The sequence below is a fragment of the Megalops cyprinoides genome, chromosome 23 (assembly GCF_013368585.1).
Source record: "Megalops cyprinoides isolate fMegCyp1 chromosome 23, fMegCyp1.pri, whole genome shotgun sequence".
Taxonomy (NCBI): Eukaryota; Metazoa; Chordata; class Actinopteri; order Elopiformes; family Megalopidae; genus Megalops; species Megalops cyprinoides.
This window is the reverse complement of record NC_050605.1, coordinates 13,934,978-14,223,335: the sequence shown is the minus strand read 5'-3', so window position 1 is coordinate 14,223,335 and position 288,358 is coordinate 13,934,978. Positions and strand designations below refer to the sequence as shown.

Sequence of the window (288,358 nt, the reverse complement as noted above, 5' to 3'; positions counted from 1 at the left end):
AGCATCTTCCATGGCTCACACATGTCCTGTAGGATTCTTAGGTATTTACACCAACTGTTGGAAAACTCCCCAATATTTAAACAGTTACTTGAATCCACACCACAATGAAGAAGTGTGCAATCCCTTTGACATTATTTGCATTTATTGCCTCTTTAAACAGGAAATGAACAGAGAGTCATTCATTTTCTTGTTATAAAATCTTTAGAAGAGCATACCTATGTCTATCTTTCAAGAAAGATTTATCACGAGTATTATGTCCTTCCATCAGGAAATTTGGAGAATCAGAACAGGTTTTACTGAAACAACCCTTTTTTCCATATTATGTATAAACTTTGTTAATGCAGAAGGCCAGACATTAATATCAGTGCTGAGATGTCTTAGAGTATGTAAAAAGATAAACACCTGCACCTGCTCGAGAAAGCCTGGATTAAATCACTTGATCATTTTCAATGAAGACACTGTTTGGCAGAGGGGAGAAGGGACAGACCGCAGCAATACTGAACGTCTTTCTTCATTCAGTGACCCATTCATCATGTCCCTCTGCCCTTCTGCTGAGGCCTACTCCTCCATGAGGCGGCCTAGTGCTGCTGTTACGGGCCCATCGGAGTGCAGATGGAAAGGGTGATGAAGAGGGGCAGACATGAGACTCACCTGAGCCCAGCCTCCGCCCTTCCCTGACCCCCCCCCCCCCCCTTCCTGTCCTTGGAGAGACGCAAGTGAGACTGAGAGAAGCCTACCTCAATCCCCGCTGAACAACCTCTCCTCATGTATCATTCAGCGAGATGCATTTCATCTGTCGTGTCTTGTTTTCCTCCAGGTGTGTTACAGAGGACTTACAGGTTGTAGCATTTAAAGCAGGAAACGCCGGCTCCGTTTCCTCACACCTGTCAGGGGACCAACCTTGCAGGTGCAAGCGCACTGCAGACAGCCTTGGCAGCCTCGCTCTGGGAAGTTTGTAATCTGGACATTTCATAAATCGTTAATCTTGAGCATATGGTTGTTTTGGAGAAACGAGGCACAGGATGTTTCTGGACAACCTGCTGCACAGCTATGTCTCTAGGCCAAGGGACCCAGGGTGAAATACACTTAAATGCCTCATTAAACACATTCTTCTTTTTAATTTCTTTCTTTTTTTTAATGAAAATGCAGTTTTGCGTAGCTTTCCCTTCATCCAAATGCTGAACAGCATGAAAATACTTCCTCGAATATTCCATAAAACATTTTAAATACTAAATCATTTTAAAGACACTGCTAGTGACATTGTTGGTTTTGAGTCAGTGTGTTTTCATTGAAACAAACAACAAATAATATTCCCAAAACCAATAAAGTGTTAAACTTTACCTTCCTAAAAGTTCAGAATGAACTGCATTGTGGTGAAATTTAATGCCTCCTTTAGGATCACATTGTTTCTTATCTATTTTGACATTTGACTGTTTTACTCTGTACTCTGTACTGCCCATATACAGATCAATGTGAGACATAGAAAATGCAAAAGCAAAGAGAAATAGTCATGGATCAATTTGTGCAAGATCAAATGCAAATCTGGAAACAGAGGGAATCAGAATCACAAATACTTTGAACCCAGTGTGCTGTTTCAGTTGCCATGAGTCTGTCTTTGTGAAACAAAAATACTGTAGTGACGCTGATGTTTTGATCTGTATTGAGAGACTGCGGTTTGCACACTGCAGGAGCAATGATTTCAGATGGCAGGGTGGGGGTTTGTATTCATATACAATGAATGCATGGGGGATAGGGCTTCTTTGTGGCTTCATATGAGAATGGCATGGGGTTTGAGGAAAAGGTTATGAGGTTGTGGGTGGGGGTACTCAGGTGGTGTTGATGTCATTCTGTGAAAGTGTTTAATAAACTTAAACACATTGTCAAGTCCAAGTTATGGAATTCATAAATTCTGTGTTTACATGTGTTGCCTCACTGAACATGAGCATGGTCATTGTTTTTGTTAAATGTATCCAATCCAATGTCACCACAATTTACATTGTGTTACTAAAACAGCACCTGGCACTGAATTGTTTTTATACACCCTCATGTCTTTGCCACACATCACACACATCAATAGAATGGCAATACGAAACAAACATGCGTGTTTCAAATATTTTTGCAAAATGGCTTTATATATTGTTGTTTGACCGTATTCAATACATAGTATGTGTATCACCAAAACCCATATTGATTCAGAGCTTTCATTCCCTTGCACAAAAACATACATACACACACACACACACACACACACACACACACACACGTATGTATGCATGCAATCACACACATGCACAGAGGCATGAAAAAGCCCATTTACACAATATAGCACACATAATGCAACCATGGTGAGGGGCTGGTGACGTTTGATGGAGTGGCAGGTCACCCCCACACCTCTAGGACACTCAGTAATTGCTTTATGGGGAGGTTTTATTCTTTTATTACCCCCCTGAATAATTCAAGGGCTGGAGGAGAAGACCCCTGCTGGGGCTAATTCAGCTTTTTCTGAAGCGATCGATCCTTTTTTTTTTTTTTTGGTAACTATAAAGGACAACGGCATTGGGAGAAAGACAGCTCTCCATGGCTTGGGTTTGAAATTGATTTGATTATACAATGGACATTTGGCAGTGCTTGAATGAGGAGCATTGAGTGGGTATCACTGCTCAGTGAATCACTGAAATGGCGCTTTCAGGACTTCTAGGCATGGGTCCGTCCAGGGTCAACCACAGCAGTGGCAAGAGGAACCATTCAGTAATCCATCATAAAAAGAACTAATATTAAAAGTAGACTTTTTATGTCTCAAATCACACAGCAAAAAAAGAACTGAGGAAAAACACTTTTGTGTCAGCCAAAAACATGAAATATACATTCATCCAAACTCTTGGTCTTGGTTGTGATTGTTAGCATTCATGATTTTCAGTGATTTAAGCATACTCCTGCCCACAGTCATTTTGACACTTTCAGTGGTAAAAATTACACAGATTTGAAAGAAAATTAGCAGCATGACTGACATCCGCAGTGATGCTTTTTGGTATGTGGAAGACTAAGACCAGTCAGAATTTATTAAACTGGTCAGGACATGTGTCTGCCCTTTACAGTAGCTCGTTAGAATGTGCACTGGGGCCTTCCTGTGCTAGCTACAGTGTTGGGGAAAACACACAGATCATGATATGCAGTTTGAGCAGTAATCCATCTGGAGATTCTCAGAATGTACAGCCATTACTGTGTAGCAAAAATGACATGCTTTGGAAGTGAGTGACAGTAAGTCACAAAAATAGGATTTCAAATGTGCTAGACTTCAAAGCTGAGAGTGCTCACCCCATCCCTTTCGGCTCGAAGATGAGTTGGTGTGGGATGCAGGTAGAAAAAGAGCTAAGCGCCTCTCTCCAGAGACAGAATCCCGTATAGGACAACCTGTTCTTATAGACACCAAAGTTCTATACAGGACTTCACCTATACTCTCTCTGTCCTCTTTCCTTTCTATATGTATGTATCTGTAACTTGTATTGTTATTGTTTGGTGTCCGCAGACAAGAAAGTATGACCATTTTACAAGCAGGGATAGATCATTAATTTCTTCTGGTTTTCAAACAAGATGCTTGTGTATGAGCACAGAGAAAGCAATCCATTTTGTTTTTTCTCTCCAATTTATTATTAATGTGTGTTATGTTTTTCCTAGGCCAGAGATACTCCCTTACTTTACAGATACCTTTAACTCCATTAACATCTTAAAACCCTCCAAGCACACTCATATAACATAAGGAGAAAAAAGGCCAGACACCAGCTAACCAGGATTTCTTTTCCATATGATTTTCACCAGCAAGGAAAGCACAGGGAATTCACATTGCAGGAATAACAGCATGATCCGACACACTTGGCCGTCAGGAATCGATTCTCCATCAGGAAAATCTCCAGGTAATTTATTTACATTACTTATGGTTTTCAACATTTTGGGACATCTTCATCAGACCGACTCTTTCGCGGCTAGAACAAGGCCACACACCCAGAATAAGTGGGATGTAGATAGAGCAGCTATTACCAGAGTTCTGTGATAGGTGTGTGGAGAACAGCCCCAGGGTGGGAAGGATCCCCTGAAGCTCAGGGAACAATGAGGTGTATACAAACCAATAGGTAATTTGAACAGTAGTATTCCACTATAGTCAGTTGTGTCATATAGTCGTCATAGGCACGGTGCCATCGCGTGCCTTACCAACTTATGACTCCCCGAATCACGAGCACTCTTTATTACATATATATAAATAATAATAAGTAAAATTAAAAATGAGAAATAAAAAATGAATAAATATTTTTAAATTAATTTACTTTTAAAACACTTTCATTGTCATGTAATATCTGATGTAACTTGAACTGAACTGACGTTTTTAAGTGAGTAAACACTCACAATTGACTGAAGAAGCTAAAATGTTTCATTCTAAACTAAATACAAACATGTAGTCTTGAAAGTATTCTGCTCACCACTCTTGATTTTCAAGGATCATTATTACTCAGGGAGAGGTGGGGGGGGGCTTCTTTGAATTCAAGCATTAGTACAGAACATTTGTGAATTCATGTTAAAATTGCATTTACTTGGGTTTAATACAAAGCGGCACACATGCGTAAATGCATAAAATTTCCAGTGCATGTTAGGCGTCATTCATCACCGATGTCTGCAATCCAGTCAGTGTGAAATCAATTCGCGTCTGTGAGGGTTTGTGCAGATGGAGTATGATAGAGAAGCGCTGTGTTTCTGCACCCCCAAATAAGCGTGACGCAGTAAGAGCATCGCATATCTGCAGCGCTGGTTTCTCTCTCTGTGCTCGGCCTGACAGGGACACTGCGTTCATGCGAAGCGCGATTTACGTCAGCTTGTCCCGGATTCACTGCGCGGCGCTGCGCTGCTGTAATCTCAGGTGGCCTCAGGAGTGTCTGAAACACTTAGCACAAACCTGCAGCCCACCGAAGGGACCTCACAGTCATTTCCATCACTGATATGCTACTTTAATGATGACGAACATGAGCTGGGCGCACAACAGCCCCAACAAGAAATGCTACACCAGTGTGGCGTGCATGCAGTAACAACGGCTTAACTTCACTGCATAGATCCAAGAGATCTGATTTTGGAATAGACTGGCTATAGAGAGCGGACATAATTTTATTATTTAGTAAACCAATTTTTGTTGTAAATCCTTTGATTGGTATAATTCAGAGGGCAATGCTATCAACATCTGATAATATCGGTGCAAACTGAACTTATTTCTGATTGCCTGTATAGCCTTTCTTAACCGATTGTGGTCAAGCTGGGTATTGTACTTGTTAATGATCCAGTCACTGAGAAATTGTTCAGACAGTTAATACACGAGTAATGCTGAGAATAGTACAGATAATACATGAGCTGGATCTAATGGTTATCATTGTTCTGGAACCCACACTACCAGCATGACCTTGCAATGCAGAAGAATTACACAGGAAATGCCATCTGAAGCAGCACAGTCATTCAGAAGAAGTGAGTAGGAAGCAATGATACACAGAGAAAGCATACCTTATGAACAGAAAAGCACTATAGTCAATGGACCAATGGATCAAATGTGACTTTAAGCAGTCTTTAAGAATGTAATGGTAATAGAGCATTTCACAGTGCACACTGCAGAGAAATTATTATGCAAAATTCAAATGGATACAGCATGAAATGGAATCAGAAAAGAAAAGCACTGGCACACTGACAGGTGAACCAAATTACTAAGAGTGACAGTGTTTAAAATGCTGAGTATGAACAATGTGGTATGATCTATATTTTGTCTTGATGCAATATGCAACATTTTGCTATTATTTCACATTACCCTTGAGAGGATGGAGAAACAAAACCAAACTAGATTCTGTTTTTCTTACAATGTGTCAATCATTCAATAAAGCGATGACAAAGCCATAATGATCATATGCCATGCTATCATAACTTATCAAATGTAAAGCTGAAAGTCAGATTCTCCATTTTTCAGTACAAACTGTTCCAAAAAGGTCTTCTGATCAATATCTAGCAAGGATATTGAAATATTTTGGAATATGAAATTGACTGCAGAGCTTTCGTGCTTTCAACATCTGTGTTCAATTTTTCAGATTGATAAAGGTTGCAGGTATTTTAAAGAAGGTATTACATTGATTCATGTCCCAGGTGAGGTGATTACCTTAATCAGTGGAGTGGATAGAATGAGGTAACCTCTGTGCACTGTACATATACATGTGGACAATTTCCATTTTCAGGAGCCACGGATACAATGCATTTTAAAAGTCTAGCCAAAATAAAGCTATTTACTATTCTTTTCCCGTACTTTGTCAGGCTGCTGGGTGCTGTAATTTCTCTGTTTCTTTGCTGAGTTGTTGTGTGTAATGGGGGGCCATTCTCGTGTGATCTCAGTCTTTTCCTTTTGCAAGCATTTTTCTCTGACAGCTCTGAAGCATTATGAGGATTTCAAAAGAGAAATTACAGAGGGTAGCAAGATCAGCTGTGGAAAGTGAGCAAACAGACACCTCCCCTAGCCTGAGATAGAGGGGGGGGAGACTTCGCCCCCCTCCCTGCTCCACTCAGCATTCGGCTCTCCCCTGTCACAGGCCTGTGTTAGTCTGAATAAGAAATGAACCCCAATACACAGCAGTAAAGCCATCTCTTAAAGTTTATTCATTAATGTTTGTTTAATTGTTCAGGGGAACCTGAGGAGGTAAGGTTTCCGTGCAACCTTGCAAAAAGCTTGGCATGGGCAATCTACATGCTCTGATTAATATGTTAATTCTGTCTACTGCATCAGTTCTGTTGACTGTTCAACTCTGCAAAACCGTCTTGTATCACAGGCGTGTTTGTTATGGATTTAGCCTGATTTACAATAGAATTAAGCTAAATCTACCATGGTATTGTTAGCGGTGTTAGAGGACGTCACTGTAAGGCCAAATACTGCTGTTTCTTTTGACCACTACGAAGGATTATATAATTGCAGCTGTACCTAGCGATTCAAATAAAAGCAATATAGTCTCAATCATATGAATAGTTTTCCAGGAACAGTGTCATGCAGCAACCTTGGGGCAAATCCACACCTCCTCCGTCTCTGATACAAATGCGCCTTGCTCTCATTCAACAGTGGTGCAAAGTCTTTAGCAGGAGTCAGGCTAATAATTGCTTTCATACTTCATTTGTATTACCCATGATGATAACACATTGGATTGACCCTAGAACTAAACCAAACAACAGCATATCACCTCTTAATGCCAGCTCAATCTGTCAGCCACTTACTCATTTTAAAGAAAATGTTTTTTTTTTTTTTCCTGTCCTGCTAATGAATCTTTTCAGTGAAATGGCATGTGGCACTTTTATTCAATGTTTCAAAGGCTGAATCACAGTGGGAAGTTAGCAATGTGCCGCACTTGCCAATGGACAGCTATGGCTTCATTTTTTTTTCATTTTCTGTACATCTGCCATTTCATGACATGCAAACTGGCAGAAGAACATGCATGAACATTGCAAATTTTCGCAGCCGTATTTTTAATTAAATCTACTGTTCCCAATTTGTCAGAGGGTAGCAGTGCCTAGAGTACATTTACCATTGTTGAAATGAACATACAGAGAACAACGATCTGAATTACATGGCCGCTGTGTCACTCAGCACTGTAATACCACTAAATGAATGCAGCAACATAGTGCATAGTGTGGTTGTTTTTATGTGATAGTTTTTTTTTTTTTTAACTTTTTTAATCTTTATGGAATAAGTGCAAACCACAAACATGAACACAAAGGAAGAATTAAGGCTGTGATCTTTGTTTTGCAGGTCCCATTTTCAAAATAAGTGCTTTAGGTTACCTGCTTGCTCATGGGATACATGCAATACTGAGTGTTATGTTTTGAAACTAAATAATATGGAATCCGTATCATGCATCTCTAAAGCAGCAAATTAATAATGATTAACTAATGTGGAACCAAGCTAATTTTGCACACCTTGTTTTCCGCCTAATTGATACAATTCGAATACCACATGTGAGCAGACCTTAAGGCTGCATTCACACAAAGTAGGGGCGTGACTCTATGGTTTACACCTTAATCCACTGTTCCCCAGACCGAGTGTCTGGCAACTACGATGAACTACAGTATTCACCACGACAACACTTGATCCACTCTGCATTGTTACTACCCTTCCAAGCGTGTGTGCAGAGAAAATGAGATACCAGTCAAGAGTCTGGAGTAGACTGGAACACATGTCATACCTTTGTTCTACTATGTCTGTGACAAGGCTGCATGGTGTCTCTGCTGTCTTTGCAACACTGAGCAGCATAGAGCTGAGTTAAGAAACAGGACCACAGACATTGCATGCGGTGCATGTATCTTATGTTGACATCTATCATTGCAAGTTCTCCCTGAAGTGGAGTGAGCCCAGCTGTGCTTTTGAAAGTGGGATGTCTTTACGGCACCAATGAAATGCGTATATGAATTTGCAAGCAAGAGGAGCCAGTGCTGTTGGTTAATTCAGCGGTTGAGCCAGCCGAAGTGTTCGTGAATGGAGCCAGGCTGTTTTTCTCACAAAGCCACGTGAAATAATGGAGGCTTGTACGACTTCCTGTCAGCATGATGCTTTTCTTGGGCCTTCAGTTCTCGGTCAGTGTTGCCAGTGTAATTACACACACATTGAGAGACTGTGTTTTTTTCCTCAAAGCACAAAGAATCAAGCTAATTTTCAAGGTCAATTTGGAAAGTGGAGCACCTTAAATTGTTAGGATTTTTTCCCCTTCATCATGGCCATGCAGTTGCATTCCAGGGACCACAGTGTGTGTTATTTACATACTGATTGCAAAATGCTATTGCACAGCACCATGGGAAACACATGTAGGAAGAAAAAAACAAGAAACAGATGCATAGACGAATGAGATCAGGCCGCTTATTGCCAGCATGACATCACAATATCACATAAACATATATGCCATGATGTAAACCTGGCAGCTTCAAAGGTCAAGGTTGCTGTTTTCCTTCCATGTCTCAAGACTGAAGGAAGCAGGGTGCAAAAGCATCTGACAACATCCCAATTTACGCTTTTCCTTATATTGATTATTGTTTAAAAAGTATATGTAACTTGCTTGTGCGGGTATGGGATTGGATGGGGGGTGAGGGGATATTTCTTTTACAGTCAATTTCCCCCAGCACTCTCATTACATCTGTCCCATAATTCATATTTTTATACCCCCCCTCCCCCCCAACACACACCATGTCCCTGAAGACCCCTGTTAAAAAGCAGGGGTATTAAAGGGGGGTTACTTGGAGATGAGGCCGAGATGGTGTTTTCATCACCTCTTATTGCCCCTCTGTGGCCAGTAAATTCTGCCCTGGCCCGTCCTCTGCATGCTGTTCACAGAGTATTACCCAGGCACTGCACTGCACTATGCTTCAGCTTGCTGCTCTCACTGACAGGACTGGGCAGCGCAGGTCATGAACTGAAATTAGGAGTAATATCATAGAGCAAATATGGCTATTTTCCAGTTTTCAGAGATTAGAACAAATCCTCACTGAGCCAAGATTAACCATGTAATTACAAGAGGCCACCCTCTGTTATAACTCAAAGTGTGTGTGTGTAATAAAAGATTAATTAAATCATTCTTTTTGTATCTTCGCTGTGTTCACTTTACTATTAAGACACAACTTTTCCATTGAAAAAATGTGTTCTTCATCAGCAATGAATGTCAATAGAATGGATATTTTTAAGGAAATGCTCAATGTGTCCTTATTCAGTAAGTTCAACTTAAAAATTTAAATTTAACATATTAACACAGGACAGTGAAAGATCTGTGATATTCTGGGATGATGACACGCTTTGCCAGTCAGAAGGCTAACATTGCCATAGAGTGCTCCAGCAGCTATTTGTCATGCCAGGTTTACTTAGGGTAGTGGCATTTTCCTATCCATGAGTCTTTGTCTCCCGGAGGTTCTGGAGTTTTTGACACTGCAGTTTCAGCAGCTTTTGACACTTAGCTCCATTGATTCAGAGAGGTGTCATCAGCACTCAGTTGCCACAAATCTGCCTGCAATGCACTGTGGGAGATCTGGGAGTGCTCCCTCAGCCACACTGAAAGGGGTCTCATCTCAGCATTATCCCTCTGTGCAGTCAAAAGCCAGACAAACTGCTCTGGAGGAGTGGGAGGGGCCATGAGATCAAACTCTGTCACTTTCCTCAACATGTATGCTTAATCCTCCTGTAATTTTCTGATGTTGAAGTATTGCCTGTCTATTTGCGTATGAGACTAAGAGACAGGAGGTGAGGTCACAGTCGAGGTAAAGAAACAGGAGGTGAGATCACAGTAAAGGTAAAGAGGGTGGAGGTGAGGTTGCAGTAGAGATAAAGAGACAGGAGGTGAGGTCACAGTAGAAGTAGAGAGACAGAAGGTGAGCTCACAGCAGAAGTAGAGAGACGAGGTGAAGTCACAGTAGAGTTAAAGAGACAGGAGGTGAGCTCATTGCAGAGGTAAAGAGGTTGGAGGTGAGCTCACCTCAAGGGCAGAATAAAATATAACAGCTGTCTGTCTGGTCACTTCTCCATTTGCAATACGCATATCTGGCTATTGGATGGGCCACACAGTCTCATACTTAGCAATGAATCGTCAGAAGGCCGAGAACTTAATTGATTTCTTTGTGCTTCCAAACAATGCACCCAGGCTCACAGCTGCAGAAGTGGTGCCTGTCTGTGTGTTTTTCCTGCTCTTGCACAAGGGATGAATTTATTTGTGTTTGTTGAATGTGCTGAAAACTTTTTTTGAAAGGCACAAATACATTACAAGAGGTTGAATAAGTAAAAATGAAGTGTTTTAATTAATTCTGTAGAATAACAAGAGGATAGCTGAAATGCAAAAAAAGGCTTTATAGAAAATAAATAATTATCAATGCATGTTTTTATGTACATGCTAATAATGTATTTTAATTACCGTTCTGAAGCACTATCAGATGAGAACCCAATAATGGACATACAATAACAGAACAATAACAGAAATCCTTTTCACTACAAGTAGTTTTATGAGATACTGGACCTGCAATATATGTGAATTTTACATAATGAGCTAAATACATGCAGGCCTCTGAATTTAATTTTCTTTTTTGTGATGATAAGGGACCAAGCCATTCAACAGTTCATTGAAATGCACTAGAGTGTCAGAAAATTCATTTTGTATCCTAATGAATGTGTTCCCCGTCTGTCGTGTACCGGCCCTTTTCCTTGTTATGCGGGCTTCTAAGCATCTGTGTGTCCTTTTCTAATCCTTCTGCTTGAAGACTGGTGTTTGTCAGCAGCAGCGTTTGACCCGACATTTATCAGAGACCTTGCTACCATCAGACAGAAACATACAAACACGCACGCTAATAAACAGAAACAACAGAACATGATTGAAAATAATTTCATAACATTTTAACAAAGGGCCTGGTGTGTTCAGTGTTTCCTTGGCAACCACTGTTTCGTTGTTGTATAGCCTACTGTATCGTGTCAGTGAGGTTTCCAATAAGTGGCTGCCAAAGTATGGAGATTTGAAAGGCACCCACATGCTCACCGGTCTCTTATATTCTGTGCCTGCATGTAGTATGAGAGAAGGCAGCAAGGGAAAAAGGGAGAAGGAGTCCTGCCCAGTGTCAAGTGCTTTTCCAAAGACAACAGATTGCTTCTCCCGCCACATGACTAAATAACACTAATAAAGGCTTTGCAATGTGGAGGGAGGCCGAATAAGTTATATCCGCAGGAACATTACGGACTCTACACTGCAGTACTTTTCCAAGACTTCAAGCTTTTTTTAAGGAGTGTGAATTATTGCTTGAATAATACTTTAGTGTGTTGGCACAAAGGTTACGTAGCTGTTCGCAATGTATATTTAACATGTCCATAAGGATACAACAACGCATTCAGTTTGAAACAAGCATTCATGAAGATGTTTCAGGCCTGTTGACAATTATGCATTTTGACTAGCAATGCCTTCTCCGTTTTCATAATCACTGTCTGTGGATTATAAACTGTTATGTGTCATACTGCTTGGTGAATTGATCTAGTAGGCACTACTTCCAGGTGTAAATTCCCTGGAGTGGTGCTGCCATTGTATCCTTAAATATGGTACTTAAAATGAACTGCTTATACATACATAACAGCATGTAATGATATACAGTAATACCTTATAATGATGCACTTCATATAAAGGGTTGCCAACACTTTATATCTAGTACCAGTCAAAAGTTTAGACACAACTTTTATTCTTTATGTTTATTATTTTCCACATTTTAGAATAATAGTAAAGACATTAAAACTATAAAATACCATTATGGAGTGACCAAAAAATCATTTAAAAAATCAAAACTACCTTGAAGTAGCCAAAAAATGTTACTTTTTTTGGGAAAAAATTATGCAAAGAAACTAATTTCTTTAGAAATTAGTTTCTTTGCAAGTCTTTAGATCAAAATGTCTTTGAATGCATGCTTCTATTTATCTTAATCAGGTGTGTCTAAACCTTTGACATAATTTTTTTTAAAGCATTTCCATGTGTATTATTGTCAGTATTCACAACTTTGCAGCGGGTATAGTAAACACAGAAAGTCCCCCTTCCATGTGAAAACAAAGAGTTTGTGTGTTTTTATGGAGCCCCAGGATTATTGTCCTTCGGCTGCATGGAGAGATCCCTGGCAGCGAAGCAGTTCACGATACTGAGTGGGTTTTTGCTCTAAAACCTGTGCATCTCCGAGGGCTCATTTCATGTCAGCTGGAGAGGCATCATTTTCAAGGCTGTCAATCACACCGGATCCCTCGCCTTGATCCTACCCACAGAAAGAGATTTTTTTAAAGTCACTGGAGAGACAGCCCATCCACAGTCAGTCCTCCCACTAGTTACCTTATACTGTGCTACCATCTTGTTGGCTACCTTACGTTATGCTCCCACATGTGACCAATAGCATCAGAGATACTTGTTGCCATATACCAGCCTCAGGGGTAATGCTGTTCATTAATACGGCTTTTCAGATAGCCAGATAAAGATGTTGTAACACTGGTAACTACTAATAATGGTTAAACATTACAGTATTTGCTCAACAGTATGTGAGACATCATAATGGAATATCTCTTTGATTAAATGTACTTAAAGACAAATTTTTTTGTCTTTTTTTGTGTTCACTCTATATGAATAAAGCCCTCTTAGTTATTGTATGATTGCTCTTCTCATTTTGAATACGTCATTACATTGCGTTTGCGGCTAGGCAATCTGCAAAACACTCTGGGTCGATTGTTTTGTTATAGTTGCCGAGCTAAGTGTGCCATGAGCAATTGAGCGATTGATTAAAGATGAGTGCCAATGTATGAACAAAAATACCTTGACAGCACTTTGCTGATGTGCCCCTTCATAACTTTATGGATGTGATAAAAGGCAGCAGTTAATATCTGTTACCTCTCAACTCCTTATTGACAATGGCAATCACAGAAAGCACAGTGTAAAACTCTGCAGCATCTGCAGGCTGAGTAAGCACTCAAGCATCAAGAGATGCTGTGAAGATAAACTAAATCAAAAACTGAGATGGCAAAAGGGCAGAATTCACAAGTGAATGCTGATTTTTCTCCCCATTATCTGCACCGTATGAATGTCTCTGGACTGATGGATAGAGAATTTCTGGTGACCTCTGACCTCCATAGAATGGTTAGGCGTAAATAAATATTGAGATATCAGGTGTTGGTCTTGTGTGTCAGTCCCTAGTGGGATAAGTACAAGAGAGATTGATTGATGGCTGTGACCCCTGTAATTGTACATCTTTAATGACCTTTGCCCCTACACACAGTAAAGGCACGAAGGGTGAGATCCCAGAAGTGTTATAACTGTTATGCTGAAATATGGCATTCCTAAATAAATGAATATTGCATTTGACAAAAAAAGTAAAAACACAATGCCTATGGGGGAAAATCTTTCTCTTACAGAGAAATGATGTGCAACACCAGCCAATGAACATTTTCCCATAGATTTAAGATCACTGAATTAATATTTCTTTAATTTAATCAGAATGAACTGATTATATAATCTGATTATGTAAAATATATGTATATATGGATTTTTTTTTTTGCCGCTTAATGTTTTTTTCAAAACGTTCTACTTTTAGCCCAAGATGTAAAGTTAAGCTTAAGAGCAAAAGAGTATGACGTGTTCCATGACCAATGTCATGGTATTGAAAGTGTCAAAACCGTGAAAACCACTTCACTCTGTGCGCTGGGCCCTGAAGGCAGAGAGAAGCGATACTAAAGGGGTTACCAGGAGTCTTTAACACGTTCATACAATTTTGTGCATATAGTGTATATGATCAAAATGACTAACATTTTGGAATCCATCAATTTGATCTTAGCTGTTACCTACAAATGGATTTTACGACTGCCTGAGACCACTTGCACCATATATGCAAGCACACATGTTTGAGCCAGGCCACATTGTTTTGCCATTCTGATAAAATTGTACAACTATCAAATTATGAGAACAAAATGACCTTTCACAGTTCCAATACAAAAACATGCAATTCAAATTGCAATTAACAACTAAACATAGTAATAAATTTAACTAATCTGATCAGTAGGTTTATACTGTAATTAAGTTACTTGCCAAAATGTAAATGCTAGGTGACAGAGGTTGTCACGGGTGTTGAAAAAATACTTTTCAGCCTATAAGCAAACACTGAACTCAGCACTTACCTTGTGTGCATCAGTTTAGGGAAACAAAGTAAGGCATAAAAGTAAACCCACACACTGTTATTATGTGGGACTAAGAAAATCCCACCAAAACAAAGAAGGTAAATGCAGGTAAAGTGTTAAAGCGCAAATGAGCAAAGTAGCGGCTAAGTGACCCTCATTAATGCTATTACCTTTTATTCATACGTACATGCTGAAGCCCTGACTGATGGCGCTGCTGACGGACGCTATGGGGGGTTGCATAAAACCATACAGTATACACGCACTCACTTGGTGATGGAATGCGCTGCTGGTATGCCAAAAGGATGGTGGATGTGCTCGGACACAGCAGGCAGCACGCTTTTGCACACAGCAGAAAATGCGTGCAAGATGACACTGACCTAATGTGCCCTCCACAATACAGCCTTGAAACATGGAATTCCTTCACCACTGGATGCAAGGACCCTATGTCTGCATTGCTCTAGAGAGCAGGCCTATAAGAAAGACTTGCACAGAATTAACTGAAATATATGCATTGCATGTAGCCACAAATCTATGTATACATGAATTTGGACTGTAAACGATAATTTTGCTCATATGTAAATTTGACCGATTTATCAATGTCAAAAAAAAATAAAACATGTCATCTTCCTCAAATGTGTACTTACGTATGTGGTACAAGTGGTCTGGAGCAGTAGTAAGATTTGTACGTAGGTAAGAACAAATTTCAGCTTTTACATTACATAATTGGCATTTAGCAGACGCTCTTATCCAGAGCAACTTGCATCGGTTTCAATTTTATTCATTTATACAGGTGGATACTGAGGCAATTGTGGGTTAAGTACCTTACCAGCAGGGAATTGAACCAGCACCCTTTTGACTAAGGGTTCTGCTCCTTAACCACTATGTTACACTGCCACCCAAATAAATTGAAGAATTCCAAAATGTTTGCCCGATTGATCATATGGAGACTATACACACAAAATCACACCCACTCAGGGAGCATGAAAACAGGTATTCATTTATTTCTAATTAAGTGAGTTCTCTGCCCCTGAGACAATTCTGTGCATTTAATTTGGATATCCATTGAACTGTAAGATAAGGAACAACTTAAAAATTTGGTTTGTGGTTTAGTTTTTCTTTAAATTCAATAATGTTGCAAAGCAAACAACAAAATAAATAACACTATGTCCGTAAGAGTCTAAAAAATAACTTCATTTGAATGTGGTAATTATCTGTTAATCTTAGTGCTTACAGCCAAATACTTCAGGTGTTAAACATTTGGGAGATATCCACACATCTCGGCTAGTCTCCTTTTAAAAACAAATCACGATGTCAAACACCACAAATACAGAAAGAGCCGAGAGAAGTAAACAAGACATTTATTTAGGGAGCACTATGGCCTAAATCCATATTAATACTATAACATGCTAATGAGGGTTTTGAAGCAACTAATTAGTATCAGAACTTAGTGGTACAGATTCATCTTAATTCAGAAGTTATATTTCTATGTTTTATTTGGTTTTATTTGAGCAAACCAGATTTTTCACGAAAGTTTGTGTGGGTGGAGTACAGGTGGGAGCAGAAGGATGCTATGAGGGTTGTGTTGTAACAGCAGAAATGAGGAGGAAAAAAAAATCTGTGTGGAAAAACTGCATTGGCTTTTCAACTACTTCATTGGCCTTTTCAGAGAAACCTGGTTAATTCAGCGGGAGGCCACACAGTCAGCTAAGCAAGTGAGTGATTGAGCAAGTGACAGACACAGCTCTTTCCTGGTTGTGTTTACAAAGTACCATCAATATAGAATATACCAAGGAACAATAATCTATGCATTTTGGTTTCCAAGGATTTTTCTACTGACCTAGAACTCATTCTGTGTTCTCAGAGGACTGAGGGAAAAGTTTATGGAAAGGGGATAGCTGTTTCTCAGTTTTAATATTCCTGCTGTGAGTTACCGGCAGCTTTATACTGAGTGTACTCTCTACTACAGAGCTCATAACTCAGCTGAACCCAGCTTTGCTCCTCTAGAAACCACTAGAAACACACACACACACACACACACACACAAACACACACACACACACACACAGCTTGTTACAGTGAATCATCATTAATCTATTATCGTTAACTCTCAGATTCAAATGTACTACAAAGACAACTGTCACTGCAAGTGTCTGTGTGTGTGTGGGCATTCGTGCATATATGTGTCTGTGTGGGTGAGTATGTGTGTAACCTGTAACAAGTGTTTCCTGTTCATTTGTGCGTGATTATATGATTGCATTCTTTAAATGTATTTACTTTCCTATTCCTTGCATATTTGTAAGGGGTAGAAAAGCGAGTGTGAAATGTTTCACTGTCTTACCTGAAGCCACACCTGTGGTGTGCCCACAAAGATGGAACAAAGAAAGAGAGGCAGACTACTGGTTCATGCTGACCAGTTCAGAGCAAGTGCTGGGCAAATCCACTAATTTATGTACGATCTGAATGGGCTGATAGCAAACACCACTGAGTATACTGACACATCCATGTAATATAAGGATCAGTGGATCCTACAATGACTGTCTTTAGGCTGCCTCTGTTTTTATGTTGCCTTGTCATTAAAAAATCAAGGAGACAGAAATAATTGCGCTATACATAATTTAACATTATAAGGTGAGGATTCAAGGTTATGCTATTGTGGATGTCATATCCTCCCCCCACCAACGGCTGTCTCAGCCCAGGAACACTGTGTCTTTTATTGCACAGCACACCTCAATAAAGCATAAATATATGCCGTCCAAAATATGCCCACCCAACTAGTTACACTACACAGCACACAGCCAGTTGTGGCAGATAGGATTGCCTGCTGTCGCAAGCAATGAGGTAGGGGACAGGGGTCATAAGTGATCACACAAAAGGCAGTAGAAAACAGTGAAGAGACGGGTGTTCTTTCTTCCATCACACCCAATGGCAGGAGCAGTGTGTCCACGTCTCAAAGTTGAATTAATGATTCAAGCATCCCATATTTGGCATGCTTTTCTTCCACATCCAGCAAAAGTTAACCATCTTTTGATATCAGCAGCCATCAGCTGGGTTCCAGGAACCTGGCTGCCCTGGCTCCATTCATCTCCTTTGCTTTAAACAGCCAATTTGGGATACTTTTCATTCAGTCTTTCACTAAAGGGCTTGGTATCTGCATGGCCACTGTGAACACTAGTTTTGTTTTATCTTGGAATTAAATGATTGGGTTCCTCAAACAAGCAGGATATTAGAGAAGAAACAGGTAGGAACAGGTAAGCCCTCCCTATTCAGCCATACATGGTTACAGTGTAACAATAGTGTAGATTACTGTAGATGTGTGCTACATAAGGCATAGTGAAAATGGATGTTAAATGGTGTACCTCTGCTGCCAGTGTAAATCCAATTTGTTTTTAAATGGTGGTGCTGAATGCTGTGGGATCGTGGTAAATTGCTTATGTAAAGAGATCCCAATCCAAAGACCATCTTTCTGTCTGGTGCCATCAGAAGGTTACGAGCATAAAGAGGGAAACAGCATTCAAATTCAAGTTACAGTCACATTCATTTAAATGAGAACACCAGTATTCAGCAATAATTATAATCACTATTATCTTTGGTAGTCGCAGTAATGCAGTGGGCGGAATATGGAATTGGAAATGTTTCGATTATGATGATTGCGAAAATTAGCACCGGGTAAAATCTTCTCGAAATTGAAGCATGTTTAATATTCCGCCCTAGTTAAATCATGCTGATTTGTGCCTCATGCTTTGTGGGGACATTTCTTGGTTTATTTCGCTAATGTTTCACAGCAAAAAATCAGACCACCATAAGTCTTATTTTACTCCTCGTCCTGAAGGGGAATTTAAAAGCTCTATTTTGCCGAAGCCACAGGAGGAACTTTCCAACCCTAATATGTGGAATCATCAAAGATAGCTTAATTAATATTTTACAGCGGCTAAAAACTTTTAATGGGACCGAAACGTGCTGTTTCTCAGGTCTAGAACTGTGAATAATTCATGCAAGTAAATTCTTAAGAGGCATGACCCACAGACACAGATGCATGTTAAAACTGCAATTTGATGTATGGTTTGTATTTATACAGAGGCTTTAACGGTTGGTCTGCTTTGGGCTTTCTGTAAGCTAGTTGGGCCGGTCGATTGAAGCTTGTCTGCTTTGTTCCAGATTCACTTAAAGGAGTGTTTTCTTATTCTTGGGGTAAACACAGCGAAGTGAAAAAAAAAATCACTGACTCACTCCCACTACCCTTTGGGGCATACAGTCCTTTTGGCACTTGACCAAACTATCCTGATTTAATAATACTGTATATTTATTCCTTCCCTAAAAAAGTTGTGTGTTTTTGAAGTTGGGGAGAGGGTGTAAATATAAGGGTTCATAAGTTTAAATAGTCATGCAAACTCACTATCAAAAGCCATAATCTACAACAGTGCACAATCATGTATCGGTACACTAATGTTGAATGGAGGACACTTTCTCTTTTGGGAAACATGTTGAAATGGAAGGTGTGATGAGAAACCATTACCCTCTTTGATAGCAACTGTGTTTTAACATGCAGATTCAGAGACTAATATTAATTATCTCATGCATTATTTTAAGGGGTGTCTTCATTCTGAGTGTCCCCTTGATCTGTGAAGTTAGATTGGCATGTCTCTGAGCAGTCTCACACTGGTAAACAGTACTGCGTACCAAGTGGGTGGAGGTACGGGTGGCAGCCTTTATCATTCCAGACCTAGACTAGAATAAGCGAATGTCCGAGGTCCAAGAAATCAATATTCACAGTGAGGGAGTGGAGGTTGGCAAAAACAGTTGCTTTAATTCACCGGGGGAATCGTCACCTGATAAATAAACACATTCTGGTGTTACTGAGTCAATAAAGAGTCTGAGCTGAAAGGCTGAAAGACTGGGATCGAGCTTTTATTTCGATGGCCTCTCCGAGACTGAATGATAAAATGACTCAGCAGTTCGATTGAAAAAGTGCATCTGTTTACTTCTCCCTGGGTTGAGCGGATGCATAAATTTCAACACCATGCATGCACAAGCACACAAACAAAGACAAACACACACACACACACACACACACACACACATCCAGGAATACTGGTGCCATACTTATATCACTGGCACTGAATGGAAAAAAAAATTTACATTGTTGTTTTTGATAACATTATAAATATGCCCTCAATAGCTATAGTACCTTGGTTTAGAATCATTTGATGACCAGACTGGTGATGTCAGGAGGATATGGGAATATATTCCATAGTGTATATATAAGAATCATATTTAATATTATACAGCATGGCCTGCAACAGCCAGTGGGGCAGTCTGGCCTTTGGGCCATTGCCCTAGTGCAGTTACGGGGGTGCTATGCCATAGGAAGAGCTCTCTTTCAGATGTCACATGAGGCAGAAGTCCTACAATTACATTATACTACATCTCAGTCGCTCTTATGCACAGTAACTTAGATGGTCTATGATTTTTACATTTTATCAGTTTATACATATTATATATTAGACTTATAGACTTATAGACTTATTATGTATTGCTTAGTGTATACTGAGTCAATTCAGGTTAAGAACCTTGCCCAGAGTACAACAACATCACCCCTCCAGGAAATGGAACCAGCAACCTTCAGGTTACAAGCCCTGTCCCTTGTTACAAGCACTAAACCACACTGCTGTCCTGACACATTGTGGTCATTAAGGAGCTCATTGATGGCAATTATTAAAAGAGTAAGAGGGCAGTAAGCTAAATGCCCTGGTCAATTCCCAAGCAGAACCGTTCAACGCAGCAACTTAATCTTCCTCCTGCAGTCGAATGGCTACACAATCCCTTGCATTTTGTTACCTGGCTTGTTTTCCCAAGTTCACCCCAAAATACTTAAGATCTTTCTACAGAGGTTATTATTGCTTTTGAGAGGGAAACTTGTTTATCAAATTGTATTTCAGAATTCCATCTATGGGTAAAGTGTATTTTACCTCAATTTTGACCTGCCATGTGTGTCACCATGTCCAAAATGTTTTCCAAAATGTTTCCTCCTCCTTCAAACAGACAGAGACTGTTTGAAAGTTTCAGAGTAAACTGATCTCTAATTCTTATTTTACAATTTAAGCCTGGGAAAGCAAAACGGACAGGGAATGCATGGCATTGCACAGCCCATCAATTTTATGGGAGGCTGTGATTCAGTGGTCAGATTGGGACACCTGGTCTTCCCTCAGTAAGAGCCACTAAATTTTCATGTCATTCATGGACTTGACCTCAGAGACCTTGGATTACGATCTTTAGTTTAACACCTCCCACTGCACAGTGCACCAATCACCTCACTGGGATATTTGTTATATTTGGTCCAGAAAGAAGAGGGCCCGCTACTGCCCCAGGAAAACCTCTGTCTGTAGCAACTTTGTTTAACCAGGATTACTACCATACAAGTAATAGTCAGATCCTGCTTCACTTAGCTGGAGTCATTTGGCAGGCAAAGGTTATAGGGTGGAATGGCTGTTGGCAGGCTGTATAAGCGGCCACTATGAGCATACAGTTATATCTTTATAAAATGATAAAATGTAAGTTTGCCCATATTTTTCAAAAGCTCTTTTATGATTAATTTCGCTGGATCCTGGACATGCTCTTTATAGATTGAGGGGCGGGTCTGGAACGCTCACTCTCCGCATACGTCTGGAGATTGTCACCTTCAGTCCTCAAGGGCCAGAAATTCAGGCCACACCAGTTTTAAGGGCAACTTCAACTTCAAATACAAGAGGTAAAGTAAGAAAACATTTCACAGCTCCCAGTATCCAGTCGCAATGCAATGATGTGAAAGGGTTCTTACTGATATAAACAAGAGAAAAATGACCTGAAACAAAGAGGACAAAGTGGAAGATATTGAAATATACAGAGCAAAGTGGCACAAATAGAAGATATACAAGGAAAATCAGGTAGATATTTACAAATGTGAGACAGGTAGGTTTGGGTAAAATGTTGATAACCCAGGTGGAAGGAAACAAATCAATAACAGTGGGATGGACTTGCAAAGACTTGGCCTTTCTCAAAAACACTTTTTTGATTGATTTTCATTCCTCGACTATTCTTGATCGATTTCTTTGTTTTCCTTTTTTGTAAATGACATTTATAGCAAATATTTATTCTACCTGTGATGTTTAAAAAGTTGGAAAGAAATGCATTTCCATGTGACCTTGCTGAGTGGTTGCAATATTGATACAGGCAAGACAGACGCTTAACCTTGTGTGAGAAATGTCTGGAGCTTTATTGTCTGGCCATAGAAAGACTTTCAGCAACATTAAAACCATAAAATTAGTGACAAAAGTAAAGATATGGATGTTTGATAATTTCACTGTGTGTGTGAGGCAGAGAGTGTGTTTGTGTGTGTTAGAGAGGATGATGTACCTTAAGTATCTTCCTGTGTTATCTGGGTGTGAGGCAGTAAATGTGACAGACGTGTTCCTTTCTCTCTCTCTCTCTCTCTCTCTCTCTCTCTCTCTCTCTTTCTTTTTGTCTTCCTCTCTGCACCACCAAGGACTATTTACATTAAACAATCTACTACCATTCATCCACTGCTTTTCCCTCAGGGTTCTAGAGACCATTAAAGGCCCGTGCTCACTCTTGACCTCTATGGACCTGTCCTTCAAGGCGATTCTTCACACCTGTGCAGACGTCCACCAACAGTAGAAAAACCTAAGGATTCCAGCCTGTCCCCAGATACTCATAGGCAATCGACAGCCGGCTGTTGCATCAGCCAATAAGGGATTAAATATGGATTCAGAGCTTGTATTTGGCTAAGGAAATTGCGCTTGGAATGAGGGATGAAGAGGAGAGGGAGAAAGAGAGAGGAGAGAGAGCGAGAGCGAGAGCGAGAGCGAGAGCGAGAGAGAGAGAGAGAGAGAGAAAGAGAGAGGAGAGAGAGTGAGAGAGAGAGAGAGAGAGAGAGAGAGAGAGAGAAAAGAGACACTCGGCTGACACTTCACATTTCTCCACACGCAGGCTGAAGACTGCTGGCTGGGTCTAGGGAAGGTCCCGGAAGGCAACATTTCTGCTCACGCAAGTCCAGGGGAGAGATTGCTCCTCTCCACGTTTCCAAGGCAACGGCAGCCCGTTAGGAAGCCACTCTGCACTGGATTACCACTGGGACTGCAGATCCACCGCTGTCTTATTGTTTCTCACTTTATTCATTAACTTTACTCGCACGGCTCCACCTCAAGGTATCGAGGAGTTAAAACTTATTTAGTCATTCTTACATGAATATTTAATAACGGCAGAAGAGAACATGAAAAATACACTGTTTTAGTGCCATTTTCCCAGAATCTAAAAGGCAAGTTGATATTAATACCTGTGGGCTTGGTTGGCATTTGAATAATTAGCACACAGTGAGCAGGATGCAGAGGAGCAGGGTGGAACGTCTTGACAGTGCATGGAGGGCTGGTTATTAGACAGGGTGGTTATTAGAGCATTTAAACATGCTGGAATGCATGCATTTGTGTATTTTGGGTTTTTAATGTTGAAGTGCCACATTTTTTTCAAAGCTTTTTCGCAAAGTTATCAGCAAATGCAAAAGAATCAATAGTTAAGGATGTGGATATGGCCCTTGAAGTCAGGCAGATTCTGCATAATCTGATACCATCGCCTAAGCACACCTCCATAATGTAACAGAGGATCCAACATTCATGCATGTCAGGCCTATCTGCAGCTTGTCATCCTCCCTCGAGCACTGCTCATTTTAATAAACTGGAGCATGAAAATAAGCCTCCACGTCGCAGTGCCAATGCTAAAGACGGGTTTAATCAAACTCCTCTTATCAGAGCTCTGCATCCCTTCTTTCACAATTTGCTGGTGCAATCTGCGCGCAGACGTTGCCGTATCTGGTCCTTCTCCATCTCGGTAGATTTGTAAGCTCAAGTTGCAGTAGTTTTCTCAAAGTGTGCTGAAGATTCACAAGGTGTGAATATATATAGTCCCTGTTGTACTACTACAGCAGTGTTTTATATTATCCATATTTTAGATTTGGGTGTGTTAATATTCAGGACGGGCTTTGTCTTCCACAACTGGACTATATTCTAAAGTGATGAATGCCCCGGTGAACTGGAACATCAGTGAAAGCTGTGTGCCCACCTTAGCAACCTTAGCAAGAAGCTTTTGCCAAAACTGGGTGGTGAGGGACTGATAGGAGCGGATGGAACTGTGCCTGAAGAACAAAGAGGAAAAGAAGAAAATTAAAAAGACTCATAGGATAACTCTTTGTAAATGGCAGACGGTGCCATGCCAACATCTGCCAAATTCAAAACACATTGAATTTAAGGAACAAAACATGGCAAGAAATGTAATGGTGGAAATTGCATGTATTTTTGTGTGAATTATAGTGGCGCTACATGGCAATGCATAGGAATGCCTTGTTATGTATTTACCTGGATACGCACTCCTTTACCCCTTGTGTCAGCAGGTGAACTCAATGATATGGAGAAACAGTCTCAAGTGGCGTGTACTCTGCAGTGATCCCTCTGTCATGTAAACTAGAGGGAGTAAATTAGAGACATGGACTTCATTGTGCTGGTTGTATTGGCTTGGACACTGTCTGACTGGACAATACTCATTGAAAAAAAATCTCTGCCTTTCCCTTAAATCAAAAATAATTAACCCCATTGAACTACTGTTTGGGTTTGATGTTAAGGTGAACTCCACGTTATTCACAGGTCCACTTTGACTGATTTACCAAGGCGAGATTAGTTCTTTTTCAGAGGGTGATTGTGTGGGCTCGAGCTATGTCTCAAGGGCTTCAATTTAAGCCATTAGACTCAGCTCGTTACCTTGGTATGGATGGGGAAGAGTTTTCAAACTCTGATTTGACTATTATTAAAAGTTCAGCAGTGTTCTGGCCTCTGATTATCCAGTCATATCAAACCCTTTTTTTTTTATTTTGTTTTTGTACCAAATGTCATATTACAAATTTGTATTTCAAACAGCAGATCGATGGGGGATCTGCAAGAGATTAAAGGCAGGATTTTTTCTTTGGTTTGCTTCAGTGCTAGAGTACCAGAGGTTTCCTTGCTTCATGTGTATGGGTCTGAGAGCAGGGGAATAATCTCAGCAATCAAGCATCCCTCTCCCCCAACCTATCCATCCACCTCACCACATATCAGTATATGAGATGTGTTATGGGTGGCAGTGTCGCATACTGGTTAAGCAGGGCTCATAACCGAAAGATTGCAGGTTTGATTCCAGCACTGGGGCATTTTTACTGTACCCTTGGGCAAAGTACCCAAATCACAATTGCCTTAGTAAATATCCAGCTGTATAAATGGATAATATTGTAAAAAAAAAAAAAAAAAAACTGTAACTGATGTAAGTTGCTCTGGATAAGAGTGTCTGCTAAATGCCAATAATGTAATGTTATTTTAATGTTACCATGAGTGCAATGGTTCACCGATCAACTGCACCACTGTTATCTTGCCAATTTCAAATCAAGTGCCTCTCATTTGAAAACGGAGGCACGTGAGTTCTTGCTCTTGCAAGTGAAGCAAAATGAAGTGTAATTATGCTTAGATAACCTTACCCCTTGATAATTATTCAGCAATAACTGGCACTATTGTTTACCTAGACTTGTTACCAACCCCTGCCCCCTGGATCCCACCATTATTAGATTATTTTAGTGTGATTATATACTGTGTGCCACTGGTAGATGTGAGCCTGCCTTCCACATCTCAGTGATGTCACTCCTTCTCAGGCTCAACTGCCTGTGAGGTCAGCAGTGGGCGTGTCTACAGAGTGCCTCTGGGGGCAGGATCTCCCACGCGCTGTCATAATTGCCCGGTTCTTTATGTAAATAAGCAATACAAGGGACCAAAGGGAGTAATCAATGGAATCGCATTTCCATATTAACGAAGACACCCTTCCTGGAGATGGCAACGCTGTTTAATTGTTTGTTGATTTTTTTTTTTCCATAAAGAACACAGCAGAGTGCTAAGACGTGATGGTGTCTACCATCAGGTTGGCAGAACAGGTCTGGATATGATGTGATGTGAGTCAGAGGGCCCTAATGCCATCTGCCTAACATCACCTATGAGAAATCTGCTCAGTTAAATACGGCCAATCACTGATGATTTTCCAAGAAAGAAAATCAATGCTTTTGACAACATTCATTGAGGTCTACCATGAGACTACTAATCACAGCTGACCTGACAGCAGTTTTTGAGGCTGGCCCGCAAGTAGTTTTTGCATTAGCAGGCAACATTGGTGACCTCACTGCAATAGAGGCCAATCACGGTCCTTGCTGAACACTCCATGCTGCACTGGGAAGTGAGTATCCTATGCCATATGGCAATCTGATAAGTCTGATTAAAATCATCCTTGATTGAACACTCACGTCCCGCTATGATCTCTGTAGTGCAGGCATCAGCACTGGGACCACACTTTCTCACTTTTCTTTTTCAACACTTTAAAGAATGACCACAAATGTTCTCTTCTACAGTTTCATGCAAAAATAATGCCAACACTCTCCATTTCACCATCTGTTTCATTTTGAATGATGGGAGTCTGCTTTTTTAATGGCTGAGAAAATTCAGAGGGTTCTCAATATCCCATACTTGCTGCAAAAGTTTTTCAACTTTTACAAAGAGAGCTTGAATAGAACAACTGTGCACCAAAAAAGAAAAACATTTAAAATTACAGTAACACATTATCAGCAGCACAAATAATGTTGGCTGATATGTTCTGTAAAAATTAGCTTTTCTAAGATGAAACAACTGACAGAAGATGTGTGTGGTGCAGTAGTCAAACAGTATCATCTATCCACGATGAAATATAATGTGAGGCATCCAACAGAGATGAAATATCCCAAACACATAACAGAAAAGGATCACAAAGAATAGTAACTGAAACATTTCACTCTGCAATCAATACTACATAAACTACATAAAAATACCTTATAGATACATCAAGATACAGTGGCTGTATTGTAGTTTTCTTGTACTATACACCTTACACTTTAAGAACAGATTTATCTCATCACATTTGACCCCCTGGATAACATACAGCACCAAAATATCTGTTCATGGTGTACATTTCATAGTTTCATTTCAGAAAATTCTAGAATAGAAAACTGCCAGTGATTTCCCAAGAGTTCTTTAGTTCAGCTATTCCCAAACATCTCCTGGAGGACCCCTTATCCCGCATGTTTTAGATCTCGCCCTGCTCCAACACAGTTGATTCAACTGATCAACTCGTTATGAGCTCCTGAAGCTGCTTAATAACAAACTGATCATTTAAATCACCTATGTTGCAGCAGGGGGAGATCTAAAACATGCAGGACAAGGGGTCCTCCAGGAGAGGTTTGGGAAATTCTGCCCTAGTTATTACACAATGGGCAGGGCATGTGGAATGGTAACAGCGTAACTGAGATCATAAGCAGAGATACGATCACGAACTTGCACATTATTGGTGCCAGGGTGCATTGGGCTGTTCACAATGTTGTGACAATCATTAATTCCAATGGATTTGTCTTCAGAGTACTTCACACTGAGAGGGTGTATTTGCATTAACATAGAAAAAGGCCTTTAGACGATGAGGGTCCAACTGTGATGGAGGCTAATGATACATGAGACAGGTGCCCTGTGCCCCTGACATGTGGCTGCCACTGGCCGCGCTAGCAGCTTAACCATTGAAAGTACACCACACACGCCTGACCTGCGGAGTGTGTGTTCTGACATGAAGTGTGTGTTCTTAATTGGCTTTAAAACAGTTGCATTTTATTGCAGGTGAAACAGTTCCTTGATTAAAGCTTTGTTTTGTCTTCCTAAGGCAGTACAGTACTGTAATTACAGTTGCAGATTCAATGCTTTTAGTGTATCCAAGGTGAAATACCCCATGTTGCCATTTAACACAAAAGGTTTCTGAATGATGGAGAATGGCTGAATCTGACATGCAATTCAGCACATGGGTTCTTTTTTCACTTACAAACACAGTCAAGATAGATCAGTGACCACAGGCTTTAATTAAAATTGTGGTCATATAGAAAAAAAGAAAGAAAAAAAAAAACTTGTAATCATTTGCAAGTCAAAGGACAAATGTTCATTAAATCCAGGGGTCAGACCCAGTGACTTAATACAATTATGTTCACTGTTGTGATACATTTCCTTGATACAGAACAACCACAGCTGAAATTTAATAATAACAAGTAATGTGTGGTTATCTTCTTCATAGAAGGCGAGCAGAATTAAACTGATTTCCTTCTCTTAATGATAAACATGTTTTATGTATTGAGCAAAGTATATCAAATCCACTTAGCCTAATAAAGAATTTGGTTTATTAACAGTTTATCTTCCTTTTGTACGTGACCAGAAATTAAACTGCAACGTTGATAGCCGTTGCATTTTGTAGAAGGGTGGGGGACCAGATGAGCTGTTGATTGAATTCAAGAAGAGGGGTGTTGTGGAATCAGAGTTAAAGTGGCAGTCAAAAACTAGGATTGACTGATTTCAAGTTGTCTTGTTTTCTCCATCATCAAGCAGTTATCCATGCAATAGGGTGGCTGAAAGCAGCTGCTGAATTAACCTGTGTTTGACCCTCAAATCTCATTCATTTTGACAGCAAATCTCATTGGGGAGCCCAGCCTTGACAGATCTCTATACAATCACCAATTCATACCATTTTCAAAGGTTAACAAGCATGCCCAATTAGCTGCTGTTGAGACAATGAAGTGTGCATGTATAAGATAATGAACAGAATATTTTTAATACTCTATGGTAACACGCAGGAAACTGGTTTGCGATTATACAATTCACAGTTTGCAACATAAAGTTAAGGAACCCAGCCAACAAATCACTCCGGGGCTCCAAATGAAGATTCGGCCTTAATTTTCCACTTTCAACATTCAGTGAACGGTTATTTGCACTCAGGGGAAGACGCAATTTTTAAATATCACACTGGATTCTGTGAAGAACCGCAGGCGATGAGGAAATGAGAGACAGGCTCTTTATCTGTTCTGAACACACAAACCAAGCATGCAGGGTATCTGTCACAGAGCTCTGGAATTAGGCGTAAACAACCGCAAGCCAATGGGAGTGTCATCCCAAACTCTCGTCCAAAGCTGTAAAGGGGTAGCACATACACACCTCTGCACAGATACAGCTCACGGTGAGCTTCGCAGCGGAAAACTCAAACTCCAATTGCAACTCGGTGGACCAAGGTTTGAGACATGTGATGAGTTCTTTGTTCAGACAGCAAAAGTGAAAATGAAAAATGTAGATGTCATACCGTTCTGACTATAATGTTTTGAGTTCAAGGCAGAGAATCAGTTCTCCTTTGAGATTCTCAGAGAATAGGGTTAGCGCCCTTTGGAAGTCCGCACCCTCACGTACAATCAATAAAATTGCACTAGCATTTTAATGCTGGCCATCCTGCTTTGGGTTATCAGGTAGCCTTCATTTATGTGGGCACAGCCACAAAACAAAGGATTATAGAACAATAAATATGGATTTATACAACAAACCCTGAGAGAGAGAAAGAGAGAGAGAGACATTCATTGCCATCAAGTAAGTGTGTATCGAATGCATGACATCTATGAGCCATTCTAGAATGCCTTGTGGAAACCTCACAACTAGAATTGCTTGGGCCAGTTACTGGATTTGTTTGCAAGCCTCCGTGCTTGCTCAACTTGTTTCAAGGAAAAACAAGCTGAGTGAAAAACACGGGAAAGAAAAAAAATATATATATAATAATCAGAGACATCATAGACACATGCACAACAGAGCCAGGATTGTTTGTACTGTTTCAAGCTACACCATGCGCTGTAATTACCTCGCAGTGGCTGTTGACAGATGGAAAGAATCTGAGTTCAGGCGGAGATGAAGGACGTGAAAAGCACGGGGGTTCTTTGAGTCCCGGGAGAGATGCGCGGCGTTGGCAGCCAAGGAGGCATTACCACCGTCACCATCCTTCAGACTGGGAGTTTTACTTTTTTTTAAGGCAAGTCCAGAAAAACAACAGTCTCAAAATAGAGCTCTGCCATCTAAGTGGGCACTTTTCATTTTAATAAATAATTGATGAACAATTTCTGCCTAAAGTCAATACAGTCCTACAGTTTAATAAGTATGTTACTACATTGTAAGGCAGAATGACTTTTTAAATAGTAGCACCCATAGATAGAATCTAGATATAAATATATAATAACTACACTAACACTTTGGTAAAAAGGTGTCCATGCTGATTGCTGCCATGCTACGTTTTGTCAGAAAGTTCACTTTCCCGAAAGTGCCCAGATTGTTTTATAATTAAAGTAACAAATCTGAACTATAAGGAGAATAACTGTTACACATAATTTCACACTGTAAAATCTTTAAGATGCCAGCCCTTTACTGTCCAGTCACTATTAATTGTATTAATGGGTGATATCCATCAACTGCTTTCAAGGTATAAGTAGGTCCATAAATGTAAGTGTGAGTGTTTGAGATAGTCCTCAGTAATGTACCTTGGTGGGCATGCTGTATGTCTACCCCTGCTTGCTGGACCATTCAAAGCTGCTGTTGAACGTAAAGGTGAAAAATAACCATAGATTGCAAGTTAAGCTTATGTCCATGTGGTTATAACATATTAATAACATATTTATACATGCTTTAAACCATTCAAAAAAAGGACTGCCAGTCTAAATTGCTAGATGGCCCTGTGGTTGGACATTGGATTGAAAAAGCCTCTATTCCCCTCTATTATTTACAGGTATATGCCGAAGGAGGCTGTAGCAATAACCCAAACCCTCTCTCCGTGGCATATTCCAACCCAAGAGGAATGAAGTGGGTAGCAGAGGGGCTAGAGGGGGTTTGTGGGTAGAGATTAGGGAACTGGGTTTGTAACCGGCAGAAAGTGGGCTTGAATCAGAGGAGAACACCATTGTGGTAATATTGAGAAATGTGATTAACCTTAATTACATTAACTGAATGAAATGGAAGCATGTAAATGCAAGATATGCAAGTGGCCCTCTATAAGGGGATGTGCAAAGGCAATATGCATTAACAGAGTGAGCAACTGATAAATGAATAAATAAAAGACCAATGAAGAAACTGCAGTCAGTGCTGCCGATAGGCTGCATACAGAAACAAGGCTGGGAAATAGCATTTACTAATCTCTGTGAGGTGAAAGTGATATTGAACCCTAATATCACATAATCAGAACAAGGAGAGGTGTTCTCATTTTGTAATTTGAACTTCATCACAAAGCTCTTCATTGTGTTCCTTTTTGATAGTGTTTTGATGGAGGCAATTGAACCTCAACACTGGCGGCTGGGAAAATTATTTTTTATTATTTTGCTGCATTTTATTTTTTACTTTTGTTTCCAGACCGTTTCATTTCCATAGACTGAAAATAACTATCTGCAGGGCTACATCTCAGGTTTGCAAAGCGGTTAAACTGACTTGTCTACCCAACAGCTGGACTGTAATGAAATGACCAGACTAATTGTCTCAAAGGCTAATTGTTTCACCGATACACAAACAGAACAAGGCTGTGACAGGATAGCTTGGACAGACTGACAGATTCCCTGAAGTCAATGACTCCTGTTTGACTGACGTCTTTCCCGGCCATAAATGAACAGCGTGCGGCCACTGATAGCAATCGGTTTCTGTAGCTGCAGCCAGGGGGGTTCTTGCACAGACTGACTGATTGAAAGGCTCATTGATCTAAAGTTGTTATCCCAGACACCTCACACTCTTGGGGCCTGTTACACCAGCTGGGAGGGCACCAGGCCTCATTCTACAGCTTTAAGTCAGAGGAAACATTTACAACATTCACATGGAAAGGATGCACACTGTTCTTCCTATTATCTCTGGGTGTATGTCTTACTCCCGGTAAAGAGTGGGTATAGGATGTACAGGTAAATTGAGATTGTGCTCCAAATCAGAGCAAATTAAGGATCATTCTAGACCCTACAGTTTTTTAATAGAAAATACAGTAATGGCATGTTTTGTGTACACATCTTACAAGTGGGCATTTAGACAGAAAATAATTATTCAAGACCAAAACAATCCAGTGGACAACATTAAATTCCAGCTAATGCGTTTCTCTGAAATACAGGGAAGTAGGGGTTCAGCACATACAAACAGCACATCACCTGATGGAGGCAGAACTGATGGAGAAAGAGAGAGAGAGAGAATAGAGAAGAGAGAAAGAAAGTAAGCACACAGAGGAGGGAGAGAAACGAACACAAGTACACAAAGTAAACTGCAGTTCTATCTGGCCCTAAACAGACAGTACACTACAGCTCAGTATTTGACCACAATGCCTGGTAAAAAGCTGACAAAACACTGCTGACACGAGGTCTGCCGCGATATCAAGGCTGGTGGACAGCGGTAGACCTGGGGATGACTCAGCGTGCTAACAGGGATCAGCAGGAGGTTAAGCCAGAGCTGCATTTCGTTATGAAATAATGGACATTTATATCAATACAATTAATCAAATTCACCCAGAGCTCCTTACACGGTATGATGTTCAAAAATTCCCTGACCTGCTTAGGGAAGGAAAGAGGTGTACTGTGCCAGTGATGACTGTCACAACTTGAGAGACAGTGGATGATGCGCAAGCATAAACTTTTTGGGAGATTAATCATGGCAGAATTAATTATGTGGAGTTTTATTATTCATCATCCATCCATGCAGTTAATTAAGTTATTTACTTGTTTGTTTTCTGGCTGTATTTTCTGACTTATATGTATGCATTGCGCTTTTAAATGAGCTTTTTTTTTTTTAAATGTTTGCTGTAAAAGTGATCGCGCTTTGGCAACGGAAAACTTTTCTTTGTGAAGCCCATACAGCCACTTGAATTGAATTCAACTGCAATGACTGGTGGTGAGTGATGGCTCAAAGAGCAGAGATAGATAAGAGAGAGAGAGAGAGAGAGAGAGAGAGAGAGAGAGACAGAGAGACAGAGAGAGAGAGAGACAGAGAGGTGGAGAGAAAGAGAGAGAGAGAGACAGAGACAGAGCGAGAGAGAGAGGTTGCATGTAAAGGAGGAGCAGAAGAGAGAAACTGCATATAGAGGCAAAACAGAGAGAGAGAAGGAGTGAGTGAGAGAGAGAAAGGGAGGAATGTGTGGAGGACAGGTCGAGAGAGGCAGTTCATAGAGGCAGAGTTATACTGCAGCCCCCAGCTGGTCCCTGTGCTGGTCCAGGGGAATGTGTCAGGAGCCCAGAGAGTGATGAATTAAAATAATCACTGCGTCCTCCATCACACCACATCCATTACACCCCATCTACTTCCTGCTCCATGGTCCTGCTAGAAGCCAAATGCTTCTCTCACACAGACATCTGCTTAAATAGTGATGTCAAAACAGTTCATTTTTACTCAAATTGGAAGCATTTGATACATGCCCAACCTTTTACGTGAGAGAAACATCATCAAAAATGTGCTTGTGTGAAAATCTGGCATCATTTGCAAATAAGTGATAGTCATATGTGAACTGTGAACTGTCTGTTCATTGCTTTATATACAGTGCAAGGTATCCGTCCTGGGGTCATGCAGATGCAAAATCATTCCAATGTACAATTTGCATAAGAGTGGACAAGCGTGTATAATGAACATGAAGGCCTCCCATGAATAATTCTCTGGGTAAGTGATTGATCAAACGCGCTGTTCCGCCGAGGGAAAAAAGGATAAACCCATTAATTCCATCATACGAAAAATAATGGATATTACAATTATTGCATGATCCGACACTACTGGGATCTTAAATAAATGATGACAAACCCATCTTCCACCACTTAGAAGTGCTATTTGATGTCTCAAAATATGCCTGGAATCTCATTAATAATATGTAAATTGCATTCTCTCTCATTTACATGAGAAAAGAGGCAAAGCATGAAGCTGCCATGTAGATAAGAGCCGTGTGCCTATCTATGCATTGTCATCCAGCTCGTTGTGATAACACTCGCTACATAGAGGTAAAACCTTAGGGAGCACTAGAGAAACCGCCAGAGACTTGGCACTGAACTCTGCAAATTACATGGTTCCAGAGGTCAGAACAGACACTGAAGCTCTTCACTGATTCATTGAAATTACCGGCTTCCATTGATTGTACCCGGCAAACACTTTCCCACCCCTCAATCGGCAATCTGCCGGATGCGCAAGGAATTTACAACCAGGTCAGCGTCGTTCTTTCTGCCGTTTTAATTCTGATTGTGACTGAATTTTCGTGAGGCTGCCGTCATCATGTAAATCATGTTCTAGTCATCAATCCTCTCCATAAATTTTATTAAAAATGGATTATTAAATGAATGCAGAGCAACTGAAATAATTAGAGGCTGAGATCGCACCCGCCGCTGCTCCTGCTAAAGATAACAGTAATTACCCCGCAGGGTTGAAAGAGTGAAAACCACAGCAGTCACCGTCTAGAAGCATGTGCATATGTTAAAGTCTGATGCTATCGGGTTCGCGGCAACGGGATAATCAATTCACTCACAAATGAAAATAAAGTGCCGTGATGAGTGTGAAACTGAGGCAAATTGCCTCTTAACTGTTGAGAGTAAACAGTAATCGTGTCTATGGACAAAAGGCTGGCAGCTGAAGTGGGGAAGACTACAGTACAAATTGGTTTATAAATAACGTGACGGCAACGTTGTCTGCGCTGTTTCGAAATGATGAATACAGAACAATGCCTTTGGGTAGTTCCGCCCCTGTCATAAAAATGAGCTTGCCTGACCCTGGACTGAGAATTAAACTGCGCTGTCCATCAAATTGCCCTGTTCACTGTTATGCTTTGCACGTGAAACACATGACACATCTTATCACATGTTCATGTCACAGTTCATGCAACTCTGAAATTCCTGTCTGAAAAAGAAATAGATATTTAAAATCATTGTCTAAAGCTCATAATATTAGTCCATGTAGTCTCCTAACCTAGCATACCCTATATAGGGTTAAGCAAGGTTTGAGCTCAAGGCCTCTGCAACCACACAACACAACTTTCATACAAGACATACTGTACAGCGACCCAGGTCTGTTCTTGTCTTGAATGTAAGGGATGATGCCATTTACTATAATGGTTTCAAATACCTCAGCTGTACCCTTCTTCTCTAACTACCCTCAAGAACCTCAGCTTACCAACAGAAATAAGCCACACGCATCAGAGTCTTGTTACCGATGTAGTCTATGGGGACAGAACCCACAGTCCTCCCATTCAGAAGGCGCAACTCATTTAGCTTGTTAGGAAAAAGACAGAGATCCCCAGCACGGGGAATAAACCTTGTGCTGGTCTTGGCACTATTGGAATCACAGGCAGGACGAGCTCCATTACACATAGCCACAGAGAGAAGGGGCGCCATGCAGAATGTGTCATGCAACTGATCCCTGCTCAGTCCAAGACCAGAAGATTTATAGTCTGTGCATTTAACGCACTATTGCTCCTGAACCAGGGCTCATGCATCTCCAGGTGGATGAATGACAGGGCGATTTGTCTTCAACCCCGATCCCTCCGGAGATCATTTATGCATATTTGAAATAATTTACACAGAGAGACAAATATGCCACAAAGAGGCAATAAAGGACTATTTTTGTGGCTTAATAAATCATCTGCTGGATTTAAATTGTCGTCCACTCCAACTGAATGGCATCCAGTATAAATCTAAAAAATAAAATGTTAAATTGAGCAAATATGAGAGGAGAGATCAATCCTCCAGCAACATGGCCCATACATCCCATGAATCCCCCAATCTGTATTCATATGTCATTGATACAAATGGCCTATTCTATAGGTTAGTAAACCCCATGTGGGTGGTGGAGGGTGTATCTTTTAGGAGTACAGTAGAAAGTACAGGTCTATGGGCCCTATAATTAATATCCCAAATGCATCCTGTTTCATTCAGTGCATTTGCATACGAGCCTCTTGCTCAGACACTGCTGTAGAGACATGATGAAATGTCACTGGTAATAGGCTTTTTCAATTTTTAAAGAACTTCCTTGATGGTGGCATTTAGAGGCATGGAAATTCAAGTAAGATTGCCTGCAGGCCACATTAAAGGCAACAGAAGCCCTAGACACGGTTACACCAGTTTAATTGCAAATTTGATGATAAGAGCATAAATTGAAATTGAAAAGAGTAAAAAAAAAAAAAGAATTCAACCACAGATCGCATCAACCAATTTCAGAAAGCTAGACCATTTTTTTTCCATCATGAACCAAAAACGTGCACATAAATGTAATCCACTTACAGTAACTTATAGATAGATAGAAGATTCCAGGTGACTATATAAGCTCTGACTTGGATAAGGAGCAGGACAGAAGCTCTTTGCAAAAACACTTCGACAGAGAACAAATGATTCATGATTCGTGCATTGTTCCAGGAATATTGTTACAAACATCCACAAGGAATTTAAGTTCATTAAAGTGTAATCAAATGTACAAAAACTGTCTAAAGCTTCGACACAGACCTCATTTGTCTTGCTTAAGGCTTGATTTGTCGTTTTGTGGAAGTGCAAGGAGTCACTTAAACATGTAATTCTAATGCCAAATATGGAAAGCAGGACTGTGGAACGGTCTGTACTCCCGTGTTCAAGGGAGACGACCCTTGCTGACAGAACCGTCGGAACTGATGGTACCAGCAGAACCTTTTCAGAATACCTGTGTCATTTGTGCTAAGGGAATGAGACTGTTCCACGGCTATTAAAAATTTTATTCTTTTTGAAATGAAGCCCTATTTTTAATATGACACCATCTTACAGTTATCATTATACAATGAGGATAGTAGCTGTGTAGGTGTTAGTGAAAATAATTGTGAGAGAGTGTGTGTGTGTACGCATGTCCGTGCAGGCGTGTGTGTTATGTTCTATTGTGCTGGAAGTCACTCTGGATAAGAGCATCTGCTAAATGCATGTAGTGTAATGCAATGTGTGTGTGCACGTGTGTACGTGCGTGCACGTGTGTGCGTGCATGTGTGCGTGTGTGTGCGCGCGTTTGAGAAAGAGATGGAGTGTGTTTTTTATAGGTCATATTCAGAGCAGGGCCATTCTGATGAACAAACCCACTGAGAAGAAGGTGAGAGTTAGTTCCCAGCAGGGTAAAAGCTCTGATGAAAGTTAGCCAAAGTAGCCAACAGTCACCTTAACCGGCTTATGGCCGGTGACATCTCGCTGTTGAGTAATGGCTCACCGCTGAGTGCACAGCCTGCTGTCTGAGCACTTACCTCTGTGGGAGATTCCCCCACACCGCACAAGCGAGTCTGAATTGCTACTTCTGTGCCGCACGCAAGAATATGGGAGTCAGGTGGGATCACCGGTGGGGGCGAACGAACCGAGAGCCAGGGTTGAGGAGAGCCGCGCAAGGCACACGAAAGAGGGCTTTTAAAAAGCAGGTTTGGGAGATAGGAGAGAGGGAGACGGAGGAGGCAGGGATAATGGTGTCACTTAGACAGAGGGGACATGTACTGAATCTTCTGATAGCAGGAGTCTCTGCATGTGGGGAGTTGCAGTGTCCTGACGCATCAGAAAGTGCCCACATTCACCTCCTGCTCCTGCTCCTCTCCCTTCTTACTGTATCAGAGTCAAAGGCTTTATAAATCAGCGCGAGAGCACTTCTGGTCCCTGGCAAATGATAACCGCAGCCTCCACCGTCCTAGTAATGCTAAGCAAGGGGAAGGGGTAGTCACACCGCTGCAAAAGAATGTATTGAGATTGTGCTTACTTATTGCTCTTCCAAAAGAATAAGATTATGATGATGATGATGATGATGACGACAGAAGTGTTGATTATGACTATAGTGATGGCAATCACTATGACACTGATGACAGCCTATTTGATTTTAACCATTTAAATGAATTGTCTTCATCTAATTTCATGTAGTGAATAGCCACGATACAGCTGGTTCTGCTATACTGTTTCATCTCATTCCATTTAGTTCTGCCATAAGCAGAGATGCATTGTTTTACAGACAGAACTTCACCCTGTGAGACAGACACAGAAAAATGAGTGTTACTGAATTGCAGTAGAAGCCGTCACATCCTCAAATCATTCAATGTTTTTAAACATCACAGATTAGAGCTTTAAAACTTTCTAACTTCAAAAGTCAATGGCAAGGAGTTCCACAGACTTCTCACAGTGTCCATCTGGCCACATAAATTACAAGTAAAAAATGAGGACCTCATGTTATTCCTTCAAATGGTTTCAAAACTAATGGGCAAAACGTCAGGTATCGCCAACGGCAAAGAGGTCAGTGCTTTAGTACAGGGAGAAATAGAAGCCACAAGCCATGCCTGGACTCAAGCCATTTCAATTTGTCACTAAGAATTTTGAACAGATTGAATAGATTGCTGCCACCCAGGTGCTTGCTAGCAGCAATGAAAACACCAAAAAAGATTGAAAACACTTCATTTAGGCTTTTCTATCCAGCCAGTTACTTGTGAAACTGTTTCAGAAGAAAATAATTATGAGTCAAATTATGCGCATTCAGCTTTTTAAAATGTGCATTCTTGGATGACTTCCAAATTCACCAAAACACAAACAGTTGTACCGGAGTCATTTAATGTTGTCCATACTAACAGAGCAGCTGTTGAATAAATCTTCAGTTAAAATTAGATTTGCCTCGACAGATGATTACATTGAGGATAAACATAAGTTTGATGAGGAATGTTGAAATCAATAGGAGCAGATAAAATCAGCAAGTCTGCAGAATGGCATGACTTTACTGTGGGGGGAGGGAAGGGGTGATGTGGGGCTCACCCTCCACATCTGCAGTCGAGAGGGCCTCTCCATCCAGCAACTATTACTCCTACAAATATATAGTACATATAGTCCTATTGTTTCTTGGAAGCTTTACATTTCTATATGTTAAGGTAAAATCTTAAATGATAGCACTACTTTTACCCTACATGCTGGGCGTCTAACATAGCTCACACATGTGTAACATATAAAATGACATCCATTTCCATGAAATGAAATTTGAATTTGAAGCAATTCTGGTTCAATTCAAGATTGTTCATCTGCAATAGAGAGAAATACATTGTTGGGTTTGAGAATGTACTGTCAATCAGAAATATAAATCATTTTTGGCATCTTCCAAACTGATGGCAAACCCATAAAAACAGCTGTACCCTACTCAAACCCTAAAAGTATACTCAGGCCCAACCCTAAAGAGTGTTATACTGCGAATGTGTGTAACTCAATAACATGTCAACATTCAGACATCTATTATAATTAGTAAATAAACATATTTAAAGATACAATGGTGAAAGGATGACAGGAACACTTTGAGATGGACAAAATCCAGTGATAATATTCTTGTGTGCTTATTGCACAGTAAATATCATGCTTGAGATTATATATATTGGTATGCATTGTAGCTCCTTGGCGAGAACTAAAATTGATTTTAACATAAGATGGGCTTATAAAAGTTATGCAGCACAGTAAAACTGTGCAGTCCTTGACTGTAAATATATTTGCATTAAAAATAAAGCTGATTAAGAGAACAAAGACCTTGCTCATCTGAGAAAATCCATTTTTAAAACGACTGAATAAATTAGTCTGGAATTTAATTGCTAATGACACTCCAGAGTCAACAGTCTGTCATCAAAAGCTCGTAGATTCCGAGTCATCGTCGCTTCCTTCCAAGTTAAAAGCATATTCTGTTGCCATGGCAACACGAACTACCTCAACTCTTTAAGTTGGATCAAACACAGTTACAGGTTTAATGGGGCCAGGGACAGCTGCTTTGTAAAGGGGTTGTCAGACAAAAAAAAAAAAATCAATTAAAACACCTTGACAAGAACCATGCTTGGCTTAGACATCCTCACGGAGCTCCCCACCATCTTAAAACTACAGATATTGCACAGAACTGAAAATTTATTAACTCCCTTCAGCTCTTGAATTTCATATCTGGATCTATAATGGATATTAAATAATGACACTCCCTCTTCCCTCAGCATTATGAAATCTGGGAAGGGTGCTGTGTCCCATACAGAATTTTAACATAAAAGGCAGCGATTAAAATGCACAGCGTGATATTCAGATAACGAAAAAATGTATTTAGTATATACACTGAGTGGTTATGAAATGTTCACATTTTTTGCAGTGAAAAAGCAAAAATATTGCGGTTGTTTTGAGTCATTGGAAAAAATTAGAAAAAATACAGATCATCAATATTAAATACACATAGTACATTTAACTTTCTAACCAAGTTATGATTTTCACTTAATTATATTTTATATTCATACTAAAGGCTAAATCTCTTAATTATGTATGCAAATTGAACGAGTTAGAGTCGGTTATGGTTCTAATATTTCTCTGTGACTTAGATTGATGAAACTTTCTTTCCTCCAAAGGAGCTGCCAGTTCAAAGATTCCCACTCGCGCCTCATTATCTTCCGCTTTTGTTCTCCATCTTTCCTTTGTGCTCAGGCGCTCTTCGGAGATAATCTCACTCCTCTTTCTTCAACAAACTATCAATTTACTCAAATTCCCTGATAGTGTAGCTGTGCTCCACCTTATGGTCACATAGCCGTCTCTGACCTTTACAGGAAACCGCCTATCGAATTTTCAAATTCTGATTCAAAACAATCTCAGGAATTATTAAACTCTTTGTTTGTTTTCTGCATAGAAGCTTTCTGGTGGCACACATCCAAATACGTGCATGCGCGCGCGCGCGCACACACACACACACACACACAAACAATTGCATACCCTCACACTTAAAGGCGCACTGCTGCAATTTATTTCAGTTCAAATAAAATTCTGTCTTTGAGGCTGAATCTAAGGGATCGGGGCAGCTTTTTGATGTTCCTTCTGCCCTCAGAGTGGAGAGCTGTCGCCTTATGTTTGTCGTTAGCCCTATCTGTAATTAGAGGACCTGTTTCTCTTGATAATTGCATGCTTCTCTTGGACAAGATGCCATTAAGGCCAGCCCTTCATTTGCCGTGATTTTGACACTTCGTCTCTGAAGTCTGAAAGCATTCATCAGAGGATTGCAGATAAAGTGGATAAAGTCATTTCTACCGACCTTTGACCTGAATCTGCGGGCTTATCGGTAGCTTTGAGCCACTTAAGACCCTTCAAGGGTTCAGTTGTCTTGAGTCCTTTGGTCTTCTTCCCAAAGCTTAAGTACTGCCTTCATTCGCTGCAGTGCTCCTGGTCTACCCTTGCTCTAAAGGAGGACTAATTTTACGCGAGAGCCCAACCGCCAGAGAGCATTTTATGCGGAAACACAGTGAATCGATGATCCTTCTGGCACTGAAACACCCCAACGGGAAGACACTCCCTGACCCTGAGAATCCAATATTTCACTTCAGTCGCATCCAAGGATGTGCCTCATTGATCACGGTGAACTCTCCTTTTCGGAAAAGCAACGGAAAGCGGTCGCGTCCCCCTTTTCTGCTGACCTCGCCCTGCTGCTGCAGTCGTCAGGTATTCCACGCATGAGTTCCAAACAGAGAGGCTATTTCTGTAGCTGGTCAGGATGGGGTGGGGTGGGCTGGGGGGGGCGGGGTACTGGTGCAGGGACCTGTGCTTGACATTGCAGAGCTCATGCCTCGAATTTTATCAAATGTGACTGTGATTGTGGCTGCCGTGTTTGGCCTCAGTTCAATTTCCTCACTTTGATTCCCTGGGCCCACATTCAGGGGTTGCTCCCTCTCTCAACTCAGATATCCCACAGTCCATGGCTTTCAGTAATCTCACAGCATCTCTCTGGGCTTGATTGCTTTATTACCCCCCTCAAAAAATAAATATATAAATAAATATATAAGTAAGTAAATAAATATATAAAATGAACTGCAGCAGGCAGAGTGAGTGAAAGAGTGCCATTATACTGTGCCTGTGATGGGCAGATCAGCAGGGTCTGCTCTCCTCTAACCCTCAGGGCTGCTGTTGTACCCAAGGTCTTTTGCTCAGGTCACTTTGGTCCTGTCTTCTGCAGTGCCTTATCTTAGCTGGCTCTCCAAATATTGTGTTTTTATCCCTAGGGGACATGGGCCCAGAAATACAACCGACATGTTTGTTTTAAGATAAAACAAAATAAACCATTCTGGATCTTTTTAATGAAATACAAAGAACGACATTTGCTTTGAATGGTCATTTTATTTATGCTTGTTTTATATTGAATTTTTAAATCAATTTTGTTGAACATAAATGGTTTCTGCTCCACAGTTTCACCGTGTACATGGTTATCGTGCTGGCCAACCCTACAGACTGCACACATTATTGAAATTTTCCATTGCATCATCGCGCTGAAAAGGTCCACGCTTCATTAATTTAGCATCTCCAGAATATTTCATTCCTGCCCTTGGTTTGAAGCCGTAGCTTCCCTTTTCAGCTCCGTGGCTGTCACTGGAAGAAGCAGCGCTGTAAGCAGCTGTGTCTGTCACCCACTCAGTCCCTGACCTCCCCATTGACTGACTTAGCAAGCACTCCTGTATCGATGACATTTCACCTTTACTGGTCACAGCGGTTAAACAGCACCTGTTCAGCTCTTGTTTCTCTGATGCTTGCAATGTGCGTATGACAGCCACCATATATAAAGGAATTTTTGGTTACAAATGCATGTCCGCATAATGTGTGCTTTGTACTCTTCTTTCCTGGTTTGCTGTTGAACTTGTTCCTCCTGAAATCATACCCCTACACAATGTCAGACCTGGCAACATGGCAAAATCTGAATGAGTACCACTCCATTTTTGACCACCCGATCCCCCGCCCACCCATACCTTAGAGGTGTACGTTTTGAAAGCCAAACAAAATTGTATTTATAGCTTCCCTTGCACCCACTGAAATAGCAAGAGGATTGAGGAGAAAAGACACCTTTGCCTAATCTAAAAGGGAAAGTGAATGAAGAACCACCTTTTCATAATACCGCTAGCTTTCTGCCTTCTCACTGGGTAGTTCCATGTGCAAATATACCTGCATAGTAATGGCCGAAGCTGGGTGCCCACTTTGCAAAATGTGTACATGTTAACAGGTCTGGTGTTTCTGGGCCTAACTGGGATATTTTAACTGAGTGGGCCCTATGCCGCTGCTTGTGTCTGATGTGCAGTCAGTTATGAAAGGTTTAGCATATTTTAATGTTGTCTTGTCAGACCCTTATCCTCCTCCACCATTCCCTGATTAGAGGGATTTTTTTGCATACACCCTCCCCTGCATGTCTTCCTTTTTTCAGGCGGTGCGGCGGTAGCCCAGGGACCATTACAGACAGTCACTGCTACAATTATTTGCTCAGCAGACACACTTAGCCAGAGCGGCTCATTTAGGTCACCTATTATTTCAACTTTCCGTACATTTTTATGGCTGGATATTTTTGCTAAAACAATAAAGGTGAAGTACCTTTCAGATGCTACCCTGTGGTTCTGCATGGACGGAGCCCCAGTTCAGACACCCCTCCTTCTCCCAGCTGTATCCAGGAATCCATGTCTGTCATATCCTTGTCACACATGTCTAGTTTGATTATAATATTATTTTCTTATCTATATTCAAGGGGGGGAAAAAACAGGCAAATTACAAATGAGTGCTCTCTCAGAGGGAAAAGGTTTGATTTGAAGAGAGAGAAAGAGAAAGAGAGAGAGAGAGAGATTAACGGAGAGCAAGAAAATGACAATCTTCTTATATTAAAAAGTCAATGTATTTGTCAGTAGGCCAAATCCACAGAGCTACATGTGACATATTGCAAATCTATTCAATTTCCCCATTTAAGCAGGGATATCTGTCTGCATTCTCACAGCTTTGCTCCGTAACCCCAGGAAGCAGGACTCTCTTTTCTCTTGAGATGTCAGTTTTTATTTCCCAACTTCACCTTTCCGGGCTCTGCCACGGGCTCTGTGAGATTAAATGAAATGGCTTCCTCAAGGGCTGTCATCATGTCAAAAATCCAGTGCACCCTCCCAATCACAAAGATATGCTCACACAGTGTCTCATTTGGAAAAACAGATAAATAAATAAATAAATACATAAATAAAAACAGTAAGTCATTGATGTGGAAAAATTGCTGTATACGGTGCATGGATTTTCATAATCACATTTGGTTTGCTTTATATTATTTGCTTAGCTGGCAGCCTTATCCATGGCAACTTACATGGCTGACATTTTTAAATGTTGTTCATTTATACAGCTGGGTATATACTAAGTAATTTGAGGTTCAGGTTAAGCACCCAGCTCAAGGATACAATGTTAGACCACCTGCTTCCTAACTGTGTTTTCTGCTGCTCTGGCAGCCATTTCTGCTGCCATGTACAATGTGGCATCTTAAAAGGAAATGTTAGTGAGACATCAGTTTAACTCTAGGTACTAATTTTCAAAAACAATTAAATTCATGTTGCTGGTAAATGATAACACCCACAAATATCAGTACGTCTTTTATATACCTTATATCTCACTGAATCCTGATATTTCACCTGTACAAACTATGCTACTTGATGAGCTTATCCTGCCCAACCTGACCCTACAAAATCACTTTAAAAAGGGATGTTTTGCCTTTGTAAATTATTTCCATTTTATGCATTGTCCGTCAGTCAATGGAAGATAACTGTTTTATATTAGTGCCTGGATGTCTGGAGCTTCATTAAATTTTCTCTGGGATAACCTACTGCTCATACAATGTAACACATACAAGGGAAATTCAGGAATACACCTGCTCCGTACTTATTCTTTATGCATTTATTTACCTCTACGATAAACAACGGCATTTCATTAAGTGGTTATTTTTCTTTCAGTGCCACATTCAGAGTGATATTGTTCCTATCTGTGTGTTGTGCCGTCTTACTTCTTACATCGTACAGCTCTGAGAAGCTGTATTTTATGCACAGTCAGATCTCCTGTCACGCTTCATATTGTGCCATTGTAATAAGCTATGTTTTTCTAATTACCCTTGCAAAAGAGGTAAGGTGTTGGCCATTGTGTTCGGAAATAAAAATGGGGTGTTTCTTTGGAGTGACATCGTGGAGTGACAGCGTTTAGTTAATAACAAATTTAGTTAAGATTCGTTATGGAAAGCATGCTATTATGATGTCAGTCCAAAGACACACGCCGTTTTCACAGTCACAGCACATTACCTGTTTTCTAAGGGTAATTAGAAAAATATATCTTGTTTTTATAATTTGCCTTGGAAAACAGGTAATGAGCTTTCCATTCTGTTCTGGAATGTATGTTGCTGACTGTGAAAATGGGGTGTGTCTTTGGAGTGACATGAAAATACCATGCTGTCCACAACAAATCTTACTAAATTTGTTATCAACTTAGCGCTGACTGTGGCACATGCTACCAGGATATTTCTGTGTTGTGCTTATCAACAAAAGTAAATCTTGCCCTAAGAGAGGTTAATTTTGAGGGTAGGGTATTTCTTGCTGCCGTTAGCAGCATTCACTACTCTAGGTGTTGTTGAACTGAGTGGAGGAAATCCAGGCAGAATTAATTAAAATTTTTATTTAATTCTGCACCTGTTCATGGAAACTGACCACTTACTCTGAATGACTGAAAAAAAAAACAACATCTCAACCAATTTTTTTGATACCTTCATGCTGACAAAAATCTGGATCAACTTTTAAAAAGTTTTCTTCCTAAAATATTTTGAAAGTCAGTTGCTTTTCTTTCACTGACAGATTTTCTGATCACCATTTTTCTATCTCCATGGCATACTGGCTTACTTAGCAGATTAGTTTTGATCAGGTAGAGTGACGCTGTGACCTCCAGATCAGCAGAAGCCAGTGGGTCTGTGAATCAACACCACATTAAAAGTTGGAAAATAAAACCATTTGTCAATGTATGCAATAACCCTGTCATAATTTGCCTTGGAATTTAATTTTTTTACACTTTTTCACTGTTTACTTAAAAGAAAATGGAAAAAAATAAACTCCTTTCAGGTCAGCATTTTGATTTTGAACTTCTTAATTTCAGCATATACATTAGTGATGAGTTTTGATTTTTGAAGTTCTTTGAAGATGCATGATACCATTGTGGAAAAACATGAATACATCCTCACAACAATGCAGCCACACAGGTCATCTTTAGTGGAATAAAAAAACATGAATCTAAACAGACCACACTCCCTGAGTGACTGGAAGTAGGCAAAAATAACTGGCCAGTACAAGTACAAGGCAATCCACAGAGAGGTGCCATTAAAACCATATATTACTGCCAACACAATTTCCCTCCACTCAGTGTCAACAAAAGCTATGAGACTGTGGCATCCAACTTTCTGACTCAGAAGAGCAGCTGTAGATTTTCGGCACAATAGGTTCACTGTCATCCATCTTCTGATCACTTGCATGCGAGATATGCAAAGGGTAGTTTGCAGTTTTAAAATTTCATTCCATAGCAACTGAAATACCGAATGATGTTGCCAATAATTCACATTTGCAATAACCGCAGGGTATGCAGTGCTGAAACTGATGCTCAGCTATGGTTTTATTATGTAATCCATGGAGTGGTGATCTGAGGTCTTACCACTGTTGTTGTAAAAACGGAGAGGCTTATACTTAAATCCATCAGATGCAATGAGGCATCACCATGGAAACATCTGTTTGTTCCCTATAGTCGAAGCATCAGTAACAGGTTGGAAAGTAATGAAATACACATAATGGAATTACGCTTTTAGAACAATGAATATGTTAAGTGTATTCTATTATACTTATTCATGTCAAATGAGTGCTTAGATACCAATACTTTCAAAAAGTACTGTTGGGAATACTGTTAAATCTTTGGAGAAAACTTCCATATGGTTCAAAAAGGAGCCATAAAAATCATGTTTCTCCCCTTCTTTGTCATTGCAAGTTCTAGACCCCCACCACCTCAAACAGCTAGGCTTTACAAGTCTCAGCCTTTATTATTTTTCACAGTTCCACTTGCAGTATATTGTGGCATTTCAGAAGTGGGCATTTCATGGCTGCAAGGTCAACTTAGAGTTTGTGAAAGCACCAAAGATGTTTTAAAATTAAAATACTCAGATACTCAGATAAAATACTCAGATATACTACGATAACATAATAAGGGAATGTATAGATTTTAAAATCTGAGTTTAATGAAGGGATAGCATAATATTTATTGCTTATTAAGTATTTGCTAGTTAATGACAATGGCTTTAATTGGTGATCATATGCAGACCCAGTACACAAAGAAATTAAATGAAAAAAAAAATTTATAAAATATTTTGGCGGAGGATTGTGATGGCATATCTCCTCATTCTGTGCATCTGTTGCTGTCAGAGAATGCATTAGGGCCCGGGAATGGAATCCAGGACTACACTAAAATCCCTCTCTCATTCAAGCAGAGAATGGCACGTTCCAAAGCATGTCCATCAAGCCACGTTGCTTGCCAAATGTATTTTGACAACTGCGGGACAGCTCCTGGTGACATATTGTATTGAATTGTGGATGTTTAGACTAACACTGATAAATTATATGACATTGTTTGGTCCCTTTTTCAGTGAGGGCCTGCAGATGTTCTGTCAGTTTTTGTTGGCTTGCTGGTTTCAGCATCGAGCCAACCCAGCATTCACTCTGTAGCTTTGTACACAGTGTTGAACATTGTTTTTTCAGAATTCACTTACCAGCCAAAAGCAAGCCCCAGATTGATTTCTTGACAATCAATCACAAGATTTACATCAATGAATAGTGTAATAACTAAAGTTGTTTTGCTAATATGTTGCATTTGTATGTCTTACTATAATATATGGCTTCATAATTAATATCAGAGGGTAAAAAGCTTATTTAGCATATTTACTAAAATGCCCTTAGGTTTACAAGGCAACACGTGTGAGAGTGAGATAGCGTGCAATTGCATGTGTCGTGCCCAAAGCATCAGCCTTAACATGCTTGCATCATAGATGTTGAACTAGTAGCTCAGACACACTTTCATGGATTACACAGATTGGGGATAATATGATTCTTGTGGAACAGAGAAGCATAAGTGCCAGATTTAATGAATATAGCTTTGTTTTGCAGGAGGAACCTTAGAACTTCTGCAGTGGATTTGCATCCATTATGGAGCTTGTGTGGACTTTGTTAATGACTTACATGGCTGATGTTTCACATATTATCGACTTATCCAGTTCGAAAAGCAGACTTGTTCAGGTTTTTCTATATATGTCTTCATGGGTATATGAATGAAATTTCCTTTATCCTGAGGAGGGCCTCTCTCAGTCGCTGCCACCTGACACATTTACAGTCCTTTTTTTGTCCCCCAGTTAAGGACATTGTGAAATATATTTAAAACCACTGTGTGCATGGGAAAAGCACTGCTTGAGCATTTCAACTGCAATGTTTTCTTTGAAGAATTAGTTCAGTGAGGACCAGTTGTCACATTGAGTGAAACATCAATACCAGTCTTATGGTGAATAATTGGATCGCTAAAGCAAAAATACAGCAGCGTGGAGCTGGGGCTGAGGAATGGGGCTTGTAACTCAAACGGTCACAGATTTGATTCCCAGGTGGGACAGGTGAGACATTGTGCCCGTAAAAAAGGAACTGAATCAGAATTGCTTCAGGAAATATCCAGTTGCATAAATTGTGTGAACTGTAAGCTATGCAAGTTGCCCTGTCAAGCAAATTGATTTCTCTTTTAAGAAAATAAATACTTTGTTTTGCACTCACTGAAACATGAAATTAATTTAAATCCAAGTAAATGTTCTCTTCAAGAAAGATATATTTCAAATGATTTAATGAATTGGCATTCTTAGACAGGACTTGCTTAAAGCAACATTTCCCTTTAAGAGTGGAAAGAGATGGACACGTTAGCATATTGGGGTATGTAATTTATAACGGTCAACACATCTTCACATACCTTACAAAACCTTTGATATGTGGCCTGCGTGGATCAAAAACACAAGTTGCAAATGTACTCAGCGTGACAGTGAATGCTTCACATTAAAGTTTAGAATTTATGCTGATCAGCACGGTCTCAGACCGTCATTGAAAACTTTTCCAGACAGCTTTCAATCCCCGAGAGAATGGGGAAATGATAAACATTATATTTTAAAAGATTTATGCCTTTTTGCAAATGCGATCCAAAAAAAAAAAAAAAAAAAACCTGCAGTGAAAAAAACAAACAAAAAAAATTAGACATCATAGCTGGGGCTTCCTTACAAACTGCTCCCTCGCTAAGATAAACAACAGATGGGAGTGTTTGTTCTGAAATCATGCTTCACTTGTTTTATTAACCATCACACGCGGCTCCCGCTCTCGGGCTTGCCGTTACCAGTATTTACTTTGCCGAGCATGATGGGAAATGGCACATGTCACGTTCAGAAGCAGAGGCGTTCACTGCGTAGGAAACATCAGGTGTTATATCTACAGTGGGGCCTTCCCACAATGTGCAGACAACATGCAATGCTCTCTCAGCAAGGCTGTGACATCGCAGCAATGCAGCACTTTGCCTTTGACAGTGAGGTCAGTCATAACTCAACCATGCAACTGTACAGGATCTGCAAGGTATGGAGCTTACCAATGTGAAGTACTCTTTAAGAACAGGCCAGTTGGGTTTTACATTTCCCAGAGGTGGTACTTGAACCAATTGTAGATAACAGTCCTTGTCCTTGACAAGATGTGGATCTGTATGTGAAGCACACTGTTACTTTTATTTGATAATGATGAGAGTTTGTAAGAGTGGAATGAAGAGATAAGGTGGAAAAAGGTGAAACAGAGGCAAATTAACTGGTTAACAGTGATTAGTAGTGTATATGAGTGTGCTGTAATCTAGCTCAGTAAGGTGAGACACGTGAGGAGGCTGGTAAAGTGGAGAACACGGTGGTAACTTCTGATTGTCTGGGGAGCCCAAAGAGGCCTTGCAGGAAGAGGGATCCAAGAACTTTATGACTGTGAAATGTAGCCACTAGCCCCATGTAGCCCCACTGCAGTGGGGGTAGGAGAAAACATCAACAGTTGGCTTGTACACAAGATGAAAAGTCATTCTGTTCACACGCTAGCTTTCATCGGCAGCTGGGGGGAGCGGTGATGTGGTATGTATCCTTTCTCCCAGATTTAAGCATTGAACTCTAGTCATAAAATGGGCACGTTTTACATCAGAGAATAAATCCGCACATATAGTAAATATCCAGCAGTTATAATGATACTGGGTGATATTCCTACTGGTCTGATGCAAGCATTTGTACATAAATCTTGTGACTGAAATATATCATTTCTTCTCACAGCTACTGACTGACATCTTGACACTTATTCAATCATGAAAAAGATGAAGTTTTGAAGGAAATGCATTACAACAAATAAAATATTAAAATCAATACACGACGGGATATAAGCAAGAATTTTATTATAAGGACATCTGTATGCTTGCTTGGAAGGATGCCCTCATCCAGAGCAACTAAAAAAATCTCTCAGACTGTCACTCAGCTTGATAATGTCCAGATGCAGTTTAGGTAATCTACCTTGTTGACGGGGACAAAGACAAAGCCCTAGAGAATAAAACCTGAAAACCTGCAAAGTTTCCATGGCCAGTACATGGACAATGAATCATTGCAGATGTAAATAATACAACACTGTGCATTTTCCAGAGTGACTCTAAACCCAGAAATCCCCAATGGGAGAAATATAGGAAATCACTCCCTGATCCCTGCAAAAAAGGCAGAAGAGCGCAACTACTGGGAAACACTGGAATAGAAAGAAATGAAAGTTTGTAAGTGATTGTGTCTATCAGTTTGATACATAGTTCCCAGGAGTCATGACCAACCATGCCCGGGGCTCGGTGTTCAATGATGTAGCCCAGTCCTGCTGGGTGAATGCTGGGTGAATGCTTGTAATGGTAACCATTGGCTGGGCTGCAGGGGGCACTTGTTTGCTCAGATGACGGGAGAGGGAGAGACTAGGTTCGGGGTTTAGAAAGGGAGAAGGAAGGGTCACCATAGGGAAAGTCAGCTGAGGACAGAATATAATAGACAGGGTGACATTTTGTAGCCTCAGCCCAACCACTACTACACCACACTGCCACTCAGCCAACCAAATACGTGAAATCACATGAAGCCGAACAAATTCTTTCAGAAATGATTACTAAAGAAAGCATAACATCGCTCAGGCTTACTGCAATGGCAATTAAGGTTGACTGTGACTTCACTCAGCTTGACTCATTAATCCTCCCCAGTGCTTGGCAGGGCCCGGGGGCAAGGAGCCACCCTAAGCAGTGAGATCAGTTAGTTGGGGCCAATCTGTGCTTTTTATATGGGGGCAAGAGTGAGAAACGTCCCCTCAGTGCTGTAGATCAGAGATAATTGGACTGTTTGCGAGGTGGTTGGCAGTGGGCGATCAGATCTGCCTCTTCTTTGCTCTCTCTGAAGTGGGGCGACTGAGCCCGCATGTCCTCGCCAAGGGATTCTGGGAAATTCTGAAAGCATGTAACAGATCACAGCGTGTTCTGCACATGACTGGTATCGAATATGTGAGAAGCGCATCTCCAGAAACTAAAATACAGTGCCAAACCGACCCGTTCTCTCAGACACTGAAATGGCTCAATGAGCTGAGGTTCAGGATGGTTTACTGTTATGCTTGGTGTCATACCAGCCCATGTAAGACTGGCATTCTATCTGAACTGATACCGGTCTTGTCACAGGTGAGTCAGTGACAACACTAAAAGCTGATGATAAAAATAAGGCAGATAGGGGCATGATTCCATTGCTTATCACAGATTCAGACAGAATGGTTATGGAGTCTAGATGTTTGGGGAAATCTCAGTCTTTGAATACAGTCAAACTATGGAGCCAGTTATCTAAATTTATGAAGATACCAGCATTCAGTGTAATGTGATTAGCCTAATGTAATATACCTACGTGGGGATCTGGAGATGTGGGAGGGTTGAGGTGAAAACCTGCAATGTATGACTATCACATGACTGCTTCAGCCCTTACAGATTTATGTTTACCTTCACATATATGGACGACAAAAATGACAAAAATTCATCCCATTCCAATTGCTTCTCGTATTTAACCAAAACTTGAATTTCCTCCACATTTATAACAGATTACATCTATATACATCATCATCAAATCAATCGCAAAAATATTTATTCAAACATATTTTCTTTCAGTTGTTTCAAACACTTAGTAAATGTTTCAGACAGCGACATGCATTTTTTATGCGTTGAACAAACTGCATGCATTTTATGAATGGCTAGTTTCCTCCGTTTTTACTAACTTTCTTCTAACAACATTTGCTGTTTCTCATAGTAACATTTTTCTAAAGCTTAATATAAATGATGAATGTCTTCCATGTGTTTAGCTTAAATTTTCTGGCAATGTAATTTGAAAATAAATGCATTTTATGTCATATTTGGCACATAAATATGTGAGATCTGGATATATTTCAAAATTGCATGCTGTTCTGAAGGGTGAACAAACTAGCATGAATTTCACCACATCTTGATATGAGAGTAGTTTCCTGCTGAAAATTAGACTCCTTTTCAGACAGGCATGCTCTGAATCACAAGCGCTTTCGTTTGACTTTTCTCTTGCTGGTTGCCAAAAAAAAAAAAAAAAAAATTTCCAGACATAAAACTTATGAAAATGGTGTTGAGTCCTGCAATGCATGAGTGAACAATTAGAATAGCTTCAAAGTAATTTCCTCACCAATCATTATGATAGTTTTCAGGTGAGGTTTGATGGATCTGACAGTTATGCTTCACGATGCTGAAATGAAATCAAGGATGTCATTAACCATATGGCTCAGAGGTGCTCCAGATGCCTGTTGTGTTTGTTTCTTTGCACATTTGCTTTAGAATGGCTTTCACATGTGCAAATTTTGTCGTTCTGCACGTGCAGTTTCCATCCATAATTACAATAAAGAAGTCACACTCAAGGTAAAGCTAAAAACACATATCGCCCCTTGTGATAATCTTCTTTTAGCAAGGACTCTGAGGTCTGAAGCGTGTGTAGTCTAGAAAAATAATTCCCCTTAAAGATTAGAATCCCTTCAACAGTAATGGTAAACAGATCCCTGACAGTTTACCTGCATTGCCTCAGCGTGTCTTAGTGGCCTGTCAGAGAATGGCCACCAAACACGGTCTGCGGATTTATTTTTAATTGATATTTTGGTGCTGTGCTTATGGGGCTCTCAGAGACTCAGAGCATGCAGGTGTCAACAGTATTGCCAGCCCCTCGCGAGAACAAACTAATTCTAACCAGTACGCCTTCCAGCTGCAGTACTGCCAGTAGCCATCACAAGCCACAGATGGTTTGGTCCAGCTGGAAGCCCATTAGAGTGGAACTAATGGAGAATGTTTTTGCAGGACAGTGCGATTGTCTAGTAGGGAGGAGCCCATCTTGTCAAAATCTGAGTAAATGTTAGTAATTAATGCAAAATTATGGATGCTCTTTTTAGTTAGGTGTTGTTTTGCAGCAGATGAGTAAGATGGCTGAGGTGTTTATTCCTTCTGTCCCACTGCTTCGGGGATCTGGATCTGATTCATACTGCCAACCACCATTACCGCTTTTGAATGGAAAATACAACATGATTGGATATTTGTAGATAAATGAATAGGTGGTCATTAGGCATTGGACATATATAATTTTGACCATAGCCTCTGATACAGTATGTTTTGATCAAAGCTGAATACTGGACATTGAACAGGGAAAAAAAACCAGCCACTGTTGCATTGTAACACAAAGTCATGTTTGCTGAAAGAAGCTTTGCAAAGATTTATTTTTCCAACTTGAAATTGAATTAGTTATCATACATTAGTTAGCTTCTGAAGTTCTACTTTGTTGACCAATCTCTTGCTCTCTATCTCCCTCTCTCTCACACATACAAACTAACAAAGGATTTATTGTGTGCGTACTGTATCATTCAGTTTTCTTGTCAAGACAGCACCACTCAGATTTGTATAACTTTGTATGTTCATAAGTCTTATTCCACAGTCAAGGGCTCTTTGAGGGTCATGTTAGCATTGTGTTGCCTTTGGATGCAATTAATACATTCTCTTGCAATCCAATAGCATCGGCCTTGCGGGGATTTAGAGGCAATAAGCCTCTAGCTCTAGCTCTGAATAAGGTTCATGGAAATATGTCTCGGGCCTCCGTCATATGTGCTTGCATGCCTTCTCATAGCTTGTCTACTACACAGCAAATGAAGAAAAGGCATTTGCTAATTGTGTTGAATGTGCTTATCAATTTAGGTATCCGTGCTGCAAGCTGATACGAGCCACAGATAATAAATAATAAATTATAACTTAACTCTAAATTTAAAAAACCACTAAACGCATACCAAAACTGGCTAAACCTCAACCAGTCCCCCCTTATCCACGACAAGCTGTTGTTTAGAAATAAGTAACACCTGCCACAGTTTAACCAATTAGCCTCTACTTATTCTTTAAAAAATGCAAATCAACCACATTTTCACACTCATCAAAAAGTCAATTAACCCCTGAAAAACACCTTGACATTGTTACAACCCAAATGTACAATGTACAACCCATTTCAATGCATTTCTCCAATGGCCATATCCTCAAGAAGGCATGACATTCCACTCTATGGCATGCTAGATTGTTGGCACTGTACCATACTGGCCCACATTGTCACATTGTCTCTGATGTAAAGTGTTTAATTCAATTCAATTCAATTCATTTTTATTTGTATAGCGCTTTTTACAACACAAGTTGTCACAAAGCAGCTTTACATTGTTCCCAGGCCTGAGACCCCCTGAGAGCAAGCCTAAGGCAACAGTGGCAAGGAAAAACTCCCTATCAGGAAGAAATCTTGAGCAGAACCGGGCTCATGGGGGGGCCCATCTGCTTCTGGCCGGCACTGGGCAGATAGAGTTAGAGACAAAATTATGCAATGTACTTTAAGACATTTGTGATTGACAAACAATAGTAGTTAACAGTAGAGTAATTATATGATGTCCGGGTCTTGGAATGCAGTTGGCTTTGATGGGCAGGGCAGCGAGGTAGCAGGACTGGAAAACAAAGTGTTTAAAGAATTACCACAAAATTACACTCTGAAAGTGGAGCAGGGATGCCGCAGTCAGTTCCTGGAGGGCTGTGTGACAGCGTTTATGTTCCAACAAAATCCCCAGGCTTAATTGGTCCAATTAGGTAATGAGCTGTACAGAATACATTTACATCAATGCATGCTGATAGCGATGCTGAAGAGTCCCATGATTTCTGATGAAACAGGAAAAATTGAGAATTGTGACAGATGCAGTATGAAAAAATGAAAAATTCTTATCTAACAAATAAATTGGATTGCTTAAGTATCCTCCAAAATACATAGTTTCAATGTAGCACAAGTCATGAATTAGAAGAGTTTTGGATGCATCCATATTTGCCTGAATGTTTCAAACAAATAGTCAGTTGTAGTAAATTTCTATGTATCTGTCCATATACAACATTCAACATACATATACAAGAGGTGTTTGGAAACACATGTATCCATCTATAAGAGGTGGAGATATTATACATGCTGGAGATCTGCAAAATTCTAGACTTACTGGTATTTGCCATGTGATAAATCACAAAAAAACTTAATTCTGTGAAACTGGAGTAGGTCTGTGCAGTTAACACACAACTGCCAAGGCCAGCAATTTCATGGCATTCACTTATAAACTTCACATCACTCTACTGCCATTAAACATGCAGTTCTTCTCATGTTTTTGTCTATATTTAAATATCTAACACCCTCTAACAACTTAAAAACAGTACTGTAAATAAACAAGTTTATACAATGGTTTTAGGCTGAGACATTTTTCAGTAAACAAATGAAATGGAAAATTATTACTCCTACTTCTAAACCATGTCCTCTCTCACAAAACTCCTTCCCATCAATACAGAAATCAAGAAATTGGGGGAAGAGATCAATTCACAGAACATAGGTATAAAAAAGCCCAACATCTACATGTTTTTAAAGTGCTAAAACATCACTTTAATGCTAGACTCCTGCACCATTAATTTATTCTCCTCTTGATTTAGCATGGTTGCAATTCAGGTTACTCTGAATTATAAGTCCACTGGATTCAGTGAGAACATTGTAGCAGGGTACATTGTCAGGAAAGACAGAGGGTGGTTACTGTAAAATTGGCTTTAATGGGCAGCTACAAAAGGCCACAGGGATTGTTATAAATGTTTTATAAACAATGTCCTCCTAATTTGACAGATGCCTAGCCGGGGAGTACACTGTAAATACTAGTATGATCCTTATTCTAATTAGCAAGAACCTTCAAATCCAAGCCCAAAGTCATCTCTCACAATGTCTGTTCACTTCTAAATAAATAAACTACTGGAACCCCTTAGCTCAGTTTAACACCAGTTTTAGCGAGTTTGAAAAAAAGGTTGCTCATACAATAAAATTCAATATCTTGGTGGTAAATATGGCTTAAAATAATGAATGTTTTTTGTAGTGCAATTGCTCAGATGGAACTGTTTTAGAACAAGGACATTTATGAAGCAATTCACACAGGATTAGGCAAACATAGACGATTGGCAGCTACACTAAGTAAAAAACTTTGCCTTCTGTTGTCAGTTAATGCCATTGATTATTGGCATAAGGTCAGTGGGGAAATTCCTCCCAAGAGGCAGTGCCTTATTTGCAATTCACTCTGCAATGGAAACTTCCTGTTTGATATCTCTTTTTCTTGAACAATCATGGGATGAATGAGTTTAACACAGTCTGGACATGCCATGTTTTGAAATCAGTCAGCATGGAAATCTCTGTATTGTTGGGTACATTTATAACAGGAGTTTCTTGTAGTGGTATTTCTTTTCAAGTGTGGCTGAAAAGCATTTGGTATACCTATACCTAACACAGTATGATTTGCAAATGAGTTAAGTGTCAAACCAGTTATTCATTAGACTAATTAAGTAACTACAAGTAGTGCATGGCAGTCCAGGAATTAACGCTGCCCTCCCCACATTCATGTCCGTTTGGCATGATGAATGAGTGATTCTTACTTGTTTAGGGTTTATATTTCCCAAGGAAACTATTAACTACTACCACTGAGCAGAGGAGCACATTACAAAAATGCAGCATTTAGAAAAATCAACACCAAGGCAAAGGAATGAGAGGAAGCTTTCCTCAGTGAGCAGGTGTATGAGTTGCGAATTTAATTTAGAAAAGACTGTCATCAACACGGCCGTAGCAACTTTATGGCAATGCAGCACATTTGCTTGTAGTGTTGTACTGACATAGATGGTAAATTTTATTTATTATTATTTTTATTCGTTTCCTTTTCGAGAGTAGAACTATTAAATTCTACATTACATCTACATTTATTCATTTGGCAGACACTAAAACGCAGCTTATAAAAAGTACATTCAATACGGTTAGGCATGTAGCCATACAGATACTGAATCATTAGTGCCATACTGGAAATATAGTGCTAGTGTAGGAAATGCTGCCACAAAGGGAATTACTGCCATCACAAAGTACACAGACATATACTATTACATCAATTTTCTAGCCAGTAAGCTTATATTTTCCTTTTTTTCTTCGCTGAGATCTTGCCTTTTTCAACAAAAAAAAAAGATTGAGCGGTGGCAGGCACACTTTGGTTGACATCAGATTTCCAAACAGAGCCAAATTTTTAAATCCGTTAACCGAAGGTCACCAGCAAAGCATGGCAAACATTTATTACAATTTGTTTACAAGATTATATTGTGTCCCAGTAATTAATGCACGGTACTAATCAGTTCCACCACAGGTAATACGGAAACAGTGTGGGTGGCAGTGTGGTGCAGTGCTCTAGAAATTGTTTTGTTACCAATTGGTCACAGTTTGCAATCTCAGGTGGTGGGCAGGCATGCACATCTGACTGATGCTAGTTTTCAGAGTGCAGTATATGGTAATAATCTTTCAATGCTTTTTTTCCTTGCACCTTAGGGTCATCTCACCATGACGACCATTGCACTCCTACAATAACACTGAGGTGAAGCAAACGCAATCCTCCCACACACTTGCACACAGCCAATGGCTACTTTTCACACTACAAGTCACACAGCTCACTACAGGGAAGTGGCAGCTCATTGGACAGCAGGCGTTACTCCACTGACCTCATCTGTGTGACTCGCAGGCACATCACGAATCTCAGGGTGTCAGAGTGGTGAGACAAGGAAACCTCGGGCTGACCTACCCAACCCCATCCCATCCCTGGCAGAAGGAAGGCAATGAGTTCAGCCACTGTCCCAAACATTGTTGGCAAATGACATGACCGGTTTCACACCAAGACTGTAGGCTACTCAGGACAATCAGTAGTTATCTTAGACATACAAGTTTATAGTGATAGTACTGATGCGCAGGGTCTTGTTGAGGATAATTTAATATTGTGCTGTGTTATAATTACCCTAGGTATTATTTTAAAAGCATTAAAAATATTTAATGCCATATAGTGTACTCAGTCAGGGTTGTCTATTGTGTACGTTTTACGTGTAGGGAGCTGGCTGGCTCAAGGAGGATGTTTTGATCACTGGATTGGGAGGGAAGAAGAGTAATATGGGGACCCAGATACTCACATTTGATATCATTTTTATACTTTTGATGCTACTCATGTTGCTTTTGTCCCATATTCTGAACCTGAAGATGAGAGGAAAGTTCAGAGTCACTTTCTACTGACAGGAAATCCACCTGAGACCTTCATCCCAGTTTCCCCCAAAGCCTGAGAGAAGATTTACCCTGACAAGTGAAATGTCCACAAAAGATGAGTAATCATAAAACCAACGATGTTTGGCAAGAAAAAAAGACACACTCATTCTAGACGCTGTATTCAGAGCATGAATTACCTTGAATTGCATCAGCTTATCCCTGCTTAATAGCACAAATGGTCCAAGTCCTCTCACAAGTGCTTCATTGGTGCTTGTACGCTATCTCCCAGGTGTCCTCCAGATTATCTATTGTTGAAACGGCTCATTATTCATAGCGCTCCTTTATAACACTGCATTAACTTGAAAGCAGGAGACAAACCCATGACCACCATATGCGTGCACACTTCTAAAACCTCTTCTTCTCATGCCTAACGGTGCTGTCTGATTGTTAGGTGTGGGATATGATTATAGGACTGTAAGGACTGACATCTTCAAAATAGAGTCTGATTGGATGGCACAGGGAGTCATATCTGGTACAGAGGCCTACAGCCACAGGAATAATTTTTGTAAAAATGCACAACATCTACAACTGGGGTATAGGCTGATAAATCACAGTGCAGTGATCACAGCTGTTTGAGACAATCTGATTACTCTGTGAGAAAAAAAAGGTTATGGTTGTCTGTGTGACAAATATGCCCAATTTGAGTCACTGTTCCTTGGGCAAAGGGAGTTAGAAAATGCAAAAAGTGTTTTGGATATTGATTTATTTTACTTTTTCCGGATGTCAATGTGTTGTTTAGAGGAAAGTTTGACTGATCTTGACACTTGAAAGTTCATATTGCCTTCCTCACCCCCCAAATGCTAATCTTTCGAGGAGCTGCATATAGTTTCCAAAGATATATTACAGCATTAGAAGTGTCCTGCCCCTGGTGCCTGACAGCAAAAAAGGCAGGGTCCCAGGCTTTTGTTAAAAACAGCAAAATGGGAGCTGTAGTACTTTTCCTTCAGTTTTTTTAAGAATGGGAGCAGAATATCAGCGTTGAACACTAGTTCTAGGTTAGAAATTCATTCTTAGGACAGTGCTACATCATGAAGGGCCTGTCACCAGTTTGGATTCTGGGAGATGTGCCAGATGGTGGACAGAGTGCAAGGCATAGTGTTGTGCTCTGTAATTTTATGTGCTTTCCACCAAGCTTTGGTAGTGGCTGAAATACATGCACCCTGTAGTTGTAATGTTTTTTTTTCCCCCTTTGATGCTAGGAAGAGTGGGGAATATAATAGGCCTTCAGCAGCCCCCCAGGTGAGTGTCTTGCCATCTGATCAAAAGCTTGGGTTGAGCAGAAATACAATGGTAGGTGAGAAAAGGAGAAAAACCATCAAGAGTGTTTTTGTTTTGGGAGCATTTTGAAATTTCATTCTCATGGGGATGTTTTTCTGGAAGAGTTGGTTAATTGCTTTGTCTAATTATGTAAACCAGCCAGCATGGGGGAATTAGCGGGATGACTAAAAATTAATAATTGATTTTGGGGAAGACTGTTTTTCCGACTTCTGAAACACAGCTTATAAATGGCAGACTCTCCCAGATGTTGAAATCAGCAGCGAAAGACAGTGAACTTTATTCAGATTAGGTGAAATTTAGATGCTGATGTATTTCAGCTGTGGTTCTGCATTGGGAAGGGATCTCTTGAGGTACGACCTCCCATTTTATAGCAAGATATTCCTCAGAGCTGCTCTTAAGCTGCTTACTAATTGAAGTGTACATGGGAGCTGTGCAAAAAGTAAGATATGATTAGTATATAGACCAGTTTTGTGATCTGTCTAGTCAGTTTTAGTCAGTGTTTGTCTTTGGCTAAACATGCTGGGGGTTCAGTATATGTATTGTCCTGGTTTTAGCAATGCAAACGTATATAATATAGCACTTTCAAACCAGCAACGGAACATGAAGACAGTATGGCTACTGCCTGTGAGATAGAGGTGGGAACTTTCCGTCTTCCTTCATTTTTCCCACATTTTGCTTTTTAAATACTTATCTCTTGCCACTTTTTAAACCAACATAATATGACCTCTGTGATGTGGAACCTTAAGAGATTTTAGTAATAGTGTTAGGGTTAACCATTTTGGTAAAGAAAAAAAGGAGACAGTTCATAGGACTGTAAAGAGTGACAGTAACTGTACAGAAAGTATGTGATGTTCAGGGGACTAAGTGTTCCGTGGCCCTTGGTCACAAGAGAACACAGCGGGCTACAGCAGTGGGGCGTGAAAACACTCTTGATTTACTCTCTTCAAATCTTTTAGAAGTGTTTTCTCTGCACCAGGATGAAAAATGAATGAGCAGCTCGGTACCTTCTACCCGAGGGACAGTACACATTTCCCAAAGATCTAAGTGAATAATTACTGACAGACAGAATGAAAAAAAACCTCTTTATATAATCAGATGCATTCAGGTAGATATGCTTATAAATCAGGTGTAACCAGTGTTGCCTCAAGCTATTCTGAAGGGCAAGTCACTGAAACAGCGTTCGCAATCCAAATTACTTAATGCTAATTATGCACTGCCAAAACTGCAGGTGTACAAGAGACAGCAGGTGTGTATGCCAGTTGTGTGATATTATTGTGCATGATAATGAATGTGAATGAGGGTGTTTTTTGGGTATGAAAAAGGCTGGGGTAAAAATAAATCTGCACTCTGCACTTGCACTAAAAATTCAGCACTAAACGTGCTGAATTTTTATTCTTCTGACATTACATTACAGACGTGGTGTGCAATGCAGAAAGGATATCATAATGACACTTTATGAACATGAAAATACACACACACACACACACACACACACGCTTTAATGGTTGAGATCACGGTTTTACCTATGGTCGTAATAAGATGGCGTGCAGGCATAACTTGCTAATGAGGGCAGCGAAGAAACCAAGAAACACTGAGGACAAATTAGAATAATCTGTATTGAGCTCTGTGTAAATCAGAGCGAGATAAAAACCCCCTCATGACAGAGACAGAGCACAGTTTACAGATCAAAAATGCGACACACTGCAAAACTACCTGAGGGTACAGCAGAGATTAAAACAGACACATTAAATGCCCAGCAATCAGTGGAATTGGGGAGAGGAAAAAGAAAAAAAAAGATAAACACACAAAAGAAATCCTATCTTGCAAACAGCTTGTGGGGGTTGTAATTAAAAAAACATGAAATGACATTGAGCGTGCTGAGAGAGGCAGAGATATAGCAGGACGCGTGGGCCAGAAAATAGGCCGCTCCTGTGCAAAGTGAAGGGAAAGAATGCGGAGAAGGATGGCAAGCTACCCAAACCCTCTCGCCGTTTCTCCACAATGCAGACACGCTGCTGCACGAACAGCTAAGCCAGACCAACAACTGCACAAGACGGAAATAGCAGGGGTCCCCATTAACAAGGTAATAAGAGGGTACATTTCATCTGCAGGAACCTCGAAGAGTATTACACGAGGGGTGGGAAGTTTTCATTTTGAAAACGTCACCCAAAAGGGCAGCTTTTTCTATGACTTATGACTTGTAATCGAACTGCTGACTCACCACTGGATGGAGTTTGATTATTGTTGCTATTTTTCGATTCATTAGCTGGGGGAACTGCCATCTATGGCCCTACACAAAAATGCAGTTACTTCATAATCCCCTAACACACACACACACACACACACACAAATGATTAGGCAGTAATTACTGTGATGTTTGTTGTTGAAGGCTTTTTTCCATCAACAGAGCCTAGACACACTGGTTTTCCAGTGTTATTGATGCCTAATGTTCATCAAGAGCACACTATATCAGCAGATACCACATTCTGTAACGATTACTGAGTCTGTGCATCGTTCAGACTCATTCAGCCCCATCGCAGCCATTACCATATTGTTGAGACTGCCACATAACATAAGTGATGTCTCAGAGTCAGACAACGTGTGAAAAATGCTTTGCATGTGAAGCCATGCCGTACATATATCAGTGGTCTCCATGTGCGTCTGTTGTGATCAATAACTAATGAATGTCAATCACGTAAGTGTTTACACATCTGTTGTTGCTGTGCTCAATCAGGGTTGGAGGTTTCGACAGCTCATACTCTGCCGGGCTGCAGTGTAGTGTGATGTAGCAAGGCTTCATTAACACTGTAATGGAGAAAGCTGCCATGCAATGTCAATCACTGACACTTTTTGAAGTGATCAACAGACTTTACTCAGCTAAGTGCTGTGATGAGTAATTCAAATCAAATCAGTGAGTCTCCGGTAGCACATGATAGCTCCAACAATGATGGGGTTAATAAAGCCTCACTCTCCTGTCATTACCCTAATGTTTGAGGAACTGGACTTCAAAATAGGTTCAAAGTGGGTTTAGAGTGTAACACTGACGTTGTACTCTTGAGAATTTTTCTTACATTGTTCCAGTAATTGTAGACATACAAATGCATACTATGAAAAAATAAGCTATACAAGTTGCTCCTGAAATCAGTTTTACTGAAATTAATAAATAATGCAATTCAATTATTTCACTGTATTCTGAAGAGGGGGACCCTCAGGAATCTATCACCATCAGATTCTATTTAAGGATTTAATTTCTTTCTCTGTCGCGGCCAGCACCCTCTTTTCTGGAACTCCGAGGGGAGATAAACCACCTTAAAACAAATGCACAGGTCACAGGTTTAGAAAAGACACCACCCTGCACTTTTCAGTCAGACTCCTCTACATCACAGGGTGCACAGGTGTGCATCATTGTACAATGGAAATACACTGCATCTGCTCAATGCAGAGATGAGGAAAGCACTGGTCCTCTGCTGCTCCGGAAGAGGGGAAGGGCTGGGATACAGATCAAGAGCCACCAGAGAGGTGAGACAGGATGCAATTCTCTACAGAGTACTTCTCTTCTGTGGCGAGACTTTACACAGATAGCCAACATATAGTGACCAGTGTTCACCTATTACACAATAAGCAATATGCAATATGACACATATGTACTCTCATAACTGATTTCAATTGTGTGGATTCTAAGTGGTACAAAGAAACCATACACAGACATATAAAGCCACTGCACTGTGTATCAATCCCATTCAGAAGGGCATAAGAGTGAATTAATTTGATTAAATGATTGACTGACCATCATGATGAAATGATGGATCAGTTGATTAAATAACTGTTTGGCTGAAGGCCAACGCATGCAAACAACAACAACAGTATTCATTACAGAACACAAGGAGCCTCCTAGAGTAGCTGCTCGGTGGCAACTCCAGCGTTACCGCACAGCTTATAGCATGTTGCACTGCGTGCTCCTCACGGCAGGCTTAAGTTTGCATTAGTAATGAAATCGTAAACAGCTAGCGGGGTATAAATTCCGCCCGCTTGGTGCGATCCTCTCCCCCCAGATCTTTAGCATGATGAGCTAATCGTGTCTTCTGTCAGGAGATGTGCCGCATTGCTGCAAGGCCTTCGGGTTTATCCCCACTCGTGGCACGCTGGATACATCTGCTGGAGTGGGGAAATTCCATATCGCCTAGGCAACCGAAGCTGCCAGCCTAAATCAGCTAAAGTCCTCAGTAACCAGTCCCCTAAAGTCATGTAGTATTTTTTCCCTCTCCATAACAACGAATATGGAGGTATTCTAAAAGACCCAGGATGGTTCTTTATCCTGCCTTTTGAATTCTTGTCCACCACCCCTACTTCTGACTGCCTTTTTCTAGGCCCTGAGTTGCAGTTACTCTTCTCCCTTGCCTGGGTCTTGCCTTCAGGCTAGTTTAATAGGAATCAGTACATATCCCTTTGGGCAGGGTGCTCCACTGGGTCACACCATTTGGCCAAGATAACTCAAGACTTTTGAGTCATTTTCTTTTCAATTTACATTCTGATCACATGGTATCTCCTGGAATACTGTAAAATATCATTACTGTGGAGGAGAAGTGGCATTTAGCTAAATCTGTCTGTTGTCATAACACAGAGTTGACAAGGACAGCTTACGCAATGTTACGAGGTTGTTTGTCACTAGAATTAATCAAATATTATGATGTAAGATACAGAAAAACGAGAAAACAATGGGAACAAAAAAAAAAATCAATTTTCTGACATTAAGGAGAACACACACTGCAGATATATGATTTGGCTGTATTAGGGCTGCTCCTATGTGGATGTTGGTTAAATACAGCATAATTAGCGTAATTGTGGCATTTGATTTCATGCTGTTTGAAAACAACAGGGTGACAGCGGGTTTACTAGAACACACAGTGATGTCAAGTGTGTGCATTCTCTGCTAGATGTCGCATTTATATTGAGCAACACGTTTGAGCAATTGTTTAATTTTTAATTATTGTTGTTCTAAATGTCATCGTGATAAGTTTCGGCCTCAGTGAAAGGCGTGAATTTAAAACTTCCCCACGGTGCCATTCAGGAGGTGGGCTCTCGCTTTGTTTATAAATGTTATTCATTTTGAACCGCGCCCTTACTGACCCAATGGTACAGTACCCTTGGCACCTAGATTTCCACTGGAAAATACATGAAAAAAATGCTTGCCTGAGTCTATTATTGGGATGTCTATTGTTAAGATAATTAGTGTGCCCTGCCCTCTGTACTGCTGTCTTATCCATCTGATTCAGAAAATTCTATACAGCGGAAGGGTGGATAACATAACCTGATGTTCCAATATGCTGCAGTGAGAAAGACACAGACCTGGTTACTGTGTACAGCCAGGACAACATTAACAGGCTACCATTTAAAATGCTACATACTGAGGCTGCATGGTTCAACACTGGAGTGAAGGCAAGTGAATACAAAACTTAGCGCTCAGATGACACTGTACATTTAAATATTATCTGACATATTATCAGTCATTCACGCCATGTGTGATTGCTGCACAGCTCCCCGCCCCTTTTCCTGCTTCCTCTAGTTTATTGACCCTAAGACTTTGTCATTAGTCATGCTTGAAGCTGCTGCAGGGTCAATATGTAGCTCGGACTGGGATCAACTCCCAAAGGCCGTGGCCAACACTACGCTGCAGTGTACAGCCAGCACGGCCACGTCTCAGAAAGGGTTTTCGTATTTGCAATTTCCTGATTAAAATTGCATTCTTCTCTTAAGCTGAGTGGAAATGGAAAATATATGCATCTTCTCATTCATGTGACAGAAGCTTAACCCCATAGTCTTTAATTCGAGAATGAGGAAACAATAACACACAAGGAGAAAAAAAAATGATACAAAAGGATGGTTTCCATTATGGTGTACCCAGTAAGGTTCTGCAGGCCCTTTGCATGATGTGAAACAATGGTTTAATGTGTGTAGATGTAACACACATACTGTGTGTGTGAATGCGCTGTTCCACTGGGAGGAAGTGGACGTACAAAAAGTTTACCCACTGCCTCTAAACCCACCTCACCTAGATTTTTTTTCCTGGTCATTACAAACATTTTATTTGTGAATCCTTGACTAATTTGTTCACGCATAATGAGAGACACACTTTTCTTTACTACTGATTTAAAGTTACTTCTCATAATATGGCTTAGCTTTTCCCAAGATGAATAATGATCAGTCCTAAGGGACCTAATTATAAAACTGATCACTGTGCATTATGAGGAAGGAATAATTCCTCACATTTAAATATTATATTTCTGTGTGAAATAATTAAGTGGAAAGTCAAATAATTGTGTCACCATTTGTTTTTATGTATTGTAGTTACAGTAGCACTTACTGTGGCAAGGCTACATTCCTTCATTCCATGTGATTCCCAATCTACTGTATGTGAATAGCCGGTATGTAAAATGCAAATATATGCACAGCTTTATTGAGGTATGATTTACACATATAATTAAATGATTCACAGGGTGAAGCAGAGTTTGAGACACACCGCAAACAAATATGCGATAACATGAAAGGGAATCTCATGGCTGGGTGGCATAAGAAATTCAACAGCAGACAGACCAGGCAGGACGAAATACGCAGTAAGGTGTAGAAAATGTGTCCCGGGAGATTTCTGGGCTCCCCGGGCTTTCTAGTTATTGGGCATGTGAAAGCTTGCGAGCACAGCCTGCTGCAGTCTTTGGAAATTCAGTTTGATCAGTTGTATTTCAGTCACAACAGAGCGGAAGTTTAATGATTTCTCTCCGAGTATGACACTTTAAAAAACAGAATGAGTGAATGCGGTGAAATGCTTTCTTTCTAAAGTGCCTGCTTGAATACACCCCTCTATGTACTTAAAATTATTACTATTATTATTATTACTATTAATATAACAGATGTACATATCTTAAATTGTTATAAATAATAGTTAATTTAGCATCTAATGCCATATGCACTGCTGATAATTGGAGACAACACGGACTAGACATTTATCATAAACATTTATTAATTGGTTACAGGTGCCTTGTTTTACTTAGTTCTAAAAGTAACATGATCTCTTTTGTGAAACTTAACTTTGTAAATAATGTTCCTTTAAAAGAAGTTTCACTATTAATCTGACAAAAACTATATAGGACAAAATGTTGTGTGACATTACGTGAAAGATCCAATACAGACATTTTGGATATGGATGCTCGCAACTCTGGTATTATATAATAATTCAATATAATGCATAATAGCAATCCAAAAATAATGCAACAGGACGGCATGCTTCCAGAAATAATTCCACAGCCCAAGCTGGTCATATCATTCACATTTGTCATAGATACCCCTGCAGCAAATTGAATCAAGGAGACAGCGGTAAAGTCAGTAGGAGGTGGAGAGACATAATACTGGCACTAATCAGCTGGGAAACAAGAGTTCTTTGGATTGGTAATAATTAGGCTGAATTTATTTCTGTGCCCTGTCAATTTTAATATTCTCTACCTAGATAATAACGTAAAAAAAAAAAAAAAACTTAGTTTAATGCTTTGTCCAGTCCTTTGACATTAATGAAGTCAAAAAAAAAATTGAATGAAATGTTTGCTCATGCAGGAATATAGCAATCCTTGACGTAGGTGGTAATTTGTTAATTAGAATAGCTCATAGTTAATAAATGTGCACAGACTGAATACGCAGGATAAGATTTGTATGAATTCTCACACACACATACGTGTGCTACATATAAACTGTATGGAAATCAAGTAAGAGAATTCCTGTTTTTTTTTTTTTTTTTTTTAAAAAGCTCATGCTTCTTAATTCTGTATATGACATAAGCTGCATATCAAACTGCTCTGCTTTATTCATTTTAAGATGAATACTTGGGCTCTGTCTGAAGAAGCGAGTTTACAGAGGATGAGAGGAAAATGAAATGAACAGCAAAACAGCTACATAAAAAGATATATACAATACATGCATACAATGGCTTGTGTCCTCAGTTCGTTTTTCTTTCTTGATCTAAGTCCTGATTTGAATAATGACGTTATCAGTCTAGTACTGGCCTTGGCAGTATTGGTTTTGGTTTTGAGTCAGATTTAGATTTGTACTAGTTGCAGTGGATCTCATAAAAGTGAGAGCAATATAATAATAATAATAATAATAATAATAATAATAATAATAATAATAATCATTTAAAACAGGGGAAAGGTAGGCATTCAGCTACATGTTGTAGAAGGATGAAATTGTGTAAGCATGCTGTGTGGGGGCAAATGAGGAAATAGAAGAGGATTGCACATGCACGTGCCTTTAAGGTGATGCTTCCTTCATTTGCATGTAAATTATTCGCAGATCTGGGGGCTGGCATCTGAGGGGCAATCACTCATGAACCAGCTTGTTGTGGAAGATCAGACGAAACAGGTGCCAGGACCCCTGGCCATGCAAGCTCACGATCCATTTGAAACCTCAGGTGTCTGCAGCTGCGCTCAGTAAACACGCAGCTATCTGTCCCGAGAGAATTCAAGGACCTTCTTTGGCTCCAGGTACCCGACTGCTGTTCCCTGATGTCTCTGGAATAACACAGCCGCACCTGCAATAGACTGAGAGTTTACTCCAATCACTCCTCCCTGACAGAAATGAGTTAAGGCCAGCGTCCTTGGCAGCATGCAACATGGGCCGCTGTGCTCAGGATGATTCCAAAACATCATCTGATCCTGATGACACCACACTTTTTAAAACCCCGCCCACAGGCATCTTCTATCTGGGAGTCTTCTGCAGTGGAGGAGTATTGAAATATGAGGACCATTGCCCTCAGCAATGCCTCACCTGTGCCATCTTACTCTTAATGAACACTGGGAAAACCACACAAAATCACCTAACTCATTATGAAATGGCTGCATTATTAAAAACAAATATTTACAGAGTACATAGTTAAGCACCAACACTTACTGGTAATAACATTAGTCAGAGAGTAATTAGTGAGTTATGCATATGCTAAGTTAATGAAAACGTTAAAAATATCAAGTTGATATCAATTAAATTAATTGAGGAGAATGTATAGGGTACATCTTTGTAATTACAAATAATTTATGGCTCATAAGTGTTGCCCTAGGGCTCCCAGGTGGCTCAATCAGCATGCACTCTTGAGTACAGGCTCAGCCCTATGGCCCGGGTTTGAAACTGGCCATGTTCTCAGCCAGCAATAACTTGGAGCCCATAGCAGCGGAACAAATTGTTTTTGTTCCACTGGGGATAGGGGCGAGTAGGTTGGCCAAGGTTTCCTCGTCTCACTGCTCTCTGGCACCCTGCGATTCGCCGGGGCCCCGGGGGGGTCGCTCGGACGATGTCAGCGAAAGCAGCGCCTCTCCTCCAACTGGCACCAACTTCACCACAACGTGCTGCATGGTTTGTGCGAACAGCAGCAGCTGGCTGCATGTGAGTGTGTCTGAGGATTGCATTCATCTTTCAGCTTCAGTGCTCCTGCAAGACTGCAGAGGTTGTCAAGGTGAGGTGAGCCTCATGTACAGCTGGCGATTCCCTGCATGGTTATATAAAAGGGAAAAAAAGCATAAAAAAAAATGCTCTCCTGAGAACCATCATCTGAAGCATATGCGCACAGCCTTGACCATGCCTCCACACCACTGATACAGCATTGCCTTGACAACTTACAAATAGTTCCATCTGGCTGGGTTTGTAATTTTACAGATAGCATATGCAGTCATCCCTAAAACCTTCCTGCGATAAGCGATACATTCTTTAATAAAAAAGGAGGGTTGTTATTTGCTTTTCAAAACTGGGACAAAAAGATGCTCTTGTGATCATCTTAACTGAGAAAAACTGAAGACACGGTGCAAGAGATTAATGTGACATTTTATCACCAGTATTCATTAGTATTTTACACATATAAAATGCTATCAAATACATGAAGCATCTGTATTCAAAATACCAAAGATGCCAAGGAAATTCTTTGTAGGTATTTTATTATTTCATTTGTATTTGATGAGTATGGCCTGTGAAATTAACATATATGCTAGTGATGCATGTCTTTGATCGCTAATGCTGTTCAGTTACATGATGCAGATGAGGTGAACACCGAGCCTATGTATGCAAACTGCTGGTGGCTGTTTCTAATTCGTATTTACAACTTGCATCAGGAGTGGTAAAGGTCAACTTCAAGATAGGGTAAGCATGTAAACACCATCACAGCTTTTTCCATTTGTGTCATTTTAGCAATTGACTATGGTGAGGGAGGGGTAAGGGGAGAACATTCGGGGGGGGACCTGGGCTATCTGATGAACCGGATAGGGAGCAAAGCTGACTGCTGCTAAAGCCATCACCTTTCACAGAGAGAACAAATATGCCCAGCACGTACAGGAATCAAAAGGTCAGAGCATCACTGATGTTCACAGTCTGAATAAAGTTTGGTAAATTAAAACTGAATTCCGACTCAGTGAGAACAAGGGGCATATTCTCTATAAACATGCAGAAAAATAAATAAAATTGCCCAAAAGATGAAATAAACAATGAGAAACAAAAGGAATACTACATTTCTCCAAAAAATCTACAGGGGAAATTGTTGAAAAAAAGGATTAAAGTGAAATTACGCAGCTGTGGATAAGGGAACAACTGAACCGGACCTTTGAAAGTCAGTGAGCAGAGCTGGATCCGACAGCAGAGAGACTTTAATCCCTTAGAGCAGAGCCTGAGAAGGGCCGTTCTCACACTGCATCTCAGAAGAGGACTACGCTAGGCAAATTGCCATTTCTAATTGATTTTAGTTTGCACATTCATTTGTGGATTCGCGTAGTGAAAAAGAAAGCCAAATGCAACAGGAAATGTTGAAGAGTAAGGCTTCCTTCAGTGTGCTCTGTCGTTGGAGTAATACAGGAGCCAGCCATTTTGGTTTGAGATGGAGCGAGCAGAGAATCTTTCCCAGTCACTCAGCATGCGGCTCCAGCTCTACACACCTGTGTGAGAGCTTGGTGAACTTCTGACACAAAGCAAAGTAATTTCCCTTACTTTAATCCTTCAGCATCACGTAAGGTAATCTGAAGACATGCGGCTCCTTTGACCTTTGTGAAAGGTTGAAATATTTTATTCTGAATTGACCCTTTTCACTCTTCCTTACAAAAGGCTATCAAGGGGATGCAGCAGATCAAACTGAATTGAAAAGTGTAAAAAGAATGTGTGCTTGTGTGTGTCTGAGAGTGTCTGTACACTTTTAAGTCTAATGTGCAGTCCCGGTCTTACCAGGAGTAGTACTTGGTGATTTCCACCAAATGTCTAAACTTGACCTGTCATAAATTTAGATTTTTTTTTTTAACAATGGTCAAATGTGCTGGAATCCAATATTAATTAATACAGACTTGCAACATATGTGAAAAATTTATTCCTTTTGTCTGGTCAGTGATAAAGAAATATTTATCCTCCTTGCTTTTGGAGTGGACATATCAGACATTATCGCTCACACCAGAATGAGAGCAGAACATGTCTACCTGTTATTATTCCTGTCTTGCTTTCAGAGAGGGGACTTCACCAGATGAATGCAGTTCCTCGGAATCTGCTAGTCTCTTGCAACACAGTGGGATTCTTGGACCCACCCCTCTTCTTTCTAAGCCCCACCTGCTCCCCTCACACAGAAATGTTCGGAAGAAGGCTCAGGCTATGTTCTGGAGACTCATAGGGTCTTTTCAGTCCTTTGTCTCATTTTACCATTGTCTCATCGGCAGAGGCAGCGCAGTGAGGAACAAAGAGGACAAGTCAGACTCCCGGAGATGCTGCCAAGCAAAATCAGACTCCTACTTGCACACTGAACTGAGCCATTCTTCAGCAGCCTGCACTCACAGGGCCACACCAGGCAGTTGTCCTTGGTCTGTTGCGCATTGTGACAAACCAAACCTGATTTCTCTTGTATATCCAAGGTAATTGTACACCACACAGGCTCACACACCTATTTAGACACAGTGTAGTGTCATGGGCACGGCACTGAACTCTTTACCAAACAGCGGTGGATTCAAATCCCGTGCACAACCCCACAAGCAAAGTACCTCTTATACAGTACACCTTTCATTAAAGGAGATGAATTAATAAAATGAGGTATTATGAACATAAGACACACAAATCCAAATGGCAAACTATTCCAAGACATTTTATCGATAACTGAGAAGTGATCACAACACAAACGTGTTCAGATGATCTGTGACGATTCTATGAACCAGACCTTTAGAAATGCTAGAAGCATGACAGGTCTCAATCCTGTTATGATGACACACAGAGACACTATTCAGAGGAGAGGCCCTGACATCATCTGTGCAGAAAGTGAATTTCAGAGTGCTGAGAGCGGTGCGACAAGGAAGCCCTGGCCAACATACCCACCTCCACCCTAGCGGAACAAAGCCACTTTGTTCTGCTGCTGTGAGCTCCCAGTCACTATGGGTGCGTGACAAGGCTGGGCTTGAACCCATGCCGTGAAACTCAGCCCACACTTGGAGCAAGCACCTGAACTGTCTGGGCCTCTTTGGAACCCTCAGATATTTATATATATATATATTTATATATATATATATATATATATATATATATATATATATAAAAAACAAATTCATGTCCTGCTTCTGGGTGTTGAGAGTTTGTTTGGAATGATCCTTGTCTTTGAGGTCATGTTTTAATAACTTCTGTCTTGCAGACATATTCTTGACACTAATGAGGAAGGGGATTTTAAGTATGGATTTCAGATTCATTTTGAGCAACAGGAATTTTTATAGCTATTTCTAATTCTCTGCAAAGCTTTAAAGCCCAAAATATGCTTTGAGCAAAAACAAGCCACCTTATCATATTATCCTATTATTCAGCATACAGTATTTCCATGTTGATCAAACAACATTTCCTAAGGCCCAAAGCTCAACTTATTTAGACTGAAACGAGATGACATTTATATGAATAATTTGTATGAACACACAGATTTACTTTCAAGGAGAATCATTGTCACAGTTAGCTTAGAAAAACTAATTAACTTCTACACTGCTCTGCCACTTGCTTTCTTTGGCCCTCTATCTTTTCACATCTCGAGGTGGAAACTCCCACCTACTTCCAACTAAATCGATCGAGATGTGGCTGGTTTTGTAAAACAAATGCATTCCTTAGTATGTTATGCCCAAGGTCATCTTAATCAATAAACATCTAACTATCTTCTGGAGCCAAGATCGCAAGATATAAATGCTTCATCAAGGTCATCAAAATCAATAAGATACTGGTTGGTCTGGAGAACTAAATGTCACAGTCCTATCCATGTTAAAAGGTTACCTAAATTAGTGTAGATAAATCAGAGCAGAATGGTCACTTTCTAAGAAACTAGGTGGCTTATTCCCCAGCAGAATTAAAATTGTTAGTTATCGCAGCATACAGTATTTACACCAACAAACAATATAACAATATATACCAGTAATTTAATTATTATTCTATTCATTCCATTCATTTCATGATACACTAGATTAGTGGTACATATAGTTTATATTATTTCAAACATCATTTGTTCTGATCGCTGGCATTTTCACATCATCAATAAATTGGCCACAAATTCTCAAGCTGGATTTTCCCATTGGCAACATTAAAAACTAGAAACAGACACTCCATTTGTGTTGGTTTGGGCAAATCAATACCAATAATACTCCACCTTAAAGGGACATTTTTTGTCAGACAGTAGACAGGCCACCCAAGGAAGGGGACAAGTGCTATTGGGAAAATTGGTAGCCCCTGACAGTGTTGACATGTCACACAGTGATCGAGGTGTTATTTTTACCTAAGGAAACACACACAGAACTGGATGTTCCCCACTTAGTTTAGCAAGATTGGTGCAGCTAGGAATATTCTAATCACAAGAAGTACTACCACAAAAAGCTTTGCAGTGCTTGGCTAGCTAAGTTGACTACACCAGCATATGCTTGGCATACAGTAAGGAGAAACTGCTGCTAGTTCAGTCAAAATAAATCTGCATCAAGGTTCATTAGCTACTGAGGTTCTTAGCAGGATGGAAATTTGAAAACTGTGTTCCAGTTTTAGCTTCAAATTAGATGGTGAAGTAAATGTCACGCACAGGAACAAGCGTTACTTTTTACACTGCAAAAGGACATTTTCATGCCAGGGTAGTGGGACTATTTTTCGGTATCATTTACATGTCAAGACACAGGCTAGTAGTAAAGTGGAGGGAAATTTACCCCACATAGCTCATTGAATTGATGTTAAATGAACACCAGGAATACAATGTATGAGGACATATAATCACAAATGACAATTCCATTCTGTACAGTAGAAAGCTGGGTTAAAGAGCCAAGCTCAAATAAATTATAAAGTTTAAGCTGCAGTCCTGAAAAAGAAAAGTAATTCTCTCTTATTCAGTTGCCACAATAAGAAATACAAAATACTGTAACTGAAAATATTTTCCTGCAGTTGTACTTCACAGTAACCCCTTTGAGGTATTTTGGCATGCCTATGTAATTTAGTGACACACTTAATAAGGTGTTCAGAATTTTTTGGCAATTTCTACAGTTGCTAGAAACCCTGGTTTTAGATAATCCAACTAACTCAAATTGAAGATGCACTCAGAAACAAATTCAGACATTTCTACATATTTCCCATGAGTTGCTATTCAAATGATAATTCACAGAAAAAAACCTTCCTGCTGAAATCCCATGCCATGTTAAACAAAAGCAACTTTTAGGTCTATATTTGACAAGTCAGAAGAAACAGAGAAGAAATTCAGTTTTATGTCAGTAGATGTTTCACATTCAGTACACAATAGGTACCATGGGACACTTCTGAAGTGAAAGAGTGATCATTCTTCCAGAGTGATACATGCTATTTACTGTTTGCAGTGCTGCTGTTCGACAGTGTGTGGAGCCGTACAAACTGGATAACAAAAACCACTAACACAAAACTCTTGTGTCAATTTAAAGGCCATTATACGCTGATACTCTTGAGGCATGTAACCGTGTTCAATTAGTTTACCATTAGATGATATGTTATCATGAAGTAAGGTAGAGGAAGGAAGAAAGGTGTTTAAACACTTTCACATTCCCTGCTAATGCTCATTAAGGTTAATGTATGTTACTCTGGTAACAAGGAAATCCATTAACTCACCAAGAACTTCATGAGGGGCTCACATAGAAAAGGATTACTCTTTGTAATGGTTTCATAAAAGGTTGTACACAGGCATATGACATTTTGATTGACAGCTGGTTCGGGAGTCAGCAGCCTTCTCTGAAGCTGGAATCTATACCCACACAGTTGGGGTAGCTGGCAGTACTGCTGCTAAACCAATCCCTTTCCTGTGCCAAGCCTCATTCCTTGTGCCAGGATTTCTTAAAGACCAGTGCACCTGCTCTTGACGAGGAAAAAAAAATTATTGATATATGGAGTAGCCCTCATTAGCACGACAGCGTGTCATTTCATGCCAATCGCATCACTATTTTACATGCCATCCAGTCCCTTAAATCATGAGAAATTCCTTCCCAGAGGGTATACAGGATAATGATTAAAAAGATTGGCATTCATAGCTAGTAGAAAATATGATGAAAGCACCTTGGTTTGATCATATGCATGTGAATGTATATTAACCCCTCCATCTAAGATCCAAGTGTTATATGGAGTGTCCTGTGAAGAGTGTATTTAGAGAGTATTCCCCTGTCTGAGGAGGCTTTCATTATATTTTAAAGCTCAATGCATCATGGTCAAAGTTCCCATTAAAAACTAATTTGGCCTCTACCTTGCAGCTGCAGCAAGCCAAGGGCATAACTTACTTAATGAGGGCACACACAGCTGTTAGTATTCCAGCATTGTGCTGGAACCATTTATAAAACTCTTTACTGTACGTACACGAGTGTACCATTACTATGTTCATGAGGCCAACTTGTAGAATAAATTTCTCAACTTCTCTGCTAAACCTGGCCCCAAAGAAATATAACAGGGATAATTGGGAAGTGCTGTCCACAGCAGCCAATTCCCCACATGCAACTATTTGAGTAGCTGCTGGTAGATTGCAGGAACCTCAAATAAGAGCAGTGTGGCCCTGCATAGTGTCTCGGTGGAATTCCAGATGGTCTTCTCAAAAGAACAATCCGTGACGGTGTATTCCTGCTAGAAGACACCCTTATCCAGAGCAGATTTCATGGTCTAAATTTTATCCACATAAACAGCTGTATACTTACTGCGGCAATTCAGGTTAAGTACTTTACTCAAGGGTACAGCATCTGAACACCACCTGGGCTTCACACCTGAAACCTTCTGGTTACAAGTTCTGTTCTTAACCCACTGCTCTATATGGTTTCAGGTGCTCTCATACAAAAAAAAAAAAAAAAAAAAAAACACACACACAACAACAAAAAAACATATGCCGGTAATGCTTTCATAATTTTAATCACACATGCTAACACATACACTGAAGTGAAATTAACCAAACCTCCTCCCTTCTAAACTAGCAGTATGAGGCAGACAGGCCCTGAATGTTTTTATTCATTGTTAACACAGTTATTAATTCCATTATTATTCTTCTCACAATAGCTATATACACTCACTTGCTGTTTAACTCTGGTCTCTCTCAGTTCTGAAACAATGAATCTGTAGTTGATTCCAATCCTGTTAAATGTAAATTTGTGATGACGGGGTCCAAACCTCTATATGTAAATGTCACTTTTGCAAACAACTCAATTAACAAACCCATTTCATTCACAGGAAAAATTGAGGCCTGACGTAATTGCACAAGGCTTCAGTGCAGTTCTTCAAAACAAAACAGATGTTTTATTAATCTGATGCTTAACACAATTTGCTAGTGTTCATATTAGCCTCCCATTTACAGCATGAGTCAGCAAAGTGGTGTGTTAAATGTTGGACAATTAACCAAAATGCACGAATCTCCACCAATTTCAAAAGTTCATTTCAGTCCAGGCCTGTCCAGATCTTATCATTTCGGTATAATCACTCATTGCAATGCAATTTACTTCATTGAATTGTATAATTTAATGCTTTCTAACAGTTTGTGAATGCGTATTTGCATCATGGCCCTAACTGACCTCTGTAGAACAACAAATGAAAGTATGATAAGTGAAGTAATTTAACAATCAGGTGAATCCATAAACAGACATGTTGTTTTTCTTTGCAAACAATCCACACTTTCCCCAGAAATCTCTAGCAAGGTCAATCTGCATTGAGTGCTAAAGGGCCAGAAAATGCCTATAAAGGCCACTTATCTTCCCCTGAATGAAGAACAATACAACATTCTTGCTTCCTACACAGTTTAACAATAGAATTTCTAAGCTACAGTAATTGTGTCTGTTTATACTGTAAGACCGTCTACACTTTCTCAACTGTCAGATATTATGCTTGAGAAAATGGCAAAAATGAAGTTGACATACATGTATGTTGATGTAAATCAATAGCTGACTTTTTGACTGCTGTATATTTGTCTGATTCTCATTAATGTTCGATTAATTCACATATTGGTCTTTTAAGGTTATGAAAATTCCTTTCCTTCTTTTTCAGTACACCGTGTCAACAAAGTCTACTGTTATGAGATCTCTGCCACTGTGTAAAATGCCCTTTTATGCACAGAGTACATATTTGTGAATGGGTAATGAGGTCTTATGTTCAAAGTCATGAAAGCTTTTGATGTCTATTTTGCCGTCATTGCTTTATTAAGTTGGTTTTGATATTCGATGGCTCATTCAGCTGCATAAGTTTGTGTTGGCTCTCCTCACAGACTGTTTCTTATCATGCCCTTCTACGGCAGCTTTGAACATTGTAATTGCATCGGAAAGAGCAGATATATTAATTAACTCAATCAGTTAATAAGGAGAATTTCTCTCTGGGATCCAAAAACATGTAAAAATACAAGATTGTTTTAATGTTGCTTGTATGAGAGAGTTAGACACCACTACCAATTTATCACATTTATCAGTTTCCTGTTCTGGAACAGGCGTCATAAAAATTGATAACCCCCCCCCCCCCCCCAAAGATTCAAAAACACTGACTGTACATCTCAGTGATATGGTAATGATATTAACATCAAACTGACAGTGACAGTTGTAAAATGAGTACAAGTGTGCAGGCGGTGGTGTTCAGGCAAAGTCCTACTTCCAGTGAAGGATAAAACAAGCCCTGGGACCGACCCAGACGAACTGAAGAAACTCAGAAAGGTCTGAGTGTTGCAGGTATTGACCAACACCATGTATTTTGAGCACAACAACGAAGAAAGGTGACTAAGGTCACATTTCCCTTGGAGCTTGTTTTCCTCTAATATTTATTGTAACAGCTTCTGTATGGAGCAGCTTGTGTATTTTCCAATACAGCAGCCAAAACTGAGGAGACACATTTCCCAAAAAATCACTCTTCTAATCTGTATGAGACCACATCACCCTGGCACGCAAGTGCAATTTCCACATAGTATATAAAATCTGCCTAGCCATATTTCATTAAGCCGAGCACAGGACCCTGAGGTACTCCTCTGCTCACAAGCATCCCCTCGATGCTTCACCATTAATCAGCTGCTAATCCCTCTGTACATAAAATCATCTCGTAAAAATGCATCTGACAGATAACCTTTGATGCTGAACAGGTGTTTCGCTTTACGTTTCCTCGTCTTTAACAATTACACTGCATGACAATCATTCTCACACGATCGGTTTAGTGCATCTCCGCACTGCGTCGCCCCCCGGAGGGCTGTGAAGCAGTAGAGCGAGAGAGAAGAATTCATGGCACAAGGAAATGCCTTGAAGGCCTTAAGACTTTTTGATGTACCAATCTATGCTTTGCACTGAATCGCTTTATCAAAAAAAAGACATACTACCAACATCTCCATGTTGTACACTCACTGTATTTCTCACAGGCTGAGATTAACTACTGCAAAACAATGGTCTTCCCCCCAAAGAGGGTATCCACTTCTCAATACCTTCAGATTGTGTCCGTTGACCTGTGAGTCCTGACTGCTGTCAGCCTTTCATGCCACGACTCCACAAATTCAAACTAAATATATCCAATTCTGCAATAGCAGAGAAACCATGCATATATCATTTCCCCACAGACCTACTCTTCTCTCATCACACTTTCCCCCAATCTACATCTAATTTTACCACACCAACCGATTATAATTACAGGTCTATCCCATTCTACCCCACACTATCCTATATAACCTCGTGTATCCCATCCTGTGGCATTACGTCACCAAGATAGAAGAAACAATTCACTTCAAAGCCACCCCTCCCCGACACCATGCAAGCTGTTGCATCATCTAAAAGACACCATCCTAAAACACACACTGCTCAGAAACCTCAAAAACATTCCTAAATAATAAAAGCTAATAATAACCACTTCCACTGTCATGTATTGGTTGAGTAACTGTCAACATCAAGCACATAAGCATGAAAAATAGCAAACTCATTTAGCACAAACAAACGAAACAGCGATGACTACATCCTGAGAATTATAACATTAACTGAACGTTTTCCGCTGCATAAATCACAGCTTCGGCAGAGCACAATGCTCAATACGTCATCCCCAAACACGGCGCGGATGTGTCCAATTGTCTGCAGCCTGGAAATAAAGCTACTTGATTAACAACTAGGTAGGGTGCGCAAAGATCCCCAGATACCGGAGAATGTGTCAGACAGTGGGAGTGCAGATGATGAGAGAAACACTTTTCATGTGATATTTTCACGGAAGCTCTGCAAGCCGTGCGCCTCTGAAGCCCAAGGTTGTGTTTTTCGTAGGGGCATTATGCTGTGCAGAATTCTGGGTAAATTATTTCAGGCAAACGGACTGGCTCATCTGTGCCCGGGTCAGCCCTTCTACACTATACGGATACATGAATCTGAGCACGGTGCAAGATGCAGCATGTTCTGGAACATAATGAAGTGAGCACGCTCTAAAACATAATGAGGTTCTTCTAATATTGTTGACTCCTTCTTTGGCTTTTTTCTTGCGATGTACTCTGCCAGTCGCTGTGGGTGAAAGCGTCTGCCAAATGAATAAATGCAACTGTAAAAGTGTTGTGGGTCAAGTCCTGACTAAGGAGGTGGGTGTGTCTGCACTAATTATTCCTCAGTAGTGACTTGACAAGTACCACCCATTTGGGCACAGGAGTCCCCAGGTAAAAAGATGTCCTGTGTCCACATTATTATTTGCTGAGTAGACAGCTTCGTTTATGTCAACTCATATAGCTTACATTTTTAACATGCTACCCATTTATCCCAGTTATTTAGTGAAACAATTGAGGTTAAGCATTCAAGGGCACAAGTGCTACAACTCAGACAGAATTAGAACCTTAAAACTGCTTGTTAAAAGTTCAGTTATTTAAGAACCAAAGAACTGCCCTTCCTGTAAGATTAGGACCATCCTCCTTCTCTCTGTCTATTATAACATGAAAGAGATCAAAACACAGTAGCCGGTCGTCTTGAAGTTTAAACTGTGACGTATCTTGAATAATGAGCCCAGAGTAATTATATATTGCAAAAATGTGCATTTAGCCTGCGCAATGCTCCATTAAAAGAGCAATAAAATGCTTTGAAACACCCACAGAGTGTTTAGTCTGATCTGGGGCAAGGCAGAAGCACCAATAAATCAAGAAAGCTGAGTCAACACCAGCCTTATTGACAATTTAATGAAAAGAGCTGAGACAGGGGAAAATATATACTTTTATAAAAAAAAAGGATTAAAAAAAAAACAGGCGCCATTTACAGCTGGATAAAAGGGTCTTCTCCCAGGAGGCGTAATCCTTGGACATCATTCACACTGTAGACAAACTCAAAGCGAGAACTATTATCTGTCACAGCACGACAAATCAGGGCTCCTTCGGCCATACCTTTGTCTCATAGAGACAAACTCCATTCCACATGAAATCCATCTTCCAGAGAGGAGCTAAGACAGAGCGACACCGGTGTCACAATCCAGAGAGCAGCTGTGCATTCATTCGCCACTGTGTCAGATGCAGCTCAAACCGTGGCTTCATACACACCAAGGGTCTGGGTTTTCCCTCTGCTTTCCTCAGCTTTACAAGTACTGCATCATATCTGCAGATCCTGTCTACCATGTGGCATGTGGTATGGAACCAGTATAACTAGGCTCCGCTGACCTGTCAATATTTCTATAGCCTACAATCTACAAGAGCCATCAACAAGACAGATAAAATCTCCCAGACTGTGTGTTGAGACAGTGGTGGATTCAATATGTACACTGCATGTCAACCATACCATTCAGTCCTGTGCTGTACCTTTTCTGCCATCCAGGTCTTTACATACCAAGAACAACTGCTAACTCTTTTGTCCAATCCACTTTATTACTTCAGTTGTTAAAGGGTTATATAAGTGTACATTTGTTATACAAAATTTCTATTTTCATTGTGACATTGACCATGGAATGATGCTGTTTGCTGTAAATTTCATGCACTTTAAGTTACATGTGAATGGCAATGAAAAATAATGACTATATAAATAATGCCTAAAAACACTGATGTGTGTTCATTGATGCTGAAGTTGTATTATTGCATTCTTCTTATGCAATGTGAATGTACAAGTGCATTTCATGAATGTTTCTTCTGTGTTTGTGCCTACAGTATGGCCCTAAAGTTACATACAGGAGCAAGGATAATCATGTTCCATTTTTCATATAGCTGTCATGTTAACTCTCTGTGGTCATATTTATGATTGAATGTAACTTTTAAATAATTAAGTAAAGTATTTTGATAATAGGTGCAGCAAATTCTTGTTTACAAATCCAGTACCAAACCTTCAAATGCATTATTTTCAGTAACAAAATCTGAAATGTTTCCAACTGAGTGCTTGCTGTCAAAGGCATAACACTGAAAAACAACACCTCTACAGTTCATAATTCAATTCATTCAGTGTGAAGTTGTGCTCATGTTAGAGGCCACCTGCCATAGTTTAAACTGAAATGAAAACAATGAACAATTCAGTTCACATTGCCACATCATAATTTTGCATCTCATAATTATGTACGCTCACGCTCAGTGGTCTGGGAGCGTTGTTAGCCTGGTCTGACACTTGCTTATTTAAATTGAGGGTATGCACTTATTTTCTATTGGAAGTCGCTCTGGATAAGAGCATTTGCTAAATGAATGCAATGTAATGTAATGACCTAATGATTTGACTGAAACATGTTCAGTCCTTGATTTCCACAGGTTGTAAAGGTTAACAGATATGAACATGATAAATTCATGATAAACTCATGCTAAATGCATGTAAAGTGATCTAATCTAATCTCATCTTTACAAGATACCAGGTACCTTTTTGTGCATCAGTTGTTGCACTCTTATTTTAACACTAAACGAAAGTCACTCATTAACAGTACTTCATCTATTTTACTTTTCTGCCCCACTGGGCCACTGCAATGTTTCTGTGAGCAGAGTAAGCTAGGCCTTTCCTACCATAAACTTTGAACGGGCCTATAGTGAGCATGCTACCCACATCAATGGTTCATTTCAAAAGCTTAAAAGTAAGGTTCCTTGCTAGAGCAAATAAGGGAGCTTGAAGTTATTAGCAAAGTTGTCATGATTAAAATGACTTAACTTCAGGCTTTCTGTTTCATAATCAAGGAAATATTTAAAATTTGGATAAAACATCATTTAGTAGGTTAATATTCTCACCTTTTATGGAATATGATCATTTACCAACGTCACTATGTTTAAAATGATCAGTTTAGATCTCATTTTTTGCACACACACACCTTTCTGAAGAACTTGTTAATGAAGGCATTGCCAAATACTGTAAAGAGGTCATTATACTCAGTCATACTGTGCATGACATTGTAACAGGTTTAGACCTAAAACCCTTTTCCATTCAAAGCCTAGTTTCACCCTCCATGGAAAGAAACTGTCCCTCCATTGTCAATCACTCCACCATCAGCACTCCAGGTGGGACTGAAGGTTCACTCTCCCTTTATGAGGAGTAACGGCATCAGTGTCCTCGGGTGAGTGAGCAACGAAGCACTCTGCCTCGTGTGTCCAGGTGCAATCTTGTTAAATTCCTCCCAGGGCAAAGAGGGGGAAGTGGAGGTTAACAGTCACTTCTACACCCTGCTTGAGTATTCCTACCCAACCTCTCCCCCTGAACCCGATCCAAGAAAACATCACAGGATGTCTTTAAGAAGCAGGTGTATCCGTTTACCACACTCTTAATCTTTGCAAGTTCTCTACTTGTCTTGTTAAATTGAGGATAATTGTGTTTGTAGATGTGCCGCTTAGGAGTATGGGTTGCGCGGAACTGAATGTTATCTCCACGCAGTCTTGATTCCTACTGAAGCACATTCGCTGTGGATGTCAGGTGGGATTGATAACAATTTTCTGAGACAATGTGAAGGGGAAAACAATGTCACAGCGTATTGTGGTACGTATTTGTAATTTTTGTTGCGCGTTAGCCATGAGAGAGAATAGAGAATGCGCTTATTAAAGATGGTTTTGAAGCACCCATAAATCACAGCATTGCACAGACCTGGTTTGATTAAAGAAGTAACAAAATACTGTTTGCTACTTTTATTTTTTACAATTTTCTTCTTTATTAGAAATGCAAAATAGACTCACTGTTGTGGTTGCTTTGATATTATCTTTCAGCTTTCAAAGAGTAATATCTTACTTGTCAGAAATATTTAATGCAATAGCCAAAAGCTGGCTGTTAAGCGGTACATTATTAAATGTGTAGGAAAAGAGAGATGAACTGTCTTTAGTGCATTTTTTCTTTTGTGTTTTTATTTTTACATACATTATAAAACTTATTCGTTCAGCAGACACCCCTACCAAGGGCAACCAATATTGCTTACATCTTGAACATATCAGCCATTTATACAAGTGGATATTTATAGAAGCAAATCACTACCTTGTATAAGAGTATTAGAGCATTGCTATACCCGAGAGTGGAACCAGAGTCACAACTTAGCTGTAGTATACCTAATCACTACACCCCACTCCACTCTAATCTGCATGCCCCTCACAATGTGTTTGTCTGCGGTACACAAACATAACTTTGTGTTGTAGGTAATTTACATGATCAGAGTAATCACTGCATATGAGGCTTCCTGTTATCTGTCTGTAGGGGGTCTGTGGGGAATTTGAGCTTGCTGTGTGGATATCAGGACTTTTCTGCTTGGGCGTTTGTACGTGAAGGGGCCTCATTATCTGTTTGGACTGGGCGACTGGCTGGGCCTGGCTCTGTAAGGAGCACTGTGACACTGCAGCCTGTGCTGTGGGCATCGCCACGTTTCCACAGAGGGTATCCGGAACGTTCTACACGGCGCTGTGTGCCGGGGGTAGCTGCGTGACGCAGTCCAGCGTGTCAGAGTGCTGTAGCGTGGAGGGTACCAGATTGGCGCTCGGGGGAATAGGGAACGCGAGGTGGCCTTGAGATGGTTGCGGTGCACTGCGGAGCGCTGACCACCCCGAACGGGGGTGACCGGGCGAGGACGCGGGGAGGGGCTGTGGAAGGGCTCGATTTAAATTGGGATCAGCTGGGCACAGTGACTCAGCGCTAAGAGTTTGGCAAGTGGGCGGAGGAACGGAAAATTACTCCACCCCACCATACTGCACTGAACACTAGAGCCAAAGGCACAAACACACACACATTCAAACACACAAGTACACACACAGAATGAGAGTCCAGAAGTCATTTTTTAAAGGATAAAAAACATGTTTTACTCAGTGGTTTGTGTGCGTTTCAAAACACATGCTGATAGATACAGAGCTATGATAAAGCAGCTGGTAAGGTCCAGCTGATTAGCATGGAGTCACAGTATGGCACAGCGGTACTGACACAGTACAGTGAATGAGCTACCACAACGTAGCCCCATCTACACAGGGCAGCATGCAAATGAGTCTTGCTAAATTCACATGCACACACGGGAGAAGATATCAGTTGGTGTGAAAGTCAGTGTCATTTAATAAAAGTACAAGAGAGGGGTGAACTAAAGAAGCTGATAAGCGCATAAACAGTTACTGTATTCATTCAGCTCTTAGCCAGTCAGCCACAAAACATGAGCCTGTGTGCCTATCAGAGGCCAATGTCCGATGAGAATCTAAGGGTTGGAGAGGATAATAGGTGAAAAAACATACTTTCACAAAGTTTATAACTGATTTTATTTAAATTGACTTTGACTCATCAGTATTCCTCCCAGCAAACTCTCTGCTAAACTCAAAAACTCACTAAAGGGCCTCATGAGGACTGCATTTTGAAGAGCAACCCAGACAGAACTTCAGAATAAAACACAGATTTGTATCTTTGCCTTCGGAAAATGTAGTTTAGTTATTTCAAATCATATTCAAATGTAAAAGGATTGAAAACACTTGTATGGTTCTCTGCCGCACGTTGGCATCTATGCCTCTTTTTAAAGACAAATTTACTTTGCCCTTCTTACTCCTCGGTAAAATCACATATCCATCAGAGATTGTGTCTTGACACTGAAATGACAGATTTGATCAATTCAGACAAAAATGGAGCAGTAGCATTACTGTTGAGTCTCTCATGACTGAGTAAGGCCCTGGTCTGCCCTGGAGGACAGGACTAAGAAGAGATACAAATCACATTTACCTGCCCATTTCATCATTGCACATATTGTCAGGCAAATTGAGGCACAGCTACAAAACGTATAATTTAATGAAATGTTCAGATGTAGCCAGGAACAAATTTTGTCAAGCAAAAGTAACTATTCACATATCACAGATCAAGGGATGGGCTTTGCTGAATACATCTGCAAGTTAGCATTTTGCTGAAAAAGACCCATATGTTCAATTTTCAATAAAGATTAGCATGTACATAAAAAGTATCTTGTATTTTTTTGGCACACGAAGCTCATCTTCCTGAAAAAGTATCCAACATATCCTACTGAGAGAATCACCAACAGATACAGTGAGTCTTTATTGCAGAGCAGCTAACTGCAGGCTCTGCAATAATAATCCTCTCCAGAGAAGTAATCTTATCACTAGGACACTCTGCCGCTTCTCTGGTCCAGAATGTAATTCTGGGCAGCTGGAAGCAGTAATGTCTATGCTAAGTAAAGCTGCTATCAGTTGTGAATTTCAACTGGTTGACTATTGTGCCTTTTGAATTCTGTCCCTGACGTGTGTAGATGTGTGGCACCTGGGAAAAAGAGACCAACTAGTCAATTATTCATGTAGGTGCGGCATCGTGTTTAAAAAAAAAAAAATTAAAAAAGGGATATTGTCCTTTATGGTGGTCATATTAAATTGTTCTGCGCAGAGACCTCTGAAATCCAAGTTAATTTCCGTGAATCTGTTTGTTTGTTCGATGTACAAGCATCCCAGAATTTTTCAGCTTCAGCAACAAATAATTCCTGCATCAGCGGCGTGGCTCGCCCGGCGAATTCTCTGGGATGAGCAGAATGGCCAGATCTCACATTACACTTGACCGCGCCGCGGTCCTGTGACGGTCAATTTCCTCCGCAGCTTTCCTTTTCATTTCGGCTGTTATATAAACACAAAGAGCTCTGGCAGACAGCTTTCGACTGACGGAAGGACAGCCACTGCGTAGTGGCTGAGGAGCTTTGCTCGCAATCCAAAGATTGCAGGTGAGGACACTGCGAGATACGTTTGAGCAAGGTACTTAACCTGGATTACCTGGATAAATATTTATTTGTGCAAGTATATAATATGTGAAAACAAATGGGAGTTAAGTCACCCTGGATAAGGGCATCTGCCAGGCAAATGAACAACATGTAATGCTGCTATTCCCAGGAGGATTGAACTTCACCTGGCGTACCCTAGTATACCAAAAAAAAGGTCCTTTTTTAATAACATCGTTGAGCAGAAAGCAGGGGGCGATAAAAATAGATATACATATGAATGCATGACAACACGCTGTGGATCATTAATTCAATCGCTGGCCATCCAATGTGGCCCGCCACTGCCAGGAAACCTCCGGGGGTTTTCAGGGCTAATTATAGCACTGATGAGCTGGAGGTCGAACCCGTTCTGTCTCAACGTGTCACATCAAGCTCCAGGGGGCAGGGAGAAGGTGGAGGGAGCCGAGGCCCAGGAGAGGGAGACAGAGCGATGTGGGGACTCCAGAGAAGGAGGAAGGGAGAGAGGGAGAGGGTGGAAAGGAGTTGGGTCCAGGAGAGAGAGAGAGCGCAAGGGAGGAGGCCAGAGAAGGAAGAAGCTGACGGTAGGAAGACTGCCGCAAAGCCTCGCCCCCTTCGCGGCGAGCGACCTGCGTGCCACCATGGCAACCGTCTCAGCGGTCAGACAAAGTTCACGTCGATGTGGGGTCACGAAGGTGTGCCAATGAAGGTCAGAGATGAGTAAAACACACCGAGCCTCTCTGATGTCTAGGTGAATTAGCGTCTAGCGTCTTCGACTGCAATGGATCCGGAACAGAAGCTAAAAAGAGAAAACACAGGGAGGGGGAAAAAAGACAAAAAAAAAAAAAAAAAACGTCCCCTGTGAATCATGAAATTTTCATCAAAAGGCACGGTGGGAGTGCTCCGTTCTCATTGTATCTGTTTTGCGGCATCTCCGTGGTCCAGAAAGAGGCTCCGACAGCTAGGAGAGGACCGCCAGCCAGTCATGCCTGTCAGACAATTATCATCGTGGAGAGCAAGGGGGCCCTTGGCGATTCCGGCGAAGAGGACGCGCCATATGCAACACACAGCATGTCCCGCCAGCCCACTCGCAAACAGCAGACTGCTTTTGTATGGATGGCAGGATGCGCGGCCCACGGGTTGGCTAACCGCGTGCCGCAGAAGTAGGCCGCAATATGCTGAGCAGCGCTCTCCAAAGACGCAAGCGACGCACAAGGAGCCCGCTGATACCGCGCAACCAGGGACTTCTGCTCGCTGCAACGGAAACGGCAGAGGCACTATTTTTAACTCCAATGGCAATGAAACAGTTGATTCGAAAAGGGGACAAAAAGTATCCTCCCAAAGAAAATGGCAGAAATAGAACAGTGAACATTAGTGACTGATGTATCATAGTGCACCTGGCTTCCGTTGCCTAGTCAGGTTGCACAAGTTAACTTGTGGTAGTGCTTGGATAGTGTTATGCTCACACTTGCTTGTGTGGGAGTGTTGTTAGCCTGGTCTGACACTGTTGCTCATTTAACTTGATATACTTATGTTCTATTGTGCTGAAGTCACTCTGAATAAGAGCGTGTGCTAAATGCATGTAATGTAACATATCCATAGGTCTAATGTGATTAATAAAGGCCCAGAAAAATCCAAAAAAATGTTGTAAAGTGCATTCCGGTGTGCACATATTAAATGAGATGAGTGAGTGTTGGACTAATTGCTAATGATGTCACTGCACTCATGCATTAAAAGTGCTCTGATCTGGACTGTGGAGACTAGTTTCACTTTTGAACGTAAACCCTGACATTTTTTTGACACACAGGAAACATGAATTTGGGTGACAGAGTAATTCCAAAGATATGGCTCATTTATCATGCTCTCAAAAGCCTGCAAAGAAAACTGCTAATGGCTTTAAAACACATTTATTTTGCCCCCATTGCAAGCGCTTTGATTGACAAGGCTGCTCTTATGTGACCTGTGGACTGGTTCAAACATCTTGCAAAATTGTGCCTCATTTTGAAAGCATTACATTTGTATGTTATGGTGATTTTAGTGCAGTCTAAAAAGGGTACAAAAGTTGTATAACACTTACAATACAGCACAGGCAGTAAAACTTAGTCCAGAGGGATACAGTTTGGATCAAGTGTTGAGGAGTATCGTATATGGACATTACTGATCTCGACTGTTCAAGATGAGTAGGACATTTCAATATTATTCAAACATCTAATAGTGTTTCTCTTAAAATTTGATAAATTTAAGTGGAAACTTTTTTTTTTAATCTGCAGCCTTTTGAAATAACATTCTCATTATTCTGTAGTCGTTAACCATATAACCTTAAAGAAAGGAACCTTCCTGCTAATTAGTATTCCAATCAGTGTCTATTCAGTCTGAGTGATGTTTTTTGTTAATTGCTGATTTCATAATATGTGCATGAATAGTGTCAGCTCTGGGGAGTCCTAGAAAAAAAGGAAAAAAAGCAACGTGTAGGATTTTCATTGTTAAACAGCCAACATCACTTTGCAGGTCAGGGCTGCAGTCAGCGCCGACACAAATGTGCACCAGAACCTGTCCTCTTCATCCTGTCGCACTGGCTGACCTTTGACCTTGGTGCGGTTTCCTTCAGCCGTCTCAGCCCGATATCCCTTAATGGACCCCTGCAGACCAATAAAAAAAAGAGAGAGATGGTCTCCCTTGGGCGAGCCTCTCTTCTGTGACCTGCAGCAGGGTTCTGTCTCTTTCAGACATTAATTAAAATGTTTTTCATATCGCATTGCTCCCAGAGAACAGGAGTTGACAGCTTTGGGTACACGGTTGACAGAGGTGACATCTCTGTACGCATTAACATTACCTGCTGTAGTAAATTTTAAGTAAGAATCCTTAGCTTTCTTGTAAATCCAGTTCATTCTTCACCTGTCCAATCGTTCCTAAGTGGGCTATGGTATCATCATTTCAGTGCTCGAGTCCCAGCCAGCTATTAATCAGGACAAACAAATTGGGGGGGAAACTACGCAGACACGCCATGCCAAACAAATTAGATCTCTCAGATTCAGAGAAGCTCATTTGAACTTGACATTCACCACTGAGTCTTTCCCTTCAAGATATGCGTGATTATTTCACTGACCTCCCAGTGACAATGAGTAAGCTGCTAGAGTTAATGACCAAAACTATTTCTGTTTCTGGAAAACAAGCGCACTTAACCATTTATTTATTTTTGATGGGTTATTTCTCTGTGATATATCAGGGCACCACCTTGTTAGTATTTAAATATTAGTCAATCAGCAACCATGCCTCAGGGTGGAACTAAAGAAGGGTTTCACAGATACCATAATATCAGTAAAATATTAGGTCATCCTAATGTTGCATGGTAACCTAGCAGTTTTGCACAAGAACACTTATTCTGCATCAACTGAGTCTGAGAGGGGGAAATTACTTCAGCAATCTAAATTGGGAAATGCTTAGATGGCCAGATAAGGAACTAGGCCAGGATATGAGGGACCCCCCTCTTTGTGTTAAGTGCCATTTGCTACCTCTAATGACCATGATGAGTAAGGTTTTCTGTCTCATCTTGGATGTATAAAAAAATTGTTCCCTAGCATTCCACTTGGGAATTCCTTTCCTACTTGGTCTAGAGGGGTAAATTAAGATAATTGGCCCACTAACACTTTTTTTTAGTAGCAACCAGGTTTCCCAGGAGATCCTTCTTAGTATTAAACAAGTCAAACCCTTCTTAGCATCAGTCATTTGACAGGATGCAGCTACAGCGTATGGCTGTTCCCCACACGGTAAACAATGAAGGCGGCCCACTTTCACTCCATAAGTATGTATGCAGTCTGATGTAACTGTTCTTTCAATAGAATTGTTGGAGCCTTCCCAGCAGAATATAACATACAACCATAAAACTGATGCGTTTTGAGGGAAAATAGTAAACGAAATGTTTCCTTTTAATTAAAAAGATTTTTTCGTCTATGATAAAGGAAGGAGGGTGGTGTGCCGCCTGAACGTGTTACATGGTGGTTCATAGCAGACATTAAATCCCCCTGGCTGCTCCACCTCCGCTGTGATGAATCTATAAAACAGTGTGCCTGAGTCGTAATGATAATGTCAGGGTAAGGCCACCATGATTCTGGAACAAACCGATTTATCCTCCTTTGAATTTTCTTTTTAATAGTTGTATTTCCACAATGAAAGTATTTATCACTACTCCTATTTCCTAAAAATTAATCACTACACTGAAATGTTTTTTATTCCTTTTATGGGGGACAGGAGAGGGATGGAACTTTGTGGGACTGTAAAAACGGTCATGTCAAAAGTTTTAGTGGGATGACAAAAGGAAGTTGGTGGTGAATCTCGGAGTGTGGCAATGAAACTGCAGCAGGAACAGCACAGGGACTGAGCCACTTCTCGAAGTGCATTCTGCTGAGAAAAAAAGCCAAAAAGGTCAGGACTGTTTGCTGAGGGAGGACGTTAATCTGGTGGAGCGATAACAAAAACAAGGCCTGGCTTAAAGTTAGGAACAAAGTGCCATAGCGGTTAAACTGGACTGCGGCCACAAAGACCTATAACAAGGTGGCAGCCTTCCACTGTACAGAATTCTCAAGAGCAGTTTAGCTGCCCGGTAATTTAAATAATGGGTGGATGGAGCTAGAGATATAAGAATGTGTTGATGAAGAGCTGCCTCACTCCAGGCTTCCTGCTCCAAATGCATTATGAAAAATATGCAGGTAAAGCTGATGGAAAATGGAATCAAACTGCATCTTGTAAATGCAGTCAGTAAATAATAAGTACAAATACAATCTGTATTCTGCATTCCGCATTTGTTTGGTGGAACTCATTACTGATAACTGTATTGGGTTCAATTTATATTCTTCTGTGAGCTGTGAGACTTCAGCTGGTGCCATGTTAGCAAGAGGTTCTTCTTCTGTCAAAGAATATTTGCTTGTTTGCCGGTGATGCATTTAAAATTCCCTGGTCCTACCCAGTGGTGTCCCTGAAGGAGAAATCCCACTGATACACAGCAATCAATCATAAGCACCATTACACATGTAAATAATACAGACAAAGAAGGGATTTGTTGTTTTTAAGTGGATCCATCATTCATTCTATTCCCAATTACTTTCGAATGTGCCCTTGAAAGAGTGTCTAATTGTCTTCTCTTGTTTTACACTGAGAGGTGTTCTTCATAAAAAAACATACCAACGTTTCAGGCATGCCATTTGTCAAGCATAATTACCTGCAACTGATGTAATATGGATGAGACAGTGTATAGAGCCACTGCTGAGCGATTCAACAAATTGAGACCATTGTTCTTGTCTTTTGTGTTTCGCCTGCTGGATTACATTAAACAACATTCATTGCTGAAACTTGGCTTACAATGAGAAATAGTCAAGAGCTTTCTTTGTTGAGGTATTGTAATGAAGCATTTTCCTATTTGTACATTTAATTGTTTTATAACAACACCTTCCAAAAACATCTTAGATTTTTACTGGTTTTATGTCTATAGGGCAGTCAGAGTTTCACTGAGCAAATTGAAAAGACATAGGAAAACACCGGTCTGTGCTTGAGTTGCTTCTCAGCCACCCCGAATGCCAAAATGTAACAGCTAGGATTATGCTGTTGTGTTGACATCTCCTTCAAGAGTAAATAGGAAGCCGCATTCGATAATAAGTGGCACTTCAAGGAATTAAAGTCAGGGCTCACATCAACTCTGTTGTGCTAATGATCCCCCAAAGAAGAGTCATGCAGCCACACAAGCCTGCATGTCTGAAAATTGAACATGCCCACTTGCATAATTTAATATATACCAAAATCAACCAACTAATATTACACCACTATTTTACTAACACAGTGTACAAGAGAACACACACTTGTGCTGTTTACTGCAATGGAGGATTTCGAGCATTACCATTCAGGGAATACACTGAGGAATTCTCTCTGACTCACTGTTTCTTTGATTATTCTTGTTAATGGAACACTTACTGTAATTGAAAAATATGCATTGTGTTAAATAAATAATGTTTGAGTAATGTGTTTTTTTTTTCTGATAGCCTCAAAAAGTGATGGGAATTAAAACCATATTGTGATAGTTCAAATTAGAGGACCATTGATGAATCTGTTATTGATGAATGTTCTGGTTGGGAGAGCAATGGTGTAATCAGATGCACAAGCAACTGCTAGCAAAACATACCTTTAGATATGATTTTTCAAAAAGTCTGTCTGCTCCCTTGATAGAGGATAATGGGTTCCTCAAGAAGGAGCAGGATGCAGTCAGAGTTGCATATCGCAACATGTCTCTGTCCACCTATGACCCTATCAGTGACCTTGAATCCTGTCCACCCATTCCAATCAGAGTAGGCAGAGGGAACAAATCCAGAGATAACCACCTGGCACTCGCAGAATAAGGGGCAATCTCGCTGGACCATGCTACGTCACAATCCACACACACAGATACACACACACACACACACACACACACAACGCAACCTGAGACAGAGAACCCTTCCCGATTTATTGACTCGCAGCATTTCATCTGTCTCCAGACATCATTCGCCGGTCGCCTCAAGTGTTTAAAAAGAAAGAATTGCCTACCTGGAATAGCAAAGAGAAGAGAAGATTACATATAGAAGATGACAGAGAGGTGACACGCTGCAGAGAAAACAGCGTGAATCAACTGTTTAGTGACCTGTGCGCTCATAGCAGGGATCTCGCGGACATGCGCTTCTGCCCCACTTCTCATTAGATCTCAGACTCACAAGACATGTGGAGCCCAGAGGGGCAAGTCGGGGCACAAGGGAGGAGTCGTCATAGTCATCTAGTGGCACAGAGTACCCGCCGTGAGGAGGTGAAACTTTCATGTTCTCATAGGCTCTCCAGAGAATTCATCTGGGCTGTGTCAAAAAAAGTGACACACTCATAGACGGCTGTCAAAAAAGCTACCCCTGCTTTCCTGTTTTTTACTACAAACCAATTTCCTATGTTGGAAAAGCAAATGCAAGTGAAAAACGTTTCATTTGAGATGTTTTTAGGGCTGCATTTGAGAGCCCCCACCACAAATCATAATCTTACGCTGCAATTTGGGTTTGAGAGATAATACTTTTTTCCCCCCTTTGAAGTTACTTCACGGTGTCTCTTCACCATCTTCTATATTATAACACTGAAACTTCTAACAGATTCAATGCGAAATTAATATTTTATGCAGGAGTGTTAATTCTAAGAGTATGGTTTCCTTGCAACAAACAAATCGCCTCTGCATAAAGACTATAGTTAATATGGTGCTTCAGGAGCTGTGAGTTCCACTCACAAAACAACATGAGGAATCGTTAATCAGCTGGATTGGCTGATTTATCCAGCAAAACTGGATTCGGTGTTTATCATATATCTGTGAGCCATCTCAGAGAAGTGAGGAGAATTCGTTAACCATAAAGTAACAAAACAAAAAGCCATTGAAAAGAACTATGCATGTGGCAATCTTGTTTAGAATGTGGCCAACTGTGGCCGCATTTATCTCAGGCCGCAGTTTACATGGACTCACATTGCACCCATTTTGATCCATGCCACTCAACACTGAACGGTTTTGAAAATTGTGCTCACTTGAGATCAGATCTGGTCCTTGGTTTTTCCCATTCCGGGACCTTGGCATAGTCTGACGTCGAAAGGAAAGGCAAGACCGAGCACTCGAATAAAAGATAGCTGTAGAGAGCATCAATTCACTCTAAGCAGTAGGATTGCAGTCCTTGGGCAGCAGAGACAGATGGGTGTCGTGGTTATGAGAGCACCTTTTCCATTGTTTAAAAAGGCACTGGAGCATGAAGGTACACATGGATTCCACATTCAGCTCCTTCAAGCTGATTGAAATGGCTATCAAGTAATAAAGAATCGAATTAGTCTTTCATGAAATGATTATGTCAAATAGGCAGTGTTATGAACAGTTAATGTCTCCCACTATGAGCTCTTACTTGAGGAGTATAATGTTTCTTTTATATAGATAAAACACACAGCTCTTGCAATGCAATCACATGAAAAACAATACCACATCTTGGATGTTACCATCTGTTTAAAGGACATATGAACTCTATGTCAAACATGGAAGACTCCATGTTAAAAATTGTACTGGAGCTAAGCTTTAAAAATGTCATGTGTCAGGACCATAAGAAACCAGATGTGACAGTGGTCAGTGAAGCGATTGTGTCAACTTGGATTAGAACATTAAGCCAGTTGTCACTGCCAGGCAAAACTGTTCCTTTCGTATTTGATGGAAACCGTCTTTAATTTTAAGAGAGTTGTGGGCGAATTATGTGAAAATGCCAACAGTCAACATTGTTCAACCATCTGATTTTAGAGAAAAAAAAAGTATTTTGAATTGACCCTACGTGGCATTCTAGTATTAAGATAAACAGCAAAAAGTGGCCCATGTTTTTTTGTAATTACTAGACCTCAGCTCCTTGAACTACAGTATAAATTACAACTTGCTGTATGCAGAAACTGAACAGAAATGGCTGATCTGGCTGCTTGTACCATCTGATCCATAAGTGCCAGAAATTACTTTTGGAAAATGGCACCTGCCGAAATCCCTGTAAACCAAACATTTGATGGGCAGCAATGGGAGCCAATAAAGCCAAATACTGAGGATTCCTGAATTCATCAACAGACACAAACCCCACATTGGGAGAAACTAACTGAAATTGACCCAGTACCAAAAATTTATATAAATAGACACTGACCTTTGGTATTCCTTCTTTGAGCTATAGGCAGATCTCTTTTGAGTGGAGACATCCAGATGAAGAGTATGATTATCTCAGCATCAACACACCCGCTGGTCACCAGCCTCAAACTACCACATCATGGTGATGTCCAGCTTTAAAATACGTCAGTGAGCAGGCTGAGATGGCAAACAGCATCAGGGTGAGCAGTACCAACAGGAAGCCCTTCTGCTCTCGGATAATAGAGGTCAGGTCCTCTGACTATGCCATTAGTCATGCCTTTTATCACTCTGAACAACTACATTGTGTGTTTGCCGCTGCCCCACAGAGTCTCTCTCTGTTAAACTCCATTCTTGACACGCCACGGCCAATCACCAACAACCAAGCAGGCTGCTTTTGATCTCATCCCCCATAATGCAACACTCCATCAAACAGCAACACTGAAACGTGATTGACAGAGAGCAAAAAAATATTACAGAGAGGCAACAGGCAAATGGGCCTAATTACTAAACTACATAATTCAAGTCAGACCCATATTTCACAGGATCATTCAACATGCTGCGGCCGTGTCCGCGGGCAAATCAGTTCTCACTGCCGCTCGGATTCAAAGGCCCCAAGCGATTGCTTCATTAAAACTTCCCTGAAAGTGCAAGGCTGCTGTTCAATCCTGGATGTGACACAAACTGTGCTGCAAGGTTGAACATGGCCAATAGCTAATGCCAAGTGAAATGCATTACGCTCTTCTTGTAAATGGTTCTGAAAATCTGTACTGTCTCCCATTTCTGCCATTAAATGAAATATCGTGCCATTGCGAGGAGGTTTTTATATGTGTAAAATTGCTCCACAAAATTCTGTAGGGCTTTCATTTTACAGTATCAAAAGTCATTAAAGTAATGGGCCTGGGCTTTTAAACCGTAACCCTTCAAATTCTGAAATGCTCCCTGCAATGGATTTCAGTCTCCAAAGCTGAGGGTACAGATGTTTGAAAACTGGTTCTCAAATACACAGCACACAATTATACACATTGAGATGTGTGTCTCACAGAAGTGTTCATGATGTCCACTAAAACTCTGAGGACACTGATATATAACTGAATATACATGTGATGAGTGTGTGGATGTGGGGGGGGGGTTCTCTCAGTTTTACTAGAAGGATTAAATACAAAATGAGCAACCTTTTCAGCAAAGAGCCTCACTCTCAGCTCTGGTGCAGCAGAAAAGGCATCTGGGACCCCACGATAGGCTCACTCGACGCCAGGCCAATTGATCCTTCGCCGCCTTGAGCAGGAGGGACATTGTGTGGCAGCTCCCCAGCCCTTACCCACAATCCCCCTCTCGCTCCCTTCTCTAGCATGCAGGCACGGCTTTCCTCAAGGCGGCCGCGCGAGCCAACGTGGGATCAATAGCTCTGAATATCGCCGGAAGGTCAAAAAATAAACTTGAATGTTTAAAATCAATCGGGCCTGACAAGCGGGAGACCGGGCTGGCTTCTGATGACAGCAACCAGAGGACTGCACTCCCATTGATAAGGCTGATGGGTGTTTTGAGGAAAGTTTGCCAATAAAAAGTGACACGTAACGCAAAATGAACAATGATGATTGTACTGGGCTGGTACTTTTCTCCATTTAATTACGCTCCTTAATTCAATTTGATGCCGCTTTCGAGTGGCTTCGTAGAATGCGGCTCAACGCCTCAGAACTCAGAGCTGAGATTTTAATTCTAATTGCAGATTGTTACAACCCTGAGCCTAACTAAATGCACAACAGTGACTGAATGCTGTCTTGATGGAGGGATTTCTCTCATAAATAAGCCATACTGTGGTAACCCCTTTGTCGTGTAGAGGGTCATAGACAGAAACAGCCAAATCCAGCCTGCACACTGGATTTGATGCCAGTCTATCACAGGGCATAAATGCACACACAGTCACATGCATACAGGCACAGGGATACTACTAAGACACTAATTAACTTAGAGACCATGTCTTTTGGATGTCTGTAGAAGGAATTTGGAGTCATTAAAAGACACCCCCTACATAGACATGAGAAGAGCTTGCAGGCTCCACACACACAGAGCCAGGTCAGAACCCTAGATTCTGGAACTCAGAGGCAATAGCACTGAACTACCACACCTCCCTATAAATAAGAAATGCCTCTGAAATGACTGCTGAAATAGCCTGATGTCCATTCAATATTATTGCAGCCATTAAAAATGGGGCGATTTGATAAAGGTGTAGCTGCCTTTCATGTGATCTAATGGTACATCGGGACTTTTTCCTCATGCATTATAGAAGAGTGACTGTGAGCATGGCTTCAAGTACTAGTGCCTCGAGTGCAAACCCACCATTAGTAAGCCCACTTTAATGAAAGGGAATAATGTCTTCAAGCAGTTTTGATCCAGAGTCATTCTAGTCAATTCTAGTGAAGTTCATTGTCCGGCAGCCAACTGAAAAGATTCCGCAAGCAGGCACCACTCTATTGTTTCACAAACAGATGTCTCAATCCCACAGTCCTCCACATTCTGGGCCCATTCACTGCAGCCACAATCCCGGCAAAGAGGGCCGAGTGTCAGCTTTATCACAATCCAGCAGCTCTGAAGGCAACCGGCATAATTGCTCCCTCCATGAGTTTCTGCAGCTCATAATTGGCTTCCCATCACAAAGTGGAGTGAGTTTTATTTAACAAGTCCAAAAAAAGAGGCCCAGTTCTGTGGCAACTTGGGCAGGCATCCATTGTTCACAGCCAATGTGGAGATGATGACAACAGCACCCATACATATCCCTTTACTCCAGCTAACATGCTAATTGAGGTTGTCAAACTATCAGTTTCACTCAGTTATCATGGCCCACTGCCCAATAAATAATCTTTCTACCAGTCAGTTTGCAACATGCCATTAAATCTGAACTGAAAAGAAAAGTAACATGTTAGAGACATGAGTTAAAACTACATTATCATTCTTCTGGAGGGGACTAGTTTATAGAGGCTGGACATCTAATAAGGTTTACAGTCCAAGATCAGGAGGAACAATCTTGCACATCCTGCTTAATTAACTCATCCCAACCATTCTTTTCTCAATAAATCTCCTATTTACATTCAGTCCATCTGTTGTCTACCACTTGTTTGGGTCATCCCTCCTCATCATATATCTGTGATCTGGGGGATTCCTTATTTTAAAGGTTTAGATTTTTTTAATGTTATTTATGGTATACACACACCCACTAAATCACCCCTTGAATCTAAATAGGGCCAATGCCCATCATTTTGCACCATTTGCAATCTATGCAAATATCCAGTCATTTTACAACTTTGGTTAAACATTGTTCTCTGCCCCCTCCCTTTTGGGGGGGGGGGGGGGGGGGCATTTAATGTAATTTAATTATTTCACTCCAAAAATGCACTCAGGCAAAAAATTATGCTTCCCCTCCCCCCTCCTTCAGCACCCAAAGCAAGAATTGTGTAAAGAAGCTGACTGACTACTTCTCACATAAAAGGTTAAAGCTAAAACAGTTTAATGCAAGATTTCTTTTCTAATAAGAAAACAATCCTCAGTAGAACCCCAGGAAACCAAATGCTGGAAACCTGCTCTCCAGCCACACACCTATATATAATCAACCTTTAATCAGACAGGTGTGGCTCATTATGGACAACAGCTGGCTACTAAACACAGAATTACTTTCAAAGACAATTCCAACTAACCTGCTTTGAAAATAAACCAGATGAAATGAGAGCCGTTATTTGATAAGATGTTAAACAGCACAGAAGATCTTCTGTTGAACACATTTATACAAACATTTAACAGTTAATGCAACAGTCATTACAAACAAACACTTCAACAGTTTTTTGGGAACAGGTGAAGGGCTCCTTCACAGGCAACTTGAGTAAGATTTTGTTTGATTAAAATTTCACTCAACTCACCTGTTTTGCTGATGTCACAGAATTACTCATTAACACTCCCGAAGCTCTGATTGTAGCTTTTTTGTTTGGCTTTGGTGCTGCTGTGTTGTTCATTGAGCACCTTTATTAGACAGTTCATACCAGTGGCATTTTAGTCCTCTCTATTGTTTTTTTTCAAGTGACATTTATTTTCTTACTAGTAGCAATTCAGTTCTCACTGTTGACAATTACTGCCGTACTAATGGCTGATTCATTTGCACTTATTCACTTGCAAATTTGTCAGTTACAAAACTCATTTTCCAAGTCCTCATGGAGTCTGTGTTTTACGATAAGTTAACTTAAAATATAGAATCCAGGGGCCATGGAGCTAACTAAATTGTCATTAGCCAGCTAGAATGATGTACAGTGAAAATCAATGATGATAAATTACCAGAAAAGCCTTTAAACAAAAACATTTATTCAGATCTTTATTTAATTGTGTTGTTTACTTTGAAAGATTCTAAGTTAAAATGTCATTGTAGTACTGTTTAAAAGTGAAAGTAAAGGTGTGTTTATTCATGATAACTTTTTTACTAACCAATTTTTACTAACTCGATCAGTGGTCACCAGCAAGCCCTTACTTTTCACCATAACTTTTGTAACCTCTAATTGTACATTACCTCACCACAACAACCTCTAAATTTACAAGAAGTGTAATGAGCAGTGTGATTATGAGACCCTGGCTTACATAGCCCACCTTGTAGTAGTAGAACAAATCTTATATCCTACCACCCCGAGCCATTGATGCGTACTGACATAGCCCAGAATAAAACCTGCTTATAAAATCTGTAGTCCTCAACCTATAGTCAGAATGAGTGCCTTTACTAACTGAGGCGTTCAGAAGGCCATTATCATTTTTAAAACTTGTTTCACACCTTTAATGTGCCTTCATTTCAACAGTTTACATTAAATCGTATACACAATATTTTCTTGATTAGGTAACCTTGGTTTGATTATGCATTTCCTAACATTGAACTTAACATCAAAAATATTTATTTAAATGGTGCATGAAGCAGTTATTAATCATTTAAAAAGCATTTCTAACCAAACCATAAAGTGTTACCATCCCTTTTCCAGTACAATTTTATCTCTGTCTAGTCTTAAACTGAAGCAAAGATTCTCATTAGCATGAGACCAGCCCCAGGTGGGCAATTGGCTGATTGACCATCCATGCCGGAGCTGCTTAGTAGCAGCATTACAAAGTGTATAGCCAGGCCAAATCTCTCAAAGGAACACATCAGGCCAATTGCTACAGTCTTAGCAAACATTTAATTTGGTTTAGGCCACTAAGCCACTGAACTCAAATTATAACTGGAATGGCTGTTCCTCATCTTAGTTCTAAAACCCTGCTGAGCTGAAGACAGTTGGCACCACCAACCCCTCATATTACACCATATTAAAACTTAAAAACATGGCTCCCACACAATAGTAAAACAAAGCATTGAGCAAATCATTTTGAATATGAACCAAATTCTTTACAGTGCAAACCTGAGCACTTTATGTGATTCAAATCAGACAACTGTGCAATGATGCAATGACTCATCAGATGGCAAAGTCCTTTGTCATCCCAGGCAGATTTATATGAACATGAACAACCAGGTTGTCCTAAAATCTTTAAAATGCTCATAAAATTTGTTTTGTTTGAAAAATTATTTCAACTTTGAAGTATATCTTCTTTTTCACCACATATTTAGTTTTTTCATATATAGATATATATTTAGTACTTTTGTGGTCTGTTATAGGTTTGTGCTCTTTTATGGGTTATGAGATGTCACCGAAATTTAATTGGGATACCAGGTCAAAAAGTTTAACAACCGCTGCCTGTTCAGTTGAATGAATGGAAACACGCACAGCAAGATTATCCTGAAGTGCCTAAGGTTCAGAATTTAACTTTCCAATTGCAGATTATTTACACCTGACATACATGGATATGTTGCCTATATAATGGTATCAAAACTACAATATATTAAGTTCCAGAAGACACCATGACCCTCCTGCATGACCATCACTGATCTACAGTAAGCCAAGGTTTTACGTCTGATTTTATTGTTAATAAAGTGGAAGGAGATTAATGTCTGAAATGATAAGACCATTAATTAAAATCCTCCAAAACCACATCCTGAAAAGAGCCTCTACTCTATGGGTTACAAAACACATTCAGCTGAAATTGCTTTGTTCTTTACACAGGTCCAGTTTCTCAAAGGCACAAGCAAGACAACGGACAAAGCCTCCCCGCGATCACAGCGATGATGCAGTTAGCCGGTTGTTTATCTCCTGTTCACAGACCTGAACACATTGTTTTCTGGCCTCTGACAATGGCAGGCGGTCCAGAGCCAGTGCAACGGCCCAATGTGTTTTCTGAAAGCTTGTTTACACCGGAGCAAAGCGCAGTGTCAGTGAAGGCCGTTCACGCTAGACTACACTGTTCACAGGTTCTCTCAGTGGGAAAGGAACTCTGTAGATACTGATGGAAGGGTTCAGTGCTACAGCCAACCACCTACGAAAATGCATCTGATTAAATGTATTGTACTTCTTTTAGAAGTATTTATGACTAATTTTAGTCATTAATACTTCAAAAAGGAGTGCACTGCTTAATGATAAAAACACAGGGATTCATTTCTAGTCTGGTGGCATATTAATACTATATTTTGTAATAATCAAGCAATCCATTTATAAGAATCATTTTGGGCTTACTTGCACTGTGTAATAAGATGTGGGTTATCAAGTGCAATACTGTATTATTAGCAAAGAAGGCTCATGTCTCTGTTCTTAAATAGAAATAATGGCTTTTTTCAGGATATAACATATTGTGGATTCTGCTCCTTGAATCAATTTGGAGAGCACTGAGAGGTTTTTGCTTTATTATAAGTTTGCAGTTTTTTTCATTAACAATAATTCAATTCTCATAAAATTATTTCAGAGTGGCTCCAGATATTTTTGCCACATTAATATGTTAGTAAATATCAGTAAATTGTGTTTACTGCATATTTACAGGCAAGAATATCAGTGTTATTAGAATATGCAGTGATATAGCAGACACCCATATTCAGGGCACCTTCCATTGCATGAAATAATTATGATAACAAACAGTCCAAGATATTTAAAGTGACTTATATACTATGATATAAAAATTCCATGCCAACGAATGTTGCTATTGGGAAAATAATGAGGGGTTATCAGAGACATGAGCCTTAAATGTTAGACTACAGGGATGAATGAGTTAAAAGGTAAGTGTCTAACAGGAATGACAACAGGTGATGTGACCGAGCAGTTTGGAAGATAGAATTAGAAAACCAGATTTAGGTTTTGTAATATGAAAAGGATCACAAGGTTAACATAGTGGTAAGCAAGAATACTTGTAGCAGTGTGTGTGTTGCATGTTGGTTCATATCCTAACAAATCGCATAAAAATATTATGAGAGCTAAGCAGTTGGCATCAGGTTTTTTTCTACTTCTGTTAGAACATAAATGAAAACGAGCCCTGTGGAACACTCCCCATCAGTAAGCACAGTTCCACAGTTTAAACACGCCAGCATCCCCATGTGCAGAACCCGTCACTTAGACGACCAACTGCAGGTGTCTCTCTGCCTCTGCGGGGGGTGCACCGAGGAGTGAAGAATGACGAGTCTGACATCTTTGACAGCATGCATATCCCATGTGTCATATTTTGGAAAGGCTCTAAATGTTAGTTATGTTATTGACTGCTTCATTTACAGTGGAAGTGTGGAAACAGAGCACATGGAAAAAACACAAAATAAATAGAAAAGCACACAGCGAATAGAAATGAATTACGATTAAGTTCACATTACACAGCTGTGAACATATGGATATTATCAATTGAATCGGTTGTTTGTCTTGTTATACTGTGAAGTATTTCAATGAACTGGAGAGGTCAACATTTCAAACCTTTTTGGTGATATTTCATTTGTAATTTTCCATTTGTCAATGCTGGTCTTCCTCTCTCAGGTCCTCTGGGGAGTTCTGTGCGCTTCTCTGGCTCAATCAATGTGAGCGTGGAGATTCCACATTTAACATTTCACATTTTCAGTCACAGTAAATCTTATTTGGAGCAATGATACAAACAAATCTCAAGTCTCCCCAAGGCTTGAGCATGGCTATCCCAAAATCTCTCCAAAACTGATAAAAAGTAGTATCCTATCTGTAAATACTGTGTAATGGAACAAACTTCTGGTGGAAACTATTTGCTGCACTTTGCTACAAGGGATATGCGTGACACTTCGTGCACATTATGAACATGAAAATGTATTTTAAGGTCAGTTGGACATCCTAGTGAGGATGTATGATTCTGGCACTGTTCCAGTGGATGTGAAGATAAATAAACAAATGAATAATTGCCAACAATATTCTCACTCTGTGGGTCATGAACAATAAATGAAGAAAGATTTCAGCGGAAGTTGGGGCTCTTTGCAGAATCTTCCTGTCATCATCGCTACACACCTTTTCTGCAGATTAAATGAGTGGTTCTGCTGGTGGAGTTTCAGGTTCAGTTGACTTGGGGCAGCAGTGCGGTCTAGTGATTGGGGATATGGGCTTGCCGCTAGTATGCTGCAGCTTGGAATCACAGCTGAGACACTGTTGTTGTAGCCTTGAGGAAAGGAGAGTACTTTCCCTGCATTGCTTCAGTGAATATCCATCTGTATGAATGCAATGCTGCATAAATGGATAATGTATTATATAGCTGTGAAGGTCAACATGAATAAGTATTTCATAAGGAAAAAAAAAAAACACATTTTAAAGGCTCATGGTTCAAATCTTGAACAAACTAAGTCAAACCATGTGAAAAATAAATGAAGCAGACAAAAATAAACATATCAATAAATAAGGTTGCGTAATACATAATGTGGTTATTTGAACAAATTGTATGTAATTCAATGCCAGGATTCTTCAGAGATGTTAAGATTAAGCCTGTGTTTACACACAGACAGAGATGACTCACTCTCACATTCCTCCCCCCTATTGAAACCAACCATACTTGGGGCAACAGGAAGTCAACAGGAAAACAGGAAAACATAATTCACTATGAATTACCAAACAAAAAGTAGGCCAAGATTCAACTGAACTGAGATGCATATTGCCCTTAACTTTGAGTAATGAATTTATGCACATTTTACATCTTCTTTTTTCATTTCAATTCACCACGTTTACTGGCAAATGCCAAACTCTGAATTCAAGGAACGAAAGAATACTGACTACATTTGGATGCTGTCTATATGGCCACAGATGCAGTACTTCAGCTTAGTCTTTGATTTGAAGAAGAATTACAGAGTACCTAATTAGGGCAATATTATATCTGATAAGGATTCGTGGATGAAACACAACATCACAACAAAGTTCGCGGGCCAAGCATCCGTATTTGGAACATCTGGCAAGCCGTCATAGCAACCGCATCCTTCAAAAGCTGTTCCTTGCAGAGAGGACCACCTGCTTCAACTGTTCAGGCTTTGGCACACTTGTAAGGCCATTCAAATTTTCGAGAGGCCCTCCATATCAGAATAGACGTTCTCACTCTGACAGTGTTTGAATGATTTAATTAGCCTGCTTGAGAAAACCGGGATCTGCATCACTTCACGTGAGTTGCTGATGCACAGAGACATTCGGTCTCAAACACAGCCAGGTCAACCAAGCACAAACGTTTTGTAACGTCTGATTTAACACCAGCTCACATTCACTCACATATGCAGATAATGTTGCCAAATACATTGTGCCTTGTATTATTATTCAGATGCGCAAGGTGTGAGATACAAAGAATATGATGGATGTTGTCTGATGACACTCTGAGGTGAACAGCGAGGTCAGCTAATTGAAAAATATCTCACCTAGACAGTTCATCACATCTGTTACTGTGAACACTAGACATTATGTAGGACATAGGTTAGCATAAAAAGTTAAGGATGTTCTTTTGTCCCCTCAAGAGCAAATCTTTTGCAAGATTAAGGTTTTGCATCGGGCAATCTCTTTGTTTACCGACCAAATAAAGTTTGTCCCATTGAATTACTATCACTCTATAGAACGTGGATTGTCCTCCGTTTGTCATTGGATCATTGCTCTTGCATTTGGCTATTAGTATTTGCAAGGCATTCTGAAGCAAGGCACTCTGTTACAATTCATTTGTTACAGAGCTACATTAAGAAAAATCGTGATTAAATAAATGATTGATTGACAACACTTCACTTGCAAGAGGAATATTCTCTCCGGTGTTGAGGTTTGTACATCTTTTAAGGGAAAAAAAAAAGAATCCTGTCAGCACTGGGGAAATGCACTCATGTGACTGCACGGGATGTGCGTCACTCAAACCCTTCCCCAGGTTTTTTATTCAATCGAAATGCAGAAGTGTTCATTACATGCTTGACAGATTTTCACTTGCAGCTCTATTGATCATTCCCTTCTTTCCAGGCACAATAGGCGCACTGATGCAGTTCAGTGGTTTTAACTTTTATGTATCTTATTTTTTTTTCATAGATGTTTGGTCAAATGCTGCAAATGGATTATTAAAGTAAAGAAATTCTCCTCAGTCATGTCCTCTCCCTGACAGCTCTTCTGCATGAGGGGTACTTAGCATGAGATCCAACAAAGCAATCAAGGTCACGTTTCCAATTCGTGCCTTTATGGGCTCAATGAAATATGATGTATACACTACCATTGACAGGAAAATGTGGTTGGAAGTGAAAAGGTAGCATTTTGACTTAAAAAATGCCTTAAAATTGACTTTTCTCATTCCTTAAGTAAGCTTTGCATTAGAATCTGAAAGAAAGCAAAAAGATACAAAGCTAACATGTTGGTGCTTTGAATACTAATACTTGCCAGGAACTAGCATTTGAGCAATACCTGTAATGGTATTCATTATCAAGTAATATGAACAATTGTATTCTCTAATTGTATTCTCTTTAAAACAGCATTTGCTGTATAACACCTCAATTCATTTCCTCAGAGTAGTCCTGCACTTTATTTGTCGTTAAATGCACAGCCAACAATGCTAAACATTTGCAAAACATTCCTTTATTATAAATAAATTATTTGTATAAAAATTGGCATGCTTCAACCATTGCATTTACAGATTCACAACCCAAGGCTACAATCCAGTTAGCCGATACAAGAGACAAACTCATCTCCTTATGCAGGTCGGACAAAGTGGGACAAGAATGAAAAATCTTCACAACCACAAAAATACTTACAGGTAGAATAACAACAAACATGTTTGACTCTGTTTTTTCGTTTATTTATTTTTTTAATCTTAGTTTTTTTCTTTAGTTTATAATTTTTTTCATAGCTCTTTTTTTCCACTCCCCCCCCTCCCCATTTTGTCTTTTTTTGATGTTTTCTGTGTTTTCACACGCGTCCTTCAGCGTCTGCGGTTTGGTTTGGTCGTGTTTGTTCACCACAGAGAGCAGAAAGGCGGGCGCGCCGGTCGAGTTCACCCCCTTCTCCTAGTCACCAGATTGAAGCGGAACAATACAAATGTCTCATGCTTGGGTGCCCGTTGGAGGTCCCCGTGGACTCGGAACATGACAGATCAGTGTCTGCAGACAGGAGCACCTCGGTAAGTCGTCCATCCAGTGCTTCTCCTCAGTTGGCATGATTGCTATAGCTGACGTACGTCGTTTTAGTCGATGAAGCTGATAAAAGGAAAAACGTATTAGAATACGCCTCTTCCACAGACTTCTACCCAGGCTACTGCATGTGTTTTTACTTCCCTCTGAAGACTTTGACGCTGGTGAAGAATGTATATTCCTCTCAATTGTCTGCTAGAATCAGTCCTGTCCATCAAAAGATCACAGACTGCATAATAGAATCAATTTGTTTTTTATGTTGGTGATACATATTTGTCTTTGTATCTACATTAACCAAATGTAATCCTTTTCAATCTACCAAAAATGAAATCAGTCTCAAGCAACTGAATAAATGTGTGCAGCTCATTCACTCTCTTTACAAAATAATTTCATACCAAATATTAAAACGCACCTCTTATTGATTACATTTGCATATCCTTTTTGTGTGTTTGAAATAGACTCCTTGGTCATTAGGGTACAAAGGCCAAGCAAAGATTTAAAGCTAAATGCCTGCAATGATTAATCTAAGTAGTGCTCAGCACTGGCAGCCCCTAACGACATAAGGGTCATTTAATACACATGCATAATGAGGCATATTTAGGCATGACTTCTGTATTTGGATGGGCACTCATTTCTAGGCTGACACGACTCATCATTACAGTCCAACAAGTATCATAACAAAAAAAGTTTGTGAATATTACATAAACTAAATGTACCAAATCATTTACGGCAATGTCACTAACTTTTATTGATTCAAAAACTTAGTTCTGAGAGTGCAGTCAGCAGAAACGTAATGAGTAAATAAATTAATATTGGCCTCCATGAAGCTCTATAACCTAACTGCTGACAGACAGAAATGTGCTTTGATGAAAGTCAGCAGCTGCACCTTGAATCAATTACAAGATGTTTTACCTAATTACTCTGCATAGTTATATTAATTCTATCAGTCTAGAATGACAGCAGAAAAAGCACTGAACAATTAAGTCTTATAAATATTTCCTATTTGCACTGGTAGTATTTTGAAATATGTTACCTATTGAAATATGCTATCTCTTAACCTGACAAGTTCCTATCTTATGTTCTCTCTCTCTCTCTCTCTCTCTCTCTCTCTCTCTCTCTCTCTCTCTCTCTCTCTCTCTCTCACACACACACTCACTCTGAATTGGTCATTGGTCAGATTTTAAAAGAAACTTATTATATGTGGATGTTAAATTGGAAACAGCCCTCCACTTGCCTCAGTATTCATTGTGCTTAATGAAGTGTAAATAGAGGGAAATTACAACTGCGATTCGCCTGTACCTTTCGTTGTACTTGTTTTGTTTATTCATTAATGAGGTCATAATTCTGATCACATGGACTGCCTCTCTGTAGCACCTGTTCCTGCTGTAACAACAGTCCGATTTCCATTAGAGGCATTTAACTTAGCTCACAGGAGCTGAGGAGGAAAAAATATCAAATTTGGCATATGAATTCTATGGTAGGGCTTAAACTGTAAGGAAAGTCTGAATTACTACATGACTGAAAGTATAAATTACTTTAGATCTGAATTAAATTTAACACACATTTGGCAGAATTCGTGTTGCCACTCTGAAGTACGGTAAGCAGCAAAAGAACAGAGAACAGAGGAAGAAGGCGCTCAAAGGGGCAAAACAAACGTGCGATCAAAGAGCAGAGAGCAGCCGTGAATAAGCAATCACGCATTTATTAGCGTTAGCTAATAACGTGCTCACTGGGTTCAGATGAACCACGCGATGCTACTCCAAAGAAAGGGGATGAAGCAAAAGCAAAGGCAGCCGCTGTATTTGGGTGAATGAGCACATGATGTCATTTCATCTTCCGTCGTCGTGCCGGACGAGAACGTGCTTACCGCAGTAAACGTGCGATTGCCTATTTACAGCTGTTCCCCGCTCTCTGATCCTTCCGTTTCAGTACAGGGGGCCGTGGACGTACTCACTGTTGGTCTCCATGCTCTCGCACAGCTCGGTCTTGACCTCCCCGTTCGGCCGGTCGGTGCCCTTCTGCGTCAGCTTGCTGGACATGGTGGCGGCGGTGACGATGGCCTTGAAGCTGCGCTTGCGTTTCGGCACGTTCTGCTCCGGGTGGAAGATGATGATGTAGACCTTGGGCATGTAGAGCATGCCCAGGGCCACCGAGGCGCTGAGGCTCAGCGACACTGTGAGGGTGGTTGTCTGGATATACATCTGAAAAGGAGGGAGGGAGGATAAAGGCAAAGAAATCAGTCCAAACCCCGTCCAGCCACGTACCAGCAAAGAATCTCCTGCGCAATTGTAATTTATAAGCACAAAATGGAAAAGGCGTCATGAGTGGATCACACAGATCCAAACATATGTCACAGAACAAAAATATGTCAAGTCGTAAAGAAGTGAATAGCTACAGGAAATATGGTTGAGTTGTACCTGTAAGGGGGGTTGGTAATGATGGTCTGTGAAGGGGAGGAGACTAGGGCATAATGAAAGATGGAAATCAAAAAAGTATTTATCATTGTACTTCTTTCCTTTTTTGTTCTTTTTGTCTTTAAATGTATGTTTTTGTTTTGTTTTGTACATATATATAATAAAAAAGCTAAAAAAAAGAGAATCTCCTGCTGCTCACTGTACATACTTTTATGTGCAAGTTTAAACATGACACAGTCCAGTAAACAGTGATGCCCAAAAGGTTTTTTGACTATATAAACTAAATTCATTAATAAATAATTATTCACATATAATTGACATAGTACTCTTATCAAAAAATTATCAAACCACATCACAGATCTCATTATGTTTTACCAATACATGAGATGGTCCAAGGCAAACTTTGTGCATGTACTGTAGTGAGATATTATATAAACAATTCACTCTCGAGGAGAGCAAACCCAACAAAAAAAAACACTCGAATGCCAGTGAAGGGAATGTGATGAATTTTCTATGGGTCCACTGGTGCCAAAAGAAAATAAAATAATTTACAACAAAAAATAATCAAACATTATTTTTGCCATCATTGAGTTATTTCAGCCTCAGGCTACTGCCTTTATGGCTTCCATTTAGATTCAGAAAAAACATCAATGATTTACTACAGAAATGATTCCAACAGGCATCTATGCAATCGGTTCGTGAAATTTAAGAGGCATACAAAGGAAGATATCCATAAATGTATTTATGAATTCATCCCAAAATATAGTATGCTTTAGATTGTATGAATCAAACAACACAAAGCATTCTCAACTCCAGTTAAGACTGTTGTGTGTATGTTTTTGTTTCTCATTTTGAACAGATTATGCAACATTTAAGCAGTCACAGCACGGTATTCCAAATACATAAAGATTACTGCATTATCTTTTTGGTGGGGATTGAATTAAATCAAACATGCGCTTGCAGCTCAGCAATAAATAGCTGAAACATTCACCATTTCTCAAGAGTACATCACTAATGTGCAAAGAGACAAAATTCAACAGACAAGGCTTTGAAAAACAAGAAAAGAAAGATATGGCCTACGGTTCAAGCCGTCACAGAAATTTCTCTCTTTTTACACAGGTGAGGAATCATCGAAGGGTATCTGCAGTAAGTAGGGGTGAGATCTCCCTCCAGCAATAAAGGGGAACCAAATCAGCACTCCTCAACATCAGGGGAGACCTACCCTGTCCTTCTTCACCCCACCCGACAGGAAATGACACTGTCACTCGTTCACGAGAATCAACCCACCCAGGCGCGAATAACAACAAGCTTTCCTATGACCCACTGGCTTCATTAGATGAGGGTCTTTTCAGCTGTCCTCTCAAAAACTGTCATGAAAACTCCAAATGCCCAGAACAGCGCTGAACAAGGACCCCTTCAGACCTCAAAAGGGCAGCCGGAGACAGATGGTACTCCCTGAAACCTCTCCCTGGTCAAACTGCATACTGACAGAGGGAATCCACAGAGAGAGCCCACTCACTGGTGCTCGTGTCTCCAAAACAGGATAAAGCACAGAAAATGGCTGTATAATAGACAGCCAGTCACACTCCAGTCAAACAGAAAACATGGAGACACTACACATAGTCAGGAGTATCATTAACTGATATCAATATAACAAGGCCATTCACTAATTTGTGCTTGCTGTGAAAATCCATTCAAACAGTTTCAATAACTTCTTAACATCTACATCATTGTGTTAATAATTTGATTAAAATACTCCTGTAGTTAGGGTGACCCATACAGTTTACAGTACATTTTATATGCCCATTCATATTGTTGTTTCTTTGTCTAAAGTACCTCACTAAAATGTAGAAACCAGGTGTCCCAGAATCGGATTTGAACATTTGACATTTGGGTTACAAGCTCAGCTAAAGCTCAGCTAAATACTATGCCACATCAGTATATAGAAATAAGCATCTAGCTAATGAACACCCAGTGGAAAAGGGATGCCGTGAGAATGGGAAAATGCTGAAAAATAAATAATATTTTAGTCAGGTCTGGCTAAAAACCTACGTTTAGAGATTGCTCTCTAACCTAGACAATTGTGCCAAGCATCCAGTCCCCGATCACTTCGAAACCTGAGTTAAATCTGATATAGTGCAACATTGCTGTAAAATATTAATGTAAGGCACTATAAGTATGGCAGCATGATGTATGTTCATGCCACCCTTCTGGATCATCATTTGGCACCATGTGATATAAGGTAATGTTGCTCTTATAGATATTTATTAGGCTCTGTGTGAATGCTGGTGTAATGCCAGCACATTGCTCTGGGCTGTCATCGCTCTGCACTATGAGTACACTAAAACTTAATGCTGTATGCTGAGGGTTTAGTAATATTTTTCAGCTTAGTGTTTATTTATTGTGTTATTTGCTGTTCTGTACCTACACAAATGTCTTTGTTCTTGCTGGTCATACTCTTAATGTGTAATCTTTGCAAGGTCTTGTAAGTTTGTCTGCACGAGAGTATCTTCCAAATAAATGAATGAATGAACAAATAATGTAATCAATACCCATCTGCACTCATTCCTTTGGTTTTAAACATGAAATATCACAACAGTCTGCTTTGGGGACAAATGGCAGTCTTTATTGATTCAGAGGATGCAAATAAAATTTGACCCCTGTGGTGACCTCCAGAGGGTCAAATTCTAGTATGTTCTTCAAGGAAGTCAGCTTCAACGATAAGAGCTATTTGTTATTATTAATAGTTGTAGTATTATAATTTATGTTGTCTTCATGAAGGAGAGCATTTTTCTGCATCTTTGCTTCAGGTGAGTTCATTGTCTGGTAATTTTAATGGTGTGTTTTATGCTGTGTGGTTGTTCCACATATCCTTCCATAAACAGTTGAGACAGCCAATTTTACAATCAGTTGGAAACTGTTTTTGTTCTAAATGGACCTTCTTTGCAGCAGCCACCAGTAAGTATCACTTTGAGAACAAAATGCTAAATGATACCTGGTTGGCGAGCTAACATGCAAACAACCACTCACAGTGAGCAATAAGCTACAGCGGCATCAAACGCAAAGAGAGGCGAGAAACAGCGGGTGAGAGGAGCTAAAATACCCTACATGCTCTTTTTTGTATCTAAGTCTCTCACGGTGCTGAACTGAAGAATGTGACATATTTTTTTTTCCAAGCTGACTTTGTTGTTTTGGACAGAAAATGCTTTATTCTCGTCTGGGTTCAGTGATTCCATCCATTTTCTCTTCACAAGGAATTCCATTCTGGTCCCAAGTGTTCTGTTTTGCCTCCAACTTTTATTGGATGAGGTGCCTCTCATGGCAATCCATGGACCATAAAGGAGTGGAAATAGGAATATATGGAACAGGGCCAAAGTACAAGAGAGAAATCCCTAATCTAAATGTGTGCATTGTATTTGAATAACAGCTTAATTGACAAAGATGTGCTATAGTTGGAAAAAAAATGCAGCGCTTTTGCATTTTAAGTTATGGACAACGCTGTACTGCAATTATATTGAATGGCCTCCTTTGACATATCGTATCACACAATTTGTGCATGTTGGAATATACAGATAACAGAAACATATCAACACGTGAATAGATAGCCTTGGTATGTGAGCCACATGAACTAGGACCTATTCAAACACCTTGGAGCTTATTCCAGTTTCTATAGCTCTGTTCTTTGCAAGAACAATATTCTGTTGTCCTGAAATTCAGGAAGAGGGGCAATGCATTTTTATAGTCATCTGTACTGTGTGTCAAGTGATAAAGGGTCTTGTATGTCATGTGTTAAAATATTTTTCATATTAAATAGTTGAGTATATTAACATGGTTAATGATTAGGTGTATTTTTGTTAAAGGATACAATTCATATGTATATCTTTTTTTGCGTAGCATACATAAAAATAGTCTGTTGATTAAAAATTGCCCTATATCCCCTTAGATATCAGGTGAACTATGTTCAAAGGTAGATATTATAACATTCTCAGCTGAGGAAATAATCTTAATGACATCAGACTCAGATAGCATGCAACAGGCCTGATTAGACAAGACTTGAAAGAGTTTTTTTTTTTATTATTTCTTTTCAGTGGTGGTACTGCAGGTCTGAAATCTTAGCTTCATTAAAATCTATTACTTTTCATCACCATCAAGATAGCTTGTGACATTACAGTTGCACCCCTGAGTGAATTTACAGATACACCACGGTGTCTTAGACCACTGTTTTTCTCTATGAAACCTCAGTGAATGAGTGAACTCAATGCCTAATAGAAGTCCTGTAAACAATTCCCACTCCTCAGCTACATTATTACCAGTGCGATTCATGTACCACACACTGCTGTGCTGTAGGGTACAGCACCAGCACTCCACCTGGGACTGGAACCCCTAACCTAGTTTTGCTGCCATAAATAATGACTAGAGTTGTTGCCATAAATAATGACTACACCATATTGTTGGTCCATATGAGGACGGGCTCTGGTATCGTAGCACCTGCTGTGTAATGTACGATATTCTCCGATTTCACCAAAAGGAGCATGGGAGAGGAGAGTATCAAAGTGTTCTAAAATGATAACAAAGAGGAATAAAAGGTTCACGCGCTGTGTGGAAAACGTTGTACAAATACCCCTCTTTCCTGGGTATACAACAGAGCAGATTCCCCCGCGCCTTCAGCAGATACGGTGTGATGAAGAGGAATTGCTTACATGATCACTGAATTATACATGCACCCCAGCCGTGGAGACACAGCAGGCGAGTCCAATAACCGTGGCCAGAAAGACAGGAGGGGTGAGGCGTGCTTTAATAAAATCTTCATTTCCCTTCCTAAATATTGTATTACTACATCGAAATACCTAATGTATTGAACATGAGCATGGAAATGAAAGCAACCCGTTTGCGTGGATGACAGAGGACACATATGCTAGACTCTGGCCACGTCTCGTAACCGAATCACTGTAATCTGAAGTTGTGGGAGCGTTAAAATGTCTCCTCTTCTGTACACTTTCATAACATGTGACTTCACACCCCGTCAGCTTAATTTGACATTTAGAGGCTCCTGCAAGTCTTTTTTTTTTTGAAAAACTGCCCTAAATAATGCTTCTCCTAAAGCTTTACGAATCGGGACCCCCAGGGTAAGCAGTTAACTTAGACAGCACACCCAGGGAACAAATCTGATTCATAACCTCTCTTCCACTGTACAGAAAGCATTGCTCAAATACTCAAATATTGCTTGGCCCACGTTATTGCAAAGATTATTGCTCCACTGTCTCAGGGATAGATGGGTAGACAAGGGGCTACCAGTTTTTTTTTAGTTTACAGAAATTACAGCGTACCATTTAGGGGTGCACTCTGGATGGCGTGACTATAAATTGGTATGCTTGCATAGACCTCCATTTACTTAGCACAGCGACAGCTCAGAACAGCTACTTTGTCTAATGTAACTACTAAATAGACTCACAGAAGCTTTAAAAGGTCATGCCGCATAATCTGTTTTTTTTTTCTTTTGAGTTGCTAAATCTCGCAGACCATGCAAATTGACTTTTGAGAAGTTTCCGAGCTGTGTACAAAAAAAACATGTTTGTCAGAGAAAAGAAAATTGCTGAATGGTAAATGACTATTTTGATTAAGTGCAGGTAAACGCTCGACGTGTCAGTGAAGAACGACTGCTCTGTGTGCTTTGCGTGTGGGGAGCGCTCTCTGCAATTTGGGGCAGCTGCATATCAGGCCGATACCCTGCAGTCCGGATTTATTTAATAGGGCAAGTGTGCAATAAATAGCCTCTCGTAATTAAATCATCTTGATTTAAGGGAAATGTGAAATGATGTGGAATTAAAGATGATAACTGGATTTGTAACGCTGAGGAGAACACTTTCTTCTTTTTTCTCGTATTGACTTCAGAGCTATGAGTTCTACTTGAAAATTGTTGTTTTGAAACCAGAGTGTTGATAACCTCTGTGACATTGTTCTTTTTTTGAAGACTCACTGCCCAGAGCTCTGATTAAGAATGTGCAGATAAAAATGACAAAAAAACTGCTTATGGAGAAAACAAAAGGAAGCTGTAATTACAGAATGTACTCATGACATCATTCATTCCAAAAAGGTTGCATTGAGAGTAAGGGATATTGTGTATTTCCATGAACTAGTCACTCCTATATTTGCTGGCCTGCAATGATTGTATGTGAATATATTACTCTGACATTTAGCTTTGTTCAATAAACACAAATAATCCTCATTGTAAAAGGCACCTGGTGGCATAAAGCTCTATTTCTGTATCACCTAATTACACTAAATCATGTTTACATGTGAAATAGGGTTATTTTTGTAAAGGTAATACGCAATGCACTCTATATTGGTGGCATTCTAGGACTGAATCAGTGTATTTAGCATTATTTGATGAGGCCTGTGGAATTCATTATGGTGTTTCAAATTGATCATTGAATCCATGTACATGACATTACACATGGATTGGAAGATGATGTTGACAGATGGCCTAGGGTGGTTGTATTCTGGTTTCTCTGTAGTCTTGTTGTGCAAAATTGTGGCTTTGTTGCAGTCATGGTTCAGGTTTGTCTCTGTGGTTCTGGTTCATTTTGGTGTTGATACAGTTGAGTTTCAAAGTAGTCTCTGTTTGTACTTGCATTACAGCGGTTCTGTTTCACTTCTGGTTCATTCCTGGTCTCAGTGTATTTCTGCTCTGTTTAAATTTTACTTTCCCTTGATAGTTTTGCTCCAGTCTCTTCATGGTAAAAAAAAAAAAAAATGTTTGTTTCATCACTGCATACCCGATAATTAAAAGCTTGAATGTCACTCCCAGGTGTGTTATCAGACTGATGAAAGTGAAGATGACATCCATCTGTTTCCCCAATTTACAGCTTTTATGTATTTATACAGTAAATAGCAGCTTGATTCAGAGCAACAAGGAACATGACAAACCTGTGGAATGACAGTCCTGAATGAACTGAGTGTTTCAGGTCACAGCAGAAACCTCTCCTGACAGAACAGCTGTATCAGGTCTACCAGAAGCACAGACACTCTCAAGAGAAAAGTAGAGAATTTAAACTGAACTTCTGGGTAAGACATTTTCTCCTAATTAAATGAACAAATGATTAAATACATTGGTACTGCTTATTCTCTTTGTACACAATATGTCTTCTGATTGGTGCTGAGAGCCCATGTGACATGCCACAGACAACTGAATACCATATTTGAAAAGCAAGCATTGTAAGATATTTAGGTGGACCATGGCAGTCAAAGCCCTCCATGACAGAGTCAAGAGGAAGGGACACCAAAGGGTTCAGGCTGGGAGGAGGACAGTAGTGTGCAGGGTAAGGCCTGCTGGATACCAACGGATATTACTGCTGCAGTCAACAATCTACTTTTCCTCCATTCTCCACTGAAATCCATGGAGAACAAATAGACTCCCAGAATGGGAGTGTGTCAGTCACCTTGGCTGTGAGCGCCAGCTGAAAGGATGAAAGAATAAGAACAACTATTCTGCCTTTTTACGAAAAGCTTTCAATTTTGATATTTCTTTTCCCACCCGTGACATGAACCGTGAGCAGTAAAACGCAACATTGTGAAAAGTACATTCTGTGTCTCCTTTGGTGATTTCTATTAGTTGAATTCAAAGCCTTCTCTGAACCATTGCTTCTAAAGCACGTCTGTGCTTTCTTTTTGATTCCCCCAAGGAGAGCACCCCAGCACACTGTACATATTGCAACATATTATAAAGACATGATGTGGCTTTAATGTTCTGAATTTGGGTATTGTTTTTTTTTTTCAAAGGGATGAGGTCCCTTCTAAATGAAAGGAATTTTGCAATAAGCAAAGTGCACATAGGATAGCAGCCCAAAATAAACATATTACTGAATGCATATCTTTGGCACAGACCTTACCGGTGCAGGATAGAGAAATGATACACGCAAACATTAGGAAGATATAACAGTATTATATACACGAGGGCCATTAAAATGCCTGCTGAACTGTAATGAAGGCCAGTGGAAAGTTTACTGTCAAAGAGGACTTACGTGTAGACTTGCTAACAAAAGCCAAACATAAACAGTAGGAGTGTACATGCATACTTGACGTTTGAGTGTGTATGCTTATATGCATAGGTGTGTATTTGTGTGTGTGTGTGTGCGCGCGCGTGTGTGTGTGTGTGTCTGATGAGATTTCAACAAACATTTATAGTGTATATTAGTGTAACATTTTGCAGTAGCACACACACACACACACACACACACACACACACACAAAGAGTGTATGTTGCATTTAATATCCAATGTGAAAAAGCAGTTGTAGAGTTCCCAGGATCAAGTCTAAAGCATAATTCAACCACTTTTGTAAGAGTGTGTGCTGTGTCTTACCATTACTATATTATGAATCCACATCAAAGAGTTTTTTTTTTTACTGCTACACAATAAAGGAAGCTAATTTGGAATTCTTTCATAGGGGTTCATGACCAGCTCTGTGGTAATTAAATTCTCACCCAAACCTAGAGTGCATTTTTTTATACCCAAATATAGAGGAGGAACTCAAACAACCTCATTGTGCCTCTCGGGTACTTGAGGCAGACAGCAGCGATGTTGAAGAGATCACTGTCCATTTCATCTGAATGCTTATGAAACAATTACCTCCCCATAAAAATATAAATGGATTAATTAGTCCAAGATATCCAGCAAGATGTGCTTTGAGGGCTCGTATTCAATTACAAAAGTACCGACTTGTTGCAGAACACTGGTACCCATTCACTTCTCACTTCCTGAAAATAGGAATGTAGCACACTGATGTTTCGCAAGTAGTAACTGAAAAACCTTAACTATCATTTTTCACCACTTCTCCTCAGATGACTAAGTGCATGTTGTTTGCATGCCAAATAAAGTTTGAGGTAAGATACAACATGAAAATAAAGTCATGTTGATGTGTGTGTGCCATGACAGTGGAGGTGGTTTTCTGGACCAACAAACTCTGGCTATGCCAGTTTATTAAGATTATCAGTGGACAGCTGTGAACTGTTAAAGACCAGGGCAGCCATCTTCTGCACAGACAGAATAATTTTCTTCTTAAAATGTGATCTTGATGCACCTGAATCCTGCCATTCTTTTTGTTCAGCCCGCATTAAGACACGCTTCAAACATGATTAACTGTTTTTGTTTCTTTTTTTTTCCTATGGATCATAGCTGATGTTCAAGTTGCTATTGTCATTAAAAAATGCTTTGCAAACACCCTCTTCCATTGCATCACATCTACCACAATCTGAAATCCATTTATGCAGCTGCATCAGCACGTACTGTACCATTCTATGTACCTACGATTACTGTAATGTAATCTGTGAGTCCACAGTAGTTCCCTTTATTGAGATGAGGAGTCAACTGGTATGATTCATTCCAGTGGCCAAGGTTTCAGTGTCTTCTTCTTTAAAAAATGAGGAAGAGGCAAACTCAGAAAAGGCACTGTATGTAAGTATTACATGAAGAACTCCAAACTTCCAAGCTGCATCTTCACCCTCAACAATCAACTGAACAAGGGTCCAAAACCTCCCTGCTGTTGGAGAGTGTGGCATAGTAACGACTCCACCGTTGTCCCTAAGACCTCTTCCCATGAGTGACCATTCCCTCACTTCACAATGAATGACAGGAATGACTCCCAAATGACTGCCAGTGGACCATGGATGAAATACTGGAACCCTCCTGAGTGCCACGAGTGTAACTGGCTATGTATTCAACACGTACATAATTACGCTGCTATATAACCAAATATCACTCTCACCCATATGCAGCAAAAGAGGCCATGAAAAGCTTAGTTCTTCAACGTATCCAAACATGAAAGTATGCTCAGTTCAGAGCTCAGTCTGTACAAACCATTTAAATGTAAAACACATAACCCTAACTGCAAAGTCAAAATGGAATCTTTTTTCCCTCATGAGTAAATATCCAAGGCCAGCAGATAGTTACTGACAAAAAGGTAATTACGTGTGACAGTTAAAGGTACAGGATGGGGGTGGAGTTGGAGGGACAGCAGTGGGCTGTTGGGGGGGGGGGGGGGGGGGGGGGGGGCATTCTGTTTCAGCCATGGCCAGGTCACACTATGAATAATAAAAATAGCTGCAAACCATACCTGCAAACCATAACGATAACAATCGCTTGACAGCTAAGACACAGAGTATTTTTTTTTTTGTTCTCCATGTCAATCAATTCCTTTCATTTTCCTCTTCTCTTTCTGTGAAGAACTAACTCATTACCATTTGAGGTCATTATTATAGCTAATGCTGTGGTGGGGCCAGCTCCAATCATCTGAACTTCTTTTTTGTTTTAGCTATCAATCTTTCTCAGGGTGACAGGGAACATAACAGCAAGTTGCTCCCTTATTCATCCCACATGAATGATCTACAGCAGGCATCACATTGTAACTTAACCAAAAGCCTTCGTTTTCACATACAATTCACTCATACAATCATACAGGGGGCTGTCTTTCATCTCAGTGCCATTTCCACTCACATGAAGTAAGTATGTGTTAAGATGTCAATTTATATTTCTTTTTTCCCATTACACTGCATTTCACTACTGTCATTTCATAAGTTTGAGCTATTTTTGTATATCTGTTACTGTTCCTCTGAATCACATGTGCAAAGACTCATTTCTTCTCAGTAAATAATTAAAATAAGTGTTTTTGCATTTTTTAGAAAGACAAAATAATCGCTTCACATATTACACATTAAGATAATTAATGAGCAGTCATTTTCTTTATCCAAAGGGGCATTCATATGAGCCTCTATTTGTAAAGTTACATTAAATTAATACTTAAATTTTAATGAACCATTAATATTCCCAACAGTTTTTTTCCAGCCTTGACAACACTCACAGAAGCAGTAAAATTCTAAATTCTATTGCCAAGGTTGTAAATGATTAAATTATATTTACTGAGTATATCTGGTGTTCTGAGGCATTTGGCTTCTATGCCATACTTTTGAATATGGAAAATTAGATATATTTTACAACAAACAGTTGAACAAACTGTTTTAATATCTTTAGTTACAGCACTGCAGAGAGCCTAAACGTGTATAGCCTAGGGGTGTTTGAGTGTGCCGTGCATTCGTGTGCTGTGTGAATTTTCTGTAATTTTGATTGAGATGGAGTACTCTTTAGCCCCTCCAGATCTGAGGCAACACAGGGTTCTCTCAGGACACCGGGACAGCACAGACTCAATGCTAACTGCGTCAGCTACAGAGTTAAGCCATTTTCAAGCTGACACCATTTCAGCTACACACCTTGGCTGCCGCTGTGTGTCTGTGTACAAAGACTCAAAGCCTGTTTTTCACTGGTAGGTTTGCTAGTTTGTAGGGCTTTCACTGCTTTTCTGACTCCAAAAGGACAAATCCGATTTTGCTGATTGGCCATTTATTTCTCTGTTTTTAATCACTTCATCCAAAATTTTGCTTTTTCATTGTTTTTTTTCTGGTTGTTTTCAGCCTTTTTCTCCCATAACATAACATTATTATATATTTACATAAAACAATTGTTTAAATTCTCCACAGAAACACACTTCCTGTAATACATCTGAAATTAATCAAGTAAACTGAAACAGATGTCTGCATTTTAATAACCACCTCCACGATATTGAACAGTAAATTATTTTGCAACAGACTGTCCTGTCCTCAGCACACATTTTGTTGTGTGATTGTGTGTGTCTAGTCACCCAACATGGTCTAGGAATCTAGGATAGGTACATGGCAATCTAACAGATTTAAGCCCTGGTATGCTGATTCTTTCTGGTCAGTATTTAATTTCAGTTAGCTGAAAAAAAAATACATCTGCCTTTACTCCTACATATGACACACATGCAATGAGTTTTCCACATTAAATAAGTATGTGCTGTTTAAAACCACAAGTGGTATAGGCTGATTCACTACAGGGCTCTGCAGTCTTTTCAATGCTGCTGTGGGATTATACTGAATTTGACCCAGCTGTCCTTCATCTTAATGTATAGGGCATCTCCAGGTAGCAATCAAATCACACATCATTCTGATACCCTTTGGGTGGGAGAGACCATATATTAACACATCAATGGTCAAGTTGCCTGTACAGTAAAGGACATGTTCCTCTACATCTAGTGTTAATTTAGCTTTTCTCAGTCTCAACTGAACTGTCACATCATCAAGTGACCCATGGATACTGAGGAAGAGTAAGCATAATATTTATTTGCCAATTGCATGCCCTGTTCTAAGCCATTTAATAGACCATTTTAACCATTTTGACAGCTTGATTTTTCTTCATTATAATCCAAACTAAGCACTATTTCAGTGAGGACAAATAACCCTTCCAGTCATACACCCAGCACCCTAACTACTGTCCCACACTGCGGTCCTCAACTCTACGCCTCTGTCTCCCCCAATCCAATGGCATCAGCAGTATGCAACCTATGATTCTGAATACTTAACGAATGTCATTGGGTTGTTATTTATTAATGTTCATATCGGAACTAAGACATACACAAAAATTTTGAATATTTAATCATTGTATAAATATCTGTGACTCTGTAGTGAGCTGTTTCACGGCAGAGTTGATAGGGATGGTTACAACAAAAGCCCCTTTTTCTAATATTTTTTAGCTCATTGTTATTCTTACAGCGGCAAAACCTATCTGCCCCCGTGTCACCCATAAGGCTTGCTAACCCAGATAGAAGAGTGTGCCTTTCTGATCATCATGCAGCTCTGGAGTCTTGGGAATCTTTCCTGAAATGCACTGCCACACCACAGTGGCTGCCTGCCCATCAGAGTGTGAAGAGAGTGCATCCCTTGTTCAGGATAATCTCACAGACAGATGAAAAGTGAGATTGCCTCACCTTTTTCCCTGAGCGGGGCAGCATTAGGTGCTATCCTCAGGCATGAGTCAGCAGGTGAGATTACCTGTGTCCTAGGACTAAGCTTACCTCACGCATGACTACCCCAAACCCCTAATTCATCCGGAGCTCACCCTATACCCGAAAGTGCAGACGTGTACAATAAGGAGCCACATTTCGCTAAAAGAACCCATGCTTCTGTATACACAAGGGATACAGAGTGAGCTATTCCAACATTTCTCTGTATGTATATATGTTCAGAAGACCCATCTGTAGACCTTGTACACTGCATTATCATTTAATATACTGAATGTGAACTTACCCTCTCTGCTGACTGTGCAGTCCCAAAGAAGATGGGTATAAAAGCTAACCAAATGATGCAGGTAGTGTACATAGTAAATCCAATGGGTTTGGCTTCGTTGAAGGTCTCGGGGACTCCCCGGGTCTTAATGGCGTAAACAGTGCACGTGACCATCAACAGAATACTGTATCCAAGGGAACAGATGAGGGACAGGTCCGAGATGTCGCACTTGAGCACCCCGCGGGCGTTCTCGGGGTCCTGCGTGCGCTGCTCCCCGTAGTCCACCACGGTGTGGGGCGGGTCCACGGCGAACCAGACGAAGACGCCCAGCAGCTGCACGGAGATGAGGCTGAAGGTGATAGCCAGCTGGGAAGCCGGGCTGATGAAGCGGGGTGCGGTGACGGACTTCTTGCCCTGCTCGAAGATGCGGTGGATGCGGTTGGTCTTGGTCAGCAGGGCGGCGTAGCTGAAGCACATGCCCAGGCCCAGGAAGATGCGGCGGAAGGAGCAGACGGCCACGTCCGGGGCGGCGATCATCAGGAAGGTGATGGCGTAGCAGAGGAAGATGCCGGTCAGCAGCACGTAGCTCATCTCCCGGCCAGAAGCCCGCACGATGGGCGTGTCGTTGTAGCGCACGAAGGTGACGATGACGAAGGTGGTGGCAATGATGCCCAGCATGGAGATGAAGACGGGGACAACGGCCCAGGGCGAGTGCCACTCCAGCTTGATGATGGGGATGGGCTGACAGCCGGTGCGGTTTTGGTCGGGCCGCTGTTCGTAGGGGCAGAGCTCGCAGCTGAACTCGCTGGCCTGGAAGTTGTAGCCCTCGCAACGCTCGCAGTGCCAGCAGCACGGCACGCCCTTCACGATCTTCTTGCGCTCACCCGCCCGGCAGGGCACACTGCAGACCGAGGGCGGGAGCGTGGGGTCCCCGCTCGCCCACCGCATCGCGTCCATCTGGCCCGGCCAAAGCAGACAGGAGAAACAGGTCATTAATAACTGCGGCACCTCACCCTGCCCTTCTCACGCTCACATGCACGCAAGGCCTTATACTCCATAAAGAAGACAGACCTGAAAATTTAAATAGCTAAATGTTCATTGTATACCATAATTTCCATAACTGTTATTCAACCAATTTTCCTTTATGGCAAGGAAGTGGTCTGTAGACCAAACAAAGATTTGCAAAATGGGACAAACACCGAATGAAATCCTTGCATTGACAGCAAAAACCAGAAAAGACCTGGATGCAGAAACACTGATGTCCCCTTTATAACCCTGAGGTCAGAGAAGTCCCCTCAGCCAACAGAAGTCTTAGGACAGCATCAGTATGACAACAAAAACAACAGAAAGCTATATCCCACCACATTACAAGCAAACATGGCTAAGCATCTGGGAACACAAAGCAAACCTAAGTAGCAAAATAACCTACTTCCATGTCCAGACCCCTGAAAGATCATGAACAACAGAGACGGTGAGAAAAAATGAGGTTAGTGGCAGGCTCAGAGGACACAGCTTTCCTCAATCCTAAAACAGGATTTATTATGACAACTTTTCTTTCATTTCCATTCCACACACGTATATGCCGTTTTCGAAATGCTATGAAAAATGCAAAGCATACATTCACCATGCCAATAAGCCCAGTTGGACTGAGCCGAATTGATAAGCAGGGAGAGAGAGTGGTTGTTTACCAGTGTGCAGGAGCTTTAATGTATCATACAACCAATATAGCTGGTACAACGTTTCATGCTTGGCAGAACAACACCAACTGACACTTCCTGTTTAGCCTGGTTCTAGATGTTGTAAGGAAAATTACCAATGCTTCCTTCACCTGTGATGAACTAAACGGAGGGAGTTTTACGAAGGCATTAGGTGAACCCTTTAGCTGGCTACCTAACACAGAGGGCTGCCATGGATATACAAGTTTTGTGTGCAGCACAGAGCCCTCAGATTGCCCTGCACTACATCTTAGCTCTCTCTCTTTTTTTTTTTTACTTCACTCTCTTTCATCAGCAAGAGCGCTCTCCTAGACCGCTGCCTTTTGGCAGACTTTAACTTATCCTGTTTGACTAAAGTGTATAAATAATCTTTTTGCATTTCAGGATATTCCACAGTGTGATTCTACCAATTCATGCAGGCCAGTGTTTCCACTCTATTAGCAATTTTCCATTCTAAGCAACTCATTCATCCACGATTCCTTCAGAGATCTCTCCAACTGGGGCTTGAGGAGCTCGGGATGTCGGTTATCTGGGCCTGTGAGCCTCCCTCCTCAGCCTACACTGTTTTTCCTCACATCCAAATATTGTAATTTTATTGCAACAGTTAGCGACTGCCCCAAAAAAGGAGCAAACTTGTGGCAAGGAGAGCTCCAGAAGCTGGAAGAGGCATGTTGTTCCATTGGAATATTAATATTTTTTTTATCCTGCTTCAAAGCAAGAACCACACAGGAGTTCAAACTAATTACGCAGGGCTCCCAAGTAAACGTACAAAAAAATTACATGCTAAGCCATATAGCCCGAGACATTGCACTGTGTCCTTAGCCAACAAAGACCGGGACTATGAGGATAGGGATTCCAAATCCTAGCAAAAAAATGTAAAACATTATTTTAAGGAGCCATGAATTTTATTGTTGATAAAACCATTGAGGGAAAAAAAAATCTGTAAATGAATTGCACTGAAATTAGACTTATGCCATAAAACATTATGAGTTTATAAGTAAACTAACACCTGGCCGCAATCCAAACCACTTCTAAACATGGAGATTGTATTGCACTTTTACTGTCCCAAACAGCAGTGGCCTTAGACTTTATTAATGATTTTATTTACAGTTTGAGGCAGGAGTTGAATGAAGATGTTGTTAAGGGTTTCAGTCTGAAGGACACGTTTCGCAAGGGGGGTGGGACTGGTGAGGTCCTACCAGAGTGTGTTCACACTATACGAAGGGGTCCCTGCCTCCTCAGGCACTTCACCATTAGATAATGGCAAACAGTATTTATTGTTCCCTCTACTATTCATGCACCTGAATATTTTTGGATGCTGATGAAAAGATTGTTCCTTTATGAAAGCATCAGCTGTGCTTTTCTTTCTGTCACAAGGAATTTGCCAATCAAGATGCATCCTCTTTTATCCTGTCAGCTAATGAAATCCACCGCGAATTCCCATCTGCAGCAGCTGAGTAATGATTCCCAATGTTAGTGTACTTCTTTATTGTACCTGAGGCACAAAATGGTTATCTACATAACAGGAAAGAGGGAAAGAGTGTGCAGCAGCTGTCTGTGTTTACAGACAGGGATAGATGGAATGAAAGCATAACAGTGTCATGAATGGAAAATATTAGAAGCTCCTCCTCACGTTTAAGTGCAGCTGGTCTGTCCAGTGGCCAATGACCTTGTACTCCGCTGTTGACCCATTGGTGATCTGGTACTGGAAGATGTCATAGCGCCCAGGAGCATCACCGTTCTCATTGAATATGACTGGGGTTCCAGCACTTCCTGTAAAACATGAATGACCAAATGACATGTGACATATTTATTATTTTCACAGTCAGTAACAGATGCTTTCATAAATGCTTCGCTGATAACCATTTTCAAGGATACTTTTATATTAAGGTTGTATATTTACTGAAGCAATCCAAAGACAGTACCTTGTTCAAGGGTACAAGAGCCATGCCAAACCAAGGATTCAAATGTGTGAACTAATGGTTGATCCCTGTACAATTGTGTGAATTTGCGCTGAAAACTTTTTCAGACCACTGCATCTCTCCTCCCTTCCAACATTCAAACACCATACATGCATATTTATGCAAACGCTTTCCAAGATAGCTGTGAAAAACCTTTTTGTCTGCTTTGACTTCCCAATTCCAAAGATCTTTTTTGTCATCTGTGTGTTCAATTTTGAATACAAAATATTATTAAAAGGTTAATCATTACCGGGTCATGTAAGAGAAAGCAGGCTGTCAGCATCGAGGGGCTCTGCGCCTGTTCTGAACTGTGAAAAAGCTGTGTTCACCCCTCTCCTCACTGCTTCATCTGTCATCTGCTGCGTGTCAGTCAGTGCAGGTGTCACTGGTATAAATAGAGCAGCGCGTGGCTTCTGGAAGAATCACTGTGACAGTGCAATGTAATCTCTGCCACCTCGCCCCCCTCCCTCCATGGCGACACGCAATTTCCTACCGCTGGCTCTCGACGCTGCCGCGATTATGTTAAACTCATGGCACCTTTCCCCTATGTTTCACCAATTCACATCGCCTGAATTACATACTTCAGGAGGCGCAAGGGGAATCCGACACTTCAAAGGCGGAGATGTAATTACAAATATACATCTTATAGGGGGGACGCGTTACTAAACTTCCCGCGGAAATACATTTGTCATCGGAACGGTGGGTTTGAGGTATCTGATGAGGATGTCTGGCTCTTCTTGAGAGCCTCCCTTGCAGAATAGGAGGAACTGTGGGGGGGGGGGGGGGGGGGGCGGGGCATCTCTGATGCTGCTGTTGTCAGAAAGGCATTAATGGATTCGCATGGGACCCCGGGCAAACCTATTACCCATCTCCCCTTAATCTGCCGCCTAGCTGCAACAAGGCAGAGAGCTGCAAATTAAAAGGAAGGATCTGCAAGATTGTTTGGTTTTGCATACACCTCCATCTCTCTGCGGCACAGACGGGTGTTAATTAGGCACAAAAGGAAGTCCTGCGGCCATTATTCAGACGTCCAGAGCCTTTGTGCTTTATGGGCTGTGCACAGTGCTGTGCATACAGCAGTAATTTTAGAATTCAATACAGAAAACACATAACAGTACATCTGCACTATTTTCTGGTACAGCAAGTATGTTTACATGCATGTTAAGTGAAATATGAAGCAAATAGGTCCTGTTAAGTATTCAAATGCTATAAATGTTCCACAAATATTATCCTCTGATGACTCTTGTATTTGCAAACAGACCTGTCAACAATATGTACTGGGCAGAAAATCCATAAATTGTTCAACCATATTTAATCGAGGTTAGAGAATCTGATTAACTACAGTTTATGTAGCAGGCACCATCAGTCAGAATTCATAACAGGATTTTTTGGCACATTATTTGAGTCGAGCTGTCTTAAAGTTTGCAACCATGTGATTAGACACCACACCTCTGGAGAGACAAAGCCCCTCCTTCTGAGTCCTGACAACCAATGCTCTCTCGAGTGCCAAACTCTGACCCTGTTTGTTCATTGCAACTAACAAACTTATAAAAATGGAACTCAATTTGCTTGTGAGAAGCTCCTGAATTAAACTCATTAGGGGTGGTGTGAAGTTGTGACTGGCACAGACATGGGCTCTAATCACAGGTTGATCTACGCTCTGCCCCTGTCAGTTACACGAGCAGTGCTGATGACATGTTCCTTTAGAGCTGAATCAAAAACAGGAGTCCTCTGGCTGGTATATAGATTTAAAAAAGCAACCACCAGTAATTTATGATTAGTGAGTGGGCACAAGTTTCTGAATCCATCCGAGTTCTACTTTGCAAAACATGAAAACATGAATTGCAAATTTGGACCTCATATCTCATCAGAACTGAAATGAATTAGAGTGCAGCCCCAGGAAATATGCCTGTTTCCTATGCCTACCAAATTGGAGTTAATATGTTAATATACAGCTCAAATTCATCTCCAGTGCTTGCAATGTAAATGCTGGTGTAGAGAAGGTAGCCACAAACATCTCTAAACGTCCCTACAGTAGTTTTCCCACAGTCCATATATACATATGTATGTGTGTATAGATAGTGATATACAAGTGAACTGTATACATATGTGACACTTTTTATAAGGTCTTCATAAAGCATATATAGCAGCTTAATAGATGTGGCATTACCACTTTTTAAACCATAAATATAGAAGCACACTGCATTGTAGTGATACTGACATGTAGTGATACAGCAGGGACTATATAAATGCGTATAACGTGTTAAGTTGAAGCTGCTGATTGTTATATATATGCAGTAGGGAAGCTTGTCTTGGAGAGTGATTTACACAAGAAGGAGAATAAAGGCACCATGACTTGGCTTTTATTGACACTTAAAATCACGCTTGAGTGTTTTGATGATAGATGTTTTGGGAAGGGCCACCGTGCATGAAAGAACTGTTTCAGAGTAAAGCGTAGAGGGTCAATATTAAAAACTGGGACATTTAGCAGCGTGGACTGCTTAGGGCACCTAGCTCATCTTCACAGTGGTTCTGTCATTAGTTCATCAGGTTTTATTATGAGCCATTCGCAGGTGGGTCGGAGTTTTGATTTTATCTGCACCGTCATTCAGATTTTCAGACCGAGTCCCTCATTAATTCCGCTTTTTCTGCCCCAGAGTGTCAAACCTCCATTTGGTGACTGTTTTCATGGCTTTCATTAAGCTCTGTCAGGAGAGAGCTGCCATATGGTATATGAGACTTCAAAATGTGTTGGGGTTTGGAAAATAAATGCCGTCTTTGTAGAGAACTTGAAACCACCCCCTGGTCCCTGTCGGTGCTTTCCCATCTTCCCCGGGAAAGTTCTTTGATTATGTGAAAAACCAAGTTTAGGAGCAGAGAAGACCCTAAAGCTCTATTGTCAGAGCACATAATGAGCTGGAGAGGGTTACAAAATGTAACCTGGGGGGGAAAACATTCCTGCCTTTCATCCATGCATCTCCTTTCTCCTCTCTTTTAATTGGGCAAATGTCATGGCAAGCAAAAAGTAAACACTACACAAAAACACTCTGCTGTATCACATCTGTTCAGGATGATTTGATTCATATAAGCAGAATTGCAACTGAATGGATAAAATGGAGGGTTATGATTTAAATGTCTTTTTGTCTTTTTTAAGTGAGCAATGTCCACAGATAAATCATGGATCCCAAGGTATTTGAATGTGAAGCGTTTTTGTACAATCCTTTATAAAATAAATAATATGATCATTTTACAGTGTTACCGTGCAAATCACTGGTGATGTGTAAGGTAAAATGCCATTAAACTGCGCATATTCTCCTAAAATATTTAATGTGCTATGTTCTGCAACATTTAGCTTAAAATATTACATTCACTGCATTCCAGTTATCACAACCTTTTTTCACTTACTATGTGCCATTACATTAACTTAATATAACATTAAAAGTTGCAAGTCAGCCCAAAAAAGACTCCTATAATGTGCATTTTCAGTCAATTTTTCACTGACTAAAATTAACAATGATTGCATGACTAAAATGTGATTAACATAAATTTTAGTTGACTAGACTGTGACTAATACAAAAAGTAGTGGTACTGACACATAAATTCTATTTTTACATATATTCTATTTTTACATTCTGATCATATACATATATTCTATTACATATATTCTATTATACTTGTCCTAGTAGAGACAAGGGCCACTCCACGAAATCTGCATTCATGGACCCGTTTGGTTTTCATTTCCAGATGGTAATCATCACAGGTTCTTAAAGGTTCATAAGCTTCACGGTTCAAGTTACTAATGTGAGCATTACCAACACCCGATGAGGTATGTACAATCTCTGCCGAGGAGCTTAATGTCCAATTAATTCGCCAATAACAATTTAACAGCGCTCGGGCTGAAGCAACATTCACTTAGACGCAGACAGGCAGCATGCATTAAGTCGGGAAAAACGGTGGTCTGAAATTTCCGGCTTATTGAATGCATGTCTGAGTATTGATTGCCCTTTTACCTCACAATGGGTGCCAGTGCTTCCAGAGCACATCTTTTAAGCATACTGCAACAAAGAGCCGCGCATTCACCCATGCCGGGTTTTTTGACATTTTTCCCAGCCCAATACATCCACCCCATCAGTCATGCAGACCTCCACCCACACTCATACAATAATGACAATGTGGAATAAAGAAGTTGAACATTTTTATGTGATCATTTCTGTCCTCATCAAATACTTTAAGGTGACCATACAATTCATCAGTTTTCATCTTACAGTTACCACTACTTGCAGTTTCAATCAAATGCCAGGATGACACCGGTGTGAACACATTTGTGGTTGGGATAAATTGGGACTGTGATCCTGAGCTACTCTTGGGAGAAGGGGGGGGGGGTGTTAAAAGTAGTTCTTGACCTTCTGCCATAAAGCAGGACAGATTCTGTAAGGAGATTTGGCTCCTTTGCTTAATCCTCACATTTTGCCCTCTGAACTATTGTTCTGCTTGCTGTATCATTGCCAGTTTGACGCATGCATGTAAAAGCATTTGATCTGACTCCTTCCATGCAAACACGTGAATAATAAAAGACGCAGATATTAAAAGAACCACTAACTGAAATGGGTCCCATTACTGAGATACTGCTACAGGCTACAGGGGGAGGCCAGATCATCTATAAGTACAGCACATCCACACTGAGTGAATCCCATTTATTGCAACACCTTTCATTCCACTGCACTCAATCATCTCAAAAGAGGTGTTTTGGGAAGCATGGGCTAAACACCTCAACTGCCATTGTTATGTCAACCTGACCTGACCACAGAACAGCAGCTATTTTAAAAATAAGACTCCCAGCAGATGAGAAGCTAGTTTTTTGGGGTTTTTTTTTTTCAAGAAATGCAACAGGGGCACATTTGGATGGCCAACTGGCCCACTAGAGAACCAGATTCAACCAGGACACCGTGACCAACATACTGATTGTGATAAGGGTCACGGAATCTCTCAATCTGAAAAAAAGACCTCCTACAGCACAGTGTCCTCATTATTGAGCTGGGGCCTTAGTTTTCTCTTTGGCCCAGAGAAAAGACTTCCTTCTTACTGTACCAAACCAGTACTGTTTCCAGTAGTAATCTCTTTTTTTTAGGTCTCCCTTTAAAGTACTAACCATGCCGAGCCCCACTTCAGCCATTTGGCAGGCGAAGTTTGGCAGGGTGCTGTGGCTGCTGGCTGCTGGCTGCTGTTCGTAATGGGTAATCAGACTGTGGGCCGTCTTTGAACCAACTCTGACCTTCAGACTGCTTCCTTTTATTTCCAAGCCACATATTTATGAGGACAATACGAACAATCAGTTGATTTGAACAATTGAAAACTGAGATTTTCAAAGCCATTTCCAAAGAAAAGATGGAAAAAAAGGTGGATGAAGAAAGACACCCACGCTGAAGTAAAGACTGCCTTAACCTGACAGTCGGGACATTTTTGTAATGTCAGAGGTTTTTCAGGTTGATTGTAGAGTGCAGTTAACCTATCTGCTGAAGCATGATTACAGATTACACGACATCAACGAACGCGGTGTAATTCTGTGATTATGCCAGCGTATTGATTGTCACTTCTGGGCCAATCACAGCGCCTGACAGCAGGCCCACGTGTCTAGTGGGGGGGTGGGGGGCATCACAGCACCTGAATGCACAGCCCCGCGACCCTGCAGGTGCCTGGCACGTAGAACTGCCACTCCTGAGAGAGCAAGAGAAAGATCCGCCAGCTGGTAACATCCTGCCAACTCCTCTGCCCTTCATTTCTTTCCTGTCAATTTTTTTGTATCATCATGTGACTCAACACCCTGCATCCGAGACAGGCTCGTTCCACAGTGTGTGTTTATGCATATCTGTGTGTGTGCTTGTGAGAGAGTGTGCGCGCTCGCTACGGTGGATTATAATATCTTTTTTCATATAGCACCTTTCCAGCACCACAGCACAAGGTTCTTCACAATATAAAAAAAGAAAAAAATTGCTGATGGACTGCAGAACTCAAAAATATTATGCATATAATAAAAAAACAAATGTAGGGTTTTCACAGCAACATAAAATACCATGCAAGCAAACAACCTCATGAAAAATGACCTACAGATGATAATTTTTTCTGAGTGCACCTGTCATATTGCTAAATGAGAAATTGAACAATTATTTTAAAAAATCATTTGGTTTTCATAAAACCATTTTGTTGCGCACATTGCTTCTCCTTCAGCCCCAGTGATATAAAAATAAGCACATGTATGAAGCTGTTGAAGAGGCACGTGATTGTAGCTGAGCTGGCGATCACCCCCAGGCTGAGAGGCTGCTGCTCAGAACAGAACATAAGATTTAGGTTGTGTCTGATTGGCTGCAGTTTCTGCATCTACATGTCTGATTATGGAAGGACTCCATGTCCCCTTCTCACGACTGAACCAGAAAAAACCTGCTGTACACAGCATCTTCAGATTAATACATACACATACCCACACGTACACGCGTGCGCACACACACACACACACACACACACACACACACACACACAGAGCTGCTTCCACTACCCCATAAGCACACAGAGGATGGTTAAAACTGGGAGGCTGTACACTCGATGAAAAAAAGGGTTTTTCATGTTTCCTTTCTCTTAAACTTAACCTACACACAGGTCAGTTTGTCATATATCTGTTTACAGTTTATTGTCTGTGTGCGCGTGTGTGTGTGTGTGTGTGTGTGTGTGTGTGGTGTGTGCGTGTGTGTGTGTGTGTGTGTGTGTGTGTGTGTGTGTGTGTGGGTAATTCGTACTTCAATGTTTTCTACTTCAGCAGAAACAATCCAGATCTGATTACCAGTGATGACTGTTTCCCTTCAGTGGTGGCATCTAATCCTCTGCTGAGAGGGGGGTTTTAACTGTTACTGTGCCACAGTTGTCACTGACGGTGAGGGAGTCCTAATGAAGACACCTGGGACACCAATCATGAGAGTGCCACTTAAAAAAAAAAACAGTGATGATGAGGGGGCCAGGTCAGCACTAATGGCTTCACTTGCTTTTGTGGAATCTCAAGTGAGCGTCTAATTATGCAAGGTTCCTCCGTTCTGAAGAGCACTTATAATGAATATATATAGAGCTGTTTCAGTTTTGGGTCAATAAAATAAAGACTCATACACATGCTGTGGTATTTATGCAGCTTTTTCAAACCGAACTGTAGCATACAAGGTCAATATGCCTTGATTTTGATTTTGTGGAAAAAAATGGCACACAGATCAAAAAGTGAAAACAAAAAAATGGCAAGTGAGTGAATTACTGAACAAGATGACTTATGCAATCTATAATATTGGCAAGAATAATTGTTAAGGAAATACCAAATTTCCTATGTTTTATAATCTCCTTTCCTTTTTTTCTGCTCTGCTACATGCTTTCTAGAGCCAGACACATAATTACCTCTGAACAACAAAGTACATACACTAAGACAGTTGGATTAAATGAATGTGTTATTGGGTTATTATTGGTTGACATGCAGTACACAGAGAAAAAAACAAAGACAAAAGGCTTCAAATAAATGACTCATCCAATGTAAGAGAATGAAAACAATTATCTCCATTGTAAATTCTTGAAGTGCCTTTACGTTCCAAAGTCAGAGGGAATATGTGGCTTGTATATTACTTTTCTTTTGAGTATTCAGTTAAGTCAACGTTTTGGAGCTTTGAGGTGAACCTTGAAAATCCATACAGAAATAAAGACCAGTACATTAGGATCTGTTGTGTTTTTAGCTTTTCATCAAATCATTTGAGGAAGTACTTCAGAAGAGTAATGAAGGGAGTCAAGGCTTAACTGAATTGCGTGGTTCACCCATTTGGCTAGTGAACATGTTCAGTTCAAACTGTCCCACACACAGCGCACATGCATGAGAGTCCCAGTGTGCAGGTGAACTGTGGAGCCGGCTAACCTGCAACATTCTCCCAGCCTTGAAGTGATGTTTTGCAAATGCCATAATGTTGCCCTCAACACTGAGCAGATATTGTGGGAATGTTTTGAACTCATTGGGAAATAGTGTTTTTGGAGAGTTTCAGTTTATTTTGGTTTAACAAACATCCAATTAATTAGCACATTTTTGTTTAATGTGCTGTACTCTGATATATATGAAAATGGTCAAAGTAAAACGCTATGATGTCAATGTGCAAATTTGTTTATTTTCACATACTGTGACATAATCTTTACAGTGTCAGAGAATTTGTGAGAAAATTATGACCAAGGAGAAAAGAAGAACAATAACAATGACAAAGGAATCCCAAAGTGGCTTTTCTCAAAGCAACATCTGTGATTATCTCTTTAGTCCTCGGTAGATTCAGTGCCAGTAATGACATAAAACCCCCACAATTCTCGGGAAATGAAAGGGCTTATTTTGTTCAAATGATAATTTTCAGTTTCATTCTTATATGACTCTAAACTTGATGGTGTTTCAATGAACCTTCCCAGCTGCAGAGAATCAAATATCCTGCAGTTTCTAATATTCAAAAACTAAATAAATAAAACACAAAGCACAGCGACAATGACTCTAAAACATCTTTAAAGAGATGCACTTATCTTTCCATACTGCCTAACGACTGTTCACCTCATCTCAAAATACATTTTGCAAGGTCCTATGATTTGTGGAGAAGATATGTTTCCAAACAATTACAGTATCACAAGAAATATACAGACTAGTGATACCTTTCCTCCAATAACAGAACATCCTCTGAGGGTTAAAATCTACAAACCTTGACAATATATGGACTATAGGCTTCTCTGATGTGAGATCTGCCACCTTACCTGTGTTGAAGGGATGCACTCAGACTCAACACAAAGACAATGTTCTGGTAAATGACTATGAACAATACTATTCACTGTCAAAGGTGATTTAAAGGCTGCAGGCAGAATTTGCGAAAGAATTCCAGGAATGATGAAAAACTGCTGTATCTCGTTTAGGTAAATGCTAATGTTAATTACATAATGGCAAATATAAAACAAATGTCGCTGAGACAGATGGCATGTTGGAAATAAAAAGGCTATATGCCTTTTATATGCCATAGAACATGCTTTGTGTGTCTCACACCAGGCATAAAAGCTGTCAGACTACAGTATGTTGGTGGTGGTCACATTCATATATTTAGATCTAATGTAATAATGTATCCCAGTACATTCAGCACAGTACAGTTTGCCATTTGCTTCATTACCTTTGTGAGGCCTTCACTTTGATATTGAGAATCGCATTCTTACTTGCATGTCAGTTGTTTAGATATTGCTGACAAAGTGTCAACACCGGCTCCACCTAAAGATGCATCTGAGAACAGCATAAAGATTAAAAGTGCATCAGATATCAACAGATCCGGTGTTATTTAGTTTGCTTCCACTTCTGTCAAGGTAAAAATGTTGAGCTGCTGCTGTTCCCGACAGTGCTCTTTTCATCTCACCTCACCAGATCTGAAGTATTACAGTATCATTACATGTCTCACTCTGCCCAGATTGGCAACGGGAAACTTTTATATCAGTGGGGGAGTCAGATGTGAACTTTAATAACATCTGCTCAAAGGGTTGGATGGGGTCATGGTAAATCTGACCACCCACCAGACCAAGGAGAAAATTTCCAGTTTTTTTCTTCTCTTTTTTCTTTTGGAGGGAGGTGGGGATTGTCCTTAAAAGAGAAAATTGTTTATAGAGTAGCTTACTATTTGTAACTGTAAAGAGTTTGTAACATCTCACTTTTTCTTTATGTACACCCACAATGACGAAGGTAGGCACAGACTCACATGGGTTTCTGAGAAACTCAAGATGTTTGGAGAGGACATGCAACCAATGAGGACTGAGAGAAGATGATCAAATAGTTCATGATCAAAGTGGGGGAGGTGATCAAAGAAGCCATGCCTTGCCAGTGCTTTACCCATAGCTCCAGTGGCAGGGAAAGGGAAGAATACAGACAAATACAGCAAAACTTTTCCCTATCAAGACAAAAAGACTCCATATTGATTTTCTAAGACTGCCGGTGAGCAGGAGGATCAAGACTATTGGCTTTCATAGTCTTCTTTAAGATGTATTTGATTAGTAAGGATTCCCAGTCCACCATACCACTATTGCTGAGGGCAATCAGAATACAGCATCTAATCCCACTCTGACCCTTCCTGGCAAGCTTTATACCAAGCAAATAACAGAACTACATACTATTCACCTGGCACACTCCATGAAATTATTACCTTATACAGGCGCAATGCCCTTTTCTTCCCCTGCAGCCACACACCATCCACAAATATGCACACAAAATATATGCTGGTGCACACAAAGATACACACATGCAGCTTCTGTATGCCCTAAAAATTGGGGACTCTTATTGCCTAAATTATATCACTGAGTCATTGTTGCTAAAACTGACCTCAAGTGAGTTAGAAAACACTGAGGAACTATTTTAGGACTGTAATGCACACATTTGCGACAATATATATGCAAAAAGTCAGGCTAAACTTGAACCTATCATTGGCACCTTGGAACACACACACTTTTTATAAAAACAGAAGCATAAATGCACCAAATTAGGATACACTCAACCAAATATGGGATGATTTTTAAAGACTGAAAACAAAAAAATCTTAAAAAACAATTTATTTGCATTTTATTAGAGGTTATGACTGGGAATACTGTACAGGTTAGTGTGCAGATGAATATATTTCAGCTGAGAGTCATGGCAGGTAGAACTATTAGAGAGGAGAGAGGTATGGCTTAAAGACATGCATCTCTGGGGGATGACCACAGGCAGCAGGCAGTAAGAGATCATGCAGTTCCTATGTTGGTGGGCAGATCAAGCCACCCGCACCCTCTGTGAGGTCATTAGCTTAAGTATTCCCGAGGAAAGAGAGGCAGCACCGCGATCGGTGCAGAATAGATGTTTGAGATAAAGAGGACTGCTGACAGTGAAGTCTCTCTGATTGCAGTCGGAAACAGGCGGCAGAGCCCCAGTCTTTGTGCCTTTCTCTGTAGTGCAATTTCAAGCTGTGAAAGCTGGGGCGCTATCAGATTTCAGAACGACACCTCAGTGCCACAGATAAGAATATATAATGCCTACTGTCTAGATGACTGAGACTGTAGATCTTAGAATTAAATAGCTGACAAGGATGTGGCAGGTGGGAAATCTGGTAAATTATCTTGTCACAGGTCTCGAACCATAGACCTACATCATCCACAGAGTACAACTTACTGAGCAAAAGAACCAAGGTCTGTGGCCAAGCGAACTAATCACACTCGTATTCTTGTTAAAGGATTGACATCAACTTCTGTAGCGCACATCAACTCACTTACACTTTAGAACTCGGCTACATTGTCCATCTCCCAAACGTCTATTGTACCAACAAATGACTGTCGAGCATCAGTGTCATTACCTGAGTCACAACACTAATGAAAGATGGTAGGCTTCACACAGGTTTAATCTCTTATTTGGATTAGTTCTGAGCTGAAGACCAGTGTCCCCATATAAGGAAAGGTCACCGCAGCGCTCACTAATGCCTTCAACTCTGCTACTACTTAATGTGTATCATACCAATTTTAAACAGTAGTTGATATGAAAAAAATCATGAGTAGGCAATGCCTTGACTATTGAACACACTGTGAAATGGTGCAAGAAGCAGGTAGATTGTTTTGCTGTAACTATGCAAATAAAGGGGCTTGAGGGTAAGGAACCTAAGTCTTTGCTACATCAGAAATTAACAGGGTGAGACACCAAGGTATAGGTGTTCAAGTAGAAGAATGAAACAGGAATAAATGCATAAATAAACTGTCAAGCATCATTTAGAAGAAAATAACCACCATTGTTTTGCTTACTTAAGTTCCTTCAAGGTTTAAAAGGAAACTGCAGAGGTAGCAGAAAACATAAAAAAAACAAATTCAAATCATCAGGAGCTGATTTATGAGTTAAAAACTTTATGCAACATGTCCGTGGCTATTGCGATTGCAAAGAATGCAGTCAACAGGGAAATTACTGAAGAGAAGAGACGATCTGAGGAGAGAGGAAGCAGAGGTGTGATAAAGAGGAAGTGGAGTTCTGATTAAGAGCAAAAACATCTAGTGGCACCAGAGAACATAAGAAACCTCAGAAACCTCAGTTCTGGAGAGGGCGAACAGAGGCTGATATGAAGAAAGATTTAACAAATATATATTGGTCACAGAGGCAGGGAGATGAAGAAGAAGAGGAAGAAGAGGAGGTATGATACAGGTGTTGACTCGACAGTGAAGAGGATGCAGCGGAAGGGGGGTACTCACCGTTGAAGTTGACGGCCCTGACGTAGCTGAGCAGCTCCTTGCCGTCGATGTTGCTCATGCGGGAACAGAGGCCCGGGATGCCGGAGCAGAGGTCCCGGTGCATGCGGTGCAGGGCGTGCGCCATGGCGTACACCGCGTCCATCACGAACTGCACCTTGCCCTCCTGCTCGTAGATGGAGTCCCTGCCCACCTTCTCCAGCCCTGAGAACCAGAACAGACACTGCTGATGCTGCTTCGGCCGGCCCTGTTACGCTGAATTCACAACAAGCTTGATTTTATTGTGCTTTTATAAGTGTCATTGTCACTGGTCTCATAATGAAAATATGTGGTTCAATTCAGGGAGCAATGTTGTAGACCAATATATAGGAGCTGGGTAGAATTTTATAATAATGGAAACTGACAATATTATAAGTCACTTACAGTAAGTAGCCATTTTCAGTCCACCTCAAAACACAAAAAATGTATTTTGCTGCATTATGGTGATCTGAACGGTCTATCAGTGACTTCCAATGTTATGATCCAATATACAGTATGAGCATAAAGAGTTGATTAAAGCGTGATTGACAGATCAGCACAACTGCCTCGACTGTTTGAAATGGAGACATACAGTATTTGTGGGCATTTAAACTTTTTTATCAAGATTGTATAGATTGCTCATTGAACAGTGACTGTGAAGGGGGAAGTGAGTAAAGTCCTATCCCAATAGAAATAGGGGCTCAAATGGCATTTACTTGAGTTCATTGAGGACTACAAGCCTATTAATGCGTCATCCTCCTACAAAAGGAGAAATTTGTTTGACACAATAAACATCCCTGGCCTTTAGGCATGTACATGTTGGAAGTACTACCATTTTCTTTTGAGCACAAGTCACCATAGAAACTCATGACAAATCCTTTCACCCCTTTAGTCTCTTAGAGTTTTTTTTTTTTTTTATGACGAGGCCTGAATGTACACTCACACACACACGGCCACACACACACACACACACACACGCACACACACACACACACACACACACACCCACACACACACACACCCACATACACACACACACACACACACACACACACACACACACACACACACACACACACACACAAGCACAGATGGACACATAAACAAGCATACACAAACACACATACATTTCTTTGATGTCAAGATACAAAATAATCCTGACAAACACCACAATGTTATCCATATTAATCATAAAATCATGATAAAAAAACAGGCTGAGTTCATACGTTACCAATACCTTTCAATGACGTGATTTATATGTAGGATTTCCTTTTTGGACACGTATCAATGATTGTTTCTCTAACAGTCACCAGCATGCTGATCTGTCCCGCTTTATGTCTCCTGGAAAGCACTTTTTATATGATTTCCTCAGCCTCAAAACCATACTGCATTGGCTTCAGGCAACAGAAAGAAAATAAAAACAAGGTGGAGCAAGGTGAATGAACAAGTCCTGTAAGCTTTCAATCAATGAATGTGGCAGTGTGGAATTAATAGGATCTTGAAAACGAAATTCAATTTAATTTTATAGCTGCTGCAAGTCTGGAAGACTTGAGTGAAAGCGATGCATTGGCTCCTCAAAAAAAAAAAGAAAAAGGACTGATTACCTGGCTATAGCTCCATAATGAATTAAGCTTGTTCAGCAACAGAGAATCCATGTCAGGTACAAAAAGGAAGAATGGAAAGTGCCGGACAAGCTGATTTGTGGGTTACTGTGTCATCAAAGTGGCGTCAGACATCCTGAGAGATTGGCCGGTTAGACAAGGCAACAATTCAAGATTTTGGTCCAGTATAATGGTTAGAAAGAAAAAAAAACAACAACCTTGCTTGACCAAAATGCCCAAAACCAAGACACACAACTTGTTCTGTCAGTAAGACAATAAGATCTGATTCAACCATGCAGAACACAGAACTGCCTCAGAGACAGAATTTGTGAAAAAGTCTGACTGGTATTATCTTCAGCCCCTGACTCTGCCCCAAAACATTCTATACAGCCCCAGCTTTTATAACATGTTCAAATGTGTAAACAAACAAGCAATACTACCTCAGGGATGTTGCTGAAAGGTGAAATGATGAATTTATCATGTTCATATCTGTAACTTTTACAACCTGTGGAAATCAAACCAGGACTGAACATGTTTCAGTCAAATCATTAGGTTATTACATTACTTTGCATTCATTTAGCATATGCTCTTATCTAAAGCAACTTCCAGCACAATAGAGCATAAGTGTATCCATTCAAGTTGAATGAGCAACAGTGTCAGACCAGGCTAACAACACTCCTGGACCAGTGAGTGTGAGCATAACACTATTCAAGCCCTACCACTAAATTAACTTGTGCAATCTGACAAGGTAATGGAAGCCAAGTATACTGCCATAGTAAAACATAATACCTTAATCCAACTGTACTACCATATAGTAATCCTCATCGATTGTTAAATAATTATGACAGTAAGTCAAGAGAGAAAAAGAAAGACAATTCTTGCAGTGACAGTCACATATCCTAAAAGTCTTGCAAACTGTTGATACATGCTAATAGAGTTCCAGATTAAATTTCCACCCAGACTCATCTGACGTGTTTTAACAAGCTCTGGGAGTATGCACCGCTCACATGCTGGATCTGCACCCATATCAATTTTCAGTCAGAGTATTCTGGAGATACAGTACACTGCAAATGCTATTTAAATAAATCTGAAGCAATTTGATATTTAAAAAGTGGGAAGTCTGACCAACCTTATGCTTTTCATACCTTTGTACTGCACAAGAACAACCGTGTTAAAACCATAAATAATGCACATTCAAACAAGGACAACCGGAGTTCAGTATTAGCCATAGCATGTTATTAGGCGGCACATGCAGAGGGGTTAATTTGCCTTCTTGTAACGCTCAGAAAGCCCCCGCTGGGAGCCGACGTGGAACCTGTCTCAACGCAAATGTTAATGAAAAAGTGGAAATGTTTTCCTGCTCGAACACTAACAGGGCTCACTGCTTAGGCCAAACTACGGAAACAAAAAAAAAAAACAAGAATTCATCACCTTGAGTGATGGATGGCGACAAGGATGACAGACAGTCTAATCACTGGAACAAGCATCTCAATTAATCCTTACTTACGGGCGCAAATTTAATTCTGCTTCTTCAGCCTGAATGAACTGCTTTATATTTTTACTGTCTCTGGAGTAAAGGGCCACCATTCCCTTTAAAAATGTAAATTAAATAAATGGCAAACTAATTACAAAGAGATAGCCTTTTGTGATAAGTTAAACGTACAAATATACAGCATAATGATGCATCCAGCATCATTTTTATGTGTAATACATTTACATAAATAACATCTTATTTTCCATCCAGCTTTTTATCAGAAACATTCTAAACTTGTCAAATTCTGCTTAGACAGTATTAATATGATGACCCTGCACTGGTCCTGACAAGTGACAGATTTTCATCCTCCTCAAAAATTAGACTCACAGGGATGGAGGAGGATGGAGGGGGGTCAGCACTACCTTCAACACACAGTTGAATGTTTTATCGCATGATGGTTTACAGAGGAACTGTTTTAACATTATTTATGGTATCACTATAATTATTACTGTCTACTCTTAATTATCCAGGAAAAAAGGAGAAAGTATCACAGTTGACCTGAAATAACTTATGATACAATTAACATTTCTGTCTCTGTCTAGTTCTGTCTCACTAAACGGACCTTGTGCTCAGCTTCAGCACTATCTGCATTGTATGACCTGTACACAAATTGCCCTTGTGCCTGTTGTTTGCCCACTATATGCATTTTTGTAAGACGCTTGTAAGAGCGTCTGCTAAATGAATAAATGTAAATGTAATGTAAACATTTAATTTTACTGTTAATCTGTTTATTTGTAATTCTGCATACTGAACAGGTATTCTTCAAGCCCGAAAACACTTCCGATTGCATTATTAATACTTATAATGATGTTATTACGTTGTTATTAACAGTACCTTAATCCTGCTAACCACTACAATCAATATAATGAAATTATCACCAACGAGGTACACTCATGTGTAACTCCCTCTGGGGAATCAGCTGCGATGACTGAATTAATGCAGCAGATTAACTACTTTAATTTAACCCTCCAAGATATTGCTATTGGCCAAATGAAAATGTATGTGTCAAGGGGCAATTACCTTTGAGGAAATATGCAATTGAAGATTTTAGAATGCAAATGAAGAGATGTCGGCAAAGGCACCCGATAATTATTTCATTTCATATTGTTAAAAAAGCTTTTTCAGTACATTGTAAGGAAGTGAGTGGCAATGTAGCATAGTGGTAAGGAGGAAAACTGGTAACCAAAAAGTTGTTGGCTTAAGTCCCCCTCGGGGCACTGCTGTTGTACCCTTAGGCAAGGTACTTAACCCAGAATTGCCTGAATAAATATCCAGCTGTATAAATGGGTAACATGTAAAATACTGTAACCTATGTTACAGTTACTCTGGATAAGAGCACGTGCCAAAATGGTAATAATGAAATGTAATAAGGCAACTGTATCCTCATATCACTCGTACAAGGGACAAATGCTGTCGAAAAACCTGTTAGGGAGGGTTTAATGTTTGTGCATTTGCCCTGTCCTCCATCTTACTCCTGGATTCTAAGTGCATTCCCAGTGCTGTCCCTCCCCTGTGTCCTGGCGTAGGCCAGCACATTCTGAGATGCCTGTCGCCGTCCAATTTCCTCTGCTGATGGAAAAGCCGCGCACATCAAGCAAGACCGACAGTCGCTTTCCCATCACTGTCAGAGCTTTCCACTGCAGGTTTGGCAAAAAGCGCGCAGACCCCTCTGAAGAGGAGATGGAGGTAGGCTCAGTTTGATCGTGTTAATAAATTTGAATGAAGGGCCACTTCGTCAGGTAAAGGCCAAACTGTCTGTGAACTGGGTGATAACTGTCCCGGCTTACCAGCTGCATAATTTCCCAGAATTCAAGCATAGAAATGTATGTGTTCACAAAATTTAGTATAAGATTTTTATAGTAATTTACATACAACAACAATACTAATAATACTACTACTCCTACTACTAATTCTGCTACTAGTACTATTATTACTACCACTACTACCACTACTACTGCTATTATTATTATGAATAACAATAATAATAATAATAATAATAATAATAATAATAACAATTTGGTATTTTTATTCTTTTTTGCTCTTTGGAGTATCATCAACAGTGTACCCCTCCCGAAAACAGAGCCACCTGAGAAATTCTCCTAAGACAAACACTGAAATCCCATTAACAGTACAGCGCTCGCCCAGCCCCCCACCCGCCACACCTCCTGAAGGCCAGCCGCGGTGGAGCAGCACCTCTGCGGAGAGGAACGCATGAGCTCCCGACACCAATCTAGCAGGTGTAGGCATGCGGCGCAGCCAAGCGGAGCCAAAACAAGTCAGGGGGAAAGTAAACACCGAACAGCTGCACACAAATTAACTCTGTTTTTTTTATTTCTTTTTTTTATTGTCGGTGTCGGAGCCTACGTCGGTGGGCGCTTGCGGTTTAAGGCTCGCCGTGGCTTCGGATTCGTTTGGCTCTCATTGCGGTGGAGCACGACACTTTTAATTAAAGTTTGTCCTGAGGAGAGAATTAAAGAAAAAACACAAGCCGCGCCCGTTCTCTCGGACGATTCCACCTCCGCTCTCTTGACGGATTCCCTACTCCAAATCAATCACAGAACGCCATGCACACCAAGCTCTGTCAAACCACATAACTGGTCATTTCAAATATAACAGCATCACCTTTGTGCATTTTGCATTCAGTCATTTCGACTGAAGAGGCTGGAGATCACTTTAAACGTTTTTTTTTTTTTTGTAATATCTAAAACAATGTCACATGAAGTTCACAAAGGTAGAGCAACCACATTGGATGCAATCAAGCAAAAACTGGATGATTGATATTTAAACTGGCATGCTTGTTAATCGCACAAAACAATCCAGCACAGGTTTGGAATGATAATCAAATAAAGGAAAGTTCTCTGCCTCTTCCATGTTGGTGCCAGCACTGACTCATTCAGTGGGGCCCACATGGAAGCAAGGCCAAGGTAATGTGAGCGCAGTGTGACAAGGAGTGCGTTCAGCTGAGATTTCAGTCCTTACCCATCACCCCTCGGATGACCTCTAAACTCAAACCGGGAAAAAGGAGAGGCCTTCGATCATAAAACACCCCATGGAGACCCGCACAAAATAGCCAAAGTCAGCACCGTGCCCAGTCAAAGTCATTAGAATTCCATTAGTCTAGATTTTACTCTTCTCCTCACAACAGGAGTGGAAGAAGTAAACAGACGAGAAAGATCTTTGGAGATTTTGTGGCGACAGTGTGGCTGTCCATTGGGAATACTAGAATGAGGTGTGGGCCTCAGATGTAATTGACTTGCTCGGATCATGTGATAATTGTGTACTCCTGGCGACAAGTGTCCGTGTCTGGTCACGGGTCCTAATTAGACATCAGCCAGATGGCAGGGCTGAGTGACAAGGGAGAAGGCTGATGGACCGTTTTATGAACTGCGTTCCGCTAATGACTTTCTGCTTTTACTCATTAGGAAATTGAATATTTAGGCAGCCTTTAAACAAACAAATGTGTAATTATGTGCTGCCGCTGCTATGTCTCTCTGGATAAGTACAGCTTCCCCTACACAAAGGACTGGTGAGAGCTGATTTGTGGTGTGTGTGTGTGTGTGTGTGTGTGTGTGTGTGTATGTGTGTGCGTGCGTGCGTGCGTGCGTGTATGTGTGTGTGTGTGTGTGTGTGTGCGTGCGTGCGTGCGTATGTGTGTGTGTGTGTGTGTGCGTGCGTGCATGTGTGTGTGTGTGTGTTTGGCTGCATATGTAATTCTTCTTTTTCCAATTAAAAAGAAATGCAAATTAGGCAATGCATTTGCATAAAATGGTAATATCACCTGTTTCATGGTTGGGAAGAATGCCTCCAAGGCACAGGGTGGAACACATTAATAACCTTTCACCCATCCATATAAATCAGCCCCCAAAGATATGACCTAATCGCAACATATGCACCATACAAAAGCATAGGAGGAGCAGGGAAATGAATCCTCAGGCTTATTCTGCCACAATTAAAGGCCTTATTTCAATACACGTCCAATGCTCAACAAGAATCTTTATGGTTTTCAAGAATAAGTCCTCCCAAACTACACACACACAATCCTCTCTTTTTAGCCACAAAGTGTGTCGTACAAAAGTAACTGCATTAACTGCAAAACTCTTGATCACTTAAAACCCTGTGCTCTGAAATAATTCATTGTGAGAACAAGGCGATTTAAAATGGAAGGTTTGGCTAGTGCTCTGAGCTACTGGATACGTGAGAGTGGGAAAGTGAATGGGACCCTCATAGTTCCACCCATATGTGACGTCCAGACGTGTGGAAACATAATTGCAGCTCCACTATCAAACCAAGCCATAATTAGTTCATAATTAGTCAGAGCATCAATTTTAGTCTGCGTTATTTGTCTATGCGTTTGCACCTCATTCTCCTAGCCACACCTCTCCTTCATGGTCATAGTACAATAAGAGAAGGAGTGGAGTCAGGAGGCAGGATCTAATGCTGTACTTTAGTGACACCCAACCCAACACAGAGGTATGGGAACATGTTTTAGTCAAAAAGACAGAAGCCATGTTTGGAGACACAGACCCTTCATGAGGTGGCAATTACGCACAGACCATTTTATAATGGTTTCCATGGCAGCTGGACTGTCACTGCGACACATACCTGGCAGTGAATGACAATAAACACCGTCAGATAGATAGGCTGGGCCTCAATGCCAAGAGAGATTTCAGATCAGAGGGGCTAAGGGCTAAAAAGTATATTCTTAGATTCTTTTTTTATGGAAATGCTCTAAATGAAATACATGGAAGAACAGAGATGCAGTCCATTAAACAGGTGAAATTCCCTCACTGCCAAAAAATGGCTTTAATGTTTGTCCAACTCGCTTTGTAAAAATCTACAAATTGTTTTGTGCATTTGTGAGAGATGTGATATGCCAGCTGTTCACTCTCACCTTCGAACCAATGGGGGGGGAAAGGCTTTTTTTTTTTGCTGGCATCATTTGATGATGCGGAATTTTTTCTTATGAAATATTTACTGTCCCATTCTCCCAGATAGAGGTACCTGCTCTGCATTCAGGCCACTGTGTTGACCTGTTGTTCTCGGTCCACACTGGTACCAAATAAAAGACGCAAACAGTGATTCGAAACTGCTTTTTTAATCTTTGTTCTGGGACAGGACTCAAAATGACTCCAGATGACTCCGTGCGGGTCAGATGTTTCATTTGTTTATGCTTAAGTGCCTTATTTCTGCTCCTTACTGTTCAAATCAATTCGTTCTGAGTGGCGCGGATTATGACATAATCGGCATCGAGGAGGACAAACAATCTGTGGCCTCTGCATCGATTTCCTCATTTGGGCCTTGTTGCCGATGCGGGGCGATGTAATTAAGCTCCCCGGCCGCTCTTAAAACAGCCACACTCATCCGTCGGCCCTACCGCCTGAAATGAGATGCGGAGAGCGCCGGCCGCGAAACAATTTCAAAGTTCAGCAGAGACGAGAACCCTCATTACACCCGCGCGGTAATGAGCACGATGAAACACAGACGGGGCACCCTCTGTGTCACCCCCCCTTTCTCTCCGTTACAAATGTAATTATCGGAATTAATTGCTATTGATGATTGAGGACCAGGATACCGTGTAAGCCTTTGTTTTTTTTTGTTTTTTTTTTTCCATCACGTCGTGGCCTCTTCCTTTCAGCGAGAGAATGGATGTTGACACAAACACAAAGCTGGTTTCTGTTTTGTTTTTTTTACTTTTCTCTTCTTTGCTGCAGGACCAGAGAGGCCACCCAGCTCCGTGAGGCCCTTTGGCCTTCTACAGAGCAACAAACGGGACTCATCAAATGAGAACCGACAGAGAGGATGTGGCCACGAACCGCTCCGTCAGATAAAGTGGCATATTGATCCACTTACAGTAACACTGTCCTTAGCTTGCTTTGTTGTCAGATTTCAGCCAGTGGAAGCTTTTCAAAAGCTTTGGGAAATTGATAATGCGCTTCCACTTGAATTACACAGCATCTTCTGTTTTGCTCAAACAGCAAGATAATTTCTGTTTAAGATGAAAATTTCTAGACAAAGCACTCTGGGCTTCACTCTACTTACTTCTACTGATCAAATGATAGACAGAGGAGACAAGGGTAGAAATGGCGCACGGCATTACTTTTGACTTGCAGCTTTGTTGATTCTTTCACCCCCAAAACAGACATCAGAACATGTCAGTGTTGACAGAAGCACATATGGGTTAAAAGCTTGAGACCAAAACGGATTACATGAAAGGAATGTGGGACTTTTACAGAAATCCAGAGTGGGTACAATGTATTTTACCCAAAATCCTCCTCCGCGTCATTAGTTAAAATGCTGTTTAGCTTGGATAAACCATTCATAAAGATGTGATACAGCAGATGATCAGGCACCCAGATTTTTTTCTTTTGATTCAATTTGGACAACCCACTCTCTCACTCACTATAAGGGAGTAATGGAAAGCCTATTTTAATGCCATCATTAAAAATACTCAAAAACTAAGCCATGGGGTGTTAAGCACTAAAAAGAATTGAGACACTTTAGATGGAGTGGGAATTTGCAGTGTTTCCTGTGTAACAGACATTCATATTTAATGCACCTAACTAATTTGTCACATGCAAGCACACAATTTTACCACCCAAACGTTTTTTTCAACCTATCAGCAAAGCTCACACTATGAATAGTTCACATCATACAGAGGTTACATTGCATTATTTATTTGTTTGGCAGATGTTCTCATCCAGGGTGACTATGTAGCTTACATTTGACACATTATCCATTTATATTGTACAGCTGGTTATTTTATTAAAATAATTTGGGTTAAGTGAGGTTAGAATGTCAGTGCCCAAAATGGGAATCCAACCTGCAGTGTACAGTGTAACAAGCCCAGCTCCCTTATCAAGTTAGTATGGTGGTGAAAACACACAATCCACACAATGGATGCATTTAAAAGAATGTATTGATGCAAGGTACTGTACAGCAACCCAAGGCCATGCATAGGCAGGAAGAAAACTCTGACTCCAGAAATGACTCTATCTCCTCCACACACACACACACACACACACACACACACACACACACACGGAGCACGGCGGTTAATACTGCATTCTCCCGTGACATTTGTGACAACACAGCCTCTGGGTGGATATTAACGCAGTGTTGTTGCCACTGCACACCCAGACACCGCCGTTGGCAGACATATGTTGCCACATCAAAATTTTCCTGCGCGCTTTAAAACCTGCTGGGTCCCAACTGCCAATCAGGTCAGGGAGACATGCCCTGGGTTGCGTGGACAAGCTGACATTCAGTAGACAGTCAGGAAGACATTGAGTTTAGCAGGAAAACAGCCGCCAGAGAGGCAACGGGGTAGCCACCTTCCTGCAGGAACATTGACTCACTGCCCCACCCCTTTATCAATCCCTGCGGCTATTTTCTTTTTTTTTTTTTTTGGTGGCTCCAGAAAGCGTATGTGCCAGGGGAAGGTAAGGATGCAGCGCGCAATTCAAGGGCACTGCTGCTTCTTTGTGTTCAGAAATAGAACAAGTGCAATTGTAAGTGTAAATGTTGCATGCATTTACATATAGTATAACAAAAAGCATTTGATGTGGCCCGGGCCTCTCACTGGCAGCAATGGATGAGGTGACCACAAAAGGCAGGGCGACGCAAAAATTCTTTGCATTGTCGAACACGCTGCAGACATTGCAAGTCAAACACCATTAACCTTCCGACTATCCACCTGGGTTCCACCTACATGAACACTTACAGTGCACCTCCCATACGCCTGCAATGCAGATTTACTGCCCAAGAGCCGCCTGCCTGTTAATGCCTGCTATCAGAGATAACCTGCCAAACCGAAAAAAGACATGCATACACACATACACACAGATACAGATACACACTCACAGACACACACGCGCGCACACACACACACACACACGTACACATAGATAGTCACATGCACACACACACACGTGCGAACACACAAATACAGTCATGCACACACGCCCACAGATGATGACCAGAGGTTCTGCTGATTCTGCTGTTTGGCTCGTTGCGTGACTGCTCTCTGCAGATGTTGACGGCGGTAGAAAAATATGCTCATCCAAGCTCCTCTTGTTGTGCCACTAAAAACTCCGTCTCGAGCTGATAATAAAATCAATTCAAACCATCACCCAGCACCACTCCAAGCAGACGAATAGTATGTGCAATACAAGAGTTTCATAAAAGGGGGGAATGCAATATGCGGCGTTTCTGAAGAGCCTCGTTGATTTATTCCTGTGGCTCCAGGTACTTTCTCCATGGAATATTAAATCCAGTTTTATTTCTGCAACATGTCTCGGACAGGGAAAGTCTGTGTATTTCCCGGCGAGCGTCCAGCAAAAACCGTGGAGGATTTTGCTAATGCTAACAGCGGAGCATCATAATGGACAGAATAAACTCTCATTAGAGGAGTATTGGATGTGTTAAGCTAAATGATGCGAAACTCATTGGAATACCCCCAGGACACGCTATACCCAGTATTAGTGGTCTTAAGTGCGTTGATTTATTCTTTCCACTTTATGGAGCGCAAAGTTAGTCTGATTCCCTCTCCCTGGATCACCATGCATCTGCTTTGTTTGTGACAGAAAGTGCTGCTTCGGTGTCACGTTGTCACAATTTGATGCTTTCCCCAGGAAAAAAAAAAAAAAAAAAATCACTGTACAGTATCTCGCGGCCTGCTGCTGCTGACAGAGGAATCCATCAGCAGTGGAGCGTTGTGTGTGTGCGTTTCCCGAGCAGATAAAACGCGGGGGAGGCACAGCAGAGAGCGGCGCGGGGAACGGCGGCACCGTAATTATTATCATTACGTCAAGTCGCCGTGTCGGAACAATAACAGTCACTTCAGATAAAAGCGAGGGACGTCCCCCACTTCTCCGTCTCCGCTCTCCTTCCTTCCCACAAATGCACTGAGAATATGGCGTGTTCTGTGTCCTCTCTTCCTATAAAGACACTGAGAATATGGCGTGTTCTGTGTCCTCTCTTCCTATAAAGACACTGAGAATATGGCATGCTCTGTGTCCTCTCTTCCTATAAAGACACTGAGAATATGGCATGCTCTCTGTCCTCTCTTCCTATAAAGACACTGAGAATATGGCGTGTTCTGTGTCCTCTCTTCCTATAAAGACACTGAGAGTATGGCATGCTCTGTGTCCTCTCTTCCTATAAAGACGCTGAGAATATGGCATGCTCTCTGTCCTCTCTTCCTATAAAGACACTGAGAATATGGCATGCTTTGTGTCCTCTCTTCCTTTAAAGACACTGAGAATATGGCATGCTCTGTGTCCTCTCTTCCTATAAAGACACTGAGAATATGGCATGCTCTGTGTCCTCTCTTCCTATAAAGACACTGAGAATATGGCATGCTCTGTGTCCCTCCTTCCTATAAAGACACTGAGAATATGACATGGTCTGTGCTCTCTCTTCTTATAAATACTGTACAATGAGAATATGGTGCTCTCTTTGTCCTTTCTTTCTTTTAAGACACTGAGAATACGTAATGGTCTGTGTCATGCTTTCTCCCTGAGAATATGCCTGTCTCTGCCTCCTACTGTCCCATAAACACAATAAGCCCACAGCCCACATAAATATTTTACTTGACTCACAACTGTGTCTGAAAACTGTTCTCAGATGTTATGGAACAGCCCTGAAGGTGGTTTCAAAACTACTATAGCTTCTCTCACAGCTGAGATTCTCAGAATGTTAAAAAAAGTGTATTTGTTGTGTTTCAATTAACATAGCGAGCTAACTATCTGAATTTACCATCAACTGACATCATGGCATGTTGGCTAATAATTTGGTATTACAATGAGTGAATTTACCAAACAGCACCAACTACCTGGCTAATGTCTAAACCCAACCAAATAGAACAGTGCTAACAGTGTCCAGTACTAACAATTAAAACCTTTTTGCTGTCTAGAACAGGTATTCTGCTGCGATTATTTTTTGTCAGATCTTTCCTGTTTCCTGTTGGAGCATTGTGGTTACCTGAATGTAGTGTTCTAGAACAGAGATTGTGATAAGCTAACAGCAGCTGTTTGACATCAACCCGATCATCTTAACATCTTAACCTTGTTATGCCAGCATTCTGAAATATGCCGTTTTTGAATTTGCTGTGGACTGGACCCAAGGATGCTAGTGTCTCCATTTCCAGCTCTAGCCTAATAAATTGTCTGAATCCTGTCTCCTGGAGGATGTTCAGAGTGTTTTTCCACAACACTTATTTTTTTAAAATTATCCAAACTATTTTATACAACAGTAAACCTCAGTTCGTGTGCAGTTGTTTTCTTTGGTAAAATCTTGTGCAGTCGTCCTTCGACTTCTAGTACTAACCACATTAATATTTAACTGTACCTGGATACTTTCCAACGAGGAACACAAGGATTATGGAGCTGTTTTTTTCAGATTCAAAGACTCTCCTGAACAAGTGTCTGGTATTACATTGCATGCCATCAGGGATTATTTACAGACAGACAGCACTTGAGGATTTGGTCATCCTTTGGGGGGAGCATTCATGTTGACTACTGTATCCCAGTCTGTAGTACAATAAACACAGACACTCTCAGTCATGGGGCTACTCAATTCCTGTTTGAACAATTGGATTCATACTGACAGAATCTGAATAACATTTGTTCAGTGGTAGAGCAACACCAAAGGTTCGCTGTCATCCCACGAAAAACAAGACTCTTTACTTTGCAATTTATATTCTGTCCCGACCAACAAATGTTCCACCGCTGGAGTTCCAGAAAACCAAAACACCACAGAGCTCATATTCTCCATAGAGATGAGAAGTCTGTGATTGCACTGTCTGCATGGTGTGTTCAGTCTTTATCATGATTTGAGGTCAACGATGAGAGTCATCTCTCCTTTTGTTGTGTACCAGCGAATCCCAGCACTCTTTTACTCTACAACAATTCAGCTAAATGACTTTACAAAAATGAGCAAATGACCTTGGAGTGACCCTCAGGTTTGGTCTGATTCAATAATAAACTGTCCTCTCTTATAAGACATTTTTATGAAGGCCCCCTCTCTCTTTCTCTCTCTCCCTAGCCAGGTGTTAGGTAATGCAGCCACTTTGTGTCAGGCTGCTTCCTATCTGATCAAATCTGTGGTACAAACAGATAAAACTGATTGCCCCCTTTACACTATCTGTCCAACTTTCTTCACGAACCACCAGAGTTAACAAAAGTGGCTCAGTGACTCAGCTTAACCTGCCTTTCAGAGTTTTTCCTGTGTGTGGTCTGGATTTGTGCCCTCGCAGCAGACTGTACAACACTCGGCAACGCGAGTCTTCCCTCTGTCAGCTCACTGTACGCCTCGTTCACTCAGTTGAAAGCGCACGGACACCGAGATGGGAAAGAATTTCAATGTGCTTGTTTCACATATTCATAGACCTCCCCTTGAGACAATATCATTCCTCTCTACTTGTTTCGGTGAACTTGTGCAGCGATGAAGCAACGCGGTGCAATGAATTCAGACACTGGAAACTTTCCAAATGTCGTCTGCCTTCGCAACCAGGGCTAATCCGGTGGGGATGCGCATTGATTTTTGTTTGTGCCATTCACGCAAGAACAGCCGCGAGATTCAAATTATAATGTAAAGCTTTTTCTCGTGCCGGCTCTGCACTGTATGCGCTGTTTGTAACTGCGGAGCGGTAAAGGCCGCAGACTTTTTGCGACTCTGCAGCGGCGTTACCTGTGCACTTCTTGGGGCTGCCCGGGCGCTTGGCGTGCGATCCCAGCTTGCAGGCGAAGTTCTCCTCCCAGAACTCGGCGAACCACACGTTCCTCCTGTTGTTGGACAGGGATCGGCTGCGGAAGTATCTGTCGAAAGCTGCGAGGGGAGAGAAAGCGGGCAGGGGGGAAATGGCGGGGGGGGGAGACAAAGCAGACACACGGATCTCATCCTCCACTCCAACAACAGGACCCACGGCCCCCACAGCAAGAGAAACTCATCGTATGAACCCCTTCCCCCCACCATGCCCCCCCCCCCCCCTTTAGACATTAATCTGTTCATTTCCCTTGAAAGCGCAATTATCCATACTGTTCGATCCTATACATGTCCTCTGAGAAAAGATTCTCCCACGCATCCACACTCTTGTGTTCACACGTGGCGTGCAACGCAAGGGCGTGGGAGGGGGACAAACAGGCCGTAGAACACTGGCGCCCAGGGCACAAAGCTCTGACTCACGCTGCCCCTTCTACAACACCTCCTGCTTACTGCTGCCGCCGGCAGTCCAGAGCAAAACCGGTGACCCTGCTTTGTGACCAGTCTCCTCCAACACTGATGCCTTCACCTCCCTTCAGCGAGCTGGGTGGGGGTGCAGGTATCGCGGATGTGCGCTGCCTGACCTGCTCTGTCTCTGTGAATACCAATAAGATCTGCGGTAACGAATTCCTCACCGGGCCAACACACACAGAATAATTGGATGAGGCTCTTTGGTATGTGTAAGCAAGCCTCCCTCTCAACTCCTCTTCCCATCAGTTCACCAACCCAGACTCGAATCTGAGACAGGCGCTGGGGAGCACTGGGACAGGATTTTTCCCTCTGTTGGCCCCTCACCCCCACCCCCAAGCCCTCATACCGTCCACGGAGGCCCGTTTGGGCAGGATGGTGACGGCGCCCTCAGCCACCCTCTCCTGCTGGATCACTGGGGCGATCTTGGAGCCCCAGCTGTCTGAGCCCACCCACAGGAAGTGACCCGTCTGATTGTTCCGCTTGGCAGCATCCAGGATCCGCCTGCAGGACAGAAGCATGACATCACCTCCTTCTGTGTAGGAGAGCGACAGGCAACCACCACTCCACTCACAGTCCGAGAGGGTCACAGAGCTGCCTCTGTGCTCACAGCTGGAGACGCACAACTACTACTGCACTCACAGTTAGGGAAACACATAGCTAATACTGCACTCACAGTCAAAGGCACCACAACAGTTACTGCACTTGAAATAAAACAGAGCATCTTGCTCGCATTTTACACATGGGTGTGTAAAAATCCTGCTCACCTCTTCCAGGACTTGCACTTTGAGTATATTTTATTCTTGCTGCATGCATAAATCACTTAAAATATTGGGAAAACTGATCAATTCTATGTCAACAAAGCATCCTGCCACGTTGCTACAGTTTTCAGCTGAATCTCTTCACTCTTTGCTAAGATCATTTTAAACTCTCACTATAATTCTGTAATTTTTTTCTTTGCATTTATTTTTAATGGCATAAAAAAGATGAATAAATGTATGTAATAAAATATTGCACTCACTATCATCAAATCATTTCTTTCTGTTAAATATGTAATGGATGATAATGAATAATAATTAATCAATTACATTTGCAATTCTTCTGAGAAGGTTCATCATGATGTCATGTGCTACTGCTTCAGCTAAGGGTAACGCAATGGAAATAGCACTATAATGGCGTCTGGCAGCCCTGGCTCCAGCTTATGCTAGCTTGGTTTCGGCTCTTCAGTGGAAAAGGGACATTATGTAATAAGCTCTGGGGAGCTGAGTGAGTCTATCAGGACCTCTGAGTTTGCCGTACAATGGGGAGAAACGAGCGCATGTCTCCAGGCCCAGGAAATTTAACCTCGGAGCGAAACGCTGTTTCTTTCTCTTTTTTCCACACTCTTCCTTTCAACACTAATTAACTTTTTTCACTCTCCCAGCACAAATTTATAGAATTATTTTTATTTTCCATCTCAATACGCGCAGTGTTTGAGAACCGGGTACTCGCATAATTGAATGCTGGCAAATAAAAGCCCTTCTAAATTAGGCGATGATAAATTAGGCGAACACCTGAATAACACGCAATGAGACAAAAGATATAAGACGCCCAGCAGATGTGCCAGGGCTAATCGAAGCGCTGTTATCTGGATCCAGGCTGCGTAGCTGCAGATTCACTGATAGGGAATTAAAGGCCGCTCTTGACACAGTGGCCCGGGGAAGCAGCGAAGCGGCGCCTCTGTTTGAGGAACACGCACCTGATGTCGTCTTCATTTGCAAACATGATGACGGCGCGGGCGTTGGACGTCTCCAGCAGACGCAGGATTATCTTGTCAAATTCCCCCGGCTTCGGCTCCCTGGGGATCTTCAGGGACTGCGCGATGCAGACCCCACCTGCAGAGAGGAGGGGGGAGGGTGGAAAATGTGAGAAACTCTCCCAATTTTTAAGGCCTCTGAGGAGGAGAGCAGGAACTGAATGTTGTGCAGAAGAAAATGATTCTGACTAAAACATTATGTGACAGTGTAAGCCTTACTAAGGTATTTGGAAACATCATCTGGCCCTCTAACACATCTCTCACCACTGCACTATTGGTGATCATGATGATGATGATGATGGTGATGATGATGATGATGACAATGATAATGATTACGATGATGATGATTATTATTATTATTACTATTATTAGTTATAGTAGTAGTATTTGTGTGGTTGACCGACATCTATATCCAGAATAAATTACATGTTAACTATAAATTCCTGGACAAACATGTTACCCATAGATATTTACTAAAGCAGCGTTTCCCAAACCTCTCCTGGAGGACCCCTTGTTTTAGATCTCTCTGTGCTCCAACACAGCTGATTCAAATGATCAACTTGTTATGAACTCCTGAAGCTGCTTAATAACAAACTGATCATTTGAATCAGCTGTGTTGGAGCAGGGAGAGATCTAAACCATGCAGGACAAGGGGTCCGCCAGGAGAGGTTTGGGAAATGCTGTACTAAAGCAATTCAGGATGAGGAACTTGGTCAAGATCACAATGCTTCTGTCCCACTTGGGAATTGAATCCACAGTCTGATACAAAGTACCTTTGCTCTTTGTTCGCCAATGGGACAGTCAAATTCTGGCATAACAGGAGAATTAAAACCAACAAGATTTGATAAGCTGAACGGGGCGATCGTACATATTTAATGCCAGCCCTAATAGCCCTCCATCATTCTCAAAGCTCTCTATTATATTATTAACTTTCTGTTCTGACATAACTGATGATCTTCGTCTTGAATCCAATCTCTCCTTGTCACAGTCCATTTAATGAACATCTGCACAGTCCTCCGCTCTCTCCACTGCTGCACTTTATCAGGAGTGTAATCTTTAAACACCACTGTCCCAAAGCCAACTTGTAATTATCTCAAATTAATATCCTTTCAAGGATAATCGCCAATCTTCTCAACTGCTCCACATTGTTTTCTTTTATGTTTTTCCTGACAGTAATTCTTCATTATTATTATTACTGTTATGGCTGCAATTATATTACATGCTACACTGTAATTTGGATTTCTTTAAGTTCTGTCATCAATAAATATTTAGCAGCTGGTGTCTACACTGCATGTTCCAAAGTAAAGACAAAAAATAATGATACGATTACTCACGGTCACGCAAAACTTGTTCAACAAGCACTGAATGGGATCCAGTGATGTTTCAGGCCTTTTCTGTAGCTGGATGTATAAGATATAAACTCTGCTCTGTAGCATCACATAAATGAAATCTGATGAATGATCAGTGATGGCATAATACTTATCTCAAGACATGACTACTCATCAGTGATAACTACCATCTTGCCCTACCTTCTTCTTAAGCATATAAGACAATTAAAAAACATTTAAAAGAATATTCATGGGTTCAGTTGTGTTCAAAGCAAAGGCATTTTTTTCAAAGCTTCTGTAATAGCAACACATCTGTTTGAAATTTTATGTCATTTTAAACAGACCCCTGTCATACATTTATGCCTGCAGTAAAATCCAAAAAAACACAGACTGGCTGGCCAGAAAAGTGCAGTGCGTTTCAGGCAGGCTGGCTCCGCTGCGGAGGCATGCCGTTTCCCAGCCCTGCTCCCGGGGACACTGTGTGCACGCTGCTGTTCGCTCCAGCTGAGCTCTCACTTAATTAGGTTTGACTGGGCTGTTAATTGAATAATGATCTTTATTTGACATCCCTGCATCCACGTACTTTGTGAAATAAATACGCTGATGGAGGCAGGTTTGTGCTGATATGAAAACGAAACTGTTGATTCAACATATTTTTGTTAATATCTGCCCTTTAAACAAATCCAGGGCAGCTGTCTCAATTAAGGTTAATTAGTTGTTCAATTAATTGTCTTATGCCCCATTGAACAACTAATTACTCTTAATCAATAAAGTTGAATGGCTGTCTGTTTTCCTAATTTAAGGGGATCAAATGAATAGAAAAAGTAACAGAAAACCATTTTGTTGTATCATTCTGAAAAAGCATTTCTCTCATTCACTCACATTCACTCATTTCTGTAATACTGAACTGCAATAAGATAGGTAATGTCACATCCTGATAATTATTCATGAGTATGAGTATCTGTTGTTAGTGATGGGTAGCTAGAATCTAGTTCAATAGAAGGACAGGACAAACACACTTTCAAGAAGCTATATCTGTAACAAAGAAGTAACAACAGATAATGCTCTTGCTGACTGATGGCAAATCAATATCAGTATTCAATCATCAGCTTTGAGGCTGATCAAACCTAATTAATTCAGAGCTCAGATGAAAGCAATACCAGTACACATGGTATGTGCCAGGACCAGGGTTAGGAACATTGCACACACTGGATTGACAGCAGACAGCATTGTGAGCATAGCGCCACCTGGTGGAAGAATGAATACCATATTCTTTACCTGTCCATCCCGACTGAGCCATCCATTAATGAAACAGTAACCATGGAAACCACAGACCAGCAGGCTAGTCGCAAGAGATTGGTAAACCAGGAACCTCATATGAATTATTATTATTATTATTATTAGTAGTAGTAGTAGTAGTAGTAGTGGTGGTGGTGCTGGTGTGATACCCAGAATTCTCTGCTACACTAACTACATTCTAACATCAAGGACAGTTATTTAAAATGTGCCACACAAGCAATCAATAATGATATTTTCACAAGGCACTCCACAGAATTTTCTATAGAGAATCAGAAAGCCAGCAACTGACAGTTCAAAACAATACTGCAAAACCAGTGGGAATGGGAACAAGCAGTAGAACAGAGACAAATGAAGTCTTAAGTATTCTTATCTCCGCTCTGTAGCATTTCTCACCTAGTATTGATGTAGCTCATATGCACCACACATCCTAGTGACCCAACAATCTCCAGATCAACTGAATGGGTTCTCAAATCCCCTAGACACCCTCCAAAAGCCATCACCATTCTTAAAACACATTGGCATTCACAGCTCAGCTCCATAAGTAAAATGTGATTACAGCGATCTACAGCGGGTTGCAAGCTCCTCTCTGTATTTCCTACAGCGTGTACAGATGTGGCTGGAGCACATATCATTTGATGAGCATGTTTAATTACAAATTGAATTAAGTGCTATTAACTCTCAGATTCTGCATGGTGCCGTACACCATAATTAAATGATTCAGTCTCACTCAGCTGAGCGGGCTGGAGTGCTCTTACCTTGATTAGTCCGTTAAATTCTTTATTATCCAATTATCAGCCTTTTATGAAATATAAATTATCGAATGTAACCTATTGCGACTATTTGAAAAAAAAAAAACATATGATAAGGGGGCAGTGTGACGGCATTGGAGTTTAATTTATATCTAATGGCACAGAATGAAATTTATGCAAGTAAATCCATTCTGCTTTAAACAGCAAGAGGTTCCTGTTGTATAATTAAGTTTTTTTTTTTTTTCTCAATTCCATTTCCCATTCCACAATTTAAATATTAATGTGAGCTGGGAAGTGCTAACAGCAGCCCCCCAGTCTTTGGAGTATTGTGACTTCAGGGTCAGAACATGTGATGCAGGTGTGTTGGGGGAACGGAAAATTATGATTATTATTAATAGTAGTAGCGGTGGTAGTATCATTTATCACTTACTACGTGTTTTATTTATTGGCCGAGATATGCTGAGAAAATTACAACTTAAATAACCTGTTTATATGGATTGAAATAATTTATAAATATTACTCCTAATATGTATTACTTACATCTTTGATACAGAGAGTAAGTAAATGCCATTATTAAATTATACAAATGATAAATATGCATTACAACTTCTTAGTGTATTTAATTGTGATTATAAATTATAAATGTTATAAATGTTAAAGAATGTCTGAACATGTGAAAAATACATTTAAGAATTGAAAAAAAAATGATTTCATGCTGCTAATTTCACAGTTTATTGCCTATTTATTACCCATTCGGTATTTGTTTTCCTAATTGCTTTTTTAAATAAGTCATCTTTAATTAATATAATTATCTAAATGAATGCCTAGGAAATAAATTATTTAATAGGTCTTTTCTAGCATAATTCACTGACCCTTGAAACACAAATCTCAAACAACTATAGTAAATTGGACTAGTACTAGTTTACTACTATAGTAAAATGTACAGGTATTTTTTAAAAACAAGAAAGAGAAAACACATGCTAATTTTTTTATCTTAGCTATTATGTGCCTGTTGTTCTCCTTATCTTTTTCTGTAGGCGTATGCCTAACAATAGCGATAATGAAGATGAAATTATGCCTTATTTCACTCTGCTCCATCTGAGGCAAAGAGAGAACAGGGTTTCTTACACCGGGGTGAGGTAGGTTGTGTGGGAGTGTTAAGCTCCCTGAGAGTGACACCGCTTGGAAACATCTCACCTGCTGGGATGAAAAATTTCGAACAAACCCTGCCCGGGCACCGCATGGGTTTTTACGGTCATTAAAAACGTTTGGAGAGGAGCTTCAGAAAGGAAGGAGGCAGCACAGCAGACACCGTGGAGGTGATAGTGGAGCAACAGGGTGGCAGTGATGCTGTTAATAAATGTTTCACAATAAACAGGGCTTTCTGGAGCATTGAGCCGTTGTTTCCCCGAATTAGGTGCACCTCCACACTCCACATGAGTCTATATCTCGACACGTACCACCTGACAGGCATGTTATTCCTCTTTCTTCATACTCTAACACATCCGCCAACACGCAAACGCTCGCCCACCGACTCACGATCTCTTTGTACACGAGGCACCCGCCAACGTAAAACATGCCATAGATCCAACTCAAAGGCCTAATGCTAGACTACATCTCTAATCCCCATTTTGTAGGCCTTCTCTCTCATCATGACAATCAACTTGAAGTGCTGTTTAAAAAGGCCACACAAGTCACCCAGCCACCAGTAGGTGACCTACAGATCTTCCATTGGCAGTTAATTCAACTAAATAAGGTCAAACACGAGGCATGTCAGAGGCTTAGAGCTACTGCAGCTCTGAACACCAATCACAGTAATTCACAGTAAATCATTCCTCTATAGGCCTCAGTGCAAGCCTAGACAGCGAGAAACCAGTAGTGTAAGTGGACCCAGATGTAAACTCAGATAATTCAGACAGATCCTGTGACCAGCCACCTCACCATTCCTTCATTTTTTTTTCTTTTTCTATTTCTTTTTCTTTCCAGTGGACTCAAAATACTCTACATGGAAATGCAGAATGTAAATGGCAGCCAAATTAATACTAGTTCCGACAGTTATTATGCACTCTACAGAGGAACATTCTGTTTGCTGTGTTTGGCCGAAAAAAAGACCGGGGACACTAATAGACATTATCATCAGTTACTCTATTCACAGCAAATCATTCCTCTATAGGCCTCAGTGCAAGCCTAGACAGAGAGCAACCAGTAGTGTAAGTGGATGCAGGTGTAGGGGCAGATAATTTAGATAGAAACAGCAAAAAAGCTGAATATATTGTGTATGAAAATGCAGAGTGTAAGTGGTGGAAAAATTAATGTCAGAATTCTGACAGTTATTGCGTAAAGAACATTCCGCATGCTCCTTTTTGGCAGCGTGACAACGAAGAATGACCAGGAGCCCTATAAAACGCATTATCACATTTTTCTCCATTCCATTAATCTGTTCCTCCTGCTGTTTATGTAGAGTGGTGTAAGTGTTACCGTCTGATTAAACAGACCAGACACCTCATTTTTTTCATTATTTTCTCCATATACTTTTAACACAACCGCCAACACACAAACTTAACACCCTACACAGAATCATATTGCATATCCAGCATGCAAACATGAACCCATGGATGCACAAACATATGCACTGCAAATGAAACATTCTTTAAATTCAACACCAAACCAAATTCGCTTCCAAAACCGAATCGCAGATCCATCAACACGCAGACAAAAATATATCCACCAACACACACAGGAAAAACATATTCACAGCAAATACACTGCTCACCCACGATACACTCTACATGCAAACACGCTTTGCAGCATCTAAATCACATCCACCCTGCACACACAAATGCATGAACAACATTAATGCAAACCTATTAATGTAGAGGTCACACATAAGCTTTATTGCATTGCACTGTGCATCTCCCAGAGCAACGCATCGCATCAGTTCAGAATATATTCCCCCCTGTAGCACCGTTATGGCAGATGTGTTTAACATTTTTATGTTAGAATGGAATTATTATTGTTTTCCTCTACTTGCAACCACGACAAATAAGAATAGAACTTCAAAATGTAATAATGAAATTGCAGCATGGAATAATTTGCAACGTGAAAATTGAATTACAGATTTATTACTTTTAATAATTATTTTTCTGATGTCGGAAATGGATTTGTTAATATTAAGAATGTAGTTGTTGACATAAAAAAATTAAACTAAGGACAAGTAAGGACACAACTCCAGCTTGTTACAATTTTATGACTGTCATAAAAAATCCAGACACAACCTGTAAAAACTGAACTGATGATCAAAAATTCAATTTCCACTAGTAATGTATGCTCATTAGAAGATGAATGACTGAAATGAATGAAACTCCTAAGTTACTATCTGGCCCTTTTGAAAATGCTTCTAATGTGGGAACAATACCAGTTATTGTGTTGAAAACTAATGGTCTTATTTATTTCTTGACATCAGGAATTATAATTTTCATTATCAAGAGCATAATTGTTGATATCAAGAACTTCAGTTGTATTTGAAAGAATATAATTGCTGATACCTAAAAATGATTTATTGACGTTACTTAACTGTAACAAATAATAATCAAATTGTTATGTGAAAATTAAATTCTTAATATCATAGATTGTCATTTTAACAGAGATTTGCATTAAACATATTTACCACATGTAACTGAATTGCAGCTAGTTATTCAGGAGGAACAGAGTTAAAATGACTGGCCTAACACTGTATGCTCAATACAGTCTGAATCACATCATGCACAGAAAAATGCATCAGACATATTACATAATGAGTCACAGTGAGTTTCAGAGCCTCTTGAACAGTATAGCAGGACAGAAAAGCTCCCATCCTCCTCACAAACATCATTAGTGCTGCAGTAAATATTCAACTTGATTTTAAAAAAAAAAAGATAAAAGTTCACTGACATGCTAAAGCTGAAGATGAGCCTCGGGTTTACCAGCCCTTGCCTTTGAAGTTGTGTGGCGCTGAGCTTGTGTCTAACACAGAGGGACTGCCTCACCGTCTTCTCGCCTGGGAACCACTGCTCACGTTTCATCGCCACAGAGAAAAAAAGGCCCCAGTCAGGGAGAGCTGGGGCCTCCCATCGCGGATATCTTTTTGAGCCTGGGCTCCATTTAATATTACATTTCTGTCAAAATCACCCCCGGAATTCTAGCTGACTTCAGCAGTTTGTGTGAGAGCACCAGGCAGGAAGATCGGAAGTGCTGCCGGACAGAAATTTTAGGCACGGGATTCCAGACAGAGATAGTGTGTCTCGGATGTTTGACCTCTGTTCCCATCAGGAGACGTCATCAATAGTTTGTGATCAATCCCTTTGGACTGCCATCATTCTTACAGAAACTGAATAGGGGTATCGGATGAGAGGGCGATACAGGGAAAGAAAATCTTAAATCAGGTCACAGCGACGGGCACTGAAGGTCAGACAGTATTTTCAGTCTGAGGAAGGGACAGAGAGAGGGAGAGACAGAGAGAGAAAAAGAAAATGAAAGGATGATTTTTACTCATTTTCTACAGTTTCAGACCTTTGGCCGAGTGATGGATTTGTCTGGAAATGAGCCTGAGGGTTTTTTTTTTTATAACGTGAAGCTCTCATGAATTCGTCTCGCCTCCCTGAGCATTGCGCAAGCTAGTGTGCGATAAAAATCGCTCACAGATGTAGTGCCTGTAAAATGTAAGCTCCACCCCAACACAGCTGATCTGGGGTCAGCAATGAACAGGCGACCTGAGTGCCCAGCAAACAAATAATATTCTCACAGCCCTGCAACAACACTGAACACACTGTGATAACATGCTGTAACATTGCAAAACCATTGTACATTTGTTCCACACTGAACAGACCTACGGAAATAATCCTAGTAGCCCAGAGCAGTGTTACCATGGCACTCCACAGTCAATGAAATGTGGGTTTGAATTTGTTGGTGGGACAACATCATTGTACATATTTGCCATTGCTGTTGTAAAGATCCAGCTGCACAATGCATTTCTTATTAAATGTGAAAGTCAGTACTTCTTAATGTTAACATTATGTTCTTTTAAAACGAAATTCATTATTTACATTCTGTCAGTACACATTGCCGTGCAAAGTCTGAGCACACTAAGGGGTATTTTATATTTAAACAAGCCACACCTCACTTTGTCCTTAACTGTGAGTAAATGAAGCACCCATTACTGTTTTTGATTTCTTGTACTGCATGTTTTATTCATTTCAACAGAGCAGCACACTCACAATGTTATGTAAGAAAGAACAAAAACAAAATGTAACACTGTTCTCTTTGTAAGGACAAAGCAATAAGTTTAAAGTTGGCCCTTTGTCAGAGGTGTTTTCATTAACACCACTTGTCCTGGTTTGAACATGATTACCTCAGCCATACAATGTGCAGTTTAAAGAGCGAACATCTTAGAATATTGTTTAAAGAGCCTGCGGCAGGAAAGCTTTTAGTGGTGATACTCAGCATATCAGCAGGGGCTTGCTGCTCGACCCAAACACGCTCAGCTTTCACATCCCAGTACGAAACAGGATCCATAAGTGAGACAGCACTCTGCCTACCACGTTACATACACCCATGACAGGGTCTGCCTCAAGGGACACACTGAAAAAAGCCACAGCCCACTATATGACATTATCACACCATAATCATCCCTTTCAACCAAATTCGGAAACAATGGGATATAATTTATCTCCATTAAACTTCCCCATAGACAATGCAGGTAGGTGTAGAGACCATTTCCATATGAGAATGGTCCGTGCGTAGCATACATAGATGCCACTGGAAAATGCTTTTGTGTTGCTAATACAATCAAGCTGACTACCACAAACCACACTCAAGCTTATGAATGCATGACTGAGACTGGAAGTGAGGCTGAGGCTGAGGGTAAGACTGAGACTGAGGGTTAGACTGAGGCTGAGGGTAAGACTGAGACTAAGGGTTAGCAAATCAACACAGATCTCCGCACCGCAGGACAAATTGTAGATGATAACAACTTGTTTGGATGCCCGAATCAAGCTATTTACTGTAACTTTATTCTGGGCTGTATCCTGGAGCACATTATTATAAAAAGAATGGATGTGCAGTCAGAAAAATAAGCAGCAGCCATGAGGAGTACTGGCTGGCCGGGGGGGGGGGGGGGGGGTTTAAAGGATTCAGGGTTCAACCCCAGGTGAGAAAGTTCTCTCGTGCATCTAAATCTTCAGTTAGGATAAGTAAGCCCAGATCTCTAATTGTGATCCAGAACATTTAAAGCACAAAACTTTCCAGCTTTCAAAACATGGAGGTGCTATTTTTGTGTCATTTAACAGAGGTTTATTCTGGGATGTCACTTCCTGTGTCCTCTACTAGCCTGCATCCCCGGTGTCAGTACATGATCACGTAACAGCTTTGCCATGTGTTCCTACGGCAATGCAGAGTCAGATCTCAGAGTAGCACTAGGACCAGGTGGTCAAAACACACTGCAATTCCTCCACACTGCCAATGAGTGGCCATTCGGCTACCCAGCTAAGCTCAATAGATAACACATGAAGGGCTATCACATTATTGCATTGTATAGGATTCATTTATAAAAACTTACCCTGAAACACCCAATGTCTGAATTTTACATTTCATAATAGCAGGTACAGCTATGTCTGTGGCCATGTAAGGATGCATAAAGAGCTTCTGTGGAATCAAACAGTGCCCTTTTGTACAGTAAATGCCGCTTTTGACACAGCGTTATGCTCATGGTTACAGCGTCTGCCACTAGTCTGTCCTCGTCCTGCTTCATCCACCGAAATGTGAGGTGTTGGTATTCTCTCCAGCTTTCTTATCTCTCTCTCTTTCTCTCTGATCAGTTTCCGAGCAGCTGGCTGCCGCCCCAGCCTCACCCATGAGACGCTGCAGTCTGCGCTGGCCGCAATAGAGACTCTCTCACTGCTCTGTCAGAGTCTCACTTTTAACCTGTAATGGAGACCGTAATTCATATCTCAGCCCAGCGATGGAGATCTCCTCTCTCAGCCCCGACTGCCTCTCTCGCCACAGTATTCCATGAATTCCAGTACCGTTTAAAAAGGCCACACAAGTCACCCAGCCACCAGTAGGTGACCTACGGATCTTCCACTGGCAGTTAATTCAACTAAATAAGGTCAAACGTCAAGGCATGTCAGAGGTTTAGAGTTACTGCAGCTCTGAATGCCAATCACAGTAATTCACAGTAAATCATTCCTCTATAGGCCTCAGTGAAAACCTAGGCAGTCAGGAACCAGTAGTTTAAGTGGACCAAAGTGTAAACTCAGGTAATTCAGAGAGATCCAGCAACCAGCCGTCTCACCATTCCATTTCTTTCATTGTTTAATCTTTTTCTTTTTATTTCCAATGGACTCAAAATACTCTACATGGAAATGCAGAATGTAAATGGCAGCCAAATTAATACTAGTTCCAACAGTTATTATGCACTCTACAGAGGAACATTCTGTTTGCTGTGTTTGGCTTGAAAGAAAGACCAGGGACACTAACAGACATTATCACCAGTTTCTTTATTAGTCCATTAGTCTGTTTTTTTCCTGCTGTTTATGAGGTTTGGTGAAAGCATCACTGTAGACCGTATTACACGCCCCCTGCCCCCCCCCCAACACCCCCCACCACACACAGTTCCACCACAGACTTGCCCTGTCAGATACTAATGAAATCTCACACTGCCTCATCAAGCTGATTAAAACTGTCAGAAGAGAAAAGCACACGCTTCTGGGAGCTTGGTTATAGTATCAGGACTTCAGTGTACTGCCTCACTGTTTCCCAACACTTGCAGCCACTCTGGAGAAACTTGGATTAACCTGGGCTAATGTAATTCTGCCAGCCTGGTCTGCAGTATCTGCACATACACAGGATTTAGATTTGATTTCTGGAGGTATGTAGATCATTGCTGTACTGCTGCTCCACAGAAACTTCAATTAACCTATACTACCGTCATTCTGCCTCATGCAAGGCGACACGCTAGCCAGTGCTTGCAAATGGCACTTCATGAATACTTGCTTCATGAACATTGTTGTTCCCTAGAATATGGAAACAACCCATCCATCAGCATAAGGCAGCAGTCAAGCGGAGGTATCAGCTATTGTCAGAAGCTAATGTTCCATGAAACCATTATTAGTATATTACTGTATGGACCTGTATGGAATAGAGACGCATAGGCTGCAAATCATCATATGACCTCTTCCCTTCCCCAGCCATGATTAGGACAAAATATTATAACTGTTCTGTGTGTCTACCTCGAGTTTTCCATTACAGAACAGGCTGAGTGGGGACGGCTTTCGAATGAACAAACTTTATTAGCACATTGTTGCGGCACCATGCACGACTAACGCTATTTCCACTGAGAACAAAAAAAAAAAACAAAACAAATATATGGCAGTGGAGATGTCTCATTTCAGCCATTCAATTCCTGTTTCCACATTACAATATCCACCCCAACTCAAGTCCATTAATACACAAGATGGATTTTCTCATAATTTGTCATCCAACTGAATCTTTCCAGCGACCCAGAATGGATACATGCATGGGCAACACTGCTGAGGAAACCTACAGCCCGCTTGCAATCGTACTTTATTTGTAGTGGGAGATTTACACTACAACTCTGCCAAATGGTACTGCGTAGTGTATTGGATGCTCAAACAGAGTGACACAGCTAACTGCTATTGTCATCATCATTATCATAGCTGTTGTGTTGCACATGCAGTTGTTGCAGATTGCAGCAGGCCTAAAGTGTCAGCTTCACCCTTTATAAATATGCTGATTATCTGTTTTTCAATGCGCATGGAAAACATTTACAGTGTTACTGTTTATTATACTGTTATGAAACAAACATAATATGAATGGAAGAAACAGTAGCTTCATTGCAGAAGTGATGAAGTAATAAATAGGTGAATGATAGGGATATGAAATATTCAGTAAGAGATATTTCATAGGATATAAAAACAAAAGTGCTTTTGATTTAATGTGTGACTTTGGCCTTGTGGGTTGACATTTATCTCCTGCTTTGGCTCTGGTGAGAGCGGAACACACACTGTGAGTCTGAATTTGGGCTCTGCGCCCTCTCTCACTCCAGATTGCATTCTCTGACTGTCTGATGCAAACGGTCATGGGTTCAAATCCCACATGAGGTCCTGTCACTGTGCCCCTGAGCATTGCATCTAATCTCGAAGTATCGATGCTTGGCCCATAGATCTAAATTTCAAGTGGCCAAACATCCCTGTTTAAAATGCAGTAAAGGCACCATGGAGGAATGCACATAAGAGGTCATTCCACTGGATTCAAACGGCATCTAAACCAAGGCACCTTCTTATTTTATTGTCTTATTGATGTAACAGGCAGCATAATTCAGGGCAGCATACAATGGGCTAGATTTAATGGATTGTTCATTCACGCAACTAAAAATTTATAGAGGCAATTCAGGTTAAGCACAGTCTGTTGTGGTGAAACAGAGGCACCTTACCCGGGACTTGAGACTGCAACCGCCTGGCTATACACCCAGTTTACTAATCACTGCACCAAACAAATCGGCTCATTTGAAAGCAATTCAGCAGTGTGGCCCCTATAGAATTTACAGTTCAGCACATTCAGAGCGTGGCTTGGCCTCCCAGCAAGTATAGATTATTATAATTTTCTAAATATTCCATGTTTTCAATCTCTTTTGAATCGACTTGGTACAATTAGCCTAAACTGAAAAAAAAAACATACTGCCCTCATCATAAATCACATTTTATGGCAGTGTCATGCCCTAATTAAAAAAATCTGTTTGGTGAAAAAACAAAAATGCCCAACACATTTTAATAGTGGTTTTTGGCAAGATGAAGGAGTTATATGGTTAAAAATAATCAACGGGCAATTTCTTTGCTGCAACCAGTAAGGATGTGGTTCGGGACTACCAGTGAACAGCATGCAGCGACCCATGCCACAGCAATGGGAGGAAGGCAGGCTAACTGGGAGGGCTAGAGACAGTTACTTCATTATGGATAGTGTTATCCCAGATGATCTGTCACCCAGATGATCAGAATATCTATCTCTGTTACATATATCACGACTAGATTTTAATTAAACAGTTTCATTTCACTTACACTGTATAAATATAGGCAATTGTTTAGACCTAATTTTACAGAGTATTATTCCGGTTTAATGTGTTATTTGGTAATTGCATACATGCCCATGCATGGCTGCAAACCTGTTGCTAAGAGACTAGCGTACTGTGCGCAAGAGACATAAAAGAATGACAAAGATGGCAGAGATGCTATCAGCATTTAGAGAAGCTTCTCTCTCTGGAAATGTAAAAGTACTCAAATTGGTTGAAGATTAGAGCGAAAATATGAAAGCTCAATACAATGTGATCCCGCTACCAAAAGATTAGATTTCCTGCTTTGATTTCAGAATTCAAATTGAGAATTTCCATTCTGACAGAAGAATAAGGGTGTGATTTTGCTTTTGTTTTGCTTGTTTTGCTACAGGTTTATAATAGTACGCATCTTTTCTAAAAAAGAGAGGACAATATAAATCCCTCAAATCTCTGTCATATTCAAGGTTAGAAAACAAGTTATTTTTGAGTATTTTGGTTCAGCAACACTTAAGCTGCCATTGCTGTAATATTCATTGATATCATGTTATGGTTGTTTTAAGGCAGCATGGCATATACACTACATTACTGACATTAAGTAACCCTGCTCTTGCATAAGCCATGGTGGCCAGACTGGGAGTCCTTGAATGGCTGTGTGTCCAAACACTCGCGCTCTGTTCTATTTCTGTGTAAAGTGGTACAGCTTAAATCACTAGATATCCACACAGCAGAGGCTTTGCTTGTTATCTTCCCAGTGGGATACTTAAACGCTCTGCTTCATTAAGTATTCTCCGAACTCACAGGAGAGTCCAGACAGAATGATAAAAAAGGGCACCAGGCATGTCCATCTCTGTGGTACGCCCCTGACTCTTTTTAATAGTGGCGACAGCACCCCCTGCTGCTACGGCAACCCCTCCCTACACCAGCGCAATACCCCTGCCCCTGACCCCCTCCTTGCTCTCCTTCTGAGAGGGGAAGCATTGGTTACAATGCTGTTAGAATGTGATTACAATACCATAAAGCTGTTGGGTAGACTAACACAATTTTATCATCTGCTTGTAAAATCTCAGAGTTCAGAGTCATCTTCGCCCTGGGTCCCTCTAAAGTTCTCCAACTGCAGAGCTGCTGTGTTCCCTGTGTTGTACTGATGGCTCTCTGACCACCACAGACATGTCAGTACTGCCACTGCCATCACTAAGGCATCTGTGCTATCCCTGCATTGCTAATGCAATGTCTGCAATGTATGACTATCATGTCCGTACTGTCGCTGTATGACTATCGTGTCTGCATTTCCACTGCATCTCTAACAGATCTGTAGTGTCACTGTGTCACTAACTAGTTTGTACTGTCATGTTATCACTTATATGTTTCTTCTGCCACTGCATCACTAACACAAATGTACTGACACTGCACCACTAGTGCTCCCACTGCCCCCTGAATAAATATGACTACTGTCTAATGGAAGTTGTACTCCCCAAAATTGCCCCCCCCCCCCCCCCCCCCAACACACACACACACACACACACACACACACACACACAGTGGCTGGCACCAGGAAACCCCGCTCAATAGCAAGTTTATCAACGTTTTTCCAATGGATTCCATTTCCCTTAATTTCTTCTTATCTTAATAAGTTTCTGCACTCTCCAAAGTGATGAACTGCACCCAAGCCGCTAATGGATTCATAGATCCTACAGCTCATCTCTCATCTCCCTTAAAGGGACACATTCAGAGGTGGGGTGATGAGCCTTTCTGCCCTGCAGTTTTATGCATTCAATATAATCTAATATCACTCCCACCCCTACAAGTATAGTCCCAGCCACGATTGAATTTGTGTGATTTGCAACTCCCAAGAAAAGACACAATTAGCAGAGCACAACAGGCCTTGATCCCTCACAGTGTGGACTGATCTAACCCTCGCCCTCGGATCCAGTAGGTTATCGGATTACAGTCCACTAGACGTGTAGCCCCTCCGCTGCGCTGATAACCAACCAATAAGCACCTGCGGAAGACCTCTGCGTCGCATCATCGTCGACAAATTCTGGAATCATAAAAACACGCGGATGGAGCCTTATCATGAAAAGACAGTAAAATGTGTTCACGGTTTCTATGAATAAAATTAGGATGTTACTGCGGGTTTTCATCAGCGAGGGACTTTTTTTATAGGCTTTGCCTTGAGCTTTTCAAGCATGCATCTGTTATGAGCCGCAACCTTATTACAGGGTCCTCCAGTCCTGAAGTTTTGCAGTCTGTCATTTCTTGCAGAGTATTCTGCTCTGCTCTTTTTCTTACAAACGCTCCTGCTGGACTCTCTTCATCCAGTCCTACAAAGTTCAAAGGGCAAAAAATCTGCAAAAGCACTGGACAAGCAAATGACAAATGGCAGAAAAAACAAAGCCACAGCTCCACAGCAGATCTTTTACCCTTCCACCCTCTGTTTCACTAGGGAATTATATGCCATGCACCATCTGCAAGGAAAGTCCGAAAATCCAGATCAGCAACCAATGAGTCCGACAAATTCAATATCGCTTCAAATGTCAAGAGCTTGGAAGAGACATACTGAAACACAATACATTTGTTCAGTGAAGCACGAGAACGTAGCTTTCCCATTTCTATGGTGTCAATGTTCTAAGTAGGGCCTGTCTAGTGTGACTTTTTTAGTTCAATGGCAATAATGATTTTTGGGAGACCAAGAAATGCAATAACCGATAATCCAACGAGTGTGCTCTTCTAACTGACATTCACATTTTAATGGGGAAGAAAAATACAAACTATTTCAACAATGAACTTAAATTACCTAAAATGACCAAACTATGAATTTAACAAAGACACTGAGTAAGCCAGATTTAAATGATTAAAAGAGTACATTCTGGTAAAAAGTTTACATCTTATGTTAAATTGTACTATACCAGTGTAGTTATGCTGTAACTAACAATTGCAATGTAATGCAATTAATGTATAATGGCATGTAATTGCATTATTGTTACATAATTATTTACTTACTAGTAGATAATAGTAGTTACTTAATTATTTACTTACTAGTAAATAATGCTAGTTACTAACTAGTTGAACCCTATGAATACCAATTACACTCTTATTACCAAATTAGTTACAGTTCAACACTAGTATACCAGAAACTTAACACAAAGTTTTACCAAGAAAGTAATAAACAAAATTAAATGATGACAGAGGTTATTTCTAAATTGTTTAGACCTTGCACCGAAAAACTTATATTTATGACAAAATATGCAATGCAAAGAACAGGCCAAGCAATAGGTAAAACAAAAAAAGTAACTAAATTCATGACCTTCATTGTAAGGATTGGTTACGAAAAAGCTTTATAATGGCTGTTATGCATGAAACAATGTTATAGTCAGACCATAGATGTAAGGTCAGTACTGTCAAGATTTCCTCACATAAAGTACAACTTATGGCCTCAAACCTCATTAGAGAATGAGGTGGCAGATCCAGGGCCCTGTGCTCTCTCCTCCTGCTTCATCGTCAGAGGACTGGATTCACTCACACTTTTGACCCAGGGCCTGAGCATTCATGGGCCCCTCTGATATCTCATACCCATGACTCATGATTGGCAAGGGGGTCAGGGGTCAGAACATTGACAAATGGGAAGCTCTGTGCCCTTGGCTCATGGCAACAACCTTCAGAGCAAAGAGTTCCTTCAGCCCACCCCTCAGCATTTAAATATTCATGTTTCAGTGGGCTGTCCTCCCAAGATGATGAATAAGGTTTTTAGTCTGCATTAAACAGTTTGGGATTAGTTCAAACATTCAAGGAGATGCCTGGGTTTCACACTTGAATCATTATGGTAATTACACAGAGAAAGAAAACAAAAAAAAAAACGTAACGATCAAACCAAACATACTAAAATATATACACCATCAACATAACTCCAGAGGCACAGCGTAATTCCACACTTACATTTTTCTGTTGTTTCACCTTAAATGATCATTTTACCGGTTTTAAAATTCACATTTATAGCATTATCAACATTCATATTGTTTTTTTCTTAATTTAAACAAGAAGCATGGTGCTATTAAGAACCGAACTGAATTTCTGTAGGGCAGGACTGCAGTTCTGTGTAATGGGACATTCAAGAAAATGCAGATGAAGAGTCCTAACGGAATAAAAATAGTGATCATAAGTGTTTCAAAGTCCACAGGAAAGCTGTTTAATGACCTTTGCATTCCTCAGAAAAACACTGAATGCTTCTCATTTGTGTTATGCCAACAAGTTGAATTCAACAAATAAAAGGAAGAAGAGTAGTATGCTATTCATATCTTTTGTCTTAAAACCATTCATGAATAACATTGTGAAAGAAGTAGAGGGGAATTTATACACCTACTTTTGAAGAAAAAAAAACTAAAGCAAATCATCACTGTAGTGAGGGGCTTGTGTCAAGGGATGTATAATTAAATAGAAAAAAGCAAAAGCGAGAACAGATCAACGACATTTAATATACTAGAACCTATACTAGAACATTGTTTCTCTTTTCAGCATCCGACATGGCGAGCCAGCTCTGACCTCTGACTCCACAGTAATGATTAGTGACAGAGGATTAGGATAAGATCCCACTCTTGTGAGCTCACGCCCTCCTCGCTATTATTATATAGATGATCCACAAGGCCCCATTGCACCATACTATCACTGAAACCTGCTGTTCCGCCGTTTAGCGTCTTTGCCTTTGAGACGTCACAATGGCACACCGGCTATAAATCCAGTTCTGTGTCAGTCTCCCTCCCCTCGCCAGGCTATCACACAAGGGCCTCTAGCAGCACACATTAGCTCTTCCAGACTGGAGGCCATTTTTTTTTTGGTAAATCGGCATGGGGGTTAATCCGTATATAATATATATACATAATCCTTATATTAACCCACCTATGGGAGCCTGTCCTTCCCATTACATCTTCAGGGCAAGAAATGTGAAAGGGAGTTCCATTCCTTCAGTATGCACACGGAATGCAAACGTCCCCCATGCAAACATGAATATGTAAAATAGCAACAGGGACTCCTCTTCTGAATAATCCTTTCTTTAACCTGTCAGGAGCATTTGAGCCCGTACCTCCCACTTGTATTTCCCTCTGAAGGGAAGCTCTTGATTCTTCATCCAGCGCCCCACAATGTACTCGCTTAGAATGTGCAACGGGGTCCCCGCTTACAGGCTCAACGCTGTGGTTTCGTAACATGCATCTCTGAGCGTTCGTTAAGAACACGGCACAACCGCAGAAAGAGGTGTTTGTGTGGGATTTTTTTTTCCTTTCTCCCATTGTATTTGTTAAATAGTTGATTCAGTCTTGCGGGCTTAAGGAGCCCTTGAAAATTAAAAGTAGCAGAGCTGCCCGCATCCCCTGTTTGCCTGTGCTGAACCTCGGCTGGGGACACGGAGTATGTGTCTTCTCATTAGTCTGTGAGACTGTGCTCCTGGATTTAATCATTGCTCTTTGCATTCTTTTTTTCTGTCGAGGCTTAGGAGGCAAACACAACTGATCATTTGAACTGAGGTAATGCCTTATGCTGCCGGTTCACCCAGGCATTTCGGGCACCGCCCGATAAAACTTGCTGGATTCGTTAAAAGAAGTAAAGATGCTCAGTTTCCAATGTCCACAGAAGGCAAAAAATACTGCAATGGGGTTTGGATGAGATTCGGCTGGTAACGGGCACAAAAATGAAGAGAGAAATAAAGGAGCCTGAATCAATAATGTAAGCACACTGTTTGATAATAGCAGCTGATCATTAGCGATTCAGTCTGCTGGACCTGGAAGCCAAATTAGCCATCTCATTTCCATATTTCCCTGCCTCTGTCCCTCACTGCACACAGGAGCTCTGTGCCTGTGTAAGTTAACCTGTCTCACGCTACCCCTCTGTCGTGGTCTCTCCCTTCATATCTCTCCCTGCCCACTCACTCCAGATAATGCTCTTGTCCCTGCCGAAGTCCCACCCGGACAACTGCAAATTTCCCCTGACTGGTGTCCTAGCAAAAGCTATTTGACTGCTCCACTTTGTCTTGAAATCTGCTGCCTGCCTGGTCCCTGTCCAAACTTACAGTGCTCCTTCCTCTGGCTACCACTTGCAGACTCCCTCTGCTTCAAAACTTACTAATATGATCTGACCATGCCACCTTTCATGTTCATACTCTCTTGACCTCTGTGTTCCTCCACCTCTGGTCAGCTGTCTGTATCTTGACCCCAAGGTTCCACAACAAGGGCTGTTCTCTCTAAGCCTTGGCCCCCTAGTGGCGGAATGAGCAAACTACCACTGTTGTAACCGACCGCATATTGCCACCATATTTTTTTTCTCAAGACTCAGCTCTTTAGAACTGGGAGGTACCACGCGATTGCTTTGGCTAACCGATGCAGCACAAAGCACAAAAGCACTACTTGAAATGCACTGCAAACTTTTTACCGCAAAAACCATGACAACTAATGAATCAGATGGGGGACATTAACAACACTATTCTAGAAAAAGCATTTTACCTATACAATGGCACATCCAGTAAATCACTGCCATTTTGTATGTTATTTCAACAAGCTTCCTCAATATAAAGTGCTCTCTAATGGAGCCAGCTCTTTTCCCCCCCAGTGTTTCTGATGACTCATATTTACTCCAATTTTTTTTTTTTTTTATGTAAGGTGTACGGTCACACTCTGGCACTCAGTATTGTAATGGCATGCTGATTTATTCAATAAAGCAGGTCTTATGGGTCTCATGCTGCTATTTGCTGAAGATATATATAAATAAATATATATATATATATATATATATATATATATATATATATATATATATATATATATATATATATTTCAAATTAAGTGCACAAAAAAGAGGATAAATTAACCCAACAGCCAACTCTAATGTTCAAATCCCAAGTGATAATGATTTCAAAACTGGGACATTTTCAGTGGTGTTACCATACTTGTACACATTCTCTTTTTGCAGTTTAAAGTTGAATAATATTTCAATAGATTAATATAACCTTTGAAGGCTCTTTCACACTTGTCATCTGGGGTTGCAATGAGATGGGCTTGTTCAGGGAAATTGTGTCATATTACAGGAAATGCAAGGTTTGTGGTGAAATTGCTATAATTGTTGTAATAATTTTTGTAATCGTTGTAATGTTTTTCAACAGAAATTCTAGACCATACCAAGTATTTACAAACATTTATTTTATTTATTTATGTATATATATATATATATATATATATATATATATATATATATATATATATATATATATTCTCAAATCCCCTCAAATCACAAGGACTTAAAAAGTGTAGCACAAAGAAAAACAAGTGTGTTAGCACCACCCACACAAGTCACAGAAAACTTCAATTGGAACTCATAGCAGGAGGACTTGAGACGCAGGAAACTGTGTGGTATTTCATTGTTCTGTTACTCTGTGTTATCTGCCCCCCTTACTACTTCACATCATTTAGACCGTTTTAAACAGGGAGTCGATGGAAAGAGAATACGGATTTATCTGTGCAGAATTTAACTGCCTTGATAATTTCACATCAAAGTCCCTTTTTTTCCATAGAAGCTTCAAATAAAAGCTCTCAGTTCTTCACATCACCGGAAAATTGCAAACTGTAAAAACTAAATAGAAAAAAATGTTTAAACTGTCACTATGTGTCAAACTGCAATGCAATCGGCCCAAATATATAATATTCAGGTTGGTACTTTTTGAGTCAGCACTCACATCTGAGGGTGTGTGTAGGTGTAGAGAGCTACAAAATTGGAAGAATAATTCCAAGACAAAAAAAAAAAAATTCCATTTGCGTCGTCTCGTTTCATGAGTGGCGCAGAAGGCGCTGCAGGATCGGACGTGACAACACAATTCCTGCGCCGTTTTTTTGCATGGACAGCAGGAGAGGTGCTCCTCCGTGCTAGTACATCCACAGTGATGTTTGAAAACAAAGCGTATATCATTGTGACATCGGGGGCGGGCTGAGCCCTGCTCAGTGACAGATGTCTGGTGTGTGCTGATGTTCTACGAACCCGAGTCCTCTGGTATTACCATCAGCCTGCAGGTACAACGCGAGCAGCACTCATGGTAAAGTCACTTCATCACAACTTCACTGGCCTGCTGGCAGAGGCCAGACTAAGCTCGACGAACGGGCACAGCTGGTAAACAGGGCCGTAAAGGCTCAGTCTGGAAAAGTGGATTAGATTGTACAGGTCTGACCGTGACAGGCTTTGCCCACACATAGTAGGCGGTGGGACTATGTGTCGTGCTGCACTGATATTCAACAGAAATATGTATTTTCTTTTTTTTGTTTATGCATTTATTTTTTTACAAAGTGGCATCGTTATATTTATATTGGGGGGGAGGGTGGTGTTCAGTGTCATCATTTAATAATGGGAGGTTGTCCGAATGAACAGGTATTGCTACTCTAATGAGCTACTCAAGTGAGCAAGTGAGTATGTGAATGTGTGAGTGAGTGAAATAAAGAGAACATTTAGCGTTGGTCATTCAATACTGGTCTCTAGTTTCAGATTTTATCATCTTGTCAGCCTGAACACCAGTACTGCTGAGGTTTAAGTGAAGATCTGTCTGTCACACAGACGATAACGTACGGTGATTTGCATTTTTAGATGGTCCCTTGTTTGTGCATTGAAAAACAGGGCAGCACAAACTAACCCAGCAGATGAAGGCAAAGAGGAGTAAGAAGTTGAGCAGCAGTGGTGCTACATCTTCACTATGCAGAACCTGACTGCAGCACTAAGATGTCTTACCTACCTGCACTTACACAATGAACCTCAATTTTTCAAATGCTTCATGCACTATGGGGCCTGCTGTCTGAACTATGGTGTCTGTTGCCTGTACTATGGAGATGGCTTTCTGTACTTGGGTCCTCCTTTCTGCAGAATGAGAACTGGGTCATAATATTCAACACTGAAGTTGAGTATTATGACCCAATTGTAGCATTGTTTAGGTGTTTTTTGGCTTCTATATTTGTTCCTCTTCCTGCTTCCAACACCATCAGCCCTGCTTGCTGCACTGTGGGACTTAATTCCTGTGCTGTGGAGTATGGTACCTGCACTATGGGGTTTAACCACTATATTAGGGAGCTTAACTCTTGCACTATGGGGTGCACTTCTGGTGCTATGAAGCCTGCTTCCTGCATCATGGGTCCTTACCATCTGCACTGTGAAACAAGGCTCTTGCCCCCACGGATCTCAATTTTCGCACGGTGTATCTCTAAATCTGCCCTGAACTTGTTCCTGAGAGGCGCGCACAAATCGATCGATCCCTGACCCGTGACACCTCTCCAGCGGGTCTCCCTGTTTACAACACAGCAGCCGAGACAAACAGCAGTTTCCCCCCTTGGCTGGGCACGTAGAATTAGCGAAACCCCCTGCGCTGAGAATATTCATGGGGCCTGACAACGAAATGAAATAAAACGCACTGCTGACCAGAGCCCACGGTGCTCACGTGTGACAAATGTCCCTCCGCAGAGGTCAGCAGGGGCTCATTCCAGGGTAGGCAGAGAGGACAATAAGGCCACTCTAATTATTATGGATGCAGTTTCAAGTAATGGGATTTTTCACAGACAGATTCTTCAACCTGGATTTTTTTCCACATGAGAGAACATTGAAGGTCCCTGTGTCAATATGACTAAAAAAGTAGCTGGGAAATTATCTTACTATCTACAGAAGGTATAGGAGACTATGGCTATAATATGTAAGCTACTCACATTGACATGAAAGGAAACGAGAGGACTCACACTTGTTAGTTTTGCCCTGAAATTCCTGACTTGAGGATTGCCTGTCAAGAGGAACCCCAATTCATTCAACATTGCAATGTGAGGGCAGTGGGGTGTCTCAAGAATTTACAGTGAACCTCACACCCTGCGGCATAAGGTTATATTGAATGCGGGGAGCAGCACAAGAGCAGTGCTTCTACTGTCTAATACAAGCTGAAATCATATATTATTTACCAGCAAACTGGGATTCTTTTATCCTAAGATTACGTTTTATATTTATCCATGGAAGCAATTCAGGTTAAGTGCCTTGTGCAAGGGGCCAATGGCACCTGGGAACTCAACTTGCAGTGTTGTAGTCACAAGCTCAGTTCCTTAATCACTACACCACACTGCCACTCGGATCCCTGTTGAATACCTGTCTCCCTGCATTACACTACTGAGCACCCAGCTGATTAGCAAAGCTCTGCAATCTGCATACGGGTACAACTGGCAGATGGAAGAACAGACTATAGATCTGGGCTGTTACTGATGTCCATGTGTGGTTGTCTGAGTGTATGCGCATATGTGTGTGTGTGTGTGTGTGTGTGTGTGTGTGTGTGTTTGAGTATCTGTCTTTGAGCATATTTGTCTTTCTGTTTGTGTGTGTCTGTGTGTGCATATGTATGATGAATGCACACTCAGAGAAAAAAAAATCTGTGATGAGAACTGTAACCTGAGTTTGAGTCGGAAGGGCCTTACCTGCTATATTCTACTAAGCTCAGCTTCTGCATGGTTCACTTAGAGCTATTTGCAGGCATTTCCAAAAGACATTAGCAATATTTTGTTTTATGATATTCTGAAGCCTCAGCCCCGTGGAGGAGCTTGTTGGATCCTGCAGCCTTTTCTTATCAATATAAGTAAATCCGTCATGCAGAACGCTGGCGTGGGCGGACTCAACAGAGTGAGACAGTTTCGCTCAGAATGAATACATTATTAACTCTAGGCAACATCTTGCTTTTTTGTCATCGGGAGCCCATTTTCAATGGATCACTCCTGCATGGTCCTCTCTCCCTGCCTTTCCTCTCATGTCTTCCTGCCTTCTCCCATGTTGCTCTCTTTTCTTTCTCAAAATCTCTTCTCTGTTCTCTGTCTTTTTCTACTGCTATTATCTGTTCTTTTCTCTATTATCTGTTCTCCTCTTTCTCTCTCTCTCTCTCTCTCTCTCTTTCTCTCTCTCTCTCTCTCTCTCTCTCTCTCTCTCTCTCTCTCACACTCTCTCTCTCCCCCCTCTATGCATGACGACTTAATGAGACTGGATGCCAGATGACAGGGCCCTTGGGAAACAAAACACACTTGTCAGATTAAAAATATATCTAAATATAAACATCATTAATAAGCACAGCGAACAGGAAAAGCAACAAATATGAATGTATTGAGGGAAGACACATTAACTACTGTCAGTATCTTTTGAGATTCATCCTGTTCTGTTAAGGTCATCTGTCTCTCTCCCTCTCCTTCTCTCTCTGTGTTCATCCATCTGTTTGACTATCTGTTGGCTCCCCGAAAAAATAATTAAATAATATAAGATACTGAATAGAAAATTAATGAAACACATGCATTTGAACTACTGGGGAAACCTAATGCTGTTCTGAAATTGCAATTCATTCCTCCCTTTAAAGAAAAAAGAATACCTTACTCTTTCATCCTACTGATGCCAATGTATAGCTGGACTGGGAATATGCAAGTGGGCTTAAATAATGTCTATCTCAGTGCCTGCAGAGCAGATAACCATGAATTAATTCATTATTAATTGCAGGTTTCTAGTGCATGTGGCAAAGAATGGGAGATCTTCCAAGCGGTAGAGAAAATACATATGAGCTGGGCTGAAAATAAATTCACAGGAATACAAGTTCTGAAGGCATACACACACACACACACAACACTGATGTACACTTTCATAGTTATAACTATCATAATTATATATCATTGTTTATTTAATATTATGACATTACAAAAATTACAGTCTTAACAGACAGCATTACCAAGCACTAGTTACATGACTTTTACATATAATCCATCTATAGAGCTGAAAATTTGAAAATGAAAAAGTGCTTGACCGTAAACTAGGAAGCCCTTTCCAGCCAGAGTCATCCTCTTTCAGCTATGAAAGCCACCTCACATTCCACAGTGAAAAAAGATAAAATACACTAACTCAATCACCTCTAATGCTGATAGGTTAGAAGGTACACAGTCACGTGGATATTGCGGCTTTCAATGACAAACATTCCATGGTACAAAGATCTTGATAGATCCGAGAAGAAATGTCATCACTTGAACAAACTTGAGAAGTGAAAGGCAGGGAAACTTGTGGCTCCCAGAACATTTCAGCTGACGATGATGAATGATGATTTTCTACAGCCTTTTGAAATCTGGCAATTCACAGCCTTGTTTACTCCTGCATTATAAATCTTACAGGCAATACAATTTGACCTGTTTCAACATAAGATAATAACATGCACAGAGACAGTGTTCTTGCACACAGGAAAAACAAAGCAAAAAAAAAAATCATAAGCCCAGTCGGGGAGGGACCTGATGTATCCACTCGTGGTACAAACTCCCACACACGTCCTTTACCCTGATTGGCTCAAAACCCTCAGTGAGTCCTCCACTCCTGGCCAACTGCTCTTCCTAACAGAAGTCTTTCATGAGCCTGATTGCATCCCTGGGCTCACCAGCCTTTTCAGAACTTCCACCAAGCACGCATGAATCAACGCCCCAGAAATCCAGCAGGGGTGCCAACACCGAAATAATGCCACAATGTCAAATGTTAATTTCTTCCTCAGAGGAAAACAACCGTTGCATTGAATGAAACAGAGAGCCTTTTCGCCTGCCAAAGAGCGAGTGGGAGCGCGTCCAGAAAGCTGCGCAGATTGCAACACATATGCAACTGTTGACTTCAGAGACCGGCTGGCGCGCTGTCTTCTATGGCAGATGAAGGGACGGCTGATTGGCTCTGATTACCACACAGAAGCAGAAATAACAGGTTCTAGAAGTGTAGTGGGATTGTTCTGATTCTAAAAATCAACTACGGCAAAGTCAAAAGAATGTGGTCTTCTGGAACCACAGTAAAACAGCCTTCCCAGCTAATACAGTGGTGTGTTGCCAGCTTGCTGGCTGAAACGTCTCATCTGCAGGCTGCGCATATCAAATCCATGAACATGTTTCACAGTGAATTAGCTAACTAACTAGCCCCAGCTAGCCATTATAGCTGACACCCAAAGGCAACTCAAGCTTAGCCAATAGCAATCCTTAGCCACATCTACAGTTGAAAAAACAAAGCTCTTTACAAAATGTGTTCACTAAACACAATTCGCTCTGGAAAGAATTCACCGCAAAGCAAACTGTGACAATTGATTGTAAAGCCAAGTTAAAACTTGCTTTATTGTGTCTTTATTTTGCACAGTTGCCAGACTGTGGCCATCTGGATGTGCGTTATCGCAAAACTGGAAATCATTTGCTGAACCAGAAAGGACGAAGTGGGCATAGTTTCCTCGATTAAGTGTCTAGACACAGTGTGAGATTTCTGATCTTGGTGTCAACAGCCTGTTACCATAGGGAGTGAAAATGGCTTTCTCTCAGACTTCAGCTTGAGAGTTCTGTTTCTGGAGACTGCAACAATGACAACAACCAATCTTGAAGCTCCGCTGAGCATGGTATCCTGAATTTGAGACAACATTCTTGACAACCTAATAAAACTGCACAAACACCTGACTTAATATAAAAAGACCTGAAGAAATATAAGCAACATAGACCTGCAGTGTTGCTTGAGAGGAGTCAGGAGAGCACAGTTTACTGAATATGTTTGATGCCTGCTACCAAGGGCATAGTGTGTTTCCAGGCTTGAATAATTAAATTACTTCATGTTCGCTTTAAAGTGGAGATTCAATTAACATGGGCTCCACATTATTCATCTGTTTTATTTAGAAAGCACTCCCCCCTTCAGAGGTCAAAGGGCACAGTATTAATACATTAATAGAATTCAAATGTGAGAGGGGAGAGGGAGAAAGCCTTTCCCTGTACATGCAATATTCATTCTTACCCATTCTACTCCCTCAAACACCTCTAAAGTTTTAATACATAATGCACACTTTGACATTTAGCCATTCAGAAACACAGGTTAACCAAGCACCTACACTTAATATGTGCTTCACTTCATGACCATAATAACAGAAATATTTCTCAAATATTTTGCAGCTCCCTTGCAGAAAATTTATATTGCCAAACAAGTCATCCCAGAATCTTTTGATGGACAAGTTGATGTATGTCATTCATTCCCATTCTGTGTCTCTATAAACGGTTCATTCACTCATATTCCAGTGTTCACCAATGCTAAAGGACAGGGAAATATCTAATATTGAGCCTTAAGCAAACATTAAATCTTGATGGGGACAAAGGGAAGGCAGCAATCTTTACATTTCTTTGACCCTCCACACACTACACCTCAATAGTTGTACTTCCCAACTTGTTCACATGGTGTGTCAGATATAGTCCAAGCAAGTATGACTGCATGTTCCCCAAAACACCTGAAACAGAACAACAGGTACATTTTAATGTAAAAACGGTGACAGTAATGAAACAAACTGAACGCACAGACACAAATAAACGTTTTGCGTATCGTGGCTCAGCATATCAAAACAATTTGCTGTTTATTCCGACAGTTTTTTCTTCACAGAAACATCAGGAGCTACCAGAAATATTAACGTGTCACGTGTTGAAACCATTTTGGGCTAGAAGGGGGCGACGTTAAACCCTGCGTCTCACATGTCACTCTGTACTGAGAGATGCACCGCCCTAGAAGAACAGAAACGAACAGCACACGGCAGACTTTCACAGCTGCAGAGCCCGTTTTAGCTCATGGAGAGTTTTTTTTTTTTTGTCCGCACTCCCACTGACTCCAGAAGGTGATACCTCTAAACAGCTCCCATCATCGCTTCCTGTGTCTGTCCCGTTAGCAGTTAATGCACATTCTGGAACAGACGTTCGCTCCAGTAATACCCCGTTTGGACATTTTGCACACCCCGATCGGCTCTAATCCGGGGATAAATCGCACTTTAGAAGGAGAGGATTGGCTGAACGTGTCATTTAAGTCCTACATCAGAGCTAATGAGGCTGTGCAAGACATCCTAACCGAGAACTAATTGACCCAGGAAGACGATTTACAGTAATCTGATTTGGTTGTATCTCTGTCCAATCATTATGTTTCCTACTATGAATTCCAAAAAAGCTGCAGTAAAGACCTTAATGTGTTGCCATCCTGAGATAAATTTGAACTCCCCTCCTGATTAATCACACTCTACCATATTTGGCACAGCCAGCAAAGAAATCCACTCTTTCACATATAGTAAATCAGCCATACTGTTGTGCTCTGCATGGCTCCCTTGCTCCCCTGCACAAAAAAAACAATCTAGTGCCTCAAAAATGAAGCTCATACAATAAAGAGATGGCTAAACGAGAACCCGTGTCTGAACCCTGCATAAATTCATATCCCTATTTTGAATAACACAAGTTTTTAAAGTAAAAAAAAGGCCAGGGTAAGATGAAACTTGTACATTTACTCTTTGTGCACTTTTTGAGCTTGCAAATAAATGAGGCACTGACTGAGAGTAATGGCTTGATTTTGAAAAAATTGAAAAGGGGAAATAAAAAGACTGCGGTTTTGAAATCTGGACAAAGACAATTTCCAGTGCCTAACTGATAAGCCTGGGAGATTATGTATGTAGGCTCAGAAAAAAAAAAAGCCTATTATCTTCCATTTGTTAATTCACACTACAGACAGAATTACATAATTGGTCTTGTTCTTGGCTCTCTTGTACACAGGGCATTAGTATCTCATTTTGAGGCAGTTGGGAAAACATCCCTATAGCCGACGCAACTTCATCAGTGTTTCTACTCACTCATTCTAACAAAGTGATAAGGTCCCAAAGGCTTCCCTTTTATTGCCTGTATCCAAAGCCGCTCACGGTAAAGCAGATTTAAAGGTTGTAATTCCATTATTATATGAATGGGCGAAAATGATAGCTTTCATTAGAACCCACCGGGTAGGTCTAACGCATGGCTACAAGAGATTGATCCCAGTAATCTAAGGCAGTCCAGGTCCAACAGTTCATTTCCTCCCCCAAAACTCTTCAGGAAAGACTGAAGTGGAGGCCTGGGTCATTTGACATTGTATACTGCGCCTTAATGCGGTGCTGCACACTCATTGATTACGTTAATTGGTTTTTGTTTAATGTGTGAAATGGCCCAGTCAGCAGTTTTTAACACTGCGGTAAATTTTGCCAGTAGGGCGCTGCTGGATGAAAAATTCACAGTAATCACTCATGTGCTTTATTACTATTTATTTTGCCTTCAGGATTCCCTCATCTGGGGCTAACGGTGTGACATGCAAAACACAACTCTTTAATCACTGATGGCAAATAGCATATCCACAACATCCATACTGTTGCGTGCATACGCCACAATGATTAGTTCAGGTGTTTATGTGAGGTGATTTTAATGGCATGACAGCAAAAATAATGGATTGTATTTATGTAAGATTTTCATGGATCTCAAAAGCACTTCACAACGATGGTGAGGCAACAACAAACACCATTGATGTGATTATTCACGTAACAAGCCATGACATGATATGAAATGATTTCCACATGGTGTTGCTCCCTCCGTGACATTCATAAAGACTGGGTGCTTGGGTCAACAGAAAAGCGACTCACAGAAATACCGAACTGAGCCGAGGAAGCAGACTGGCATCACAAGGAGAGCATTAACTGAAGCCAACATTTGTACAAGCGCTGTACTAGCCAAATTCTCTGAGAAGTTACAGAGGTCAACACTCCATTGCAACTGTCCCCCTGATCTGAACTCCCTTTCCATACTTGAGAGGTGAGAAATTATCACAAGATTACTAGAAGACAGACCCTAACATTCATCAGTTCATTAAATAGCAGAGTGGCATGACCATTTCAGAAAATTACTACTGATACGGAGAGAGGGAAAGTGTCCCTCATTACAGCCAACTAGGAATTATTTCCTACCTCTTCCCAACATTATGTGCTGTATTATGCAGTAGAACACTTATGAAGCCTGTGGATTTAATGGGCCTCTGCCTGGGTCATTAGGACTCAGCAACAGAAACCGAAAACTCTTCTAGCACACTTAAACATCTTCTGAACATATCTGAACACACGGCAATTAGATGTCAATCTCTTTTTGATGACTTTCCCAGCGCGGCGATGGAGATTGGTTTTCCGCCACAGGCGTAATGACATTACAGCATGGACGACTCGCTGTGAGTTTGGGCCTTGGATCTGTACAGTTCTGTGGGTATAATCAGGACACACTTTTTCCACCGAATCTTTCTGTGTTGTATATTAATGCACCATGGCTCTGTGGGTTTTGCTCATTTAAAGAGCAAGACAGTCAATTTGCCGAACTCCGTTAGAAGGAAAATCACACGGAACTCATGCGTTTCACCTAACAAGGCTGATTTCAAGAACCTGACTGCCAAATCCTGTGGATGTCAAACACTGCAGTACACCAGGGCTGCTTACTTTGTCTTCCTTTAACAGAGAGAGAGAGAAAAAAAGAGGAAGAAACAAACCACCTAAAATCACGTCCTTTCGTCTCGGGTGCTGAAGTCAGACAGGGACTGCTGTCACATGGACACAATGTAATCACCATGCCGACAGAGCTGTAATTCTCAGGAATTCAGACCTGGCTAATTTGTGCAGCCTGGGTCTCCATTCATCACGCTGCAGACCCGCAGTTGGCCAGTGTCTGATTAATTAGAAACAGGAAGGACACTCTCAAAGCTCTCTCACACACACATTTTAACAGATTTCTGAGGTCGGCTCGCTGTCCTGGCAGCTGGCAGGTGGGGGAAGTCTCCAGTACTTTGTTTCTGTAAACACAGATCTTGCCCACGTGTGTGTCTCCAGGGAGAGGGAAAAGGAGGAAGTCGCAAACCAAACCGTTTTGTGACAACACATCGAAACCTTCTGTCACCAACTGTGTAAATAATAACAGCTCTATACCGGGATTAAATCAAACCATCAGCAAACCCAAATTATTCTGAAATTACAGTTATACAAATGGCTGATTCCAACAGTCTCTCTGTGTGCTGGATACAAATGCGAATTTGAAGGATTTCGTGCAGTAATGTGATGTGGCATAATGACGCTGGCGCAGGTGGGAATTTTCCTTCGGTCTGACACACAACTCTAACAGCGGGATTCCACTTCAGCAGTAAAGCCAAGTAGCTATTTACATCTGTAACTTTCAGCTAGTGGGTGGATCCTTGAGCTTCTTCCAGTCTGGATGCAGATGTCTTTATGTTTGGAACTCCTGTCAAATGCTGAATGAAGCAGTGTGATTAGATATGTGCATCCACATTATTTTTATTGCACATACTACAGATAAGTGAGAAAAAATCTGCAAGGCATTTCACTCAAATGTAAAATGGTATTTAAATGTATTTAATAATCCATGAAATATTACATTTTAAGGTCCAGTTATAGACTTAAGCTATTGTGAGAAAAGTATTAAATTGGTAATATGCTCATTAAATTACCTCCTCCATTTTAGTGCAATTAGTTTAATGCATTCCTTTTATGCCAGTATGCATAAGCACATTTAAATACGAATGAATTTTGTTGATGGGAGAAAACCATGTGAGAATGTGATGTTTGTCAGATTACCACATAACCAATGGACCCATAAACCATTAAACATTTACAATCTTACAAAAAAAAAAAATTAAAGCCCATAAATGCCATTTTCAGACTAGAGAGTGAATGTTTGGATTATTTGCGATTCATTGCTTCAAACACAAAAAGTAACCATACAAAACGAAATATAAAATAAATCTTTTAGTAAGAGGTAAAATGAAAATCATGAGCAGAAATGTGAACTTACGGACATTTTATGTGCATAGATGGCATTGATCTGCATGAGTACTTACTGGCACTTTTAGAATGAAGACTGGCTTTAAACTGCACCAATCAAGTCAAGCCTTTGACAGGCATTTATGAGTTCGAATGGATGGTATCCTTGCTATTTTTTTTCTTAGCATTCTTTGATCCCACATTCTTCAAATGTATTGAACTTGGATACACTTTGTCAAGTCAAAGGCAAATATGAAGAGCAATTTTTCTTTTTTTTAAAAAAAAAGGACCTTCAATATCTTATTCCTGTGTATTCTTTATCACAGGATAATAGCAACTTTGATTTTGCCATTTATTTTAACCGTGACATCTTTGACCTCATTTTGAAGATGTTTTCCATAAGCACAGAGTAAGGCTAAAGTCACTGAGGCAGAACCGTGCATCCAGTGAGCAGCTCTTAGGTTGTGCAGACCAATTTATCCCACACTGTTACTCTGTGCAGTGGCAAAATGCTTTTTTTTTTGGAGGAATTCTGGGATGGTGACTGACAAGCCAGGTTGATCTGGGTCTTTAGGTAGCCCTGCCATGTGGTTCTGCACCCTGGTGCAGTTGAAATATGAGGAACAGACCCACTTTGAATATACATTATGTGGCCATTTTGTGCTAATCATTACATTGTAAGTAGTTGTAACTGATAAGCTTATTTGTGCTTCTGTTATACATTGATGACTCTAAGGTAGAGGCTGGGAAGTCCTGTCCGTGTTATCACATCCTGCACAACATCTTGAATTACGAAAAACACAGTGGAAGTGTGTCACTGTTTTCCTAAAGACCGTCTTGTTATTAGTTGATCTGTTTCCTGCACAGCGGTGAGTGGGTTGGCAGCTGGGGAACATGGTTGCCCTGGCTCAAGCCTGTCACTTTTTTCATGGTACAATTTTCAAAAACAGGATGTTTCAATTCTGTCACATTTTGTAGTTACAGTTACAGTTTTTAAACTTCAGTGTTCAGTTAGTAGACTATTTACAACTGCCCATTCTTATTTTATATTCAGTTTGAAATTGTTTAATCAAGAGTTTCAGCTATGATCATTCAGTGATTGACTGTTGTCTATGGACTGTGCATTGCTGTAAGTTGTGTTTTTCATTAAAATGATGCGGTGATGGTAGGAATCGCACCACAATAGGAACGATCCAGCTGTCAGTTTCACACATTCAGAGTTTCTGAGGAGCACAGGCAGATGGCTATAGATAGGCGCTGTAAAAACCCTCATTACACTTTTCTGTACACGTCAAGGGGACGCCAGCAATGCCGAGAGTTATTTAATGTTGAGCGCTGACATTTTTTAAATGACATTTTAATACCCAGCCAGGGTGAACATACATAAAGGAAAATCACTCTGCACATCGTAAAAAAAACAAGAAAACAGTTTCACCTTGAGACGCAACAACCTCCTGTTACAAAAAAAAAAAAAACAAACACATTGTCTCACATTTTTCCCCTTTCTTGTGCGCTCTAAGAATATGATGAATAACCTTGATCTTGGTACGGCAAAAGCAAGGCCGAGGAGTTCTCTAAACTAAATGCTCTCGTGGGACAGCCATGACAGTAAAGTAAATGCCACATACAACGAGGGGATACGTTTGCGATATGGTCCGTATGAATCCAAATATGGCCTTACTTCACAGTCTCAAAAACAGCAACTATGCCACGACAATGGAGCCACCGAATACAATTACATCAGTTGATGGACAGCCAAGGAGTGTGAGCTCAAGATTGGCAGCTCAGTCTAAACAGATGGATCTGACTAATGGCACATCTTTGGTGAGGTAGCTCATGGTCACTCTCAGATGGGGTGAACATCACTAAACCCTGAAGGAGAGCAGAGAGAGGACTGTGTATCAACATCTCCTTTGGAAAGCTGATGTGCTTTGCACTTGGTCATCCCTTGTAGCATTATGGGTAACCGTGCAAAAATGCTCATCAGAAACAACTGCACTGTGCTCTTGACCTGCAAATAAATTGAATAACATGTTGAAGAAGTGGTTCCCTAATATAGCATCAGACTGAGTCCTCTGAACAGCAAACAAAAAAACCTAGGACTTTATTCCAATTAAATGGTGGCAGTACAGATCATTATAGCGGATATGTCCCTTGGTTGCAATTACATTACATTATTTATTTGCTGTGCAGGCAGAGTCATTCAGAGTGACTTACACAACTCACATTTTATATATCATCCAATTAACCAGCAGGATATTAAAGTGGCAAACATCAGTGCTACAGCGTGCACCAGCAACATCGTACCTGGAATTTAAACCTGCGATCCTCCAGTCACAGGTCAGGGTACCTGACCTTACACCACATTATGAATAAATTACATACACTCTTATGCACATGCACCCACGCACACACGCACACACAAAAACACACACACACATAGAAACACAGACCCACACACACACACAGACTCACACAATCTTTCTCTCTCTTACACACACACACACACATACCCATACTCCCTCACTCACACACACACACACACACACAGACACACACACACACACACACACACACACACGCACACACTCCTCAGACTCCTCAGAGACAAGACTCCCGTGACCTGCAGTAACCTGCGCCGACCTCCGGGAGCGTCCTGAAAGCACGTCAATGGCCGATCCAGACGCCCCGGCTCTCGTTTGTGTGCCCTGAGCACATGGAGGCTCCACGCAGTCAGGGGGCTAGCCTGAGCCCCATTCGCACTGCGGCTAACCTGATCACCCGTCACGGAGATAAAAAGGATTGCAGCAGACGCTGCCTGGTTCGAGACTAACCCCAGGTGGAGCAGGGAACGGTTGAGGAGGCAATTAAAGATTCTGAACTTCAAAAGTAAAAATAAAAGAAAAGGTATGAAATGCTTAATCTAATCGTAATAGGATTACCAGGCCTTTGGAATTACTATTTAAAGACATTTCCATTTTTTTTTCTCTTTTTTTTTTTCTACAGGGATGTTGAGAATACTGCAGTTCAAAAAAAATGAAAGGAATTTCAGAAAAGGTAGTCCTGAGCTGCTGAATAAATTACATATTGGTGTGATTTTATGTAAATGCGCTCTTAATCCATGACCGCTTATCCCAGTGGATGAGGTCAGTCAGACTTTTAAAGTTTGCATTCAGCGCTGCTGCATTGGCCTGGCAGACAAACCCATTTACACTAATAGTAATACGAATAAAAAGGTAGAATAATACTTATGACATGTAATAATGTATAGTTTTCCCCCTTACTAGTTAATTGCTCCTTCTGACTTTAAGCAGAGGCGGAGGGGTAGGCCTGGGGCTAGGATTTGAATGAATGGGCGCTGACTCGTGCGGCAACATTCCAGGTGCATATAATTGATTCAGCTCGGTGTTTATAAATGCCAGCCCAGCCGAGCAAGGTCCTGCGACTAGCCCTGGCTTTAATCAGGGGGGCAGTGTGTGGAGGAGAGGTGCCCGCGGGGGGGGCGACAGGAGCGACAGGGAATGCGGAGTTGTGTCACGACGCCTCTGCATCAGCCCGGATGAGTCAGGGAGGGAGTCATATGGCCACTGAGGATAAGCGGGGAGAGATGGAAGGAGGGAGGAAGATGGAGAGAGAGAGTGAGGGAGAGAGAGAGAGACAGAGAGAGAAAGAGAAAGAGGGGGGTCGAGCCTTTGCTCAAAAACCGTGGAGGCAGCCGTGGAGCCTAAGAAGTATAATGATCATGCTGACACCCACTGCACTGCACTGCACTGTACAGCGGAAAGGCACAGGAAGAGGTGCGGTGGTCAGTCACAGATGCAAGATCCTCACATTAACTGCACTCCCCTTGATTTTGTAATTACAGCTATTAACTCCTCTCCCACTGCAGTGATTCATTAGTCTGAACCACACCTCCCTGCGCTGGAATGTAGAGTCACAGCCTTGTAGCAGTGGAGGAGGCTCAATCCCCATGTTTGGAACTGCCGTTGGGCCACGTTGCACCTTGCTGCACCTTGAGCACCTAGCCTGAAAAGCTTCAATAAATAACCATGTGTAGTATAAATAACCTGCATAAATGGATTACATGTAAAAAGGTAAGCTATGTAACTCGCTGTGGAAAAGGGCTTCTGACAATCTTAATAAAGTGGGTTACGGCAAGATCACAAGCCAGCCTCCGCTCTGCAGGTGTTCGTGGTGATGTCTGACCCCTTAAACATTCTGCAGTGCTCTTACCTGCATGTGCACCTGGTTGTCATGGTAAATCCATAAGACAATGCTGCTGGTGCCCCTGGCAGGGATTATAAAAAACAGCTCTCAACATCTCAGCTTTCGGTGACCCCTGTACACAGAGGGCAGTGATCAGAAACCTATGAAGCTGAGAAAACACCCACAGGAGCTAACACTGTGTTCGGCAGAGCCAGGCTTTGGTTCTATTTTTTCTCTTCTGCTCCACAGAGGAGAGAGATTCACTGAGACGCTAGTCATCTTGGGAGGAGCGAGCTTGATCTCCCTTTATTCAACAACACAAAAAAAAGACACACAGCAATCCCCCAGCCAGCCTGAAGTGGCACCGCAAAGAGGAAGGTTAACGGGCCGAGAGCACCCACGACCGCCCGCGACTCAGAGAGCAGAGAAACGGCCCCCCGATGTCTTGGAGAAGGGGAGGAGTGTTGTCAGAATTCATTAACAAACGTCAGGCTGAAGAGAGACAAGATTCAGCCTCCGAGCGGAGATATGAATTAATAAAACGGGTTAGAAACAAACAGCCGTGCAGAAATATGGCCGTCCCTCCCTCGTGGTTCACAGGACGGGTGCAGACACGGCCCCGTTCCCCTTCCTGTCACTCTTTATCGACATCATTTTTCATAATTACTGTTAGCCATGCCATTTGCATGGAAATTACACTGTTGTGATGAATGAACAGGACCATTATACAAGCATGCCATAACTGTGACAGAATGGTTTGCTTCTTGACAACATACAGTATATTGCCTTCCTGCTCACCAGTGCTTTAAGAACTTGCTTAATAGACCTTGCCTATTCCTCGTTTATTCAGGCTCATAATTAACTTGCAATTATTTATTATTCAAAAGCATTTTGTTTTAGTGCCCTAAATAAAAGTTAAGTAGATATCACATTGATTAAATGCTTTACAGTTTACAGCATGTCAGTCAAAGGTCAATTTGCATGGAATAGTTGATCAATTACGTCCAGGGGGAAGCAAAGAGTGAAATGAGTCTGTTATTGTTGCTTCAATTTAGAAGAGAAAAAAACAAAGGCCTCATTGTTGCACTCCTATTGACTTTACATAATATAATATAATTTACATGTTATATTATGTTAGTTTAGTGGCTAATTGGATGTCGTTTAAATCCTTTGTTGCTAACCTTTTTATCCCCCCTTACGCTGAGAGCTGGAAGACTTGAGCTGTCAGCTGTCTCCAGGGGGGATGCTCGCACAGAAAAAAAAAAAAAATCTCTCCAGTCAGTTTCTGTGCCGACAAAGCACTGGTCACAGCTCAGCTAGCACTTGGACTTCCTGCTCAAACCGTATTTTTTTATCTGTCTCCCTGCTCCTTCACAGCTTCTCTCTCCCGAAAGGAGCTGCATGCGTAATGGGCCCAGGGCCCGTGGTGCACGCAGCGTTAATCTCCGGGACACATACATGTTACAGCCTATGAATTTTAATTTTGCAATTATAGCATAATTGATGCGGTAGCTTCCTATCTACACAGGGGCAAGCACCACGGGCTCAGATGATGATTCAATCAATACAGCGCGGGGAGAGTGGGATTGATCACGGCTTTGAAAAGCAGGCGCGTTCCTTGTAAAGACAAGACAGATCGCTATTATGATACCTGTCATTATTTTCTGATTAGACCCATGTCTTCATTTTGCATTCCAGTGTTGCCCCCTGTCTTTCAAGCAACACTTCATAGATAATTCTCTGGTGCAATTACCGGCAGCCCCTCTCTCTTCTGATCTGTGCTGCAATAAATAATTTTGAGGAGGCTCTTGAGACAACCCTTATTAATAATTGCTCACTGTAAACATATTTTACTTGGTGAACGAGGGGGGAAAAGTTGGGCAGAGCAACAGGGACTATAAAAACAGGGCCACCAGCAATGCTTGGCAAAAGAGCAAGAGTAGGATTGCTCTTGATTCCTGTCTCATCGTGTCTCAGGCTTCCACTCCTGTAGACTCTGTCCACTTGAAGGCCCCTGCAGACAACACAATGTAAGACATACTGCGGCGTGACATCAGGGTCGTCACAGCGTTCTCTCCCACTGACCAGACAGCTAATGCTGAACTATCTTTCCATCACACAGCACAATAGACCGTCTTCCTCTTTCCATTCCTGAGAGCAGCGTCAACACAACCAAGCCGACCAGTGGCTAAATGCCCCCTGTTGAGATCCTGTTACTAAGAATAGCATTGTGGGATTGTTCTGGGGATCCTGGCGGTTAATGCAAGACATTACATTACTAACCGTGACCAGCTATGAAAAAAAAACAAGAGGATTTAAAATTGTTTTGGGGAACTGCAAGCTGACTAGGCTGACCTCAGCCTGGCATGTATAAAGCCTGCAGGAAACAATGCGCTATGCGGAAAAACGGACACCAAAGAGACCTCCACTTTACACACACTGCTTTACACATGAAGCACAGTGACAGACAAAGCCAAGGCTGCAACAACCACGCAGATAAACGTCCTAGACGACATGGCCACGTACCGGTCTCCCGGGAGATCTGGACGAAGGCCTCCACCCCACTCTCGCCGTAGTTGCCCTCTGAGGCCAGCGTGGAGACGTAGTTCCAGCCCATGGCCGTGACGATGTCCATCATGGCCTGGGCCTGGTAGGAGTCCGGCGGCACCACGCGGGAGAAGAAGTCGTAGCGGGTGTTGTCGCTCAGCTCCGGTGCTGTGGATGCATAGCTGATCTGAGGTATCTGTGGGGACAAGCAAGAAGTGGGGGACCATTACATTACATTACATTATTGTTATAGTTTTTACATGTTGTCAATTTATACAGCTAGATATTTACTGAGGCAATTGTGGGTTAAGTACCTTGCCCAATGGTACAACAGCACTGCCTCAGCAGGGAGTCGAACCGGCAACGAGTCCCACTCCTTAACCACTATGCTACACTGCCGCCCCTAACCGGGACCACGGTGGAGAATGTGACGGGTCATTTTACAGCCAAGGAGCTGGAGGAGCAGCAGACAGGACAGCCAGACAACCGGGAGGGAAAGGAAGACGGGCTAATGGATAGCGGTCCAGGGCAGCAATTGACTGACAGGCCGATTTCATTTGAGGGAAGGCCAAGGTATCTGCCGAGGCCTCTCAGCTGTCGTATTGGTATTCCGCAACGAGACGCCGAGAGCTGCCAACGATGCGAATGCCACTCACGGCCTGGCAGCTGCGGCTGATCACAGCACAGACAACCATGAATTACACATCTGTAAATACAAACGCTCCGAATGGCTCCGACAGCATACTCATTTGAGCCTTTTCTCCTTTTTTTCTGGATCGTGACAGATGCTGATCTGCTGAAGGTGGTTGTCATTAACAGATTCTTGCTTAACTTGGTGCATAAACAACAAACAAAAACATACGAAAAAAGTTTTGAAATCACTCTGAATCATAATATATAAAAGTTCATATTCTCAGAAAGGAATTACCATAAAGCTGTGGAAACTCATAAAACTCACTGTCTGATACATGCTGGAACTGTAAGGTAAGGGAGACAAAAAATAGATGCAGGTCAAGATAAATATGAAGGTGTGAAAATTGCACATCTCTGCAATAAAGTAAATTTAGACAGTAAAATATTGCTTTCAGGTGTTAAGAATAGGCTTGATGAACATTTAGTCATCCTTCTCTGTTTGTGTTGTCACAAGCAATAGGCAGAATAAACTAAAACAGAAAACAATGCTTCATTCTTCTCCTGTGCAATATCCAATACCAAATACCTTCACCTGAATGAGACAAAATGCAGGTAAGACACATTGAACAGATTAAATATACACTAGGCCGTACTTTATATTCGGAGACTCATTTTGTCTTAAAAAGTGCTTCCATGTTTGTTGTCTATCTCGCACAGTGATTCATTTTTAGGAAATTCTACACTTTTGGATACAGACGCATTCCTGAAATATTAACGGTAATATACAGTATTAATGTGTTTCAAATGTTAATGTACTCTATAATTTGTTAGTTTTAAGAAGGCGTTACTTACTATGCTACTTGCTAATGTGTTTCAGTTGCACAGCATTTAATATCTCACTAGTTTCCAAGAGCTATCTCCGAGTTTGCCATAGAAGTGTGAGGTGAAACAGGAGAAAATTCTGCTGGTTGGTCTGTACACTGTCTACTTTTCACTCTGTCTCGTGAAAAGTAGACAGTGTACAGTGCTGATCCTTTTCCTGATCACTTTGAAACCCAGGTGTAGGCAGCTGACCAATACGAGGATGAGGGAGGGCATATGACCTTCACCTAAAATCCCCACCCTGCAAATGCACCATAACCCGAGCCACAGATCCCATGGTCATTTCAGACCATCTAAAACAGTGAGCAGGGGAAGCAGAAATGGATTCTCCCTAATTATGTGAATGAACACAGTGTTGATTTTCATTTACTGTATGTAGTTCTATTTATTGACTTTAGTGGGATGAATTTACAACAACAAAGTAAGCCCTTCGCCAAAAAAAAAAAAGTTACAGGGCCGGAAATTACACGCTTTGGTTTCGCTCAACAGGAGGCCCCAACAGTGGAGACAAACATGAAGTGAGAATTTTTCTGAATTTCATGGTAAAGCATGCTAATGGAAGAGTGCTATTAGCAGCACAGTGCACTGTTATAGTATGCTGTCAGATTACGCCAAGCAACCAACAATAGTACAGCAAATTGGCCAGTCCTCATGGAAGTCCCTTGGAGGGGGGTGTTAAGGAACTACAAACACTTTCAAACCTTTTAGATTAAGAAGTAGGGGAAATGAAAGATTCATGAAGATATTACCAGGATGATTATAGTGGCTTCAATCCTTTTATTCTATTTCCTTTAATGAATTTGGCAATTTCAATCAAAGCAGATCAAATAAACAAGCCATTTGGATGGCTCTCTTTGGAGAGCTGGTTGCACTGTCAGGGGGAGATAATACCACTGCAATTGAATTCTTAATTCAATAACACCACAGAAAATGTGTTGCCTAAAAACACATTAATGCAGAAATGAGACAACAGTCCTCAAAGATTGGTCTAATTCACTTCATGCATTTATCAATAACGCCAGCAGCTGAAAATTGATTCCTCATCAAATGAAAGTAATACAATACAGCTGTTGGAGCTGTCAAGAAGAGTGCTAGTGCTCCCTGGTCATCAGTATACAATAGGAATACAAATTGGGTTAATATAATTTTATCAGGAAGTGCACAATAGAGGCAATGATTATTTTCCTGTCATAATCAGGCTTGATGAATATATCTTGACCTTAATAAGGGAATTCTTTCGCAGAAAAATCTCCCCTGAATCTCCGCGCTTGTACACACACCCTCTAACAAAGCGTTGGTCTATCATCTTGGAATGTGCAAATTATTTCTTTTTTTTAAATAATGAAAGGATCAAATTTCAGGTTGTAAGCCTATTTAATTTTTTGGATGAGTTTGTCTTCAAAATGCACTGCTTGTCACTGTGCTTTTTTTTTTTCTGAGAGAACCGCTAAGGGCACAAGTGATAAATCATGTACTAAATCTGCATTGCAACTGAGGACATCCAGATGCCTCCACACTGGGGGTAGGGAGAGCGAGAGAGAGAGAGAGAGAGAGAGAGAGAGAGAGAGAAACTTGTCAGGTTTGAATTGTGACTTCCAACACTATTTGAACACACCAGATGCACACGCACACACACTGCCTCCAGGAACCAGTGGGAATCATAAAGTATTTAGCGTGGTGCTGGAGAGGGATTTTTTTTCTCACAAATTCTCCTCACTGGAGCACCAGAGGAAACGCTTAGCGGAGGAGTTTATTTAAATCTTTCCATCAGCGTGGCCTGGAGATGAATAATTCCTATTCTGTGCATTCCGCATACCTATGTGAGCAGATCCTCTAATGGAGCTGTCGGGTTTTAAGACGTCGCATTAGAGTGATAGATGGTGGTCTGGCGATATTAATTAACCCCCGCGGTAGACCTTTATTGTGAAACACTAAGACAGAGAAGGGCAGACACGTGTCGCAATAAAAGGGCGCAAACACAGAGCCGTGTTCATACGCACATGCATGCACTCACATCTAATTCACACCAAACGAATTCCTTTATGTGTGACTGGTCAGCAGCAGCCATTATTAGGCAGGAAATGAGGAGACTGAAACCAGTTTGATGTGAGTAATCTCAAATGGATGAAATGAGACTTTGGCACGCTCTCTCTCTTAACCTTGCTCTCTCTCTCTTTTCTTTTTGTTATCTCTTCTTTTGTCTCTACATTCTTTCTCTGTCTCTCTTTTTCTCTGTTCAGAATGACTTTTGAAATGCAGAGCAGGTGAGATGAGGCTCTCCTCCGATCTCTCTCCTGTGCCAGGTGTTTGGTTCTGGGATGTGGATTTTATACATCCTATGAAGATGTCCCCCTCACCCCCACCCCCCCACTGCCTTCAGCCCATGCCTGGAATAAACAGTAGCCTGTAATCCTGGATCAAAGGTGTGTGTGGTGGGGGGCTGGAGGGTGGCCAGGGGCAAACCACATTTAGTCACCCACTGCTCAGTTCTTCCATTGTCCCTGCTGTCCTCATGACTGGATCAAACATGCCACACAGTGATGCTTAAATGGGCCCCATGCATGTTCCAATTTGTCCATGAATAATATCCATTCGGTTGCATTTTATATGCAGTTTATGAGACAGGCAGTGTGCCTGCACTTAATTCATAAAGCAAATAAGTGCACCGCATATCTTCCTTTGGCCTTGTATTGCTCCAGATTTAATCACAGATGGACGTCCACACAATCTGCGCTCGCTTTGTGATGTAAAGCGAAAGCACCCTTTATGCTGACAGCAATTTGCCTCCAGGCGTTTTTGGCTTCCTGGATATTTGCATGCGTCAGGCTGATGGCTGAAGTGTGCGTGCATGTTTAATTCTTTGGTCACACTTTAAACGAAGTGTTGCTTATAAAGGCTTTATGAAGCATACGTAAAGCCTTCATAAGCACGGCATTATACCAAATGTGACAGAACCAAGAATGTCACCTGGCTAAAGGCAATATTTGGTATAACGTGTTGCATAAGAAAGTGTTATGTCTCCCTTTATGAAGTATGATATTTGCTTGTGTATGGTTTATGAAGGCATTATGTCGTGTTTATGAAGGCTTTACATATGCTTCATAAAGCCTTTGTTTAAAGTGTGACCAATTGTTTCAACTCAGCTCTTCTTATGTGCTGAGAAAAAATTGCCACTCTAAAATGATGTCACTCCTCTGAAGTACAGTATGCATCATCTTCCTTTGGGTGGGGGATGATTAAAATGACTGATCTACAGCATAGAGGGCACACACCTTATCTATGATATCCATTAAATATGAGTTTACCCAGAGCAGAAACTTAGGAAGGCCTGTCCCTTCCAATCTTCAACTATGAACATGCATCACATAGTGACAACTGGTTTTACACCCACATCTCCCAGTGACAAAGCCAAAGAACTACCAATCCAGTTGATTAGTTCTATCTGTCAGAACGCGGCTGTTGTGTGCTGACAGTTAAGTGTCCTTAAAGTGGGTGTGAGGGAGAGGGCAGCAGGTATTTGCAGATGTTGCCATGGGATCGAGGAAAGCTTCAGCACAGCAGTCGTATAAACTTTTTTTTTCAATCAAAAGCCATTCTCTCATCCCCAGATTCTGTAACAGAAGCTGTGGTATTCATTTCATGAAACTCATTATTTTTTCTCTCTCTCTCTGTAGGTCTTTGGCAGACTCTGAAAATATGCTTTCTTTTATAGCGCGTAAATCCTTGTCCTGTTTTAAACAACCCCCGGCAAATCTACTGCTCTGAAGCTCTCGAAACATTAGCCAACAGCTAATGCTCTCGGAAGCTCCAGCCAGTTTAATCAACCTTGGATGGATTCCACCTCAGCTAACCCCCCTCAGCGATTAGTTACCCCTGATTAACCTTTCACACTTTCTCCTCTGGCAACCCACACCCAACCAATCAGCAGCCTTCATCCGGTACCATCTTAAACACAAAAGCTGCAAATTAATAACTATAATACAAGTGAGAACAAAAGAGACAAGAATTAAGACAGAGGGCATAAAGGCACAATTCCAAGTGGAGGAAATGCTTTCTATTTATAAAAATCTGATCTGATTCCAAAATATGAATTTGAATATGGAATAACCTGAATGCAGGAGCATCATTCACTACATATGCCAGCTGTTTAGACCTTAGTCACGACTAGGGATTTTAGCTAATTACATGCAGATTCACGTCCATTTCTGTGCATTTCTCATGCATCTAAACTGGAAAAAAACACAGACTATCAGACAGTATGCATCACTTCTGTAATAAGTGATGTGGAAGTCTGATTTGCTTGGGCGCCACCCCTATTCGGGCTGATCTGTACACCTGATATTGACACATTATCCTTTCATACAGTGGGATATATGTCCTGAAACAATTCAGTACCTTAAAGGCCATAAGAGCACATGTTCACCTGAGATCCACATCCGAAATCTTGCAACAAATCCTATTCCCTAACCCTTGTGACATGCCCAAACCACTGACTACTATATAATCATGCGCTTATGGGTGTTTGTGCAATGAGTTTCTGCACTTTGTGGGGCACATATTTATTTTGCTTATTGTAAGAGTGGTAATTTTCAGATCAGTTCCAGAAACCAGTTCATATCAGTTGACAGGGGGGATGATGAGGTGTGATTCTAATGCCATAAAGGTGACAGTCGCAGCAGGAAAGAGACAGGCGATAAGGTTTAATATCCGGCACAATAACGTGCAAATGCTGACTGCCCCACATTGCCTGCCGTGTCTCTGATGTATTGTGACTCCCATCATAGCTCCTGAGTTCCTTTCAAAATGGGAAGTGAATACACTAACCCAGAGGCTGACCGTGAATGCTTACGGTGTTGTTCTCGGTACCGCGGCTCCACGTGACGTTCAGGACTATTCAGGTCGCACCGCTGACGACGACAGCATTTCGGTTTTCATAAAGAGCTGATGTCAGGTTTGATTTGAATCAACATTCCAGGAGGAGCGAGTTGCTTGTTGTTGGTTGATGGGTCATTTGCCTCTTTGGTTCATGGCTGCACGTTCAAACTAATATTGAGCTTTGCAGAACAAATTTACCGGCGTAAACTTGAAATGTTGAAAGCTCCTAAATGGGTCACATGGCCCAGAGTTTTCCCTCTTTTCTTGCATGTATTTTAGTCCCCCAGCACTACAAGGTTGATGTCGCCCCGTTTTCAAGCCACTTGTTATACAATTATCCCATGGTGTTACCTCAATCATCTCAATCAGTTAGTAAATTACTATTAATCTACTTTAAGTATTGCCAATGCTGTGTGAAAACTGGTCCATAAAAACACACACTTCCCTAAGGGGAAACAGACCTGGTTGAAATATCCTTTAGTAATTTCTTGAGCTCGATGAACAAAACTTTTCACCTTTGCAAATCTCACATAAAAACTGATACATTTTGAATAAAACTCCATAGCAGAATACTAAGTGCCCCATCTTATTTTACTTGGCTCAGGGGGAAGTTTCGCTGATAGCGAACAACCTTTCTGTGCAGTTACATCACTCAGATACTTTGTATAGTACATTTTCCTGCTTGGAGCAAAACTGTTTTGATAGTGGCAACAAGCCTGTCAACTCTGGGGAAATATTTTGCCCATATATTACTTGCAAATGCCACAACGTGGGCACTACAGGTTAAATGCACTGAATTTGGCAACGAGCTTTGAAAGACGGCATTGTTAGCCTTGGATGTAACTGGTATTATCCAACACAAACACACTTATGTTTTTAAAATCAACTTCAAATGTATGTAAAAAATTCAAGACACCATCCACCACTGACAAGCCATTCACAATGTTTAGGCCAGCCACAATGTATCACCCAGAATAATCCTCAAATCAAATGCCATTGATTGTCTACATATCACACAAATTGTGCAGAACAATGGGCTTCTACATCTATTCATCAGTTACTAAAGATATGCTGTCAGTTGTTTTGATAAGTTCTTTGACTTTGATTGTATGCAAGGCAGAAGCCCATGGCAGGAAACAGGTGGAAACACCCTGTGAAGTTGACTGGCTAATGGAACTGCCCTGACATTTATTTCATACATGAGTAAACTTGCGCAAATTTGCACACACCAACAAATCTGTCAAACTAATTTTGTGTTTTTTTGTGATTTAAATACCAGTCTTTTTGTGTGATATATTAATTAATGATATATTCCAAGGCAAGTTTCACAAAACAAATGACATCTGGTGGTATGCAATGTCTCTCTCTCGGTCAAAAAATGCTTCTTAACATATAAGGTGTTTCTGATTATAAGACACCCCCCGCCCCTTTTCAAAGACGACAATGAGAAATTGTATATTAAAAAGCACTCCATCAAACCAGAAACAAAATAATTCAATTTAGCTCTTAATATGGGGCCAATGAAAATTGTACAGGAAGTGAGGCATGTGCAATTCTCCAATACACAACCTGCCCTCACCCACAGCCAGTTTCTATTCTTCAACTCACTATCTCATAGGTGGCTTACAAAGATATTACTGATTTGACAATTGACACACCACTTATTTTTTACATTTGATAAGGAAAAAAAAACATTTTTGATTTTGCAAAAAATGTGAATAGATTTTGGTGCCGTATTGGATTACAAAACACAAGCTCTACCAGTTATCTGATGACATTGGTGAGCAAGAAAACAACTTTTACCCCCATAAAAGATGCACAGTGTATGACATAGCCATTGGCTGTAGGCAAGCATACAGCAGGAGTTGTGTTAGCACAGAGCTCACATCATCCCTTTCCCGCATGAGTGCTGGAAGGTGTCTTGTGGCAAGCTTAATGCCCAATTAGCAATTCTGAAGTCAGAATAAAAAAGGGGAGAAATGGAAACAATGAAAAAAATCATGTTTGCCGCATGTATTCTTTATACACCTTGTCCTTGTGGCCAATGGCACCACCTCTCACCACTTAGGATTATCCTTATCCTTATCCTTATATTCTGCAAATATATGGTGAAAAGTTACACTATATTAAGGGGAAGACTCTGCTTAATATTTGAGCCACCACAGTAGTTTGAATTGGCTACTGGTATTAAAAAGGAAATGTATATATATATATAATATTTACAGCAGCCATGAGTTTATTACATTTGCAGATAAATCAGCCTTCTCGCTGCACAGACACTCCGTGAAATTTCAATATTAAACCAGTGCGTTGCATAATACCGTGTTGGTGTAAATCCACAGCAGGGGATTGAAACAGAACACAAAATGTCATTGATAACAGCATGGCAGAGGTGCCAGGTTCCAGAATCCACCTTTCTGGCTTTCTGAGTCATCGCCTTTTCAAGTATAACGGATAGCTTTCTTCTGTGTGAGGTAAAATTAAAGGGAAAAGAGGTGTGGGAGCGTAACGTGATACATACCAAGATACACTCATACACTGCCCTGGCACCGACACCGAAGTTCACAGAACTTCAAACACATTGAATTAGTGTGGGATTATCTCAGAACATAATGTGTAATGAGTCCCAAGGCATTTTTTTTCACTCAAGTATTTTGCCACCTTAAAAGCGGTGATTATAACTGTTGTTCACTAACAATTACAGTTGATTGTTTTCATAAGTTATACAATTTTGTAAAGATGTGTGTGATTTCATAAGGTGTTTTGCCCCTTGTGTGTGTGTATTGTATGAATGTGTGTGTGTGCACGTGTGTGTGTGTATGTGTGTGTGTGTGTGTGTGTGTGTGTATGTATGTGTTTGTATATGCTTACTGGAGCCAGAGAATCCCAGGACCTGTTGTGAGCCAGCACAAAACAGCATTCCAGAATGTATTCCTGAAAATATGCAAAAGCAGCTGAGCTGCAGATCTCTCCAAGGTGTTCCAACAGAAAATCTTAATGAGCTTTTTTACGTCACCAGTTTTATCACTCAGCTACAGGTAATTTGCTCGTGGTTAAGGATAGACACTCGCTGTGTATATTAATGTTCATGGGGACTGCAGGACTTGATTGCACTGCGTCATGCCTCTCTCCCGGTACCTCTGGGGTGCGGTTTCTACCCTGCGCCTAGCCGCCACAAAAATCGTGGATGAATCCTGCGGAGGATTGGTGTGAGGTGATCAGCCGTTTGGCTCGACAGCGGATCTCTCCACGTGAGCCAGGTGCCCCAAGACGTGATTCCGCTGTCAGGGCCACAGAAAGCTCCGCCGTGGACTGGCTCCAACGTGGAGAGAACAATCACAGCCATTTTCCAGCAGTGAGCACAAAGAGGACCCATCTAACCGGTGGCCCATTTTCCCTCCGCGAGAAAGGAAAAGAGGCATCAACCACAGCTGCCCGAATAAACAAAAACACAGCTCAGCGCCAGGTGCAAAGATGGAAGTCCCGCTGGCTCAATCACACCAGATTACAGCGCTTGTAAAGCCTGTTTATAGTGGAGATTCCTCCTCTCCTTCTCTGGACTGCAGGCCACGGGTGTATCACTCTACACAGAGCCCTGCTTACTGTCCGTGAGTCAAATTCAGGCATTAGCACCCAGTGCATTTAGCTAGCAGCTGCGCCCATGCAAACCCATCTCTCCCTTTGGGAGGTAAATGAGATCAATCCCTGCCAAAGGGCACTCGGTAAGCAATGTTGATATACTGCTAGCTCATGAATGTATGGGTTTATCACACTTTCAAGGTGTTTATGGCCTTTTGCTTCAGTGTAGGAATGCAGGAGTGCCAGTGTGCCATGGTTGTTAAGGAAATGGCTTGTACCCAGATGTATCCACAATCAATCTCTATGAGAGGCGCAGCCATTTAACGGCCCTTCAAGGCAGAATAACTAAACATGAATGGCTTGAAGACACATCCAGCTGTATCAATAGATAACAGGTAAAATGGTGAAGTATAAAGTGCCCTGGATAAAGGCTGCCTGCTGAGCAAATGAATAATGTAATGCAGGATGTCTTTGCTGCCATTTGTATGCTGTTTTGATGATGCACCCTAACATCTTGGAGGATTCCTACTGAGGTCCCTAAGGACTGCATTTTGGACTGGTTTTGCTTACAGAGGGATGCCTGGCTGGCAGAGCACCTTGCACCTTCTCCTCTACTGGCCGTCTTTAACAGAGAAGTGAGCTCGGCGCCGTGGAAATGGCTGCCATCGGCGAGATGACAGGCCATTTTTCACGAGGCTCGGTACGGGGGCGGAGCTACAAAAGTTGTTAGTCGCAGTAATTAGTGACCAGCCAGCGGTGACTAATTGGTGCTCTCCTCTGGGGAGTCCCGGCTCCCTTTAAAACGCAGGCGATGGGAACGTTCCATATCAACATAAATGCATTCCCTCAATCAAAACCGCTCCCTTAAGAGAAACATTCATTTAAACCATGGGCGCACGAAGCCTCGATTAGCCCAAGTCACGTACAACAATCCATTAGCATTAAATTATGTTTCGCACAAACAAGGGAAGAAAAAAGTTAAATTAACTTACTTTAGATTAATAAGGCAACATACAGCATGCACTGTAGCTGTAATGAAAACATTACGCTTTCGAACAATGCAACACGAATGCGCTAAAGTAGAGTCTCTCCCTCCAGCGTTGCCCTCTTTTTCCAGGGCAAACTCGCAGCTGTGGAAGCCTTATTATCTGTAGAGTCATTCTTTACCCAAGATGTCATTCCATGTAGCAACCTAAACATACTCTATAACCTATATACGCAGTTGGAGTTTTACTGGGGCAGTGTAGTCCCATGTAAGATGTCCAAGATTGCAGTGATTACAAATGAAGACCAGGTCAAGTGCCCTGACTAGTATGCCAGACTGCTGTCCTTAAAAAGCCAATGAACATGTTTCTAACCTACTAAAGGATCGCTATTAATCCTATTCAACCAGTTTTCTCTACACCTTATGTCGTCCCCCATGAGTTTGCAGTATTTCTTCTGCACAGCAGTGCTGGTGAGATCCCATATTAGCTTCAAATCCTCATGTATTCAGAGGAAGTCCACCCCAGATCAGCACAGAGGCCCTGCTCTACTTTAGAGCATGTGACTGCTTTAGTCTGTTTCAGCTGTTAATAACTGATAATACTCTGAACTGAATACAGCTGTTACAGCTTATGCCTTTTTTTCAAGCTTATTTCCCTTTAATACACAAAATATCTCTTAAGCTCTCAAAGTTAGTCTCTGGTTGTCATTAGGGGGGCCAAAGAGAAATTCTCCACTTTTTTAAGCACCAAGGTATAAGGGGTGTTGTGTTTTTTTCCTCCTCTCAAAAGCAAATCACTTATTTGATAAGTTACTATATATAACAGTAAGGTGTTCCATTAGGACATGTTTCTGTTTTAGATTAAGCATTGTTTGATCTAAAATATATATGTATATCTCATTGCTTCTACTACTGTCAGTCTAGGTGATTTATTTTATTTTTTCAAAGCATCCTTCCTCTTTCAAGTAACATCCGCGGCAACACCGTTTCTACCAAATGCGTTCGGCGAAGCGCACCGCGACATTCCCTTTGTTTATAGCCCTATATCTAATACAATTTGATTGATTGACTGCTTAATAATCCAGTGGACAGGTATTCATTATATTTCAGACTGTGTGACCAGCAGCAATTTAAACATGCTTAGAATCAGCGTCCATTAGTACAGGGGGAAACACAGCTGAATTCTCCATCACCGGGCGGTTGATTTATCTTGACGTGAGTTTGCTCTGAGCCTTTAGCCATGCATCACACTGTGCCGGGGGGTTATGACTCTGCATATTACCAGTTAATTAATAAACATCTAGGAAAATCCGCCCTGTGCCATCCTGATCAACCCCTGCTGAGCTGCTGCTTGTCCAAAGCCATGCACTCCATGCCCGTCAAGAGTCCCTGTGACCACGTCACTCTATTCTTCCCAGAGCTAGGAGCTGCACTTGTACTGGGGCGTAAACATGTCCCTTTTTCCCCCGCATGTTTGCCGTCTAGTCCTTCCTCATCTTTTCTCTGCTTCTGTCTGCCCCCCTCCCCTCTCTCTGTCTCTCTCCCTGTGCTTCTCCTCACTTCCCTCCATAACACTCTCTGTGTCTCTTGCTTTTTCTCCTTCTTACTCTTCCTTGCTCTTAAACTCTCTACCCTCTCTCTTCTTCCCCCAACCTCCTGCCTTCCCTCTCTCTCTCTCTCTCCACAGGGATTCATCCCTCTCTGTCAGGGCGTGTCTCCAGCAGGGCCCAGCAGGGGCTCCTCAGAGAGTAATGCGCATGGCTCCATAACCCAATCATCCCGGCCTCGCTGCTGCCGCTGCTGCTGGGGGCCAACATTCCCCCCTGCCACTACCCCCTGAATCCCTCCGTTCCAATGGCCGCCACAGCCCCATCCATTTAGAGAGGTTTTATTGCTCACCTCTCAATCTTTTTACTGCCTGGCCCCCCAGCTACACATTACTCCCACCGCGGCTCTAAGATGGACAGGACCGCCCACCCACCCCCCCGACACACACATCTTCAGAGGCAGGTAAATGTCACATCTCTTCACTCTGAGCGGGCTGGCCTTTTCCACCAACCGCTCTTGCTCCATTTAGTTCAGGCAAGGGAACACGGAGTGCTTTTCTCTCCTGTTTTGTTAAGACGCCATGCAGACATTTACAAGTCGTACCGTATCACCTGCGGGGATGCGGTGACGGGACGAACACCAAATGCACTGGAGATAAACTTGATGACGTGCTGAATGTCAGGATAATGATGTCGCCCTTGCTGAAACTGTGCGTCATGACAGGCTTTGATAACTTGACTGACTGTGAATGGTCCATAAATGGGAGCGAGTGGTTTGGCATGACGTTGAAGAACTAGGCTGGCTTTGTCACACAGGGGCCTGCCAGCTCCTGCAGACAGCACTTTCCTACAAAGGGATGATGATCAGATTTAATCGCTGGCTTTGGAAAAGATCAGATAATGACACTGATATTAGTTCACATGCATGTGTAGTTCTGATGCTACTACTTCCATGGCTGTGTGCCCACATGAGATATTGATAACATGAGGGCTTATCCAAACAAGCCTCCCTTTCAAAGAAAACTAATCTTGTGTGTTTTAGGCCTTCGTGCTGAATTGATCACAGTCTGTAGCCCATATATTTTGAGTTAATGTGTAGGGATTAAATTCCCGATATGAGCTTTTGCACAGCATCAGGCCTTTCCCAGCAGCCTCCAGATGATTGAATTCTCTAGTAACTGGGTAACGTTCTCTCAGAAACAATCCTCTTAAGTGAGAATCAGATTTGTATTGGAAAACAAGACGCAAAACTAATACTTGGGAGAATTCAATATATCTAATGTGAAATATCTGGGGAGGCCACTTTGTATGATGTTATGAAAGCTTATTGAGCACTGCAGAGGGACTCCACAGCCCACAGATAAACAGTCATCCATCACATGGTGAGAGTAATCACAGGATGCTATAAAACTCCCATACCTCCACATCGGTCTTCAGCAGCACACTCCCCTCCGGCTCTGACCAATGCAGTCCACCACTGCCTGAGAGAGCGTACCTTCCGGAACAACATTTGCAGAGTATGTGTAAACCAATTAATCTACTGTGGGCGCTCGTCGGATTCTCCAAACCCAAGTGGGTCTGAACTGAGCCAGCATCACAGTCTAAATAACGTCAAGGCTTACACTTTCATTTTACAAGTTCGCACAAAGCGCATAATTTCAAATGGGAAGTCATGTTGAAGATTTAACTTGTGCGTGTATGTGTGTGTTTGCTTAAATATCCATTTAACAATCACATTGTTTTTCAAAAGAGCTGTAGCGCTGTGGCTCATCCCACTGCTGAATGCACTGCTTCCTCCTGATTCCCATGCCTTGGTACAGAAATAGCAGCAGAAAGTCCCAGCTGAGCACTCTGGTGGGAAGACAAGAGAGCAAGATGTGATACAGGAGTCCCCTCGGTTCCTGTTCACAGTGACCGCAGTGAACTGCTTTGGACAGCCTCGGGTGATATGAACAGGGCTGAAGCCACACAGACAAAAATGCGTGCTACAGTACCAGTCAGAAGTTTTTTGTTTATATTGTTAATTTTTTTTTTTTACTATTTTCCACGTTTTAGAATAATAGTAAAGCCATCAAAACTATGAAATAACGCAAATGGAATTATGCAGTGACCAAAAAACTGTTATAAACAAATAAAAACTATATTGTATTTTACAATCTTCAAAATAGCCAAAAAATATTTTTTAAAAATCAGATTTTTTTTGGATAGAAGTTCATATGCAGGTATCAACTTCATTATTTATATTTGACTAAGAAACAAATTTCAAGCATTTAAGCATAAGCCTTTATATTGAAATGTTTTTAAGATAGTGAGAAATATGCATTCAATCAGGTGTGTCCTAACTTTTGACCGGTATTGTATATGGTCTCCTCCTGTACCAACAGTCATTTTATAACATTTAAAACAGAATTCAACTTCATTGTGAGGAGGGTGATAAATTTAAGTTTTAAGATATCCTGAGCGAAATCTCAATGAGGTGTAAGCTTTCGGCCTGGGGTGTACAAGGTGCTGCACCCCTCACATCCTGTCGGAATCAAAGGAGGAGCTAACAGGATCTGTTCCGGCAGCAGCCGGGGCTAATGATTCACAGATATAATTATCATAAGTCGGCCTGTGGGTGTGTTGGGAGTTGTCTGCTTTTGCCGCAATTGTCAAACTTTATTTAACATGCACGCGGAGACAGGAAGTGTGTGATTTTCCGTGATTAGGCAATATACGACTTACACCTCTTCAGGGTCCAGGGGTAATGCGCTCGCAAGAGAGGGAGACACGGCAATGTGCAGCCTGCGAGAGGCTTAGCTCGCGGGTGTGATTTGAATAGCATTAGAATTTCAAAGGGACGTTCCTCTGAGAACAAAGAATTCATTTTTCATGAGAAACAAGTCATCTGTTACTAAATTGCTGGCTTTCAAAATGATCTTTTATAACAGTTTTAGCATAAATATGATATTCTTGCATATCGCAGAACTATTAAAAGAACGCGATTAACGAAGGTCACTAATTACACTCTTATGTGACAGATTAAAGGCTTTCCCTTGGACACTTTCTCCACAATAATCCCTTTAAGATATCAATAGAAAATAACCACAGTTCAGTTTCTGTTTAAATGCACAGCACACAGTGCCGTGTGTGTCTCCTTGACTCCCATTAGATACGGTGACACCACTTCTCAGAGAGGTGTAAATACGATCCGGAATGTATTCTTAATTCGAGCCTCCCCCATCTGTAAGCCAGTCCGACTTGCCATTGCAGATCCAGACGTAATCAATGGATCTCTGCTCCAATCGATGCAGCAAAGCAATTTACAGCATCTGGAGACGCCATCGCTTTAGATTGGCCATTGTGCCCCTGCAGCCCCATCTGTCTCAACCCCACTTAACCCCTCTCGCTCTCACTCAGGTGAGCCTCTTCCTTCACGTCAAGGCTCTGTTAGGTTGTGGGACCTTACTATCAGGCCTGTGCAGTATTGTGTACTGTTAATTATGTAATTCTGTCAGTAGAATGCCTAGCTGTCTAAATATTCATCCCATCTACAAGTACTTATTTAAATAAATTGTTTACAAAGTGAGGAAAAGAGAGAGGAGAATAAAGTGAAGAAAGAGTTTTGTCGCTGGGGTGATTAGGCTGGGAGGAGGAACAGGAGCATTTAGAAGCATACTGTCTTTCGTGGAGCAGATTTTACATACCAAGACTCCTGGAAAGTGTTGCGCCATATCCTCCTGGAAGACGTGATTGAGACTTCACCCACAGGAAAGCTCCCTGAAAGTACCGCTGCAGTGAACGTATTTCAGCTTGGACTGAGACACACTGAAGCACAGCTGTCCTCGCTTCCTCCGGAACGGCAACACGCCAACCAATCCCCACACACACGGCATCCAGAGAACGCAACCGAGAGAGCCACCAAGGGCCACGGAGCACATTATATGTGATTGTGCGCAATAAACTGCACTGGAACTACAACCGGGTGGGAAAAAAGACTCCCCTGGGCTGTGGAATGCGAGCTGCCAGGCAGAAGCCGCCAGGTGTTCTGCATGACTAATTAAACTGGCAGCAGCCAAGCAGCTGCCAGGTTACCAGGTTGTTGCCAGTCTTTTTAAGAGGACCTCCAGCCTGGTTCAGTGCACAGTACTCAGAGGAGGAGAAATAAATCTGTTTTCTGATAAGTCACTTAGGATATCGCTTTTGAACCTGGATTTTCCTGAGGAAAGAGTATGGGAAACTGAGCTCGGGACTTAAACATGACACTGGATTGTCTATCTATTACTATTACTGACAGGGGCGGCAGTGGACCATAGTGGTTAAGGAGCAGGACTTGTAACTGAAAGGTTGCCGGTTCAATCCCCGCTTGGACACTGCTGCTGTACCCTTGGACAAGGTACTTATCCCACATTTACCTTAGTAAATATCCAGCTGTATAAATGGATAACATTGTAAAGAACTGTAACCTATGTAAGTCGCTTTGGATAAAAGTGTCTGCCAAATGAATAAATGTACTGTTGCATATATATTTGTTAATTGTTGTTTTGTGTGTGTGCGTGTGTTTTTTCCCTCTCTTTCATGTAAAGGTTAGTCAGAATCAAAGGAGATGGGAGCTAGAATTTTTTCTTCCTTTTCCAGTGAAGAGTAAAGATTCATTCAGTAACTTGTGATGTGTATGTTTATATATTCTTTGATCAATGTATCTTCATAGAACATTACTTCAGACAATTAAAAACCACTGTAACTGTTTGTCTCGAGCAATGCCGGCTGGTACTGAGAAACTAAAGTTTAGATAAAAACACTCCCTTCAAATGTAGCATTTAATTCACCTCCTTTCTCTCTGAGGTGTGCCTGTCTTTTTTTGAAAGGTCACAACACAAAGTGACTGATCTTTGGTTATCACCCCCCAGTACCTTTAAGGCCTGTGTATTTTTGTACCTGTCACTCTAAGCATCTGTAAATGAGATAGCTCAGAGTGACACCATCTCTGAAGCTGTCCACATATAACTCCCTCACGCCCTCCCTGTCTGTGTGTTTGCTCACTCTGCTTTGCTCCACCCCCTCACACTTGCACACACACTGCATTTGACTGTGCCTGTGAAGCCCACGTTGAGGCTTCAAGGATCCTATAATGGGTGGGGCCCGACTGTCCCTAGCGAGACAGGATGATTAGGTCATATCAGTGAGTCAAGAAGAACACATGACATCTCAACCTATTTTGGGGCTCACGAACATAGGAACAGGCCATCGAACCAAGCTAAGCTCATTATTCTAGCCTACAGTCTAGACTGTATTTAGGAATGTGTCACACCCGATCTTGAACACAGTCTGGGTTTCTGCTTCCATGGCACATCCTGGTAAGCTATTCCATGCATTCATAACTATCTGACTATGGTAATAATTCCTAACATCTGTGTGAAATTTACCATTAACTAATTTACTGCTATGTCCTCTTGTTCTGCTAACAGAAACTAAAATTTATTGTTCCTTTGTAAATGTTTTGAGTCTTCCTTTGTAACTTATGTCTGATACCTAGAACCAGCATTGTGTCTCTGTACCTTCTTGTTGTGTGGTGCCCAGGATTGTGCACGGAACTTTAAATAAGGTTTGCTAAAGGCGTTGTGTAATATCGATATAACCTTTGAATTATAATCAATCCTTTTTGCTCTATATCCCAGCATCCTATATGCCTTTTTGTGGCTTCAGCACCATGTCTAGTTCCAGTCAGTAGACTTGGGACAACTAAGCTTCACCCTCCCGTTATCTCAAACCCACATGATACCTAACATTCTTATAATATTGTTTTGACACTCTGCCAAGGTGTATGTGTGTTTATTTTGTTTTGTTTACCGAGCGCCCTGTTATTGCAAAGTGGTGAGAATACGATGCGACAGCTCCAAATACTGTGCCGCTGTCTTCCCCTCTCCTCGTGCGCCTGAAAGCTTCTGTCACCCTCACTGCAACTCTGGATTTCCTCAGCTTCCGGCATCTCTTTAGCTTTGTGTAAATACCGCATTTGCTTGTGCATGTGCGTGCGCCGCAACAGCAATATATTTCTCTGGCTGTCTCCTGTATCCATCTGTTCTGTCACTGCGGGGCAGCCATCTCGGCGCATCGATCATGTGACTCTCAGTTCGCGTCCCACGGTGGCGCTGAGACAGGAGACACATGAGGTACGCTCCTCTCGGTCCCCCTTTTGTACGCCGGAGAGGGGAACTTCTCCTCCGCCGTGTGTCGTTATTAATGGCAGCGTGTCACAGGGTAGCGGTTGTGCCCCGAACAGGAACATGGGGGTAAAGGCAATCACATTTAAGCTGCTGAGAAGGCAAAGCGAGGAAATAGAATGAGTCATGGCTGCGAAGCTTGAAGCCAAAAGCAAGGGGAGAGTATGGAAGAAAGTTCTGCAGCCAGCCTCAAGTCGGGTCTCTCCTCTCACTTTTGGAAATGGTCCATGTTGTTTTGGCCTGCAGAGAGAGGTGGTGCAACGGTTCCTGGCACGAGGGACCTGGCACGTGTTTGAAAAGAAACAGGCCTTCTCCCATCCAAAGCTTTGAGTTGCAGATAACCGGTCTCCAATGAAACGCCCTGCCTCTTCAGAGAGCTTAAGCAATCACTTACTTGCTAATTACCAAATATCCCCTTAATAACGAGGAACTGTAACTGTGGTGGTTTAATTGCTGTGTCAAAGAACAAAGTCTTTCCGACGACTGACCGACAGCGTGTCTCATTAAGGCCGAAAAGAGCTGATCAGCAAAGTGGCGCCGGCGCCAAGAGATGTCAGGCTACTTTAATTGAGCCATGAATATCTTAGAGCCTCTCTGCCGGAGTGCCATCTTTCTCACCTTGAAAGCCCACCAATCACGTCATATTTCAGGTTTTCTGCGAAGTCTCATGCAGCGTTACCAGTCCATAGCTCACGTTTACTCGGACACGTCCCACATTTACGCCAGAGAACTTCCAAATTCTCCTCTTCCGAAGCCGTCCACATAAAACTCCACATGCTGTTCCTGTTTGTGTATGTGTTCACTCATACTTGCACACACTGCATTTCTCTGACTGTGCCTGTGAAGCCCACAGTGAGGCTTCATGAACTCTATAATGGGTGGAGCCTGATTGATTTAAAAAATTTTCTGTCCGTAGCAAGACACAATGATTGATTTATATCGATGAGTCAAGGAGAACACATGACATCTCAACCTATTTTTGGGCTCACGAACATAAGAACAGGCCATTCAACCAAGCTAAACTCATCATTCTAGCCAACAGTCTAGATTGTGTTTAGGACTCTATCACACCTGGTCTTGAACACTGTCTGGGTTTACTTACTCAAAGATGTTTAACTGCTTTGGTTTGTCCCCACAAATCTCTGGACACAAGTCCACAGTCCCAAGGTCCTACATACATTGTGGCCTCATAGTTCAGAATCCACAGACAGCTCCTGTTCTGTCTGCCCTCTCTGTGCTCTGTGTTGTTCCTGTGTACAGTGAACACAACGGGTTTTGTGGGTGACGTCTCTGGGATTGAAACGAAGCGCCGTGCCTCTCCAGCGCCATGCGAGGCATGATCTAATGCCACCCGCTCTTACCTTTGGGTCTCCTAATGGAACTGGATTTATGTGCGAGTTCTCACCCTGTGCTAATATTTTTTCGTGCGCTCAATGGTTCCCTAAACTCCTGGCTCCTTTTCAAGGCGAGATTTACACCGCAGCGCACAGGGAAAATATGGTCCCTCCCCGCCCTCAATCACTTTCTAATTATCAGAGCGGCGGTGACGCGCGGCTACCTGCGGGTCACGGAGGGATGTCCGCCCCCCCCCGCCAGGACACAGCGTCCACAGCCAGGGAGAAACGGGCAGGCGGGAAAGCTGTGACACTGAAAAGAGGGCTGACTGATGGAGGCCTTTTTGTTGTAAGGACACACATCCGAATGGGCTGCTGTTAGGCAGCAAGCTCCGGTAACCACATTCAATATCCGCCTTTTCCCGAGGGAGGCAGAGCGCCCGCAATGAAAATGCAACGCGCTGCAAATGTGCAGTGTCACATACGGTTACGCCCAGGTGTTTCTGTGCGTACTCTCACACCCAGCTGTTTCCTGCGCCGCTCTCGCACACAGGTGTTTCCGTGTCTACGCTGGAGGTTGTCCCTTTCGGTCTCCTCCTCGTGAGGCACCCGCGTTTTGCTAGATCATAGGATCGTGACAGAGAGACGTCACGATGATTCATTACACTGTATCGAGTCAGCGAATCCCCGGTTTGCGCTCCAGGTTCAGTTTTAAATGATGTCTGTGGCATTTGGATGGCATTTATTAATGTTTCCCATGTGGCGAGGAAACCCTGTCATATGCATGGCGGTGAGATCAAGGGGAGTCCCGACTGCCTCCCCTCGTCAGAAAGAAGCAGCCTGAGCTCCTCAACAAGCAGCACAATGGACCAGCCTCCACAGCAGCTCAACACGCCACAAATTAATGACCACGATGGAAAATGTTTCATTCCTTGGTGGGAAACAGTGGTGAGGCCCTGAGACAAATTGTACAGCAGTAGAAATTAGACCATATCACAGTGGGTTCCCCTCTATCCCCCTGTATCAGAGGGTGTAGCCTCCTCAATGAGTCGAATGGCTTTCTGCTCGAAAATAAACTGACCGGACAATATGTGATTCACTACAGTCATAAGTGAACTCTTTTCTGCTGAGCATAACAAAAAGGTGAAATCAAAACTGTCCCTCGACTCTGGAAGTAAGTGTGCAAGTCTGAGAAATGAGATCAAGCGATATACTGTAAATCTTCCAGGGACTGAGAGCGGAGGAACAAGAAAGAGAGCGAGAGAGAGAGAGACAAAAGGAAAGCAATGGAAACTACGGAGAGAGTGGATTCGCAGTGTTGACATTACAGTCTGACAGAGTCCCTCCCTCTATCCATGGTGTAAAGAAAAGATAAACTCACACACAGGCACTCATCACAACAAACCCACAGCAGACCCACAGCCATCATTCCTGTCTTTGACTGTCTCCATCCTGATTGCCATGCTCTCCACATATATATTGTGCACTGTTATATTATGATTTAATATGTGTGCTGTTTGAATCTTATTTGTATGGTAATCATTTCATACTGCCTCTTAGCCACAATTCCCTAGCAAAAGAGGTTTTACATCTCAATCGATAAAATGAAAGATGATTAAATAAATAGATAAAAACACTCCTCAGCCATCACCCCAACACTAAAAATACCCTCACTTCCAGGTGCGTTTAGGAAATACAAGGGTGTTAAAGTGTACAATAAGCAACCTTGGCAAGGACCATCAGTGAGCTGCATCACTCATTACAAAAGTAGTTCTCCCCTCAGATCTAGCCTGCACCACTTCAACAGAAGGCGACCAAGTTGTTGTGAATTGAAACCAGACAGAAGAAATATCTTTTAAGCCACAGACAGCTTGAAAGTGAATGGTAGAGTAGTTTGCTAGTAAAACATAGATGTATCTTGAAGTGTAACTCCTGTAATGAAATAGGATATATGTATTTTTCACGCAACTCAGCTTTGCTAATTACACATCACACCTTTTTAATGTTCTGCCTGTGCATAATTCTAATGATGGGAAATATATGATTTAGCTCTCTTGCTCGCAAGGAAAGTTATTTCCTTGAAGTCCCTCTGACTAGTTCTAATAAGTCAAATTAATGCTATACATTGTAATTGGTCATATCGCTTGGGTTCATCTAACCCAAATACATTTTTTATGCATATTACTAGTTATCACTAATTGGCCTGCAGTACCGCCCTGTTTCCATTCCCAGGTGTGACACCGCCACTCTACCCTTTAAGCAAGGTACTTAAACTGACCTGCTTCATTACATTTCCACCTGTATAAATGGATAATGAGTAAAGATATAGGCTATGCATGTCTCCACAATCAAGCTTGCCAGCAATGCGAAAAAGCATAATCCTCATAATCATCATAATCATAATAAATCAGAAAGCTTTGACCACAGCTTTCCAAGAACAGTTCAACAATCAAACACTGCACAATCCTCCAATCAAACAATTAATCTGTATAGAGACAGACTGGAGTGTTGCAGTGCTGGCTGCTGATCAGAAACACAGGGTTTGATTATTTATCAGGATGGCAGCAAGGGGCTTGTTTTCCCCTCTGTCAGTCAGAGCTGCGGACCTTCATTGGGCTGTATGTCACTGAAAGGATGGGCAGTCACACTCAAGACGAACTCCACACACACTCAGAAATGCTGCGTGATAAATCACCTCTGGCCCAATGAAGCCTCCAGGCCAATTCAAATTGTATCCCTTAAGACACTGCTTCCAAATCACGGACAGGAGGACTCACTAGGTTCGCTGGTTTTCAATGCATCTTGAATAGCTGCAGCTCATTTAAGCTGTTTATAGAATACTGATTTGGCGGGGACATATCTAGACAATCATCTGCTGCACATCCTTGGAGATTAATCATTGAATGTATGCTTGCACTAAAAAATATTGCCTTTATTTATTTTTAATAATACATGTCTGTATTCAATTTAATTGATTAACACTGAAAACAAATGATTGAATAACTGATTAAGGTGAAATGAACCAGATGTCCAAATTTGCATTAGGGGAAAAAATTGTTTAATAAACACATTTTATTCCCTTGTACATTTTTATGATCAAAAACATACGTTTTAAAAATAACTATCCATTCAGTAAAGTCTTAACAGATGATTAACTGTGAAGACATCTCAGTTCCAGATCAGTATTCAATTAGGAATTCAAGCAGACTGTATTAATTATGAGGTTAGTTGGAGTGAAAACAAGCATACACAGAAGAGCCCCCAGAACTAATCACCCAAGTTCTCGTGAAGGGCACTCACTTCCTAACATAGCATGGCCCCAGGCAATCAAACCCAGGGCCAGAGGGCCAGAGGGAATAAGGGGACAGATGACTCATCAAAAGCAGTGCTTTGGAATGCACCTTAATACGATCATCAATCAGGTGCCTCATCACTACCAGTGAATGGCAAGACAGCAGTAAGTGTCTCAAAAGACAACAGTAGCTATGAAAATGATAATGTAGGCCTGTATGAGTTGTACTGACTGTGCTGATTTTCAGTGCCACATATCAACAATGGCACACTCAACAGCACTGAGGTAAAAATAATCAAGATAACCCTCAATCTTTTAATTTACAGAACCAGGATTTTATTTTTATAAATATATTCATTTCTTCTTCACCTATGTATTTTTCATGAGGGACGGGTAATTTGACAATACCTCTTCTTGCTTTGGTTTTGTTCTGTGGCTTTATGTAGCAAACCAACATGTCAATAAGTAGTGAGATTACTGCCAACTGTGTGGGAGGCTGATCTGTCACAGCAGCTCATGAACATTCATGGAGGTGTTCACGATGGTTTCTGGGATTTTTTAATCATTTTTATGCCCCTCAAAGTGGCCGTTCGTTTTCCCTTCCTCGAGGGCTTATCCGAGGGCGGCGTTGGCTTTGAAACATCCCTTAACCCTTGACGTCTTTTGCAACTCCCAAAATGAGGGCCGGAGGGCTTAAGGGAAAACTCTGGAGTGCAGCCCTGGATTTGAAACACTGCCTCAAACCCACAAGCCCTCGTTTCTGGAGCGGGAATTGAAACCCCCCGAGCATCAAAGGATGTTCCAATTCTGACTTACTTTCCGATCCTTAAGTGCGGTGGCTTAGGACCAGCCCTTAAATAAGCCCTCGAAGCGTAGACAAATGGTGACTTTCGGGTGGGAATCTTTGGAATGACATCCCGAAAACCACTGCGGTACCGCTGAAACCACTGCGTTTCCCCTTTCAGATCAAGCTCCCACACAACAGGTGGCAACAACGCATCTAATTGCTGCTTTCATTTTCCATACCAACAGCCAACCACCAACACCAGTACTGTGAACAATGAAATCCTAAATCTATTATTAGCTTTTTTCAATGCATTTATTTGTAAACAGTTCACTCAATGACTGAACATTTAAGCAATATTTATGTCAATTTCATATATTCATGTATATGTATACATTACACATATAGATGAATGTACAAAATGTACAAAATATAAAATTAGGGAGTAAATATCCATTATCAAAATCATATATTTAGCAAACATTTTGCAGGATCACTAATATAGTCACCAGTGAAGGTGACAGTGACATCAACTGAGGATGACTTTAAGACCCATGACAGCCAGCAGCTAATATTTAGGGCTCCTTGCTTTCAATAGCCCTGGCATGATTACTCAGTGCTGTTAAGCAACGTCTCACAAAGAGAGCACTTATTGAAAATGAGGTAAGTTGCTTACTTTGGAATCTAGCCTATGTCTATGAGACACGGCTGGACACTCAGTAATGGGCCCCAGGGCAGCACCACCAGACCTCCTACAGCCCAACAGGAGCCAGGTCCTGAACTTTTCCCCTCGTTTCAACCCTGCTGCGGGGTCCACAGCTACGTCTGCTAGCTGAGGTGTCACAAAGCATGAGTGTTACTGAAAGGGCAAACAGCCGGCGAAATTGACGGAGGAACGGGACAAGATGAAAAGTGCCATCACTGATCAGCATGTGAACAGCCACGTGCCCCCAGGGGGGGCGCTCTCACTCTCTCTCTCTCTCTCCCCATCTGGAGGATGCACCCAGCACCGGGCCTCATATTCACTCAGAGCAACTGTGTTCCGTTCTGGGCCGCAAAGTGCGCACAAGGGCACACTCCCTGACATTTCCAGTGACAACCCGCTCTCTCATTAGTCCTGATTGCAGGAGAGAAAGAGAGGCGCCTGTGGACCGGCGACGGCCCCATCCAGGCTGCCGAGAAGAGCGAGAAGCGCCAGTCCCAGCCCCAAGCAGAAGGGAGGCAGTGGCCAGAGGAGAGTCTGCCTAAAATTCCAACTTAGTGCTGTCAGACGCCATTACTTCCGCCTGGGTGGAGACAGAAAAGCAATCCCCCGGTTACGCTAAAACAGCGATGTGCACGGCACTCGCGGGAAAAGCTTAAACACCTTTTAGGGCACAAAAAAAAACAACATGCCACTGGTTTGTGGTCTGTTTTTCATGATACATTACCATTGAGCAAAAGGGACGTGGTTTGCTAATGCAAGTATTTTGATACCTTGCTCATACAATAACTGAAAAAGCCCTGAGGTTTGTGTATCAAATTCATGTTCATTATTCTGATGCTGCAGAATATCATTTTATCAATGTGTAATGAAATAATGAAAAGAATACGCAAAGGCAAACACTGCACTACTTTATGGATTATGAGAAGTATTGACCAAAAGGGCTTTTTGCAGGAGAATTATCTTGATGCTAGCCCCTCAGGCAGTGCACCCTCATGGGAAGAGAGTTTTCTCTCTTTACACAGAGATGGGTTGGTTCTGCAGCCAAAGGTTGACGACTTTGCTTAACAGCGGCAGCTTAAAGACCAAGGCTCAAAACTTTCAAGGCTTCCCCAGGCCTCCTTCTTTTCACAAATTTTTTTCATCCCCAGCTGAACAAACGATTTTGTTTATAAACAAGCCAAATATAATTTGAGACCAGAGGGAATCGGATGTCACACAGTGTTAATCAAGAAAATGGGGGGGGGGGGGGGGGGGGGGACAGGATAAAAGTGAGAGATTCCACCAAAGCGCAGCCCCAAACTAAAAGCTAATGTTCGGTCCTGTTGTTTCCTGGGCTTTCATCCCTCCCTGCCATCGTGGCTGCGGCCTCCCCCGGATACAGCGTTTGCGAGAGATCAGACGGGAGCAGCTTGCCTCTGGCTCGATCACAGAGCAGCTCGGCAGGACAATCTGGGCTTTTTAATGTGCTCGTAAAGGAGCAGGCGCTCGTGGGGTTTAGGTGAGCGCGGGCGGCGGGGAGGGGCCGTGCGGTGGCGGTGGCGGCGGCGGCCGCAGGTACCTGGCTCCTGGCTCCGAGTCGCGGCACCCCCCTCTCGCTGACAGCCTGGCTGGGAACGCTGGCCCTGGCCCACGGACAGCTGCTCAAAGTGCTTACACGCGGCTTCTCTCCTTTACGGCTCACCGAGGGGGCCGCCGCCACGCTCCCTCCGGAATAAACGCATCCCACACGCGACGCTCCCAGGACGCCTCTGTAACAGCGCAGCCAGCTGGTGAGCTGCGACGCCTTGCATAGCCGGGCGCATTAAACCACACTGTTTGCCCTGCAGTAATGCAAAGGCAGTGAAAACTCCCCAGGAATGGGGACTGTTGTTCGCCTCATGATTACGACCGTTCCTTCAGAGGTACGGATAATGGATGCCGTATTACTAACGCTGCCATTTATATAAGGTGAGGAATGATCTGTATTATGGCTGGGTGTCTACCATGCCCGTGACTCCTACCATATTTCTTGCTTATTAATGGCTGATGTTATGACGGGTGAATGCAGTGATATGGATAGTGGGCTGTCTGGAAGTGATGATTGAACGCTTAATAGAGGCGTTGCACACAGGTGTGTGCTTTGACGCATAACTTCCTCTCTATCCGTCGAGAGGGGGGAACCAGACAGTCGGGGAAGGCATGTGGCTCGTATACATCCGCGCTCATCTTAAATTTGTCAAGCACTGATGTTACTTTACTTTATCTGGGGAAAATATCTACATCTTACTGCCTTGTCAGTGAAATATAACAGGCGACAGACTCCAATCTCCATGGGCGCACTTACTATTGAATTCCACTTTCTTCGTAGACAGGTACCTCGGACGTCCCAATATGATTTGCGTTGGCATAATGCTTGTTTGGGCTTGTATTATTTGTTGTTGTTTTTTCTCATCTGTTTTGGCTATTCACTTTAATGCACACAGGAGGGACAAAACCAACAGTAAAGGCTATCTCAGCCCTTGCTCAGCATCAGAATTGTGAGGGGTCTGAATCTGAACGGAATTTGGATTTGTATGGGGTTTTTTTCATGGTCAATATATGTCTTTCAGACTCTGATGCCATTGTCTGCTTGCCAAATTGCCCCTTAATCTCATGATTACAATACAGTTGGCACACATTGATCAATTGTAGGATAGCAACCTAATTCCAAGGACAGCAATGCTAATTTATTCACTGTAGGACTGCCAATATCCCACTGCTTAATTGATAGGTGTTCCAGATTCATCACCATGTCCTAGGTGTTTGCCTGGTGCATCAGCCATGTTCAAGGTTTATAAATAATATAAAAAGTCATCGGTGTGAAGGCTCGGGATCCAGACTGACTCAGCTGAATCCAGAGGACTCGTCACGCTCTGGGTTAAAGTGTGAAATTGTGGTATTTACTCTGTTGTATAAGGGATTATAGTTGCCATTTGGCAAGGTCTGACTACCTTTTTCCTCAAATTGGACACGCCCAGCAGACGGCACAGATGTGAATGACACAGAGAACAGTGCTGGGATGGTCACTCAGTGTTTTTTTTCTCTGCACACCTGGCATCACTTTTTGACAAGCTCTCCTGGCAGCAACATAAACAATCTTATCCATATTCCGAAGACCTGCATCAACTTATGTACAAGTACATGTAACCGCCTGTTCCTTACCTCACACACACACACATATATGTACATACACAAAAAACACAAACTCTACGATTCGTGCATATACATAACATATACATACACATGTATTACACATACACACACACACACGCACACATACACGTACACATAAATGTATGCTCGGACAAAGAGCTCCTTGGGTTTTAACATGTATTCACATACTGGCACGTTAAAGCAAGCAATCAGACAGAGAACTCCTGTATGGGGACCAGAGGCAGCAGTGAAGTACTGTAAGAGGACCCTCGCTGTGGGGCATCTGAGACTCCCTGCTCCCTGCCAGTCAGGCTGATTGTGGAAAAGCAGCACTGCTAGTCTCCATGAAGATAGCAAGGCAACAGTCAGCAAATCTGTCAATGTACTGGACTTTATTCAGCTCAGTTCAAAGGTGCTTTACCAGCAGGAACAACCACAGCAATAATACGCAATACAAACTGTGCCTACACGTACAACTACAGTATAATATGAAGCACAAATACAAAATACACACAGATATGTGGAAGATAAATTAATGTTAAAAACATGGAGGAAAAAGTTGATAATCAATACAAACATAATCGATCTGTGTGCTTCCCATCCTCTCCATTAGGAGTGTTCGCTGTATTTGAACCTATTTGATTTCTTTTTGTATCGGCAGCAAACATTGATCAAATGACTTCATTGTAAGCTTTCTGTGAGTGCTAAGATTAAGTACATTCCACTTATAGGAATCACTGAAATCAGAACAAATGACTTAACAAACAAAATCTTGAGGGGGGAACCAATAAAATCAACACTGAAGGCAAGTACTTGCAGGCAGTGCTTGAAGGAATCTTCTTTTTATCATTTACTGGAAACAAATCACACTGGAAAAAACACAAATCTGGGCAGTCAACCATTCTTTTGCCATTGTATTTTTGCAAGCAACATTTTTATTCTTTTTTATTTTTCTATCAGTTGTGCCTTAGGGTCTCTCACAGCAATGATCAGTGCACCCCTGTGGGAGCGCTGAACTGAGACAAATCAAATCCTTTCACATACTCGAATGCAGCCAACAGCTATTCTTGACACAGCAAATCCCCGTAAGGCACTGCAGGGGAGTGGGTGCTAATTGGAAGATAGGCACCGCCCCACTGACATCATCCACGCAACCAGGGTGGCTGAGGGTGGAGAGGGGAGGAAATCCACCCCTATCCAGAGCAGACCGAAGCCAACATGGCCAATATATAAATTTGTGGTGGGCTCCCTCTCACTGTTGGCTGATGATATAATCGCAACTGTATCATCAGCAGGCCACAGAGGTCCGCTTGCACTCAAAGAGAGCACCTTAACCGCTGAGCTGCTCAGGGGCCCTGGCTGAAATCAGCTTTATGCACAGCTAAAAAAAAAAATTGGCTTATTCAAATAAACAGCAGAGTCGGAAACAAAACAAACTGTCTGGCTTCGGAATGAAGGGACATTGAAAGACTCTCCCTAATGTATTTTGATTCAGTTCCTTGATTGCGGGTTATGCCCAGGCAGTAGAATTTTATGGATCAGAACAGCGTCCCTCTCTGCAATGCCTTGTCAATGAGCCAGTTCTCTTATTTTCCCCGCACTGTGTCGCGGCACGGATTTGTCAGCGCACTGAAAAGCGAGCACATCTTGTAATGGGGAATTAAGATGCCAATCCTTGATGAGAGCCTCTGTATACTATCAGTGCTAATTGAAGCGGGTGCATTGATTGGCCAGTTATCTGACACAGAGCGGTGCAAATCCATATGCTTTCCTCGCTGCAGGCGGGCAGCATGGAGGCTCATGCCATTGACCATCGCCCCGGCGATTAAACCAACGAGGGAGAACCACATTGGTCTCAACAAACTCCGCAACAGAAAATCATTTTGACACAGACACCCAGAAGCTCTCCAAGCAGCAAATTATTTGTCCGTTCATGTGGAACAATGCACTTAATGGTTTCCTTTTGTTGTTGGATTACATACCCTTAAGATCTTTCTCCAGTGCTTTTATAGAATATAATAGAGCTTTACAGAGACACACTACGGGAGATCAATGCTTTTCTTTAAGCATTCAAGCACAGAAGCAAACCATTTTTGGGAGAAGGAATATTGTATAAAGGACTCTAATAGGTCAAAGTAAAGACTTTCCACCTCCTCTCTCTCTCTCCCCCTCTCTCTCATTCTCTCAAATATTTTCTCTCTCCTTTATCTTTTTCCTCTTCCTGCTTCTCTCTTCATTTCCCCTTCTTCCTCTGTTTCATTCAATTCAATCAACACGCTTTATTGATATAACTTGTAATGTATTACCAAACCCAACAAGTGTTAGAAATGATTGCAAAAACACCACAAGTGCAATGATAATTGCATTAATGGTGTGATTAAAGATAATATGAGTCATCACAATTACAACAAAAAGCTGGTAGGCTCCTGAGTGGCTCAGTCAGTAAATGCGCTTGTTCCACACACAGGCTGATTCCAACAGCCTGGGTTTCAAACCAATCATGCCATATGCTGAAAGTGACTGGAAGCCCACCAGCGTAACAAACTGGCTTAGTTTCGACAGGGTTAAAGGAGCGTAGGCGGTGCAGGGTCTCCTTGTTGCTCCGCCCCTTGACACCCTGGGACTCACATGCCTATGAGTTAGTTTGATAGAGTCAGGGGGATGCATCTATCCACTACCGCCATTTGCCTGCTGGTGCTCTGTGGGACTTGTAGTGTAGTAACAGTCACAGTGGGCATGCATTGGGGGCTTGCATGCACCTCACCCTGCACTGCTGTGACAAGCCAAAATGCATAACTGGCGACTACTAAAGCTAGGTTGAAAGGCTGAAAGGTGGAATTGCAAAAAAAAAAAGCTGGTAACTAATCATTCTAATAACTTAAAAACGTTGATATTTTCTTACTAGCTTGCCGTCAATAGAATTTTGCAACTCAGTGCTTGTCAGGCAATGGCAAGCTGTGACATATTGCACAACCAATGGTGCCATCTGTCCCTCCCCATTACAATGAATGAATGGTTATTCATTCTTTTTTTCTAGAATTGCAGCAGGATATTTGTCTCCTTAAAGTATTTGTTGAATTTGTCTTATCATCAATCTCCAACACACAACAAAATAGAATAAAAAGGGCTTTACAGAGACAGACTTGAGAAAAACATGGCATAAGATCAAGGCTTTTCTTTAAGCACTTAAGCACACTAACAAACTGTCTTTTTAAGAGGAGAAATTTTCAACAAAGGTCTCTAATATGTCACAGTAAAGGCCTCTCTGGCTATCACCACCCCCCTTTCTCTCTCTTTATTCCCTTCATGTGTTCCTGCCCTGGTTTCATGCTGTACTACATCAATTAAATATCACACAGTGGACTTTTATTATTGTAACAGCTATTAAAAACTTCACAGCAGGAAACAAGGACAGTTCCTACATTGAATAAAACAACAAGACAAAAAAAAAAAAAGAAAACAGACGACTGGGTACAAAATGTCTTATGTCAGAGCTGAGGTCCATGTCAGACTCTGAACAGAGGGGGCAGCGAGGAAGACCTGATCTTGACCAGTGGGCTTTGTGGGTTGAAAAAGACACTTGTTTATTTTGTTAGTTCATTCTAATGAAACAAAGCTCCCAGCAGACTTTTTCTGTTTTTCCCTCCTGGAAGAGGCCTCGCCCCTTTGAACTTCAATGACAGAGAAAGAGACAGAGTGGAGACCATGCCGTGCGGACTCTGGATGAACTGACTGAGTTTGTGGAGGCTGAGGTACTCCAAAGTAGGAGGGGAAAAGGACAGTCTGTTCCCATTGGTGGAAACCGTGGGATATATGGGTAATGTGCCATAAAAATAGAGGATGCTGAGAAACAGAAAAGTAAATGAATAGCTCTGCACCTATAGTAATCCTTAAAGACAGAGGTAAAAGGCAGGTATTGAATGGTATGGCCAAACTCAGATGTAGACTATACTTCACATCTTCCACGGATTGATTTTCTCAACACTCAACATGCAGCTGGTTTCACCATAAGACCAACAGCAGCTGGCTCCACTGTTCAAACTAGGCAGTGACATCATCAGTAGCAATGTCACAGTAAAAGTCATGTGATTTAGTGGTTAAGGTATTCGCTTTGGATGGCAGCTGAGCTCTATAGCCCAGGTTGGATCCCAGCTGTGTGATGTGCTGACAATGACCGGTGGCTTCATTGCACTGTGGATAGGGGTGGATAGGTTGGCCAGGGTTTACGTATCTCACTGCTCTCAGGCACCCTGAAATTTGCCAGGTGCCTTTGAGCTGCTTGGATGATGTCAGAGAAGTCGTGCCTGTCCTCCAATGAGCGCAGACTCCACTGTAGTGCGCTGTGTGACTTGCGTGTGTTAAGAATAGACATTGCCCTCATGCAAATGTATTGAGGAACTGCATTTCTCTCACCTCAGCACTGCAGTGGTTGTGGTATGACGCAAGCCTCATATAATAATACAAAATAGGTTTGCATAAAAGCAGAAACAGCCACAAAAAAATCTTGATTTGTAAAAAAGAGGTTCCAACACACATTGTATACTCTATAAGATAGATCGAAATGGACAGAAATATCTGTTACAAGATCACTGAATTAAGGAACAAAGCCCATAATCCAGCTCTAAAAAACAGATCCATCCATTGTTTCAGGAAGCACTGGAACAGTGCTGACCACCTACCCACGTTGTAATCCTCACATCTTTGATTACTTTCCCATAATTACATGTCATCTCCGCGCGCTGGCGATCGAAGGAACCCCATCCCCCTGTGGTAGGGAGGTTGTTCGGAGAGTGTTGCGCAATCGGTAATCAATGGCGTCCGGGAGGGCAGAACCATGCACATATCCAGAGGTCACTGTCACATCACCCCTGTAGTTTTACTGGCATTCAAGGTGTAGTGCTATTCCGTACCCTGCAACCCAACAGCAACAGAACACAAACAGGCTGGTAGAGTACAGAGAGAGCACCAAAAGGGTTAACAGGAGGAAAGTGTGGAGAACGTGCTGCCTTCTGGAGTAAGAGCATGAGGCAGCCCACTGCTCCCTCTCTCCCCCTCTCCTGAGCTGCTCAGACAAATCTGTCGGAGTTGCAGGGGGACATTGGCATCTGGGAGGCGGTGTGCCAGGGGGGTGGGTATCCATTGGGCAGCAGAGCCCCAAGCAGAGCACAAAATCTGGCATGAAAACAAGAAGGAGACACAGTTCCAGAGTGACACAGTAAACGCCATAAGGATCTCCGCCTGGTGCAGCGGATTTACAGATGCAGCCAAGAGGGTTTTATGGGGAAGCATTTCTGGGGGCGGGTGACCACCTGTCCAGGCTCCTCACTTTGGGCTGTCCTGGCCCTCTGGGCTGGAAGAGGGGGCTGGTGGAATGGAGAGCTGCCAAAAACTCAGTAGTGTCTGTCCTGGGTGAATAGGGAAGTCAGGAGAAAGAACCTCATTCTTCATCACTTGCTCGCTTGCACACTCAAATGCTCAAATAATGCACTCAGTCACTTAATCCTCCACTCAGTTCAATCACTCACTGCTCAATTCACTCACTCATTCACTGATACTTAGACTAACAAGGCTTCCCCAAAGTGAAAACAGTATATGTATATAGATAATTGTGGCAGTAAGGCATAGTGATAATGAGTAGGGCTCGTAACCGAAAGGTTGCCAGTTTGATTCCCTGCTGGAGCACTGCTGCTGTAACCTTTAGAAAGGAACTTAACCCACAATTATCTAAGTAAATATCCAGCAGTACACATGGACAATGTGTAAAATTGTAACCTACATAAGTCACTCTGGACAAGAGCGTATGCTAAATAATGTAATGTATATATGTTTTACCACCAGATGGCAAAAAGAGAATGAATAAAGTGATCCCCCAAATTACTCACGGCCCCAGAACAGTGTCTGTTTGTGCATGTTTTTGATGTCATAACACAAAGCTGGTAAGGAATTTCTCCCCTTCTCATTACTGGAGAAATATCACTTTCTACAGCTGACTATAAACTCTTTTTCATTATTCTTCTTTATAGTAGCCATGAATACCCTCTTTATTATTGTTAAAACAGGCCCCTGTCCAAGTCCCATTCTGAAACAAAAATGTTAACTAATTTGTAAACAGATGGGTATCCAATAGAGCTTCCCAAATACAATGACTTCAAAATTATTCATCGCCTGCTGACTAAATTGAGCAAGTTTGAGAAAATGGAGCATCATTTTGAAATAACAGCATCATCTGCACATCCGGAGACTGTGTGAGCCAGCAATTAAATCTGAAAAAGATTGCGCCTATCAAAGCTAACACGTTATTTTTAACTTCAAAAAGGTAAGCTCATGATCACAGCCCCGCTCCTCTTGACTAAACGTTAACGCAGCAAGCAGATAAGAGAGGAGAAGGGTGTGCGTTCAGTGAACCCGCCAGGAGATATGAGTGAGAGAAATGATTCTCGATGCAATGCTACAATAACGCAGAGGGCCAACCGGCACAGTAAATCCTTGTGACGCTGGTATAAGATAAGGGCAGAGTGAGAAGAGGTGAAAGCTCAATGTCAGCCTGGCAATTCAACGATAGTGACAGCCTTTAACAGCCCATACATTAGCACCCTCACCCTCACACAGGGGGATTGGGTCTGATGGCTCTTAAAGGGAGCGCTGAGTGGGGGTATTACCGGGCTTTCCACCAGGATTGCCATAATAACCTTAATCTGAACCAAAGGGCCACTGATCACACAAGGGGATGCACACCTCCATCTGAAACAGAACTGCAGGGCTGGGAGAACTGAGCCTCTCCCTCTCTCTCACACTCACACACATACAACCAGAGAGTACCAGTGTTCCGTATTTTTGTACTATCTCTGATTCTGAAATGAATTCAAATTTGATAATGAAACAATAAGAGCATGCTTGTGCATATAATGTGACACAAACAGTCAAACAGACCCCCTTTCCACAGACTCAGTCCTGGACCATTCCCCTAGCCAGCTTGACAATGAAAAAGAAAGACACTGCCCTTTGGACAGTGTTAACACCTGAGATTTCAGCTCTACTCATTACCTAAGCAGCAACCAAAGAGGAACAAGGAGTTCCTTTAACAAGGAATATAGTTAAAAATGCAGATCTCTCTGTGGTGTGCTCTCACACAGGCCACTGAAATCATTCTGTCGGGCCCATTAATGGCAAAGGAGCCATTTATATTCTCCAGTACACTCTTTAATATTCTAACCTTTAGTTTCTATAGGGGTCCTAGAATTTCAATGGCTCAGGCAGGATTCTGCGCCCTACCCCTAGGGTGAAATTTGTTACCACGTATGACAGGCCCAGTTTGCCTGCTATGTCCTGTCTCCCTTTTTACTTATTCCCTCTCCTCTTTCCTAACTCTTTCTCCTTTTTACCTCTCTCTCCTCTTCTATCATCTCTCCTTTTGCTTCTTTTCTCTCTCCTATTTCCCTCCTTCCTGCTCTCTCTCTCTCTCTCTCTCTCTCTCTCTCTTTCTTTGCACTTCATTGACAGTCCTTTGTTCACTCTGCTCTGCTCAGAGTAGGTGATAAGCTGAAAAGGTCAATCTGTGGTTCCTGAGTGGCTCAATTGGCATGGGGCTCATCTTGAGTGTAGGCTGAGCCTAAAGCTTGTGTTAAAGAACTGGCGATGTCATCTGCCCACAATGGCAGAACAAAACGGTTTCCTTCCACAAAACAAGTGGGTAGGTCTTCCAGGGGCTTCATCATCATAACCCTCTGGGCACACTGCTACTCATTGCGCACCTGGAAGTTGCTTGGATAACATCAGTGGAGTCGTGTCTATCCTCCAATTACCACTCATTTCACTGCAGTGCACTGTGGGACTTGTAGTGTAAAAAATAGCCATTGGGTGCATGCAAACGTATTGGAAGATTGCATCCATCTCACTTCAGCACTCCCACATGAGTTTGGAGGTTAACATAGTGAGAAAACCTTGATATGCAGCTGGAGATTCCAAAAAGAGCTGGACAAAGGGCCAAAAGCATCATCACAAAGGTCAAAGTGCATAAGAGTGAATAGGAGTCCAGGAATGGAGTCAGAAGCAAACACTATCCATAAGGCACTGCCCTCTGTCTTCTTGCAGACAGAATCAAAAGAAAATGCTCAGTTGATATACAGCTCTCCAATTTATATGTGTTATTTTTGCATACATAAACCATGAACTAACACGTATCTCACATTCTCACAAAAACTCTGAAGACATTCACAGATCAGGGCTTTCACCAAAGGAATCCAGCCAAAGTACCTTCCCCCCCCCCAGGTTGGATTCAGATCAGAGTGCCTGTGGCCTTCTCTGATCACGAGTTCTGATCACGGTGCGGCCGAGAGCACGACCCGGTCTCTGTTTAAGAAACTCCCCACTGGCCAGATCCCAGTGAGAGATGACTCAGCTGCACCCCTCCCTGCAGTCTCCCACTGGGGACACGCTGTTAATAATGGAGCTGGCACAGTCCTGCCCCTGTGCACTTTGGCAGGAGTAAGGCAAAGGGCAGCTGATCTGGTTCAATCTTTAATGTGCAACGGATCTGAGGACTCCATGCATGGTGCTGCTCTGGTCACTCGGTGGGGCAGTATTATAACAGCCAGGCATCTAAAATATTGGAACTGTGAACAAAATTTCCTTTCAATAAGTAGCAATAATTGTTCACAAAAAAACCCAGGAGCACCATTTCATTTGATAACAACAGCTTATGATTAGCTGTAATTAGGAAGCGCTGTAGACTTATTAGAGAGACTGAGGGGCATGGATCAATCACAGTTCTTAACAATGTCCAGCAGTGTATCTGTCTCTCTTGCTTTAACTCTCTCTCTCTCTCTCACACACACACACACACACACACACACACACACAAATGCACATCCGCACAACACACACAAACATGTACTCTTAAGCAGTTAAACAGTGCCACAGACACCCTCTTAAACACACACACAGACACAGACAGACATACACACACATACGTACACAAGCAAAATACACCAGTCTATACCTACACGTGCATGTGTGCAATCTCCAGTGCTTGACAAAACAGCGGGAACTGTAGCCAGGCACTGGAGTGCTGGGATCATCACATTTCCAGATCATTGCTTTACTTAAGATATCATTAGTAGCTGGGTCTTCAATGCATGTTAACGCAATGACATTTCATACACTGTATCAACAGTCTGTTGCCATCTGGTGTAGCCAGTGACCTTTTTTCGCTCTGATAATTCCAATTGTCTCTGCAGTCTTGTTGCTTCTCACACTATTGCTATTTACCTCTTAACGACAGAACATAGAACTACGAACATAACGCATGCACCTTTCATAAATATTTCACAGCTTCGCCACAGGAGTAACTTCTGAAATCACTATGCATTCAAAGAGGGACAATGTATGGAGACTTAACAGTCTTAGAGTCTGTGAGAGCCATACCATTATGTACTTGCGTGGCAGAAATCGTTATCCAGGGTAACTTATATAGCTTACATTACTTTATTTTATTTATTTATATAGTTGGATGTTTACTGAAGTAATTCAGGAGCTCCTGGCTTAAGGGTACAGCAGCAGTGGTCCATCTGGAATGAATGAACTTGCAACCTCCTGTGTGGAAATCCAGTTACTTAACCACTAAGCCTCACTGCCATGTTACAAGTATCAAGTAAAAGACACAGATGCTGGCTGAGCGCCCCTGAAGACCCTGTGAATAACACATTGACCCTAGGCAAGAATGCCCTATCAAGCATCTGAATAAATCCCTGCGGTAAAACTGGCCTAATCCTATGGAAATTGGCCCAATTTCAAAAGAACATCAGCGTTATCCTATGCAAGATGAGACATTTATGTCAGGGTTAGCAGCAGCGACCGAACCACATGCTAGCAGGACAGAGAAAAACAGCACGGCAGAGAAAAAAACATGTCTGGAAAAAGCTGTGAGGCTCTGCAACAATAACCAACCAATGCACTGACCAAAACTGCACTGAGATCAGCAGAACACTGCCTCGGCAGTGTGAGCACATCGATCTCACTGAATTGATCAAAATGATACAAAGCCACACACACACGCACACACACACACACACACATGCACACACATATACACACACACACAGAAACACAGACACAGACACACACACACACACAACACACACACAAATGCATGCGCACACACACACACACAGACACACGCAGACACACACACGCACACACACACACAACACACACATACACACACACACACAAATGCACGCGCCCACGCACACACGCACACACATACACACACACACACACACACACACACAGAAACACAGACACAGAGAAACACATACACAGACACAGAAACACACACACACATACACATGTGCAGAGCAACAGCAGGAATGAAAAGGAGGTCAAAGAGAGGTGCCAGACAGCAGGGTGTCATTATGCCGGATCTACGATTACACCTGCAGCATGAACAGAGAAGCTCAAATCACCTCCATGAAGTAGGACCTAGGCCTGGCCCCTTCCAGAACTCTCCCCCACAACACCCTCTCAGATCCGATGAGACCAACAGCTCCAATGGCTACGTCTCATTGGAGCAAGAGACAAGACAAATAACACCAATGTTCTTATACGGGACAGAAATTCAACCATAACGCAGGGAAGTAACTTTTTTGCTGGATTCCAGAATGATTTTGTGATCCCATTTGCCCTGTGCCCCCATATATCTCTGTTTGTTGCCCTAATCTCACTGTCATGAGTCTGTTTCTCTGGTTAAATGCTGCATGGCCCACAGCACTTTGCTGCAGCCTTATGTTTGCCATTTCGACCTGCCCCTGCCACCCCTCGGCCCCCATTTCCCGCTTTTCTCTGCCATCTTTTCCTTTGAACCGAGAGGATGTCGGTACGCCTTGTCACATATTGATCAGGATAGCCTTTTCACCCGGCTGACTAGGCAAAAGATTGCCTGCTTCTCAAAGTCTGGCATATTACAAGGTTACAATTCTGCTGTGAGTGTGTCTTCGGTTTTATTTCAGTGGTTTATTTCAGAAATGTGTGCTGTTCTCCCTAACACAAAGCGATAAAAGAAAGACATATTCCGGCCCCTCAGGCCTTCCAACAGCGTCTGTTTTAGATCCAGAGGTTGAGTCTTAAATTCATATTTTTTGTTCTCTACAACAAAAAAAAAACAGAGATCTCTGGACCAGGGGACTCCAGTGGCACCTGTCTGAGCACGGACGTGATAATTCATCAGGTGATGCTCAAGTGGAAATGCCAGAGCCCTTCGTGTCTGCTGTAATTCCACGTAAAGGGTCAGCGATCCAACATCGGCTGACAACAACAGTTCAGAAATACATTTGGTACGGGTGAACCCCCCAGCCCCCACCCCCACCCCCTGCCCGCCCCAGGGGGGTGATTTATTACCTGTATAAAACGGGGAGCTGAAGCAAAAATTGCCACTATCACAAAATTTTATGGTTGCAGGAACAAAAGTGTCATTTAGGAAGAAGGAGAAAAAGAAACTTTCCACGTTCCCTCCAAAATGAATTTCAAGCTTCATTTGTGGTTCTTGAATTCCGTGTTCACACCCTGTTGCCCCTCTACAAATACTGAGAGCGTTCCATCCAGGGGTGAGAGGCATTAATACCGGCATGCCTTTGAGTTGATTTCTGAATGTCGTTACTATGGGGGGGGGGGGGTGTTCCCTCTCTGTGATCAGAGTTAAAGGGAAAGCCTCTCATCTCTGAAAAGCCGTACCCCCACAGAGACACCCCACTGCGTCCCCCTCTTCACTGATCTCACCCTCTCTCAAATCACTTTCATTAAATAAAGTCAACAGTCACCACCCATTCAAAGGCCCTGCTAAGCAAGAGTAAGTCAGACTTTTATCATTGACTCCGCAATTCCATATGTCTATTTTATGCCCAACTGATCCTGAAAACAGCCAAAACCATCCAAGGGAGGAAATGCTAAAATTAGTGTAAAGGTTACAGTCTGTTGGTCAAACACAATCTGCTTACTGTAGGCAGGCGCTTCAATTTGTTGAGCAGGAGATGGGGTGGCCAAGCAACTGGCTGCTTTAGACACACAAAGGACGAAAGCAAGACCAACAACCCTGCTTAGATGCATTTAAATATGACAACAACCCTTTCTGTCCCATCAGTCTGCCTTCAGTGTTCAGCTGGAAAGGAAACAATAGATGCAACATGCGAAAAGTTTCTATAGTTGATAGAGTTGTGAGCATGTGCTCATTGACCCTGCTCAGGTAACTATAATGGAGTGAGCGTCAGTGGTCAACCGAGGTGCCAGTGCGCACTCGCAGTAAATGAAGGAGAGGTCCCGCAGAGTGATCTCATACTCCATTTGTTTTGATATCATCGCTTTCACGACCCGCCAGCCGCTGACATTTTCACACGGGCCGTCTTCCCCCTGCCCCCCCCCCCCCCCCCCCCCCACCCCCCCACCTCGGTTAAGGTCATGGAGTTTGGAGTCCTGAACTTTTCAGGTCTCCTTTGGACCTTGAAAAGATCAGCTTCAATCTTTGTTGAGACCCATCGGGCTGTGCTTTAAGCAATCTGTGACACCATAAAAGAGATATTGGAAAAATCCCAGTGTGGAGTTAACATCAATTGTCCCTGGGGTCTTAATGCACTGAAATGATGCTCTAATTTAATGTAAGTGAGTTATTTTTGGCTGGACTTTCATCAATGTAACATTGACGTAGTGGGACAGTGTGGTGTGTACCTGCATCTATACTGACACTGGATATGGAATTTCTTTCTTCCTTTTTAGTGAATCCCAGTTTATGTAAACACATATACTTGTGTATGTAAGTGCAGCAAACTTCAGATGGTGACTTGGGGAGGCAGCCAGAGAAACAGTAAGGTCAACTGAACGAGCGGCTTCCGAAGAGAAAGACAGTACCAACCTTACCACTAGAGGGTGTCATGGTCAGAAAAGTATACTATGTAAATTCTAACCAAAGGTACCTAACCTTACCTCAAAGATCATTTTTAAATGATCAAAAAAAAAAAAAACAACACACATCATGCCAAAATATTAAGGATAAAAGGACAGGATGACTACAGCTAATAATGCAGCTACATCTAGGGGGATCATTCAAATGAGAACTTTTCAAGAAATCATGCTGCGTGCCTTACTGTTGTTCCTATAATGCATATATCCACTGCGCTCTTTATTGGATTGTCAAGCGCAGTTCTCCACAAGCATGTAGTTGAACTCAATTTCAAATGTTAAGTTGCTTCTCTACTCTATATCAGATTACAGTAGTGCTCATGGGAAACTGAGACTTCATGAACTCTGTAACAGTTGGAGCTACCGTTACTTGTCAGTCAATTACTGACATGTATGAACTGAATCAAAATGTTCTGTTTTACATAGCAAACACTGTGACCAAAACTGATACCATGAGACAAGAAGTCTCAGTTTTCGCTCTGTTCATCAGTATTTATCACGTCTGTGTTTAGTTTTTGCCCCCCTACGCAGCCAAAGTGTCCCACCCCTTGGAACGCACCCGTTTCCAGCAGGATGGCTCATAGTGTCTCATTCCAGGTCTTTCCTGTTCTCTCCGAGCTCAGATTCCTCAGCACGAAGAGCATAATCTCATTGTTCATCTACCATGAATCGCCACAAAGTTGTTCATGTGAGCCCTGGTCAGTACAGCTTGTTTGGGGCATGTGCTTGGAGAGCAGCTATGAATTTTTCAGCTGATAAAAGGCAGGGAGCATCGTTTTCACATTTGGCTTTTTAATCCATAAATATTTGATGAGATCCCTGACTTGAGTTGGCTGCTCCTTTGGAGGAACGGAGGGTGATGTCATTTTATACAAATTGCTCTGATTCTGTGTAGGAAAAAAAACTATCGAATCACTTTTAAGCTCTGGGTGCCCTTCTTTTCAGCGAGGCGGATGTACTACAGTTTCCTTCCACGCTACAGGGCAGAGGCACTTATTTTTAGATTTTGATAATTACATTATTGCAGCGTATGCCTTTTCCATGTTTTTCAGATGTTCGTTGCAGAGAAAAACAATACTAACATGGAGATATATTTCACCCTCACCAACACATCGCTCCCTACAACACAAAGAAAACACACAGCCAATTAATGTCTCATTATATCTGAGTTTTGCTATGAAGGAGACAACACTGAAGCTGTTCTTTTTATTTATCAGCCTGCTTTTTTTTTTATTTCCTAAAAATACATTTTTTCACAGCACAGATTTCCCCTGGGTGGGAAAAAAAATACGGCATGTTTCACAGTCTCCAAACAACTTTCAGACGAATACACACAGTAATGTATGTAAAGAAAGGCATTGTTTGTGTGGTGGAGGTGTGAGAGGCGCCGCACTGTGAAGCGAATCACCTCCCACGAAGCACGGTGCGTGGTGTTAATTAGAGAGATGGTACTGTGAGGCATTTCCTGTGCCATGGCGCATTGTTTACAGGCTTGTCTCTTTGTTTGGGCTTTATAGTATTGGATCCAGTGGTGTGTTGGTCAGCTTATACTGCCGAGGGAGTCAGCCTTGAAAAAGAACCGGAGGACATAGAATTAGGCTGCACCTCTTCACGTCCAACCACACAACGCAGAAACTCAGAGGTCGATTGGTTCCAACCACACAGAATGCGGAACTGCAGAGGTCCGTCAGCCCAGCCACACAGAACACCTTACCACATAGACCCTCAAGACCAACCACAATGAGCCGCATATATCCATCAGTCTAACTACACAATGTATACACGCCTAACCACGTAGGCCTACCAGACTAACATGGACAGTAACCACAATTCTGTCTCAATTTTTTTAATCATTCTTAATGCTCTTTATCAAATGTATAAAATATTTTCATAATACTCATATCATATATTTTATATTATTAATTATAATATTAATGCTTTTAGACAGGATAATATTACATATTATAACAATTATAATATTTTAATATTATTATAATTATATTTAAATATTGTATTTTTTTCTTTAGTTGTTCAAACATGCCAGTGCACATGCCTTGAGAAGGTGACTCGTGTTATCTCACCTCTGTGTGTGCCGTGTTCTGTGACAGTAAATGTTTCCTACCCTGGGACATGTCACATGCTGCAGCAGATTGCTCAGCCCTGACGCTTAGCTGAGAGTGACTGGATGAAACTGCACACACTCCTGGCGCGTGGATGGGCTCCCTGTACGTTTGAATATGTAATAACAGCCCGCACTGTATGGAAACATGCATTCTGACATGTTCTGTCTTGCATCACGCGATTCTCAACTGAGGGGTCCCTGCTGCTGAGGCCGGGGGGGGGGGGGGGGTACCAGCATCTTCATTCATCAATTTTCTGCTGCCGTGGCAGGACTGAAGGGGAACACGTACGGCCAAAAGCAGACGTGTAATCTTTGTTTTCATTTTATATACGCTGTCACTTCTATTGATGGCCTCAAAGAAAGGCCGGAATATTAACGCCGGCGGCCCGAGCTTATCGGGGCACGGCAAGCGCCCCCCCGGAGCAAAGAACGCCTCATCGACTTTTGTAGGAAACAAGAATCCTATTCATATATTCATACCTCAGACTTAAAAATCGAGCGATCGACCGGCGGAGAGACGCCACGCATACGGTATCAGCCCCGATTGTAGGAGTTTTACTCATCCGTAGTAATATGTTTCAGCGCACTTGACCGATTAAAGGCGGGAGAGAGCGAATCTCATTAGCAGGTCCTCTTGGGGGGTGGGGGGGGGGGGTCTAGCCTGAGAGAGCTCGCCTGGGGGGTAATTAATTTTGCATGCTTATCCAGACGTTAGATTCTGGACTCCTGACAGCTCACAAAAGTGCCTAATTGTGCAATAAGGGATCCATCCTAGCTTTGGAGTGATCACAACGACAGGGGATCCACAGCAGATGGGCTGCAGACTGCATCCAGAGCCCTGCTCAGTCTACAGACCACACTCTACAAAGACTGGCTGCAGTCTATGGACCACACCCTTAACATAAAATCTGTCAATACACTAGATTTAACCTTATACTGTCAGTTGTCTACTTGATTTCCAGTTCAAACACTGTACTCTCGTACCAGGGAATAAGTCCATACGGGCAGCCCACACACATACAGAGTAAACTTTGTCCATTCCCCTAAGTTGAACCACCACTCCACAGACAACCAACCTTGGGCATACTTTATACACTTAATGCCCTACAGTCTCACTTTCAGCTCAGTTACCCACCAACACACTGACAGAACAGGGAAGAATAACAGCAGGGGGAGAAAAACACAAGAGATAGGAGAGAGAGAAGAGACTGCAGGAGAGACGGAGACACATATCAGCCCTTACAGAGAAAACGCACGTCACACGCTGCTTCACGCAGTCAGAGCGATATCAGTCACGCACACCCGTACCTGGAGACACAAACAGGGCTGTGAAAAACAACCCCTCCGCACGCTAAGATGTGTTCAGATAGCGAATGAAGAGGGATTGGTAAAAGAAAAATAAATAAATGGGCAAATGGCAGCTCCCCATTAGCCCGCAGCGAGAAGAAAGAGGAAAATTGCAGCCAGAAGTGAATGGTTCCACCCGAGGCCTCACAGTTCCTCAGCAGGGGTTGTCATTATGGAGATGGAAATGAGATTTACAATATTGCAGAATGGGCTGTGTGTAACACCCTCAAATAGGCCACACTCTGCACCTAACTCCGGGCATTAGTCACAGTGCATTCACACCAAGATCACAACATGTACACAATTACAATACACTTTACATAATTGCGCTGCACTAAAAATTATGCCCAAGTCTATTAACATGAGGATAATATCCATGCTGAAAAGGTTAACTGCTGTACGTTCACAAGTTACATCAGGGGTGTCTCACTCATTTCCTAGAGTTCTTGGTGCTCTGTTCTTGACAACATGACTAATCTCATCATTTATTAAATTTGATTTTTTTATTTCCAAAATCTTTATGCACATAATATTGATTTACTTGCCTAGCAGACATCTTGTTCCAGGGCAGCTTACATGGTTTACATTTTAGCTATTTGTACTGCTGGCTATTTACCAAAGCACCTTGCTCAAAGACACACCAGCATTGCTGCTGCTGGGATTTGAACCTATAATCCAGTGACGCAGTCCCTTTTCCACTGAGGTGTTGCTGAAAAAATAAATAAAATCATCAATCACAGGTGGAGATTATTGCTTATATGCCATGTACTCAATAAACATTTGTTACACAGTGTAATTTTGGGAAAGGCACAGTTGTAAATGTCATGTTGCTAATTAACTGTTTGTACCAATTAAGACAGAAGAATGGGTCCAAAAAATGGACCAAAAATGGACCAAAAAATGTATACATGCATCTTTCCAGGAATAATACAACCATCACATACGCAAAAATAAAATACATCATGCATGAGCCCGTCATATCAAGTCATATCAAGTCTCTGAAAATAATGTCAGCATTTTGGATTGAATGTACAGTTTACACTGAATATCAGGTGACAATATATCTGGTCATGCAGTCACAATGTATATATTCTGTCCTTCGAAAACTTAATACAGTATAGATACTTTTGACCAAACCCTGTTCCTGGGTGACACGACATCACTAACAAATAGCTCCATCATTAAGTCAGCTCTGGCTACCATTAATGAGCAGACAGGTAACTTCTGCGGAAGTGGAAGAAGGTATGACTAACACACCTGTGTCTGGACTCCTGTATGTGTGAGTGTGTCTGTTTCCACGCATTGTTTGACTGCTTGAGTGTGCAGTTAAACAGTGTTATTTGCTGAAATCAAGAAAGAGTCAGGTCTGTTGAATCTACAGCTGGCACTATGGGGTAGGAGAGTTTGGTATGTAGATACTTGACAGTCATGGCTGCATTAACTAGTGGCTGGACCTTCAGCAGCCCACCCCTTATGGCATAACACAGCTAATTTCTAATGCAGGTACTGATCTGAGACTTTCACCCGCACAAATGTCTTTACAACTTTATAAGAGCCTTCAAAGCCTTGAAAGAAAAATATTTTATGAGGACAGACATACATGATAGATTAACACATAGTTATCCACACATCAATAGTAATGTCACTTGAAAAAGATGAACACAGTACACCCAATTTTTCTGTGAAATACAGCACTGAAAAACTCCGGAAAAACCTCACTGCATTTGGCAACTCCATTTGCGGCTAACATAATACTCAGACATGAGCCAGCCAGGTGTAGTCAATAACAGCAGTACGCCTAGAGACAGACTGATGCACAGCTCACTGAATCCTCCAATTATTGTGGCTGTCTTAAGGTTTAATAATGTCTGGTATAGAATGGCTAGTTTGTACAACCAAAAGGACATATTCCCTTAATGATCCCACAAGGGTAGATTCTCTTAAATAAACATCTAGGGCCCCAATGATGCCTGGCAACCCAGCTATCCCACAGAGTACAGCTCACACACACAAACTCCCACACACAGAGGACAGAATGCCATCTGAAATCTCATATATCTTTCTGAAATTGGTAAAAAAAAAATGAAAGCAGTGATTTGAAAGCAACTATATTGGTTAGAAAATGGTCATTACCATGCGGCCTGTTAAAGCAGTAAAACGCCTGAGTGGAAAAAGTGCCTTGCCACTCCATATCACTACGTTCTGTGATAACATAACAGATAATCTCAAAGAAACAGGGACTGGCATTAAACTCATAGCAGTATTTGTATTGAGACATAATCTCCAGTGTCTCCATTCTAAAAGTGGCAGGAACATTCTCTTTGTCATTATAACCTTCCTAACAGGAAAGCGGGTTGAGATTGAGCTGTCCGCATGAAGTCATCCATTTTTTATGCTCCGTCTTTGGATTCTCACTGTCCAAACAGTCTTGGAGAAGATTTGTGGGAGAAAACTTTTCCACTTTAATGAAAGACGTTTGTGGTGAGCACATTTTTTTCGTCAGCCTGAAGGGAAAGAAACCTTTTCTTTTGGGTGCGGTCTGCTCCAGACCCATCCACTACATTCTCCAGAAGACAAATGGCAAAGCAGCGCTCAAAGCGCTTCTTATGTGTAATTTGCCTGCTGTGCTGGTGCAAGGGTACTAAAGCTTCTAAAAGAGAAAACAAATTACCAGTGACATCCATTCCTAAGCAACTGAACTGTGTGTTCACAGAGGTTGTTAAAAGGCCATATCGTCGGCTGTCTGCGAGACAGTTGACCTTCTTCCATTTCATTAATATAATAACCTTTTGGTTACAGCGACGGGTGTGTACTTACCATGCAGTGTAAATAGCACAATTTTGCCAATGCCCAATTTTGAGCCCTATCCTTGGAAACTGAATTGAATAAATTTCAAGGATTGGAAAAACTACTTCCACTTTTAATTACTCGTGGCACTTAAAATCACTTGTTTAACGGAAGCCAGATGTAAATTGCCACTTGTCATTTGGCAGCAGATGAGACATAATGTAGGCAGTTTACCATGCGGCTGTCTTTGGCGGGACAGGGGACAGCCAGTAGGTACAGACAGATAAATGTAAATGAGTTTTGCGTGACGCTGGTGTCTTCAGAGTTCCGAGATGACTGTGCGTTCAGCGCAAATAGGATGAGGCAGATAATTAATTTAATTTACTCTTCATGGAAGAAGTAAGTGGTCTCGAGGTGCCTCATTATTCAATTCAATTTGCCATCAATCTTGTCGTGGAATGAACCCGGAGACATCGTAGCAGCGGTTCCAGAACTTTCTCCAGGGATTTATCCGGATTTTAGAGGACATTAGAAAAATGTAATGCCACTGTAATCATAATAATAAAAATAATAATACAGGACTGAAATTATATAGCACCTTTCACAGATCTCAAAGCGCTTTGCAATAGTGGCGAAGGCCATGGTGGGAGGCGATTCACCTCAGCCACCATTTTGCAAGGCACCAAATCCAAAAAAATAAGTACAAATATAACTATAAATCATAATCAAAGGGTCCAGATGTGTGACATCCAGACTAGCGTCTTATCCTCAGGTGCATTTCAGCTTTTCATGACTCTTCATGCGCTTCCATCTACGGCAGCTACAGGTTTCTCAGGTTGGCAGAGAATTTCATTGGAGTTTTTGTTTTGTGCCGCTGAAACGTTTTTTTTTTTATTCTCTGCACTGTGGCAGACTTGATGCTTGGTATTCAGCGCTTAGCAACTCACAGTACGGCCCGAGCGTGCGTCTGAGAGGGGCTTTGATTCCGCTCATTCAATTTTACCCGTTTAGATAAATCATTTATAAACAGCTCAGAAAAGAGCAGTGAGCGGAAAGGGACCACCTTCATCACGCCTGTCGATTCAGCATCTCACCCATCAAAGGAGCATAGACCAATCCACTGACAGCCTCAATTTTACTCAATACCAGCATCCTGGTATGTATTCAGTGAAGGTGTATTCAGTGTCTCCTGCTTCCGTCCAAAATTCGCCGCTGTTCCATCATGCACAATTCCTAAAGGCTCCAAATCTCAATCACTATATCAAGCAATGCTAAATAAGCAATCACACGTTTATTGGAGTTAGCCAGCGCGGATTCACTGAGTTTTTGGTCAATGAGATGATATTGCCCAAAGGAAATTAAAGAGGCCCAGAACAACAATCGCAGTGGCCTGAATCTACGCAAAAATGCACATTCAAAACAAGTTCCCAACAAGCAGGCAAAACATTTCAACTTTTTTCTTTTCTTTCAACTTTTTTACTTTAGCCTTCTTAAGTCAAAAAGACCTGCAAGCTTGTTGCTCAGGTGTTTGCTCAGGTCCAGCCACTGCAATTGTTGTTTTGGGTCTGTTTCATGTGTTTTGAGTAGTGTTGCATCACTGACCAAAAACCAGGTGAGCAATCACTGTAGAACCTGGTCTGGCAGCTGGATTTTTCCAGCTGAGGCTCAGACACTGGGACGAGGTGGCTCTGACTCTCGATCTGGGCTCTGACCCCTCGGCTCTCTGCAGCGGCGCTCCCGGACATTGCCGAGGAGAGGGAGATTAAAGGCTCTCTTGCACGCCCCTCACCTCTCCCACCCTTCTACAACACGCATCAAAGGGAAGCGGTGACGGATCACTGTGCACCGGGCGGGATATGGGCGGAGCTGGGGAGAGCCAAACAGACTCCCGCGTTCATCTCCTCCGAGCGTGAACGATGGAGGCGGGGCCTTGCAGTTTAAACCACTTTGCCCATTGCGCAGAATCTGTCGCCCGGTGAAGTCTCATATTTCAGCTAAACACTTCCCCAGGATATTAGTCAAAGCAGTCTCTGCAAGGCACGTGATTAATTTCACCTGAGATGATCCCATCACACTGTAAATATGTCACCCTTTCTGTGAACTCGTATCTTCCATTTAGAGTCTGCAGGACTGCATCCTCTCCCCTTGACTGAATATTGTGCACTGAAAAATATGTCAGATATGTCAAACACTGAATACAGTATTCAAGGATTTGTTTGTAAGTATTTCTGTGCCACAAGTCTGCTTGTATTTATTTATTTGTTCTCTGCAATGTAGGACTGGATTGGTATCTGCCAAATGGATAAATAACAGTAAAACATAACTACAAATTTACAGAATGTACAGCACTGGAAAAATGCTTTAGTACTGATGTCTTAACATTTTAACACCCAGCTAAATGTTAGTACTATAAAATGATTCTGTTGTGTTTTAGTTATTGTTCCAGCTGAAAATGTAAAACTTTTGTTAACATGACTCATCTACTGCCGGGTTGCAAGCATGGGTATACAGATTGGCCAGTAGTAGCACAACTTCAAGTAGGCTACCATACAACCTCGTGTCAGCACAGAGACATCTGCAATACAAACTGGTGAACAGCAGCCTAGATAAAATAGGAGATTATATATGTGAAGAAAGAATTATAGGACAGGCGGGACAAATTCATGAGACCACATGACACTGAGAGATTACAATTGTGTGGCATGTTTCACATCTTGACTAATGACATTAATTACTTAGGGAATACCCTGGCTCAAAGCAATGCTGGCTGCTCCTGGCAGCCACCCAGGACCAATAGGCTGAGGCTGACATGGGGGTGTGAATCTATTCTAAATACTGAAGCATTCCCCTGCCTTTGCAATTGGTCTACCAAGGTGCCAATCACATTACCAGCTAGTGACAACTAGTGGCTAGGTGCCAATCACAATGTCAGGCAGTGATGGGAGACCGATGGTCAAGAAGGCTCATAGTGGAGTTATAATGTGCTATCAATAACTCAGGGATCTGACCAAATTAATGACTTGCAGTTAAAGAGCAACATCTTGATACGAGTCAGTGATTTACAGCTTGTGGTAGCACCACCCACACACACACCTATCTTGCCAGGACGGGGTACACAGAGAGGATGTGTCTTTAGTTCTTGACACAAAGCCAATCCTTGTGAATTCTGTGGCAACACGCTGCCCTCATCTTCCGTTATGAAGCCGAGCTGGAGAGAGAGAGAGAGAGAGACACTCCGCACATGAGTTGTTTCACGTCTTCACCTTTCGGCGAGAGCTTCCTGATTAAATCCAAACCAAGTGTCTCCTGTTGAGGGGCCAGAGTTCTGGCTCCCCGACATCAATTATGAGAGCAAACAGGAGCCTTCCCTCCCTAGAGGGAGCGCTGGAGGTGCGTATTGATTAGCACGCAGTGGCGCGGCGGTGCTCATCATATTACTCCGTAATGGAAATCAGCTGGGGTGGTCGTCACGCCCGGCAGCGAGACGAATCGAACGGGGGGTGGGCGTGCGTGAGGTGAGGCGCTCTTCGCTCACCCTCAGATTTTCCCTTTCCCCTCCCCTCCCCTTAGCAGTGTGAGTCTAGCCGAACCTCCCTCGCCCTTGCCCTTGTTGTCCCCTACGCACTCCCCTGCGGTGACGCCTCCCAGGCGGCCTCGGGGGAAGAGGAGGAGGGTGAATGGAGAGGGTGACGTGGGCGACCCCTCAGCGGGAGCCCCCTGCTGTGACACTGACCGTAGCATACCCTCATTACCTCCAACTCTTCACCGCTACCATTTTTTTTCCCCTTCTTCTCATTCTTCGTCTTCTGTGTCCACCAGCTTGAATTATTCACTGCGACTGTTCAACTTTCAAAAGGACGGAACATTAAAAATACATAGGGGACATCATAACGCAGTTTATAATATTCTTACCTTTCACTTCGTCACCTATCATAAAACAAGGGTTCTTCTGCAGAGCATGCTGACGAAACCAGCCTGTCTGAGACTCCCGCTCTCCCGTTAACTAGCTAAGAAATATATTCAACAAAAGTAAATACCATCTGAGACACTGCGTTCCTCCAGAGGAAAGAGCTCATTACCATATTTTTTTTTTTTTTGAAAAAGCAAGCTGTAGAAAATGAGGTCAGAACCCTGCAAAGCGCAAAGCATCAAATTTACAGATATCACCCTTTTGTCCTCTTCCAATGCTCTCTCAGGCTATACCCTCCTCCTCTCTCTGTCCCCAAACCCTTTCACCTTGTACCTACACCCTTTTAGCCTACACATACACCCTTTAATCCGCTACATACACCCTATCAACCTGCACATACACCCTTTAATCCTGTACATACACCATTTCAACCCGCATAGACACACTAATCCTGCACATACACCCTTTCAGCCTTCACCTACACCCTTTAATCCTCTACATACACCCTTTCAGCCTGCATATGCACCCCTTAATTCTGTGCATACACACTTTCAGAGGGCACATACAACCTTTCAGCCTGCAAATACACCCTTTAACCCTCTATATATAACATTTAATCCTCTACATACACCCTTTTAACCGGCACAGACTAAATGCACATACATCCTTTATCCCCATCCCTCCACCCCTCCAATCCACACATACACCCTTTAATCCACTACATACAGCCTGCACACTCACCCTTTAATCTTAAACCTTCACACTTTCAACCTGCTCACACACCGTTTAATCCTCTTCCCACAATTTCAGCTTCGTGTTTTGTCCTGTTCAACATAATGAAACACAATGTCTGGTGAGACTAATTGTGACAACAAGAATAACCACAGCAAATTATAAATAGTTACATACAAAGCACAGACTGTGGTCAATATTATGACAGACATGTATACTGATTTGACACATGTGATACATATTTATCTTCCTTTTAATGACAGAGTGCATGAATGGAGGACGATTTCAGCAAAATAACTGGAGTAATCTGTAAAGGCCATAAAATATTCCCAAAAAGATGAAGATACTTTCATCTCAAAAATGCCTCATAGCACCAAATAAATGTATTTTTTTTCCTCAGTTTCTCCAACAATGCTCTTAATAACAATGCTTAAATTGTAATGAAACAGCCAAACTCTCTCGCACTTGACTGGAAGCGAAAAGAGCAGCTCAGCTCCTGTTATCCATGACTGACACCCTCCTCAGCCGAGCAGACATGAATCACCGAAAACCGCCCTTCCTGTCCAGTCAGATCGGGCCTGTGAATGTCACCGCCAGCCCGGCTTGGTAAGGGAGCAAAACGATCCTGTGGAAGAAGGTATCATGGTGGAGCTGAGGGAGTAGGACTGGATATTGAGTGTTTTGAGATCCCAGTTTGTGCTGGAAGTCGCTCTGGATAAGAGCGTCTGCTAAATGCGTGTAATGTAACGTAATGTGCTGTAAACGCCTGGAACGTAAGTTTGGCTTTGTGATATGTTCCCCTCGAGTCCCTCCAGTCCTCCCCCGTTTTCCCACTAGAAAAAGGAACTGTTTGTGGTGCGCTAAAATAATATTACAACAATGAAAGGAAACAATTTGCACATGGACATCGATTCCTCTCTTCCGTTCTGTTGTACTTGTACGCGTTTGGAAAACCTGATGATGCCACATTGTTAGTCTTTCTCAGTCTGGCGCGAAAATTCACACTCTCTTGACTAAACGCTTGCAGCATCTTGGTGTGCATGTGAGAAACTTCAGCGTCAGCGCCAACCAAAATCACACCCCCAGCCATTTATAGAAATGGTCTAATTATACGTATCTGCTGTGGTGACCCCCCTCCTCTCCTCACAAGGGATTCAAGACTTCAGAGAAAAAAAAAAACACAACGATGGACTGATTAAAGATGAATAATGTGTTTCCTCATTACAGCTTAATAAGACAGCCTTTGCGTATGCACTGTGTGTGTGTGCGTGTACCGCCTCAACCTGCGGCTACGAGCCACATCTGGTTAATTATTTCCATGTCTTGTTCCGAAATTATTTCGGGAGGACAATTAAAATTCCACTTGTTATCATAAAGGTCACGTTTGTCGGTTTCTCAAAAACTGGAGACGCCTTGCCAGAGTTGGGCTGAAGATCCTTAACAGTGTAACGTATTCCCCTTAATGAGAACTCCTGTTTGTTGTTTTAATGTGCCTGGGGTTCATTATTATTAATTTAATTTCTTTATGGGGGTGGGGGGGGAGCAGAATCATTAAGATTCAGAATGCTGCTTGCCCACACCTTTGCATTCCTGCTCTGAGTCACAATGAAGAACGACTACAGCACAATACAGGACACAGTGCACTACAGAACACACCATTACACACAGTACAGGACACAGTTCACTGCAGGACACACTACAGACCGCAGTGCACTGCTACATTCTCTGTGTATAAGTATTTCAAGTATTCATGCATATACCCCAGTTTATTCATTGGGAACAATGAGAGTGATATCATCAGTAGGCACACGGACTTGTTTCACTGAGACGTTATTGTCACTGAAACAATGAGCATTAAATATATTATCCAGTTTAAGAATGTACACAAGTGCAAAGATAGTCACAATGCAAGTCATCACTAAGCAGCTAGAGGTGTGTGCTCCCCCGCATGCCTGACAACTTTTATGACCAATGGCAACCCCACCATGAACATCTGTGCAATGCAGTAAATTGCTGTATTCTTACAATTGATGAGCAATTATGTTCTAATGATGCTGCGTCAAAAGAAAACATGCTTCTATTAGGTGACATGAATAGCTCAGTTTTTTTGTCACACCACTGAATATGACCTTTAAGCTGTTTAATAAATAGGCGAGGCTCAATTTTATTGTCTCGGGATTTCATTCAGTTCAATGCACAAATAAATGTGCATCTGTTTGTTAATTATGTTTTAATCTAATTGTTGCCTCCCTTGTGTAATGAAGTGTGTAATCTGCTTTAATCAGGAAATGTCCCCACACTAAAATGAACATATTTATTTTGATGTCTGTATTGAAGTTGCAGGTAGAAAAAAGCACATTTTGCCACTTGGGTCAAGTAAAACGTGGTGAATACTAAGTACTAGAGTAATGAAGCTTGCTTGATTAGCACGTCTTTTGCCAATATATTAGACATGATCCCCTAGCCACTTGTCTTAAAACAAGACATGGTTCTTTCTGTAATCAACAATGTACTGATCTTTAGCCCAAACCCTTTACAGAAATATACTTCAGAAGTGAAATCAGCGAAATCAGAATAACAGTAATAGTGTCCTATGGAACCAAAGTAAAACAAATCAGCCTGCCCTGTAGGAGATATTTCAGGGGAGACTAAGGTGTGGCCAAAGCCCCACCATCTGTGTGTGGAACACCGTGACCAATCAAATACTGCTGTGTTACTACTTACTGAATTCAGAAGCCATTCAATGCTGACCTACGCAGAGTAACACATTAAGCATTCCCCTGTAAAACAACAAGCTCTTACACCCCTGAGCCATCTTCAGTTACATAATAGACATCCTCAATGAAACAGAGTTACCACCACAGACAATAAGGAGACAATACAGCATGCATTTTAGAATGGTTATAACACACACTTCAGGGGGCTCCCGTGTGGCTCAATCAGTTAAGGCGCTGAGCTGAGACTGACTTTGCTCCTCCACGGTGGGTTAACTTGGCCAGGGTGCTCTTGGCACCCCACAACTCATCAGGCACCTATGAGTCACTGTATACTGTGTTTCATGTCTTGGTGCACTGTGAGACTTGATATGAAAAACAGTCATTGTTAGTGTACTAGTGTATCAGAGGACTGCATTCACAGCGCCTTGGTGTTGCTACATGAGTGTGGAGATTTCTGGGGTGGAATGAGCCAAAAATGGAGTGAGAAAAGGGGGGAAAGCATGAATACCACACACTTCAGCTGCATATGCTGACACCTGACATTAGAAACGTCCTTGACATTTAGTGCGTATCCTACAATACTCCCTTATCTGACATCTACTGTCTCCTTAGACACTATCCATGCAGCCATTGAAACACTCATCACTTATACTACACATATGTAGTATGATAGCTAATCTTCCCCCAGTCCATTTTCAGCTACTTGGCGAAGAGCTAGAACAAAAATTGATTCCGTCTATGATGTGCATCGAACCAGACTGCTGCAGACTTTTATTTTGAGATGGGCAAACATGATCTGCGCCCATCCATTCCACAATTTCAAAAACATCGCAATTATCAATGAGCCCCACCCCGACTTGGCATTCTAACTGGTAAACTGGGGAGGGCATCCAAAGTTCATGCAGGAGTGAAAGGGGATCTTTTATGCTCAGGATGCTCCATATTCTTCAGCGGAAAAAATCCCAGTGGAAGAAATATTACCAAGACAACGGATCTGTTTGTGACTTCGGGGTTGGTACCATTGCGTTGGAAATATCTGAAGAAATGCCAAGGTATAAAGTGACTTTCACACAAAATCTGCCATAGAAAGGGTGCTTAGGTCTTAGCTCCTCAGAATACTGGTGAGTGTGTGCAGCGGTACGTGACCATACATACTTTTTCAAATTCTGAGATTGCCACACCTCAATAATTTTGCTGAGCTGAAGATCCAGGTCCCTTGCAAAGAGAACCAGTTTTACCCTTCTCCTGACATTTTTGGGTAAAGTCACAAGTTCTGAGCTATGCTAACCTGACTCCTCTGAATTAGCTCTTCTTCCTCCTCCTTCATGAGGACATTTTTCCTGTCTGTTAATGTAAATTCATCCCACCATTGTCCAGGTTCCCACCGTAGAAAATACCAGCATCTGATATTCTCTTACCAGAGTCAGTTTCATATAGCCATCCCATTCACCTTTGACCATATTTATATTCTCAAATGGGTCAACATTATGTTATTACAGTGGGTGAGAAAATCTTTGCACCCTGGTATCAGATTACAAAAAAACAGCCATATGTTTATCAAATTTCAAATCTGCTATTTTCAACCTATAACAGATGTTGAATTATTCATGGGACATGAAACACCATCTAACCCATCAACTGTAATGTGATACTAATGCAATATCACCTCCTCACAGAGAAATCACTTAAATGCTTTAAATCCTATTAGGCAAATGCACATTTTATACTTCGGCGTAATAAGAGAAGTGACAAACACGAGGACCAAGAAAACCTGCAGTTTTCACCACTTGCGTGACACACTAGTTAAACTGCACCCTTTGTAAATCACGCTTAGCGTCATGGCTTAGAGGTTCAGAATGCAATCAGGACGTTAGCATTCTGAAATGGAACGGAGAGCATACAGACATGGCTAGAATGCTCCGTGCATCATTATGGAAGCATCTCGCATTCCTACACTCCAGATATCATGCGCACGGCAACAAACTTAGCATGTAGCAAACACACCCCTCAAACATTATGGTTCATTTCTTCAGCAAGCTCATATGACTATTTGACCTTTGGCAGAACCTTTTTTACCACCTGGTCGCTCCTGCATTTAAATGAGCAGTCCGGCCCCAAGCCTAATTACAATACAGATCATGTAGTCAATCCCCAGAAGAACACAACAGCACAGAGCTCCCAGGGCTTAGCCGAGGTGAAACACGACCGAGAGCATTTTAATTGGTTGTCATAATTGAACTTTATCTGCTCCAATAGCAAACGCCACGCAGCTTAAATGTTTAATACCAGAACCGAAGTGTCAGGGGCCCCCCGGCTCCTGGTTTCACTTAACATCCCGTGACAAGCGCGGCGAAAACGGCGGAGCTCATTTCAGAGCAACTTGCGGATCTGAGCAGACGCCTGCCTAGGGGGGCCGGGCACAGCGTGGAGAGTCCATAATGAAGCCTCATGAGGTACACTGTCTGCCTGCCTGGATTCCCAGCCAACGTCCCCTCAACATCACCACCGGGAGCAATCAGCAGAGGGGCCAAGATCGCCCTCTCTACCCCCCAGAGCCAAACCCCAAAGGGACCGGAGAGGAGCCCGTACCTTAAAGAGTCGCAGGATGTTGGCCACCATGATGGACACCGAGCTGGCGGCGGCCCCGATGACGCCGACGATCTTGTCGGGCTTGGCGAAGATGGGCGGGTCGCCGTTGGCGCAGCGGACGTCGGAGGCGTCCTTCTCGATGAGCGCCTGCACGAAGGTGAGCGACTGCTCCAGGGCGTAGGTGTCCCGCGAGCAGGTGTCCAGGATGCGGGCGCCCAGCGTGACGTTGGGCAGCAGCTCGGGGTCCTTGTTGATCAGGTCGATGGCGAAGAGCATGGCCTCCAGGCGGTGGATGCCCTTCTCCTTCTTCAGCTCCCCGCAGGGCACACCCCGGTCGCCCCGGGCGTGCACGGGGAACAGCCCGCCCAGGATGATGTCGCCCTCCAGGCGGATGGAGTGGGCGTGCTCTTGCGCCTCCGTCCGCTGCATGGAGGTCAGCAGCCAGCAGCAGTTGGCCGTCAGCAGGAAGAAACACTGGCAGGACACGGAGCGGCGTTTGGAGTCCCTCGCCATGGCGACGCGGGGCGAGGCGCGGGCGGGGGGCGGGGGGTGGGCTGGCGGTGCGCGGGGCAATCAGAGAAGCAGGCGACGGACTGGCGGTGGGTGCAGGATCCAGGCGGGACCATCAGTGCCCCCCTCTCCCTATCAGTGCTGATTCGGGTATCCTGAGTCCACGGCTGGGTAACCGTCGATCTTTATAACGTCCCGGCCGCACGGGGCTTGCATGTCAACGGGGAGGAAAAGATGGAGAGCAGCGGAGCTGGGGAGGTTCAGTGGAGGATGAAGAAAGGGTCTCAGTGTCTCCGAGTCAGGCTGCTGTGATCTCACATGCTCCTACAGTAGACAAAGAGGATAAAAGCATCTTAATATCACTATCCACTCAGCTACTCTACAGGGGGCTGCTCTCTCTCTCTGTCTCTCTCTCTCTCTCTCTCACTCTTGCTTTCTCACTCATTCACTCACACACGCACACACACAAACCTACATGTCTGCACACCCATACGTATTTGCACACAATCTTGCGCGCACACAGATGCAGTCACATCCACTCACACACAAACACACAGAAGGGCAGATACACACCCACAAATGCAAAGTGTAACACATATATAAGCACATAGTCACACACACACTCACACACAGAGACTGCATACATCAGACTGCAAAGCATTTCCCTTGGAAATCTGAAGATGTCAGCTCTGTCATCAAAAGCAACATAGACCGCATGACCTTATTATCGATGACTCTTATTATGCTACCAGCTACATTGCTACATTCCTCATTAGCAGAGTGACAAATTGCATTTCATAACATGAAGAGTATGTTTGACTTTCATTCTGACTAACATCACATCTAAAATACATTCAGCAGAATTGTCATTTTGACATGAACTATAGCACAAGTAAATGGTGAGGTTGTTAGCAGTCATTAAGCTTTGCTATTAATGACAACAAACATTTGTTTGCATTCAGCTCATTTTGACAGAATAGACCTATTGTTTCATATGCGTGTGTAGGCAGTAGGAGAAATATTTAGTCACCATTGATCCGATCCTACAATAGAGCTTCTAGCAGAATGAAGTTACTAATTATGCCAGTGTCATGAGCAATAGTTTCCCTCTCAGTACTTTTTCCATTTTCTTTTTTTAGTCATCAGTCTGGCTCTAAATGCTCTCCTCTACTAAATCTCTTCCAAAAGACACACATTCTACAGTCTCTCCATTTGATCAATTTCTAAATTAATCAGCTGGTCACAGTAAATCCTCCATTATGTCCATCCTCAGGCACAACTGTTCCTCTTACATTTGAGGACAAGGGGAAAAATGTTTCTAAAGGCGACCTCGTTTCTTTAAAAGACTTGTACTAATTACCACTTTGGTAAGATACCCTGAACACCTTTAGCAATTTCCTGATACTAATGAAGTTGTCTTTCCCCTTGAAACCACTCCCATCCAATAAAACGTATAAACCTCACTCTCTAATCAAGATGGGTTTTGGATTTCTTACTGTATGCATTCCACGCGGATTCCTAGTTATTTTACTAGAATACTAAAATGCATTTATTCCCTCTGCTTGTTGATACCATTATGAAATGTTTTGCAAAACACAAAATTACCTGTCGATCATTTGTCCAACATGCTATGGGGGCCACAGTCAATTACCCTGTACTATCGTGCATTTTGATGAAGCACTCGGTTGAGATGTGTAAAGCAGGAACTAAATAATGTGTAAAATGATTTGGCAGATATTGAATGTGAAACGGTTGCCCATCGTCCCGAACGTTCTTCTTTGACATGTAACAGCGTACCGCTGGCGATCACCAGCCTCATTAAATCCGAAGTTCCCCACCAAGGCGGGTGCCGCTTCGCGCTTCTAAACTGCATCTGCTGCGCAATTTGCCCCTGCGAAGCTACACGATCTAAACGGTTATGAGAGCGGTATGGTATCGATATTACTGTGAATTGTTTCACAAAACATGCCATTCGCTTAGCTGAGCCAGCCCCCTCCATCCCTCGACAGTCCCCCTTCCAAAAAAAGGATATATTGGATTCCTTCGCTTGTGGAGAAAAGAAATCCACAATGGGGGAGACATACCTTACGCAATCTGCATCCTGCAATATAATTTGTGTGAAATCACCGGATATTTTTTCAACTGTCCATCTTCTTTTTTTACTGTCTTGTTTGGCAGGTAAAATTGTGCTATTGGTAGAGTCTTAATCATCCAATCAATCAATCAGATGCGTTTATTTTTGTATAGCGCCCTTCACAAAAGGCGTTGTCACAGAGCTCTCGTCGCGTGTTGTGCACAGAAATAATATCCTGCACGGTCGGGCACTTTTTGAGCATGTAGAAGTATTAAATCGATTTACACTTCAGGAAACGAAACATATGTTTTCATATGACAATCAGTAATAGTGCATACATTGAGTTGTGGCTCTCTTCGCGACAATGAATCAATACATAAAACTTCACAGCACGATTTAATTGTATAATTTTTTCCGCATTTCGCGAAATGGTTGGCACCGGACTCGCTAATAATAACGATTTAATGGGGAATAATGGAATTCCAGCACTTCGATCTCTATCTCTGGCAGAAACCAGAACGGGCTATTATCCTGGCAGGCGAAGTACGTCCCATTTCTCTTTTTAATTTACACGAATCGGTATGTGTCAAGCTGTACCATCTTCTTCTGGCGATTCTATTATATTTTCTTCAACCTAACAACTCTCTGGGGATCTCTGTGCTCTTTTCAGAAACTGATAGCTTTTTTTCTCACCCTGTTACTGTGGGAAAAGGCGCGATTACTTCTCTCTCTCTCTCTCTCTCTCTCTTGCTCTCTCCCTCTCTCATCTCTCACTGCAATTGTTATACCAGACATTGCATTGCATCTTGCAAAACAAAGACAAATACAGCACAGACCGGCAAATAATAACGAGTGTTCAACCTGTCCCTCAAAAGATTGAGCAATCCAGCTAAACAATATTCCCATTAATTAATAATCTTTGGATTAATTATCTAACTGGCAAGCAGTCGGAAATCGTGCACAATAGGCATATGCTTTCCTTAGTGGTGGCAAATCAAAGCAAGTTGTAGCAAATACATTTGCCCGTTCCATTTGTGCCCAGACATACAGCATGTTAATTAAAATATAAGACAACTGCACTATGCTGATTTCCCCCCTCTCTCCTGTCTTCTAAAGCCTTTTTGGTGAATTTCGTATGACCTAATATCATGTTAAAATTCAGTTATTCATAAATTCTTTGAAACATCTTTGCATAGCCTGAAGAACAACATCAATTGGGGTCTCAATAAAGGCGTGTGGGAAGAATGCGTGAGCCTCGTCTGCACTAGGAAGACTACATCCACTTTAAATAGCCCAACATCCGCAAAGGATACCATAGGCTACTGAATATTGCATGCAACGCAATGCTTTAAAGTCACACATTTCCAATGCATTCCATTTACTTGAGGGAATGCTTTACGCACACATAAGTTGCACGTATGTTATATCCGATCCTGTGTCAAAAGGAAATAATTACACCAGCGCGTTCTTCATACGTCTCGGTATGGAAGCGCATTCCTTGGCTTTTCTGTAACGGAACTTCCTTGCGGAGCTCAGCACTTTTCTGTGCGGTGCAGAAACAATTTGAAACGGCTCCCTAACTCCAAACCCAATGTGTATTATTCGAGCACATGAACAATCTTAGTTTTACAAATGTGTCTATTTCCGTCAGGAAATACTTAATTATATGGCTACATTAAATGAGTGTAACGACCTGCAGTGTCGTTCGGAAGTATCTACGCAGAGACAACATCAAGAAACGGTGCATGCAGAAGACTCAAAATGGGGGGGAAAGCAACCCGAAAACCCATGTTTAGTTTAACCCTACATTTAAAAAATAATCTGAGCATAATGAGCAAAATAAGACTTTCTCAGGAATCTACCTGCTGTTGGCTGGGAAACGGTTCCTGGCGCTTTTTACAGCCCGCTCGAAGCTGCACGGAGTCTCTCTTCTCGGTGCTGAAAGGGACAGCGCTTCCAGAGAGCGGCGAGCGCGTCTCCAAGTGAATCACAAAATACTCCCACCGGCCGTGATTGGTCTCCCAACTCTGTCTGGTGCACCTCCGTAGCTTATCAGACGCTCAATCAGTCTATAGGAAGGGAAGCTTCCTTACTCACAATAATTTGCATTACACGTTATTTGTTTTAACGAGCGTATTTAAATACGCGTGTGTGAGGAAAAACAGTTGTCCGACACGTTATTTATATCTGGCCAAGACGCTGTCAGTTTTTTCAGTAGTAGGTTCACCTTGAGCCAGCAACGATTGGTTGTTAATTAACGGTTGATTCAATTGAGTTCTGTCATGCGGCGTGTATCATAAAGTGTCAGGATCCATTAACCCTAAATATTGTACAAAAATTGCCTCTATTTCAACGTAGATCCAAGTTTAAAACTCCCTTTTGCCTTTGTTTGCACGTACATAGTCCTTAAAATACCGGAACATTGACAATAAATTGTGTAGCTTACTCGGCGAATTCCGTCCTCAGTTTAAATTACATATTAGATAGTAAGGTTTTCCACAGCCTCGTTTGGCTGAGAAATTCTGCTGTGCACTTCGACGCTTAACATCTTTCTAAACATTTAATTCAGTCAAGCAGGTTGGTTCTAACGAATGTTCTATTTGTTTGGAGGAATGCATATTGATTTTGATATTTAGCACATTTCCATGCCTGCTGGAAATCGATGTTTTCTATTCAAGCAAATTGTTTCGGGTGCTGATTCAAAATTTGCATCTGGAAAATCAAAGGCTGTTGCAGTCCATTTATGTACGTGCTGAATTCTTGAGAGGTGCTCGAACGCTAATTCACGCCGCCGAGCCCACGGCAGCCGCAAAACACAGACGACTTCCGCCATCTTGTGTTTGTAGAATGCAACTTCAGCAATGAGCAATTATATCGCTCACGTTCTGTTCGTTAACAACCAATTACTTTTTTTCCAAACTCCTATCGTGAATAGTTACCCAGTTCAGCTGTGACATTCTGTTGTAAAGTGCCGAGAAAAAAAAACATTTAATTTTAGTGAGTCTGAGTGTTGTCTATGCCGAATCCGTTTATTGCAATATTTTCCCCCTTCAGGTCCATTGTCAGCAATCTTTTATGTGTTTGTCTTTCAATTCAGAAGTTTCTGGGGGCTGGGGGTGGGGGTAGGCCTAGTATTAAATTTTGGGGTTTGAGTGCAAAAGGCCTGTAATGAACGACATTATGTGTGACAAAACATTGCCTTTGGTCTGTTGTGGCTCAGAATGCTCTCCCTTCTCTGGGAAAAGTATTGGCCTGGCTTTTCCAAACAATCAAGCAAACAGACCTAGACAGAAGAAATAAAGAACTTGCCTTACACAATCAGATCTGGCATCCAGTAACAGGGTCTTAGCCTATTCCTGTTGGCGATGTGCAAATCCTTTTGTTCTCTTTGAAAGCTCCTGGGGAGGGGTCAAAAAAGCACGATGAACCTATTTTAAGGACTTCCAAAATACCTCCAAATACTGTTATGGTTTTTAACTGTTCGTGGCCGTTTTTCACTTTTTTTTTTGCTGTAACAGGAGGAAGTGGCCTTTGGGACAGTTGGCACAGTACTCTAAATGACTGACTCACTGGCTACATTTCCATTATAGGTACTGGGTACTACTCTAAGTCAAAGTCAAAGTCAACTTTATTGTCTATTCTTCAATATGCACAGGACATACGGAGGATTGAAAGACTCTAGAGAGTCGATGTGAAATAACTGTTCCACAGGCTTGATGGAAATGGGTGTAGTAATAATTTAACTCAGTGCCTCCACTAAATTAATTTGAGAATCCACATGCTGAATGCATACTGCTGTCCAAGTACCTCAGTTCATTCATCTGTTATTTATTCATTCATTCATTTTTTAAATAATTGTAGGAATATTCAAGTACCTGGATTCCACATAGCAATAGGAACACAAGAACGTATCTGGACTTTGTGGAAAAAACCTACTTCTTACTTACTTACTTCTCTGGCATGACCTGCCTGTGAGAGAGGTGTGGTTGGGATGCCCAAATGTATTCATCAAGTAGAATGTTTCCCATGGTAGAACATTTCCACCCATGGTGGAGACTAACGAAAACTGTACTTGCTGAGTTATTTTGGTGCAAGGTCCTAATATGTCAGACTTATGAGCTATTCTAGTTAAGTATCATACCTATTATAACCCTAGATTTTGTAACTTTACAGAACAGTCATTTATCAAACACACTCTGCAGTCTGAGGTCCAGAGACACACACATGTACACAAGGGATGTCCTTCTTGGTTTATTACTGAAATACAGTGCATTCATCCAGCATCAAATACATTCAGTGAACATTAATAAGCAACAGTAATCTTACTACTTTCTTTTTTCCTATTGGTTGCATTGCCTTAGTGCAAAGGACTGGGAAGACTACAATTACTCAGGATTAAGTAGAGGACCTAAAGTTGCTTTAGTTGAGGGCAAGGCCGATGCTAAGGATGTAAGGATAGTTCTCATCAAAACACACCTCTTTGGGTAGGGGGGAAATAGGAGGATTCAAGTCATATGACTGGTCACATGACCAAGTTAGTTCATTTCAAGGGTTTAACATTGTAGACTTCCAGCTGTTGCATGTAGTATGTGTAAATTCCTCATTCAGTACCATGGTGTTACAAAACCCTATGCAGGGCCTGAACACATGGTGCTTATTATTTATTTATGCGTTTAGTGTACAGACTGGCATTACATATCATACCATTTCAAACAAGTTTGAGAAGATCATGAGATTATAAGACTTCTGGTGAGTAACCCCGAGAAGACCCAGCTTCAATAACTGGTTACTGTTGAGATTACAAAGAGATAACTGTTACATCACATTTCAGAGGGCTGACATTGGTGTCTTTTCTCATTCCGTTTCAGTAAGAAAAAGGATTAAAAAAAGAACATTCACAGAGTAAAAATGGCTTGGACTGCCTTTCCATGTTACTGAAAAATAATTTATGATTATGTGAACAGTAAGAACAAGTCCACTGGGAGCACCGCGACACATTTTATGGAGAGGGGAAAAAAAATACAGAGCAAGTTCTCCTTTTTATTCCAACATTTGGCCTTTCAAACCTTTTGTCTTGACCCAATATAAAACGTACATAAACTTGCTCATTTATCAGATATTACAAATACCTGCGGTGAAAGATTTCAAACAAAGACCTTGTTATTCTGCAATGATGTGGAATATATTTACAGGGCAACTGAACTAGAAACTATTTAAAGGTAAAAAAAAAAAAAAAAAAAGTATCAACAAGAGAGCTGCCGTCTCATCTCTTTTCATAAACAGACTTCATTACGACCACGAGGTACCTCATCGACACCACTGAAAATAAAATGTCTCTTCCAAAATAATTTTCTGTTACAAAAATAATCCTTCTCTTTTGTACATTTAAATAACTCTTTCCCCCATGCATTTTTTTGCATGGACATGTATCAGTCATGTCCCGTTCCAAGTTCATTTTCTATAAACATCAAATTTCAGCTTCTTAATGTGCCAACCCAAGGTGGAAACCATTTTTACAAAATAAAAATGTTGGTCATGTTTTTCCAGTATGAATAATAGAGACACATTCCTACAAATTCATATCCTATGTGTCTGAAATCACAATAAGCCCCCTGTACTTTGTGACACTGTAAATATTAGTTAAGTCCCGATGTTAGTACACTTCTATACTCTTTGCACACCTGTGAACAAAGAGTGAACGACAGACAAAGAAAAAAGGTTCCTTCAATTCAGCCTCCCCCAAATCAGGCTAATTTAGGGGTAATATATTTCTGTTGTGAAAGTTAACTACTCCTCTCACCAGAAGTGGTTATCAAACCCAGTCTTGCTGGCAGATTAAATTCAGAAGGCCACCACTTGTGTCTTTGTCTTCAGACCCTTCCCACACACAAAAAATAGCTAAACTAATGTTAATGGCAGATTCACAGATCCCAGGACAGTGATGGCTTATTGGTATACTGTGCCCCATGGTGCTCCCCCCATACGCACAGCAGGGGGATTTCAGGAGGGGGGAGGAGGAACTGAAGGTAACAATCTGCTGCAGGGTCACACACACCTGTTCATACATACAACGCACAAACATTCGGCATGGTAGAAATACGCTACTGTATTCAGGCTCCAAAAAAAGCGTGCTGCCAGCGGACTTTTCAGGATTCTCTGGCTTCCCTTCCACAAAGCCTTTGACTATAAAAGTTTTTTTTTTTTCCTATTAACCAAAGGTTTGTACGTGGGTCTATTGTTTGGAATACACTGACTCCTAGCCTACAGACAGCAGTGCCATGCACTGCCGACGCAAGTGCATGAAGTGGCAGAGATTCTGAACGTCCACGCGCGGGTCTATGTCGTGTATATATGTATATGTATTTTTATACTACAACGTCGGATTCCGACAATGGATTCAGTAAGTACACATTGAGTCCTTCCTCCCTTTCTCTCTCTCCCTCTGTCACCCTCCTCCTTTCTCTCACTCCCCCATTCTCCCGCCAGTGAGTTTCCGCCCCAACTCTTCTTCATCATCGTTAGTGGTTTTTCCATCCGTTACGTCTGTTCTCCTGATTAAGAATCCAGTGCGAATGTTCCACACGGCAGCCGAGGGGATCTGGGGAAAGAGAGAGAGGAGACAACAGCAGCTGTTGAATTGCGCTCCGGAGTCAATTAAGGGCTGGTTATAAATGCACGATTTTCTCATTTGTTCTGCAACACCAACACCCTCGGATTGCCTTCCCCTCCCACTGTGAGCCGAGAGCGATCAACTGTTGATATAAATTTTTCCATTTACTCAGAAAGCCACTTCTATCCAGGCAGGAAGACGTGTGACAAAAACCCACTGTAATGTTTCATTAGAAAAACAGCCATCTTCTCTGGGGACCAACAGGACACAGAGAGAGAGCGAGCTTTCAAAACAAACAACAGAAATGTGCTAAACTGGAGGAGCTGGTCCCCCATTCTGGGACAGAGCCCCTTTCCCATAATGCCTTCACTGCCTCCTGACATCAGCAAGGCCACTGCCTATGAACACGGCTGGGCTATTTACTCGTTATTAAAAGCACATCTCTCAGATCGCCCCAACCTCCTGTGTCCAGAGAGACAGCCGTGCCCCCCCCCCAACGGGAGTCTTCTAAACTTCAAGGTTAGCCAGAATCCGCCTCATTTCCTGAGCTCAGGGTAGGATCCATATTTCATTAAGACACCGAGAGAGGAGAGGACAGCGGAGATTCTCCGAGGGGGAGGAGCAGGCGGGACTCTCCCGGTCGCTCGTTAAAGCCGGCGCTTCCTGCCAGCCCTCGTGTCATTGGCCCTCTTCCGCTGCACCGTTTCCCTGACAGAGGTGCGCTCGGGCTCCACCTGAGAGACGCAATCAGGGTCTGGGGCTGAAACCTGCCCGCACGCCAGTCCAGAGCGGGAATAAACCGCATTCGCTAATGACACCTTCCAACCTCGTCCCTCTCCCCATTTCCACCAAGTTTAGAATGTTATTTCCCCTGTAATCCACCTATACACAGCATCATTTCTGCACAAATATCCATTTTGTTGCTCCCCGACCCAATAAGATAAACAGCATCAACAGAAAATGTGGCTATACAGAGTTATTTGTACAGTCATACCCTGTCATGGAGTGTTATGGAATTTGTTTTAGCCATAAAATAAATTTGGTTTTGCACCACTGACAGCAAGTTAAGTCACGCAGGTGCTGTAGGAAGCAGAGACATACAGAAACATAGATCACATTGGACAATATCCACTCAGTGCAGGAATGTGCATGCAGGAATTACAGCAGAACAGCAAGCACATAAAATTAGTGTTTGTTTCTCATTTTGATTCAATTTGCTTCACACTGTCACTTGCAGTTGCTCCGGGAAATGCTCCATCTAGCTAATTCATTACATCGCATTACAGTCATAGCAAATTCAACTCCAGTTGTGTTGGAAGTAACTGCAGAATGCTGCTTTCATATTAAAAAAAAAGACTAATTGTGCATTTCAGACCACGGGATGCACATCCAGCTGTTTAACAAACACTTTGAATGTCTCAAAGCGTAGGGAGGGCTTCTCCCCCCAGAGAGATTTGTTACGAATTTTTAAATACCCTCCATACTTTTGTATCTGACAAATTACAATTTACTACCTGAAAGCACCATAGCTGTAGAGACCATACCAGCTGAAATTGGTTAGAATGCTTTGAGGTGTGCACCTTTCTTGAGAATATACTTATGCCAAATTAATATGACACAACTTGAGTCATCTGTTGAAAATTTAATTGTGCAGTGCTATTTCACTAACTAGCAGGCCAGCAGCCATCCCCCATCCTCTTTTTCCGTCCTTTGAATAGCTGCTTGCTATTCAAAAATATTCAATATTATTCCAACAAAGACGCGTATGTCAAGGAAATACAGGGGCAAAATGTGACATCTGAATATCTGAATATTCCTTCAGATCGCAGAGGAGAGTCTGAGAGCTCCTGTTTCTCATGGCAGTAACAAATGCTCAGGGCATGAAAGGAACGGCCTGAACCCCGCAATCCAGGCACCAAAATGGTATATGGCATTGCTGACCACCACCACAAAATGATATTAAAAAAAAAAGACATCAGTCCATATATTTTCAATTTTAATGAAAGCTGTGAGAGCATTTTCTGCCATGAATTGATTCATAGTGTGTTTGGGCTCTCTTTTTCGACCTGTCTGCTTGAGCTGCACTGCTGCAGCCAATGGAATGAATAGCTGTCAGTAGCCGTTACCATGCTAGCTCACCACCTACCATAACTACCACTGTGCTCTCAAAGTGACCTTCACCAGCCGCAGGAAAGAATGAAAATATATTGAAATTCTGAAACAATTCAGGGCAGTTTCCAAATGACTTTGATGTATCCGTCTGCGTGGGGTAGGGATGCTGTTATGTATATTCAGCCAGAACAGTGCTCGCCGTCTCTGAGAGATTAAGCGTAACATCCACTTAAGATCAAGAACACATGGAAGAAATCGTGAAAAAATTAGCTCAGCTGTACAGTTCCTGCAGACAACAACCTCTGCCTGAGTGACATTGTATGTTGGGAGTTTAAAGCAAGGTATACACTATTTGCGCCAGGTGTAAAGAGGAACACCATGTTGCACCGCTTACACACTTGTATGGTTAATGGTACCTGTAAAGTCACTTCACTTACCATTAAAACCCCAATGCAATGTTATGTCTTACAGCCTGGCAAACACACAGTACCTAAATTACTTTGCTATTTTGACCAGCTTAGTATAGACTGTAATTTTGATCTGTTATGTGGGCTTCATATAAGAATTTAATATGAAAAGCTGTTTTCCACATGAAACCAAAGCTACTGCCCTAATAGTCTTGACAACATTCAAACCAGTCAGAACAGTAACATTAACACATGGTATCTAATAGCTAGATAGGTCAAGTGGTCCTTTCCAAGCAGCAAGCTCTTGAGTTACATTTCAGTTCAAAAGGGTGGCTAAGCAAAGGAGGAGCAAGTCAGAATCCCATAGCACCGGTCAGGAATCTGGAAAGAAAAATGGCAACCTCCGTCCTGAAAATATCACCCATCAATGGCTTTGTTTCTACAGCGGCAACAATATGGCTTTGTTTCTGCTGTGGGTGAGTGTCAACCACAGCTGCTCTGTGTAATCTGTCAAACCGCCTTCAGTGATGATGGTACCAAACCGCTGAAAATGTTTGGGTTTCTAAACCAAACAATGCTGAGGGAAAAAGTTGGTGGATGAGAAAATCTGAGGCCAAGTGAACTTGTAATTAAATCGTAATTAACTCGTGAGTACACACACACACACACACACACACACACACACACTTTAACATCACTACCAAGCCTGTTTGTACTCAGCTGAAAAAAATGCATGTGAGGGGTTTCACAGCCCAGAGACAAGAGGCTTGTAAGTTTAGCATTTCTTGCTGGTGTCTTAAAGTTGGAGGAATGCTAACTATTTCAGCTCCCAATCTAGTGTAACACAATAGTAACATTCATAATCATAACACTGTATAATACTTTCCCCCAGGCATAAAGAACTCACATTAGTGAACCTGAATATCAGTCCTACCTCTTGCAGCTGCCGTCGGTAAGGAGCAGGCTTACCAGATGAGTGCCTTCGATCGCGTGCTCCGCCCTTTGGTCTTGTTTTCGTCGGACGGGCTGGCGACGGCAGCCGTCTTGTGGCTTTTCTTGTGCGACTCCAGGTAAAGCTTTTTGGCGAAGGCCTTGCCGCACGTCTCGCAGGCGTGAAGGGAAAAGTTCTTTGTGACCTTCACCTCAGTGCCGACCTCCAGGGCCTCCTGCCTGCGGGTGGTGGGGGAGCCGGCGGGGGGCTCGTGCTTGCGGGAGGAGGGGGACCCCAGAGGGGTGTCGGGCTTGCGGGAGGAGGGGGACCCCACGAGGGGGTCGTGCTTGCGGGAGGAGGGGGACCCCATGAGGGGGTCGTGCTTGCGGGTGGCGGGGGACCCCACGAGGGGGTCGTGCTTGCGGGAGGAGGGGGACCCCATGAGGGGGTCGTGCTTGCGGGTGGCGGGGGACGTCGGGGGCGTCTCGTGCCTGCCATTGACATCCTCCTTTTGCAGGCCCCTCTTGGCCACGCTGTTGAGGACGATCTCCGCCGGCTTCTTCACCGCCCTGCTCTCCAGGTTGGGCATGATCTTGGCCAGGTAGCGCGAGGACTTCTTGTGCACGACAGTGATGTGGCGGATGACGTCGCGCTTGCGGCGGGACTCGTAGCTGCAGAGTGGGCAGCGGTAGAACTTGATGTAGATGTCGTTGCCGTCCGTGTGCAGGTCTATGTGCTTGGTCAGGTTCTGCTTGGAGGTGAACTGACGCTTACACAGCTTGCAGTACAGCTGCTTGAAGTCGAAGCCCACCGACAGCTTGGTGTGCTTGCGCGCCTTGAGGCCCTCGTTCGCCTGTTTCACCCTGCTCTTCAGACCCACAGCGCCGCCCCTCTTGTCCGGCTCACTCTGCAGGGAGGGGCTGCCGCCTGAGGAGTCGGCAGCAAGGTCGTCGGAATCCTCCGCTTTGATGCCGGCGGGGGCGGCGGAGGGGCCGGCGCCGTTCTCCAGGGCGTGGATCTTGTGGACGATGCGCATGTGTCTCCGCAGCATGATCTGGGAGCTGTACTTCCTCTTACACAGTAGACACCTGCAGGCCGACAGGCTGTACTCCGCCTGGGGTTTGGCCTTGGGCCTCCGGCCCGGGGCGCCCGTCTTCCTGCGGGGGGGATTGGCCTCCAGCGAGAGCGGCTGCCCCGGCTTGGTGGCGATGTCGGGGGTGATGAAGTCCCGGCGCAGGCCACGGTGCACCTCGTCGAAGTGCCGCCGCACGTTGGCCTTGGTGGCGAAGGACTTGTAGCACATGGGGCAGTTGCGGCCGGTGGCGGTGGACGTGCGGCGGGGCCGGCCCTTCACCATGGAGAACAGGCTGATGGGCACGGTGCGCGTCTCCGTGTACTTCTTCAGCTCGTCTATCTTCGTCTTGTGCATCTTGCGGCAGTGGCGCTGCACGCTGCGGTGCGAGTTGAAGCCCTTCCCGCACAGGCAGCAGGAGATCTTGAAGTCCTCCGCCTCGCTGGACGCCGCCTCCTCCTCGGGCGGGGCCGGCTCCGCCTCCTCTTCCTCTGCCTCCGCCAGCGTCTCCTGCTCGGGGGCGGCCTCGGGCGCCTCCTCCTCCAGCTCCACCCCCGCGGGAGCGTCGGCCGGCTGCTCTGTGGGGCCCCACTCTTCCGGGCCTGGCTGGTGAGGGGCATCTCGCTCTCCGAGCTGACCCAGGTCCTCCTCTCGGGAGACGAACTGGAACACGGCGTTCTGGTTGGTCTCGATGGGCTCCAGCCTGACCACGTACTCCTGCTTATCCGTCCGCGGGTAGATGGCCTCCAGCAGCTCCTTTATGGCCTGACTCTGCTTGTCCTCCGCAGGTGGATCTGCAAAGACAAAAAGACAATAACGTGCCTCCATACTGCATCGGTCAGCCCGGAACTGTCCTCTTTGCCCAAACGATACAGAAAAAGGTCTAAACTAAAACTAGAAGAGATTTCACAATTTGAGGAGGGGGAAGAGAGAGGAAAATGGAGGAGACAACAAGAGGCCTAAAGAAAGGACACCAGAAGATAAAAAGGGGAGACAGCAACAGAGACAGAGACAAAGGTATTAGAGAAAGAGGCGGAATGGATGGAGGTCCACTGACCGGCAGGGGCAGTTACTCTGGGGAAGCAGTAGAACTCCTTGTGCGTGATGAGGTTGGGCAGGCCGCGGAACAGGCTCCGGCAGAGCTTACACTCGAAGATGGTGTCCACCTCCTTCAGCAGGATGTGCTTCAGCTGAGCTGTCCCTGCAGGGCCGACACAAAGGGGACGGCGTTAGCGGCACGAGGCAGTCGCGCGGTGAGGATACGGAGGCCGTGTCACGGCATGTCGGATTGCTCCCGTACCTGAGCGGAAACACTCGATGATCTGTTGGATTCCCGACTTCGACGTCTGAAGCTGCTGCTGGAGAAGGGGAGGATCCCCCGGCTCCATGGCGAATACTGAAATAACACACATATACATACACACAGTGAGCATATGCTAATGTGCATTACATTACATTACATTACATGCATTTAGCAGAAGCTCTTATCCAGAGCGACTTCCAGCACAAGACAAGTGTATCCATTCAAGCTAAATGAGAAACCGTGTCCGTACTGCAAACTGTACGTTGTGTGGAGAAATGTACAGTATTTTTTGTAGCGTAATAAATTACCAGTAAGTACAGCTTTAAGCAGACTTAAAAGTGTGAGTGGTAAAGTAGCTGACTAGGATGAAGTATTATGTTGTGGAAAATGGCACAAGCACGTTCCTTAAAGCACACCAAGATATTATATTTCAGACAGGTGTTCAACTGTCTTTCCTGATTAGCAAATTAAACAAAAGAAAACTGTGAGCTGGTGACAGACAGACAGCTAGCTAGCTTAAGTATTATCCTATCACATGAAAAGACAACAGTCACTGATAGCTAGCTTGAGACGCAAATTAATCCACTGTAACTATGCACCAAGTTACCTGTTCTTTGGCCTAATATCAAGCAAGCTTGGCAGCTAGTTAACATTAGCTTGCTAAAATTGCTAGGAATGCCATAACCTTCTCTAAAAATGATACATCTAGCATATAGACTTACTACCTAGACCTACAGTATTTTTGTCACTCTATTCACAGTAATTTAGTAACACAACATTTCTGTAAAACATACAGTGGGCATTTAAATGATCCAATAAACACCACCATGAGAAGCTGTGGTAGAACTCAGACCATCCACCCACTTTCCACAGCAATGGTGCTAGACTTCAGTCTTTACTCAGTCTTTTATTCTTCTTCTCATACATGCAGCTGTAAGGAACAGTCTGAGGCTTGTGATGGGTGAAGATGTGACATGAGCTGATTTTCACAAACCACAAGGAAGCCGTGCACTGTTAAAGTAACCTCAACAAGTAACCTCGCCTTTGAGAAGCTACTCATCTCTCCGATCAAAGCCCTGTGCTTAGATCAGGTTATCTGTTCTAAAGCCGGAGTGACACCGTGACACGTTAACGGTTAAGAGACAGACGAGGAGGGACTGATCTGAGAGAGGAGCGCTGTATATTTAAACTGTAATGACAATGCTCGCCTTGATGTGCGTTTTGTTTACCCTCCCTGTGGAGTATTAAGTGCGCCTGGATTCATCTATCCCTGACGCCCGTGTCAAGGAGACGGGGATGGGACGACAACAAAGGGCGCGCCGCAGCCACCGCTTCACACGCCTGGCCTCGGGGCGAGTGACGGCGCTCGCGAGGCAGCGGGGTCCTCGGGGATTCGCTAACCCGGCGCGGCTCAAAGACCGTCTCCCTCACATCTCTCTCCGCGCGCCATTCCCTCTCGTTTTCTCCAAGAAATACTTGCGGGAGTCAAAGAGGCAGCGCTCTCCGAAGGCACATGCCACTTTATTGCACTCTCCTTGCGGTGAATAGTAATGCTTACGACTTCAAAGATGCGTCAATTGGTAACCTGTCTCCCTTCTCTTTCACGGGAGGCAAAGCTCAGGGAATACCACCAGCAGAAACACAGCATCAGCTGTGTAAATATGCAAACACTGTACGTTACAGAGATGATCATTTCTTCAGTTGGAAATATACCGGGCAGGGTTCTTCCCCGTACTTTCCAGCAGTAACGACCCTTTATGAAACAAAGACAAGAGGCTGGGGCTGGAAGTTTCTAAATTAAATATGAGCTACTATCACGGTTTCCGGAGAAGCTCTAGCTGTGTTGTGCAGAGACCTGAGGAGGATTAACATAATAACTATGATGAATAATCTCATGAAGGCTGTACAGTGCGCTGTAATGGCACTTCAGAAAGGAACAGAGCGACGGAGGCCATCTCCCGCAATTCGCAATAAAGCAACCTGGAGCTGCACTAACACATGTAATCAAATCACTCGCTGATGGATAACCAGGAACTGATACTTTACCCCAGAACAATGCCAGCCATACATTTTGTATTTCATTAAGACTGCACTTCTGGGAAAAAAAAGAGGAGGCAGCAAGTCTCAGACAATTATCTATAATACCCATGCATCTTTCTTGAGACAACAGCGTATTTGTCGCTTGAGGGCATGAGAAAACATTGTTGATTCTAGTGAAAGAAGATCAAACCGAATTGTCATCATTACCCATCATGAATAATAACACTAAGGCGAAATGAAGGCAACCACAAGCCAGCGAGGATTCTGACATGTCAGTCTGGGCCGTGATGAGACAGAGTTTGATGTGGCAGCTCCCGTTGTTCATTACGGGGGTCGTGTGCGGAAAGGCCTGACACGCGCGTGTCACCGCTGACTAAGCCAATGTGACAGGCCCGCTTCCGCCCGCTTCCTGGAGAGTGGGGCAGGCTGGGAAAATCGTTTGGTGACCCGAATCCCTCCGTCTGACGTGCGTGACGGGAGTGGCGGAGGGGGGGATGTTAGCCGGAGTCAGGCCGTCTGGGCGCGCTGGGGGGAGGGGGGGCACTCCTCAGGAGGAGGGGTTCCGCCTCAGCAGGGACACATTTTCAAAAACAGCGGCGCCCCTGAGACAACACTGACGCTGTAACTTCAGACAAGACACTCCAACTCCCACTTCTGGTCCTTTGCAACACCCTGCCAGCCCCTGCGGAAATCTCCGGGTGTTGCTGCTGGAAGATTCCACCTTTTGAGAGGGGGGGGGCGCATGAAAGCCTTCTGAGCAGCGTGCTGGAGCACGACTGCACACAGAGATGAGATGAGTGTGGCAGCAGCAAGCGTGCAGTTATCAGGACAGCTGCCCGAGCTCTTTCACTGCCACCCAGACTCTGATCACCCCCGCAGCCACGGGGAGAGCTTAAGAGCCCTCTTTCACTCCCTCACAGCGGTCCAAGGCTTTATTAAAATGCAAAAAAAATAAAAATAAATAAAAATAAGGAGAACAAAGCAAGTGCTAACAGGGGTGAGGTTCGCCTCGTGATCACACGACTGACCTCAGAAGCTGTGTGCCTCTCACCACCTTTTGGGGGGCCTGCGCTATAGAGAAAAGGGGTAGTGTTTACTTGCGCCCTTTAAAACCAGTCTGGGAAGTCCCATAATCTCATTATAATGTCGCCATGGTGATTTCTTTTCCAGGGGGTTGGACACAAAGGCCCATACAATGTCAATACGCACAACAGAGACAATAGAAAGTTACGCAAACCCATCAATATTCTGCGAAGACCTGACAATGCAGACAGCTGATGAACACCATCACAGATAAACATGCCACATCTGCTGAAGGTTAATATGTAGAGAGAGGTTTGGCCCCATTACTCACTCACTCACAGCCTGGGTCCCTGCATGCAGAACCGGTCTGAGGCAGTTCAGCTTCAATGAGGTTTATGCACGTCTTGGGGAGAATTTCCTTGAGGACATAACTCGTGTAGGACTGCAGCCAATGATAGCCCCCCCCCTTGCCTCTTCCCCTCCTCTGGGACAGACGGAATACCCTAAGGTCAGAGGTTGAGCTGTACTGGCTGGACTCCAAAGGCCCCGGGCTACAGCATCGGACTGTTAGTGTGACAGCTCTGCCAAAGCAATGACAATGCTTTCTCACTCCGGCCATCACCGCGGCTTACTGTCACTAGCCGTGGGTGTGCGCGGGAGGCCGCTGTGTGTGTGGAGTGCGCGCTAACAGCCAAAGGACAACACGCAGAAAGCAAACCCACACTGGGTTAAACTTCCAAACGTTTTAAAGACGACTGAAACAAACAGCTAGGCACATACATCCTGCTGATTCAGCAAGTAGAATTTAGAAAGCAAAAGCTTTCAGCTGAAGGTGAACCCTACCCATTTCCAATGAGCGTTTCTCAGTTTCACACATCATATTAACAACCTGACTTCCAGACCAATACTCAGCTACAACTAACAAATGCTCAACAAACACATACTGTATGAGAGGTCATTCATTCTATAAACAACACAAAAAGCAATTTGTCTTGAACTGGTTTGTGTGGGTAGTGATTCTCTGATACGGTCACATGATCACTCAGACCAACTGCATTTAGCAGAAAGCAAAGGGAGAAGCAGTTTCCAGTTGATGGACAGGTGACAGTGACTTTTAGTGTCTGATCCAGCCATTTCCCACTGTTCTTGTTCTTGTCCATTTCTTGTTCAGTTTAACTTTGCTTCTTCTTTTTTCTTACTTTCCTTAAAAAAAAAAAAACTATTTGATCAAAAAAAGGCAACAGCTTCAAGCCTTGAGATGAGCAGTGGTAGTGACAGGGACTTTGAAGTAGGCTGTGAGGATTTGGGAAGTAGCAAGAGAGAAATGGACTCTTCTTTCAGTGAGGATCATCAACAAGTGAAGGGCATCAAACATGATGACATTTTTAAAGAAAAAAAATGAACTCTACATTGACTGAGGATTTATAGGGGCTTTTAAGTGCAAGTGGTTCATTATTATTGGTTGTTTCAGCTTAAGTGTGTGTGCGTGATAGGGCTCACAGTTCAGGTGAACCAACAACCTGCAATACACTGAAGACAGTGGCATGAAAGTTGATTGACGGGTCTCTCAGATACGAATTGACAGGCACAGCAGTAAAATGGAGCCCGAGTCAAGTTAAATTTCGAACCTGACAGAAGTGTCCCAAATTCAGGACAGGATTCAGCTCTGCACATCCAAGACGTACTCATCAAATGCCCCAGCGATTTAGTCAGCATTCAGACATTTCCAAAATCAGACCCTCTGATGGAAAAATGCACTAGCGCTAAAAAAGAATCAGTCTCACATAACAGATAACGAAAAATCACTGAAACGGGTACAGCCGTAAGGCATAATTAAGGATCAAGTGGAACCCCTTTGAAAACTGTGGGCTAATCCACCCTGTGCCTGTCTTTCTGCTACTCCACATTCACTAGCATGTCAATGTTGAGTTACTCTTGCTCAGAGCAAGCATCATACACCCTTGTTAACACGGCTTAGTGAGCCTCAGTGCGTGCAATGCACTAGCATGCAATACAGCTGCGGGTGGGCCTAATTGCTTGAAGAAGCGATGTCGATGAGGTAACTTCCATTATACTTTGCACCTTGGAGAAAGGAGAGAGAGACAAGTGTACAGTTTGGTGTGAAACCCCATTACGGGATTATCATTAACAATAGCATCCAATCAGTGTGACCTGGACTAACAATGAAAGAAGAGAGCCTATTAGTTTGTGGGCTGAAGGTGACATTCAGTGGAGGCGTGTAGGGGAGGGAGGAGAGGGAACTGGAGAACCCAAGCCATTTTCTTTTAGTCGCAATGAGGCCATGTCAGTCTAATACTTAAATAGTTCTCTGGAACAAACACTGTATGGTTTAAGGCAGGTAGCAAAGTCAACACAATAAACACGTGTTAGTGTGTGTGCCAACAAGACCCCAGTAAATACAGTTAAAGGAGTATTCGACCTGAAGGTTTCATGTGTAGGCAAAGCAAGACTTGCAGTGCTTGCCATTTCATCTCATATGACAAGGGCATGTTGAACAGCTGACGGTCCTCAGGCAGTTGGATTAAGAGGACACCGGAACCTGAGGATAGGTGATAAGAGATGCTACAGCTGATGGTCTTAAACTTGTTCTGGGTTTGCCATGGCACTCAAGTTTCATGTTTTTTTTATTCAAATAACGAACAGGAACTTAAATACCATACATAAATAAGATGGTATTAACAGGGTTCATCTATATTTAACGTTCTGATCCCAAAAATAATTTGCATCTTACCATAGATCGCACAGTAAAATGACTCTTAATATCACTGGGACACCAATGGCCCCTTCAGGCACCACTTGCAACCTTTTGGCACTGTAAGTGTAGTTTTCATATAATCAATCTAACCAGTAATATTGTACTGAGAGTGAAAACACTGAACAGCCAATCACATCTGTCGGAATAATTTTAAGTCAGACTCCTGAGTTTTCATCCACTAACAAACACTGGTTTGGCAAACTTGCCATAAATGCACTGAATATATGACAATCCACTCAACTCAGAACAGTCAACAATAAACACCTTCTAGAGTAAGTCTGAATTTCAGCTGATGTTCATTGAATTTCAGGCTTGTCAAGACATCTGAGGCAGGATCAGGTCTCAAGTACCATCAGCTGATGATATACTATCATTCGCAACACTAGCTTGCTTACACTACCCCTGCTCTGCTGGTTACATCTCTGGCTACGCTCCCATCAGATGTCCTGGTGTCCAGTAGAGTCGATGAGGAAAAACAGCTCAAAAAATGTAAACAGGTGTGGTTTGCATGCAGCCAGAGCTACAACTTCCTAAATTCTACTCCCCAAGCAAATGCTGCTTAATAGCATATATCTGTTCTCTATGCCAGTGGTGGTGTTGAAATGATTACACTGCAATGTACACAGTCTAGAAAAATGTCCTCTAACTGTGACAAGTATGATCACAACCTGACTTTCAGTTTCCCTAAGCACTGTTACTGCCCCTAGAGGCCATCTGGCTGCACTGCATTCTGAGGAGTTGAAGATCTGGCAGTTCTTCTGGCATATAAGAGGGTGCTTCCTGTCCCATGAGCCCCCCAGGAGGGAGCAGCAGCACTGTGTCACTGTGCCTGTGCCACTGTCCACCTTGGTGTACCTGTCAGCACATGCATCTGAATGTATAAATATATTACTGAGAATATCTTTCCATATGCCTTTATCTGTGTGTTTGTGTAGTTAAGGTTCATGAATGTTTGAGTTTCTGTAAATCTGTGCTTGTGTGTTTGCACGGGACATGTCTGAGAAGCAGGCAGGGTCATCTCAGGCCCCCCTCTATACCCCGCCCCTCCGAGCCCCTCCCCCCCACCCCTCAGCGCGGGACGTGTCTAATGAGAGGGGGCAGGTCTCTGCGGGTCTCCCTCCGGCCAGGGGACAAAGTGCAACCAATCAGCCAAGCTGCCTACTGTCTACTGCGCATTTAACCCTCTCCTGGCTCAAACGGCAATTCCTCCGAGACACTCGGTGTGCGCACACTGCTACACATCCCTCGATGTATTCACAGGGCCAGGCTAAATATAGAGCCAGACTCATCCGCTGCCACACGATCCTCAGTTAATCAACCCCTCCCTTTATGTGAACAAAGCCAGAGGCACTCTGGGCCTCTAAACCACTTGCACGTATTAGCTGTAGCTACACTCTCTGTGCTACACAGTACACTGAAGGGCACACTAAAAAGACTACCCCACGCTACACCAAGCAGTCGATACAACGCACACCAAATCTGCCTGTGTTGCTTCACATTATGCGGCCAGCAAGCAACTGCTGAGCGTTAGAAATGACTTCTTCTACTGTTCATCCCCTGAAGACCAAAAGATTTATATACCTAATTTAACATTTTAATATAATACTGTTTGATGTGCACTGTTTCTATTAAAAGCTCTGTATCAAATCAAATGACTGAAGAGGTAAGCACTTGCAGTTTATGTACAGTTTGTTCATTTTTCTCTCTGCTGAGGAAGGAGTATAACGTCTACTGTGTCCTCCACAGCCCACCGTGGATTCTGTATCTCTATTGGACTTACGTTACATTACATTCATTTAGCGGACACTCTTATCCATAGCGACTTCCAGCACAATAGAGCATAAGTGTATCCATTCAAGTTGAATGAACAGCAGTGTCAGACCAGGCTAACACCACTCACAGACCAATGAGTGTGAGCATAACACTATTCAAGCCCTACCACAAGTCAACGTGGGAAATCTGACTAGGCAACGGAGGCCAATCCTACTACCATACATCAGTCAGTAGAGCACAGAATCCAAAATGCATCGCAATACTACACATGAAATTTGAAGCAATTTTGTAGCCCGTGTACCGGGCAGATAGGCAAAGAGCAGGGTACCATCAAAAAAGGCTGTTTTTCAAAGATCTACTTTTCACATGACTGACCTTAATGTCTTTCTATAAGCCTTATGCAGATCTTAGCTCCTTGACAGCTCCCATTTGTGCTCTTTTGTCAAAACCTGATATAGGCCAGCATGTACTTCCTCTACCACTTTTCAGTCACTCTGTGGAGGCCATATTGGCTGGAACATGGAGTGAGGAACAAGGACGTCTGTCTTTCCAGCCTATTCAACTCTGACAACAGGTCACATGACGGGAGTGTTTGTGCTGAATAGAGATGGGGCAATAATAGGCAGAGAGGTCTCTTTGCTCGTCCATTTGTGTGTGTGGGGGTGCTTGGCCTGCTAGAGAGGTCAAAAAGCCCGCTCCTCCCCACTGCATCCAGGATAATGCAAGTTGGCAGAGGAATTTCCTGTAATCCCCTCTGACCTCTGACCTTTCAGGTCATTTCAGCGGTATCATAGTGTGAAGGCTTTAAAAGGATGAGAGAATGACACTTTTGATGACAAGGCAATCTTAAGATTGTTCTAGAACACTACATTCATTTCAGATGTAAGCTGCAACTCACTTTCCATTCCAACTATATCTGTAAAAGATTCACACAAAGTACTTCTCATAAAGATGAGACTATAAAATTAAAATGTTTTGGCATACTGACTTATCAGTGAATGGTTTCACTGTTGGGAATTTTCATATGCCTAAGATAAAAAAAAAAAAAACTTTGTACAGGTGTACAAGAAAGAGAGGAACTGATAATCATTGCTGTTATTTTCAGTGGGGGATGCCCAGAGCTCATGGCAGCAGGCCCACATGTGACTATATATTTTCAACAGATATATACGCTTATATACACCTATGAGGGGAATAAAAGATATGCATACAAGTCATATTTTAAAAAGTCTGTTCACATCTTTTTCAATAAAAAACATTTTATCAAATATTACATTTTTATAGTTCCCAAGGCTTCTGTGGTAAATGTCATTTTCTTGTATTGCTTTGGTGGCTTATTGCTAAAGTCCAGGCCATGATCGACCCTCTCTCAAGGCAAACGCCCACAAGAACTCACCAGTAACACTCCATTTTGTGTTTTGCGTTAGAGAAATAAAGTCACTCCCATGAGTCACACACCGCTCAAAAACCCACTGAGCTGAGGTTGCATTTAAAGCAAGTGGTTGTCCGTCAGAGTTACCTGTCGCTCTGAGGCGTGCACGCAGACAAGACAGTGGACTTGGAGAAGGGAGCCTACCTGTGGTCTTTGGGGATGCGTCTGGACTGCCTGTACCTGGCTCACAGCATCCATGGTGATGGTGCTCTGTCTGGCAGTATTTGTCCTTTGTCGGGGTCCTCTGCATTTTGGGTTTGGCCTCCTCCACCTCCCAGTCCCCCTTGCTGGGGTGCTGAACCAGAGACAGTGGGACACAGAGTCACATTCCACACGTCAGAGCTCGACCCCTCCCCACTCTGCCGTGCTTCAAACGAGGGGAGGCATTGTGGTGTTGTGCAGGAGCAACATTAATAAAAGGAAGGTCATTATTCTTATCAGAAACAGCCTGCTTGTACTGGTTTCTATTGTCCATTCAATGGCAGGGTTCATACAAACACCATGAAATTAAATTCAAGGACTTTCAAGTATATTTTCAAGCACTATTTCCCCATTTTCAATGACCTCGCACAAAACAAGTAATTCAAACGTGTGTTTTTTTCTCTAAAAGCATCACAGTGTGTTTATATGAAAACAGTTCTAACACTACACCATATTTTATCGGCATTCTTTTTTCTATTGTGTATCAAGTTCTCTAATTCTCAACCTTCAACTAGCACAAAAATGCAGCTCAAACTTGAAATAAGTGTACAATCTTCTTTCATCACAAAGCTCAGTCAAGCATGATTCCCATTCCCAAAGAACCATGTTCTTTCTTTGTGATGTTCTTAACTATAAAAAAAATGATTGACAACTGCTTAAAAACTGCATGTGTGGACTTCCTTTAATGATATTTGTGTACTGGCGTTGACATAATAATAAAAGCTGTAAAATAAAAAAGTAAGTAAAAGTAAAACGATATAATGCACATACAATGCACAAAACCTTGCTGATAATAGGAAAGGGTGCTGGTCCATACCCACGGCCACAGAAACAAACCGTGTACATACAGTAACGGTCAAACTCCTATGGTTGGTATCATGAACGTACTAATGCTGCAACCTCCGTTTCTCTTCTTTTAATGACATTCTAAAGCTACTGCATCTAGCAATGCACTCTCTAGTTTTAAATGATCAGTTGCATCAGCAAGCAAAAACAGTAACTTTGAAACACAGAGCTGTTTGCTAGGTAGCTAGCTATGGCTAATAATTAATAGGCATGTTATTAGTTGCCAACCAAAGAATTTACTTTTGTTAGGCTACACCTTTCCATGTGAACTGTTTACTGGAAAGGTCCTGGTAGCCAATATGTTCACGGACAAACAATATACTACTTTAATTTGGGGTGTTTAGACATTACATGCACCCATGCATTGGTGCACGTCACATGCATGAATGCAACAGCTAGAGAAAAAGCACAATCAATTCTGATTTTAATGAATGAATTGTGAGGAAATTCTCACACACAACAGTCTTTGTACAATGTTAACTTGAGACTAGATCATTTTAGTTTTAAGGACCTTTTCAAGCACTTCATGAAATAAGTACACTATCTGGACAAAAGTATTTGGCCACACCTGTTTTTCGGGGTTTGGGCTAGGCCCCTTATCTCCAGTGAAGGGCGATCTTAATGCTTCAGCATGCTTCCAACTTTGTGGCAACAGTTTGGGGAAGGCCCTTTTCTATTCCAACATGACTGTGCCCCAGTGCACAAAGCAAGGACTATAAAGACACCAAAATCTTGTAGAAAGCCTTCCAAGAAGAGTGGAAGCTGTTATAGCTGCAAACGGGGGACCAACTCCACATTAAAGTATATGTATTTGAATACAATGTCATTACAGTCCCTGTTGGTGTAATGGTCAGGCATCTGAATACTTTTGTCCATATAGTGTATGTTTCTCTGGGTATTCCAGTACTTAAATTTATGGCCATCAATTTCAAGCTTGTTAAGCATTTTAAGCACCTTGTGCGAACCCTGAAATGGGTCCCAAACTGTGTCCGCCAGCATGGGGTGACACTTCAACCTTGCTGTTCAGAGAGGCAGTGAGAGATAAGGGACTCAGCACTGACTCACAAGTCCTTTGTCTGCATATTCATTGATTCCTCCCATCACCCTTGGAGAAAAATCACCCTACCCCGCCCTTCCTCCCTCCTGAGTTATGACACCGATGGATTCGGGGGGGGGGGGGGGGGGAAGAAATGAACAAAACACCCCCCACCCCCACCTCCACTCCAGACATAAACACACATTAATACAGCAAAAAGGACAGCCACTGAACACAGGGGTGAAGTGATCTGACCTCTGAGTGGGACCCTGCTGCTCACGGTATTTGACCTGACTTGTGCTGTCCAGAGTACCTGTACATTGTGATCATTGTTTACTGTCTAATAAGCCACAATTGACTGAAGTGCATCTCACCTGTAAGATATCTAACAAGCATGAATTCTTACAGAGAAAGCACTCCTGCAACTTTTGTAATTCATGTTGTAACCAAGAGGTAACTTCAGTGAGAGAGCTCCAGCAACTTAAAAGCTACCTAAGAGGTGACTTCATTGAGAGAGCTTATCTGTAAGTCACAGCCTCACTCAGAGGTGACTTCAGTGAGAGAATGTGCTCGTGTACCTGATTGCGTAGGAAGTGAGAGGTCTTCCTCAGAGCAGAGTGCGGTTTCTCCATGCTGCCCTCTGCTGGGCTCCCAGTGCCAAGTGCCCCTGGAAAAACAGCAGGTGCATCAGACAACCCCACCACTGACTTTTACATAACCCTCCCTTAGCCTATCTATGCTTCTGAACTCTGCTTTAACATGTGGTCTTTTGATTAAAAAGCCATTACTGCACATGTGGTTCACTTCCATGCTGAAACCACCCTCAATATAAATGAGAGTGCAGCTGGACTACATAACAGACAGCACAGTTGCCATTTTAAGCAATTCGACAGATTAGTAAAAATTTTCCCAGAATCCCACACGTTCTCATGTGATCAGCAAATTTGCCTGTTTCATCCTAATGAAGCTAGGCACAGTATGAGGGTGTGTAAAAACACACAAATAAAGTGCATATACAAAAGTTCAAAGGCTTCTCTCTTACAAGCACTGAACACTAGAGGGAGACAAATATTCAATTTCAGCAGTTTCTTCACACTTGACTGTCTCCGGTGCTACAAGGGTCTGCTCCTTTCTTTGATGCACAAGGGGCATCTTATCAGGCAAGGGACCTTGGCTCACCTCAGAGGACAGCGGGTTTGCCTGCATGCTCAGCTCCATGTCGCGTAAAAAATGGAGCCACAGGGCCACTACACGGGCCTAACATGGCTTTTTAGCCAGCTGCTCTCACCCCTTTCGCCGTCCTGAGTGGGCACTACGGTCAGGGGAGACAGACCATTTGTTTGTCATGAGCATCCAAACAGAAAAATAATTCAAGGGCTGCCCAATGTTTTGTGACAAATCTGCCAGCACTGCAGTTCCTGTTTCCACACAGCTATTGTCCAATGGCACATTGCGTTCTCAGCACCATTTCTCCTACAAGCTGCTCAAGGATTAGTCACATTACATCAAGCTAAATACCAGTCTCTTGTGCGCACGGCATGATCATCATAACCGTGCGATCATTACTGAGCTGACTTCTCGTTTGCTCGTAGTGTGCGCGCTCTTTATGACAGACGTGATGACGTTCTCACCAAGCCTGCCACTTTGGCTTGTCAGCTATAACATCCTTGAATGTTCATATTCAAAGGCTGAGTATATTGCCTTTATAATTTCAAGTCTTTACCACCTTCTGTTGACACAAGCAGTTCTGTGGCCATTTATATACTTCTGAGGCAAACCTAAATACAGAATCAATTACACAGCTTACATTGGTGCATATTATCTATATAAACAGTTGGATATCTCCTTATGCAATTCAGTTCAAGAAACACCAACTTGGGCACTGAACCTTCTGGTTACACATTCACTTCCTTAAACAATGCACAACACTCGCCCTGTGATACTACAAATACAGCATAAAAAATACCAAAAGGTATGAATAAATCATATCTCTATTACCATCCTGATAGATTCAACCCTGCAGACTGGCAGAGGAACAGTACCCTGTGGCTATAGCTACAGGCAACTGTAACGCTGTGTGGCTGGAAAAACACCCTTTCCTGTGCTTGTGGTTCACTCGGTCCTGAGTGAACTGCTGTTTGGTTTCGGGGTGAAGCAGGGAGCCGCTTCATGCCACCCACCCTTCAATAGGAACCTAAAACAAGAACAGGCCGCGTTCCTGCTGCTGGACTCATTCAGACGAAGTTGCCCATTGAGGGCCATTCTCTCAAAGGGGATTTGCTTTACAGTCTTCAAAGACTTGGGGGGGAAAAAAAAGATTCTATTTTTATTCTCTATTTTTCATTCCTTCTGGTATTTTCAGTAGACCTCCGGGTGGGCGAACACAAATGCTATTGAGGTGTCACCTGCATCAGCATGCAATCGGGGTTCACATGAACTTGCACCCGGAGGGTGGTCCAAATGCAGAGCTGTTGTTGTACCCTCGAGCAAGGCACTAATCCCAAATTGCTTCAGTAAATACCAAGCTGCATAAATAGATATGCGTAAAAAAGTAACCTGTGCAATCTGGACTAAGTAAAGGCATCAGGTACAGATGTAAATCTTGTAATGTAATGTACAGTGTTGTGCTGCTGTTAACATTTGCATGCTCCACTAGTCCTACAGCAACAGAGCACTGTCCTACAGCGCCCCGTTCTGGTGGCATCCGGTTGCCCTCTTAGATTTATGTGCATGAGGAGAAGGTGACAGGGGAAGCAAATGAATGTGGGAGGAGCAGATATGTCTGAGGGAGGGAGAGAGATGATCATACAGTACTCCCCTTCCTTTACCTCTTTCTATCCTCTGAGACACAGATCTCAGATCAGGTGGTGAGGTTCTGTTCTCTTCCACAGGGCGAAAAGAGATCAGACATACAGACACACAAAAGCTGTTAGGGATTAAAGCTTTAATCAATTAAACAGATTGACCCTTCAGTGATTTTGCTAACATATACCTAACTTATGCAGCTAGCTACTTCAGTGTCTTTCTGTTCTTACTGCACTACAGCCAAGGAAGACACACAGAGCTGTATCTGGGGTGATGGTTTTGCATTAGTAATGCAGGTAATTTGGTTGGTAATATTCAAGGAACAATGCAAATTCCAAACAAGTCAGAAAATCAACATATAATATCAGCACAAACATTCAGTAAGTATAACTGTAAATTATAACTAACTATCAGCGCTACCTTGCCAGCAAGTTACAAATGTAAACCCCACCAGAACCAACAAAAGGAACTTGTGTTTTGCAATTTCCAAACACACTCATGATACTACAAAACAACAACTATCTGAATCATCTAAGAATGAATCAACTATCAGGGAAAAAAAAAAAACTTTCAATCAACTGACACATTTTGTTATTGTTTTCTTTGGAAATCCAGCCAGAAAAATCTTGAGCTGCTGTTCTTTTACTAAAAACACCACTTTCTGAACACAAAAGGCTATTGGTGTGACCCAGAGTTGAACATGATGGAATCCTGACGAACACTTCTTTTACACACTGTGCGTTTCCACGGTTACAGACAGAGTCTTGGTTCAGGATTCCATTTTACACACAGGAAATCAGGTCAACATCATCTTCACACCAGACAACAGAGGTTTAAGAAATGGACAGAGAAGAACATATTACTGGCCTCAGTCACACTACATGAACTTCAGCAGGTAGCACTCTGGAGGTTTTGCATTCAGACTTCATCAACCAACAGAAGGTCACACAGAGAACTAAGAAAATATGGCAGGCAATTTTCCCCAAAACGCAATGAATTTTTAAAGTAAATAAGTACAACAATTTTTAGAGTAAAGAGGGTCACACCATGGAAACTGTAAAATGTAGCATAATAGCAGCTTGATGGACTTGTAATGGCAAAAATACTATACAATATAAAATATGTATTCAAAACAATTTCCATCTTTAAATTGTTCTGAAAATTTTCTGAAACCTTTCACTGGCAAGCAACTGAAGTTCCAGGGAAAACATGAGAAATCACTTCTGAAAATGACTTTATAGGCAAGACTGACCAGAAAGTAGCACTGGCAACCCTTATGAATCTGAACATAATCATATTTGAAGCACTGCAGGCTGTCAGGGAAGCATATTATAGATGTAGCCCTTGTTGACTTTTCTGAGCTTTAATAAATGTAAAGAAGATCTCGAAGTACTCGCCGCTTTTCCACTTGGAACCAAAAACCCAGGAAACCCTGACTTTTTCCTACCATCTTTCTGAAAGAAGAACTCTAGCCCCTTACACCACACTAAATACCTCCAAGTAAGATGAGGAATACAGAGGCCTGCTGTAACGACAGGACCAAGCTGAGACATGTTGAAACATCTCAGCTTTTTTCCCCCTGAAGAGTCCATGACTTCACCTGCGGTCACTCTAAGAGTAATGTCTTTTGTGGTGGTCGTTAAAAAAAAAAAGTATAATAATAATAATAATACATCAGACACGCTCAGGTTACACTCCTCCTAATAACAGCATCATACCAGAAATGCCTCATTTCCCCTCACATGTATCCTGCTGCACGTAAACATGCTAAAATGCCATTTCCACTCAAATGCTAGCTGAAGTTCAGGTGTGGTTGAAAGCCAGTCACTCCAGGCACAGAGGACTACCTAGCACTCCATGCGACCAGGAAGTGGTTACTCGGGGTTTTTACAGACGTAGGCGTATTTATGGAACAGATGCAGGAGGAAGCAGGCTGGCACAACACCAAGTAATAGTGCAATCTCCCGGAAGTACAACTGATCTAAATGTTAAACACTGAACATGTCCAGCCAGACATTGGCTGTGTGGAAGACCGGTTGTCCTGGTTTCATTCCCGCTGGGGTATTTTTTACACTTGCTTGCACCTATCTATTTTCTAACATAACAGACAAAACAATACAGGAACATGCTGACATATGTCAACCTGGGCCATTTTTCCACTAAGCTAGCGAGCTAGCAGTTGCACAGGTCTCTGGTTTGCAAGAGTGAGAAAGGTGAGGTGGAAAAGGTGAGCAGACATCTGTACATCCATCTGTACATTTTTTTAAGGTGTAACTGTGTCTGTTGGGGATGTCAAACCATAAGTCGATGGCAGTGTAACAACGTAAAGAGCAGAACCCGTATCCAAAAGGTTGCCAGTTCGATTCCTCACTGGGGCACTACTGTTGCACCCTTGGGCAAGGTATTTAACCCAGAATTGCCTCAGTAAATGTCCAGCTGTATAAAAGGGTAACATATAAAAAATTGTAACCTATGAACCTATGCTCTGAATAAGAGCATATAGCTAAATGCCAATAATGTAACGTAATGTAAAGTCAATGTGGGGATGCTGCCAAGTGACTTTAAGGCCATCCCAAAATTGTGGCTGGTCTGTGTTCATGTAAAACTACAGATAACACCACACACAGTACAACTTTTGAATGGCACTGCATTTCTTTAGCAGTTCTGAATTGAGATACTGAGAAATAACCCCTTTGATGTTTTATGGGGGGAAAGTATAACATGCTAATTGACTGCAGGAAATAATGATGTGAACCATCTTTTTGATTAAACTGACCACTTTGCAATTAACCGTCTAAAAATAGGCTTCTTCAGCTGATGATGGACCTTATTCTATTATCCTGACAATTTTCCAAACAAACCTGCACATTCAACAGGTCTCAGGCCCCCTGAGAAAAACAATCTCTCAGAGAGAATCCCATGAAGCACTACAACCATTAGAGGTGAAAGGTCAACAATCAGGAGGAAACATACAAAGTTTGACAGTCAGAGAGAAAATCCACTACCTCCCAGAAGCTGCCTAGTGCATCACAGGCAAAGAGACCTATGATGCACTTAGGTAATGGTTTTCAAACCAGTAGGGGGTTATAAGGTTATTATATGGTGTTGACAAGATCATGATTTAGGTCTTAAGCTAGGTTTAAGCTACACTTGTAATGTGAGCAATTTATGGGCAATTTATTTATACCCATAATAATATAATGTAATATGCTTTGCAAGTTTATGATGCAATACAACATCATACGTGTAGAACTGCTAAACTGCTAATAAAGATACTGACAGTGTCTGAAGTTTGTTTTGAAAGAAAACCCATTGAATCTTCTCCTCTAAAGGAGCTGGGAATGCCAGTGCCAATACACACTGTCTATACAGGTCTGTCAGGAAGTTCTCTGCAGGTGCATCAATTCCCAAAGGAATGCGTTCAGTAACTTCAGTTTGGAACAGCAACAATGCTGACTTGTCATTAACACAAAGGAACGGTGTCCAAACAGGATGTCAAGCCAAAAGTGCTTTACTGATGGCACCAACTACGTGCACACCGTGCATATAAAGTGCAGATAGAGTTGCCTTTCATTGGTGTCTATAACATGAGAGTACAATATCCTGAAATGTTATGAAGGGGAATACTGGACAAAGAGTGAGCATCCCAGATTATGTCACAAAACGTCTGATGCCATCTGACAGTTCATTTTTCATTCAGTATTGCAGCTATTTCTCCTCAAGATTGTGTGTAGTTCTTGATGTGGATTACTGAATGAATTGTCTGATAGACTTTGATTTCATTTCGTAAGTGATTCACAAAGGGACTTTGGGCCTACTTTCACAAAGCTATTCGCTCTTTCCGCCACATGCCAAGCAAAACTGTACATGACCAAGGAAACAAACATGAAACAATAATCCTAAAATAAATAATATCATATAATATAATATAAATTTCACTAATCAAACACTCACTATGATTCATGAAGGAAAATAGAGCCACATGTCTGAGATTAAATGCTACACCTTTCTCCTGTTTCAACAAGAATCGGTAATAAATACGGCATCTGATCAGGGCCGGTCAGTCAGAGTGCAGGCTGTTGGTGCTGCAGAAGAGGGCAGTCATACCCTCACTGAGAGGTGGTGAAATGAACACCACACTTACCAAACTGAAAATTTTATGCTCACCTGATGAATGGCACACTATTCATGTAAACAGTATTTTGGGATTCACACAACTGATCACAGCCATTGATTTTTTTATCCTCTAAAATAAAAGGTTTCAGGCTTGTTTACTTGCTTATTTTCAAACACACAAAATACTTGTCTTTTGGCACTTAACACTGGCCTACAACACACTTTTACTTCAGGTGCAAGTCTTAGTGATGGGGTTTCCTGGCTCTCTGCACCTGCACATCTCTGCTGGTGTCCCAGGTTTTATTTGTCTCAAGTTACTCCATCCCACAGCAATAAAAAAAACACAGCTTCAGCTCGCTCACTCCATGGTGGGAGTGTCACTTCTGTACACAACAGACCATGTGGAGAAGCATGTGACCTGCCCCACTGATGGCAGATATTTTACCCTATTGCTACAGTACAATAACAATATCCAGCAACATAGGTGCACACCAGTATGTGTTTGGTGTGTAGACAGAAGCATTCTCCCAAATATTTAGCTCTAAAACCGCAACTTTATTATGCAACAGGTAACAGCTTACTCCTTTATCAAAACATTTGCCCTGAGGCAAGGTTACACAGTAAGAAGCAGAAAAAGAAAAATTAGAAAAAGATGTATTTACTATTGGTATTATCGTGATCCAATTACTTAATCTCACTCTGCAGGGCTCTCCAAGACGAAGTGCACTTCGAGAAACAACATACCCTGCCACTGCATCAACAAGGCAAAACTTTTGGCCAAATAACGTTTTAAACAAACAAGTTACATCGGAGGAAGGCTTTTAAAAATGACAAGAAAAGCGTTTATCACAACGAAAAATAAACTACTTTCTCTACCATTCCTGAACTATTTGCAAACCAAAGAGACGGTGCACAGGGCCAAGCGTGGAAGTCTTCACGGATGTGCTTCGCGGAGTAGTGTATTGCGAATGCCATGAGCCTTTTTCGTGGCTAATAGTGCGATGTATTTTCAAAAAAACAAGCACGTCAGATTAAATTAATTAAAGTGAACGAATCGGTGAAAAGCTGCAATAAAATGAGACTAGCGTAACAACTGAATTAAAACAAAGCCCCCTGAATCTCAGCATTTTGGTTGACTGCACTAGCCGTTTCTGCCATGCACGTGGTCGAACTACCCCCGTGTAGTCTGCTCCAGTCTACAAAGGATACGGTGTCCCCGTCCACTTTCCAGAAAGTGTAATATATCCATGTCATATCCAGATCACGTAAACGTGACTCATCAAATTAATATATGAATCGACGTACAATAAACTACATGAATCAGGCATCTCCCCGGGCCGTATGTTTGCCATGTAGCAATGTATGTCTCGAAATGCATGGTTGCAGCTTTTGGCGAACTGTGGCGGCTAGCGTTGATGCTAGCTAATTCAGTAACACTTTAATTAGTTCTCTATGTGGCTCTCTATCAAACCATATTGATAATATTACCGACGCTGACGCACTCCACTTGTCAGCATATTTATTTCTGCGTTCGGATTTGCGCTCCGAAGGTTGCCGTAACCACATTTCCACTTACAGCTCCTCACCATTCTCCAGCTATGCAGGAACCATGGTGTTTGACGCAAATGTCACATAATCTTTACATGTCAAAACGTTTAGCTAGTTCGGCCTTACTAGCTAGCTAAAACCAACATCCTCATACATTTACAAACATAAAACGGACAGGTCGTTAGATAACCTCTTCTCGTGGAGATCACTTGCATAACAATTCCGTTTCCAAAACTCAGTGGTGCACACGTTACGAACGCGGCTTTCCGAGAGCATAGCTTGACTTACCTTCCTTATTTTTTTATTATTATTATTTTAATTTTATGTGCTGATCCTCACCGAGTAAGTCGACTGACACTTACAAAAAAGCCTACTTTCGGTCCACTGGATTGCAGTGCGGGAGAGTGACCTCGCTCGCACGAATCTGGTCGCTGAAAATACTTGGCTACATTCTGTTGGGACGCAGGCACGTAATGGCTGACGACGGGAGAAGATGCAGCAGCCAAGGCGCCTGAAACTTCGAACTGAATTCCAAGACTACAGCCACTCGGATAAAGGACCCCATGAATACTATTATACTCCTTTCTCCAAAGCGTATCCAACTATTTAGTAGGTTAACCAGCGAAAAAATACAGATGCAAAGGGATAGTAGTTAGCTAATTGAGCAGCTGTCGATATGCGCAAAGCAGTACCAGCGTTGCGCAGCTGTAGATACTGGTTTTTGTGTTAACTACACCCCGGTTGCCCAAATAAGAATTTATTTTGAGTCTTTCTTCGTTGGCAATCTGCAATCCAAAGCGCAAAGCAGTTTACCGTTCTCATGGCACGATTTGCATCGCCCCATTATCCCCTGAAATCTCCTTTACACGGTTATATTGTCAGCCCCAAAACGCCCTATTTTGGACCACAAAAGACGAGATTAACTTGATCAAAGGAAAAGCCAAGTACAAAACGCACCTTTCAAACCGTAAAAGAGAGGCCCCTTTTACAGATTGCTGCATGGCAGGGAGTGCGGCGTAAAAGCGGGCTCAACCAAAGAAAGGATATACAAAGAACATGTCATATATTTCCATAAAAACAAACTGCTAGGCTATGATTTGTCGACAAGTAGAATATAACGAAATATCTCAGCGAAAAAAATCCATGTGGCGATCCAGAACCACTCCAAAACGACCGTTATTCGAACTGTAAAATGCTGCGCTTTGCGGCTCTGTGCCACCTTTTCCAAGAAGCTGCTTGGCGCACAGGACCGGTGACCCTTCCGGCTTTGCGCGTCTTCCCACCGTCTACATTTGAACACGAAGTCGCATTATATCCATAAAAGATGTATGGGAGCGTCAATCGACTACTTTGTCCGAATTGGCGGCCTTGAAACACAACATTAAAGGTCACTTTCAGCTTTATAAACTAATGCGTTTCCCCTCCTTGTACAGCCAGAACACAAGAGAGCGATGACGCCATTTTCTGCACAAAAAAACAACCACGTTCGGGAAGCAGAAGCAAGCCATCGGCTCGCTTTTAACTCGACTCCGGGCCCACGCTTTCACTTCCATATCGGTTCCGATTGTCTTTCGTTAAGTTCTTACCTGTGTGCTGTTCAAAGAAGGACTGAAATCCGGTTTAACAGCGCGAAACCACGGGTTACGACCGAGTGGTTTCTCCGAGTGGTGTCTGGAGCTGGAGATTGTTTATTACGCCTCTCAGCACCGGCTCGCTCGCTCTCGTACTGGAACTGTTTCTTCAGCAGCTGCCTTTGTGCACTGAGAGGGAGACCTCTCAGCTGAAGAGCGGCTGCTGCGCAAAGGTGCAGTACTTGTTCGAGTCTACAGCAATGTGAATGCCAATGTCGTTGCCACTTTGGAGGGTTGGGCAAGGGGCAGCTGACCCCCCGCGAACATGGGCAGCTGCTGCCAGTTTTAAAGCCGTTTCTTTTACGAAGCGCACACATATTCTTTCCCAATCAATGGACTCCAACGTGAAACGCCAATTAAAGCGAAAAAAATGTTTTGTCCCACTATCTTCTTGTTGACGTAGATGATAGTTCCAGTAATAGAAGCCATATCGTCTGTTACATTAAGTGCTGTATTACTTTAATTTTGTATTGGATTAACTTGTAAAGAACAGTTTGGGTCTGAGGCTGAACGCAACTATAATTTAACATGTATTTATGCATTTGCAACATTAAGTCCATTATTTAAAATTCTATCACCACTGTTTATTCCTGTTTTTGTTTTATTTGTTTTAGACATTTTGCATTAACTACTCTCGTTTTTCCCCATCGTTCCAAAGTAAAGCGTCGTGCACTTTTAAGTGTTTTACTTAAGCGCATGTAAAAGATTTTTTTTTACCTGTGAGTTTTTCAGCATGGTCAAACGTTTTTTTTTTCTTAATTTATCTAAAACAATGTGCATTGTTTGTAATAATAAAATATAAGTTAATATATGAATGTAACAGTTACTTTTTAATTTTTAGACAGAACACACGAAACTAAAAGTTTTCTATTCTTTTATTGAAGTTATCTTATGTAACATAAAATTGGTGTTACAAATATTGATATCCACATTACCTGGCAAATGTGATCTCTTAGGACCTTAGGATTTTCGCGTTAAGAACACTTTTGGAAACAACAATTTACGTAGCTCATCGGATAATAATTAACTCATTAGGTAGGCTAATATAAGAGTAAACAACAGTCATACTTGATATGAATATGCGCCAAAAGCTGAATAGTTCCCTGAATATATAGATCCATAATTGCTCAGTTAACGTCGCTTAATTGATGCATACCGACATGCTGGTGTTGTCTAGTCACAGCGAGTTATCAATCATTCCCAAACATGATAGAAAGGTAGTCCGCGTCTC

At 42.0% G+C, this 288,358-nt stretch overlaps 2 protein-coding genes across 6 annotated transcripts; both read right to left on the bottom strand.

Moving 5' to 3' along the window:
* Positions 1-105,987: 105,987 nt before the first annotated feature.
* On the bottom strand, positions 105,988-251,394 carry LOC118770064 (metabotropic glutamate receptor 8). Of its 3 annotated transcripts, none has more exons than XM_036517467.1 (10): positions 250,882-251,394; positions 193,721-193,937; positions 154,820-154,955; positions 153,431-153,585; positions 152,542-152,679; positions 137,704-137,904; positions 125,112-125,251; positions 121,785-122,720; positions 108,168-108,418; positions 105,988-106,283 (listed from the first exon to the last, which is right to left on the bottom strand). In XM_036517467.1, the coding sequence occupies exons 1-10, from the start codon at positions 251,392-251,394 to the stop codon at positions 106,271-106,273; spliced, it is 2,700 nt and encodes an 899-aa protein (XP_036373360.1). In that variant the 3' UTR covers positions 105,988-106,270. The 3 variants fall into 3 exon arrangements, with proteins under 3 accessions (XP_036373360.1, XP_036373359.1, XP_036373361.1); XM_036517466.1 differs by having other exon boundaries at positions 108,172-108,418; XM_036517468.1 differs by lacking the exons at positions 154,820-154,955; positions 193,721-193,937; positions 250,882-251,394 and having other exon boundaries at positions 108,172-108,418; positions 153,431-153,602.
* Positions 251,395-257,710: 6,316 nt separating this feature from the next.
* znf800a (zinc finger protein 800a) lies at positions 257,711-287,339 on the bottom strand. 3 transcript variants are annotated; one of them, XM_036517469.1, is made up of 7 exons: positions 287,083-287,339; positions 277,606-277,694; positions 275,089-275,239; positions 265,898-265,993; positions 265,655-265,798; positions 263,529-265,391; positions 257,711-260,063 (listed from the first exon to the last, which is right to left on the bottom strand). In XM_036517469.1, exons 2-6 carry the CDS (start codon positions 277,657-277,659, stop codon positions 263,560-263,562), a joined length of 2,277 nt encoding a protein of 758 aa, XP_036373362.1. In that variant the 5' UTR covers positions 277,660-277,694; positions 287,083-287,339; the 3' UTR covers positions 257,711-260,063; positions 263,529-263,559. The 3 variants fall into 3 exon arrangements, with proteins under 3 accessions (XP_036373362.1, XP_036373363.1, XP_036373364.1); XM_036517470.1 differs by having other exon boundaries at positions 263,564-265,391; XM_036517471.1 differs by lacking the exon at positions 277,606-277,694.
* Between the last annotated feature and the right edge of the window lie 1,019 nt (positions 287,340-288,358).

What these genes read in the sequence shown, in the direction of transcription:
- znf800a (XM_036517469.1), bottom strand. Translation starts at nt 277,659, where the DNA reads ATGGAGAAACCGCACTCTGCTCTGAGGAAGACCTCTCACTTCCTACGC. An exon ending in CTCACTTCCTACGCAATCAG is followed by an intron (nt 275,240 to 277,605) that starts GTACACGAGCAC and finishes TCTCTGGTTCAG; the next exon opens with CACCCCAGCAAGGGGGACTG. An exon ending in CATCGAGTGTTTCCGCTCAG is followed by an intron (nt 265,799 to 265,897) that starts GTACGGGAGCAA and finishes TCGGCCCTGCAG; the next exon opens with GGACAGCTCAGCTGAAGCAC.
- LOC118770064 (XM_036517466.1), bottom strand. Translation starts at nt 251,394, where the DNA reads ATGGCGAGGGACTCCAAACGCCGCTCCGTGTCCTGCCAGTGTTTCTTC. An exon ending in GCAAATGAAGACGACATCAG is followed by an intron (nt 153,586 to 154,819) that starts GTGCGTGTTCCT and finishes TCTGTCCTGCAG; the next exon opens with GCGGATCCTGGATGCTGCCA. An exon ending in CAAACGGGCCTCCGTGGACG is followed by an intron (nt 152,680 to 153,430) that starts GTATGAGGGCTT and finishes CTCCCCTCGCAG; the next exon opens with CTTTCGACAGATACTTCCGC.